General features: G+C 43.1%; 1 protein-coding gene and 2 pseudogenes across 50 annotated transcripts; all 3 read left to right on the top strand.

Moving 5' to 3' along the window:
• Positions 1-66,015: 66,015 nt before the first annotated feature.
• On the top strand, positions 66,016-275,679 carry CLASP2 (cytoplasmic linker associated protein 2). 50 transcript variants are annotated; one of them, XM_051818548.2, is made up of 43 exons: positions 66,018-66,331; positions 93,019-93,097; positions 105,460-105,563; positions 107,520-107,611; positions 109,403-109,478; positions 111,767-111,864; positions 118,628-118,698; positions 141,951-142,097; positions 159,097-159,179; positions 165,633-165,725; positions 166,258-166,403; positions 168,959-169,094; positions 174,175-174,245; positions 176,446-176,505; positions 178,517-178,594; positions 179,695-179,862; positions 183,047-183,102; positions 184,573-184,746; positions 194,016-194,039; positions 196,490-196,507; positions 198,464-198,565; positions 198,718-198,744; positions 201,472-201,498; positions 204,561-204,731; positions 208,463-208,570; positions 213,544-213,606; positions 214,485-214,591; positions 216,159-216,182; positions 217,740-217,984; positions 221,262-221,325; positions 232,786-232,949; positions 233,675-233,753; positions 233,882-233,932; positions 240,388-240,531; positions 242,192-242,335; positions 245,391-245,497; positions 247,126-247,279; positions 249,713-249,941; positions 258,956-259,149; positions 259,996-260,124; positions 264,365-264,571; positions 270,597-270,713; positions 273,943-275,679. In XM_051818548.2, the coding sequence occupies exons 1-43, from the start codon at positions 66,137-66,139 to the stop codon at positions 274,027-274,029; spliced, it is 4,713 nt and encodes a 1,570-aa protein (XP_051674508.1). In that variant the 5' UTR covers positions 66,018-66,136; the 3' UTR covers positions 274,030-275,679. The 50 variants fall into 50 exon arrangements, with proteins under 50 accessions (XP_051674550.1, XP_051674508.1, XP_051674512.1 ...); XM_051818550.2 differs by having other exon boundaries at positions 66,019-66,331; positions 159,100-159,179; XM_051818552.2 differs by lacking the exon at positions 194,016-194,039.
• On the top strand, positions 75,478-76,373 carry LOC103350392 (zinc finger CCHC-type and RNA-binding motif-containing protein 1 pseudogene; annotated as a pseudogene).
• A 2,213-nt stretch (positions 275,680-277,892) lies between the features above and the next one.
• On the top strand, positions 277,893-281,937 carry LOC103350375 (grancalcin pseudogene; annotated as a pseudogene).
• Positions 281,938-288,358: the final 6,421 nt, after the last annotated feature.

Here is a 288,358-nt window from a genome sequence, read left to right as displayed (position 1 = left end):
CCCGACCGGGACTAGAACCTGGTGTGCCGGCGCCACAAGGCGGAGGATTAGCCTAGTGAGCTGCGGCGTCAGCCCAAAAGTCTTACTTTTTAAAATATATTTATTTATTTGAAAGGCAGTATTACCGAGAGGCAGAGGCAGAGAGAGAGAGAGAGAGAGGTCCTCCATCCGCTGGTTCACTCCCCAGGTGGCCAAATAGCTGGAGCTGTGCCAATCCAATGCCAGAAGCCAGGAGCTTCTTCTGGGTCTCCCACGTGGGTGCAGGGGCCCAAGCACTTGGGCCATCTTCCAGTACTTTCTCAGGTCATAGCAGAGAGCTAGATTAGAAGTGGAGTAGCTGGGACTTGAACCTGTGCCCATATGGGATGCAGGCACTGCAGGCAGTGGCTTTACCCACTATGCCACAGCACCAGCCCCCGAAAGTCTTACTTTTTACCATTATTATTAATGTAAGTATTAGGACTTTGCATTTCACTCTAAGCACTGCTTTGTTTCTCAAATGTTGTCTGTGAGTTTCCCCCCTGCAATTTCTGGTTTGATCTGGAAAATGTCTATGACTTATTGGCATACTTGCAGCAGGTACAAAATAATATTGCCCAAAACTAACGTTGTCTATGATGTCACTAATTTTTTTTAACTTAGTGATTGTTTATGTGGCCCATCACATTCTGCAAATAATTTTTGGACACCTAGAAAGATGTGTCATTGTTCCCAAGGTATGAACTTACATAAATTAGAGCTACCTAATTAATTATGCCTTAAGATGTTTGAATTCTTGGTGGACAAACACAAAGAGAGAATTTTTATAGACATTGCTTTTTTTTTAATGTTTCTTTATTGTCATGAATTTGAAAGGCAGAATGACAGAGAGATCTTCCATTCACTGGTTCACTCCCCAAATGCCTGCAACAGCTAGGGTTGGGCCAGGCTGGAGCCAGGAGCCTGGAACTCCATCTGGGAGCATGTGGGTAGCAGGGCCCCAAGCACTTGGGCCATCATCTGCTGCCTCCCAGGTGCCTTAGCTGTGAGCTGGATCAGAGGCAGAGAAGTGAAGATTTGAACCAGGCACTTCAGATGTGGATACAGGTGTCCCAAGTGGCCGCTTAACCGCTGTGCAACAATGCCCACCCCTAAAGAAGTTTTTAATACGCCTTTGTTATAGATTGTTCCCAGTGTGAGAGACAAGAAAAATATTACTATTTCAAAATTATAGTTGTAATTTCTCTCTTTTGCTTTACAGGTTGTAAGAGCTGTGTTGCATGGGCAAATAATTTCAAGAGACTTTAGCTAAGAAATTAACCAAAATCTTATAGTATGTGAGATTTCCAAGTAGTGATGATTGATTGACATTTAGTATTAAAGTTCCACTTGCTCTATACCAATACTCTTTTTTTAAATTTTTTTTTAATTTATTTTATTTGAAAGACAGAGTTACAGAGAAGAAGAGGCAGAGAAAGAGAGAGAGTGTGTGTGTCTTCCAACCTCTGGTTCCCTCCCCAAATGGCTGCAACGGCTAGAATTGAGCCGATCTGAAGCCAAGAGCCAGGAGCCTCTTCCAGGTCTCTCATGTGGGTGCAGGGACCCAAGCACTTGGGCCATCTTCTGCTGCTTTCCCAGGCCATAGCAGAGAGATGGATGGAGAGTGGAGCAGCTGGGACTCGAACCAGCACCCATAAGGGATGCCAGCACTGCAGGCAGCGGCTTTACCTGCTACACCACAGCACCAGCCTCTCTCATGTTATAGGAGGCAGCAGGTGATGGTTCAAGCACTTTAGTCCTTGCCACCCACCCAGGAGACCTGGATGGAGTTCCCAGCTCCTGGCTCTGGCTGTAGTGGCATCTGTGGAGTGAACCAGCAGAGGGAAAATCAATTTCTCTCTTTCTCATTCTGTTTCAAATAAATAAATTTAAAATAAACAAATAAGCAAACTTTAGAAGAAAAAAGGTTGTATAGGAAGTGGACGTCTAACCTAGCAGTTAGGATGCCCACATCTCATCCCAGAGTGCCTGGATTCTGTTCCCAGCTCTGGCTCCGGACTCCAGCCTCCCAGCAGTGCTCAGGGCTCAACTTACCGGGTTCCTGCCAGCCATGTGGGAGGTCTGGGTTGCACCCTCGGCTCCCAGCTTCAGTCCCGCCCAACCTCAGTTGTTACAGTCATTTTGGGAGAGAAGTAGCACATGGGACATGCACATGCTCGCTCTCTCTGCCTCTCAAATTTTGAAAAACTAAAAAACACTTGTGTGTATTAATACAATAGCGTTTCTTATTTTTTCTAAATTATGTTTGATTTTTGGAACAAAACTTAAACATTATCTGATGGGATTCTCAGTATATGTAGAGAAAACCCTGAAGAGGATGGGGGTGGTTAAAGGACTTCAGGGAATGGCAGATTTCTGTCCTGCACTCAAATTGGCAAAACGTCAATACCAAAAAATTTGGAAGAATTTAGAAAATTATAAGGAACTCAGCGATAAATTAGTTATACCATAAAAGAAGCAAGCCAACGAGCTCCTTTAGCAGTGGAGACGTGAACGTCTCCACATTATTGGACAATGACAATGATAATGTGGGTCCTTGCTACACACAGAGCAACTATTTACTTTGGACAAATAGCCATGTTCTCTGCCCAAAGAGGAAAAGATATGTGTGTGTGTGTGTGTGTGTGTGTGTGTGTGTCATGTTTGAGCTTATGGTCCAATCTGTTTTCATGACCGACATTATGAGACTTCTGCTGCTGCTTCAGGACCCAGCTGTTACGATGCAGCATGTATTTTTCTGAAGGGTACTCTCCCCAGCCTGACAGAAGAACCTACACAGTTCCAGCAGCCCAGGGAGATAACAGGGAGATCAAGTCCAGGGAGTGTGGTGGAATGAGAAGCCATGCTAAGATGTCCGCTGGCAATGGAGCCTGCCTGGCAACAGGCTATGATTGGATGGCTTTGGAAACCACCTGACAACGGAGCCTGCCTGGCAACAGGCTGTGATTGGTTGGGGCATAAACCACCCCTTCACTGGATTGGCTGCCTTAGCTATATTAGCAACTGAAATAAACGAGTCTGCAGGCTGCTCGCCTCTGGCCTGCTTTCACCCGACTCCCGGGGTCTGTGTGGTGACTCCGCGCCTCTTGCCCCCACCACCCTCCTCCTCTCAGAAACAAATCCACAGCAACAAGGGAACTTATGAGAAGTAAGAGCAGAAGAATGAGACGAATTCTGACCCCTGCATGTGACAATCTTGGGAAATCTGGGCAAGGACAGGGTGTACCAAGCAGATTTAGTACTTTAGTGGGAAATGGGGACTCATAGGCATTGAAATTAGGATACTAGAGGTAGCTTCATTTTGTTCTTCACTTTATTGAAACAGCCACCTATGTTATAGTTGTGTTGCCACAGGTCTTACGGCTCATTCTTCAAATCCCAGCACATAAACCACTCTTGACCAATTTTGAAATTTCTAGGGGCCAGCACTGTGGCAAGGTGGGTAAAAGCTGCCACCTGCAGGGCCAACATCCCACATGGGAACTGGTTCCAGCCCCGGCTGCTCCACTTCTGATCCAGCTCTCTGCTGTGGCCTGGGAAAGCAGTAGAAGATGGCCCACGTCCTTGGGCTCCTGCACCCGCATGGGCAACCCAGAAGAAGCTCTGGCTCCTGGCTTCGGATTGGCACAACTACAACCATTGTGGCCATCTGGGAAGTGAGCCAGTGGACAGAAGACTTCTCTCTCTCTCTCTCTCTCTCTCTCTCTCCCTCCCTCTTTCTCTCTCTGCCTCTCCTTCTCTCTGCGTGTAACTCTGACTTTCAAATAGAATGAATAAATCATTAAAGTTTCTAAAAGGCATTTTTAGACCCTCTCATCTCTCTATTCATTGTCTAAGAGATCTTAGTAGGGTAAATTTTTTTTTTTTTTTTTTGACAGGCAGAGTGGACAGTGAGAGAGAGACAGAGAGAAAGGTCTTCCTTTTTGCCGTTGGTTCACCCTCCAATGGCCGCCGTGGCCGGCGCACTGCGGCCGGCGCACCGTGCTGATCCGATGGCAGGAGCCAGGTGCTTCTCCTGGTCTCCCATGCAGGTGCAGGGCCCAAGGACTTGGGCCATCCTCCACTGCACTCCCGGGCCACAGCAGAGAGCTGGCCTGGAAGAGGGGCAACCGGGACAGAATCCGGCGCCCCGACCGGGACTAGAACCCGGTGTGCCGGCGCCGCAAGGCGGAGGATTAGCCTAGTGAGCCGCGGCGCCAGCCAGTAGGGTAAAATTATTTCCACTTGCAAACTGTTTTCTCCTGGGATGTTTGAATTTTATTTTCTCATTTGATTTTAATTTCAGCTGGAATACAGCTGATTTTTATATCTACTTTTTTAAAATCATATTTTAATGGGTGTCCTGAAATCGTTATGATTGCATTAGTCAGAATTCTTTCAGTTCCAAGGGACAAAAAGTCAACTCAACTTAGTTAGAATGGAAAAGGGCCGGCGGAGGGAGGGTGCTGTTTGTGGCAGAGTGGACTAAGCCTCCACCTGCACCCCGGCATCTTCTACTGGCACCAGTTCCTGTCCTGGCTGCTCCTCTTCCAACCCAGCCCTCTGCTTATAGCCTGGGAAAACTGCGGAGGATGACTTAAACTGCTTGGGTCCCTGCACCTGCACGGGAGACCCAGAAGAAGCTCCTGGCTCCTGTCTGCAGATCGGTCCAGCTCTGGCCATTGCGGCCATCTGGGGAGTGAACCAGCAGATGGAAGACCTCTCTCTCTGTCTTTCCCTCTCTCTGTCTGTAACTCTACCTCACAGATAAATAAAATCTGAAAAAATAAAGGGCCTTGGTTACCTTCAGCTACAGTTTGATTCAGGGTTCAAACACAGTGTTCAGTGTTTGCCTCCTGTAGCCAGAGGCTATCTGTGTCTCAGAGAAGTCTCTTTCCAACAACAAGCAAGAAGAGCCCTGGAGAGCGCTCGGTGGCTCCAGCTTGATTCACATGCCTGTGTCTGAACTGATCGCTGCTCCCGGCGAGATGAATGGCCAGGCCTGGTCCCTTGTGGGTGAGTGAGCATTGAGAGCTCACTAGAGCCATAGAAATGGCTCCCCACAGGAAAGCGGTGTCTTGACACCTGAGCGCCTTCCTGCAGCAGGTGGCCAACAGGTGAGTACCTGCGGGTCTTGGCAAGGTGAATCCAGAGGCACTAAAGTGGGGACCCCACCCTCGAGGGGCTCACTCTCCCTAGTTTTTCCTTTTTTCTTTCTAGTTCCTTTGACACTTTGGTAAATTGCTTTGCCTCATTTGTAAGGTGATATTGCAGACTGTAGCATTCTAGTTCTAATCTGAACATCTTTGAGATCTGGGAGTTCCTGTTTCTGAATTATATCCAAGAAAAATTCCTGATCACTTCCAAACTTTCTCATTCCTGTGAGAACAAAAACATTTAAAATTAAAAGCATTATTTCTGTTTTTTTTTTTTAAAGATTATTTGTTATTTGAGAGGTAGAGTTACAGACAGTGAGAGGGAGAGACAGAGAGAAAGGTCTTCCATCCGCTGGTTCACTCCCCAAATGGCTGCAACGATCCAAAGCCAGGAGCCAGGAGCTTCTTCCAGGTCTCCCACGTGGGTGCAGGGGCCCAAGGACGTGGGCCATCTTCTACTGCTTTCCCTGGCCACAGCAGAGAGCTGGATTGGAAGCAGAGCAGCCGGAACTCGAACTCAAACTAGGGCCCATATGGGATGCTGGCCCTGCAGGCGGCGGCTTTACCCGCTACACCACAGCGCCAGCCCTGAGGCTGCTTTTACTAAAAGAAGTAATGCATGAGTAAAACAGCTCTGAGCAGATTTCCTGTGCAGGTCCACCAGTCACGGCCTAGATGTGCCTCTGGCGTGTCCACACATGTCCTAGGCGTGTCTTCCCTGTGCGCATCATTCATGCTCACTCCACCCATCCCAGGAACCTGTAGAGTCAAGCTCTGTTTCAGGTATTACTAAGACTTGGATAAGGGATTGGGTGGGAAGTGTGTATATAAAACTACAAACACCAAGACCTGTTCTCTACTGGACTGCCTCCTTTGTTTTTAAGATTAACCATTTATAATATGACTATTTAGTGAGTTTATCAAAACAAGCAAAAAAAGATTGAAAAGATTGGGAAGACTGATTAGTCTCTTCTCTTGCTTCAGGGGCAACTCTGTGCCTGATTCAAGTTGGGAATTTATCCTCAGGCAGTAACATTCCAACCACTCCTGGTAATTCTTTGCAGAGGCCCAGCCCTAGTACCCAACCCAGAAGTTAGTTGGCTTGGAGAACAAGATGGGTCATAAATGAATGGAAGTATTACCAAGTGACAGAGAAAAAGAGCAAGCAAAACAAAAAAAAAAAAAAAGTTTTTTTGAAATGAGCATAGGATTCTTTAAAACAATCCTATGTGATTCTATTTTCAGTTAACCATGGAGGATAAATCATGTCTATTTTTCTGCTGCATCCTGAATCCCCACCAAAAAGACTAGAGTTGAATTAAAAAAAAAAAAAAACCTTGATAGAGGGGGTGGCACTGTGGCCCAGCAGATTAAACTACCACCTGTGATGCCAGCAATCCATTTGAGAACCTATCTGAATCCCAACTGCTCCACTTCCAGTCCAGCTCCCTGCTAACGCACCTGGCAAACAGCAGAAGATGGCCCAAGCGCTTGGGCCCCTGAATCCACAGGGAGACCGGGGTGGAGTTCCTGACTTCTGGCTGGGGAGTGATCGAGCCCTGGCCACTGTGGCCATTTGGGGAGTGAACCAGCAGCTGGAAGATTCTCTCTCTCTGCCTTTCAAGTAAGTAAATATATAAACATTTGTAAAATGTTTGTTTTCATTTTATTTAAAAGGCACAGAGACAGACAGATTTTCCATCTGTTGATCTACTCCACAAACGCCTGCAGTGGCCAGTGCTGGACCAGGCTGAAGCCAGGAGCCAAGAACTCAATCCAGGTCTCCTTTGTTGGTGGCAGGGACCTACAAAGCCATCACCGGCTGCCTCCCAAGATGTGCTTTAGCAGGAAGCTAGAACTGGAAGCAGAATCAGGACTTGAACCAGGGACTCTAACATGGGATGCTGGCATGCCAAGTGGTATCTTAACCACTGTGCCAAATGCCCACTCATACAGTGGGATTTTTTTTTAAAAAGAGGGCCAGCACCACAGCTCACTAGGCTAATCCTTCGCCTGCGGCACTGGCACACCAGGTTCTAGTCCTGGTCAGGGTGCCGGATTCTGTCCTGGTTGCCCCTCTTCCAGGCCAGCTCTCTGCTGTGGCCCGGGAAGGCAGTGGAGGATGGCCCAAGTGCTTGGACCCTGCACCCCATGGGAGACCAGGAGAAGCACCTGGCTCCTGCCTTCGGATCAGCGCGATGCGCCGGCCACAGTGTGCTGGCCGCAGCGGCCATTGGAGGGTGAACCAACGGAAAAGGAAGACCTTTCTCTCTCTCTCTCTCTCTCTCTCTCTCACTGTCCACTCTGCCTGTCAAAAAATAAAAATAAATAAAAAAGATTTAGAAAAGATTTATTTATTTGAAAGGTATAATTGCACAGAGAAGAAGAACAGAGAGAGATCTTCCAACTGGTTCAGCTCCCCAAGTGGTTGCAATAGTCAGAGCCGTGTCAGGCCAAAGCCTCCTGGCTAGAACTCCATCTAGGTCTCCCATGTGAGTAGCAGAGGCCCAAGCATCTTCCAATGCTCTCCCGGGCACATTACCAGGGAGCTGGATCAGAAGCCAAGCAGCTGGGACTTGAATTGGCCCTCATATGGGATGCCAGCATTGCAGGCTGCAATTTAACTCGCTGCATCACAATGCCAGCCCCCGCTGTTGGATTTTTAACAGATTTGTTGAGGTCTGCTTGATCTACATTTAAAATATACAGCTCTTTTTTTTTTTTTTTTTTTTTTGACAGGTAGAGATATAGACAGTGAGAGAGAGAGAGAGAGAGAAAGGTCTTCCTTCTGTTGGTTCACTCCCCAAATGGCCGCTACAGCTGGCGCTGCACCGATCTGAAGCCAGGAGCCAGGTGCCTCCTCCTGGTCTCCCATGCAGGTGCAGCAGCCCAAGCACTTGGGCCATCCTCCACTGCCCTCCTGGGCCACAGCAGAGAGCTGGACTAGATGAGGAGCAACCGAGACTAGAACCCGGCACCCATATGGGATGCCGGCGCCACAGCGGAGGATTAACCAAGTGAGCCACGGTGCCGGCCCCAAACATACAGTTCTGTAATGGCATGTGCGGTCTCAGTCCACCCATACAGGATGGACTGGGCCTTAGTCCACCCATACAGGATGGACTGGGCCTGAGGGAAGGTAAGTGGGCCGCGCGCCCGTTCCCCAGCCTCCAGAACCCGGAGACAGGCAGACGCAGTGGGGAGCCAAGTCAGGCAAGAACCCGTTTATTTTTCACGTAACAAAGCCTTTTTTTTTTTTTTTGACAGGCAGAGTGGACAGTGAGAGAGAGAGAGAGAAAGGTCTTCCTTTGCCGTTGGTTCACCCTCCAATGGCCGCCGCTGCAGCCGGCGCACCGCGCTGATCCGATGGCAGGAGCCAGGTGCTTTTCCTGGTCTCCCATGGGGTGCAGGGCCCAAGCACTTGGGCCATCCTCCACTGCACTCCCTGGCCACAGCAGAGAGCTGGCCTGGAAGAGGGGCAACCGGGACAGAATCCGGCGCCCCGACTGGGACTAGAACCCGGTGTGCCGGCGCCGCAAGGCGGAGGATTAGCCTAGTGAGCCGCGGCGCCGGCCACAAAGCCTTTTTAAAGCACAAAACTGCAGAGTCACTGGGGCAGGGCATAAGGACCAACCAAACACTTAAAAGATCATTTTACGGGACGATTTCTTATAGGACCAACCATATGTCTATGCACTTGCTACTAGGTTTGTTACCTCCCCTGATGTTGCATGGCCAATCAGCTTTGGTGGTAGACAACTTTGGATTCCGCCCACCTTACTCCCTCTGGGCACCATCTTTGAATTGCTTCGTGTAACTAATTTCCCCACAGTATGTACACACCACCACCACTGCACAGTATGTAAGGAACATGTCTATCACCCCACAATTTCCTTGTGCCCTTGGTAATCTTTCCTTCCAATTCTTCCCTGCCCCACATCTTTCCCCCAGCAACCACTAATCTGCTTACTAGTCACAATATATTAATTGCATCCCATAATTTTATAAAAGTGAAATCACACTGGCTTTTTTCAATTCTCCAACCAGCTTTTTATATCTGGCGTCTTTCACTCAGCTTGATTGTTTTAGATTTATCATGTTGTAGAATGCGTCAATAGTCTGTTCATTTTTTAAGATTAATTATTTGAAAGGCAGAGTGACAGAGAGGGAAAGACAGAGATAGAGATAGAGAGAGAGAGAGATCTTCCATTCACTGGTTTACCTCCGAAATGTCTGCAATAGGGCCAACTGGGAGCCTGGAGCTCCATCTAATCCTCTCAGGTGGGTGACAGAGGCCCAAGTCCTTGGACCATCACCTGCTGCTTTCCCAGGTGCATTACCAGGGAGCAGGATCAGAAGTGGAGACAGGCCTCAATCCCAGACATCCCATGTGGGCTTCAACCACTGCTCCACAACGCCCATCTCTCTCCATTCGTGTTTATTCTGGAGTACTTCATTGACCCACTACTTGGTGATGGACATTTGTGTTATTTCCAATTTTTGACTATTAGATAAATTTTCTGTGTACGTAGGACTATGTACCATAGCAGCTGCCTTTGCATATTTTTAGAAAATCAGTTTTCTGCATATGTGTGGATCTGTTTCTCTCTCTAAGCCAGTTCCACGCTGTCCTAATTTCTACAGCTTGATCATTCTTGAAGTGACGAGGTATCCGTCCTCCAGCTTTGTTGTTCCTGCTCAGTCATTTCAACTACCGGAGGACACTCACACTTTCGGTTGAGTTTAGAATTAGTTTGTTGATTTCCACACAAAGAGACTGCTGGTATCTTGCATGGGGTTATATTGAATCTACTGATTAATTTTGGGGAGAATTGATATCTAGATGCAATGACCCTATTTCCACATAGGGTCATTTTCTGAAACGTAGAGGGTGAGGACTTCACCATATCTCCTGGGGGATACAATTCAATCCCTAACGGTATCCCAGCCAGGAGACTGGAGGACTACTCTCTGGGAAAACTGACCAAGTCAAGAGAGAAAAACCTGCCCACACTGACACGTGGTAGAGCTCCAAACACCCAGCTCCCTCCTGATCTGACTCCACCATACACAGCTTTTTGTTGTCTTCATTTTGAATAAACATCTGAGGAACCACTATCAGCAGACTCAGATATTTTAAAAGAGTAAACAGAATATGTAGGGAACTTGGAAAAAATCTTTAGAGAGATAAGGAAGATATTATACTTATGACACAAGGAGAACTTTCTTAAAAGCATATTAAGAATTCTAGAAAGACTCTTGGAAATTAAAAAATATGCAAGCCAATTTTTAAAAAAAAAAAGATTTATTTATTTGAGAGGCAGAAGTAGAGAGAGAAGGAGAGACAGAGAGAGAAAGAAAGAGAGAGATCTTCCGCCTACTGGTTCATTCCCTAGATGGCTGCAATTGCCTGGGCTGGGCCAGGCCAAATCGAGGAGCTTCGACTGGGTCTCCCACGTGGGTGCAGGGGCCAAGCACGTGTGCCATCCCCACTGCTTTCCCAGGTGCATTACCAGGGAGCCAGCTTTGAAGCAGAGCCACTGGGACTTGAACTGGTGCCCTTGTGAGATGGTGCTGGTGTTGCAGGTGGAGGTTTGAACCACTATGCCACAGAGCCAATTTTTTTTTTACTTTAATAGACAAGTTGTAAATTAAAATAGAGGAATTCTAAAAAGTAAAACAAAAAGATATAGGAAATAGAGGGAAAAAAGATATGAAAATTAGTGAATGGAACTCGTCCAACATTCAACAAATAGAAATTCTAGAAAGAGAAAACAGAGAAACTAGAGGGGAAAAATTTTTGAAAAAAAATAGATAAAATCCAAATTAAAGAACAGTATTTCTTGGTTGTAAGAGTTGATGAGTGTCCAGCAAAATAAATTACAAAAAAAAAATTATATGCAGACACATCATTCTGAAATTTTACTATCGTTGAAATGAAATAAATATTGAAAACTTCTCAACAAAAGCACCAGAATTCGGAAGAACTTTGAGCAATACTTTCCAAAAATATAAGAGAAAATTATTTACAATGTGGAAGTCTATATCCAAACCACTAAAGTATGAGCATAGAATAATCAGAAATGCCAGGTCTTAACAATAATTTATCTTCTAGGATTTGCTTCACGAGACAAGGATATGAATCAAGAAAAACAAATCTACAGTATCCAAGATACGAGGGACTGGAGAAGGGAATTCCTTTCTTTTTTTTTTTTTTTTTAAGATTTATTTATTTATCTGAGAGGCAGAGTTACAGACAGCAAAAGGGAGAGACAGACAGATAGGTCTTCCATCTGCTGGTTCACTCCCCAGATGGCCACAATGGCTGGAGCTGAGCTGATCTGAAGCCAGGATCTTCTTCTGGGTCTTCCACATGGGTGCAGGGGTCCAAGGACGTGGGCCGTCTTCTACTGCTAATCCCAGGCCATAGCAGAGAGCCAGATGGGAAGAGGAGCAGCCAGAACATGAACCAATGCCCTTATGGGATGCCAGCGCCACAGGCAGAGGCTTTACCTACTATGCCACAGCACTGGCCCCAGGAATTCCTTGAACCTGGTGAAATAAAGTCACAGGACAGCTGTGTAGTGCCTCTGGAAAGTACCCAACCTCAGCTAGAACAGGGCGAGGGATTCAAGAAGGATGCCTCCAAGAAAACAACTGCACTGATGAACTGTGTGTGTATCAAGCATCGAGAAGAGCCCTAGCATTCTGACAAATGGTTGAGAATGAATTAATGATAAGTATATACAAGTTAAATGAGCATACAAAATAACAAGGTGGTTATATGTCACAGGCTGAATTTAAAAAATTGTACCAGAAAGGATCTGTACTCATAAGTTTCTATGTGGCTCAGTAGTAAACAATAATTACATAGTCTGAGATTTAATAAAAACTGAATATTGAAGTAACCACAAACTGTGATCTAAATGTATCAGGAAAATGGGATGAGAGGAGGTAAAGGTGAGGAGAGGAAGACAGGAGTGCAGGAAAATAAACTGTCAATCTGGGGGGATGGCACTGTGGTGTAGTGGGTAAAGCTGCCACCTGCAGTGCTGGCATCTCATATGGGTGCCAGTTCAAGAACTGGCTGCTCCACTTCCGATCCAGCTCTCTGCTGTGGCCTGGGAAAGCAGTAGAAGATGGCCAAGTCCTTGGGCCTCTGTACCGGTGTGGGAGACCCGGAGGAAGCTTCCGGCTCCTGGCTTCGGATCAGCGCAGCTCCGGCTGTTGTGGCCAACTGGGGAATGAACAAGCGGATGGAAGATTTCTCTCTCTCTCTCTCTCTCTCTCTCTCTGCCTCTCCTCTCTCTGTGTAACTCTTTCTTATTTTTTTTTAAGGATTTATTTTATTTATTTGAAAGAGTTACGGAGAGAGGTAGACAGAGAGGTCTTCCATCTGCTGGTTCACTCCCCAGATGGTCGCAACGGCCGGAGCTGCACCGATCTGAAGCCAGGAGCCAGGAACTTCCTCCAGGTCTCCCATGTGGATGCAGAGTCCCAAGCACTTGGGCCATCTTCTACTGCTTTCCCAGGCCATAGTAGAGAGCTGGATTGGAAGAGGAGCAGCCAGGACTAGAACTGGTGCGCATATGGGATGCGGGCGCTTCAGGCCAGGGCATTAACCCAACTGCACCACAGCACCAGCCCTGCTGACTTTCAAATAAATACATAAATCTTAAAATAAACTGTCAATCTGGAAGACGCAATAATGTTTAATTTTAAAAAATTGAGAAATAGCGTCATACAACATATTTAGAAATGTGGTAATAAATACTAGAAAAAGCAGCTAAAAGTGCTTAAAGAGGTGACTTCTGGGGAGGGTCAAGAGGAAATGGGGAAAGGTGGAGAAAAGGATTGCTATTTTTTGCTACTAGGTTTTTTTAATATTTATTTGAAAGAGTTATACAAAGAGAGAAGAGGCAGAGAGAGAGAGAGAGAGAGAGAAAGGTCTTCCATCTGCTGGTTCACTCCCCAAAGCCAGGAGCCAGATGCTTTCTCTGGGTCTCCCACGTGGGTGCAGGGGCCCAAGCACTTGGGCCATCTTCTACTGATTTCCCAGACCACAGCAGAGAGCTGGATCAGAAGTGGAACAGCCAGGACTTGAACTGGTGCCCACATGGGATGCCAGCGCTTCAGGCCAGGGTGTTAACCTGCTGCACCACAGCGCCAGCCCCGATACAAGGTTTATTTAACTAACTATCTTTTTAAATTATTTATATATTAACTAATATATCTTATTAAAATGTAAAATTCATACTAAATGTTCATGTTACCCCTAAAATTTTGATTTAATAACTTTTAAAAGATCAGAGGCGCCATAGTGGTTTCACAGGTGTGGCCCTGGGCATAATCTACTGTTGACTGACTACGTCACTAAATGGTTTCCAAAGATGTGACTCCAGCACTGGTCTGTGGTGCCCAGGTACTCCGGAAGTTTCTGAGGAGAAAAGTAACAAACAATATTTCTCCTCATTTTCAAATAAAATATTAACTTTCTTAGAAATCTGGTTAAACTCTTAAAAATCACTACAGTCCTAAACCTGGCTTTTGTACTGTCTTAAAGAACAACTCATTTTTGCTAAAGTTCAATTAACCAGATATAATTTATCTCAGCCATAGTGTTTCTGAGTTATTGTATGTTATTGTTTACTTTTGTTAAACTTAACAGAGTTCTTAGAAGCCTAAAATTAATAATGAAAATAATAACATAGAGTGGTCATTTGACTGAGGTTAAGACAAAATTGGGGATGCCTGAACCCTGTATCTGAGGTCCTGGATTCAAATCCCAGCTCCACTTCCAAATGCAGCTCTCTGATGATGTGCACCTGGGAGGCAGCAGACACTGGCTCAAGTGGTTGGTTCCCAGCACCCATGGGGGAGACCTGACTGAGTTCCCATTCTTTGGCTTCAGTCCAGCCTCACTCTGGCCATTGGGGGCGTTTAGAGTGAATTAGCAGATGGAAGACCTCTATCTACCTTTCAATTAAATAAAATTAATTAGTTAGTTGAAAGAAAATAGTAACTGGAATACTGCTAAGAATATAGCTGTTCTAGACATTCGTCAGCATCGTTTGTCTAGGCTCAGACTGATTTCTAAGCTTTTTCAAATGAGCTATAAATGGCATTTGAGAACTCAGGGCCCTGTACTTGTTCTGTTGCTGCTTTTTCTCCATGGAAGTGCCCCAGAGCCTTGCCTCACCCGAGAAGCACCAGGGCAGTTCCTAGAATTCCAGTCCCCGGGCTGCTCCTCAGACCAGGTAAATCAGGATTTCTGTAGGTGAGACTCAGGCTTTGGTGCTGTAAAAACCTCCCAAGAGAGAAAACCGTAACAATAACCTTCAGATACGATCACACCCCCTTCTTACTCTCAGCCGTCTACTTGTGAAATATTCTAGCAGAATTTGATCTTCTACCTTCTTGATGAGATGGTGTTAGGAGAGGGAAGTTTGTGGGTTTTTTTGTTCAAGATTTATTTATTTATTTGAAAGGCAAAGCATCAGAGAAAGAGGAAGAGATAGAGACAAAGAGAATCTTCCACCTGCTGGTTCACTCCCCAGATGGCCACAACAGCCAGGGCTGGGCAAGGCTAAAGCCATAGCATGGAGCTCTGTCCGAGTCTCCCACATGGATAGCAGGGACCCGAGTGCTTGGGCCGTCCTCCACTCCCTTCACAGGAGCATTAGCAAGTCACTGAATTGGAAGAGGAGCAGCTGGGACTTGAACTGGCACTCAAATATAGGATGCTGGCATCACAAGTGGTGCCTTAACCCACAGCACCACAGCAGCAGCCCAAGGCAGGGAAAATTTTACCTCCCACCGGACACCAGCTTCAAGGGAGATGGTTGCTCCAACCTGCCACATAACCTCATGTAGGACAATAAAGATTGGTAGAAAGACATCCAAATGATACTGACCCCAGGTTCTTTGACTCTCTTGCAAAGAAAGTCGACAAAAGATCAACGAGCAACCCAGATAAGGTTTACTGGGTGGCTTATGCTCCAGCACAGGGGAGATAGGATGGCAGGAAGGGTTCGCCCAAGTGGCTTAATTAAGGGTGATGCCGAGTTCTAGTCCCGGTCGGGGCGCCGGATTCTGTCCCGGTTGCCCCTCTTCCAGGCCAGCTCTCTGCTGTGGCCAGGGAGTGCAGTGGAGGATGGCCCAAGTGCTTGGGCCCTGCACCCCATGGGAGACCAGGAGAAGCACCTGGCTCCTGCCTTCGGATCAGCGCGGTGCACCAACCACTGCAGCCATTGGAGGGTGAACCAACGGCAAAGGAAGAAAGGAAGACCTTTCTCTCTGTCTCTCTCTCTCACTGTCCACTCTGCCTGTCAAAAAAAAAAAAAAAAAAAAAAAAAAAGAAAATGGCCCAAGTCCTTGGGCCATCTCTCTCTCTGCCTCTGCCTCTCTCTAATTCTGCCTTTAAAATAAAATAAAATAAAATAAAATAAAATAAAATAAAATAAAAATAAAAAATAAAATTAAGGGAGATGAGCAGGGGTTCTTATTGGTTTTGGAGCCATGGTGGGGCCCCCTCAGCGGACAGCACTTTGATATGCCCCTAACCCAGTTTTCTAGCTCATCCCCCTTGGCATATGGCACTTGATTTGCACCCAGACTGGTATTCCGAGCAGGAACTGTTCCTGGTGCACACACACCCTGACAAGGGTGGTGGTGCTCGGTACCACCTCTGGACGTCACCTGTTGTTCGCCCTGGGCTTTTCTGGGGATGAGTGCTTGCTAAGAAGTCCATAAACAGGCAGCAGAGGGCCGGCTGTGCTTAGGGTCTAGGTACTCCTTGCTCCTGATTGGTCTGGAGGTGGAGCTGGAGCTGGCTATACAGGCTGGGAGGGGTTTGACTGAGTGAGTCCTACTCCTATCACGTCTCACTTCCCCCTGGGAGATTTGGCCTCATTCTTAGGAGGGAGAGTGGGCCGAAGGGCTCTTGGTTGGCAGCAGCTTCCTGCTGAGGAGGAACAGTTGAACCCTAAATTCTGGAGGCATAAAACTCTCTGTTCCAAAGACCTGCAGGGACTTGAAGCTGCTGACAGAGGGATGGTTTGAAAGCTCCGGGCCAGCAGCAGCCTGAGAGCTCTTGGAGCCTAGAAAATGTAGCTTTCACCAAAAAGGTAGTAAGAGAGGGGCCAAAGATCGCTAACAGGATAGTAACCAGGAGTCCCATAAAGGGTGGGGGGGGACAAGGAAAATAGGGGGATAGTCTCTTTAACAGTTTCCCAAAGAGTGGAAGCTACATCTTTTTGTTGTCCAAACTCATGCATCCATCTAGACTGTTCGTAGACTTCTTTAATGTTCATCTTGACTTCCTGCTAGTATTCATCCAGGTACAATGAGATGGGTTAGTCACTGCATAGATTCCATCCTGTTCTGCAAGAAGATAGCCCTCAGGCTAGGCCGTTGTCTAGAATGATGAGTCCTAGGGCTAGGCCATTGTCTAAAATTATGTTGGCCAGGGAGTAGAATGATACTTCCAAGTTTTTGAGGGTTTGACCAGTATTAGATGCTTGACTCTTTCTTTTGAAGATTTACTTTTATTTATTTTAAAGACAGAGTTACAAAAAGAAGTAGAGGTAGAAAACGAGGACTGGCAGGCTCCATGGCTCACTAGGCTAATCCTCTGCCTGCGGCACCGGCACCCCGGGTTCTAGTCCTGGTTGGGGCGCCAGATTCTGTCCCGGTTGTTCTTCTTCCAGTCCATCTCTCTGCTGTGGCCCGGGAGTGCAGTGGAGGATGGCCCAAGTGCTTGGGCCCTGCACCCGCATGGGAGACCAGGAGGAAGCACCTTGGCTCCTGGTTACAGATCGGTGCAGCATTCCGGCCATGGCAGCCATTTAGGGGGTGAACCAACGGAAGGAAGACCCTTCTCTCTCTCTCTCTCTCTCTCTCTCTCTCTTTCTCTCTCTCTCTCACTGTATAACTCTGCCTGTCAAAAACAAAAACGAGGACTTCCATCTGCTGGTTCACTCCCCACATGGCCACAATGGCTGGAGCTGAGCTGATCTGAAGCCAGGAGCTTCTTCCAGGTCTCCCACGTGGGAGCCATCCTCGGCTGCTTTCTCAGGCACATTAGCAGAGAGCTGGATTGAAGGTGGGACAGTGAGGACTCAAACTGGCACCACTGCAGGCCAAGGCCTTAACCCACTACACCGCAGCACCAGCACCTAGATGCTAGACTCTTTAGAGACTTGGTTAAGGCCAGCACTGTGGCTCAGTAGGCTAAGCTTCCACTTGCAGTGCCAGCATCCCATATGAGCACCAGTTCGAGGAGGTTCGAGGAGGCTGCTCCTCCTCTGACCAGCTCTCTGCTGTGGCCTGGGAAAGCAGTGAAAGATGGTCCAAGTGCTTGGGTCCCTGCACTTGTGTGGGAGACCCTGAAGAAGCTCCTGGCTCCTGGATTCACATTGGCTCAAATCTGGCCATTGCAGCCATTTGGGGAATGAACCAGCAGATGACAGACCTCTCTGCCTCTCTCTCTCTCTCTCTCTCTCTCTCTCTCTCTCTCTCCCCTCGTCTGTAACTGCCTCCAAAATAAATAAATAAAATCTTTAAAAAAAAAAAAAAAAAGACTTCCTGGAGCCAGCGTTGTGGTGTAGCAGGTTAATCCTTCACTTGTGGTGCCGGCATCCCATATGGGCGCCGGTTCTAGTCCCGGCTGCTCCTCTTCCAATCCAGCTCTCTGCTATGGCCTGGGAAAGCAGTGGAAGATGGCCCAAGTGCTTGGGCCCCTGCACCCACGTGGGAGACCTGGAAGGAGCTCCTGGCTCCTGGCTTCAGATCGGCGTAGCTCTGGCCATTGCAAGCATTTGGGGAGTGAACCGAAGGAAGGAAGAGTTCTCTCTGTCTCTCCCTCTCACTGTCTGTAACTCTACCTCTCAAATATATGAATAAATAAAATCTTTTTTTTAAGACTTCCTTAAATTTTGGATAATCACTTCTTTGTAAATGAAGCCCCTGCAGGGGCTGCTAACCCTGTTGTCAACCAGTTCCAGTCAAATTAGGCCAGTGGCCTGTTTAGTCCTTCTTGAAGATCAGGGTGTCATAGTAGATAGGTTGTGAACAGAGATGCCCTGCTGCCCCAGCATTCCAACAGTACATTCTCCTGTACGTCAAGAAGTGTCAAGGCATTGATGGGCAGTTGATGAGAGTGGGGAGCTATAGGAAGCTGAGGCCTTTGTAATCTGGTAACTTGTTAAGAGGGACCAACCCACAGTGCTGGTTCATGTCCCAGCTGCTCCACTTCTGCTCCAGCTCCCTACTAATGGCCTGAGAAATGCAGTGTCAGATGGCTCAAGTACATAGGCTGCTGCCACCCATGTGGGAGACCTGGATGAAGCTGCTGGCTCCTGGCTTTAGTTTAGCCCAGCCCTGGCCACTGTGGCCATTTGGGGGAGTGAACCAGCAGATGGAGGATCTCTCTCTCTCTCTCTCTCTCTCTCACACACACACACACACACACACTTTGCCCTTCAAAATGAATAAGTAAATCTCTAAAAAAGAAATAAAAGAGGGACCGAAAAAGACTATTCTGGGTGGTGTTCACACTCACGTGGAAGCTGCAAAGTTTAGGGTCTGGCTTAGCTGAGTTCTCCGATTTTGGGGTTACCCTCCTGGGTACAATTACAGAGGGGTGACAGCAGACTCCTACCATACAGATCTATTGTGTATTTTACACAGTGCCCAAAAATAATCCAGTTCTCCCACCTGCCACTTCTAGATTGTCCTGAGCTCCACTGGAGTGACTGATGGTGACAGATTGTGCTGAAGTTGGACCCAAGCAGGCTCCTGGGCTCCATCAGTCAGTGAGCTCCTGCCTCCCGCTGCAGAGGTTGGCCGGGAGACCTCTGATCTCCCTTTCCCAGGCTGGCCCGGGCACTACCTCTTCCTGTGGCGCTCTCTCCTGTGATGGGCACACTGGCTGCATCTGAGGCCAGCGTGCTGCCTCTGGTTGTCCGTTCCTCTGGGTGTAGGGAATACTCCTGAGTATCTGATTAATCAGAACAACTAAAACGATTCACTTTTTAGCCAGTCTCCACATTTTGCTCACCTCCTCTGCCCTGCTTTGGTCGTTGACTTTGAAGGCCTCCTCCACCGCGGTTGACAGTGGGACCTGAGGTCCTGCCTTTAGTTGTTGTTGTTGTTGTTGTTGTTTGACAGGCAGAGTTTGATATATAGAGAGAAACAGAGAGAAAGGTCTTCCTTCTGTTGGTTCACCCCCCAAATGGCCGCTACAGCCAGCGCGCTGTGCCGATCCGAAGCCAGGAGCCAGGTGCTTCCTCCTGGTCTCCCATGCGGGTGCAGGGCCCAAGGACTTGGGCTATCCTCCACTGCACTCCCAGGCCACAGCAGAGAGCTGGACTTTGGAAGAGGAGCAACCGGGACAGTATCCGGTGCCCCGACCGGGACCTGGAGTGCCAGCGCCGCAAGGCGGAGGATTAGCCTGGTGAGCCGCGGTGCTGGCCCTGCCTTTAGTTTTTACAACTTTCTTCTAACGTCCAGGGCTGACTGAGTAAGAAAATGCGCGGTTCAACCCTTGGCAGAAAGCGGGTCTGTGTTGGTGTATTTCCTGCCGGCCTCAGAGAGACAGCCGGCTTCTCTTCCCTTTCCTGAGTGATGCTTTAACTTTGTCAGAGCTGATGGGTCACCACACTTTCCCCTTCCCTCTGTTTCACGGGCAATCACGTGTGCCCTTCTAGCTGTACCAGCCGAGTCTTCGTCAGCCCAGGGGGGCCCCTGTTCTGGAACTGCATCCGTCCCCACCTGGGATGCAGTGAAGGGAAACAAGACTTCTGTCTCAGGCCTTGAGTGAGAGTGACAGTGACATCCCACCTTGGAAGTGAGGAAGTCACACTTAGCTTGATCTGTTCAGCCCCAAACCTGTCCAGCCCACTGAAAGCCGGCCGCGTTTTTCTTTACATAGTCCTAATTCAGCTGCCAAGGAAAGGACATGGGCTCCGGTAGTTCTGCCTTCTCCACTTTCCACTTCTCCTAAAAGGGTGTATGGGGGGGGAGGGGAGAAGGAAGCAGCCAGTTCTGCACCCCAGAGAAGGCCCACTGGGAAGACTGCTGGAGCTGGGTTTTGTCCTGATGAGAAATTGACAAGAGGCTAACATACGAGGTAGACAGGGTTTGTTGGAGACACAGCAGGCAGAGTTTCCTGATTGGCTCAGCGCAGGAAGCTGGGCAGGAGTTTTTATTGGGTGGGAAGGCCTGGTGGCACCCTCAGCCCTTGGCCCAGGCATTGGGCAAGCACCATTGATTCTCTTGTACCCAACATGCTCAAAACGGCCAGCCCAGGAAGACCGCTTACTGAGTGCACTGGGCTTCAGTAGGTGTGCGTGCAGGTGGGCCAGGACGGGGTCTTTTGCAGTCAGGGTCCTGACGCTCCTTGCTCCTGATTGCTTTGGAGCTGGAGATGAATACGTAAGTTGGGAGGGGTGTAATTTCATGAATCCTGTTTCTATTCTGTATCTCAATCATACTGATGTGGGCACACAGGTAGCTAGTAACAAGGAGGAGCTGAGAGACTACCAGCAGCCCCTGTGCAGAAGCCCTGGACCACTTAGTGCCCTATCCCCTGTGTCGATACAACATGGCTGCAGGCTCAGCACCGCCATTCCCCATCACGCCCCTGAGAGGCCGTGACACCTGCCTAGAGATGAACACAAGTGTGCTGCAGCCCCACATGGAGACCCAGGGCACTGCCAAGATTCAAAAAAAAAAAAAAAAAGGGGGGGGGGGGCTGCAGAAGCAAACGGTGCTCCAGCCCCACCCAAACTCTTCTTTATTTGAATATTCAATTAGGTAACTATCTCCTACCATATAAAAGGACAACTCCAGCTTTGGAAGAAAGGTTTCCTGCCCTCATGTCTAAGTAAATCCTGCTTTTCTATACACCTTTATGTCTCCTCATTGAATACTTTTTTTGTTAAGATTTATATATTTGTTTATTTGAAAGAGTTACACAGAGAGAGAAGGAGAGGCAGAGAGAGAGAGAGAGGGAGAGAGAGAGAGGTCTTCCATCAGCTGGTTCACTCCCCAACCTGCCGCAACTGGCCAGAGTACGCTGATTCGAAGCCAGGAGCCAGGAGCTTCATCAGGGTCTCCCACGTAGGTGCAGGGTCCCAAGGACTTGGTCCATCTTCTACTGCTTTCCCAGGCCATAGCAGAGAGCTGGATCAGAAGTAGAGCAGCCGGGATTCAAACAGGCGCCCATGTGGGATGCTGGCACTTCAGGTGGCAGCTTTACCCACTACACCACAGTGCCAGCCCTGAAAACTTTCTTTTAAAAAAATTTATTTATTTGAAAGACTTACAGAGAGATAGAGAGAGAATGATCTTCCATCTGCTGGTTCACTCCTCAGATGGTTGTAACAGCCAGTGCAGGGCCAGGCCACAGCCAGGAGCCAGGAGCTTCATCCGGGTCTCCACGTGGATGGCAGGGACCCAAACACTTGAGCCATCCTCCACTGCTTCGCTTAGACCGTTAGCAGGGAGTTGGATCAGAAGTGGAGCAGCCAGGACATAAACCAGCATCCATAAGGGATGCCAGCCTTACCACCTTGAATTGTTTTTTAGTGGCAGGAAGAGTCTGGAAAAAGTCCAAAAATACCTCCGTCACCTGCTTGAGCTTTGCTTCCTGAGCAAGTTCCTCTCTATTCTTTAGTTGCCATATTAAACAAAAAGCTGGCATTGTTGTTTTTTTTTTTTAAGATTTATTTATTTGTTTGAAAGAGTTACACAGAGGAGAGGAGAGGAGAGGAGAGGAGAGGAGAGGAGAGGAGAGGAGAGGAGAGGAGAGGAGAGGAGAGGAGAGAGGTCTTTCATCCGATGGTTTACTCCCCAATTGGCTGCAACTGCCGGAGCTGTGCTGATCCGAAGCCAGGAGCCAGGAGCTTCTTCCAGGTCTCCCACGTGGGTGCAGGGACCCAAGGACTTGGGCCATCTTCTACTGCTTTCCCAGGCCACAGTAGAGAGCTGGATAGGAAGTAGAGCAGCTGGATCTTGAACTGGTGCCCATATGGGATGCCGGCACTTCAGGCCAGGGCTATCACACTGCTTTTCCCAGGCCATAAGCAGGGAGCTTGATGGGAAGTGGAGCAGCCAGGACATGAATCCCATATGGGATACTGGCATTGCAAGCAACGGCTTTACCTGCGATGCCACAACACCGGCCCCAAGGCAGATTCTTTTTTTTTTTTTTTTTTTGACAGGCAGAGTGGACAGTGAGAGAGAGAGACAGAGAGAAAGGTCTTCCTTTTGCCGTTGGTTCACCCTCCAATGGCCGCCGCAGCACCGGCCCCAAGGCAGATTCTTTAGGGAGCTCTGCCTTAGCCACTGTCCCCTTTCTTGTCACAAGGAAGTAAAGCTTCTGTCTAAGCAGTTCCCACTTGATGCTGATTATGTGGTGATCCCCAAGTGAATGGACCCTCTGTGTGTTGCCAACACCTGGAGAAAAACTCCAAACCATAGGCAACCATTAATTTAATTTCTGTCCTATGAATTTTCTAAATCTGGATAGTTGTTATAGATAGAATCATGTCATAAGTAGCCTTTGTGATGGTTCCTTTTACTTATATATTTTCATGGCTTACTCATATGGTAGCATGTACTAGAACTTAAAATTCTTTTCTATGATAAGTAGTATTCCATTATATGGATTTATCATACATTGTCTATTCACTCATCTCTTGATGGACATTTGGATTTTTTCCATGTTTGGTTGTTATGGGTAATATGGCTATGAAATTTGTGCGTAATTTTTTGTCTGTTTTTATTTTTCTTGGGTATATACCTAGGAATGGAATAGCTGAGTTTTATAGTAACTATACTTAACATTTTAAGAAACAGCCAGATTATTTTGGCACAGTTTTTCTTTTTTGTTTTTCTTTTTTTTTTTTTCTTTTTGACAGGCAGAGTGGACAGTGAGAGAGAGAGACAGAGAGAAAGGTCTTCCTTTTGCCGTTGGTTCACCCTCCAATGGCCGCCACGGCTGGTGCGCTGCGGCCGGCGCACCATGCTGATCCGAAGCCAGGAGCCAGGTACTTCTCTTGGTCTCCCATGGGGTGCAGGGCCCAAGGACTTGGGCCATCCTCCACTCCACTCCCGGGCCACAGTAGAGAGCTGGCCTGGAAGAGGGGCAACTGGCACAGAACCCGGCACCCCGACCGGGACTAGAACCCGGTGTGCCGGCGCCGCAAGGAGGATTAGCCTAGAGAGCCATGGCGCCGGCCATTGGCACAGTTTTTGAAACAAAGTTTTCTTGAAGTCATGGGCAAGTTCTTAATGTTTCATTTGTTACAATAAAGGGGAATTTATTTTCTAAGAAGATTTTAATGTGATTTTCTTGAAAGCAGTAGGTAATAGCTTTTCTCAGGTTTTAACTTTCTTCCTATCCTGTCTCTTTTTGTAGAGAGAAACAGTTGTTTCATGAGTTTTAAGAGGAATTAAGACTTATGAAAGTGAATTTTCATTTTTTTTTATTTTTTAAAGATTTATTTATTTGAAAGAGTTACACAGAGAGAGAAGAGGCAGAGAGAGAGAGAGAGAGAGAGAGAGAGAGAGGTCTTCCATCCACTGATTCACTCCCCAGATGGCCGCAACGGCCAGAGCTGCGCTGATCTGAAGCTAGGAGCCAGGAGCTTCTTCCTGGTCTCCCATGTGGGTGCAGGGGCCCAAGGACTTGGGCATCCTCTACTGCTTTCCCAGGCCATAGCAGAGAGCTGGATGGGAAGTGGAGCAGCCAGGTCTTGAACCAGCGCCCATATGGGATGGGGGGCTTCAGACCAGGGCATTAACCTGCTGCGCCACAGTGCTGGCCCCGAAAGTGAATTTTTAAACATTTTTATTTCTTTGACAGGCAGGGAGAGAAAGAGAGGAGGGGTGTGTGTGCATGTGTGTTCTCTCTCTCTCATCCACTGATTCCCTCCTCAGATTTTTACAATGGCCAGAGCTGGGTCAAGGCCATAGCCAGGAGCCAGGAATTCAAACCATGTCTCCTACCTGGGTGGCAAGAACCCAAGTACTTAAACCATCACCCCTTCCTCTGAGGGTCTGCATTAGCACGAAGCTGGAGTCAGGAGCTGGAGCCAGATTTTGAACCAAAGTATTCTGTTATGGGATGAGGTAATCTTTTAAAAAAACTTTTTAAAGATTTATTTATTTGAAAGGCAGAGTTACACAGAGCAGAGGCAGAGACGGAGAAAGAGGTCTTCCATCTCCTGGTTCACTCCCCAGATAGCCACAATGGTTGGAGCTGTGCTGATCTGAAGTCAGGAGCCTCCTCTGGGTCTCTCCACGTGGGGGCCCAAGTGCTTGGGCCATCTTCCACTGCTTTCCCAGGCCAGAGCAGAGAGCTGAATAGAAAGTGGAGCAGCTAGGACTAGAACCGGTGCCCATATGGGATGCCGGCACCGCAGATGGCAGCTTTACCCGCTACACCACAGCGGGTATGGCCCCAGGATGAGGTCATCTTAAGACCACTAGGGCAAATGCCCTCCCCAAATAAAAGTGCATTTTAAAAGTAAATCCTTGGTCTGGCGCTGTGGCATAGCAGGTTAAGCTTCTGCCTTTGGCACCAGCATCCCATATGGGTGCCAGTTCAAGTCCCGGCTGCTCCACTTCTTACCCAGCTCTCTGCTAATGGCCTGGGAAAGCAGTGGAAAATGGCTCAGGTACTTGGGCCCCAGCACCCATGTGGGAGACCTGGAAGAACCTCCTGGCTCCTGGCTTCAGATTGGTACAACTCCAGGCATTGCAGCTATTTGGAGAGTGAACCAGCAGATGAAAGACCATCTCTCTCCCTCTGTCTCTCCCTCTATCTGTCTGTAACTGCCTCTCAAATAAATACATTTTAAAAAAAATAAGTATATCCTGATCAGTTGTCACAGATCTTCAGCAGAAATACAAGTGAAGATATGTATGCAAGTGGGTTTAAAAAATATGACTACAGGGTGGGCATTGTGGTGCAATGGGTTAAGTTGCCTCTTAGGACACCTGAGTCCCATATCAGAGTGCCAGGTTCGAGTCCTGGCAACTAGTGCCTCTGATCTAGCTTTTTTTTTGGCCCAAGTTTATTGAAAATGTGACAGCAAAGCAGAAAGGCTCAAACGGCTCCACTCCGTAGGCGGAGTGACCTGCAGGTTGGACTGACTGCCGAAGTCCAAAAGCTTCAGCATTTCGTGAGTGTCAGGATCTACCTCCATGATCTGATTCAGGCTGAGAGCTTGGGAACACAGCTGTCTCCTTTCTCTCTCCTCCTCCTGCAGCCCGATGGAGACGCCTCTCACGGGGCCTCTCTGACTCCGCTTCATCAGGCGTGAGACACAGCCGGAGATCGTGGTGCTGTGCTTCTTGTTGGGGCTGATGGTGATCTCGCACACGCACTTGTTGGTATGGAAGTCGTTGCCCGGGCAGGTGTAGTACTTCTTGATGATGACCCGGGCCACTGTCTTCACGGTTTTGATGTGAAGGCAGCCCCAGCCCAGAGTCTCTCCTTCGGGGTCAGGGATCATGGGGAGCTGTGGATGAAGGACGATGGAGCCGGATAGTGCCCTAAGACCAATACACCTACCTTGATCTAGCTTCTTTTTTTTTTTTTTTTGACAGGCAGAGTGGACAGTGAGAGAGAGACAGAGAGAGAAAGGTCTTCCTTTGCCGCTGGTTCACCCTCCAATGGCCGCTGCTGCAGCCGGCGCACCGCGCTGATCCTGGCAGGAGCCAGGAGCCAGGTGCTTTTTCCTGGTCTCCCATGGGGTGCAGGGCCCAAGCACCTGGGCCATCCTCCACTGCACTCCCTGGCCATAGCAGAGAGCTGGCCTGGAAGAGGGGCAACCGGGACAGAATCCGGCGCCCCAACCGGGACTAGAACCCGGTGTGCCGGCGCCGCAAGGTGGAGGATTAGCCTATTGAGCCACGGCGCCGGCTGTTGATCTAGCTTCTGTTGGGTCGCTGCCACTCACTGGAGAAACCAGATGGAGCTCTAGCTTCTGGCTTTGTCCTGGCCCAGCCCCCAGCTATTGTGGCCATTTGGGGAATGAATCAGCAGATAAAAGATTTCTCTCTCTCTCTCTCTCTCTTGCCCACTCTCACTCTGTCACTCTATGTTTCAAATAAGTAAATAAAACTTAAAAAACAAATGACTACACAGACTGGTGTTGCAGCATAGTGAGTTAAACCGCCACCTGTGACGCCGGCATCCCAGGGAGCATTGGTTCAAGTCCCAGCTGCTCTACTTCCAAGCCAGGGTCTTGCTAATGCACCTGGGAAGGCGGTGGAAGATGGTCCAGGTACTTGGGGCCCTGCACCTGTGTGGGAGACCAGGATGGGGTACTGGTTCCTGGCTTTGGCTTGGCCCAGCATTGGCTGTTGGGGCCATTTATAGAATGAGCCAGAGGATGGAAAATCTCTGTCTCTCTCTCCCTCTCTCCCCTCTCTCCCTCTCCCCCTGTCCTCCTCTCCCTCTCTCTCCCCTTCTCAGTGTGTGTGTTGCTCTGCCTTTCAAATAAATAAATTTTAGGCTGGTGCCTTGGCTCACTAGGCTAATCCTCCACCTGCAGCACCAGCACCCCAGGTTCTAGTCCCAGCTGGGGTGCCGGGTTCTGTCCTGGTTGCTCCTCTTCCAGGCCAGCTCTCTGCTGTGGCCAGGGAGTGCAGTGGAGGATGGCCCAGGTCCTTGGGCCCTGCACCCGCATGGGAGACCAGGAGAGGCACTTGGCTCCTGCCTTCAGATCGGCGCGGTGCGCCGGCCACAGTGGCCATTGGGGGTGAACCAACAGAAAAAGGAGGACCTTTCTCTCTGTCTCTCTTCTCACTGTCCACTCTGCCTGTCAAAAAAAATTTTTAAAGAAAAGTATTACTACAAAGCATGACTATGATTTTCTGAATATTTTAGGGGGAGCTCTTTAATTCATTTGTCCTTAGTCTACAGTATTTAGTTTGTGGTGAAACTTTGACAATTATTGGTATGAATTTCTCAAAATATTAGTTTATTTTCAAAGAATGACCAGTGACCTTGCTATTAAAAATTTGTTGTATTTTTTCTTGAGTTTGTTCAAAATAATGATTTCCAATACAGCTGATCATCCAATCAAAGCTAAAAACACACACGGTTACATGCTGTGTAAAGAGGGGTAGATTACATTATTGTCAAAAATCTTGGCAATGCATCCAGCGAAGTTAATGACGAATGTTAGTCTTGGAGAGCTAACAGAACTATTGGCAAAATTCATTTATCAGATTGATATGGGGCTTGGCATGGAGTCTGAAACACAAGAACTGGAAGATTTTCTGCAATTAGCCCTGCACCCTAACTCCCCTACATGCCAATCCAGCACACCCACTTTCCCACAAGGCACCCGAGTCTCCTCAGGCTTGAAGAAGACACCACGACAAGTGCGTCTACGCTGATCTCCATGCAGAGATGCCGTGATAATTTCCCAGAGAACATCAGGTGCACTGAGCCCTGCCCAACCATCACCACATTTGCATATTCAATTAGGGTACTGCCCCTCCCAATAAAGGAGTCCACTAAGCCCGGGAGGGGGTTGCTCTCCCACCCTTTCCTGGCGAGCCTGCTTGCACTCACATCTGAATGTGTACTCACCCCCGTCTCTCTTTTTCAAGATTTGTTTATCTGAAAGGCAGAGTTACAGCGGGGGGCATGGGAGGGATCATCCCTCTGCTGGTTCACTCCCCAAATGGCTGCAACAGCCAGGAGCCTGGAACTCCAGCCGGGTCTCCCACATGGGTGCAGGGGCCCTAGTACTTGGGCCACCTCCTGCTGCCTTCCCAGGCACATTGGTAGGGAACGGATTCCCCACAATGCCAGCCCCATTTTTGTTTTGCTTTGTTTTTAAGATTTATACCCTCTCGCTTTAAATAAATCCTGTTCCCATTATTGAATTTTACTTCTGTGCCTGCTTTGAATTCTTATCTCCCATGGGACAGGAGCCTGGACTAGAGGCAGCTGGGGAACACATCCCACAACAGAACAATGGCACAGAAAATGAACCCTCATACTGTGTGCATTCTCACAGGTATCAGCTCCTTTGTTGGACAAAACTATTGCTTGCAGAACAGGACTCACTTCTTGGCACATATGAGGGAAAATCACTCTGTAACTTCTTGTTCTGTTTATAATGGAAAACAACCTTAGAGGGGAACAGTTTTGTTCTGCAAGTTGACCTGCTTCATGTTGGTTCTCCTGCCTCCTCCGGGGACTGGAGAGACAGCCAGAGTCACCTGCTGCTCTGCCCACAGCACAGTCAGTGCTCAGAAGTTCAACGCCTGTCTCCATGCCCAGGTTTCCTCCTTGCAGGAGCACTAGTAAGGAAATCAAATGAGGCCGTGTGGTCCATAGATTCTTGGTTGATTTTCACAGATGGTGGCTGTGTCAGTGCAAGAAACAACAGATGTGTGTGATGGCTAAGATATCAAGAACCTACAGGTATAGTGGATTCCTTTGATCTAAAATCTGTCAGATGATTAATTTTTAAAATTCTTTTTCTCTTGGCCAGCGCCGCGGCTCACTAGGCTAATCCTCTGCCTGCGGCGCCGGCACACCGGGTTCTAGTCCCGGTCGGGGCGCCGGATTCTGTCCCGGTTGCCCCTCTTCCAGGCCAGCTCTCTGCTGTGGCCTGGGAGGGCAGTGGAGGATGGCCCAAGTGCTTGGGCCCTGCACCCCATGGGAGACCAGGAGAAGCACCTGGCTCCTGGCTTTGGATCAGCGCGGTGCGCCGGCCGCAGCGCGCCGGCCGCGGCGGCCATTGGAGGGTGAACCAACGGCAAAAAGGAAGACCTTCCTCTCTGTCTCTCTCTCTCACTGTCCACTCTACCTGCCAAAAAAATTAAAAAAAAAAAAAAACTCTTTTTCTCAAACTCCTTCTAACCAATAATCAATAACCCCTCCTAAGCACTTCGTTATCTGTCCTGTACCTCTCCTGATTATCATGCAGGAGTGCTCATTATAATATAATTAGCATGGGCAGGGCACTCAGCCTGCCGTCGTGTGGTTACAGAATCTGTTCTCAGTCAACACCTCCATCCCCCTTGGTCAGAACACAACTCCTGGTCTCACTTCCCTGTATGACTACAAAGTGTAGGAACTGTATCAACTCTTTCCATTGTCATGCTGTGCCTCGCAATGTTCCACTGAACAGAGCATCCACACCTAATTCTACTGGCCCAATGCATTCATTTCACATCAAACAGTTCACAAAATATTTTTCAACAAATTTTCCTGAACATACATAAGCACATTTTCTTTTCTAAATCCTCTGTTACATGTAAGTTGAATATGTATTAGCCAACCTAATAAATATCCCAAATCCAATTAAATGGATTATTAATGTGGGACTGATGTTGTGGTGTAGCAGGTAAAAGCCACCGCCTATGATGCTGGCATCCCATATTGGTGGTTTGAGTCCCCCCTGCTCTACTTCCAATCCAGCTCTCTGCTAATGCACCTGGGAGAGCAGCGGAGCACGGCCCAAGTCCTTGGGCCCCTGCACCCGCGTGGGAGACCCAGAAGAAGCTCCTGGCTCCTGGCTCCTGGCTCCAGCCTGGCCCAGCCTGGGCAGATGCAGCCATCTGGGGAGTGAGCCAGTGGATGGGAGAATCTCTCTCTGTCTCCGTCTGTCTGTCTCTCCCTCTCTCACTGTGCCTTTCAAATAAACAAAAATAAATCTATAAAAATAAATTATTAATGAATAATCAATATTATTTTGATACTATTTTGAGTCTGGGAATGTGCTTTTACATCCCTACTGATAGCATACAGCTATGCTTTCATTACAGGAGGGCACAGATGCCAGGACAAAGATGGGACTGAATGTCAAGGTTTGCTGCTTTATTCTGTCTTTAGGTGAGGAACAGTACGCTACTTGACCTTGAGTTAGTACTGAAGGAAATCAAGAAAATAAAATCGGGTGGTGGATGTTTAGTGTAGCTATTAAGACACCATTTAGGATGCCCATATCCCATATCAGAGTGCCTGGGTTAGAGTCCCAGCCTTGCTACTGATTCCAGTTTGCTGAAATGAGCACACTGGGAGGTAGCAAGTGGTGGCTCAAGTCCTGCTACCCACACAGGGGACCCAAATTGAGTTGTGGGCTCTTGAACCCAGCCTTGACTGTTGTAGGTACTTGGGGAAGGAACTAGTGGTTGGGAGGCACATTTCTTTTTTTTTTTTTTTTTTTTTTTTTTTTTTTTTTGCTCATTTACCTTGTTTTTATTTCAATGTAACATGCAGTAAAAAAATTAACAGGATTTATTAGCATTTACAATGCTTACAAAGAAAAAGGACTTTTAAAAGCAATTTAGTTCAGATTTAAGAAAAGCTCTAATTAAACACTTACAATAAATCTATTTCCAAATGTTCAGTTTGGACCAAAATTTAATTTATGTCTGCTGTCTATTTGCAGAATTTTTATATAACCTCTGATTCTTGGGATATCCAGCCCCCATTTTCCTAACACAGCAGGGAAGACATATACATGTGGCCACTTAAATTAAAGGAAGATATGGAGTAGGGGAGATCCCAGGCTGCAAAAATATATACAAGCATTTACCTTTTCCAGAACTAAACATTTCTTCCATAAAAATATTAAATAGCCAAGCCCTATAGAACTAGGGCCAGGACTACTTCAAATATAGCTATTCTGTATTTTAAAAATATAGAGCAGAAAGCCTTTTGGGTAATAGTTATACATTTTCACACAATATTTCTAGGTCCCTAAGTGAATCATGAAGCATTATGTAGAACCAAAAAAAAAAGGTCTATTTTTTACATTATCTCTTAATTTAATCTCATAAATCTCTAGTAAATATTGCAGGAACTACATTTCAATATGAGAATTCACCTCAATAGGAAGTCTTAATAGAAGGCTTAATCTCCATAGGGGAGGCACATTTCTCTCTCTCCTCCCCCCCCTTTCAAGTAAGATAAAAAAATTTTTTTTGAATTTTTTTAAATAAATGAAATAGAAATTAAACACAGAGACTGGGAGACTGGAGAAGCCACAGTGTTTTACATCAGGTAGGCAGCAGACAGTCATTGGAGACTGCAGTGTCCCAGGTGCTCTGAAGCTATTGGCACACAGACAACCTCAAACTCACGTGTTTTCTTTTTTTAAAAAAACCCATAGCATCTGTTGGTACCTGGGTTTTTTAATTTTGTTTCTTTATTTTTTATTTATTTAACAGGTAGAGTTACAGACAGTGAGAGAGAGAGACAGAGAGAAAGGTCTTCCTTCCGTTGGTTTACCCCTCAAATGGCTCCTGGCTTCGGATCGGCATAGCTCCGGCTATAGCAGCCATTTGGGGGGTGAACCAACGGAAGGAAGACCTTTCTCTCTGTCTTTCTTGCTCTCTCTCTCTGTCTAACTCTGCCTGCAAATAAAAATAAATTAATAAATAAATGCCATGAATTATCTCAATTCACCTCTAAAACTGCTTTTTTTTTTTGCCAGTCCAGGATCATACATGCATTTAATTGTCATGTTTGGAACAGTATTTTAACCTGGAATAGTCCTAATACCTTTCTTCATGGTTTCATACCTCTTGAATTTAACAGTTGTAGTTTTTAAGTCATTCCACCTGACTTACTAGCATCGTTTAAAAAGTTCAAAATGAACTTTTTCTATGTCGATGTCACTATAATTCGTCCTGGCTGTGGTGCCTGTATTAGCGCATTTTCCATTGCTGTGAAAAGCACCTGAGGCTGAGTAATGTAAGGAAAAAGGTTTATGTAGCGCATAGTTTCGGAAGTTCAAAGACGTGGCGGCAGCATCGGCTCAGCTCTGGTGAGGACCTCATTATGGATGGCGTGGCAATGCTGTGCGTGCATGCAGGAGGGAGGTTCTAGAGGGAGGCAGGAAGCCAGGGGAAACCAGCACTCTGACAGGGGACTCAGGAGTCTCCACTAGTGTCTTAATGGCTAACCTAACGGCTCACCACCCGCAAACTTGAAGAATTCTCTACGTACTTTAAAAAGGGCAACAGCAAGGTCTATGAAAGGGAAACCACAAACCTTGGGTAAGTAAATCAAAGAGGCTGGCGCTGCAGCTCACTAGGCTAATACTCTGCCTGCGGTGCCAGCACTCCGGGTTCTAGTCCCAGTTGGGGCGCCAGTTCTGTCCTGGTTGCTCCTCTTTCAGTCCATTTCTCTGCTGTGGCCTGGGAGTGCAGTGGAGGATGGCCCAAGTGCTTGGGCCCTGCACCCCATGGGAGACCTTTCTCTCTTTCGCGCTCGCTCTCTGTGTAACTCTGCCTGGAAAGAAAGAAAGAAAGAAAGAAAGAAAGAAAGAAAGAAAGAAAGGAAGGAAGGAAGGAAGGAAGGAAGGAAGGAAGGAAGGAAGGAAGGAAGGAAGGAAGGAAGGAAGGAAGGAAGGAAGAAAGAAAGGAAGAAAGGAGAAGGAAAGAAGGAAGGAAGGAAGGAGAAAGGAAAGAAAGAAAGGAAGAGGAAGGAAGAAAGAAAGGAAGGAAAGAGAAGGAAAGGAAGGAAGGAAGGAAGAGAGAGAGAGAGAGAAATCAAAGAATAGTGGCTAGCATTGTGGTGCAGCAGGTTAAACAGTGGCTTGTGATGCCAGCTCATGTTCAGCACCTGCCTGCTCTGGTTCTGACCCAGCTCCCTGCTAATGTGCCTGGGAAAACAGGAGAAGACAGCCAAAGTCCTTGGGCCCCCACCATCCACATGGGAGACCCAGAAGGAGTTCCAGGCTCCTGGCTTTGCCATTGCAGCCATTTGGGGAGTGAATCAGTGGATAGAAAATCTCTCTTTCTAACTCTGCTTTTCAAATAAATTATTAAAAAAAGAAATCAAAGAATAACTGAATAAATGAAGAGATAGTCCTTATTCATACATAGAAAGACTCAATATTGTCAAGATGTCTGTTCTTCCCAACTTGACCTATAGATTGAATACAGTCACAATCAAAACTAGTAACTTGTTTTGTGGGTATGACAAATTGATTCTTTTTTAAAATTTTTTTATTTTTTTATTTTTGACAGGCAGAGTGGACAGTGAGAGAGAGACAGAGACACAGAGAAAGGTCTTCGTATTCCGTTGGTTCACCATAAAATGGCCGCTGCGGCCGGCGCATCGCGCTGATCCGAAACCGGGAGCCAGGTGCCTCTCCTGGTCTCCCACGCGGGTGCAGGGCCCAAGGACTTGGGCCATCCTCCACTGCACTCCCTGGCCACAGCAGAGAGCTGGCCTGGAAGAGGGGCAACCGGGACAGAATCCGGCACCCCGACCGGGACTAGAACCCGGTGTGCCGGCGCCGCAAGGCAGAGGATTAGCCTATTGAGCCACGGCGCCGGCAGACAAATTGATTCTGAAGTTTATATAGCAAGATGAAAGACCCAGAATGGCTAACACAATATTAGCAAGGAACAAAGCTGGAGGACTGATACCACCTGACTTCAAGACTTGCTATGTAGTTACGGTGACCAAGACACTGTACTACTGGCGAAAGGATAGACTGATGGAACAAAATAGAGCACCCAAAAATAGACACCCCTAAATATAATCAATAATCTTTCACAAAAGAGCAAAGGAAGCACAACGGAAAACAGTCTTTTCAACAAATGATGCTGAAATAGTTGTACATCCATATGCAAAAAAATGAATCTGGATACAGACCTTACACAATTTGCAAAAAAAAACCTCACAATGGACTACAGAATTAAACGCAAGATCCAAAACTGAGACTCCTGGAAGATGACATAGGAGAAAATCCAAATGACATTGGGCACAGTGATGAGTTCTTAGAGCAACAAAGGAATGGCTGATGAAAAAAACTCATCAATAAGTTGGACTTAGTTAAAGTCAAGATCTCTTCTTACCAGTAAAAGACACTGTTCAGAGAATGAGAGGACAAGCCATAGAGTGGGAGAAAGTTCTTGCAAAACACCTATTTGATAAGGGACTGTTTCTCAAACTATCAAAAGAACTTTTAAAACTCAACAGTAAGAAAATGAACAATAGAGCAAGAAAAGAAATCTCAATTTTTAAATGGGTTAAGGAGCTCAACAAACAGTTCCCAAAAGACAAATACAATCAACAAGTGTATGAAAACATGTTCAACATTACTAGTCATCAAAGAAATGCAAATTAAAACAAAAGTGAGATACTCATGTCTTATAAGGACTGCTATGAAGAAGTCAAAAGATCAGTGTTGCTTACAGTGTACATAGAAAGAAATTCTTGTATGTGACTGGTGGTAATGTTTACTGGTCCGGTCATTATAGAAAACAGTATGAAGATTTCTCAGAAATTAAGAATAGAACTACCATATGATCCAACAACCCCACTTCTAGGTAAATATGGAAAGGAATTGAAGTCAGCATGTTGAAGGGATGTTTGCATTCCCATAATCTTTGCAGGATTATTCATAATAATGAAGATACAGGATCAACCTCATTGTCCATCATGATGACCTCAGATCGAGCCTGGACAACACCAGGCTCCATGAGATAGGCCAGGCACAGAAACACAAATACTGCCTGATTTCATTTACATGTGAAATCTGAAAAAGTCAAACTCAGAAGCACAGAATAAAGTGTTAGCCAGGGCCTGAGGGAGGAGCATGCGGAGACACTGTTGTAAAGGGAGAGATTGGAGTCTGGAGGATGAGTAAGGTCTGGGACCTACTGTACAAGTTAATAATCCCACCTTCTACACTAAAATTAACTGGGAAAACCAATCCTAACTGTCCTCGTAACAACAAAAGACTGTGTGGGGGGAAGGCTATGTTAATTAGTCTGAGTGCCGTAATCATTTCACAATGTTTACATATACCAAATGTCATATTGTATACTATCTCTACATAAAATTTTTATTAGCAAATCGGAAGGAAAAAATATTGAAAAGGAGAAGACAAAAGGCAGCCAATGTAACTGAAGCATGTTCCTTAGCGAGGAGCGTGTGCACAGCCGTGTTCCTCGTTAGGGATCACTTGAGCACTCTGTTACTCAGTATGCCAGTTTTTCAAGTGGCTTCCTGCGGTGGCGCCCCTCAGAGACATCCTTAGGACCCTCACCAGTTTTCACACAGTAACAGTACAATTTCTAATATTTAGGGTGTAAGTTTTCAAGAGGAGCAAACTGAAAAGAGCAATTTCTGAGATTTCTCTGCAATAGACAATTTAGATAAAAAACACAGAAAAAGATTGCATAGTGCGGAGCATATTTATAAACTGCAGCGAAGTGTTAAATCAACACATGAAGACATCCAGGGTAGAAAGTAACCAAGGAGGGATAGGGGTTTGGAGCCATGGCGTAAGTCACCTGCACCCTGTATTAGTGTCTCTGGTTCAAGTCCCAGCTACTCCTCTTCCAATCCAGCTTCCTGCTAATGCACCTGGTAGCTTACAGGTGATGGCTCAAGTGCTTGGTCCCCTCCACCCGCATGGGAGACCCAGAAGAAGCTCCTGGCTCCAGGCTTCAGATCTTGCCATTTAGGGAGTGAACCAGTGAATGGAAGACCTTTCTCTCTGTCACCCCTCCCTCTGTCTGTAATTTTGCCTTTCAATAAATAAATAAAATTTTTTAAAAAAAAAGAGCAGATTAAGAGTTGCTTTTGTTCTTGCTCAAGTTGAAATATTTACCTTTCTCATTTTTAGTGTATGTTCAGAGACGTCACAGAGTGCTGGAAATGGTGTCAGTAAAACTTTGCTCAATAATTTTGTTGATAATATTTAGGGGTAGTTAACTGTGACACCAAAACATGGCGGCAAGGAGTGAGCATGTAGCGTAGTAATTAAGAGGCTTGAGTCTCATATCAGAATACCTGCGTGAATCCCAGCTCCGGTTCCTGACTCCAGCTTCCTGCTAATTCAGACCTCGAGAGCAGCAGTGAGGCTGCAGTGGTCGGGTCTCTGCCACCCACATAGGAGAGCTGGATTGCGTTCCTGGCTCCTGGCTTCACCTCAGTCCAGTGCTGGCCACGGCAGGCATTCGGAAATGGAATCAACAGAAGAGAAAACACCCTCCCTTTAATTTCTTCCCCCAAATAAATAAACAACAACGATAACAGCAAAACATGCTTTCAGGCCCAAAGATCTAGAGCAGAGCTTAAGGGCATCTACTTTAGTGATTATGACATTGGAAAAAAGTAAAAATTAAAACAAAAAAGCCCACTGGATATAGAACCCGCATTTCAAGCTGTATGAAGATTTCTGCACAAATGTTTCAGATAACGTCGGCTGCATCACACATGCCCGTCTCTGTAACTATCCATGGTAGAAGCAGGGGCAGGGGTTTGGCCTGGTGGTCAGGCCCCTGGCTGGGGTGCCCTCATCTCATGATGGAGTGCTCTGTGTCTAACTACCCATCGCACTCCCAATTCCAGCTTCCCTCTAACGCTCTCCCGAGACACAGCAGGTGATGGCGCAGACAGCTGGGTGTCGGCCACTTGCGTGGGGTCCTGGGTTAATTTCCCAGCCCTGACCCTTGGGAGCATTTAGGAATTGAACCGTGGGCGGGAGTTCTCTGTCTCTGCCTCTCTCTTGCTATCTCTCTGCCTCTCAAATATAAAAAATCATTTAAAACTGAGATGAATATTTAAAGAAAGTTTCCTAAGTTCGGTGACCCACACGTGCAAACAGCCACCAAGTAAACTATGCATACAGAGAGTTTGAGAATCTATGTTTAACTACGAGACCTATAAATATTTTAGTCTAGTCTCCAACATAGTTAGGGCTACTAGGGTTTTACATTTTTAATACATTTCTAAATTTTTAAATAAAGATTTTACTTTAACATTTTTAAATCTTAAATAATTTCAGACTTACAGAAAAATTGCAAAATAGATACAAAGATTTATATATATTTCACCTAGCTTCCTTAATTGTCAGAATTTATCACAATAAATTTACTTAGTTTTGATTTTAAAGTTTATTTGCTATTTACTTTCATTGTCTTTGAAAGGCAGAGAGAGAGAGAGAGATCTTCCATCTGCTGGTTCACTCCCCAGATGCTCACAACAGCCAGGGCTGGGCCAGGCTGAGGCCAGGAGCCAGTAGTCAACCTGAGTCCCATGTGGGTGGAAGAGGTCCAGCTTCTTTTTTTTTTTTTTTAATTTATTTTTTTGACAGGCAGAATGGACAGTGGGAGAGAGACAGAGACAGAGAGAAAGGTCTTCCTTTTTGCCGTTGGTTCACCCTCCAGTGGCCGCCGTGGCCAGCGCGCTGCGGCCTGCGTACAGCACTGATCCGATGGCAGGAGCCAGGTGCTTCTCCTGGTCTCCCATGGGGTGCAGGGCCCAAGCACCTGGGCCATCCTCCACTGCACTCCCTGGCCACAGCAGAGGGCTGGCCTGGAAGAGGGGCAACCGGGACAGAATCCAGCGCCCTGACCGGGACTAGAACCCGGTGTGCCGGCGCCGCAAGGCAGAGGATTAGCCTGTTGAGCTGCGGCGCCAGCTAAGGTCCAGCTTCTTGAACCATCACCTGCTGCCTCTCAGGGTGCACATTAGCAGGAAGCTGGAAGCAGAAACAGAGCCAGGAGCTGAATCCATGAATTCTAAGATGGGATGTGAGTCCCAGATGGCTTGTTAACAGCTCTGCCAGATGCCCTCTCCAGTTTTATTTTAATTATAAAATTATTATGTGTTCACTGGAAGAAATGATTGAAATACACAGTAGAATACAAAACATAGATATCACCCATAATCCACTATGAAGTGATAACCAGTGTTGATATTTCTTATATTCTTTTGTCTGTGTTAAAAGTACAAAATTTTTATGATTAACTTTTTTTTAAAGATTTATTTATTATTTATTTGAAAGTCAGAGTTACACAGAGAGAGGAGAGGCAGAGAGAGAGAGAGAGGTCTTCCATCTGATGGTTCACTCCCCAGGTGGCCACAACGGCCAGAGCTGCGCTGATCCGAAGCCAGGAGCCAGGCTCTTCTTCTAGGTCTCCCACATGGGTGCAGGGGCCCAAGGACCTGGGCCATCTTGTACTGCTATCCCAGGCCATAACAGAGAGCTGGATTGGAAGTGGAGCAGTCAAGTGTTGAACCGGTGTCCTTATGGGATGCCAGCACTTCAGTCCAAGGCGCTAACCCGATACGCCACAGCACTGGCCCCTATCATTAACTTTTTTAATGATTGGAATTTATTCTCCAAATCTGTGGCAAGTGAGGGCACAAAATTTGGGAGGCACTCATTTTTCAGAGTTCCACAGAGGCGCATTTCTGTGACCTTTGCATGATCTTGAGAGTGGGCCCCTTAGATTTTATGCTACGGGCACCTCACTCACTCACTGTGTTCCCTGCCCTTCTTCTTCTGTGATTTTCCCCCACTTCCACACCCCCCCCCACTTTGAGCTATAATAGCATAGCTATCAAAACATTTAAAGAATAAAAACAAGCTCAATATATGGACAATATTTAGGAAGGAACAAAACAATGCCTGGAGCACCAACTCCTGTGTTGTTCAAAAATGCATTTATGGGGCCTGCATTGTAGCACAGCAGGTTAAGCAGTTTTGTTTGTTTGTTTGTTGTTGTTGTTGTTGTTGTTGTTTTTTTTGAGAGGCAGAGTGGACAGTGAGAGAGAGAGAGACAGAGACAAGAGAGAAAGGTCTTCCTTTTTGTCGTTGGTTCACCCTCCAATGGCCGCTGCAGCCGGTGTGCTGCAGCCAGCACATCGCGCTGATCCGAAGCCAGGAGCCAGGTGCTTCTCCTGGTCTCCCATGGGGTGCAGGGCCCAAGCACTTGGGCCATCCTCCACTGCACACCCGGGCCACAGCAGAGAGCTGGCCTGGAAGAGGGGTAACCGGAACAGAATCCTGCGCCCCGACCGGGACTAGAACCCGGTGTGCTGGCGCCGCAAGGCGGAGGATTAGCCTAGTGAACCACGGCGCCGGCCAGCTTATGTGTTTTTCACACCTGAACGTGTTCTCTAGGATTTGCAGCCTGCTGTGGTTTGGCTGCTCTTTGAGCGTGTGCCCCCCTGCAGGGTTCTTATGGAAGGTGGTAGAACCTCTGGGAGATGGGGCTTGGTGGGAGACCACTGGGCCACTGGGGACGCTGCCCTCAGAAGGGATTGGCATGGTTCGCTTCTTAGGAGATCCCAGTTGGTTCCTACAGGCAGGGTTGCTATAAAGGAGCAGCACCGGCCCGTCTCTGCTCTCTGCTTCTGTCTTGCCTTGTGATCATCTTGCTTCTTGCACACACTACCACCATGACGACTTCCATCCTGAGGCTGAGCTAACGGGGCCACCTGATCTGAGATCCTCAGAAGAGTGAGCTTGACTGTCCTCTTCAGGCATCACCCAGGCTCAGGGAATCTGTTACAACAATGGGAAATGGACTGGCGCGTGTCCATAACACAAGCACGGAACGGCCTCCTGGTCTGATCACAGCATATGCCCACGGGACATGAATGGCTGAGTGAACCCGTGAAGCTCTGTGATGAGCTTTGATCTCTCAGAAGACAGGAGCTTCTCTCCAGAGCATCTCTGTTGCTGTAGCTTCCTTTATCTCCCTAATCTCCCAGTTAATACACCCTCTACTTCCAACTTTGGGAAATCCTATCCGCCTTCTAACACCCGGTGCATAAGACCCACTCCAGGTTTCTCATGATGAAGCTGTGAGTACTCCCTCCCATCTCTTTGGGATTCCATTATGTGTACCTAGAGGATATGCAGTATGTTCCGCACAAAAAAGGGACATGTGGCCTCATGTCAGACTCTCTCTCCATGTTTGAACTAACTGGTTAGAACTTTTCCCGGGTGCATGAGCTGTATCATACACAGAATCATGAAAATGTCTTACTAGTACCATTGCATGTAAGAGGGTTCAATGTGTGTGAACGAATTCTCAGGTTTTCCACTGGACAAAGTGGAATACTTCAGTAAGGGAAAGAGTTGCAGATTGGTGCCTCCTCACACGGGGCACCAAAATGTTAGGAAAAGGGTCGTGGAATAGAGAGGAGGCAGTGCACGAATTTACAGCCAGACCGAATTTATTCAGATAAAATAAATCTGCAGAGGTGGGTGACCAACTGCCTGGGTGTACAAGATGGAGCATGTGGCAGAAGGCCCCAACCCTCAGGGGCCGGGCCTTTTTAAGGAGGGCCAGGGCTGGGGTAGGGGTAGGGGGCAGCAGGGAGGGGAATTCCAGGAACTGGGCAGGGGCTTTGGGAACCCAGAAAATAATGTAGAGTGGGGTATGAAGGCAATAGGGTGTGAGACCCAGTTGAGTTTCAAGGGCAAGGAATACATTCAGTGTCTGAGATTGGGTTCTCCCAGAATTAGGCAAGTGGAAGTGGTTTATTAAGGAGGTTATTCTAGGGCAGCTGAGTGTGGTCCTGTTAGAAGCAGGATAGGGAAATGGAGGCAGACAAGCAAGGGTGTGCACTTAAACTAATTCCGAGGCCCAGTCCCATCCTGTAGGGAGCTCCAGAGTGTAAGCTACATCGCCAAGTTCATGCAGAGTGGAAGTGAGAGAGCTGGGTGTGCTCTCACAGTCAGTGGCTGGCTAGCAGTCCCCTCGCAGGGTGTGAGTGCCCAGGCATCTCCACACTTTTGACCGGAAATGGTTTGGTTCCCCAAGGGCAGTCCTTTGAAGAAGGTGGCCGGCGTAGCCCGGGCAATGCTGAGGCCATCTGAGCAGAGTTCCCGTGTGCTCCCTGCACCTGACGACAGATCATCGTTGATGCCTTGATGCCTGCCGAGCCAGAGGCTTCTGTTATTTTCATTTTTTTCTAGTTTATATTCTACTTCTTTGTGTTGATTTATACAAAATAATAAAAATTATATTCTTTTAAAAAGCCCAAATACCAGATAATGCAGAGATTCATTTCTAAAATAGGAACCATAAATATCTGCTGGCGGCTTGGCGCTGCTCAGCAAAGCAGGGGCTGGAGGGGGTTGAACTACAGAAGGAAATGGAAATAATTTTTTTTAGGTTAGTTCTTGTTTTGTATTTTTTTTATTCTCAGCACAGAGGAGAATGAAATACAGAAACAAGGGATGTAGCCAAAAGAATGCTGAAAACAAGGGTCTCTGATATTTGATTATAGGAAGCTTATGTGGCTTCACTTCCCTAAACATTTTTGCTGTAGCCCGCCACCTACTCAGAACCTTGAGTAAACAAGGGCTGCTTCTGGTATGGAAACCGAGGGATGGACTGGAGGCAGGGTAGAGGTTACGCTGCAGAGTGGAGAGCAGGAATCCAGCGAGGCAGCCAAAACCAGAAAAACCAGGAGGCCATAGCTCCTCGGAGAATACAGAGATCTTGGCTGGGACGCCGGTTTCCTTTTCCTCCAGGCATGGAATATGAACTTATCCAGAGCTTCCTGATAACTGGGTTCTACTAAGGAAGCTAAAAGCACTTTATGAAGTGCCTTTATAAAATACCACGCAACCATCATATGGGAGACGGCAATGTGAGTCCTGTGACAGGGCGAGGAAGAGACAAGGACAGAACCAGGACCCAGATACTAAGATGCCCGCTCCAGTCTTCTCCTGCTGTATGCTATCATTTCCAAGAGCTATTTGCATTGCGTGTCTGAAGCTTCTCAGGAAATCTTAATAGTAAAACAGGGAGCCTCAGAAATGGGTGTGTACTTTATCTTCTTTATCCCAGGGTTGGCCCCTACAGAGATAAGAATGCCAAGCAGACCCAAGACAGTGCACAAGTGAGAGCAGGATTTATTTAAGAGAGAGAATATATTTTAGTGCATGAGTGTGGGTCACCCCACACGGAGAGATCCCTCTCATGAATGGGCCAGAGAACCACCTATGAGGACAGAGAGGGGAGGAGGGCACAGCCCAGAAGCCCAGGGCAAGAGAAGGCCCTTCCCAGGCGTCTGTCTCATTTATGAGGTAGGGGTGCTTCCCTGTTTGAATCTACAAATGGGACGGAGTGTAGTGCACGTGAGGCTTTCTGGAAGTTTCCTGGTGCCTCCACATGGAATTGAACTTCCATGTGGCCATCCTTCCTGGTCCAGCCCGTGGGTACACTGGATATACCAGTGGGTATACCGGTGGGTGTACTGGATTGTCAGGCAAGGGGGTGGAGTTACAATCAGGGCTGGCAGAAATCCCAGCCCACCTATTCCTACCTAATTTTCCTGGCTAGTCAACCTGTATCAAGTTCATTTAAATCCTGTCCATCTCATCGCTGTCTGAGAACCAGTACCCACTTACACTGGCTCAAATCCAAGGTGCCCTATGCACTAGGTAAAATTGACTAGCTAAAGTTTCCAATGTTTTGAAACATGAAATTTCTTCTCTTTCCTTAAAGGTTTAACAAGTGGGCTTTTGTACCAAGGAAAAGTGCTGTACTTTTTAAAAATGGTGCAGAAGAATGATTGGGACCAGGGAGTTACTACATATATTCTGAGGGAGTAAGAAAGGCTTTGGGGGAGGGATGTGCAGGCATTCTAATGCAGCAGGTTAAGCTCCCACCTGTTACTCCGGCATCCCTCATGGGCACTGGTTCAAGTCCTGGCTTCTCCACTTGCAATCTACCTCCCTGCTAATGTGCCTGGGAAAGCAGCAGAGGATGGCTCAAGGGTTTGGGCCCCTATACCCATGCAGAAGACCTGGATAAAGCTCCTGGCTCCTAGCTTTGACCTGACCCAGCCCTGACTGTTGTGGTCATTTGGGGAGTGAGCCAATGAATAGAAGAAATTCATTCTCTCCCTCCGTCCCTCCCTCCCTCCCTCTCTCTGTCTCTGTCTCTCTCCCTCTCTCCTTCTCTCTGTAACTCTGCCTTTCAAATAAATAAACAAATCTTTTTTAAAAATGGAAAGGCTCTGGGATTGTCAAGAAATAACAACTAGTCCCCTATGATTATGGATGTACTTGTACAAAGGGTGCAGGAATCATAGTAGCCAAGCCAGAAATTTACAAGTATAATCTGTCTGTTGCAATGAGTGGTTACTGAAGATTTTTGGGTAAAGAAGTAGTGTTACGTTTTGAATTGGGAAGATCACTGGTTATAAAGCGCAGAACAGGTCAAAGGGAAGTGGGGTGTCTTAGCTTGGGCTGCTGTATCACAGGCTGGGTGGCTTATACAGCAAAGATTATTTCTCAAAGCTATGGAGGTTGGAAAGTTCAAGATTAGGGTGACCGCATGGTTGGGTTGTGGTGAGGGTCCTGTTGCTGCTGATGGCTGCCTTCTTGCACGGGTGGGACCAGTGCTCTCTCATCTCTTCTTCTTCTTTCTTTCTTTTTTTTTTTTAATATTTATTTATTTTACTTGAAAGTCACAGTTACACACACAGAAAGGAGAGGCAGAGAGAGAGAGAGAGAGAGAGAGAGAGGTCTTCCACCTTCTGGTTCACTCCCCAGATGGCCGCAACAGCCAGAGCTGCACCTATCCGAAGCCAGGAATCAGGAGCTTTCTCTGGGTCTCCCAGATGGGTACAGGGACCCACGGACTTGGGCCATCTTCTGTTGCTGTCCCAGGCCATAGTAGAGAGCTGGATTGGAAGTTGAACAGCTGGGACTCGAACCTGCACACATATGGGATGCCAGCACTGCAGGCAGCAGCTTTACCAGCTATGCCACAGCACTGGCCCCCTTCTTCTTTTTGATTGTAAACATTTATTTAATTTTAAAGTCAGAGTTACAGAGAGAAGGAGGGAGAGAGAAAGAGATCTTTCATCTGCTGATTCACTCCCCAAATGGCTGCAATGGCCAGAGCTGGGCTGATCTGAAACCAGGAGCTTCCTCTGGGTCTCCTTTGTGGGTGCAGTTATCCAAGAACTTGGGCCATCTTTTGCTGCTTTCCCGGGCACATTAATAGGGAGCAGGATCAGTAGTGAAGCAGCCGGGACTCAAACTGGTGCCCACAGGGGATGCCAGCACTGTAGTCAAAGGCTTAACCTCCTATGACACAGTGCCAGCCCCTCTCATATATCTCTCTCTTTTTTTTTTCTTAAATTTTTACTTTATTTGAAAGACAGAGCTACAGAGAGAGGTAGCGACAGAGAGAGGGGTCTCCCATCTGCTGGTTTACTCTTCAGATGGCTGCAACTGCCGGAGCTGTGCTGATCCAAAGCCAGGAGCCAGGGGCTTCCCCCAGGTCTGCCAGGTGGGTGCAGGGGCCCAAGGACTTAGGCCATCTTCCATTGCCCTCCCAGGCTACAGCAGAGAGCTGGATCAGAAGTGGAGTAGCCGAGACTAGAACCAGCACCCCTATGGGATGCCGGCGCTTCAGGCCGGGGCTTTAACCTGCTGAGCCACAGCGCCAGCCCCTCTCATCTCTTTTTGTAACAGCAAAAACTGATGTTTTAAAGATCTCCTTCCTCAGGATCACCAGTTATGTAACACTTATGCTGTATTTATTCATCTACCAAAGGATGATGATAATAACCAAACGATAGAGTTGTTGTAAGCGTTCAGTGACACGTCAGTGTTGTGGCACTGCAGGTTAAACCACCGCCTGTGGTGTCAGGATCCCATATGGGTGCCAGTTGGAGTCACTGCTCCACTTCCCATCCGGCTCCCTGCCAATGCACCTGGGAAAGCAGCGGAAGATGCCCAAGTACTTGGGCCCCTTCCACCCACATAGGAGACCCGAATGGAGTTTCAGGCTCCTGACTTCCCCTAGTCCAACCCTGGCCATCACGGTCATTTGAGGAGTGAACCAGTGCATGGAATTTCTGTCTCTCCTCTCTCTCTCTCTCTCTCTCTCTCAATTTGTAACTCTGCCTTTCCAATAAGAAAACAAATCTTTTTTTAAAAAGAATTATATGACAAAACACATACACATGTACCTGAATGCCTAGGAAATTTCAAGGGGCAGATTAATATGTTGTGATTATCATGTAATTGGCAGGATATTTATTAAGCCAATTTAAAACTTAATTATAATTACTTCTCTCATAATTTAGAAATGTCAAAAATACTTGACATTATGTGCTCTTTTCTTTAAAGCAGCCTAAAGTTTTTTCCTTCTCAGCTTTTCTGCTTCCCTAGTGTTTACGGTTGCAAACTCTCCTCTGTTGTTTTTGAATATTGTTTCACTGTGTCGTCTTTCATTAACTGGGCTAATGTGAATTGTCTAGAAATTTCAAAGCTTTCCCAGTTAACACAAATAAAAACAAGCAATTACAATGCCTTTCACGTCACCTTTCCCAGAATGCCAGTGCAAAACATCATAAATATATTCCTGTCTTCCAACCGCACTATAGATTTCTAGGAATATTTTGCATGTATTTAACTGTTTTGCCTTGAAAAGTGCAAGTCTTTAATTATTTTTCTTGGTCTGCATTATCAACCAAGGTGTAACTAATAATACAGCCTTAGGGATGCTTTACTGTGCTTAGCATTTGTGTGTGTGTGTGTGTGTATCAAATTCTGTCTGCCAATCTATCTATGACCTCTGAATAATTCAGGACTATAAAATACCTTGCTCCTCACCAGTTTACCAGTTTATATTTCTTTTTTTAAGTTGTATTTATTTATTTGAACGGCAGAGTTACAAAGAGGGAGAGGCAGAGAGAGAGAGAGAGGTCCTCCATCTGCTGGTTCACTTCCCAAATGGCTGCAATGGCCAGAGCTGGGCTGGTCTGAAGCCAGGAGCTTCCTCTGGGTCTCCTTTGTATGTGCAGTTGCCCAAGAACTTGGGTCATCTTTCACTGCTTTCCCAGGAGCGTTTGCAGGGAGCCAGATCGGAAGTGGAGCAGCCAGGACTCAAACCGGTGCCCATATGGAATATGCCACAGTGTCGGCCCCCAGTTTATATTTCTTTTTTTTTAAAAGGTTTATTTATTTGAAAGTCAGAGTTACATAGAGAGAGGAGAGACAGAGAGAGAGAGAGAGAGAGAGAGAGAAAGGTCTTCCATCTGATGGTTCACTCCCCAATTGACCGTTAACAGCGGAGCTATGCCGATCCGAAGCCAGGAGCCAGGAGCTTCTTCCAGGTCTCCTACACAGGTGCAGGGGCCCAAGGACTTGGGCCATCCTCTACTGCTATCCCAGGCCACAGCAGAGAACTGGATTGAAAGTGGAGCAGCCAGGTCTCTAACAGGCACCCATATGAGATGCCGGCGCTTCAGGCCAGGGCGTTAACCTGCTGCACCACAGCGCCGGCCTCAGTTTATATTTTTTAATTTCAGAATGATGCCTTAGACTGTGTAACTTATAGCCACCCAAATGACAGTTTTCCCACCAAAAGGTAACACCGCATTGTAGTTAAGGCTAAGGTATTAGGATCACTTGGATTCAAATTTTGGGTTTGCTATTTATTAGCCGGGTGAACATGAGAACTTAGTCAAACTCCTTTTGCCTCTGTATTCCCCTCTGTACAGTAGGGATATTACTAGTACCTACTTTGTAAATGTTCTATGAGGACTGAATAATATCTGTAGTGCTTAGAACAGTACCTGGCCCTTAGTAAATGCTAAGAATTTGCTAGATAAAAATAGAGAACTATGTGTCTGTTGACTGAGAATTTGCTAGATAAAAATAGAGAACTATGTGTCTGTTGACTGTTTAACATTAAATATGTACTTTCATCCTTAGGATCGGTGCTTTGTGTGGGTCAGGTTGACCAGAGCAGGAAACCACTCTTCTTTGTTGATAACATCACCAATCCTTGTCCAGACCATTGCATTGAATTCCTATGGGGTTGTATCTCTGATTTTCTTGCTTTCCAATTCTTTTCAGACCACCTCCTCTAGCTGTTAGTAACTCTTGTCATGATTCTAGTCTTCTCAAAACTTGTAAATGGCTCTTCAATAGTCAGCGTTCTTCAGAGAAACTGAACTGATGGTAGATTTATATGTAACATACACATAAATATAAACACACACACACACATACACAGGAGAACTTTTTAAAGTTCATGGAAAAGGGAATTAAAAGACCAGTTTATTTTGGTGCAAAATTTTTGAAATTCATTCATAATTTTTTCATAATATGCATTTTCCATGAACTTTTAAAAATATTTATGTATTTGAAAGACTGAGTGAAAGAGAGAGAGAAAGAGAGAGAGAGAAATCTATCTTCTGGTTCTCCCCAATTGGCTGCAACTGGGGAGGCTTGGCCAGGCTGAAGCCAGGAGCCTGGAACTCCATCCCGGTCTCCTACGTGGATGCAGGGGCCCAATCACTCAGGCCATCTTCCACTCTTTTCCCAGAAGCATTAAAAGGCAGGCAGCTGAATCAGAAGTGGAGCAGCCAGGACTCCAACCAGTGCCTGCTGTGCCACAACACTGGTTTGTTTATTTGGGGCCAGCACTGTGGCGCAGCAGGTTAAAGCCCTGGCCTGAAGCGCCAGCATCCCACAAGGGCTCCAGTTCGAGACCCAGATGTTCCACTTCCCATCCATCTCTCTGCTGTGGCTTGGGAAAGCAGTAGAAGATGTCCCAAGTCCTTGGGCCCCTGCACCCACTTGGGAGACCCGGAGGAAGCTCCTGGCTCCTGGCTTTGGATCGGCACAGCTTTGGCTGTTGTGGCCAACTGGGGAGTGAACCATCGGATGGAAGACCTCTCTCTCTCTCTCTCTCTCTCTTTCTCCTCTCTCTGTGTAACTCTGACTTTCAAATAAATAAATAAATCTTTAAAAAAAAAAAGATACTGTTTGTTTATTTGAGAGTTAGAGTTACAGACAGTGAGAGGGAGAGACAGAAAGAGGTCTTTGATCCGCTGGTTCACTCCCCAAATGGCCGCAACAGCTGGAGTTGCGCCAATCCAAAGCCAGGAGCCAGGAACTTCTTCCAGATCTCTTGTGTGGGTTCAGGGGCCCAAGGACTTGGGCCATCTTCTACTGCTTGCACAGCCCATAGCAGAGAGCTGGATCAGAAGAGGAGCAGCCAGGATTAGAACCGGCGTCCATATGGGGATCGCCAGTGCTACAAATGGAGGATTAACCTACTACGCCACAGCACCAGCCCTGTGAACTTTTTAAGATGCCTTATATGCATGTATTCAAATTTTTTTGTACTGAAATAAACATTTTAATTCTACTTTCTGTGAATTTTTTGAAACTTCCTTTATATACCTGATTTATTATAATAAATTGGTTCATGAAATTATGGAGGCTAAGAAGTCCCAAGATCTGGGGGCCAGTGGCATAGTGCAGTGGGTTAAATCCCCTGCATCCCATCTGGGCACTGGTTCAGGTCTTGGCTGCTCCAATTCCAGTCCAGCTCCCTACTATGGCCTGGGAAAGCAGTGGAGGATGGCCCAAGTCCTTGGTCCCCTGCACCCATGTGGGAAACCCAGAGGAAGCTCCTGGCTCCTGGCTTTGGATCAGCTCAGCTCTGGCCATTGCAGCCATTTGGGGAGTGAACCAGTGGAAGCAAGACTTTTCTCTCTCTCTCTCTCTCTCTCTCTCTCTCTCTCCATCTCTCTCTATAACTCTGTCTCTCAAATAAATAAACTAAATCTTTAAAAAAAAAAAAAAAAACAAGTCCCCAGATCTGTAGTGCAGAGGCCTAAGAACCACGTTCTAGCCCAAAGCAAAGGCCTGATAGATAAGCAGCATAGCTCATGGTGTAAGCTCCCGTCTGGGCCTGAAGACAGAAGACCCACGTCCCAGCAGGAAGACCTCCCGATGGAGAGCTGGGCCTTGCTCAGCCTTCTCTTCTACTCAGGCCTCCCATAGACTTCGTGAGTCTCACCCACCCAGGGGAGAGCAATCTGCCTTTACCAATCTGCTCATTCAAATGCCACTCTCATCCAGACACACCTAACAGACTCACGCAGAGCAATGCGCAGCCAAGTAGCTGAGCACCCCACAGTCAAACTGACATATAAGGAGACCATGGCAGACCCCCCATTTCTGTGAGTACAGGAAGTAGCCAAGGGAGTCCTGCATTAGGGTGGTGAAAGAATTCCAGGTTAGCAGAGCCAGACTTATGGGGTACACGGCAAGGGAACAGCAGGCAGGTAGGACAGCTAGAGGCTGACGACTGCTACAACAGAACAGGAACCGAGGAGCATACTCGTTCCAGTCGTCCCTTCTCGGTCAGGGTGAGCTTTCACAGTCTCCGACAGACTTTTGCAGAGGGCTAATTTGCATTTCTGGGTGGAACAGGGGAGCCTGCACCACCTTTAGCTCTGGGACTTTCCCAGTACCCTGAGGCAACCCTCCACAAGACCTTGCTTCGTTTTGTACTGAAGTAGTTTTCCTAGCTACGTAGGAAAATGAACTCAGACCCTGGCCTATATATAAACTAAAGCAGCTGCCTGGTGCTGTGGCAGAGTAGGCTAAGCCTCTGCCTGCAGCTCTGGCATCCTAAATGGGCACCAGTTTGTGTCCTGGCTGCTCCACTTCTGATCCCACTCTCTGTCTATGGCCTGGGAAAGCAGTGCAAGATGGCCGAAGTGTTTGGGCCCCTGCACCTGCGTGGGAGACCTGGAAAAAGCACTTGGCTCCTGGCTTCCAATCAGCCCAGCTCCTGCCATTGCAGCCATTTGGGGAATAAACCATTGGATGGAAGACCCTTCTCTCTGTCTCTCCTTCTCTCTGTATGTAGCTCTACCTCTCAAATAAATAAATAAAATCTTTAAAAAGTTATAAACTAAAACAGCTGGGCAAGTAAGCTAGGGGCTGGCATTGTGGTGTAGTGGGTTAAGCCACTGTGTGCAGTGCCAGCATCCCATAGAAGTCCCTGTCTGTGTCCCAGCTGCTCCACTTCCAATCCAGCTCCCTGCTAATGCACCTGGGAAAGCAGTGGAAGATAGCCTAGGTGTTTGGTTCTCTGCCACCCATGTGGCAGACCCGCATGGAGCTTGCCTATCTCCCCAAAAAGAGAAGGAAACGCCTTGTTCATTGGGTTGGAAGTTCAGGTTTGCCACTGGCTTCATTTGTGATCGTTTTCTGATCAGATGATCAGAGCTTTGGCACTCCATTTCTAGATCAGAATCTTTCTAAACAGTAATTAAGGCTGTGGTTGCAGGGCTGGTGTTGTGGCGCAGTGGGTTAAGCCACCAAGAGCTGATGAATCCCTGCTGCTCCACTTCTGATCCAGCTCCCTGCTAGTGTGCCTGGAAAAGGGGCAGACGATGGCTTAAGTGCTTGGGCCCTTTCCACCTTCTTGGGAGACCTGGATGGAGTTTCTGGTGCCTGGCTTCAGCCTGGACCAGCCCCAGCCAGAGCAAATATTTGGGGAATGAACCAGCAGAAGGGATATCTTTCCCTCTCTCTACCTCTCCCTCTCTGTTACTCTGCCTTTCAAATAAATAAATAATAAATCTTTTTTTAAGGTGGTTGTAGGAAGTTGGGAAAATTGTAATGAGCTTATTTTTCCTATTGCCTCTGGCAGAATAAGTGCTAGAGATAGCCCAGTTTTTTTCAGACCCCTGTCTCAATCAATCATTGGGACCCAGTGGAGAGAAAGCAGTGATTGATGAGAACTTGATCAGATACTGCATCCACAATCAGGGAAGAAAAGGATAGGTTCGTTGTCGGACCCTTACCATCCCAAACCCCTCACGCCTAGGCTACCCAGTGCTTCCTGTTTTTGCTGGTACTGAGGGGTTTCCCTTAAACAGAACTTACAGTGCTAACACCAGAACAACTAGGGACAAACCAGGATGGTCGATCCCCTTACGTCATCGACAGAAGGAGAAGAGGTGACTCAAAGGCAGAACAAATTTACGGCTACCACGGTGCACCACAAAATCAAGGGGCATGTGACTTCTTGGCAGACCGATTGCATATCTGATTATCCCATCTCCCTTATGAACTTAGGATACTGTCATGGGGACTTTTTTCTGTACAGATGGTTTTTGTTTGAGGGCCACTCTTCTAAATCTTGTCTGATATAAATGAACCAAAAGTCTCAACCCACTCATGGTCCCACCACAAACTCTCTTCTAACCCAGGAACTAAATCTTTACTCCAGCAGTCTTGTGTGCACTGAAAAACATTAGTTTCACTTTGTAATTGTCATTTGAGAGTTTAGCTTCTAAAGTACAAGTTAGGGGCTGGGACTGTGGCATAGCAGGTAGAGCTGCTGCCTGCAATGCTGGCATCCCATATGGGTGCCGGTTCGAGTACCAGCTGCTCCACTTCTGATCCAGCTGGGGCAGGGCCCATGATTGGATCATGGTGGTTTTATAAAGAGACACACGTGGACGTGGTCAATGCATGGGCTCCCTCTCTTTGCTCCCTGGCTTGCCATGCAACCCTTCCTCTGCTTGCATTCTGCTATCCACAGCTCTCATCAAGGGGACACCAAAGAGGAGACCTGATCTTGGACTGTGAACCTCCAAAACCATGAGCTAAGTTTGTCCTTAGTGAGTAGTTCCACTCAGATGTTGCAGCAACGGTAACAAAAAGTTGATTAATATGTATGACAAAGGATGAGACTTGGATTCAATGAATGCATTCTTTATATATCTATTTGTAGATTAAAGTGGCTCCCAAGGGCTGGCGCTGTGGTACACTGCTGCAGCACCAGCATTCCATCCCATACAAGCACCAATTTGAGTGCTGGCTGCTCCACCTCCAATCCAGCTCCCTGCTAATGGCCTGGAAAAGCAGCAGAAGATGGCCCAAGTGCCAGGACCCTATGCACCCATGTGGGAGACCCAGATGAAGCTCCTGGCTCCTGGCTTCAGCCTGGCCCAGCACTGGATGGTGTAACTATTTTGGCAGTAAACTAGTGGATGGAAGTTGTCTGTCGTTCTGTTACTCTGCCTTTTGAGTAAACAAATAAAGCGTTTTTTAAAAGTAGCTCACAATGTTGACTAACTTTTATTTATTTATTTATTTTTAAAGATTTATTTATGTATTTGAAAGCTAGAGTTACAGAGAGGCAGAGGCAGAGAGAGAGAAGTCTTCCATCTGCTGGTTCACTCCTCAGATGGCCGCAAAGGCTGGAGCTGCGCCAATCCAAAGCCAGGAGCCAGGAGCTTCCTCTGGGTCTCCCACGTGGGTGCAGGGGCCCAAGGACTTGGGCCATCTTCTGCTGCTTTCCCAGGCCACAGCAGAGAGCTGGATCGAAAGCAGAGCAGCCAGGACTCGAACTGGCGCCCATACGGGATGCCGGCACTGCAGGTGGTGGCTTTACCTGCTATGCCACAGAGCTTCCCCCAAAAGTTTTCAAAATTGATTTTTAAATATCACATCAAATATAATGGTTTCAGGCAACGATTACTCAGTTGTCTCATGCTTTAGGCTCATTTACATATCTGCGATGATGGAAGTTCATATTATAAGTAAACATCTAAGCACATCGTGTACATTTTGAATGGATTTCGACTTACTGCAATCATCGGAACACATCCCTGTCAAAATAATTATAGGAAGCTGTTTGTACCCTCAACAATTTCCAATTTTTCTGAATTTCCTCTATTCAGTTTCAAACTTAAGATAAAAACTTTGTTCCTTTCCCTAGTGACTCATGTTTCCATCTGAAAACACAACGTGAAACGCATTACCATGAAAGATAATGTTCGGCCGTTGCTAAATGGTCCTCATGTTTGCCTCCAGTTTCTCACTTCTTAGTCAGCTGCCGTGTCATGAACACAGTCAGGACAGCCCCATGGAGGGGACCAAGAGATGCAAAACTGAGACCTTCTGCCAACACCCATGGATGGGAATTTCAAGAAAATGCTTTACAGTTTTTTCTTTTTTTTACAGTTTTTCCTTCTTTCATTTTTTTTTTTAAAAAGATTTATTTATTTATTTATTTATTTGAAAGGCAGAGTTACAGAGAGGCAGAGGCAAAGGCAGAGACAGAGAAGTCTTCCATCCACTGGTTCACTCCCCAAATGGCCACAATAGCTGGAGCTGTGCCTATCTGAAGCTCTCTAGGTCTCCCACGCAGGTGCAGAGGCCCAAGCACTTGTGCCATCCTCTACTGCTTTCCCAGGCCACAGCAGACAGCTGGATCGGACGTAGAGCAGCTGGCCACATGGGATGCCGGCACTGCAGGCGGTGACTTTACCCGCTATGCCACAGTGCCAGCCCCTATGGTTTATTTTCAAATAACATGACCAGACTCAGTCCAGCCATAACATAGACCTCCCACTGCAAATACTATAGTTTTAGAAGAAATTGGGGGAATGCAATCTGTAGCCCCAAGACTCCTATTCCTGGTCTGAACAATCAACTGTAATAAGCCTTAACAACTACCAAGTCTTCCAGTAGGTCAATCCTGCATTGCCCTGGCCCCTAGTCCCAGCCAGTCCTCAGCAGCCGGTCTGGGTACCCACTCCACTGCCCTGTCTTGGATGGCGTCAGGGAAGAGTGTGACTTTCAAAGTACTCAGCCAATGAGGAAGTGGGGGACGAGACCTGCTCTCTAGAGGATAAAGGGTGCTGGCTGCTCTCAGGTGTGCCTGCCCCAGACAGTCGCCTTACAGGCTCGTGAACAGAGCCTCGCTTCTCGTGTCTGGGTCCATCCCTTGGTGGACAGGTGCCCTCGGGTGGACTTCTTGGCCACCTTGACCGTGGATTCACCAGCCCAGGTCAGCCTTCAGATGAGTGGAGCCCTGGCTGATGTCTTGGTTGTAACCTCATGAAAGAACCAGAGCCCAGCCTCCCAGGGGAGCTGCTGTCAAACGCTGCCGAACTCTGTGTGACGCAGCACGGATCCAAGACTGAGCTGATCTGTTACACAGCAGTGCGCAGCTCGTACAGAAAATCAGACAGAAACCAAAACTGCACCACGAACTTTCCAGTTCTTTTTTCTTATCAGTAAACTGTGCTAAATTAAAAAAGAAAGTATTAATTGAAACAAAATATCCAAATAAGTGGGACAGGAGTTTATTATTGAATGGGAGTTGGTGGGTAATGTGTTGTCACATTATTCCTAAAAGAGTGTTTCATAAGGTGGGACTTTTATTTTTTAAAATACTGGCTGGCAGCTGCAGGGGGCGGGGGTCACAGAGGTGTTTGAGACCCTGGTTGGGATGCCCAGATCCCAGGTAAGAGTGCCTGGGTTTCATTGCCAGCTCCATTTCTGACTCCAGCTACCTGCTAAGGTGAACCCTGGGAGAGACTGGCAATGACTCAAACAGTTAGGTTCCTGCCAATCCCGGGGGAGACCGGAACTGAGCTCCTGGCGGCAGCCCCAGCAGTCTTGCAACTGTTGCTGTGGCCGACATCTGGGGAGTGATCCAGCAAGTGGGAGCTCTTCCCGTTGTCTCCCTGCCTCTGAAGAAGGAAGAATAAAACAAGAGGAAGGCAGGAAGGAAGGAGAAGGGGAGGAGCGATGGAAAGAAAAAAAAAAAAAAAAACAGGGGCTGGTGGGGGGGGGGGGGAGGTCCTTGCTATCTTACCAAAAAATCCCTGATACTACCACGGGTCTCCGTGATACGTCGTGGTCTATCTGACCACAGTCTACCATGTCTTTGACATATCTGAAAGGAAAACACCACCGGACTTCACGACAACATCAAAGCTCCAAATTTTCCTATCATTCATTGAACATAAATTTTTCTGTTTTTCCAGGCTTTTGTGGGGAAAAAATTGGCTGCTACAAAAACATGCTTTATTTTATGTCTTCCTTATTGAATGCATGTGACAAAACCTTTTTGGGACTTAACAACTTTGACAAGGGGGGAGGGCATTTTACCCAGGGGTTAGGTCGCCCGCCTCCCATGTTGGATACCCTGGATTAGAGTCCCGGCTATGCTTCCTACCAAGCTCTGGTTAATGCACAACTGGGAGGAGGCAGCAGCTGATGGGATAAGTAATTGGGTCCCTGCCACCTTTGTGGGAGACCCAGACTGAGTTCCAGGCTCCTGGCTTCAACTTGGCCCAGCTCTGGTTGTTGCTGGCATTTGGGGACTGAACTAGGAGATGGAAAACCTCTCTCTCTCTTCAAATAAATTTAAAAAAAATTTTTTTTAAACTTAATACTGCCAAGATCCCCTGTATTAGAAGTCCCGTGAGTGCTGTCCCTGGAATTCCTTCTCTGCTTCACCCTGCTGAATTCATGCCCATGCTGCCCTTCACCTTGTGTGTACCCCTGCCAAGGAGCTTCTCCCAGGGGGCCCGTATTGTGGCACAGTAGGTTAAGCTTTCACCTGCAGCTCTAATGTTCCATATAGTCACTGGTTCAAGTCCCAGCTGCTCCACTTGCAATCTAAATCCCTGCTAATGTGCCTGGGAAAGCATCAGATGATGGTCCACGTGCTTGGTCTCTTCCACCCACATGGGAGACCCGGATGAAGTTCCAGGCTCCTGGCTTCAGCCAAGCCCCAACCATTGCAGCCATCTGGGGAGTGAACCAGCAGATGGAAGATCTCTATCTCTCCCATCTCTCTGTAACTCTTTCAAATAGATAAATCTTAAAAAATAATAATAATAAGCTTCCCCTAACTTTCCATGTAATCTCTCCTGCTCCAGATCATACCTGTTCATGACTGTTCCTGCATGTAGCATTTATAATGCAGGATGGGCATCCGTATTCCAAAGATCCAAAATCCAAAATGCTCCAAATGTAAAAGCATTTTGAAGAATTCCACACTCGACCTCATGTGAAGGGTGACAGTCAAAACACAGGCACACTAAAAATGTCGTACAAAATTACCTTCAGGTTATATGTAAGAGGCACATGAAACATATGAGAAATTTGTGTTTAGACTCGGGTTCCATCCCCCTCATGTACAAGTCTATGCACATATTCCAAAATCTGAACAATCTGCAATCTGAAAATGTTCTGATTCCAAGGGTTTCAGATAAGGGATGCTCAACCTAAATGTATATTTTTGGAGTTGGAAGTTTTGCATTAAATTCCTCAACCCTAGAAGAATGCAGCTTCTGTCTGAATTGCAATTAATCTGTATAATACATAATATAATATTCTATATAAGACTTCAACTCAAATTCTTAAAAATTATAGGATGCTCAAAGGTATATCTCAACTGAAGAGAGAATGGGGGAGAGAGAAAGAGGGAGGGAGGGAGGGAGGGAGGAAGGAAGGGAGGGAGAGAGAGAGAAATCTTCCATTTGCTAGTTCACTCCCAGAATGGCTGCAATGGTTCAGGCTGTGCCAGACCGAAGCCACTAGCCAGGAGCTTCTTCTCCCACAAAGATGGAGGGGCCCTAGGACCTAGGTCATCTTACACTGCTTTCCAAGGTGCATCAGCAGGGAGCTGGATCAGAAGGGGAGCAATGGGGACTTGAACCAGCAGCCATATGGGATCCCTCCATCACAGGCAGGGCTTTACCCTCTACACCACAGTGCCAGCCCTATGGGTTAAACATATACTGCTAATGTTGGTACTGAAATCTATTTACTACACTTATGGGTTTGGGTTTGATTTGATCATTATCAAAAAAGCCTTTGATGGTCGGTGATGGGCTTTGATTTTTTTTTTCGCTGTTGACATAGTAATAATGGTCTGTTACTGTTTCAAAGATGACCCACATACCCAGGCCCTCAGAGTCAGGACCATTAGACTTTTGCTCATGGAACAGCAAGCAACCTGAGCTCCGTTTTGCCCTGGATCCCGTTGCCTTGCAGACCTCACAGGGCTGCGTTCCAGGAAACACTGACGTTGAGATGCTGCCATTCTGTGTCAGGCAGCAGCTGTCTGTCCTGGAGGGAGATGTTACTTCATCCCTCAAGGGTGCCTGCTGCAAACAACCCTGGGAAACAGCAGGGGTAAAGAGTGGTCAGGCCTTGTGCCTCAGATTCGTGAAGGAGCACCATTATTTGGCTGAATCACTGGTGCTCAGAGCAATTAATAGATGGCTTTATTAAGTTTACAAAGAACCTGGGTGTTTCTAAGGTTTTTTTTTTTTAACATTTTAATTTGTTTATTTTCACTTTATTATTTGAAAAAAAAAAAAAACAGAGAGGGAGGGAGGAATGGAGGGATAGAGAAAGAGAGAAAGGGAGAAAGAGATTCCATATGCTGGTTCACTCACCAGATACAACAGCCAAGGCTGGGCCAGGCTGAAGCCAGGCTCCCAGAACTTAATCTGGCAGGGACCTGGGCATTTGAGACATCATGTGCTGCTTCCCACTGAGCACATTAGCAGGAAACTGGATAGGAAGGGGTGCAGATAGGACTTGAACCAGGCACTCTGATATGGGATGCAGGAATCCCAAGCAGCTTAATGGCTGAGCCACACACTCGCCCCAGCATTTTCTAAGTTTTAACTGGTATTATTTTATCCTCTAGAGATTTGTACTATCTAGAATATGATATATCTTATTAATCATTTAAATTTTTTATCACAGGTCTAAATGATACTTAGACATAAATATACTAATACATGTAAATAATATTAAATGCAATATTTAATAAGGCATAAATATGTTTAGAATATTATCCTCTATGGTTTTATTAAATATTATTTATATCTCTCTAAATTAAATATTAATAAATATAATGCTACCTGCTTCTTTTTACTTACTAAAAACTGGCTACTAAAACACTTACATTACATGATTACATGTATTATATGCTCAAATATATATGGAGACTTTAAAAAGTTTATGGAAAATGGAAATAAAAGTTTATTTTAGTGCAAAAAGTTTTGAAATCCATGCATTGCTTTTTCATAATACACACATTCTATGAAATTTTTACAAAGATTTTATTTATTTGAAAGGCAGAGTGACAGAGAGGGGAGGGAGAGAGAGAGAGATCTTCCATCTGCTGGTTCACTCCCTCAGTGGCCACAACAGCCAGAGTTGACCAAGCTGAAGCCAGGAGCCAGGTCCTCCATCCTGGTTTCCCACATGGGTGACAGGGGCCCAAACGCTTGGACCATCTGCTGGTGCCTTCCCAGGTGCATTAGCAGGGAGCTGGACTGGAAGTGGAGCAGCCAGGACTGGAACTGTCACAAGCAGCAGCTTAACCGACTGCGCCACAATACTTGCCCCATCCATGAGTCTTTTATGACTTTATATTTCTCTTGGGTGGTACTGTAATAGACCATAGTTGTTCTATCTTTCTTTCCCTTTCAAACCCTTGTTCTTGACTTTCTCCCACCCCCTTTTATGAAATAGAACACACATACAGTAAATGCAACATGCATTTAAGCGCAAGCTTGTTGAATTTTCCAATGTATATACTCCTATAATCGCCACCTACATCAAGACATAGAGCACTCCTATTTCTGCAGGAAGTTCTCCCAGGTCCTTTCTTGGTCAACACCCGCTGACTCCCTCCCTTTGTGACAGTCACTGTTCTGACTTCCATCACCAACAGCAGCTTTTCCTGTATTAGAACTTCATGGAAATGGAAATCACACACTTTCCTTTTTTGTGTCTAGCTTCTCCCACTCAACATGATGCTTTTGAGATTTTTTCCCCTCATTGTTGAATGTGTCAGTAATTTTTTAATTGCTGTTTAGAATTCCACTGTGTGGCTACACCACATTTATGTGTTTCCCAGTTGATGGACACTGGGCTGTTTCCAGTTTGAACTGTTATGAATGAAGTTGCTATGAGCCTTTAGGTACCCATCCCTCTTAAAATTTGGGATAGATCTTTGGTAAACCACTCCCACTCAAACCCCCACCCCCATCCCGATGCCTAACACAATGCCCCTCTTAATGAGAATTTGTTGAAGGATGGTTTCGAATCAACAGTGAGGTAATCAGTCCGATTGCCTTTATTTGGAAAATAAAGTCCCGTGTCAGAACAAAGTCTACTCAGAGTTTCCACTATTATCACAAATAATGAACAAGCAGGTCAGGAAGTCAGACTCCTGCATTTAAGTGAACTATTTCAGTCCTGTTCCCAGCTAAAAATAGCCTAGCATTCCCAGATACATTTTGGTGACTGACTGTGAAAGAATGTAGATATTTTGTACACCACTTTCTTCCCTAAAATGCCTGCTTGTTTCCTTCACCTCATTACCCCTCTGCAGAGCAATTCAGAAACAAGCTGGGCCTGAGTGTAAGTGGAATACAAGTATTCAAAGAGATACAGTGTGCTATACGAAGAGTGCTATTATCCTAGTTAACTGGGAGATGTCTCTCTCTTTACCATCACCTGTTTGGAAGACCACCGAAGACAGATACACTGGGTTTGAATCATGGATCTGAAATCACAAACAAGGCAGGGAACTTAAGCTCTGAATCCCAGTTTCTCATTTCTTTTTTAAAAAAAATTAATTTATTTAAGTGAACAGAGAGGGAGAGGCAGAGAGAGAGAGAGAGAGAGAGAGAGGAAGAGAGAGAATCTTCCATCTGCTGGTTCACTCCCCAGATGGCTGCCACAGCTGGAGCTGGGTCAGTCCAAAGCCAGGAGCCAGGAGCTTCTTCCAGGTCTCCCACATGGGTACACATGGGCCATCTTCAGCTACTTTCCCAGGCACATTAGCAGGGAACTGGATCAGAAGTGGAGCAGCCGGGACTCGAACCAGCATCCAAATGGGATGCTGGCACAGCAGGTGGCAGCTTAACCCACTGCACCATAGCGCCGGCCCCCAGCTTGCTCATTTCTAAACTATGGGTGAATGTCTCAGGGAGGGTTGCTGGAGGACTGGAAGACTGAACACACAAGGCAGGAGCCTCGGTGAAGCCCAGTTCTCGGTGAAGCCAAACCTTCTTCCTGACTAAGCTGGTGTGTTTCCTGTACCCTTTGTCTTTCTGATAACCTGGGCAGCCTCAAGCACCTGTCTGTCAAAGTTCCTCACTCTGGGGCTTGGCAGTGGACTCACTAAGAGCCCTCGAGAATATTTAAAAAAATGGTTTTTTTATTTGACAGGTAGAGTTATAGATAGTGAGAGAGAGAGAGAGACAGAGAGAGAAAGGTCTTCCTTCCTTGGTTCACTCCCCAAATGCGGCCAGCGCTGTGCTGATCCGAAGCCAGGAGCCAGGTGCTTCCTCCTGGTCTCCCAGGCAGGTGCAGGCCCCAAGCACTTGGACCATCCTCCACTGCCCTCCCGGGCCACAGCAGAGAGCTGGACTGGAAGAGGAGCAACCGGGACTAGAACCTGGTGCCCACATGGGATGCTGGCATGGTATTTTAAAATTTAAAGGAAAACAACATACTTGACATCTGTCAGACATGAGGTGGCTCTGAGGAGTTCACAGTTTCAACAATAGAGTGTGGGACATTTTTTTTTTATCAGTGTGGTAGCCTTGCAAAGCTGTGTTTTCTGTGATTGATGATTAAAAAGCAAGTAGCCTAGTCCTGGTCGGGGCACCGGATTCTGTTCCGGTTGCCCCTCTTCCAGTCCAGCTCTCTGCTGTGGCCAGGGAGTGCAATGGAGGATGGCCCAAGTGCTTGGGCCCTCCACCCCATGGGAGACCAGGAGAAGCACCTGGCTCCTGGGTTTGGATCAGCGTGGTGCACCGGCCGCAGCATGCCAGCCGCAGTAGCCATTGAGGGGTGAACCAACGGCAAAAGGAAGACCTTTCTCTCTGTCTGTCTCTCTCACTGTCCACTCTGCCTGTCAAAAAAAAAAAAAAAAAAAAAAAAAAGCAAGTAGCATCTGAAACTCAGCCTACTCAGCCTGCAACAGGATAACAATGGTGGCATTCATTTCTCAAGGTTTGCAAAATTGGTCAGAGACCAACCAGTACATCCCACTTCTAATTGTGGCTGTTTAAGAATGAAAAAAAAAATTCTTTTTTTCAATTTATATATATATTATTTTTTCATAGGGCTGCTAAGTTTTTAGGACATGAATACTCATTAAGTTGTTTGGAAATTATTCGGTAGGTGTCATTTTTTAGGTATTTTTTCTGGTGCAGGTGACAGTGGACACAGGAGAGTACGTTTGAGGTGTCAACAAATAGCCTTCAGTGGGAGCTGCTCAAAGGACAGTCTTATTTAACTTCTGGGACGTAGAGACAGCAGGAAGGTAGAGTTCCCTAAAGAAACTGTCTCCCTGCAAAGCGGTTTGCTCGAGTTTGTACAGCTGGGGTTAGGGCAGTGTCAAGGGCGTGGAAAAGGGGGAGCATGCGGGCCCTTCCTGCTCCAACAGGCATCTTCACGCCTCGCACGTTGAAGATCGGGCCTGGTGGTCAGGAAGCCGTGTGCCACCTCAGAGCCTGGGTTCGACCTGCTGCCCCTGCTCCTGCCTCCGGTTTTCTTGCAGTGCAGACCCTGGGAGGCAGCAGTGAGGGCTCAGGTGGGTTCCTGCACCCAACATGGTAGACCTGCGTTGTGCTCCTGGTTCCTAAATTTGGCTTCTGTGCGGCCTCAACTGTTGCGAGCATTTGCAGGAGTGAACCAGTGGATGGAGGCTCTGTCTCTGTCTTGCAAATAAATTAAAAAATTAAAAAAAAAATCTGACTCAAATTGGTCTCTTACAACCTTACCTTTGGTCCGTGTTGGTGGTGGTCCAGCCCCACCATGAGTGTAATATTGTGCAGAGGCTTGGGGAACGCTCGGGAAAAATGAGCTCAAGGGAATAAACTGTCTCACAGTTCCTGTGCCCCTCCTTGTGCCTAAATGCTGCACTCTTGGTTATTTAAGGTGCTGTGAACAAAATGACTAAGAGACTAACAGTGCCAGGAACCAGAAAGCTGGGAACTTTGCGCTGTAACAATGCTTACCCTCAGACAGACAACAGTGATAAAAGGATGTAGATTTTGTAGTAGGCATGTAATGATAATCGAAAATGCTGAATCAAATAGTCATGACTATATCTTGTAGGTAGACCTGCCAGACCTCAGGAAACCACTTCTTTAGTTAATTCCTACTTATCCTCAAAACTCAATTTAAATATAACTTCCTCCAGAAAGCCTTCCCTAGTCTACAAGCCTCCTGCCTCCATACTCAGTGCCCTCTAGATAAGAAAATGCTTGTCTATAATTTTAAAATTCTCATCTTAGCCATTATAGCACCTCAGAAGTGCTGATATTCTGTTTTTTAAAAATTATTATTGGGGCCGGCCTTGTGGTGCAGCAGGTAAAGCCACCGCCTGCAGTGCTGGCATCCCATATGGGGGCCAGTTGGAGACCTGGCTGCTCCACTTCTGATCCAGCTCTCTGCTATGGCCTGGGAAAGCAGTGGAGGATGCCTCAAGTGCTTGGGCCCCCGCACCCACGCGGGAGACCAGAAAGAAGCTCCTGCCTCCAGGCTTCGGATTGGCACAGCTCTGGCCATTGCAGCCAATTAGGGAGTGAACCAGCGGATGGAAGACCTCTTTCTCTCTCTCTGTCCCTCCTTCTCTCTCTGTGTAACTCTGACTCTCAAATAAATAAATAAATCTTTTAAAATTATTATTAGTTTAATATTTATTTATTTGAGAGAGAGAGAGAGAGCTCTTCCCTGGATTGGTTCACTCCCCAGATGGCTGCAATGGTTGGGGCTTGGCTGAAGCCAGGAGCCTGGAACTTCATCTGGGTCTCCCATGTGGGTGGCAGGGACCAAGCACTTGGACCATCTACTACTGATTTCCCAGGCCATAGCAGAGAGCTGGAGTCGGGACTCGAATTGGCACCCATGTGGGATGCCGGCACTGCAGGTGGCAGCTTTACCCGCTACGCCACAGCGCTGGCCCCCTATGTGCTGTGTGCTGATCTTCTTCTTCTTCTTCTTTTTTTTTTTTTTGACAGGCAGAGTGGACAGTGAGAGAGAGAGAGACAGAGAGAAAGGTCTTCCTTTTGCCGTTGGTTCACCCTCCAATGGCCACCGCGGCCAGCGCGCTGCAGCCGGCGCACCGCGCTGATCTGAAGCCAGGAGCCAGGTGCTTCTCCTGGTCTCCCATGGGGTGCAGGGCCCAAGCACTTGGGCCATCCTCCACTGCATTCCTGGGCCACAGCAGAGAGCTGGCCTGGAAGAGGGGCAACCGGGACAGAATCTGGCGCCCGACTGGGACTAGAACCCGGTATGCCAGCACCACAAGGCAGAGGATTAGCCTATTGAGCCGTGGCGCCTGCCTGATATTCTTATCACTATTTGAGCTCACGGTCAAAGACCAGGTACAGCTGGGCTTTGCATCTACAGAACGTGGCACACAGTCTAACACATTACAGGCGCTCAGAAGATAATTGTTAATTAATGAAACACAGACAAGTTACATAGGTGATAGCAACTAGTGTTTACCAAAAATTTTATAGGTGCATCCAGGGTTACTCACATGCCAATGTATTGTAAGTTGGGAGATTCGCTATAACTTACAAAGACCATCTCATGATCCGTAAGTTACCTAAATTCAGGCAGGCAAATGCACACAACTAAGGGTGCAGAGCGGCCATCACTGCTCCTTGGGACAGCTTATGGGGAGGACAGGAGAGCAGAACCTAGAATTCAGAATCTCACATTTTATCTCTTTCTGTACCACATAGCGCACCTGGTCAACAGCAATTAAGAGTGCAAACTTCTTGTGGACAAGATCATTTTTTTTGCATCTGCAGCAACGCTTTAAGAATGCTGCGGTGTAGTGGGTAAAGCCTCCACCTGCAGCGCCAGCATTCCATACAGGTACCAGTCCTGGCTGCTGCACTTCCTGTCCAGCTCTCTGCTATGGCCTGGGAAAGCAGCAGAAGATGGCCCAAGTCCTTGGGCCCCTGCACCCACGTGGGAGACCTGGAAGAAGCTCCTGGCTCCCTGCTTCAGCCCGGCTCCAGCCCTGGCTGTTGAGGCCATTGGGGGAGTGACCCAGCAGATGGAAGATTTGTTTCTCTCTCTCTCTCTCTGTGTGTGTGTGTGTGTGTCTCTTCCTCTCTCTGTGTAACTATGACTTTCAAATAAATAAATAAATCTTAAAAAAATTTATTTAAAAAAAATCAAAAACCAAAGAAAGAAAAAGAATAGAACTTTTAGACACTCAAGGCATTCTTACCACAGTGTGCTGGTCAGGGCTCACCAGAGAAACAGACCCTTCTTCGATAGTACAATTTTAACAAAAATTAAACCAAGCCAGATGTTGGGAAGGAAGGATGCTCACGCGTAACACCTGGTCGTGATGATCACAGAGACTGCCAGAACCACAGGCTTGCACGGAGGCCGCCCCCCAGCCTTCTACAAGGACATTTGCCCAGCAACTGAATGCCGGCCTCAGACTGACGTCACCTGGTTGTTAACCACTGTGCAGATTATTGTTTCAAATATCTGATGGAAACCTCCTCAGTTTTGCCTTTAAAAACTTCCCCTCGCCTCACCCTCTTTGGATATGCCTATTGTCTACTATGATATGGGTATTCTCATTACACTGCTCGACCATTTCCAAGTAAATATCATTATTCTTTGGAGAATCTGAGGTGTTTTTTTTTTTGGTGGGTTGACAGTCAAAATAGAAATAGATCGATCACTGGACTTGCCCAGCGGTCCTTACAATCTGCTGTCCGTGAGCTGGAGACCTGGGAGAGCTGGTGGTGCAACGTGCTGTCAGCCAGTCCTGGTCTGGGGCCAGGTGTTTGACACCCAGGAGCACCCACGGCCCAGCGAGGAGCGAATGGCCACTGCAGCTCAAGCAAGGGGCTCTGATTCTCCTTCCTTCACACTGTGTGTGTCGAGAGGAGGACCAACTCAGGACAGAATTTTGCCCACGCGCTTTGGAGAGGGCCCTTGGCTTTCCTCGCCCACACACTCAAATGCTAATCTCCTCCAGGAATCATGTTTTACCAGCTCCCTGGGAACCCCTTTGGCCCGTGTGACACGCGAACCATGACGCATGGTTTGCTTGATGGAGGAACATGCTCAGGGAAATTAAATCCAAAGATGCAAGAATCTTTACAACTCAATGTGAAACACAGAAATATTGGGGAAAAACCCTTCACAGCACAGAAAACGGTCAAGCTTCTTTGAATGTGGGAATCTTATCATTATTTTCATTGACTCCTTCACTCATTCAGTTTAGATTGATCGGACGCCATCAGTTGCCAGGCACCATCCTAGAGAAAACAGAAAAGTTTCTGGAGCTTTTGAGTGCCAGAGGAGACAGACGCTACACAAATAGTCTTGTAATTGTTGCTGGGTCTCACTGGCACACAGGTGCCTTTAGAATGTGTTACAGACCACTTTACCCGGCCAGAATGGTCGGGACTATTAACCCCGCCTATACCGAACGTTGTGAAAGATATACAGCAGTTGCACTCCCAAGCCCAGCTGGTGGGAATTTAGCACCATCCGGCCACCCTTGGCAGTTCCCCCAGAGACCTAGCAATTCTAGTTCTTGGTAATCGAATCAAGATAAATAAAAACGTGTGTCAAAGCATGTCCACAAAGCTTCCTGGCAGCTTTATTTACAATCACTGAAACTCTGGAGCCACCCCAAATGTCAACAGGTGAACGGGTGGACGAATCACGGCACTTGATAGGTGCACCGGGGTAGTATTCAGCAATGAAAAAGAGGGGACTCCAGGCGCACCACGGCACTCAGTGGCTCCTAACACATCAGCCAAAAGAGGAGGAAGCCAGACTCAAAAAAATAAAAAAGATAGATGAATAATCCACAGGTAAACCATCCAGGTGGCGTCGCCCGGGAGGAGGCGTTGCTTGGCTGGGAAGTGTCTGGGACTTCCTGGGGCGGTGGTTACCCCGGCGGACACACTTAGAACTCGTCTATTTGCCTCCGTGCAAGTTAAACCTCGGCTGCTTTGTAAAGTACTCCAGCCACTGTGGCGGTGCCTGGAGCGGGGGGGCACGCCGTACGTTGCTGAGGGAGAATACTCGAGTGCATTACTCCTGTTTTTTATTTATTTTTTTTTTTTTTAAGGCAGTGGGGGTGGAGAGGGGGAATTCCAAGTACCGGAAACTCTCCCTAGTACTGATTTCCAGCGGAGGAGGACTCGGAAGCCACGTGGAGCCACAGCGCCCGCGGCGAAAGGCTCGCCCGGGTCGGGGCCCCAGCTCGCCCCGCCGTCCCGTGACCCTCAGCGGCCGGCGCGCCGCGACAGGGGAGCCGGGCCGGCGGGCGGCTCTCCGGCGTCGCGCTGACGTCACGCGCGCGCTGACGTCGCCGCGGCCGCGGCCTCTGAAGCGGGCCGGGGCTCGGGGGGCGCCGAGTTTGAGTAGTTTGGGGGCCCGGCCGGGCGCCTTGGCGCCGCTCCCGCCGCCCGCCGCGCCCCGCGAGCCGGCCCTCGGGCGGGCGGAGCGCAGTCCCGCCGGCTCCCCGCCCGCACCCCGCGCCGGCGGCCGGGCTGCCCGGCGGCCGCGGCCATGGAGCCCCGCGGCATGGAGTACTTCAGCGCCCAGGTGCTGCAGAAGGACGTGGGCGGCCGGCTGCAGGTCGGCCAGGAGCTGCTGCTGCACCTCAGCACCCCCGGCGCCGTCCCGGACCTGGAGGACGACCAGAGCCGCCTGGCCAAGACGGTCGACGCGCTCACCGGCTGGGTGGGCTCGAGCAACTACCAGGTAGGCGGCGGCGCGGCGGCCCCGGCACGCCCTCCGGCCGGCCCTTTAATCCCGCGGGGGCTGGGGGCTGCGGGGCTGGGGGCTGCGGGGGCTGGGGGGGCTCGGGGCTGCGGGGCTGGGGGCTGCGGGGCTGGGGGCTGCGGGGGCTGGGGGGGCTGCTGGGCTGGGGGCTGCTGGGCTGGGGGCTCGGGGGCTGGGGGCTGCGGGGGCTGGGGGCTGCGGCCCGGAGGAGGACGGGAGGGGGCTGGGGGCTGCGGCCCGGAGGAGGACGGGGGCGCCGCCCGGGACCCGGACGTTGCTCCGCGCCTGTGCGGCGGTCCACGGCCGGGACTCCGCAGAGATGTCAGACTCACTTCTTACTTCTTACTTGTACTTAAATCCTGTTCTAAGCTAGTTCCTGCTTTTGTTGTCCCCCACCCCGTCTCTCATTTTTATAGAACTGGAAAGTTGGCAGTCTTCGTCCCAAACTTCCCGGGGGGCTGCGTTCACCCTGGCGGCGGGTGACAGGGCGCTGACCCCGTGGCTTTTTTTTTTTTATTATTATTATTAAATTTGGCTTTGTTTGTTTGTTTATTGACTACGGGAAGCCGCCGAAAGTGCTGCATCCTTTTGTCTTGCTGCGGGGAGGACCGAGTCGGTTTGAAAGCGTGCGCGCCGGCAGGCGTGGCTGATGCCGCGTCTACACTGCTGCCAGCAGCAGTGTGTGTTTGGGTTGCAGAGGCTGTGCCCCGCAGGCTGTAGGGCCGGCTGCTCTGCGAGCAGCGTGTCGGCAAGTTGTGAGCGCTCACTTTTCTTTCCAGACTGCTAGTGGCACTGTTGCTTTAACATGCTGGCCGGAACCGCCCGTGGATGAAATAATTTTTCCTCAGTAATAGCGCTTTGTAACTCGGCAAGTAGGCAGTGCTCCGAAAACCTTTTTTTTTTCCCCCATGTAGAGGAGAAAGGCAAACTGCGGAGTGCTGCATGTGTGAAGTGAATTTTGGAAAGGTGTAGGCTTCTAGAAAGATAAGAAGCCGTTTGAGAACTCACCACTCCCTTACGGACTCTCTTCAGTATTTTTCAGATGTTTGGGGGAGGTTAACATTTGATGTATCGTCACGGTTTGGGAGACTTTTCTTCTTTTGGGAGAAGCCAGCTGCGTTTGCTTGCTGTTTAAGAAGGGGGTCTACGTCATCGGGGTTGATTGCATGTTGTGCTAGAGGCGGTGTTCCGCTCAAGTGAAGGCTGATGTGCCTTTTTTTTTTTTTTTAAAGATTTGTTTATTTATTAGAAAAGCTGAGTTAGGGAGAGGAAGAGGCGGAGAGACAGCTTCCATCTGCTGGTTCACTCTCCCAGACGGCCACAACGGCCGGAGCTGGGCCAATCCCAGGAATCAGGAACCAGGAGCCAGGACTTCCCCTGGGCCTCCCACATGGGTGCAGGGGCCCAAGGACTTGGGCCATCTTCCACTGCTCTCCCAGGCCACAGCAGAGAGCTGGATCGAAGTGGAGCAGCTGGGATCGAACCAGCGCCCATGTGGGATGCTGGCCCTGCAGGCTGGGGCTTTAACCCGCTGTGCCCCAGCGCCGGCCCCTGATGTGCACTTTCTTCCACACTGGCCACAGAGACTTGGCTTTGGGACATTTCACAGCCAGAGCGCAGCCTCATCTCTTGGAGCGCACTCTGATACCAGAGCATCCCGACTTTGCATTTTGTCTCTCTGCTCCGTTTCCGCTCAGTGCCGAGTTTATTTTTCTTCACTGGACGTGGAGCATTAGACTCCATCAGGGTCTGAGCCAGGTTCTTACCTGCCACTACAGCGCATGCTCTTGTTCCTCCTAGAGACCGCACCCTCTGATGATCCTACAGTCAGAAGAGGACCTCCACGGGCTCCCATCACCTCCACACTCGCCCACGGAAATGCGCTCATGTGGTCTGGAGCACATTTCTGAGTGTTGTGTCGGTGCTCACAAACGTGACGTGAAAGACTGAGGATCAGAAGCTAAGGAAAGAGAGAAGTGGAGAATGACTCAGGCAGAGCAGACAGCAGATCTGGAGGCCCTAGTTTTGCCGAGGAACGGAAAGAGGGCCAGCGGGGCTAGAGGTTAAATGACTGAGGTGTTAGGGTACCTGGGGAGGGGACCGCAGGTGGGAGATGTTGCGCTCTCACTCTGCCTTTCAAGTAAATTTAAATAAATAAGGCATTTAAAAAGGAAAGTGAAATCGAGGAGGCAGTGGAAACAACCTTTTTGGATTTCATTGTAACTATGGTGGAGGGTTTTTTGCAGGGGGAGTGATTGGGCCACCAGAAGTCACCTGTTGGATTGGATTGAGGGTTGAGAGAATAGAGCATTCAGGAATAAATTGCCTTGGCTGAGCAATAGAATAGTGCTGTTTACTGGAATGGGAAAGACTAAGAGAAAAACAAATTAGGTGAAGGAAGTTAAAAGTGTGGTTTTGACTGTGTTAAGATTAACATCCAAACTGAGATGTTAAATGCATACTTTGAGTCCTCATTTCAGTGGAGAAATCATAATTTGAGATTAAAAATATGGGAATGGGGCAGGTATTTAATATCGCAGTTAAAGATGGCTTTCAGATAACCTGTGTCTCATATTGGAGTGCCTACATTCAGTGTCTGACTGACTCCAGCTTCCTGAGAATGCATACCTTGGGGGCCACTTGGTGATGGCCCAAGTGAGTGAGTTCCTGCCACCCAGGTGGCAGACCCAGATTGAATTCCTAGCTCCTATGGTTGTCCTGGCCAGCGCTGGCGTTCACATTTAGTGGAGTGGATCAACAAATGGCAACTGTATCTACGTCTCTGTCTCTGTCTCTCTCCGTTGCTGGATTTTTTTGTTTGTTTGTTTGTTTTTTTAAGATTATTTATTTGAAAGAGAGAGAGGTCTTCCATCTGCTGGTTCACTCCCCAATTGACCACAACGGCTGGAGCTGCGCCGATCTGAAGTCAGGAGCCAGGAGCTTCTTCTGGGTCTCCCACATGGGTGCAGGGACCCAAGGATTTGGACCATCTTCTGCTTCCCCAGGCCATAGCAGAGAGCTGGATCGGAAGAGGAGCAGCCAGGACTAGAACCAGTGCCCATATGGGATGCTGGTGCTTCAGGCCAGGATGTTAACCCATTGCGCCGTTGCTTTACCTCTCAAATGAATATATTTTTTGTTTTGTTTTTGAATTTTCTTTTTTTATAATTATTTTTAAAATTTTATTTAAGGCATATAAACTTCATTGCATTTCATATATACAAATTTAGGAACATAGTGATTCTTCCCACCTTACTTCCTTCCCACCCATACTCTCATCCTCCTTCCTCCTCCCTCTCTCACTCCCATTCTCATTTTTTTGCAAAAATCTGTTTTCAGTTAACTTTATACTCATAAGATTAACACTACACTAAGTAGAAAGTTCAACAAATAGTATTAAGAAAAAACACAAAACAAAAATAAAAAACATTATTCCTCAACAATCAAGACAAGGGCTGTTCAAAAATAAATAAATACATTTAAAAAAATTAAGCAAAATATGGAAATAGGCTTGTAATATATGTGCTCTGGTATTTGGTTTTTGCTAAGGATGGTTCTGCGATTTTAGTAGTCCTCTAGTTTTAAGTGATACTATGAAAAGAACATTTCCTTCATAAAATGCTGTTAAGTATGATCCCCACCGTTTGAAGAGGCTTTGGTGCGTGATCAGGCACTGTCTCAAGTGCTTTGTTTGCATTATCTCATGTAATCTTTACGCTGTCTTAGGAAGTCCGTATTTTCCTCCTGTTGTAGAAAAGAAGACAGAGTATCTTGCTTTAAGTCAGAGGCTTGGTCAGTCATTGTAGTGCCTGAGCCGACAGAGATTAGCATATTCAGATTCCTTTCATCTACTTTTATGAGCTTCTTCAGTACGCTATTATTTGTAGCTCAGCTTTCACTTTAGTATATTTTGAGGATTATTGACATTTATGTTGCATCTACAAGCATAATGGTTGACTCTAAACATGGAAAAAGCAATAATTAGTATTTATAACTATGTAGTAGTGCTGGACTAAGTCATTTACTAGGATTTCATGTCTTTTCTTCAATCTAACATCACAGCCCCTTTGATGTTCTAAGGATACTTTCCAACGTCACTATTACCTCAGCTATATTTCCTCTAAGCTGCTTTCCCAGGCCACAGCAGAGAGCTGGATCAGAAGAGGAGCAGCCGGGACTAGAACCGGCTTCCATATGGGATGCTGGCGCTTCAGGCCAGGGCTTTAACCTGCTACGCCACAGCGCGTGCCCCTAAGCTACCTGTTTCTTAAAGTGTACCATTTTTTAGTTTGCCACAAAAGTTAATATGGATGGTATATTAATAGTTACAGCATAACAGTAATATATTAATGTGTGCATGTATTTATATATGGATCTTGCCTGTTCCTTTTTTTTTTTTTTGCCATATCGCATGAATACCCAGATTGTTTTCCGTTTTCTGCCATTGACATGCCCTTTTATATTGTCACCTCTGTACATATGCATGAGAGTTTGTCCAGGTCATGATTCTCATTCCTTTCAGATTCAGCGCCCTCTTCACAATCTTGAAATAAAATTTCTGGAAAATGCCCAATACACATAATTTTTAAAAATCCCTGTAGTGTCCCAGCTATACCATAAAGGAAACTTATACATAATTTACTGTGAGATGAAATATATTTCCATTTATAAATCTGTCAGCCTGACTGCCCAAGAAATGTAATGATAGTCACATCACATCACTACTAGGACATTCTGCTATAAATGCTGTTGCTGTCAGTTAAGACCACTAATCGGTTGTGCAGTTGTTGGCAGTTCAGACGTCACAGTAACTTTACTGTTGGTGATTGTGGTATTCTGGAACTCTAAATTCTGAATCTTACCTCTTTGATATCCAATTAATGAGTTTGAGTACCCTACATGATATTCACTTCATTAAGCTTTCAGCTTCCCACTCTTTCTTGACTGAGCAGATAACATTAATCACAGCTTACAGTCATTCTTTAAAATTTTGCTGATTCTGTTTACTTAAAAGGCACAATGACAGAGAGAGACGGAGATCTGCTGTCTGCTGATTGACTCCCCAGATGCCCAGCGACAGCCCGTGGTAGGCCAGGCTGAAGCCAGGAGCCTGGGACTTCTTATGGGACTCCCACTGGGTGGCAGGGATGCGTGTGCTTGAGCCATCACCTGCTGCCTCCCGAGGTGCAGGTTAGCAGGAAGCTGGGTGCGAAGAGGAGCAGGACCTGTGAGCCAGGCACTCCGATGTGGGATTCAGACATCCCAAGAGGCATCTAACACTCTGCAACCTCCTGCCCCTTTGCATTCATTCTTAATTCCTCTTGCTTTATGGTCTTTATTTGGTAAAATGCAACACTGGTAGTTCAACTCTGCCTAGCCCATACCTGCACCAGTGCAACCAAGGGTGAATGGAGAAAAAAAAAAAAAAGACCTCTTTTACGGCTTCATTTTAAATCTTGAGCTTGAAGGTGTTCTTCATGCTGCCTAGCACTCGTGCTGTGTTTTCTTGGTTCATTTTCTCTTTCTCTGAGACAACTATTTCACCTTTTCTCTCCTCTCAGACTGACCGGTATCTCTCATCTTCATCACTGTGAGCTGAGGGCTTCCCACTTCACTGAAAAAATTCTGAGAATTAAAATTTCTCATTTAACATGTATTCAGGCCAGCGCCGCGGCTCACTGGGCTAATCTTCCATCTGCGGCGCCGGCACCCCGGGTTCTAGTCCCGATTGGGGCACCGGATTCTGTCCCGTTTGCTCCTCTTCCAGTCCAGCTCTCTGCTGTGGCCCGGGAAGGCAGTGAAGGGTGGCCCAAGTGCTTGGGCCCTGCACCCGCGTGGGAGACCAGGAGAGGCACCTGGCTCCTGGCTTCAGAACGGCACAGGGCGCTGGCCGCAACGTGCCAGCTGTGGTGGCCACTTGGGGGATGAACCAACGGAAGGAAGACCTTTCTCTCTGTCTGTCTCTCTCACTGTCTAACTCTGCCTGTCAAAAAAAAAAAAAAAAAAGATGTATTTATTTATTTGAGAGGTAGAGTTACAGACAGAGAGGGAGAGACAGAAAACCGCTGGTTCACTCTCCCAGTGGCCACAACGGCTGAGGCTGGGCCAATCCAAAGCCAGGAGGTTTTTCCGGGTCTCCCACATGGGTGCTGGGGCCCAAGGACTTGGGCCGTCTTCAGCTGCTTTCCCAGGCCAAAACAGAGAGCTAGATGGGAAGAGGAGCAGCCAGGACTCAAACCAGTACCCATATTGGGTGCCAGCATCACAGACAGAGGCTTAGTCTACTACGCCACAGAGCTGGCCCTAGAATTAAAATTTCTTAGGACTCCCATTACTGTACCTACTCACCTGTCAGCATTTATACCCACAGCAAGCTCTCAATATTTGTTGGGTCAGTGAATGAACACATTTGTAATTTGCCTGATGATTGTATTTCTGGAAAACTCTTGTATTAAAACCATGCCACCACCACCAAAGGAATTAAATTTTAGGCTCTTAAAACTTCATACCAGGTTGTCATCTACTTGAATGTTTGGCTGCAGGGTATCGCCATGTACTTCTGGGCTGTAAATCTCCGGATAGTAATGTTGTATACCCTTCTTCCCCACCCCTAGTGACAACCAGTATTCTTGGGTGCACAAGGATGCTTCAACAAGTTAATGGAAAACATAATTAAAAGGTAAAATTTGAGGCAGGTGTTTGGATCACCAGCTTAAGTCTTGGGACACCTAAGCCCAAATTGGAATGCCTGGTTCAAGTTCTGGCTTCTCTGCTTCTAATCCAGCTTCCTGCTGGTACTCATCTTGCACGTAGCAGATGATGGCCAAAGAACTTGAGTCCCTACCACTCACAAGGAAGACCTAGATGGAGTTCTGGGCTTCTGCCTTGCCATTGCTTGACATTAGGGGAATGAACCTGCAGATGGAAGATGTCGTGCTCGCTCTATCTCTCTCTGACTCTCTCTCTCTCTCTCTCTCTGCCTTTCAAATAAAAAATAAATAAATAAAAGATGCTTATTTTGGTGTAAAAGCTTTTTTGAAATCCATGCATAATTTTTTCTTTTTTTTTTTTTTAAGATTTATTTATTTATTCAAAAGTCAGAGTTACACAGAAAGAGAGGGAGAGACAGAGAGTGACAGAGAGAGGTCTTCCATCCGATGGTTCACTCCCCAATTGGCTGCAGTGGCCAGAGCTGCGCTGATCTGAAGCCAGGAGCCAGGAGCCAGGAGCTTCTTCAGGGTCTCCCACACGGGTACAGGGGCCCAAGGATTTGGGCCATCTTCTACTGCTTTCCCAGGCAATAGCAGAGAGCTGGATCAGAAGAGGAGCAGTCGGAACTTGAACCGGTGCCCATGTGGGATGCTGACACTACAGGTGGCAGCTTTACCCGCTACACCACAGCACCAGCCCCGCATAATTTTTTCCTAATTACATTTTCCATAAACTTTGAAGTACCTTTGTATGTCTAGAAATGGAGGTATTGGGTTATACTTTCATTTCCTTTTCATGTCCCCTGCATTCTTTCTACAGCTAATCACTATGTATAGTTTTATGTCACTGTATCCCTTATCTCAAAAAATTATTTGAGAGAAAGCAGAGACACTGATGGAGACCTCCCATTCATTGGTTCATTCCCCAGTGCTACAACAGCTGGGGTAGGTCCAGGCTGAAGCCAGGAGCTGGAAACTCAGTCCTGGCCTCTGCTATGGTGGTAGGCACAGGTACTTGAGCCAACGCTCCTGCCCTTCAGGGTCTGCATTAGCAGGGAGCTGGAGTCAGGAGCCAGAGCCAGGTTCTCAGATAGGGGACATGAGCATCTTCACACTGCGTGTTTCTCTTATTTTCTGAGGGGAATTGTTTTATTGTTTATATATAAATAACCTGTTTCTTCAGGTTTTTCAAATTTGTAAGATTTTACTCATTTAATCTGTGTATGCATGCTCACTTGCCAGTTACTTTGTACTATTCTTTTACCAAGTTTCTTAGATAGTTTAGTTTTGTGGAAAAAATGTCTACGCCTACATTATTTCCTAAGAGGGAAGAACGTTATAGGAAATATGATTGTTATGTTTAAAAATATGTGGTTTTTTTCTGTTCTCCTTGTGGTGGAGAAACATTTCATAATTGTGAGTTTTTATTCTTCCTGGGGTCAGAAAACTCTTATTGTCTGGCTTTCTGACTTTGCAAGGAAATTTTTTTTTTAACCTTTTCTTTTAAAGTTTATTATGTATTTTATTTGAAAGGTAGAGTTAGAGAGAGAGGGAAGAAGAGACATCTGCTGGTTTGTTTCCTAAATGGCGGCACTGGCGGGGTGGACAGGTTGAAGCCAGGAGCCAGGAGCTTCATCTAGGTCTCTTATGTGGATGTCAGGGGCCCAAGCGCTTAAGCCATCCTCTGCTCATCATAGCAGGGAGCTGGATCAGAAGTGGAGCAGCAGGGACTTGAACCAGCGTCCCTATGGGATGCTGCAGGCAGCAGCTTTACCTGCTACATCACAACGCCAGCTCCATCAAGGAAAGTTGTTGATTGTGATTCTCAAATTGAGCATACTCATTACCGCCGCATGTATTTACTTACTTACTGTCTGCTGATGTGGTTTCTGTTGACAACATTTTTGATCTAAACTATCTGGAAAATTATATATTCTATTGAATTGAAACTCTGTAGTCAAGGTGACACAACTTCTATATAAATTTATTGATATCAGATTACTGAAATGAGTTCTACCACTTGTGATTCAGCAGTGAAGAGACCAAGAGAGGGAATGAGAGAGAGAGAGAGAGAGAAAGAAAAGGAGTGGGGGAAATAATCCTTCAGTTCTGAGACTTCTTAGAGTTAGGTAGATTTTCATTAAATTCTTAAAAAATTCAGTTTCATTATTTAAAAACACCCTAAAATTTAAGATTAGTCTTAGCCCAGATTTGTTTTATGGAGTTTGTTTTTCTGCTTGTTAGAAAGTATATTATGCATTCTTTTAGGGAAAAATGTGTTATATTTTAAAGGATCTGAGCAGAGGCATTTCGATTCCTAAGGAAGTGGTGAAGAGCAAAGTGGAACATTGCTCTCATTTCCTTTAAGGGTTTATAATATTCTACTACTGAGAAGACTTTTAGCTTAGTGGAAAGATGTCCATATGGGGATTAAGGAAAGTTGTTCGTAATTCCATATGTAATTTTAAAAAAAGATTTATTTACAACCTGTGATGCCCAGGTTTGCGGCACAGGTGCAGCAGGAGTCTGGGGTGAGCTGGCTGGGCCTGGGGCTCCCGTGCCACCACTTCATCTGAACCAGTGAGTGGTGGATTGGCCCCAAGCAAAGGCACTGTGTATGTGTCCAGCTTACCCTTTTCCCTGACGAACAGTGACCTATATGGAATATTTTCCAAGTATGGCAAAGTTGTAAAGGTTACTATATGAAAAATAAAGATACCAGGAAGAGTAAAGAGGTTGCATTTATTTTGTTTTTGGATAAAGACTGCACAAAACTGCACCAGGGTGATAAACAACAAACAGTATTTGTAGAGTGAAAAAGCAAGCATTGCTGTCTACAGTGGAAGAGTGGCTGAATTCATCCGAAGACGAAACTACTTTCAGAAATCCAAGTGCTGTGAACGTGGGGAACGTGGACACTTAAGTTATGCCTGACCTAAAAATATGCTTGGAGCACATGAACCTCCAAAGAAGAAAGAGAAAAAAGTTCCTGAACCAGAGGAAGCAGAAGAAAGTGAAGACGAAGGGGAGGACCCTGCTCGGGACAGCCTCACCAGGCCATAGCCTTCCCGCAAGCCCAGCTGAAGACGAACAAGGACATGGAGACCCAGTCCAGGGGTCCCTCCACATCCGATGACTCGAGACGGCCGAGGATGAAGAAAAGCACATGCTTCAGTGATGAGGAGGAGCTCGGTGACTGAAGTGACGTTTGCTGTGTGAATGTCCCCAAGATAGAAAAGCCCAGGAGCGCACAGTTCAGCTGAGGGCCACGGTTACTTTTAGAATTTGAGATAAAAACACTTAATACCAAACAGTTTTGTACTAGAAAGCAGTTCATAGGAAATTTAAAAATAAATAGAAAGTATTAATGTTTCTCTCTTGCCTTAGCACAGTTCAGTTTGAGTATCCCCAGTCTGAACTGAGCACTGCGAAATCTGAATTCTTGTCAGTGCCAGCACAGTGTCTCAGGAAGGGCATCGTGACGGTGTTACACATCCTGTGTCCTGCTGCCTTCAGGCTGTGTACATGAAGCTTGATAAAACCTACGTGAAGTTCATATTTAGGCTTGGTTCCCATCCCTGTTTGTGCAACTACTAGAAAATCCAGAAAAACCTAGAATTCAAAATACTTCTGGTCCCACGTATTTCAGATAAGAGATATACAGCCTGTACTAAAAATCAGCACTTGCTAGTACTAATCTGAAAAGAGCTAATTTTAATAAAAGTAAGAAAATATTATAATAATACCGTTGTCATCCCACGAGAAAATGGTATTAAAGTGATTTATTTGAGATGTTCATCACAAAACTTTACTTGTGTCTGATTGGTTTACATAGCTTTCAAAATTTAATCTTCAAAACAGATACTTCATAAAATGTTAATAAACTTTTTCAAAAGAATTTTGTCTGTAAAAAATAGATTTATGTATTTGAAAGGTAGAATGACAGGGTGGTTTGCAGGTGAGAGTGGGGGGAGTTGGTGAGGGAGGCGAGGCTGCTCTTCCATCTGACAGTTCAGTCTGCAAGAGGCTGGGACTAGGGCAGGCCAAAGCCAGGAGCCAGGCGCTTCATCCTGCTCTCCCAAGTGTGTGGCAGGAACTCTAGTACTTGACCCAGCTCTGCAGCTTCCCAGGTGCCCTAGCAGGGAGCTAGATGAGCAGCAGAGTGGGCAGGACCGGAAGCGGGAGCTCTCATATGGCATGCAGTTGTCCGAAGCAGCAGCTTAATCCGTGGTGCTACAGCCCCCACCTCACATACGTAGATCTTGATACTGCAATGTCAGATACACCTATCGTATTCTTTAGATTGCATTGGCTATTATTGGGTCTTTATTATCCTAAATAAATGTATTTATACAATTAAATATATTTATTATCCCAATTACTTATGTAACAAAAAGTTAGTTTTTTTTTTTTTTAATTAGAATTACATCGAGTATCTTTTTGGAAAGAATCAGTGTCTTTATAATATTAACCTGTTTTTATCCATGAAAATTAAATTATTGGTTTGTGGGGTTTTTTTTTTTCCTTTTATTTAAAAGGCAGAGTTACAGTGAGAAGGGAGAGAGAGAGATCTTAGATCTTCCATCCTCTGGTTTAGGGTCACAGTGACCCTGGACTGGGCAAGGCCGAAAGCAGGAGCAAGGAGCTTCATTCTGTCTTTCAGGTGGGTGCCAGGGCCCAAGCACTTGGGCCGTATTCTGCTGCTTTCCCAGGTGCATTAGCAGGGAACTGGATGGAAATGAAGCAGCCGGGACTCAAACCAGTGCCCATTTGGGATGCCGGTGCTGTAGGCAGTGGCTTAACATGCTGCACCGTAGTGCCTGCCCCTAGGTCGTCTTTAATGTCTTTCAATGATGTTTCATTATTTTCTCCAAGTAATTTTTGTTAGGTTTACTTTTAGGTAATTTATCATTTTGAGAGTGTTGTAACTTTATATTTTTAATTGTTTTTTTAAGATTTTTATTTTATTTGAAAGGCAGAATTAGAGAGACAGATCTTCCATTTGCTGGGTCACTCTCCACATGGCCACAACAGCCAGTGCCGGGCCAGTCTGGCACCAGGAGCTTCATCTGGGTCTCCTATATGGGCACAGAGGCCACTGCATTCCCAGGCACAATAGCAGAGAGCTGGATTGGAAATGGAGTAGCCGGGACTCAAACCAACACCCATAAGGGATTCTGGCGTTGGAGGTGATGGCTTTAACCCATTACGCCCCAACACCAGCCTAAAATTGGATTTCCCAACATAGAAAAATGAAATGGCTTTGGTGTATTGATCTTTAAAAAATGATTTATATATATATTTATTTATTTATTTATCTGAGAAGCAGAGTTAACAAAGAGAGAAGGAGAGACAGAACTCTTCCATCCCCTTGTTCACTCCCCAGTAGCCAAACAGCTGGAGCTGGACCACTTGGGAAGCGAGGAGCCAGGAGCTTCTTCCTGGTCTCCAACTTGGGTGTAGGGGCCCAAGCATTCAGGCCATCCTCTGTGGGGAGCAATCCGGACTAGACTAAGTTACTCGAATTGGGACTTGTTCTGTGCATCTGCTCTCCCACAATATGGCGCTGGGAGAGAAGTAAACAGCTTCCGCACAGCTGCCTCCAGTTCAACCAATTAACTGTAGGACTTGCTCCTGATTGGAGAGCAGCGTACTCGGCGTGTGGGCAGCCGAGTTGGGATTGGCGGAGGAGGACTATAAAGGAGGAGAGAGACGGCATGCACCAGGAACATCTATGGGGAACATCTAAGGGAACCCGTGCAGCCCCCGAGAAAGCCGGCCGGCGGTGTGCCGCTCCCCTGCGGAAGTGGGGAATGCGGCCAGGGGGAACTGCCCTTCCACGGAGGTGGAAGGGATAGTAGCCAACCCGGGAAGAACCAGCAGCAAACCCGGGGAGGGCCGAGCAGACAAAAGAACAGCGCAGGGTCCTGTGTTGCTCCTCCACGAAGAGGGGGAGCGACATAATGGTGCCGTGACTCGGATAGGAAACTTAGGACGGATATGAAACTTAGGAGGGAAGAAACGGGAAGAACTAGGGAAAATATCGGAGAGAGAAACTAGCAAACAGCCTAGGGAAAAGCCGGACGAAAAAGGAGCCGGAAGAAGCTATTGAAAGCCTAGGCATAGACTCGGATACGGACTACGGGGGGAAGCTGGGAGAAATCTCTAAGGTCGAAAGCGAAAGTGAAAGCTAGAACAAACAGACTCGGATGCAGACTGTGGGGAGAGGCCAGGAGAAATGAGGGAGGAGTATTGTTGGAAGAAAGCTTGGGGAAACATACCGGGTAGAGAAAAATGTTAGGGAAATTGAAGCCGCGGGGGGCAGGCCGAGGCGGAAACGAAAGCCACTTTGGGGTTCTCAAGTTAGCCCGGGAATAGGGGGCGAAAAGTTGAAGCCAGAAGCTGAGACGTAAGCCAGATTGGGATCCGTCTGATTAGCCCGGGGAGCAAAGGACGGGAAGCCAAATCGTGGGGCGGAGACGTACGCTGGGTTGAATTCGCCAGGCTAGCCCGGGGAACTTAGATTGAATCCTAGTGGCGGAGACGCAAGCTACGCTGTGTTACTCGCGGAAGCCGCCGCGTGCAGAGAGAGCACGGGGCGTGAATAGATAGGGAACGCTGGCGTAGGCCGTGGTTCAGACGCGAAAGGGTTAAGCGTGGAGACCGCGGAGCGCGCAAAGCCGAGCCGCGCAAAGCCGGGAAGCTGCGCAGATGAGAGAGGCGCGCGGGCTGAAGCGGCGCAGAGCCGGGAACCCGCCGGCGGGGCGAGGTGCCGGAAAGCCGCAGGGATAAGAGAAACAGAAGTTTTAGAAGTAAAGTGAGAAAAATAGGAATGCTGGAAGATAGAAGTAAAATGGGAGAAATAGGAATGCCCGGAGATAGAGAAATAGAGAAATAAAAAGGCCTCCCTACAACACTGCAATGTGAGAGCTTGGATTCGGTCTGCCTAATCAAGTGAGGCGATGAGCACCTGCGGGCAGCTAGCAGCTTATGCGCCGCAGGTCACCGAAGACAGGCACGAATTAACATCAGTAAGGCTTCCCCACAATACAACAATATTAAGCTTGGATTCGGTCTGCCTGATTTAAGGCGGTAAGCGCCAGCAAAGCTCGACCAGAGTATGAGCTGCAGGTCACCGAAGATAGGCACAAACCAACACTAATAAGTCTCCCCAATACGGCAATGAGAAGGCTTGGATTCGGTTTGCCTGATAGGTTTTGTAAACACCTGCAGGCAGTTCTAGCAGAGCAGAGTATGCGCTGCAGGGCACCGAACACAGGCACGCATCAGCGCCTAAAAACCTCCTCACAACATGGCGAAGAGAGGACCCGGATTCGGTTTGCCTGATGGATAGGACTTGTAAGAGCCTGTGGCAACTCTAGTGTGTGCCGCGGGACACCGAAGACAGGCGCGTATCAACGCCAAAAATAAAAAGAAAGGGGGATCTGTGGGGAGCAATCCGGACTAGACTAAGTTACTCGAATTGGGACTTGTTCTGTGCATCTGCTCTCCCACAATATGGCGCTGGGAGAGAAGTAAACAGCTTCCGCACAGCTGCCTCCAGTTCAACCAATTAACTGTAGGACTTGCTCCTGATTGGAGAGCAGCGTACTCGGCGTGTGGGCAGCCGAGTTGGGATTGGCGGAGGAGGACTATAAAGGAGGAGAGAGACGGCATGCACCAGGAACATCTATGGGGAACATCTAAGGGAACCCGTGCAGCCCCCGAGAAAGCCGGCCGGCGGTGTGCCGCTCCCCTGCGGAAGTGGGGAATGCGGCCAGGGGGAACTGCCCTTCCACGGAGGTGGAAGGGATAGTAGCCAACCCGGGAAGAACCAGCAGCAAACCCGGGGAGGGCCGAGCAGACAAAAGAACAGCGCAGGGTCCTGTGTCGTTCCCCCATGAAGACGGGGAGCGACAATCCTCCATTGCTTTCCCAGGCACATTAGCAGGGAGCCAAATCGGAAGTGGAGCAGCTGGGTTTCGAACCACTGCCCATGTGGGATGCTGGCTCTGCAAGTGGAGGCTTACCCTATTACACCACAGCACCCATCCAGTATATTGATTTTGATAGCCAGCCTATTTCTTTTTTAAATTTTTTAATTTATTTGTATTTATTTATTTTTTTTTGACAGGCAGAGTGGACAGTGATAGAGAGAGAGAGAGAGACAGAGAGAAAGGTCTTCCTTTGCCGTTGGTTCACCCTCCAATGGATGCTATGGCCAGCACGCTGCGGCCGGCACACCGTGCTGATCCAAAGCCAGGGGCCAGGTGCCTCTCCTGGTTTCCCATGGGGTGCAGGGCCCAAGCACTTGGGCCATCCTCCACTGCACTCCCAGGCCACAGCAGAGAGCTGGCCTGGAAGAGGGGCAACCGGGACAGAATCCGGCGCCCTGACTGGGACTAGAACCCAGTGTGCTGGCACCACAGGCGGAGGATTAGCCTATTGAGCCATGGTGCCGGCCAGCCTATTTCTTACTATGTAATTTAAAACTTCACTTTCAATTTGTGAATTTTTTTTACATTTTTCTTTACATACAGTATCAAATAATAATTACAGTTTAAAAATTATTTATTATTTGAAAAGGAGAGACTGAGAGAGGTTGTGTATGCTGGTTCACTGCCCAAATGCTTGTAACCAAATGCTTGGGCCAGGCTGGAGCTAAGACACTGCACTCAATTCTGGTCTCCCATGTGGTGGCAGGGACCAGCTGTTTGAGAAATAACCTGCTGCCTCCCAGGATACACATTAGCAGGAAGGCAGCTGTGAAGCAGAGTCAGGGCTTAAACCCAGGAACGTCAATATGGGATGCAGGTGTCTAATTGCTGACTTAATTTCTGTGCCAAATGCCCACCCCATGGCCATTTTGCTTCTTTTCAGTCCTATAGTTATTTTTTTAAAAAAGATTTATTTATTTGAGAGCGGGGGGGGGGGGGGGGGCGGGCCTTCCATCTGCTTGTTCACTTCCCAAATGGCCACAAGGGCCAGTGCTGAGCCCATCTGAAGCCAGAAACCAGGAGCTTCTTCTGAGTCTCCCAAGCAAATGCAGGGGCCCAAGCACTTGGGCCATTTTCTGCTGCTTTCCCAGGTGCATTAGCAGGGAGCTAGATTGGAAGTGGAGCAGCCGGAACTTGAACTGGCGCCCATTTGGAATGCCAGCACTACAGGCAGAGGCTTAACCCACTGTGCCACAATGCTGGCCCCTGGTCCTTTAGTTTTGCTTGATTTTGATGTATTGGCCAGTGCTCTTAGAATGAGGAAAAATAGGGGCCAGCGCTGTGGCTCACTTGGTTAATCCTCAGCCTGCGGTGCCAGCATCCCATATGGGCGCCGGGTTCTAGTCCTGGTTGTTCCTCTTTTGATCCAGTTCTCTGTTGTGGCTCGAAAAGCAGTGGAGGATGGCCCAAGTGCTTGGGTGCCTGCACCCGTGTGGGAGACTAGGAAGAAACACCTGGCTCCTGGCTTCGGATCAGTGTAGCTCCAGCCATAGTGGCCATTTATGGGGGTGAACCAACGGAAGGAAGACCTTTCTCTCTGTCTCTCTCTAACTCTGTCAAATTAAAAAAAAAAAAAAAAAAGTGAGGAGAAATAAGAAAGTCGATATCCTTGAGTTGTTCCTGGGTTTAAGGGTGTATTCTAACATTCATTGTTAGGAATTGTGTTTACTATAATTTTTCTAAAACAACTTTATTGTGGAGGATTTTGAACTATGTGAAGATAAACAGTAAAATAAATTCAGCCACAGCACACTGATCATCCCATAACGAGTCCATCTCCATCATTGTCACAAATCATAGATATATCCCTAAGGCTTTTTAATTAGTGTCTCAAAGATAAGTGCCTTTTAAAAATGTAGCATAACTTTAGTGTTACAATTATTACCACAGTTACAAAATAATAATTGTTTGATATCAAATATTCAGGGTTCAAATTTCCAAAAATTTTTAATTATTTTTATAAATATGTTTTAAAGATTTGTTTATTCATTTGAAAGGCAGAGTGATAGATCTTCCATCCACTGGTTCACTCCCCAAGTGGCTGCAACAGCTGGATCTGGACAAGGCCGAAGCCAGGAAGGAGCTAGGAACTCTGTCCTGGTCTCCCAACTTTTTGAGCCATCTTCCTAACCCACTGCACCACAGCACTGACCCTTAGTTCTTTAAGAAAAATCAGGATCCTAGTAAGGGCCACACCTTGGGTATAGTTTCCTATTGCTGCAGTAGCAAATCAGCTCACATTTACTTTCTTGCAGTTCTGGAGGTCAGAAGTCTGAAATGAACTTCACTGGGATGAAACCAGTATGTCAGCTGGACCAGATTTCCCCTAGAGGATTTAAGGGAGACTTGAGGACTGCAGGCTGCCTGCATTCTTTGGCTTATGGCCTCTTTCTCCATATTCCAAACCCGCAGTGTAGCATCTTCAAGCCTTCCTGGCCTCTGTCTTGTCACATCTCCTTTGACTATGATTCTTGACTTCCTTCCAGTAAGAACAATTGGAATAAGCCAATATATACACAGTCAGCTAGTTTGGCAAAGGGGCCATGCGTATACAATGGGGAAAGGGTAATCTGTTCCATAAATCATTGGGCAAACTGGAAAATAGAAAATGTATAGTGTAGAAAATGAAATTGGACCTTTATCTTTTATCAAAAGAAAATAGCTAAAGACTTACATGTAACTGAAACTGTAAAATTCTTACAAGAAGACATGGGGAACTATCCTTCACATTAGTCTGGCCAGTGCTCTTTCAGATTTGACATAAAAGTACATCAACACAAGCAAAAATAAGCAAGTGGGACTACATCAAACCAAAAATGTCTGCACTGCAAAGACAAAGACAGTCTCCTAGTTAGGATAAAATGCAAACCATATATCTGTTATCCATATACCTGATAACCATACATTAATATCCAAAATGTGTAAGGAGCTTATACAATTCAATAGCAAGAACGTAACCAAAAACGAAAACCACCTAAAAATCCCAGTTAAAAAGCAGTCAGAGGTGGACATTGTGGCTCAGCAGATTAAGCCATCGCTTGTGATGCCCACATCCCATATTAGAGTAACTGGTTCAATCCCAGCTACTCTGCTTCTGATCCCGGTTCCTTCCAGTGCATTCTGAGAAGCAGTGGATGATGGCTCAAGTGCTTGGGCCCCTGCCACCCACACAGAGGACCTGGATGGAGTTCCAGACTCCTGTCTTTGGCCTTGCCCTGCCATATCTGTTGTAGACATTGGGGAAGTGAGCCAGTAGGTAGAAGAGATCTCTGTCTCTCTTTGTCTGCCATTTTGCCTTTCAAGTAGATGAGAATAAACATTTTTTAAAATGGACAAAAACCTGCATAGAAATTTCTCAAGACATGTAAATGGCCAACAGGTATATGAAAAGATACTCAATATCAGTAGTCATCAGGAAAGTGCAAGTTAAAGCCACAATGAGACATCAGCTCTCACCCATTAGGATACCTATTATCAAAAAGTCAAAAGATAATAATGAGTGTGCGTGAAGATGTGGAGAAAAGGGCATTCTGGGGGCCGGTGCTGTGGCATAGCTTGTAGAGCCGCTGCCTGCAGAGCCAGCATCCCATATGGGCATGGGTTCGAGTCCCAGCATCTCCACTTTGGTCCAGCTCTCTGCTTTAGCCTGGGAGGACAGTAGAAGATGGCCCAAGTCCTTGGGCCCCTGCATCTGCGTGGGAGACCTGGAAGAAGCTCCTGGCTTGGCGCAGCTCTGGCTGTTGTGGCCAGTTGGGGAGTGAAACAGCAGATAGAAGATCTCTCTCTCTCTCTCCCTCTCCCTCTTCCTCTTCCTCTTCCTCTTCCTCTCCCTCTCCCTCTCCCTCTCCATAACTCTTTCAAATAAATAAATATTAAAGAAAAAAAGAAGATGGGGAAAAGGGGAGCTACTGTTCAAAGGGTACATATTTTCAGTTATAAGTGCTGGAAATCTAATTTATAGAATTGTGAATGTAGTTAACAACGTATTGTACACTTGACCTTTGCTAAGAGAGTAGATCTCTGCTGGGAGGCTATTATTTTACCTCCCAAGAGGAAACGTGCTTATTAACTCTCTTAATCCATTTTCCATTCTGTAATCTCTCTCTCTCTCTCTCTTTTTTTTTTTTTGGCCAGGCAGAGTTAGACAGCGATAGAGAGAGACAGAGAGAAAGGTCTTCCTTCCGTTGGTTCACTCCCCAAATGGCCGCTACGGCTGGTGCTACGCCAATCCGAAGCCAGGAGCCGGGTACTTCCTCCCAGTCTCCCTTGTGGGTTCGGGGACCGAGCACTTGGGCCATCCTCCACTGCCCTCCCGGGCCACAGCAGAGAGCTGGACTGGAAGAGGAGCAACCGGGACTAGTACCCGGGGTGCCAGCGCCGCAGGCGGAAGATTAGCCAAGTGAGCCGTGGCGCCAGCCTCTCTCTGTTTTGAACGGTTGAATTTTACTTGTGGTAGAGTTTCCTTATAATCTGGATTTAATGACATCATTACTATAATGGCATTTGACTGTTCCTTCTGTATACCCTATTATAATTATTGCCAATTCTGTTGGAGCTAAAACTTCTTTATATTCTATCCTTTCCTAAAAGCTTGTGGCAAGACTTTTTTCCTAATAATGTTCTCCCTCCCATCAGAAGGCACATAAGATCTAGAAGAGTCTCTTTTTGATGAAGTTGGCGGCCATTAATGTTCATTGTCTGGGTCTATTTGTTATTGTTTACAAAATGTGATATTACAGTTCTGTGATTTAGAATACTTTTATAAACAGAAACTATTAAATCCTTAACTATTTGGTTATGCAGTAGTACAATTATTACAGAATGGTAGTTATGTTTATATGGTTCTTTTTACTTACTGATTGTAAAAATACGTTGGTTTTCTAGCATCCTCTAATGTTGACCAAATAGTTTTGGTTTTTGATACCATTATGAACTTGTGTATTTAAATATACCTAATATGTTTCAGTTCAATGTGGTTATTATCCTTTTGATATACAAACTATCCTTTCTTAACATGACCCTAATATTCTTTGATAGTGTCTTTGCTGTCTCGTATCATAAGATATTATCATATATGGATTCTTCAAAAAATTTGTGGAAAATAGAATTAAAAGTTAATTTGGATTAAAAAAAAAAAACTTTGCACTTGATCTTAACCAAAAGGCCGAGAAGCAGTACAAAAACTTTGAAATCCATGTAGTTTTTCATAATACAGATCTTCCATGAATTAATTTTCTAGAAAGCTTTTATTTAATGAATACAAATTTCATAGGTACAGCTTTAGGAATATAGTGGTTCTTTCCCCCATACCCAGCCTCACACCCCTGCTCCCATCCCACCTCCTACTTCCTCTCTCATCCCATTCTTCATTAAGATTCATTTTAAATTAACTTTATATACAGAAGGCCAGCTCTATACTAGGTAAAGATTTCAATGGTTTACACCTACACAGACACACAAAGTATAAAGTACTGTTTGAAGACTAGTTTTACCATGAATTCTCATAGTACAACTCATTAAGGACAGAGGTCCTACAAGTGCACTGTGACTCCTGTTGATTAAATAATTGACACTCTTATTTATGACATCAGTGGTCACCCAAGGCTCTTGTCCTGAGCTGCCAAGACTGTGGAAGCCTTTTGAGTCCACAAACCCATCAGTATTTAGACAAGGCCATAAGCAAAATGGAAGTTCTCTCCTCCCTTCAGAGAAAAGTACATCCTTCTTTGATGGCCCCTTCTTTCCACTGGAATCTCCTTCACAGAGATCTTTCATGTAGGGCAATTTATTTATTTATTTATTTTATTTTATTTATTTATTTTTTTTGCCGTAGTGTCTTGGCTTTCCATGCCTGAAATGCTCTCCTGGGCTTTTTAGCCAAATCCAAATGCCTTAAGGGCTGATTCTGAGTGCTGTTTAGGGCATTTGTCATTCTATACGTCTGCTGTGTGGCCTGTTTCCCATGTTAGATCATTCTCTCCTTTTTAATTCTCTCTATTGTTATTACCAGACACTCTTATTTATGTGATCCTTTGACAGTTAATCCTATCTATATGATCAGTTACACACTTAATATGATCACTTTAACTAGTAAAATGGCATTAGTACCACACAGCTTAATGGGATTTCTTCCATGAATTTTTGAAGACTCCTATACATAGATTTCAAAAAAAAATTTTTTTGTACCAAAATAAACTTTATTCCATGAACATTTTGAAGTGCATTTTTGTTTCCTGCTCCAGCCCCAGAGTCAGCCATTTTCCTGACAAACTCTGGTCCCTCTTTGTGGGAAGCGATGTCTGGAAACCGTGTGTGGCGCTTGTGGGACTCACTGTCACTTACTTGGCCGTTGATTCCAGATAATTTTCTAATGGACAGTCAGATTTTAATTTTAAATATATCATGAATTCATGCTGTTATTTCCAATTCAGATTTAAGATGACAGTTTTACCTCACTTCCATCTATCTTCCTTCTGTACCTCATTCTGTCATCAAGATGATTTCTAAAAATAGTTAACAGATTCTTTTTTGGAGTGTTTTATTTTTGTCTAGAGAGCATATACCACTGAGCGACTGAGTCAAATTATTGTGTGTTTTTTATAATTAATTTTTTTTGACAGGCAGAGTTAGAGAGAGAGACAGAGAGAAAGGTCTTCCTTTTTCATTGGTTCATCCCCCAAATAGCCGCAACGGCCGGCGTGCTGTGCCAATCCGAAGCTAGTAGCCAGGTGCCTCCTCCTGGTCTCCCATATGGGTGCAGGTCCCAAGCACTTGGGCCATCCTCCACTGCCTTCCGGGCTACAGCAGAAAGCTGGATTAGAAGAGGAGCAACCAGGACAGAATCTGGCGCCCCAACCGGGACTAGAACCTAGGGTGCCGGCGCCACAGGCAGAGGATTAGCCTAGTGAGCCCCAGCGCCAGCCAAATTATTGTGTTTTATAGTCACTTGAAATAGGTTTTGTGTGGCAATGCTACTAACTAGGTATAAATTTTAGTTTACTTCAGTGAGAGCAGTTTCTTGTTTGTTTGTTTTTAAAGATTTATTTATTTAAAAGTCAGAGTTAATTGGGGGGGGGGGGGCAGGGAGAGAGAGATCCATCTATGTTCCATTCGCTGATTAACTTCTCAAGTGGCCAAATCAGCCAGAGCGTGGCCTGGTGGAATCCAGGAGCCAGGAGCTTTTTCTAGTCTCCCACATGGGTGCAGTGCCCAATCACTTGAGCCATCTTCCCCTGCTTTCTCAGGCCATTAGCAGGGAGCTGGATCAGAAGTGGAGCAGCTGGGACATGAACCAGCACCCATATAGGATGTGGCGTCGCAGGCCATGGTTTTATTCGCTATGCCACAATGCCAGCCCCATGTTTTAGGTGTTTTGTGTGTGTGTGTGTGTGTGTGTTTAATTTGAAAGAGTTACAGAGAGAGAGAGGGTTAGAGAGAGAGAGAAAGAGCGAGAGAGAGAGAGAGAGGTCTTCCATTTGCTGGTTCACTCCCCAGATGGCTACAACGGCTGGAGCTGCACCGATCCGAAATCAGGAGCCAGGAGCTTCTTCTGGGTCTCCCATGTGGATGCAGGAGCCCAAGGACTTGGGCCATCTTCTACTGCTTTCACAGGCCATAGCAGAGAGCTGGATCAGAAGAGGAGCAGCTGGGACTAGAACCGGCGTCCATATGGGATGCCGGTGCTTAAGGTCAGGGTGTTAATCCACTGTGTCACAGCGCCAGCCCCTACCCATGTTTTAGGTTTTATGCTTATGTATTTAATCCATATTTCATCTTGTTTTGTAAATTATTTCACCTATAGATTAAGGTTCTTCTTCTCTTTTTGTATATGGATGTCCAGTTATGACATCACCATTTTTTAAAAAAGATTTATTTATTTATTTGAGTGGAATAGGGGGCCCCGGCGCTGTGGCATAGCCAGTAAAGCCACCACCTGCGGTGCCGGCATCCTATATGAGCACTGGTTCTAGTCCTGGCTGCTCCACTTCCCATACAGCTCTCTGCTATTGCCTGGGAAAGCAGTAGAAGGTGCCCCAAGTCCTTGGGCCCCTGCACCCGCGTGGGAAGACCCAGAGGAAGCTACTGGCTCCTGGCTTCAGATTCGTGCAGCTCCCTCCGTTGCAGCCATCTGGGGAGTGAACCAGCGGATAGGAGACCTTTCTCTCTCTCTGGCTCTCCTTCTCTCTGTGTCACTCTGACTTTCAGATAAATAAATAATCTTATGCTGGAGACCAGCTCCAGCCAGTCCAGGGCCCCCAAGGTGTGAGAGGTGTCGGTGCTGGAAGAAATGAGAGACACACTCCCAGCAAGGCTGATGGCGTGGCTCTGGCTCTCAAGCACCAACTTTACTTTTATATCATAAGTTAAATAGTGATTCTTTTTTTCTCAAATAACAAGTCTGTTGTCCATTTTTTTTTTCTAATTACAATTTCTTTGATTTTCAAGGGCATATTCAGAGCATGGGTTACAATCACAGACAGGTGTGAGATTACGGGCCGCCCACACAAGCCAGGGCCTGGAGTGCTGCTGAGCTATGTAGAAATTGGCTACACAAGCTAGAATAGTGCCTTCCTAATCTAATCTTTACTGCAATCCCCAAGGTCAAAGCAGACCCTTTTTAAAATGTATCCCCTCTTTGAAGTTCTTTCTGTAATTCTTTAATTTCTTTTTTGTACTTACTTAAAGGTTCACTTAGATCTATTCTACAGTTTACATCCTAACCATTGTAGTATTTGTAGCACATATTTAATTAAAGCTTTATTAACTTGTGTCTTTATTTTAGTGGGAAGTATATGCCAGGGAGCCTGTTGCCTTTTAATTCTTTTCCACAAACAGCTCAACTTTGCATAAAGCATTAACCCTTTCTCCTACACTAACAATCTGCTTGATTAAAATTCTACAAAGCAATGGACATTTTGGAGGTTATGAGACTAAGCGCTCTTCCCTAAAATTAGGAATACAGCAATCATTAGCAGGACCACCAGGAAGCTCCGGCTTTCTTATGCAGAGTGTAGTTCCCAACAAACCTAAAACCACCAAGAGGACCGCAGCTGTCCTTCTCACGCCTTGCTGAGACAGACCTTCTGCTGTGACCTTGTCAGCCAGCCAAAGTTGCCTTGGCCTCACCATCTCCCCCTTTTTTATTTTTAAATTTTAAAGCCGATAGTTCCAGGTGAGCTGCTTTGAATCTTTAAAAAAAAAAAAAAAGTGGAACAGGCAGGACTCAAACGCTGGCCCTGACATCACCATTTGTTAAAAGACTTTTCTTCATTGAATTTCCTGTGCACGGTTGCTGAGTATCAGTTGACTATGTATGTGTGGGTTTGTTTCATTTTTTATTTATTTATTTTTTTAGGAACGAGCTTTCAGCCTAGCGGTTAAAATGTCAGTGTCCTGCATCTAAGTACTTGGGTTTAATTCCTGGCTCTAGCTTCTGACTGTAGCTTCCTGCTAATGCATTCTGGGAGCAGCCATGATGGCTCAAGTAATTGAGTTCCTGACCACTCCCTCCCCACCCTCACTGCACCCACTGGAGAGCTGTATTGTGCTCCTGGTCTCTGGGTTTTTTGTCCTGACCTAGCCTTAGCTTTTGTAAGCATTTGGGGAGTGAAACGGGTGGCAGGAAAGTGCTCTCTCCCCTGTTCTCCTCTCCTTCCCGTCTTTCCTCTACTGTCTCCCTCCCTTCATTCCTTCTCCCTCTCTTTGTCTCTGCCTCTCAAATGAGTCCTGGCTGCTCTGCTTCCAGTCCAATTCTCTGCTAATGCACCTGGGAAAGCAGTGGAAGGTGACCCAAGCGCTTGGGCGCTGCACCCACGTGGCAGACCCAGAGTTTCAGGCTCTTGGCGTTGCATCCATCTGTATATCTATCATTTTTATAAATATCACATTGTTTTGGTTACTGTAGCATCATATTAAGTGTTGAAATCAGGTCATTTGACTAAACTTTGGTTTTCTTATTCACCATCAGTATATTTTAATTTATTTACACTTCAAGATCAGTTTGTTGGTTTTGGCAGCAAATCTTGCTGAGATTAGGATTACATTTGCTCTACAGAACATTTTGTGGGGCTTAAAATTTAAAGTTCCAGGACTTGGACCGTCTTCTGCTTTTCCAGGAGTTTTAGCAGGATCTGGATTGGAAGCTAATTAGCCTGGACTTGAATTGACCCTCCAGTGTGTGATGCTGGTGCCACAAGTGGTGGTTTAACCCGCTGTACCACAGTGTTGGCCCTGTATCTCATGATTTTTAATGGGAAGCTGGACAGTATTGAAGACTAACATTTAAGACTGCATTGTGGAACCATCCTAGAGCTCCTGCCTGCAGCACTGGCATCCTGTATGGGTGCCTGTTCGAGTCCTGGCTGCTTCACTTCTGATCCAGCTCCCTGCTGATGTGCCTGGGAAAGCCGCAGAAGATGGCCAAGTCCTTGGGCCCCTGCACCCATGTGGGAGACCTGGAGGAAGCTCTTGATGCCTGGCTTCACCCTGGCCCAGCCCTGGCCATTGAGGCCATTTGGGGAGTGTCTCTTTCTCTGCCTCTGCCTCTTTGTAACTCTGCATTTCAAATAAAAAAATTTCTATAAAGACTAAATTAAATTTAATTTGTGTCTGGAAATACCCCTTTCTTCTGCTAAGCTGATGGTGTGGAGCTGACGTCGTCAGCCTGGTCAGGGGTGAGTCAGGTTTGGATGTCATGTGTGCTGCAGTTACCTTTGGTTCACTTTTGCTTCAGAGCCATCAGGTAGTTGGCTTTCTTCTCGCATTTTCTGTGCTCCTCTGATTTTAGGTCTTCCCTAGCTTTAGGTCTTCCTTCATTCTCTGTGCTTTGCGGACTTTTTTTCAATCGTGCCCCTTCCTGGAGGTGGGCTGGGGTTGTAGGCAGGAGGCTCCTTGGTCCTGAGTGTGGAGGTGAGGCTTTACCAGAGGGCACCCTTCTTCAGGTGGTGCAGATGGCTTTCTGCCTCTTCCCTGAGACAGAAGAGTTCGTATCTTTCTCCTTTGCCCAGCAGCAGAACATTTTACCTGTGTTAGGGGTAACAGTGTTGGAGATTCTTTCCTCAGAAAGCTTCACGCTTCTGTTTCTTCCAGGACAAGGGTCCTCAGAGCCTTTGCGCCTTTCCTTGAGGGGCAGCTGCTTCCTTCCCACAGAGCTGTAGCACCAAGAGATGTTCTCTCTCTCTCTCCTCTCTCTCTCTCTCTCTCTCTCTCTGTCTCTCGTTTGTTTATTTGAAAAGCAGAGTTAGACAGACAGACATGGAGAGTGATCTCCTGTCCACTGGGTCACTCCCCAAATGGCCACAATGGCCAGGCCTGGGCCAGGCTGAAGCCAGGAGCCTGCAGCTTCATCCGGGTCTCTTGTGTGGGTGTCAGGAGTCTAAGTATTTAGACCATTTTCTGCTGCTCTCCCAGGCATGTTAGCAGAGAGCTGGATCTGAAGTGGAACAGCCAGGACTCGACCCTGTGCTCACATGGGATACTGGTGTCTCAGGCCATGGCTTAACTTGTGGCGCCACAACATCGGCCCCAGATTATTTCATTTTCACTTACTAGAAAGGGAGCGATATTTTGTTTGTTTCTATATCCAGGATAGGAACTAAAATTCCTTTGTAATTAAAGGTACCATTTAAAATTTTCAACTGTTTCATTTAGGAAACATTTCAAAGTTACAGGAAGGTTTCAAGTATAGTCAGAATTACTGTATAACTTTCACCTAATTTACCAGTTAACATTTTTGCCAAATAGGCTCTATCAGTGTCTCCCCGTCTATAAGTCATTATTGTTATTGAACCCTTTGAGAATGGTATATTCCAACCTCATGACTGTTTACTCTGGAATGCTTCAATCTCAGTTTAAAAACCTGGTACTGTATTATATGAAGATCTTTGTATATCAAAATTATAAGCTGATTTTAAAGTCTGCATCAGTAATTTGTATTCATTAAAATTTCTTTCTGTTGTAGGTATCATTAATGGGACTGGAAATTTTAAGTGCCTTTGTGGATAAATTAACAACACGATTTAAATCTTATGTAGCAATGGGTAAGTTAACTATATTTAAAAATCAGTGTAGTGTTTAATATAGTGAATGTTTTTCTTTTTTCTTTCTTTCTTTTCTTTTTTTTTTTTTTTAATTTACTTATTTAAAAGAGTTACAGAATAAGAGAGGTAGACAGAGAGGTCTTCCATCTGCTAGTTCACTCCCCACATAGCTGCAACAATCAGGACTGGGCCAGGCCAAAGCCAGGAACCAGGAGTTTCATCTGGGTCTCCCACATGGCTGCAGGGGCCCAAGAACGTGAGCCGTCTCCCGTTGCATTCCCAGGAGCCTCAGCACGGAGCTGGATCCCAGCATCCCAGTGGCAGCTTAATGCGTTATGCCACAAGACCAGCCCCTGGATGTTTTTCTTAGTTTTTATCTAACAAAGTTAACTTTCTGAAAATTCAAACATTCAATTTTGTACAACCTAGAGATCTGTTACTCAAAATATTTAAACTTGTTTTATAAGGTAATTATAGTTTCTTTGAAGTTAGAAAAAAGAAATACAATGTAATGATAGTAGATTTTTACTTCACATTTTCAAACTTTTTGCTGTATCTTTTACTTTTTTGTAAAATACTGCTATTTATAATATAACTTACAGTGCCAGTTTTCAGACTGTGAGGAAGGAATAGTTCTTTGCCAGCCTGTTGTACACCAATATTTTAGAAAATACTGCAGAAATAAATTACAGTACAATGAAATGAAAAAACCACATAGTCCAATTTTTTATTATTAGATTCAACAAATGAAACCATTTTACTTAAATTGATTCAAGATACCTCATAAATACTCTGAATTACTTTATCACAAATAGTTGGTAGAGTGGTCCTGGGCTGCTGGCCATACTTGCAGTAGTATTTATAATGTTTGCTGTACAGTAAAATATGCTAGTATAATGCTCTTCTTTGTACAGTAGTTAGGATTAGAAACTTGGCTGTGACTTAGTTTCTAAACTAGACATGCCTTTCAGAGTGCTTTATGATTAAATTTGGCCCTTTTATTTAGCAGCATTATAGAAGTATAACTTCAGAGGTCTGTGAGTTTCTTTTGTGGATTGAATTAATATCTCATATTATCAATGTTTCATCACACTTATTTTCTTTTTTTTATTTATTTTTTATTTTTTTTAATTTTTTTTTATCTTTTATTTAATGAATATAAATTTCCAAAGTACGACTCATGGGTTACAATGGCTTCCCCCCCCATACCGTCCCTCCCACCCACAACCCTCCCCTTTCCCACTCCCTCTCCCCTTCCATTCACATCAAGATTCATTTTCGATTATCTTAATATACAGAAGATCAGCTTAGTATACCTTAAGTAAGGATTTCAACAGTTTGCTCCCACACAGAAACATAAAGTGAAAAATAATAGATGATTTTTTTAAATGATGATGAAATCAGATCAGACCTATTGTCATGTTTAATCCCAGTGAGAGTCAAGTTGGGAATTGATAATTTCTTTCTTTTTTTTTTTTTTTTTTTTAAAGAAGATCAGTTTAGTGTACATTAAGTAAAGATTTCAATCGTTTGCACCCCCATAGAAACACAAAGTGAAATATACTGTTTGAGTACTCGTTATAGCATTAAGCCTCATTATACAGCACATTAAGGACAGAGATCCTACATGAGGAGTAAGTGCACAGTGACTCCTGTTGTTGACTTTACAAATTGACACTCCTGTTTATGGCATCAGTAATCTCCCTATGCACCAGTCATGAGTTTCCAAGGCTATGGAAGCCCCTTGAGTTCTCCGACTCTTATCTTGTTTAGACACGGTCATAGTCAAAGTGGAGGTTCTCTCCTCCCTTCAGAGAAAGGTACCTCCTTCTTTGAAGACCTGTTCTTTCCACTGGGATCTCACTCACAGAGATCTTTTTGCCAGAGTGTCTTGGCTTTCCATGCCTGAATACTCTCATGGGCTTTTCAGCCAGATCCAAGTGCCTTTAGGGCTGATTCTGAGGCCAGAGTGCTATTTAGGACATCCGCCATTCTATGAGTCTGCTGAGTATCTCACTTCCCATGTTGGATCACTCTCCCCTTTATTTATTCTATCGGTTAGTGTTAGCAGACTCTTAGTCCTTTCATTATGATCAATTGTGAACTGAAATTGATCACTTGGAATAGTGAGATGGCATTGGCACATGCCACCTTGATGGGATTGAATTGGAATCCCCTGGTATGTTTCCAACTCTACCAATTGGGGCAAGTCAGCCCGAGCATGCCCCAAATTATACATCTCTTCCCTCTCTTATTCCCACTCTTATGTTTAACAGGGATCACATTTCAGTTAATTTTCAACACTTAAGAATAACTGTGTGGTAATTACAGAATTAAACCAGTCATATTAAGTAGAACAGACAAAAAAAAAATACTATGAGGGATAATGTATTAAGTTGTCCATTAGCAGTCAGGGCTATGCTGATGAAGTCACCATTTCTCATAGTGTCCATTTCACTTCAGGAGGTTTCCTTTTTGGTGTTCAGTCAGTTGTCACCGATCAGGGAGAACATATGGTATTTGTCCCTTTGGGACTGGCTTACTTCACTCAGCATGATGTGTTCCAGATTCCTCCATTTTGTTGCAAATGACTGGATTTCGTTGTTTCTTACTGCGGTATAGTATTCTAAAGAATACATATCCCATAATTTCTTTATCCAGTCTACCATTGATGGGCATTTAGGTTGGTTCCAGGTCTTGGCTATTGTGAATTGTGCTGCAATAAACATTAGGGTGCAGACCGCTTTTTTCTTTATCAATTTAAACTCCTTTGGGTAAATTCCAAGGAGTGGGATGGCTGGGTCGAACGGTAGGGTTATATTCAGGTTTCTGAGGAATCTCCAGACTGATTTCCATAGTGGCTTGACCAGTTTGCATTCCCACCAACAGTGGGTTAGTGTCCCTTTTTCCCCACATCCTCGCCAGCATCTGTTGTTGGTAGATTTCTGTATGTGAGCCATTCTAACTGGGGTGAGGTGAAACCTCATTGTGGTTTTGATTTGCATTTCCCTGATTGCTAGTGACCTTGAACATTTTTTCATGTGCCTGTTGGCCATTTGGATTTCCTCTTTTGAAAAATGTCTATTGAAGTCCTTGGCCCATCTCTTAAGTGGGTTGTTGGTTTTGTTTTTGTGGAGTTTCTTGATCTCTTTGTAGATTCTGGTTATTAACCCTTTATCTGTTGCATAGTTTGCAAATATTTTTTCCCATTCTGTCGGTTGTCTCTTCACTCTCCTGACTGTTTCTTTTGCAGTACAGAAACTTCTCAATTTGATGCAATCCCAATAGTTGATTTTGGCTTTGACTGTCTGTGCCTCCCGGGTCTTTTCCAGAAATTCTTTGCCTGTGCCAATATCTTGAAGGGTTTCTCCAATGTTCTCTAATAACTTAATGGTGTCAGGACGTAGATTTAGGTCTTTAATCCACGTTGAGTGGATTTTTGTGTAAGGTGTAAGGTAGGGGTCTTCCTTCATGCTTCTGCACGTGGAAATCCAGTTTTCCCAGCACCATTTATTGAATAGACTGTCCTTGCTCCAGGAATTAGTTTTAGATCCTTGATCAAATATAAGTTGGCTGTAGATGTTTGGATTGATTTCTGGTGTTTCAATTCTGTTCCATTGGTCTATCCATCTGTTTCTGTACCAGTACCATGCTGTTTTGATTACAACTGCCCTGTAGTATGTCCTGAAGTCTGGTATTGTCATCACACTTATTTTCAAATCTTTGGTCAACTTTCTTCAGGTTTGGTATGCCACCAAATTCTGTGAATTCTTTTCTTTTTTTTTTTTTTTTTTTTTTTTTTAAGATTTATTTATTTATTTGAAAGAGTTACACAGAAAGGGAAGGACAGGCAGAGAGAAAGATAGGTCTTCCATCCGTTGGTGGCCACAACAGCCAGAGCTGTGCCAATCCGAAGCCAGGAGCCAGGAACTTCTTCTGGGTCTCCCACGTGGGTGCAGGGGCCCAAGCACTTGGGGGCCATCTTCCACTGCTTTCCCAGCCATAGCAGAGAGCTGGATGGAGAGTGGAGCAGCCGGGACTCGAAGCAGTGCCCATATGGGATGCCAGCACTGCAGGCAGCGGCTTTACCCGCTGTGCCACAGTGCTGACCCCAATTCTTTTATTTTCTAGCTGTCTTTTCAGCAGAAGTATCTAATAGCTTTCTCTTGTCTGTTGTATTAATATCTTAAAAGATTTTTTACTGTCAGTTTCCTGCTTACACACCTGTAATAGATGATAAAAATGTGTTCTGTGAAAATATTTTACTTGCTTGTATATTTTCTAATAATTTTAAATCAGCATTTAAAATTGGTAAGTTTTGGGGCTGGCCCTGTGGCATAGTGGGTAAAGCCGCCACTTGCAACCGTGGCATGCCATATGGGTGCCAGTTCGACACCTGCCTGCTCCACATCTGATCCAGCTCTCTGCTATGATCTAGGAAAGCAGTAGAAGATGGCCCAAGTCCTTGGGCCCTGCACCCATGTGGGAGACCCAGGAGAAGCTCCTGGCTCCTGGCCTCAGATTGGCCCAGCTCTGGCAGTTGTGGCCCTCACCCCTCTCCCCCTCTCCCCCTCTCCCCTTCTCCCCCTCTCCCCCTCTCCCCCTCATCCCCTCTTCCCCTCTCCCCCTCTTCCCCTCTCCCCCTCCTCCCCTTCCCCCTCCCTCTTACCCTCCCTCTTCCTCTCCTTCTCCCCTCCCCTCCCCCTCCCCCTGCCTTTGCCTCTCTGCAACTGTGCCTTTCAAATAAATAAATAAATAAATAAATCTTTTTTTAAAAATTGGGAAATTTTCCATTCCGATTCCTGCTAATGTGCCTGGGAAAGCAGTGGAAGATGGCCCAAATCCTTGGGTCCCTGTATCTACGTGGGAGACCTGGAAGAAGCTCCTGGCTCCTGGCTTTGGCCTGTCCCAACTTTGGCTGATAAGGCCTTTGGGGAATGAACCAGTGGATGGAAGATCTCTCTCTCTTTCTCTCACTTTCTGTTTCTTTCCCTCCCTCACTCTCTGTATCTCTGTCTTTCAGATAAATAAATAAATCTTTAAGGCCGGCACCACGGCTCACTAGGCTAATCCTCCGCCTTGTGGCGCCGGCACACCGGGTTCTAGTCCCGGTCGGGGTGCCGGATTCTGTCCCGGTTGCCCCTCTTCCAGGCCAGCTCTCTGCTGTGGCCAGGGAGTGCAGTGGAGGATGGCCCAAGTGCTTGGGCCCTGCACCCCATGGGAGACCAGGAGAAGCACCTGGCTCCTGCCATCGGATCAGCACAACGCGCCGGCTGTGGCGGCCATTGGAGGGTGAACCAACGGCAAAGGAAGACCTTTCTCTCTGTCTCTCTCTCTCGCTGTCCACTCTGCCTGTCAAAATAAATAAATAAATCTTTAAAAGTAAAATAAAATAAAATTGGGAGGTTTTACAGAAAAGTTCATATTTCTGGGTTGTCTTGAGGAATTGGCCTGTGGAGCAGCCATTTTAATTTCCATTCCCCTGTATAATTATTGGCTGAAACTGTGTTGTAGATTCTCTTTTGACTGGGTCATGAGCTTTCCAGTTCCCAAGTCCCTCCTGTCTCCTCTTGCCTCTTCATAAATGAGAATGTTAGGCTAACCATAATTAGGTTACCTTTTTTTTTTTTTTAATCTATTTATCTGTTTATTTGAATGTTAGAGTTATAGAGAGGCAGAGGCAGAGACAAGTCTTCTGTCTGCTGGTTCACTCCCCAGTGGCCACAATGGCCAGGGCTGTGCTAGGCCAAAGCCAGGAGCCTGGACCCTCACCCGTGTCTCCCACATGGGTGCAGGGGCCCAAGGACTTGGGCCATCCTCCACTGCTTTCCTAGTTTCATTAGCAGAGGATGGGAAATGGAGCTGGGACTTGAACTGGCATCCATATGGGACGCTGGCGCTGCGGAAGGTAGCTTAACGTGCTACACCACAGTGTCAGCCCCATGTGTCTCTTACACTGGCTCCATTTTGACACTTCCTGGCTCTGAGTGCTTGTGTTTGTGACCTCTGTCCTGTGTCATCTCGCTGTTATCAGCTGTTACAGATGTTTAAACTTCAGAGTCATTCTAGACATTATGTGTCTCACTAATTTGTCATCATAAGGAAGGTCACACGGGACTTGAACTGAGAACTCCTGTTGAGGCAGTAGGAGTAGTGGGAGCAGTTTTCCAGTTAAGGACTCTCGGCAGCACTCTCCTGCTGTAAGAACTTCGCCCTGCTGTGCTGTCCTCGATGTTCCAGTTCTCTCACCGTATGGGTGTCTTCTGTCTCAGACTTTTTCTTCATAATCTTCGGCAAGTAGCTTCCTCCACTGTAGCTAGGCACAAATTCGTTTCTTCTTTGTAAGTATAGCTTAACCTGTTTATGCCTCTGCTGTGCTGTTTCTTCTTTTAAATCCTCTCCTTTTCTCCATGAACTTTTTTTTTTTTTAAATGTGTTTGATGCGCCAGTGCTGTCGCTTAGTAGGTTAAGCCTCTGCCTGAGGCTACAGCATCCCATATGGGCGCCAGTTCTGGTCCCGGCTGCTCCACTTGTGATCCAGCTCCCTGCTGATGTACCTGGGAAAGCAGCAGACGTTGGCCCAAGTGCTTGGGTCCCTGCACCCATGTAGGAGACCCTCCTGGCTCCTAGCTTCGGTTTGGCCCAGCTCTTGCCATTGCAACCATTCTTGGAGTGAACCAGCCCTCTCTGTCTCTCCCTCTCTTTGTCTGTAACTCTGCCTCTCAAATAAATAAATAAATCTTTTTAAAAATTATTTGAAAAGCATTACAACAGAGAGGTGGAGAGAGAACACGAGATCTCCCGTCTGCTTGTTCAGCTCCCAAATGCCCACAGCAGCTGCCTGAGCCAGGTGAAAACCAGGAGCCACACTGGGTGGCAGGGACCCGGGTGCTTGAGCCATCACCTGCTGCCTCCCAGGGTGCACGTTAGCAGGAAGCTGGATTGGATGCAGGCATCCCAAGCAGTGGCCCAACCTGCTGCACCACAGTGCTTGCCCCCGCCCCCATGTTCTTTTCTTCTTCCTTCTAAACTGTACTTCGGGGGTAGGTGTTTGGCCTAGTGGTTAAGATGCCCACACTCTGCTTCAGACTTGCTGGATTCAGTACTTGGCTCCACTCCTGACTCTGTTTCTTACTAATGTAGATCCTGGGAGGCAGTAGTGATACCTCTTAGTTGTATTTCTGCCGCCCACATGGGAGACCTGGATTGAATTCGTGTATATTTGGGGAATGAACTAGTAGAAGGGACTCTCTTTCTTTCTCTATTAATAAATAAATTTAAAAAAATTTTTTAAACTTCCCTAGTGTACTTCAGATTTCAGTGTCTGGGAGGTTTTCAGATAACATCATCCTACACTGAGTTTTTCTCTTCTCCCCTCCCCTCCCCTCCCCTTCCCTCCCCTTCCCCCCCCTTCCCTTCCCTCCCCTTCCCTTCTTCTTCCCATCCTCCCTCCTTCCCTCCCTTTCTCTCTCTCTTTCCTTTCCTTTTCCTCCCTCCCTCCCTCTTCCTTTCTTCCTTCCTTCCTCTTCCTCTTCCTCTTCCCCTCCCCTCCCCTCCCCTCTCCTTTTCTTTCTGCCTGCCTACCTACCTACCTACCTACCTACCTACTTATTTATTCATCAATCAGAGTTACAGGGGGGCGGGAGACAGAGAGAGAAGTATCTTCCATCTGCTGGTTCCTCCCTAGATCGTTGTAACAGTTGGGCTGGGCCAGGGCCAGGCCAAAGCCAACACCCAGTAGCTTTTTCCAGATCTCCCACGTGGGTGGCAGGGGCCCAAGTAATTGGGCCATCTTCTGCTTTTCCCAAGCCATTACCAGGGAGCTGGATTGGAGCAACCAGGACAGGAACCAGCTCCCATATGGGAAGCCAGATTGCTGGTGGTAGCGTAACCTGCCGTGCCTCAACACCAGCCTCTGAATTTTTCTTTACTTCATAATTCTTACACCCCTAATTATTAATATTTTTTTGAGAGGCAGAGAGACGCAAGGGGGATGTGAGGATGGGGGGAGACAGATAATTCCATCTGTGGGTTAGTTCCCCAATGTTTGCAAAGTCCGAGGCCACACTAAGGCCAGGAGCTGGGAACTTCATCCAGGTCTGCCGCAGGTGGGCGACAGTGATCCAGTTGAGGCATTACCTGCTATGTTTCAGGGTGTGCGTTAACAAGATCCTGGGAATTACTGGGAATAGAGCTGGGACTTTACCCTAGGCGCTCTGATATGTGATGTGGGTGTCCCAGATGATGTCTTGTCTGCAGGCCAAATGCCTGCCCCTGCCTTTAACTACTTAATAAATTACATCAGTTTGCTTGTGGTAGTGTTTCCAGTGTGTGTTTCCTAATTAGATAGCATACTGATCACACATTCTTTTTTGTGTAGTATTTCTCTTATTTTTTTGAAAGTTATTTAAAAGGCAGAGTTACAGAGAAAGAGGGAGATTTTCTTTTAATTTCTTACTCTTTCTGGTTATCTTTGTGCATTTACTGTTAGTCAAAAATTTTTTCATTTTGAACCATAAGTGCTTATTGTTATTAGTGAAACATGGTACAAGAGGTTTTTTTTTTTATTATTATTTGAGAGAGCGTGAGCATGAGTTCCGATCTGCTGATCACTCCCAAGACGCCTGCAGTGGCTCTTGTCTGGGTCTGAAGCCAGAAGCTGGGAATTCACTCGAGGTCTCTCATGTAGGTGGCAGGAACACAACTACTTGAGCCTCACTGCTGCCTTCCAGGGTCTGCATTAATAGGAAGCTGGAGTCAGGCGCTGGAGCCAGGTATCTAACCCAGGTATTCCGATGTACGATGCAGATGCCTTAGCCACTAGGATAACTGCCTGCCTCTGTAGGAAAATTTTGTCAGAACGTTGATGCCATTTATTGAACACCCACACTAGATCCATTTACTGGGCCAATCTACTTTACGTATATGAAAGACTGTCCTCGTATCATTTCTGATTTGGGTAACAGCTTTGCATGATAGGTAATATATCTCTGTACTCTTTAAAGAAGTATAGAACTGGACTAAGAGTCCATGGTGAGCTTTCTTGTTTAGTCTTGTCATAGAGTCTAGACAGCCCCTTTAGGATCTTTTTTTGGTAAGCAGAAGGAATTATGTTTTAAAGATGTTTTGTACATAACTATAGATAATATGTATAACTCTAGTACATGTAACTTGAATGAGTGATAATATTTTGTTTGGCTGTACTTAGGCTGTTAACTATCATTGCAAGTTATTCATGTCTTGTATTAAAAATGAAGAAAGGTAGGGAAATTGAGTGTCATGTTGAGTTTTAGACGCTAATTCAGAAAGTATAGAACTTACTAATGTAATTCTTTTTATTTATTTGACAGATAGAGTTAGTGTGAGAGAGAGACAGAGAAAAAGGTCTTCCTTCCGTTGGTTCACCCCCAAAATGACTGCTATGGCCGGAGCTACGCTCATCCGAAGCCAGGAGCCAGGTGCAGGGTGCAGGGGCCCAAGCACTTGGGCCATCCTCCACTGCCTTCCCGGGCCACAGCAGAGAGCTGGACTGGAAGAGGAGCAATTGGGACTAGAACCCGGCACCCATATGGGATGCTGGCACCGCAGGCGGAGGATTAACCAAGTGAGCCACGGCGCCAGCTCCCAACTAATGTAATTCTTAAATATAAAATCTACATATTGACATACTGTGGACTGAGCATTCCCTAATCTAAAAATTCGAAATCTAAAAACTCTGGTATCTGAACTTAATGAGTATCATGTTGGTATTTCTGATTTTAGTTTTTCAGATTAGGGATGCTCAGCCAGTAAACTGTGTTCCAGAATCCTAAAAATTCCCAAATCTGAACCACTTCTGATCCCAAGCCAAGGAGTATTCCATCTTTAATATAAAATATTTTAATTTTCTTTTGTGACACATATATGAGCATACCTCAGAAAGCACATGGAAAATGAAATTAAACAGTTTTAAAGGGCTGGCCTTGTGGCATGGTGGGTTAAGCCTCCTGTGATGTTAGCATTCCATGTAGGTGCCTGTTTGAGTCCTGAGTGCCCCACTTCCAATCCAGTTCCCTGCTATGGGCCTGGGGAAGCAGTGGAAGTTGTCCCAAGTATTTGGACTCCCACACTCATGTGGGAGACCCAGATGAAGCTCCTGGCTTCAGCTGGCCCAGCTCTGGCTGTTGAGGTCATTTGGAGAGTGAACCAGCAGATGGAAGATTTCTCTCTCCCTCTCTGTCTCAGCCTGTTCCTGTAAATCTGCCTTTCAAATAAATAAATCTTTAAGAATAATAAAAAAGATTTTAAACAGATAGTTACAACCCAAAATGATACAGCAGAAAGAGAACTAGAGTAGTAAGGGTTCCAGGACATCAATTTTGAATTTTATATCATGCTTTGTATCTTGTGCAATGCTGGGAAAATAAAATATACTAATAGTTATGCTTTGACCTTCTTCTATGCTTCCTTGTCCAAACTCCAGTCTAATTTATTAATTTACTTGTTTAACATGTTCTTATAATGTAGACAAATACATCAGCATCAAATTACACGTACATTTATTTACACATACCTGTAAATAAACTAGAAAAATAGATTTTCTTGATCTCATTTGTTCTACTTTCCCTTGTTGAAACTAAACCAAGGCCTTCATTGCCCCAGAGCAAGCTCTGTAGTTGTAATGTCAAAAGAGAATTAAAAGAAGTGTGTTTGCTTTTAAACATGTGGGATATTAGTGAGATGGTAAGAGTTGGCACGTTCCTTTTTTCTTTTAAAGGTTTATTTATTTATTTGAGAGGCAGAGTTACAGACACAGGGAGAGACAGAGAGAAAGGTATTCCATCTGCTGGTTCACTCCGCAGATGGCCACAATGGCCAGAGCTGTGCCGATCCGAAGCCAGGAGCCAGGAGCTTCTTCCAGGTCTCCCACGGGGTGCAGGGGCCCAAGCACTTGGGCCATCTTCTGCTACCTTTCCAGGCCATAGCTGAGAGCTGAATGGGAAGTGGAGCAGGTGGGACTCAAACAAGTGCCCATGTGGGATGCTGGCCCCGCAGGCAAGGCTTAGCCCACTACACCACAGCGCCGGCCCGGCACATTCTGTGTGGAGTGCTTATTCTGTGCTCTTCACTCTGTGTTGTGCACAGAATTTTCAGTGATCCTTGGAGGTGAGTGTTGCTGCCCACATTTATGATTGAGGAAATAGACAAAACGTGGTTTTGTTCAAGGTCACACATCTAGTAAAACTGCCGTAGATGGTAGTGATTAGGGATTATAGGAAAGAATTTTGACTATAGTTTGCCCTGTAAACGGACTTTAGAACCTGTTCCCTCTGACTTCCCTTTCTGTCCTGTTGCTCATCAGTCCCTCCCCCACCGAATATTATTTGGTTGTGGTGCCTTGTTGATTTACAGTTACAGAAACCTTGATCATGAAAACTCTCCCAGGAATGGCCTCTAACCTGCCTTTTCTGTGCCAGACTTTAGGACAGGTTAGAGAAAAACCCCAGCCCGGGCACCTAGGGATTTTGTTTTTGTCAGTTATGTCATACATGTAAAATAATGCATATCACACATGTACAGTTCAAAGAGTAATTACAAAAACCAACTACAAAACTGACTATGCGCAAGTCAAGAAACTAGAACTCTCTGACAGTCCTTTAAATGTTCCTCTCTGCTTTTCCCCAGGACACCTTCCTTCTTCCAGCTGCAGTTACCTGTCGTGACTTTTGGCCTCCTCATCCTCTCACTTGTCTGTAGAGCTTGACCATCTGTATATTTCTATAAGTAGAATAATGTTTACTTTTGCCTGCTTTTTGAACATCATTGTAAGTGCTTATCAATCATCCTGTATGTATTTTGAAATTTAGCGGCTGGTGCTGTGGCGCAGTAGGTTAAAATGCCTGCCTGCAGCACCTGCATCCCATATGGTTGCTGGTTCAAGTCCCGGCTGCTCCACTTGCGATCCAGCTCCCTGTTAATGCACCTGGGAAAGCAGTAGAAGATGACCCAAGTGTTTGGGCCCCTGCACCCACGTGGGAGACTCAGAAGAAGCTCCTGGTTTCACATTGGCCCAGCTCTGGCCTTTGCTGCCATTTGGGGCATGAACCAGCAGAAGGAAGACCTCTCTTTGTCTCTCTCACTCTCTCTTTGTCTCTACTTCTCTCTCTAACTCTTTCCAATAAATAAAATAAATCTTTTTTTTAAATAAATTTAGTTTTGTTTTTTGATTGGACTCATGAATAAAGAACTTAAAGCTTTTAATTTCTTTACCTCATGACTTCACTTACGGAAATGATTGCTACTTAAAATTTTGTACAGCATAATTTCTTATGGAGATGAGATATAAGTATTTACTCTTCCCCTACCCCCTTCCCTTTCTTCAGTTATTGAAGCTTTAATAGACAGAATGGGAGATGCCAAAGACAAGGTTCGAGATGAAGCTCAAACACTGATATTGAAGTTGATGGATGAAGTAGCACCACCCATGGTAGGCCTACATTTTAGAATTCAGTGTTGCTCATTGGTGATAAACTCAGTAAAGATAGATGGTAATCACAAAAAACCTTTAAAACTTTTGGGGTGTGAAAGGTGAAATTTTAAACAATGAATTACTGCATATGCCTTAAAGATTGAACTATAAGTTAAAGTGTCAATATTTGACTTTCTTGGATTTTGCATTTTAGTTTTCTTATTTTCTACTCTGTAATGTTATTTTTTTAAAAAGTTGATTTATAGGATATTTCTGATTTTCCCTACCTGCAAATTCTAAAATATTTCATGAAAAAGCTTCTTTTGAAAATTATTGTTAAAACTGCAACTCTTGCAGAACTAGGTTAAAAATTTTTTTTAATTTTAACTGGTGTTTACCAATTATAATCAGGCATACAGTTTATGACACCACCCTGTTTTATGTATACAGTAGAAATAATTTGCCTTATATAGGAATTTTGGAATGGAATAAAAAAGAAATTGACATGTGGAGAGTAGTTCAAGTGGGAAGAAAAATCAAAATATATAATATGCATAGTGATAGCATGTGACTTTCAAGTGGAGCTTAAAAATGATAATAGTATGTGTGTTTTATAAAATGAAATCCAAAAAGTATTGGATGGTAAAAGTGAACTGTTTTCTCAAGTATTTTGTATTTCAGAAATAAATCCTTATTGATAGTAAAGTGGGTATTCTTTCACACTTATTTATTGATTTACATTTTAAGTTGTTTTTGGTTTTCTGTTATTACAAACAATACTATAAAGGACATCCTTGTACATACGTAATTGGGTATAAATACAAAGGTACTTCAAAAAGTTTGTGGAAAGTGGAATGAAAAAAAAATAAATTTATTTTGGTACAAGAAATTTCAAAATCCATGCATATAAGGGGTCATTAAAATGATTCATGGATATTTCATATTATGAAGAAAAAGTATTTGTGAATTTCAAAAAATTTTTATACTTTTAATTCCGTTTTCTTTGAATTTTTGAAGTATCTTTCTGCAAGTATTATATATAATAAACTTCCAGTGATGTTGTTACTGAGTCAAGTTATTCACATTTAATTTTTTAAGTCAACTTTTTCAAAAGAAAATTAATAGTAGGTAGCTAAAAAAATGACTTGCTCAAATATATTTCTGTTTTTGGGACCTGTATTAAAAGGAGAAAAGCCTTAGTTATACAGTGTTGAAAAAGACTTGTTCCATTGACAGTCTGTAATAGTTGCTAGGCAATGCTGGACCATTTAAATGTTTACTGGACTACTGGGCTTATAATGGTAGCATTGTTATTCAAGGTTTCTAATGCATAAAAAAAAATCCCTGTGTCCTTAGAAATTCTGTGTTGTTAAGGTTTTAGACATACCCATTCTGAGAATAATTGAAATCTGAAGTGAAGAAAAGCAAATAAAATATAAAAATGTGATTAAGATATAAGTAAGAGCAAATGCAGTATAAATTTGGCTTGGAAATATTTGTAAATACAGGTTGAGAGCATCCCTAATTTGAAAATTCAAAATCCTAAGTGCTCCCAAATCCAAAACTTTTGGAGGGTCAACATGATGCCACAGTAGAAAATTTCACACCTGATCTCACATGGTGAATTGCAATAAAAACACAGTGCACTCAAAATATCATATAACATTGCCTTCAGGCAAAGTAAATAAGATATATGTGAAACATAAATGAATTTTGTATTTAGGCTTGGTTTCCACCTCCAAGATACTTCATTATATATGTATAAATATTCCAAAATCTGGAAAATGCCTAAAACCTGAAGCAGTCTTGGTCCCAAGCATTTTGAATAAGGATATTCAGCCTGTAGTAGAGATAGACAATCTAATGAAAAAACTCGATTACTAGTAAGTTTGGCAATAAGGCTAGGTTAAGATAAAAGATTATAAATGCATCATTTAATTTTTCGTTACACATGTTTACTTTTCTTTCAAATAGTATGTATGGGGACTGTTGGCTTCTGGTTTTAAACACAAGAATTATCGATCTCGAGAAGGCGTGTGTCTGTGTCTTATTGAAACATTAAACACGTAAGTTTATGATTACTATAAGTAGACTTGCTTTTTATTTCTCCAAAATAATTTATTTCACAAAGTCAAGGAAAGCTATGGTGGTACAAATTTTAAATAGTTATTGATTTGCTGCACACACATTTTATATACCTTTACTCTTAATTGTGTATGTGATCTTCTTGTTAATTTTACAATTATCATTCAGTGATAAGAAGTTTTCCTTTCCTCTTTAGTATGTTAGTAGTAACCACTCAAAATAGATTGTCATAGAACTGATATACAGATAACTTAGCATCTATTTCTGTTATGGAGCCAACTTGAAATGGTTTGTAACTCAATAGTATTTCAGGTATTATTAACCACTTTGCCACCAGCTCTTTTTCCAGTTGGCCCTAGGCTTCCTGTAGAGCAGTATGAGTAGCTACCAAAATCGTGGACTAATAAGCCACTCCTTGCCATGCCCATATAGGAGCACTGGTTCAAGTCCCAGCTGCTCCACCTGTGATCCAGCTCCCTGCTAATGCACCTTGGAAAGCAGTGGATGATAGCCCGAGTGCTTGGGCACCTGACACCCACGTGGGAGACCTGGATGGAGATACAGGTTCCTGGCTTCCACCTGGTCTGGCCTTGGCTGTTGTGGCCATTTGGGGAGTAAACAAGTGGATAGAAGAACTGTTTCTTTGATTCTCCCCTTTTGTCTATCATTCTGTCTTTCAAGTACATAAAAATGAATGTTTGGGGGCCAGTGTTGTGGCGTAGTAGGCTAAGCCTCCACCTGCGGCTCTAGCATCCCTTATAGGTGCCGGTTCAAGTCCTGGCTGCTCTTGTTCTGATCCAGCTCTCTGCTTATGGCCTGGGAAAGCAGTGGAGGATGGCCCAAGTGCTTGGACACTGCACTGCATGGGAGACCTGGAGGAAGCTCCTGGCTCCTAGCTTTGGATTGGCCCAGCTCCAGCCGTGTAACCATTTGGGGAATGAACCAGTGGATGGAAGACCTTTCTCTCTGTCTGTAACTCTACCTCTCAAATAAATAAAATCTTTTAAAAATGTTTAAAGTTTGAAAAAAATCGTAAGCTGATGAAACTTTCCCGGGTTGTTCAAGAGTCCTGTAGCGTTTTGCAGAGTTCTGAAAGCACGGCTGCCACAGAGCCAAGACTCTGGTCCGAGACGTGTAAATTGGGCCCTTGCTCTCCTGAGTTGCTCTCCAGGTTCTGTGCAGTGTGGTACCTGCTGTGTAGTAGTGAAAGCCTCTCCTGCCGTGCTCCTTCCCTTCCTTAACTGTGCTTTCATTTGTTTCCTTCTCCTGCTCTTGGTCCTCTCTGCCATCTAGAGCTTGTAAGTGCATTCAGGCTGCACAGCTTCCGTGGTTTTGGGCTCTCGTGTCATTTGTTTCAACCCATGACCTCATCAGAATGTTAATAAGCATAAAGAAAGACCTTTTAATTATCCCATTGGGATGCAAATTTATTTGAGACCCAGTCTAAAAAAATCATTATTTTAAAAATGAAAGTTCAGATTTTCTTAAGTAATTGATAGATTTTAGGTTTAAGAGTGCCATTGGTTGAACATTCTGCCCTGTTTTATCATTTGTTACAATTTTCATTCAGTCATGAGTTTATTCAGATTTGCATAGTACATTATTTAGAATTATTTTTTGCTTGTGTTTCATATCCTTCATGTTTTAATGATATGTGCTCATCCTCTCCACTGTGTGTGTTAGATTGATATTTATAAGAAGATACAAGTACATTTTGTTTGCTATTCTATTAAAGCTAAGTAATTCTTTTTTTTTCTTCAAATTATATTTAGTTTTGGGACTCAGCCGTTAGTCCTCAGCAAGTTGGTACCACATTTGTGTGTCCTGTTTGGAGATTCTAATAGTCAGGTAAGAATTTGTATTTGAGCATTTAGTAATTCTTTGGCTTCCCTTTCTTTTCTAGTGCTTTTATCCCACATTACATAAAGAAAGAAGGTAGAAAAGGGGTAGTGAAATCAAGATTTTTTACATCCTTTTTTATTTTTATTTTTTAAAGATTTATTTATTTTATTTGAAAGAGTTACACAGAGGAGAGGGAGAGAGAGAGAGAGAGGTGTCTTCCATCCGAATTGCTCCCCAATTGGCCGCAGTTGCCAGAGCTGCGCTGATCTGAAGCCAGGAGCCAGGAGCTTCTTCTGGGTCTCCCACGTGGGTGCAGGGGCCCAAGCACTTGGGCCATCTTCTACTGCTTTCCCAGGCCATAGCAGAGAGCTGGATCAGAAGTGGAGCAGCCGGCTCTTGAACCGGCAGTGCCCATATGGGATGCTGGTGCTTCAGACCAGGGCGTTAACCCGCTGCACCACAGCACTGGCCCCAGTACCTCCTTCTTAAAAAAATCCTCTAAAGTTAACTTTTAAAACCCTAATATTTGCCAAAGTTGTTTACATTTATTAGTTGTTTGGCTAGTATTACGGACAGATGAGACGTAATGGCTTGTTCTTATGTTTGAGAGATGAACAGAAACCTTTATTCCTTTTTTTTTTTTGACAGGCAGAGTGGACAGTGAGAGAGAGAGAGAGAGACAGAGAGAAAGGTCTTCCTTTTGCCGTTGGTTCACCCTCCAATGGCTGCCGCGGCTGACATGCTGCGGCCGGTGCACCGCACTGATCCAAAGGCAGGAGCCAGGTGCTTCTCCTGGTCTCCCATGGGGTGCAGGGCCCAAGCACTTGGGCCATCCTCCACTGTCCTCCCTGGCCATAGCAGAGAGCTGGCCTGGAAGAGGAGCAACCGGGGCAGAATCCGTGCCCTGACCGGGACTAGAACCTGGTGTGCCTGCACCACAGGCGGAGGATTAGCCTATTGAGCCACGGCGCTGGCCCTTGTATTCCTTTTCATAACTGTCCTGTATGTTAATTGTGAAGACAGGTTTTCAGTTTCCTTTCTTTACTCCTGAATACTATTGCACAACCACTTTTTGCAGTAGTCATCATTCAGCTTAAAGGGAAATTTGCATCAGTGCTTTATCATTCAACGGAAACTTTACTGAGCTGTCTGCCCTATAGGCGTAATACAAGAATGTATTTCCTGTCCCTTCTGGTGAAGTTGAATCATGGCTGTAAGCTTTTTGGCAGAATTTAGCCATTTGGAGTGGTGCAGATTTACAGTTTTCTCTCCTTTCAGGTCCTCGCTGTCTTTGTAGAGGTTTGTGCTGACCCTCTGAAGGCTTAGAGAGTTTTTCTATCTCTCGAGTTGCTTTTTTGACAGTGAGCTGTGTAAGGGAATTAGAGCCATCTTTTAAATTCCTGTCTTCAGACCAGATTTTTAAAAAAATTTTAATTGTAGTGAAATAGACACGGCATAAATTTACCAGTCCAGCCGTTTTTAAGTGTACACGTCAGTGACATTAAGTATGTCCACAGTGTTTTGCAACCATCTCCACCATCCATCAGCCCAAAGTGAAACTGTACTCACTGGACAGTCCAGCTCGTCATTTCCTCCTTCTTAGTTCCCAGAAACCACCATCCTGCTCTTTGCCTTCATGATTTGGCTGCAGCAGGTACTACTCCAGAAGTAGAATCAAGGAGTATCTGTCCTCTCCTGTCTGGCTTACTCCCTGTAGCAGAGTGCCTCCAGGTTCATGCGTGTTACTAAGGGTCAGAACTGCTTTCTTTCTAAAGCTGAATAACATTCCGTTGTATGCATTTATACGCACATGTGACACGTTTTGTCCTTCAGTGCAACTGTGGGTGGATGTTTGGTTTGTTTCCACCTTTTGGCCATTGTGAATATTGTGCTCTGAACATAGGTGTGAAAATCTCTCTTCAGGTTCAGGCCATATTCTTTAAAGGCAGCTTTATTTTTGGGAAAATATATTAACTATGATAATTTGTATCAATGCATTTATTGACAGTTATCTATATAATCTTATTACAAAGAGATTTTTTTGTAAAGCCAAAGCAGTAACTTTTATTTATAGGTTTCTTAGACTTCTATAAAACCTCCTTTTACTAGATTTCTCCAGAGTTTTGTTGGCAAATCTTCTTGGTATTTTGCCATTGACATGCCATAATCTCCAAGAAGTTTAGAATGATTAAAGTCAACTTGGAACTTCAAATTCATCTGCTAGTATAATACTACTTTGAGATGAAATATTTAATTGTATATAAGTTTAGTAAAATTTCTAAATTCTTTGACAGGTGAGAGATGCTGCAATATTGGCTATAGTGGAGATTTATAGACATGTGGGAGAGAAAGTGAGGGTAGATCTTTATACAAGAGGAATTCCTTCTGCTAGGTAAGTCTTTTTGTTTATTTTTTCATCATTAATTTTAACATTTTTCATTGGTTTTACAAAGATTCAAATTTTTAAAATGTTCTTAAGGTTCAAAGACTTTATGACATGTGTATAAGTTATCACCATTTAAGGAGTTCTCTAAGATCGTATTAATTTGTTTTGTTCACTGATTATATATCCATTCATGACTTATTATTTAATATGTAAGTAAATACTATCCATTGATACCAGCTGGCAATAATTTGGACGATGCTTAAGCAAGGGTTTTATGAAACTTTAACTCATTCATTCAGTAACTGTTTTTTGAATGCCCTCTGTTGGAAGTGTCTGTGCAATTTACTGGGTAACAGGCAGCTTTACAAGAATCAAGTACTATTCTTAAAACTTCGTCAAATAAAAAGGAAATCAAGAATGTGGCATAGATCAGATTAATCAAGGTCCTGTTAATAAGCTCCATGTGTATCAAAACACTTAAGTTCAAAGGTACTTTTTTTTAACATCTCAGAGTTTATGATTTTATTGAATATATTCAAATTTTCCTTACTTTTTGTAATGAAATTTTAGTACCCATCTTAAGGAGATTCACTGAAAGGATTTTTTCCCTTTTTGTTATGGTATTTAGTGTTTGAAGTATCTCGTAAAGTAGATGAGATAATATAATGATCCTTCACGTTGTGGCCTATTTTGTATCTGTTATGCCCTGGATTACTTACTTTATTTTATATTATTTTGAAGCAAATCTAAGTCATCATAAAATTTTATCTGGGAATTTGTTGGTATATGCCTAAAAGATAAAACACATTTTTTTTTTTCTGTTACAACCACAAAACTGTCTGTCATGACACTTTTTTTTTCCTCCAAATAATTTTACAATATCAGCTTTCTAGTTAGGGTTCAAATTTTGAGTTATTTCATAAAAATTATTTGTGTGTTTTTAAAAAGGTTTATTAATTATTTGAAAGGCAGAACAATGAAGAGAGAGGGGGAGGAGAGAAAAAAAGAGAGAGGGATGTGTTCTATGGTTGGTCATACCCTCAAATGACTGTAACAGCCAGATCTGAGACAGGTTGAAACCAGGAGCCAGGAATTCCATCCTGGTCTCCCATATGGGTGCTAGGGGCCCAAGCACGTGGGCCATCTTCCATGGCCTTCCTGGGTTCATCAATACGGAACTAGAAGCTGTCTTAGAAGCAGAGTAACCAGGACCTGGGACTCCAAGTGGCACTCCAATTTGGGTTGCCGGTTTCACAAGTGGTGGCTTAACGTGCTGCACCATAATGCCAGCCCCACTTGTATGTTTTGTTTTGTTTTTTAAAGGAAAGGTTTTATTTTCTGGGGGAGGGGGTGGGAGGGAGACCTGACTGGCTAGAGAGAGAGGGCAAGAGAGCTGTATGTGTTTTTATTCGTTTGTTTGAATCCAGATCCAAGTAAAGTCTGCATGTTACAGTTGATTGATGTATCTTGTAAGTTTAAAAAATTTTTTTAATTTATTTGAAAGAGAGAGAAATCTTCCATCTGCCAGTTGACTTCCCATATGTCTACAACAGCTGGGGCTGGGCCAGGTGGAAACCAGGAGCCAAGAACTCCGTGTAGGCCTTCCACCTGGTTGGCAGGAACCTAAGTATTTGTGCTGTCATCTGCTGCCTGCCAGACACATTAGCAGGAAGCTGGACTGGAAGCAGAGGCAGGGATGGAGCTGGATTGATCCCAGACACCCTGGTATGGGATGTGTGTGTCTTAAGGGGCTTAGCCTGCTGTGTCACAGTATGTGCCACTCTTGGCCATTTTTTTTTTTTTCAAAGATTTATTTTATTTATTTGAAAGACAGTTAGAGAGGTAGAAACAGAGAGAGAGGTCTTCCATTGCTGGTTTACTCCCCAGATGGCCGCAACAGCCGGAGCTGAGCCGATGTGAAGCCAGGAGCCAGGAACTTCTAGATCTCCCACGTGGTACAGGGTCCCAAGCACTTGGGCCATTTTCCGCTGCTTTCCTAGGCCATAGCAGAGAGCTGGATGGGAAGAGGAGCAGCCAGCACTAGAACCGGTGCCCATTTGGGATGCCAGCACTTCAGGCCAGAGCTTTAACCTGCTGGGCCACAGAGCCGGCCCCACTCTTGGCCATTTTTAAATTGAGTTGTTAATTTTCTTAATGTTCAATTTTAAGAATTCTTTGTATATTTTGCACAGCAGTACTTTATTAAATATATCCTTCTTAAATGCCCCCCCCCCCCCCCCCCATTCTGTGACATGTTCTTATTTTTCTTACGGTGTCTTACAGGGCAAAGTTTTAAGATTGATGAGTCTAGCTTACCAGTTACTTCTATCATGGATCATGCTTTTGGTGTCATGTTTTAAGAAGCTATTGCCAAACCCAGGGTCAACTAGGTTTTCTCCTTCATTATTTTATGTGAATCTTAAGTTTGTGCTTTACATTTAGTTCTGTGATCCATTTTGAGCTAATTTTTGTGAAGAATACAAGATCTGTATCTACATTTATTTTTGTATGCGGATGTCTAGTTTTCCTACTCCTATTAGTTGAAAAGACTATTATCTTTTTATTGGATTGCCTTTACTCCATTTCCAAAGATCATTGATTGTACTTATATGGGTCTATTAGTTTATTTATTTATTTATTTTCGTTTTATTTGAGAAAGAGATCTTCCATCTACTGATTCACTCCCTAGTGCTGGGTCAGTCTGAAGCTGGGAACCAGGAATTCAATCAGGTCTTTGTGAGTGACAGGGACCCAGATACTGAGCCCTTGTTGGCTGCCTCCCAGGATAAGCATTAGCAGGAAGCTGGAATTGGAAGCAGAACTGGGACTAGAATCCAAAGCCAGGAGCTTCATCCATGTCTCTCACGCAAGTGCAGGGGCCCAAGCACTTGGGCCGTCTTCCACTGCTTTCCCAGGCCATAAGCCGAGAGCTGGATTGGAAGAGGTGCAGCCGGGACTAGAACCAGCGCCCGTATGGGATGCTGGCACCACAGATGGATGCTTAGCCTACTGTGCCACAGCGCCAGCCCCACATTCTGTTCTGAGTCTCTTTCTTCTTTGTTTTTCAGTTTTTAGAATTCTACTGAGATATCCTCAAGCTGAGAGATTTTTGTCCTTTGCAGTGTCCAGTCTACTAATAAGCTCATCCAAAGGCATTCTTCACTTCTGTTACTGTGTTTTTGATCTCTGCCAATTTTGAGGGAGACCATTTTTAGAATTTCTTTCTCTCTGCTTGCCTATGTTTAAAAAAATTTTTTTTTATTTGTAGCACACACACAGCACACAAGAGAAAGATCCTGCCCACTGGTCTATTATCCAAAAAGGCCACAATGGCGGGTCAGGGGAAAGCTCACCAAAGCTGAGTGTAGGAACTCAATTCAAGTCTTACGGGTGGCAATGGCCCAAGCACTTGGCCGTCTTCCACTGCTTTCCCAAACGCATTAGCAAGGAGCTGGATCGAATGTGGAGCAGCTGAGACTCCAGCCGGCCCCTGGGGGCAGTTGTAGTACAATACTGCCCCTCCCCCCATAATATTGTGTGTTTGTGTGTGTGTGTGTTTACAAAAATCTATATATGGGTGTTAGCACATCTATATAATGGAATATTATTCTGCCATAAATAAGGATGCTCACAACATGCATGCATCTTGAAAATAAATCAAACACAAAAGTTGCCTATTATATGGTTCTATTTGTGTGAAATGGCCAAATGGCAACTCTTAGACTGGTAGAAACAGGAAGCTGATTAGTGTGGTTGCCTAGACCTAGGGGAAGGGGAAATGAGGAAGAACTCGTAGTGTACACTCTTGGGGAATGATAAAGTATTCTAGAACTGTCTGTGATGGTAGTTGTACAACTCTGGATATACTGAAAACCATTGTGCACTTCACAGGGGTAAATTGTGTTTTAAGTGAAGTCTCTCAATAAAGCTGTTACTGAGAAAATATAAGCTCTGAGATAACTAGTTGCAGTTTTCATAGTGTACTTGTGGCTTACTAGTCTTACTCTAAACTTATGAGTGGACTTGGGTTAGACTTCCTTTTCCAGTTCTGTCCTTAACCAATGAGTCAGAGCCTCCCTACAGCTTTCCTGTCTTTATCTTATCCTCCCACAGACCCTTCCTAGAGTTTTCCTGACCTCCTAAATTGTGCTTACCATCTTTTTTTCCCACATGCTAATCAGAGTATTTTACTGAACAGTGTTAGAAGTTGTATGAGCAGAAATCTGTAATCAATTACTTTACAACAGTCAGGCTGGTTTTAACTGTTTTTCTGAGAATGTAAGAATTGTACTTGAAGAAGTATAGGCTCATATTGAACAAGATGTATCTAAATTTTATAAAATGCTGTTATTTTTAATATGAAATATACATGAGTATATGTTGTAAACATGAATATAATTGATTATAAAAGCTTATATTTCTACTCAAATGCACTTGTGAAAAGGAATTACAGGGGCCAGCGCTGTGGCACAGTAGGTTAATCCTCCGCCTGTGGCACCAGCATCCCATGATGCTGGTTCTAGTCCCGGCTGCTCCACTTCTTCTTCTTTTTTTTTTTTTTTCTTTTTTTAATTTGACAGGGTTATAGACAGTGAGAGAGAGAGAGACAGAAAGAAAGGTCTTCCTTCCGTTGGTTCACTCCCCAAATGGCCGCCACGGCTGGCACTGTGCTGATCTAAAGCCAGGAACCAGGTGCCTCCTCCTGATCTCCATGCGGGTGCAGGGGCCCAAGTACTTGGGCCATCCTCCACTGCCCTCCTGGGCCACAGCAGAGAGCTGGACTGTAAGAGGAGCGACCAGGAATAGAACCCGGCACCCACATGGGATACTGGCGCCACAGGGAGGATTAACAAGTGAGACAAGGCGCCGACCAAGTCCCGGCTGCTTTGCTTCTAATACAGCTCTCTGCTGTGGCCTGGGAAGGCAGTGGAAGATGGCCCAAGTGTTTGGGCCCCTGCACCCACATGGGATACCGGGAAGAAGCTCCTGGCTCCTGGCTTCGGATCGGCACAGCTCCGGCTGTCGCGACCATTTGGGGAGTGAACCAATGGAAGGAAGACCTCTTTCTGTCTCTCCCTCTCACTGTCTGTTACTCTACCTCTCAAATAAATAAATAAAATTTTTTAAAAAAGGAAAAGGAATTACATCTTATCCATAAAATAATTTAGAACTTAAATAATGAAATAAAACATCCTTTGTTTGAAAATTTAATTACAGTGCCTCATATTAGCATTTTGTGTCCCAAAGGTTCTTAAAAGTTTTGAAAGGGAGACAACTCCATGATGCTGGCAGATTTTCTATTCTAAATTGTTTATATACTCATATTGATTCCAATCTCTTACTTTAGAAAACTATGACTCCTCCTAATCTATGATAATTAGAAAGTAAAACTTAGGTACTGTTAGCATATTATTTCATGATGAAGACAGTTTGCATATGAATATAATAAAGGCATAAAAAAGGTACAGTTAAGTGAATTCTTTCTATGGTAGAGTTTTTTTCCTTTGATCCCATTTGTATTTCCTCATTTCTTTTTATAATGAATGCCTATTACTTTCTTAGTAAGAAATGTTTTTAATTTTTTTTAAAGATTGATTTATTTATGAGAGAGAGCGAGCTTCCATCTCCTGGTTCTCTTCCCCAAATGACTGCAGCAGCCAGGACTGTGCCAATACAAAGCCAGGAGTCTGGAGCTTCTTCCTGGTCTCCCATGTGGGTGCAGGGGCCCAAGGATCTGAGCCATCTTCTGCTGCTTTCCCAGGCCAGAGCAGAGAGCTGGATTGGAAGTGGAACAGCTAGGACTCGTGCCCATACGGGAATCTGACACTGCAGGCAGCAGCTTTACCTGCTACACCACAACACCGGCCCCTGTTTTTAACTTTCAAAAAGTGATAATAGATGTATAGAAAGAGAAATTATCTTAAATATAAAGTGAGACATAACAGAGGAATTCATATTGCATGAAAATAGGTCAGTAGCAAAAACAGATTATCAGCATCACTTTCAATTCTGATGTTTTACATTTCACTATTTTTGTGTTTGCCCTGAGGTTCCTCAGCATGACTTTTGGGCTTTCTAAAGATGTCTTGGTGACTAAATGGATTTTTTATAATTTTATTTATTTATTTACTTATTTATTTATTTTTAATTTTTTTGACAGGCAGAGTGGACAGTGAGAGAGAGAGACAGAGAGAAAGGTCTTCCTTTTTGCCATTGGTTCACCCTCCACTGGCCGCTGCGGCCAGCGCACCGCACTGATCTGAAGCCAGGAGCCAGGTGCTTCTCCTGGTCTCCCATGGGGTGCAGGGCCCAAGCACTTGGGCCATCCTCCACTGCACTCCCTGGCCACAGCACAGAGCTGGCCTGGAAGAGGGGCAACTGGGACAGAATCCGGCGCCCCGACCGGGACTAGAACCATGTGTGCCGGCGCCGCAAGGCGGAGGATTAGCCTAGTGAGCCGCGGTGCCGGCCGACTGAATGGATTTATTATAAGACTGGAACTAGAATATTTTTGATGAGTTTGTAAAATAATTTTATGATGAAACATGGGAACATTCTTTGTGTGAAAGTTGTTTCACAAACTTACCTGCCAAGTATGTAGTCTGGCCTGTGTTTCATACAGAAATGGCTTTTGGGTCTTCTTCCAGTGAGTTAGTTGTAAAAGAGAACTAACTGAACCCCTAAAATTGTTTTTTCTAAGGGAGCTGGTGAAGGAAATTGTGTCTGTTCATCTATATGTATAAACAAACAATTTATTCTTTATTCCCAGATTAAAAATGATCTTTGCCAAATTTGATGAAGTGCAAAATTCAGGTGGTATGATTTTGAGTGCCTGCAAAGGTAAGAATAATTATTCCTTTTCTCAAACATTTTTAAGATTATTTGGAAAAGGTTTAGACATTTAAATGTGTTTTTAAGCCAGCTGTAATATCACTGATTCAGAAAAGTTGATTTTTTCATTTAAAAAGTTAGTTGGGATATAGCAAACCATTTACATTGTTTTGATTATTACCTGTCTTTGGACTTTTTGGAGTGAGTGAAAATTTAATGATGGGTCTACAGTGTAAAATGATATTGTTCATTTGCCTTATTTTTTGTCTTCTGTATTGAATGTATGATGACCGTGTTGCGTTCAACATTCCACAACATATGTGGCTTTTCTGTGCAGCGTGCTTGTCTTGCTTGGTTAATGGTGGGGTTGATGGGCTGCGCCCTCCTGTGTGTGGACCCTCAGTGGTGATGGTGACGCACAGGAGCTTCACTGGCACTGTCATCTTTGGCTCCTTCGGTGGAAAGAGACTGGGCTAGAATTCAGGGAGGTTGGCTTTGGTATCGGTGTTTATTCAGTTCTGTGGTTCCTTTCCTTTCTGTAGGGTTGATATTGAGTAACATTACTTAGACGTTAGCCTGTAAGTATTAACTAGTTAAATATGGGAAGAGTAGATTCTGTTTCCAGAGATAATACAGATGTTTCTTCCACTGGGAAAGTAGCCTCAAAGAGAGTGTTGAATTAGCTCGGTAATGTAATGATGTTGGAGAAAGAAAATTAATTTACGGGTTTGTAGTCAAGTAATAGGAGAGCTTGTTAGAAATATAATACATGTTTTTCCTCTAGGTTAAACCAAGACTAAGTTTTGTTGTGGTTGCAAGAAGTCAGAAAAGTTGATGTATGAAAGATTATGTCTATCTTATTCTACACTTAGTTCCATTAGCATAAATTGACTTCTCACCTTGGCTGCCACTGTTTCTCACTTCTCTGAATAGAAGGTGTTCAATACCTAGTCTTGATTTTCCTAGCAGTTACCTCTGTCATTTCTGTAGAAATCAAAAACAAGAAGAAGAAGGAGAGTTGTTAAAAATTCCTTGAACTGAGACTTGTGTGTTTTCATAATGTTCTCGTTTGTGTATTCCAGACTATATTTTGTTACAACTCTAAGGGGAAAGAGTGTAATGCATATTATAAAATTTAAGATGTTATTTGGATATGGTTTGTTTTGAAAGCAGTTGTTCTATTTTGTGAGATTGTTTCTGTTACCTTAAAAATGCAAGACTTTTTATCCTCCCTTTCCATTTCTTTTTCTCTTGCTTATCCCTCTAAAAGCAGGGATATTTGGGGTTTGAGCCTGGCATTTATTTTTCTTGGAGGGAGTCTCCAGAGACTGTGTTGGAGGTTATAATCTGGATATTGCAAGTGTGGTCAAATGTTCAAACTAAAAGCCTGTGACATACATATTGGGGCATAGAAATTGATCACAATTTGTTTTTCTTTTTTAAAGATTTATTTATTTGAAAGGTAGGGCTACAGAGAAAGAGAGATATCTTCCACCTGCTAGTTAATTCTCCAAATGGCCACAACAGCCAGGTCTGCGCCTGGATGAAGCCAGGAGCCAAAATGGCATTCTGGTCTCCCACATAGGTGGGGGCTCCAGGTACCTGGACCATCTTTTACTGCCTTCCCAGGCACATTAGCAGGAAGCTGGTTGAGAAGCAGAGTGGTCAGGACTTGACCAGCGCTCTGATATGGGATGCTGGCAGCTTAATTTTGTGCGCCACAAGTCTATCCCCTGGTTGTGACCCATCTGATGACAGTACAGCTGGCCGTCCATGTAAGTTGTTTCTGTATCTGCATATTCAACCAGCTGTTGATCAGAAATATTGTCAGGCCCACGATGGTTACTTTTGTACTAAAGTATGCAGGCTTCTTTTTTTTAAACTTGGCATTATTCTCTAAATAATACAGTATAACAACTATTTACATGGCATCTACTTTGTATTAAATGTTAATCTAAGGATGGTTTAAAATATAGGAGGATGTGCATAGCTGTAGGCAAATAGTGCATCATTATGTGTGAGATTTGAGTATGCACAGATTTTGGTATCCTGGATAAGCAGGGCTTCTGCAGCCAATCCCCTGCAGATACCTAAGGATGACTGGCTTGTGCCGTCACTGAAAACTCCTTAATATGGGGGCCATCATCTGGTGCAGCAGATTAAGTTGCTGCCTGTGGGGCTGACGTCCCCTCCCATCCACCTCCCTGCCAATGTGCCCGAGAAAACTAGAGAAGATGGCACAAGAACTTGGGCCCCTGCGTCCACGTGGGAAACCCAGACGGAGTTCCTGCTCCTGGCTTCATCCTGGCCCTGTCCTGACCATTTCAGTAAACCAGTAGGTAGAAGATGTCTTTCTCTCTCTCTGTTACTCTACCTTTCAAATAAATAAAATAAATCTTAAAAACAGATTAGGAATTGGTTAACAAGGAAGAAGACTGGAAGAAGGAAGCCCATTTATCCAGGTTGGCAAGTCCTAGGGCCAAACCCTTTTCTGCTTTTTTATTCATTCCACTCCACTCCCCTTGCAAACTTATACTGCCTGAAACTCTTAAAAAAAAGTATTTTTTTTTTTTTTGTGGCCTCAGTGACATCTGGGTGCCTAGTAGGCATATGAAGCTTCAGATGTCCAAAATGATACCCTGTTGTCTCTTGTTTCCCCTCAAACCTGTTCCTCCCCTGTTCTTAGCAATTTCAGTCAATGGTACCATCATTAGCTTAAGCTAGAAACTGGACTTGATTCCCCATTCTAAAAAATCATTTTTACTTCTGAAATACTAACATATCCCCCATTTTTTTTTCCATCTTCACTGTTAACATCCTACTCAAAGTCTCCTTTAGCTTTTATTTGAACTATTGCAGTTAACTTCTGTTCGATTTGCTAGCCTGAAGTCAGTTACCTTCATACAAGTTAAATTAGATCATGTCACACAAGTGAAGACGACAAAGTTTCTGTCCTAAAGGAGGCTGTATTTAGTAAGAAAGAATAATCATAAATAAGGAGACAAAAGAGTATACAATGCATACAGTGGGTATTGGAGTAACTAGCTACTCTTGGTTTAGTAAATTTAGTCTCCAAACCCCTGCTAAATGGAAGACTGTTAAATGAAAGAATTATTTCCTCCAGTATGAATGCAAAAATCATGGTGTGTTTCATCCCAACTCCAGACAATTGAATAGTTTTCTCAGGTAGAAATATTTCTCAATTGAACACTGAAAACAACTTTCTGTAACTAACAATTTGAAGACAATAGTTTGTACACAAAGTAATGTGATAAAGATTTGTTCAACTCCTTTATTTCTGCACAATTTTTTCCCCACAATTTCTGCCTTTTGTTGATTCATCACACATTCAAACCAAAACTGTAAAATAAATAAACTGTAAAATAAAATGGAACAGCAAAGTATTCAGGGGTCAGCAAAGGCCCAGTATGAAAGCTTGTGGAACTATTCCATGCATACAGCAGACTGAAAAATTATTATTAAAGGTACCACTTCTCCTCTTCCCTAGTACACTTCTACAAAGCAAATAGTTTTGGCTTCATCCAAACTGACACAAAATTCAAATTTGTTCTATTTGATATTCTATGACTGGAAGCTGTTAAATAAAATTAATGAATATTTTCCTGAAACCATAATAATGAGGCATCATACTTCTTACAGCTTATTGATTTAGTGTTTTGTTGTTTTTAAGTAAATTTTATTAAACAGGATTTGATGTAAAAGTAGTATTTTTTTAGAGCCATTATAGTTGAGCAGTCATTAAGTGAAGTAAATACGGTGTTCAGGTGGCAGATAACTCAGTGATGTCACTTTGTATGACATAGTATGGGACAAGTGTCTCTGAGAGGTGTCATACTTGAATTGAGACCTAAGAATGAGCCAGTTAGGGATGAATGGTCAGAAGAAAGAGTGACCATAAAACTCCAGAGTTAGACATGGGCGTGGTATAGTTGAAGAGCAGAAGGGAAGCCAGGGCTGCTAGAGCCCAGTGAGGCTGCAGGGAAACTCAGGACACCATGGAGGTGCAGTGGAGAACTGAGCAGGACCCCTGACCCAAGGGCCTCTTGTTGTAGGAGTTCTGATGGACTGTAGGAGTGAGAAGTCCAGGAAGGGTTTTGGGGCTAGAGAGAGAGATACTAAGTGGGAATGATATGTATGGTCTAACAATCTCTTATTTGCATTTATTGTTCAGAGAAATAGTGTTTTCTTATTTTCTTCTTATTTTACCTTTTCTCCCCTTATGTATTGTACTTTTGTCTGATCTCTACTGTAGTCGTCACGTCTGTCCTCCTTTGCGTTACATTCTGAATTCTTTGACTTGATCTTCTAGATCATTATTTCAGCACACTTAAGAACACAGAGTAAATTATATCATCAGAGATTGAGTGTGCCATTTAGTTTAGGAATAGTTGGAAATGCATCAGTTTTTCTCTTGAGAGTGTTTCAAGCTTGACTTTAATTCTCAAACTGTGGAAGTGAGTTAAAGGAGGGTCCCCCTAAGAGCAAGGAAGGAATCTGAATTTAAAATTGAGTAGATTGTGGCTGAAAGGAGGCAACACCCGCCTAGTAGGAAGGAAAAGACTGAAAGTTGGAAGCCCCCATGCTTATGGCAGTCTGGTATTGTTGTGGAACGTTCTAGACAGTTCTCCTACGCTAACCGAGATGTAAACACCAACAGTGTTGGTGCTGTGATTGCGGGTCCTTTTCTCTTTCACTGTGAAAAGGAAACACTGTGCATAATAGTGATTTGCCTAGTGTGTTTATGTGATCTAATGCTGTCTTGGCATATAATCTTTGTAAATTGTCTTCCAGTTTCTCTGAAACAGTTGCTAGGAAAAGAATTATTCTTGAAGGCTGACAGTAAAACAAAGCATAGAAATTAGGCTTTGGATTACCCTTATATTTGGCTTGAATGAGTCAATAAGATAGCTTCTAATCTAGTTTTATGTATTTTTATGCCATTTCCTTTAGTGAAAAGCCAGACAGCTCTTTTCATAGGTTGGTTTTGAACGTATCTGTTTGTGACCATGAGCCCCAGGGCCCTCTCTGAGCTTGACCATGTGCTGATGATTGTACAGTTTGGACAGAGGGTGCTCTGCGCCCCTGCAGCTGCGCACTGGCTAGATTCTGTTTCCTGCACCAGCAGCAAGCTTTGTTCCGTGTGGCCCCGCTGTCCGCACACAGAGCAGCCTTTGATGGGCTGTCTTTGACGTGATTTGTTTACGGCAGCCAGAAATGCTTCCTGCATAATGAGAGCAGTTAATCATGGAAACTGGGCTATTCCTGTTTGTGCACTTCTAGCAGTCTTCCGTTGTAAATATTAAAAGGTAATGACAAAAGGAAGAAAACCTTTTTAAAAGGCACAAATCAGTTAATCCATCAGGTCATGTGATTGCTACTGATTACATGGATATCTTTAGGGAAGCAGAGAATGATTGCTGAACACATGCCTTGTGTTTTGATGATTGCATTAAAAGTCCCCCCGTGGGCTGGCATTTGTTGGCTCTCAGAGCTTTTCTTAGATTAAATTTCAGGCAGCCAGTGCAAGGAGAAACATCATAAGCTGTATCTAACAGGATGCGTACAGTTAAAGAACAGTCTTGATCAAGCCCTGCTAGGCTTTACCAAATAAACGAGGGTTTTCAGCAAGACCCCAGACTTTTATTTTGAAGTGGAGTAGCAGCTGTTGGCTATTGCGGTGCAGAGCTGCAGCGCGGCCTGGGTCACACAGTGCTCCGGGTGTCTGCAGGCTGCAGGCCGAGCCCAGTGGCGCAGGCACTGAGCTACGCTTATTTGCTGTGTTATTTGACCTATTGGTTTGAGAGAGCTCCCTGGACCATCTGAATGGCTATGGGAGATGGTGAGTAAGATTTATTTTTCTTCTTTTACTGTGATGTACACTTCCTTTTAAGGTGACGATCATTTGCTGTGTAAGAAACCTCTCTCCCTAAAGAATGAAGGACACTTGCGTGTTTGTGTATGTGTACATTCGTGTGTGCATTTATGCATGTGTGTGTTTGCCAATGATTGTCTTATTCCACTTGATACGTCTGTATGGGATCTGGCAAACATAAGGTGACAATTTACCTTGCAACCCAAACAAGCCTTCAGCCTTTGGTGCTGAATTGGAAGGGATACTGGAAGAAATATGAGAAATATGCAAAGGCTTTGAAGGGAGAACATGGCCTTTGGAGGAGGGACAGATTTTGTCAAGGTTTGGTTAGCTGGCTTGACATCTTTCTTGTTGTATTTGACACAAGTAGAATTCTATGCCAATAAAATATTAAAAGAATCAAAATGGCTTGCTGTTTTGTTTAATATGCTTATGATTTGTCCATGTCATTAGTAAACAGTACTCTAGAAAATATTTAGCCTTTTAGGAATTCTGTACAGGTTGTAATTTGATTAAGAATTGATTTTTACTAGTGTCTTATTTTGGGGAAGATAATTTTAAAAGCATGTATTTCTGTGGTGCTTTATGGTTTTCCAAAGCACTTTCTTATACTTAATATACATGAACTCCTCAGGCACGAATAACTCTGTGAAGTGTTGAGAGTATTTGATATTTCACGGATTGGGAAACTGAGGCTTGCTGGGATGATAGGTGTCAGATCCCAGCGCAGAAAGCAAACCAGAACCAAATCTAGAATCCCAAGTATGCATTTGGTACTGTCCTTAATAACACTTAATATTTGAGCCTTTTTTCACGATTAAACCTTTGTTAAGATGCTTAGAGATATACTTTGTAATCGCATGAACATCAGAGATGTGTATAAGGAAGAATTTGAACGTCTTCAAAAATGTGTTGTGAGGTTTTTTTGGTAAACTAGGTTTTTATAGAGGACTTGCATGTGTCTGAGGCTTTTCACTCTCACTTTCAGCCTTCCTATTACTGTATAACAACCTCCTCTCTCTAAGGAATTTGTCCTCTGTGGGCTGTGAGGAGTAGGCTGCAAACTCACCAAAGTGATGGTGTGGACAGAGTCACTTAAATCATCATGCACATTTAGATGGAAATGTGCTCAGAAATTTGATTTTACCTGCTGTGATTTATACCAATAATGTACATAACGGTTTTATATGACCTTATGGAAGTAAATAAGAGTATAATTGTAACTACTGAGTTTTAAGGCAAAAGGCATCAGGATTAACATAGGATTTTTTTTTTTTTTTTTTGTACACTTAAAGGCATTACAAAGTTTCCTTCTGTCCTTTTTTTCAAACCTTAATCTGCAGGCAGCTCTCAATCTTAGATTTAGTTTGAGCTATATCCAGATTTAATTTTCTTTCTGAAACATTTTAGGTTTAATGACTGTCAGTATACATTGACTTAATTTTTCTTTTCTCAAATATTACATGAAGACATTCAGATTCTTTAGGAATATGTTGACTTTTTTTAAAAGTCGAAGTAGTCATTTATAAAGCTCAGCTGATCTCTTTAGAATAGGGCTTTTGTTGGATTAAAATATACCTTTATAAAAATAAAAAAATTAGTAAAGATGTATGTAGTGACAGGTTACTTTGGGATTTGTAGTTCTTAATAGTTTGATATAAACTCTTCTATGTATATTAGTATGCTTACATAACAAATGGATAATATTGTTTTTAATTATGAATGTAATATATAATTACCACCTCCTTTTCAATAAAATAATACACCCTTCAAAACCATCTCCAAGCCCCAAACACAGGTATAAAGGTAAACAATTAATACGGAATATGTCTTTTCAGGCCTTTTATGTTTACTATGCCTTTATATACATTATATGCCATTACATACATGTGTATTCGTGCCATATATACATCCATGTATACATATTTCATAGAATAATCTCAAGTGGAATTTCTGGTTCAGCATTTTTGTTTCAGTTGTATTAGCCGGGCAGGTGTTTGACCTGGTGTTTCAGATACCACTGAGACAGTCACATCCTATGTCACAGTAACTGGGATCAGTCCTGACTTGGAATTCCTTCTGATGAAGCCTTGGGAGGCAGTGGTGATGGCTCAAGTGCTTGGGTTTCTACCAGCAGTGTGGGAGACCTAGATTGGGTTCTCACCTCCTGGACAGTGAGGCAGAGAGAAAGGTCTTCCTTTACCGTTGGTTCACCCTCCAATGGCCGCTGCAGCTGGCACACCGCACTGATGCGAAGCCAGGAGCCAGGTGCTTCTCCTGGTCTCCCATGGGGTGCAGGGCCCAAGGACCTGGACCATCCTCCACTGCACTCCTGGGCCACAGCAGAGAGCTGGCCTGGAAGAGGGGCAACCGGGACTAGAACCTGGTATGCCAGCGCCATGGCTCACTAGGCTAATCCTCCACCTTGCGGCGCTAGCACGCCGGGTTCTAGTCCCAGTCGGGGCGCCGGATTCTGTCCCGGTTGCCCCTCTTCCAGGCCAGCTCTCTGCTGTGGCCCAGGAGTGCAGTGGAGGATGGCCCAAGTGCTTGGGCCCTGCACCCCATGGGAGACCAGGAGAAGCACCTGGCTCCTGCCATTGGATCAGCGAGGTGCGCCGGTTGTAGCGCGCCGGCCGCGGCGGCCATCGGAGGGTGAACCAACGGCAAAGGAAGACCTTTCTCTCTGTCTCTCTCTCGCACTGTCCTCTCTGCCTGTCTAAATTAAAAAAAAAAGAACCCAGTGTGCCGGCGCCGCAGGCGGAGGATTAGCCTATTTAGCCGCGGCGCCGGCCTGTTCTACCTTTCACATAAATAAATAAATGCCTTTTTAAAAGGTGAGTGGGAGTGTTTGAGGAGGAGGTGTTGGCCTAGCAGTTGGGATACCTGCGTCTCACGTTAGGAAGCCTAGGTTCAGTTCCCACCTCAGGTTTGTGATTCCAGCTTTCTGCTAGTATGGACTCTGGGTGGCAGCAGTGATGGCTCTAATAGTTGTTTTTTTGTCACCCACATGGGAGACCTGAATTGAGCTCCTGGCTCCTGGCTCCCTGGCTGTGAGAGGCATTTGAGGAGTGTGTTGGCAGATGAGAGCAGACGCATTCTCTTTTTTGTGTCTGCCTCTGAAATAAATAGGAATTTTAAGTAAATGAATTCGATTAGCTGTAATCAGCTTGCTCCAAAAGCGGCTTTACCATTTACATTCCCACAAATAGTGTCTGCTATCCTGTGTTCTTTTCAGTTATTGTTATTACTATTCTTTTCAAATTCTGCCTCTTAGATGGGTGAAAAATACAGAATATCTGTTTTCTGATACAGTTGGTAATCTTTGTATGCTTGGTTATTTTTACTTCCTTTTCTGTGACTTGCTTCGGCATCCTTGGTGAACTTTTTGGCTGTTTGACTTTTTGTTGCTGTTGTGTATTTTTAGTTTCTCTTTGTGTATTCCAGCTATTCTGTTATCTCTTGAATATGTTATATAAGTTAACTTCAGGACCATATGAGAGATTAGGAATTTTATTTCTAGACAGATTTGTGATACATTACAATGGCTATCGCTTGAAGAGTTGTTAAGGCATGGTTCTGAGTGCATTTTGGTTTAGTTGTCTTCATACTTACCCAAGAGCATGCAACCAAGCAGTCATGTGGTTATGTACTAACCCAGGGCCGTCAAGCCAGACAGAGTTAAAAACCTGTAGGATTATTGTGTAGTGCTGAGCCCTGCAGTCTGCCACAGAAGTGCTCCGAGAGGAATTTGGCCTTTTGTTGTTGCTGCAGAGTGGCTGGAAAGAAATAAGGTTTTGTGTTAAATAGACTACTAACATTTCAACACAGGCTGTTATTCCAAAAATGAATTTTTAAAGAATATATGGAAATGGTGGTCTAATCCTGGCTTCCCAGAGATCACCCTTCTAGGACCACTCCAAACTGACTTACAGCTACTGATTTCGGGGATGTATTGGAGAAACCAACATTTTTTCCCTCTTTTATACCAATACGGTCAACACAGAAGACTCTTGTGTTCCCCAAAGGTGTGGAGATTCCTCCTCATCAGCAAACAAGCAGTCAGTTCTGTATCAATAGCAACTGGGTTCCTCTAATTCCATTCCATTTTTTTAAGATTTATTTTTATTTATTTGAAAGAGTTACAGAGAGAGAGAGGTCTTTCATTCTGTTGGTTCACTTCCCAAATGACTGCAGCAGCCAGAGCTGAGCTGATCTGAAGCCAGAAGCCAAGAGGTTCTTCCAGGTCTCCCACAGGGGTGCAGGGGCCCAAAGCAGTTGGGCTGTCTTCTACTGCTTTCCAGGCCATAGCAGAGAGCTGAATTGGAAGAAGAGCAGCCAGGACTTGAACCGGCATCCATATGGGATTCCGGCATTGCAGACTGGGGCTTTAACTCCCTGCGCCACAGTGCTGACCCTAAATTCCATTTTACACGTTGAAGGCTAATCCTCAAGAATGCCCCTCTACTTTAGATGCCAGTCACAAATCCCAGGTTGTTTTACTTGTGCTTCTGTAAGTTGGGATTCCCATAACACAGGTTTGATTGATTTGCCCGAGCGCCTCACAGAACACAGGGAGATGCTTATGTTTACTGGTTTATGATAAAGTACATTACGACACATGTAAGTGAAGAGGTACATAGGGTGAGGGATGGGAGAAGGGAAGTGGTGCTTCCATGCCCTTTCTAAGTGCACTGCCCTCCAGGAGCGTTTCAGTGTGCTCAGCTTCTGTAAGTGCTGCAAACCCTGTAGTTTGGATTTTTTTATGGAGACTTCATGGCATGGACATGACCATGGATGGCCACGTGGAGATGTGACTGGACAAAGACAGTATGATGTCGTGCCAGAATAGGGAGTCCAGCAGGCCTGCATGTTTGGATTCCTCTTGGCCTCTCTGTGCAGCATTCTTTCCTCCAGATGCGGGGCAAGACTCCTCAGGTGGAGTTCTTGGTTATTATCAGGCAAGGGAGGTCAGAGAATTTTTTTTATGGCCAGCTCAAAGACAGAAAAGTAGAGGAAGAGTAGAGTATATTTTTAGTTTCTGTATCTGAACATCACAGGAGGTATGGAGTAACAGCAAAGAAAAACAATGCTCAGTAGATCTTACTTCCACATTTGTGAATATTCGTTGTGATACACTCACATTTGGTCATTTAAATCACTGAAAGAGGGTAACCCAGCAGCGGAAAGGCCAACCTTTTCTTGTAGGAGTAATAATAGGAAAGAAAGAGTTTATAAGAAGAAAAAGAGAATTAAAAAAGACAAAAAGATTGGGTACTGACAACAAAATAGATAGTAAGTAGTCAACACTTCAGATTGGAAATAGCCAGTGACTAAAATAAAGCAGCCTTGTAGTAGCCCCCTGCTGTTGCCGTCAAAGGCCCTAGAGTGCCGTCCTGTGGGTTAGTTCTGTGTTAAAGGTATCCGGTCTCTCAGTGCTGTACCTTTAAGTAAACAGTAGCCTTCTTGAAACAGCCTCATTTATTCCTCTGGGGCAAGGTGCTGGGCATCAGTAACAACATACCCTCCAACCTAATGTTGTTAATGAATGTGAATCTTCAAGAGAAGGTTTACATCTTTTCCTTTGTACACGTGGATTAATACAGTTCATGTCATTAACATGTGTTAGGATCAACCTGTAGCTGTCTTGAAAATTTAAGTGCCAGAGATGATGTTTTGCAAAGGTTTTACATGAACCTTATCATGAGCCTCATTTATTACTTAGTTGGATGTTAGGTTATCATGACATGTTATATACCATGATAACCATGTGATTGTCCCATAACTTCATTGAAGTAATTGAAGGTTTGGATTTTTTTTGAAAGACTTTTTTAAAGAAGAGGATAAAAGTCTTCAAATGTATTTTTAACTAATCAGTTATGTCTATCTTTGACAAGATATTTTATCAAATTTCTTGGCTTATATTAATCTTAGTATGGAATGTACTTATTTTTGTAAATAAAATAATTATTTAGAATTAACTGCCGCTAAAACACAAAAGATCTTATTTATTTATTTTTATTTGACAGAGTTAGTGAGAGAGAGAGAGAGAGAGAGAGAGAAAGGTCTTCCTTCCGTTGGTTTACCCCCCAAATGGCCGCTGTGGCCGGCACGCTGCGCCAATCCGGAGCCAGGAGCCAGGAGCTTCTTCCTGGTCTCCCACGCAGGTACAGGCGCCCAAGCACCTGGGCCATCCTCCACTGCCCTCCCGGGCCACAGCAGAGAGCTGGACTGGAAGAGGAGCAGCCGGGACTAGAACCCAGCACCCATATGGGATGCTGGCGCTGCAGACAGAGGATTAGCCAAGTGAGCCATGGCACCGGCCTATACAAAAGATCTTATCATGAATTCTAACATTTATGCATCTTATTTTCAATTTCTAATAATTTTACAGAAATTTTTCATTTTAGTTTTCATTGAAGACTTAATTTTTTTTCATTGATTCTTTTATTTTTGAAAGCTTACCATTTTCTTTAGCTCTAGAGAAATGTTTATTTTGATCTGTTTCTCCTCTTTATTAGCTTTGATCTCTCCTTATAGAATTGTTGTTAAATATTGAGCCTTCTGGGTTGATCCATTATGTCTTGTATTTTGTCTTCCTTCTCAAGTTTTATATGTTTGTCTTTTATTCTGTATTCTGGTAGACTTGGCTTTTATTGTCTCTTCTGTCATTCTGCAAGGTAGATGAGGTCTCTGCTCTTCCAGTCAGCTTCTGAGAATTCTAAGTTGCAGCTTTGCTGTGATGTCATTCTTCAGTTGCCTTTCATCCTTTCTATTTGCATTTTGAAAAAGAATTTGTTGTTGATCCTGTAGATGCTGTCTTCACAAATTCTCTGGCCCACCTCATTTTCTTGGCCCTTATGTATAAAGGAGAACTCCACTGCAGGGAAAAGCAAGGGAGTAAAATGATTCAGAGTACTGTGTTTTTAACAAAACATTTTAAACATACTCAGCTTCAAGAAAGTATCAATACACAGCAAATCTTTATCCATCTATATTCCTACCCCTTCTTCCTCCAGTCCAACTTTCCTACTGGACTGCAAGGGAAGGAGTGTGCGTGTGTATGTGTTTGGACATGCACTTACACATATACATAAATGTCTTTTTAAAAGACAATCACAATACCTTGTCACAGCTAAAACAAAATTAACCCTTAGTGTTAAATAGTGTTCAGAATCTCCTCAGTTGTTTTGTAAATATATTTACACTTTGAATTGCAATTCGTTGATATATGTCTGATTGCTGTATTCATCCATAGTATTGATCTCCTTTTTTTCCCTCTTGTCATTTATTTGTTGAAAAAAAAAAATCTGTTAAGTAAAGTTTTCTTACGGGGGCCAGTATTGTGGCGAAGCAGGTTTAAGCCACCGCCTGGGACACTGGTATCCCCTATGAGTGCCAGTTCATGTCCTCGCTGCTCCGCTTCCAATCTAGCGCCTTGTACATGTGCCTGGAAAACAGCGGAAGATGGCCCAAGTGCTTGGGTCCCTGCACTCATGCGGGAGACCTAAATGGAGTTCCAGGCTCCCGCCTTTAACCTGGCCTGGCCCCAGCCTTGCAGCCATTCGGGCAGTGGACCAGGGAATGGAGGATCTCTCTCTCTCTCTCTTTCCATCAGTCTTCCTCTCTCTCTAACTCCGCCTTTCAAATAAAATAAAATAAAGCTTTCTCACATATTAGATTTTGTTGATTGCATGGTCCTCCCCCACCCCATTGGTCCCTATATCCTCTGTTTCCTGAAAATTGACATCCCCAATGCGTAGATGTCCAGTGAGCAGTTGGATACATAGGTTTAGAACTCAGAGATGAACATTTAAGAATTGTCAGTGTAAAGAGATATGCAAAACTGTCAAGAATGGATGAGGCAGGGGCCGGCGCTGTGGTGCAGTAGGTTAATCCTCCTCCTGTGGTCAGTATCCCATATGGGCGCTGGTCTAGTCCGGTGCTCCTCTTCCAGTCCAGCTCTCTGCTATGGCCTGGGAAAGCAGTAGAAGATGGCTCAAGTCCTTGGGCCCCTGCACCCGCATGGGAGACCAGAAGAGGCTCCTAGCTTTGGATCGGCTCAGCTCCGGCCATTGTGGCCATTTGGGGAGTGAACCAATGGACAGAGGATCTCTCTGTCTCTTCCTGTCACTCTCTGTAACTCTACCTCTCAAATAAATAAATAAAATCTTTTTTTTTTTAAAGAAAAGAATGGGTGAGGCCATTTAGAAACGGAGAGAAGGAGGCTGATCAACATGCTTGGGTAGAGGAGGGACAGTCAGCAGAAGAGCCTGACCCAGGGGGTCTGCGAGGTCACAGGAGAGCTGTGGGAGAATTCGGACAGAGCAGGAACCAGCTCAGAGACCCAGAGTCCTCTTGTGCTTTGTTTTTAGGAGAATAAGGAAGGATATAGCTTCCAAGTGAAAAGGGGAACTTTGGTATCAGAAACTACTTAATTGCAAATGGAGTATATTTTATGCATGAAAAAGCATGGTGTTTGGGGTTCTTACTGATCTTGTTACTTCACTGAAGAAAATTCACATAAAATGAATCCTTTCCTGTGAGACATGGTGTAAAGTTTTGGCTTGTTCTTTTGTTTGCCATGTAAGATAGAACACATTTTCATCTTTTATATGAACTTTTGAAGCAGAAGTTTCAGGTTTTGGAATATATACACTATAAAAATGAAGTGGAAAATTTAAAAAGCCACTTGAATATGTGGCCTTGTTGCAATAGGAAAGAGTTGAAAAAGGGATGGAGCTTGGTTGCAGTGACATAAATTCACAAATCCTTATCTGAAGCCTTCTAGGTCAGTTGTGTTTTGGAATTCAGAATGTATCAGGTTTTAGAAAAGTAATATGGTCATGTTCCTGATACTACATAACAGTTCCTACTGGGCCTGGGGCAGCACTCTACAGTCAAGCATATTAATATTTCTGTAGCTAAATGTAAATAAATAGCCCCATGTTAATTCACATGATTGTTTTGCTATAAATTGAGTTCAAATCAGTTCAGATTTTGCTATCAAATGAATTTAAAAGACAAGACAAAAGCTGGGTTTTCATAGCTTTTGACTTTTTGGTATGCAGATATGATATTGTGGGTATGTAGTATCTCAGTGTTTGCTGAGGACAGTTTCCAAGTGTTATTTGAAGGCAGCAAAAGGTAAACTTTATCCTGTTTGCCCTTTTTTCTCCCCATCTTCTTCTCCCAGGCCCTTTCTCCCCGGTCTCCTCCTCTTCCGTTCCTTCCTGCACTGTTGGCCTCTCTCCCTCCCCTACTTACATCTCTTCCGTTCCTTCCTGCACTGTTGGCCTCTCTCCCTCCCCTACTTACATCTCTTCCGTTCCTTCCTCCACTGTTGGCCTCTCTCCCTCCCCTACTTACATCTCTTCCGTTCCTTCCTGCACTGTTGGCCTCTCTCCCTCCCCTACTTACATCTCTTCCGTTCCTTCCTGCACTGTTGGCCTCTCTCCCTCCCCTACTTACATCTCTTCCGTTCCTTCCTGCACTGTTGGCCTCTCTCCCTCCCCTACTTACATCTCTTCCGTTCCTTCCTCCACTGTTGGCCTCTCTCCCTCCCCTACTTACATCTCTTCCGTTCCTTCCTGCACTGTTGGCCTCTCTCCCTCCCCTACTTACATCTCTTCCGTTCCTTCCTTAACTGTTGGCCTCTCTCCCTCCCCTACTTACATCTCTTCCGTTCCTTCCTGCACTGTTGGCCTCTCTCCCTCCCCTACTTACATCTCTTCCGTTCCTTCCTCCACTGTTGGCCTCTCTCCCTCCCCTACTTACATCTCTTCCGTTCCTTCCTGCACTGTTGGCCTCTCTCCCTCCCCTACTTACATCTCTTCCGTTCCTTCCTTAACTGTTGGCCTCTCTCCCTCCCCTACTTACATCTCTTCCGTTCCTTCCTGCACTGTTGGCCTCTCTCCCTCCCCTACTTACATCTCTTCCTTTTGATCTTCTCCAGCTCCTCTTCCTTTTCCGTCTTCTCTTCTCCATCTCTGCCTGTGCCTCTGCCTCCTCCATTTCCATCTCTACCACAGCCTACTGATTTATTAATTTCTCTCCTCTAATACCCTTAAAGAAATTATGTACTTATTTGAGAGACATAGAAAGGGGGGAGGGGAAACCTACAGAAGGGAGACAAAGACAGAGATGGAGAACATGTTGCCAACCACTGGTTCACTCCCCACATGCCTGTAAGGTTACAGGGTCTGCATTAGCAGGAGGGATGAATCAAGAGCTGGACCTAGGGATAGAACTCGGATACCTCCCTGTGGGATGCAGAGTCCTAACCAGTGTTTTTAACTTTAGACCAAATGCCTGGCCCCTCTTCTGATATATTTGAATATACTTATTTTGTTGCAACATCTGCATCCAACCATAGTACCCTCTTTTTAAAACATTAGAGTAAGAACAGAAGTGTCAACATAATCTTAACTTAGTTTCCTTTTTATGTTTAGTCTTTGTTTTGTTTGTTTAGTAAATATTATAGCATCTACTATATATCCTGCATGATGTCTTCTTATTTATCTTCCAATTCACACTGGAGATCCCTTGAACTGTGTCTAATCTGCTATCAGGCCTGCCCACTGAATTTAAATTTAACATATATATATATAATATTTATTTAATGTATGTTGTATATATTAAATACATATATTTAAGATTTATTTATTTGGAAGTCAGAGTTGTAAAGAGAAAAGGAGAGACACAGAGAGATATTCCATTTGCTAGTTCCCTCCCCAGTTGGTCACAATGGTCAATGTTGGGCCAGGCCAAAGCCAGGAACCAGGAGTGTCTTCCAGGTCTCCCATGAGGGTACAGGGGACCAAGCTGTTGGACCATCTTCCGCTGCTTTTCCCAGGCCCTTAGCAGAGAGCTGTATAGGAACTGGAGCAGCTGGGATACAAACCATCACCCGTATGGGATGCTGGCATTGCAGGTGGTGGCTTTAGCCACTGTGCTGCAACACCAGCCCCTCAACTACTATATTTTCATTTGTAGAAATTCTTTTGGTGATTTTAAAAGTTTGTCATTTTTCATAATTTCTTGATCCCCCCCCAAATTATTTTCAAGCTTGCCTAGTAAACAATCATAGATGCTTTATAGTACATGCCTGGTAACCCCATGATTTTAAGTGGAGCTGTGTGCACTTCAGCAGCACATATACTGAAATTGGACCGATTTTAATTGGAGCTGTTGCTGTTGTCTGTTTCTATTTGTTCTTATTGTGGTGTCTTGTTTCAGGCTGTATCTGATGACGTTATACAATTATCTCTGGGGCTTACTTGATTTGAGGCCGGAGACCTTCCAGGAAATTTTATATTTGCTTTCTCTGTTGATTAGAAATATTATCAGTCTGAGCCTGTAGTTTAAGATCTTCAGTGTGCTGCCCTTGCACTCCATTTGATTCACTTCCCTTTTGCCCATTTTGGAGAAAAGTTAGAAAAGAATAGACACCCTGCACCCCATGGGAGACCAGGAGAAGTACCTGGCTCCTGCCATCGGATCAGCGCAGTGAGCCGGCCACAGCGCGCCGGCCGCGGCGGCCATTGGAAGGTGAACCGACGGCAAAGGAAAACCTTTCTCTCTGTCTCTCTCTCTCACTGTCCACTCTGCCTGTCAAAAAAAAAGAAAAAAGAAAAGAAAAGAATAGACAGTAGGAGGATAAGGGCTGGCTTACGGGTCACTTTAGCCTCGGGCGTTTGTTAGATATACCAGCTCTTGGATAGAAAGGGTCTCCTGTCAGACTGTGCTATCTTGTCTGAATTTTGAATTCTGTTCTCTTTGCTCCAAAAAACCCTTCAGAATAGAAGTTCCAACATATTGATTCTGTTTTTATATTTCTTACAGTCTTATCAAGTATCTATTGCTGGCTGGCGCAGCGGCTCAATGGGGTAATCCTCCACCTAACGGTGCCGGCATACCGGGTTCTAGTCCCGGTCGGGGTGCTGGATTCTGTCCCGGTTGCCCCTCTTCCAGGCCAGCTCTCTGCTGTGGCCAGGGAGTGCAGTGGAGGATGGCCCAAGTGCTTGGGCCCTGCACCCCATGAGAGACCAGGAGAAGCACCTGGCTCCTGCCTTTGGATCAGCACGGTGCACCGGCCGCAGCGGCCATTGAGGGGTTCCTGCTACCTTTTGTGTTTCCAGATCTTGTCTTTGGCCTGAGTCATCCCCACTGTTGGGGGTATTGGAGGAGTGAACTGGTGGATAGATCTCTATCTGCCTTTCAGATTGACAAAAACACCTTCGAGTAAAGAACATGCATCAGCTCTAGAAAGCAAGTCCCCTATAGCATCAGAATTTGGGGGGAAAAAATCAGTGTCTATTACTTTAGGAAGCGATAGCTAATAGTAGAGTTTTGTTCTGATATTTAATAATTATTAAGAAAAAATTTTAATCCCCAAATACTTATAACCTCTATACAGTTCCAAAACAAAATTTTAATTTTAGGCCTTATGATGGTTGATAATTTTTATGAGTTATTTTATATTATGGCCAATAAGATAATCTATTTTGAAATGTATAAAAATTTACTTCCTCCTTGGAGCCGGTGCCATGGCACAGCGGGTTGGTCCTCCACCTGCGGTGTAGGCATCCCATGTGGGCACCAGATCTTGTCCTGGCTGCTCCTCTTCCAGTCCAGCTCTTTGCTGTGGCCTGGGAAGGCAGTGGAGGATGGCCCAAGTGCTTGGGCCCTTGCACCCACATGGGAGACCGGGAAGAGGCTCCCTGACTCCTGGCTCCTGGCTTCGGATTGGTGCAGTTCTGGCCATTGCAGCCATTTGGGGAGTGAACCAACGAAGGGAAGACCTCTCTCTCTTTCCCTCTCACTGTCTGTAACTCTACCTTTCAAATAAATAAATAAAATCTTTAAAAAAATTTTTACTTCTTCCAATGTTTGTGGATTTATTTTTCCTTTTGGTTCTTCAACTTTTATTTTCTGTACTTAAAGCTGTGTTACTGGATACATATCTATTTAGGGTTCTGATTTTTTCCCTGTTGGTTGACCCTTTTGTCCCTGTTAAATTTCTTTGTTTCTTGTAATGCTTTTTCCAGCTGCTTTGTTTGAAATTAATACAGCTACAACAACCTCCTTTTGGTTGGTGTTCACTATGTTTTTTTTTTTTTATTATCTTACTTTTAACTGTTATGTAACTATGTATGTGTCTCATTTAAGAAGCTTTTTGATTTTCCATATAAGCACTTTATTTAAAAAAGATTCATTCATGGGGCCGGTGTTATGGCACAGTGGATTAGGCCACTGTCTGCTTGCAATGTCAGAATCACTTACGGTGCCAGTTCAAGTTGCAGCTGTGCCACTTCCTATGCAGCCTCTGTTGATGTGCCTGGGAAAGCAGTGGAAGATGCCTCACATCTTTGGGACCTTGGACCCACATGGGAGACTCAAATGGAGTTCCAGGTTTCTGGCTTTGGCCTGGCTCAGTCCTGGCTGTTGAGGCCATTTAGGGAGTGAACCAGTGGACGGAAGACCTCTCTCTCTGTCTCTCCCTCTCTCTCTCTCTCTGGTAACTGCCTTTCAAATAAATTTTTTTAAAAAAATCATTTTTGATCTTTTACTTGAACTGCTTACTTCATTTACATTTAAGATGTTATATATTTGCCTTTTTATATTTCCCCATTTTATTTTTATTTTCTATTTTATCCACTTGTATCCTCCTTAGGTTACTGCTTCTTTTTATTTTTCTACCAATTTATTTATGTGTACATTTACTCTTTTCTTTTATATATGAATGTATGTATTTATTTGAAAGGCACAGAGATAGAAATCTCCCACCTACTGGTTCGCTCCCCAAGTGCCCACAACAGCCAAGGCTGGGCCCAGGCTGAAGCAAGGAACCTGGAACTCATTCTGGGTCTCCCGTGTGAGTGGTAGGCACCCAACTACTCTCCATCTCTACCTGCCGCCTCCCAGGGTGCACATCACCAGGAAGCTAGAATGGAGAATGGAGCTTGGACACAAACCCAGGCACTCTAATATGAAACGCAGGTGTCTCAAGTGTGGTGGCTTAACAACTGCACCAAATGCCCATCCCACATTTGCTCGCTCTTTAATGGTTACCCCAGAGCAGAAACTGGCAAACTGTTGCTTGTAGACCATATCCAGCTGCTCTCCTGTTTTGTATATAAAATTTTATTGAAATAGTCACACCCATTTTTTCACAATCATGTATCTTTGCTGAAGTGTTATGCTACAGTGTCCTAATTGAGTAGTTGCACAGAAAGACCATATGTATATAGTTGACAAAGCCTACTGTACACTTACTGCACTTTATGAAAAATGTTTGCCAACCCTAGCCTAGTTGGGTGGTAAGGGCCCAAACACTTGGGGCTATCTTCTGCTGCTTTTTCTGGGCCGTAGGCAGGTGGCTGAATCAGAAGTGGAGCAGCCAGGACATGAACCAGCACCCATATGGGATGCCAGCATTGCAGGTAGCAGCTTTCTCTGCTACGCCACAATGCCAACCCAACTGGATTGCATCTTGAAAAGTTTTGGTTCATTAGGTTTGGGTGGAACCCTAGACTTTATATATTTAGCAAATTGCAGGTGATGCTCAGCTGCTAGTCTGGGGACCACATGTTGGTCATTTTTTCGAGATATTACAGTGTGCATCTTTGAATTATTATATTGTAAAATAACTTATATGTTGAATATCCCTGAACTAAAATTTTTAGAACTGAAAGTATTTCAGATTTAAGGATATTTGCATAGACTTTCGCCTGTTGAGTATCCCTCACCCAAAAATCCAAAATTATACATCTTTTCAGAATTCTGTACTTTGTTTTTTAAAAATTTATTTATTTATTTGAAAGTTATACAGAGAGAGAGGGAGAGAGAGAGAGAGAGGTCTTCCATCCGGTGGTTCACTCCCCAGTTGGCCGCAACCGCCAGAGCTGTGCCAGTCCAGAGCCAGGAGCCTCCTCCAGGTCTCCCACGTGGGTGCAGGGGCCCAAGGACCTGGGCCATCTTCTGTCTTTCCCAGACCATAGCAGAGAGCTGGATTGGAAGTGGAGCAGCCAGTACTCGAACTGGCGCCCATATGGGAATGCTGGCACTGCAGGTGGTGGCTTTACCCCCTATACCACAGCACTGGCCCCTGTACTTTGAATTTATTGATAACTCAGCCTGTACTGCATTTACTACTAACCCAATAATGCTAGAATTCCTAGTCCTGTTTTATTTTGTTCACTTCTGAGGAGCAAAGTGGCAATAAGTCCAAATGCCTAATCAACAATGGGATAGCTGTTAATAAATTGTGATGCATTCAGATGCTTAGAAAACTATAAACAATGAAAATGAATGAGTGTTCCCAAACGTTGTCTCCCAACATCAAGTGAAAAGATCTAGATCCCAGAGTACATATTGTATGGTTACTTTTATATAAAGTTGAAAAATGAGCAAATCATTTCTGGTGTTAGAACTCAAAACTAGTTAGCTTTAGTAAGAAACAGTGACTTTCAGAGGGTGCCTGTAGGGTATAGATAGTTATTTATTGATCTGGATACTGATGTGTTTGTTTTGTGAAAATTCATTGAAGTGTGCCTACTTAATGATTTGTATATTTATCTCTGCTCTGTTTTGCAAAAGCATTAAAAATTAATTTCCTTGTAGTTTGAGGTTGTTTAAGAGTTAATTTTTCTTAAATGGTAAGGACACTTACTCTTTTCAGTTCTTGTCTGTATAGGAACAGAGCAGTGTTGCCATGGGAACTTCTGGCTGGTCTGTGTTTGAGTGTCTAACTTTCTGTAGATTTGTGTGTCTACTGTGCCTCTGTTGACTGCATGTTTTTACATGGAGTGATGAAAATTTACTTGGAATTAGTGTAAATAGAACAATCATATAAAGCGTAGGTCTTAATCCTGTTCATCCCAAATTGCTCCCTAACAGTGTTACGATTAAAATTTTTTTAAACTACAAGATCCTTTTTCTCTACAAGTCGTGTTATTTGAGAAAAACACTATCTGAAATAGAATATGGCTTTGTATTACTGTCTATTTGATTATCTTTTTTCCCCAATAAATAAGTCTTAGAACTAGTTTGGTGTATTCTCTTTAAAATGTATTCAGGAGTTGCGCCATCCCTTTTTAGGGCTGATTTCATTCCAGGTGATTGGGTGTTTGTGTAGGTGAGGCAGTAGACTGAGAGGAGAGTCTGGTATGTTGATGTGAAGCCTGTGGTACAGCGGCTGCTTTGCCTCGCCCATCTTGTTTGTCGTGCTTGGTTTGTGCAGGGTCCTAGAGAAAACCATCTTCTCAAAGAGTAAACTGCATATTCCTTGTGGGATTTTTTTGGAGGGGGTTGGGTAGTGTTTCGTTGGCATATACGTGGATAATACTAGTGTGTTCATTCACATTCTAAAAGGATCCTTGTAGAATATTACATTTGTTCTCACTTATGAGAACAAATTGTTGAGTCTGGTGTCCGTGGTCTAAATAAGCATCACATCGTGAGATTCTGGAGTTAATTACATGCTGTAATGAGCACCGTGATAGCCCATGCTTTACTGATGCAGTAATGAGCAGCCCAACAGAATGAATATTGTATAAAACCTTATTTCCTAATCTTAGAAAGCTTCATGTGACTTAAATAAGAGAAAGCAAATTTAGATTTACAAACCTTTAGTATTGAGTACCTTTAAGATTTTGATAGAGAATAAGGATTGGCGTTGCATAGAGCATGTTTTAGATGCATGGAGAATTTTTACCTTTCATCTAGCAGTAGCTGCCATAGGATGATGTCACCTTGCTGCTGATTGGCTGTTACAGCACCTAGGGCAGGGAGGAGAAAGAAAAATGCCGGCACAAACCTCAGTGGTGGTTCTGTGGTTGTTTCTGTCTGTTTTTGATAGAATCTTTGATTAGTATCGAATTTACAGTGTTTGGCCATGTGAACCATTGGGAGCATCCTAGGTGAGGGAAATTAAGAGCTTTCAGAGGAATGAGGCGGCTGATCTGCAAGCGGATCTGTGATTGTAAGTTGCAGAATCTGGGTAGAAGGAATAAGACAGGGCGTGTTGGAAGATGCACTATGGGAGGAGCTGGTGGAAGATGCTTGAATGAGTGGCAAGAAAATGAAAAATGCTTTTATTACCCTACAGTTAATATGCTTGGTTTGGTGCTTTGTTAGATATATATATATATATATGTAGGAAATATGATAATACTGAATTTTGATTTTAAATTAGAGGGCTGTGTAATGTTAGCCAATACATAAATACTTATTCAAAGGACTTTTATTTTGTATTATGTCTCTTACTAAAGTAATGATTTTTATATGGCTTTATACAATTTCTGAATCTTAACAAAAAATGCAGCAAAGCTTAGTTCTCCTAAATACACTCTTCTAATGCTTGGTACAGATAAAAGCTTTGATGATGAAGAATCCGTGGATGGAAATAGGCCCTCGTCAGCTGCCTCAGCCTTCAAGGTTCCTGCACCTAAAACGTCCGGAAATCCCGTCAACAGTGCGAGGAAACCTGGTTCAGCAGGTGGCCCCAAGGCTGGAGGTAATGTAAAACCATTTCAGAAGGGATGTGCCTGCTGCATGCCCCTGAGATGGGAGGACTATGTTTATTCATGACTGCAGCAGGATTGCAGATCTGGGGAGGCTGTTGCAACACGCGGAGACTAAGCTGCCTTCCTGAAGCGCTCGACATGTTGGGGTCAGTGTGTTCTGAAACAACGTGTCAGAATCAGTGTTTTCTTGGGAGTATTGACTTTTCAGATACCATTTTTAAAGGGAAGGATTTGAGTTTTTCATGGTTTGGTTTTTTTTTTTTTAAGATAGATTTTTCAGAATTTGGCTTTCAATTTTCAGGTGATACAACTGTTACAGCTATGAAATGTTGAATTCTGTAATGTATTTACATATTCCTCTAGGTAGTTAAATGTGAAATATCCCAGTGTTTAAAAAAATGATGAAAGATACAAGGTCTTGAATCATTTGTCACAATAGGAAATGGGTGGTGGTCAAGTAAAATTGCCTCAAAAATGGTTTATATGTTAGAGAATAATAAATATGAAATCAAGAAAAAGCAGCCTTTACATAATAAGACAGTATATTCTTTGATCATATTAGAACTATTTGTAGCATATTGCTTATCTTTAAAATTTTTAATGGATATTTCTTCATATGCTAATTAGAAAGCCATTAGTACATTTCTGGTGTTTCTGTTGAATCTTTCTGGTAGGAAAAAAACCTATAATAATAATGATAAGTATTTAATGCTAAAAAGTCAGTAATCTCTTTCCTTTTTTCTTAAAAATAATTTGTGTTTTAGTTATGATATTTGGGGAAAATAGATCTTTCCTTGTTTACCATATGTGGTGAGAGAATCATGGTCTTGAGGATTTTTGCGTTTTCTATTTTTGTCTATAGTACTTTTATGAAAAACAAGGACAGAAAAGTGAGCTGTATGTCTTGACCAGGTTCTGTAAGAAACTGTGTTCCCTTGATCTTTCTATACAACCCCACATTTTCCCAAGTCATATAGTATTCTAAAAATAGGAAAACTATCATAAGTACTTTATTTTAACTACCTTTAACACTGCTGTGTATTATGTAAATAGCAAGAAAAATGATATAATATATATATACTGTGACATATACACACATCCATGTATATAAATAAGTACACATAAGTAAAATTAAAATGTTTTACTTCTCTAGATGTTTTGAATAGTTTACACTTTAGAATTTTAATTATTTTCTTTTTGTTTTATAATTATAGGATTGTGTTCTTATCCATATGTTAGTTAGGATAGCTTAATACATGATGTTTTCTATCATGCTTTTTTGTCTATCTCTATTAAAAATACCATTCTTTGGTTTCTTTTGTAATAAATGACTGTCTTCAGTCATTACAAGGAAAATATTTTCTCTTGATTTTGAATTATAGAATTCCAGTCTGTATTACAATTTTGTGAAACTCTTATTTCACTTAAGATGTAAATATTTTAAATACATGGTGATGATTTTTAAAAAATTTGTAAACCTGATCAGAATTTATGATTAGCTATTTTTTCATGATTTGCTTAGTTGAAAATTGAGATCATAGTATACCTATCACAAGTCATTTAATACTAATATTAACCAAATTAATAAAATCAGATACTCTTTTTTAAAAAGGAGAGACTGGGTGGAGGTTGTGGCTTAGTGGCTTAAGCTGCCCTGTGGGATGCCTGCATCCCATATCATAGTGCCAGTTCAAGTCCTGGCTATTCAGCTTCTGATCCAGCTTCTTGTTAATCTGCCCAAGAGACAGTGGATGGTCACCCAAGTACTTGGGTTCCTGCTTTCCATTTAGAAGACTGGGATGGAGTTCCTGGCTCCTGGCTTCGGCCTAGCCCAGCTCTGGTTGTTGTGGGCATTTGGGGAGTATATGGAAGGTTGCTCTCTGACTCTCAAACTCTTTCTCTCCCTCTGTTGCTCTTCCTTTCAAGTAAATAAATAATTTTTTTTTTTTTTTAAGAAAAATAAGCAAATAAAATGAGAGGCCTCTTAACGTCCCTCTCAACACTGCCACCCAAATCCCAATAGCTGTAGTCCTACCAGGTACAAAAATGTTAGGTGGCTGTCATGACTGCAGTCATCCATTTAGTGAGCAGACTTTTGGATAAAAATGAAGGAAAGATCTTGCTTTTTTTTTTCCTCTTTTTATTTTTTGCAATTACAATTTTTTTTCTTGCTCCAGCTCACTTAGGTTCACTGCCCATTTTTTCTATCTAGGAAAAGAACTACTAGCCAATGAATATTGATATTTATTCTGAAATTGATGCTATTCTTAGCTGTCAGTCTTTGAAAATTTACTTTTAGGTCTCCTAGTCTTGGCAAGAGGCCTATTGACTTTTAAATTAGTTGTAGAAAGTTTTCTCAGAAGTGTAGACTCTTTGAGTTGGGAGGTACCTTACAGAGTCATAGAGTCCCTCCATAATATTCCTGACAGATAATTATTCAGCATCTGATTAAAGTAATATGTGCTTGGGATTAAAATTTATAATAAAATTCATCTGTGATATCATTGCATCTACATATAATCCTTTTTATTACCACTTTTACACATACGATTATTTTCTTGGGAGAAACATAAAATTGACACTGTTCATTATGTAGTTTTGTTTACCTTTTTTCCAGTTAATATTTTACCTGAACCTTCTGTTATGGACTATGACATCACTTATATATATGTTATACTTGTTATCTATTATTCCTAAATAAATATAATAACTATATTACAAATAATATATAAATATACATTTAAAATATGTCTCTCAACACATCTCCAATCATTGCTTTGGAATAAATTTCTGAATTTTGCAGAGTCCAAAAGGTGCATGACTTTATAGGTTATTTCCATTTGGTAAAGTGTCTTCCTAAAAAGTTATAAGCTCATTTCAATTCTGAATAAATTAAGTCATTTTTTTACACTGCTTTAAAATCTACCTCCTTGTAACTTACCTAGGAAAAATCAGTTATTTGTTAATATGATACTTTAAAATATGTGAAGATTACTCTTTATAAAAGTGGAGCTCAGGCCGGCGCCACGGCTCACTAGGCTAATCCTCCGCCTTGCAGCGCTGGCACACCGGGTTCTAGTCTTGGTCGGGGTGCCGGATTCTGTCCCGGTTGCCCCTCTTCCAGGCCAGCTCTCTGCTGTGGCCAGGGAGTGCAGTGGAGGATGGCCCAAGTGCTTGGGCCCTGCACCCCATGGGGAGACCAGGGGAAGCACCTGGCTCCTGCCTTTGGATCAGCGCAGCATGCCAGCCTCGGCGGCCATTGGAGGGTGAACCAACAGCAAAGGAAGACCTTTCTCTCTGTCTCTCTCTCGCACTGTCCACTCTGCCTGTCAAAAAAAAAAAAGTGGAGCTGTATAATAATATTACAATAGTGATGCAAACCCACTAGGTTTGACAAATTTCTTTTCAGGTAAGACTATCAGAATAATAACTGAATCTCTTTTTCAAGTTTTGAATTTACTTTTCAGAGATATATATGAAGATTTAAGAGATGTATGCTATTTTTAGCAAAGTATTCCATCCAATTAATGAAAGCTAATAAGACCTGTGTTTAATCTTTAGTGATATTAGTTTGCTTTGTACTTTGGCCTTAATATGCGAGGCCAGTCCCATCATATTATGACTGTGTGGCCTTTAATCCAAAAAGAATTGAAAACAGGACTATGGTCTAGGTCTATGCCTTTATGTTATTATTGCTGCAAAAATTCATATTATGTGGGTGTTACTTTTTGCTTTACCATTTAGAATAGTGATCAGATGAATTCTCTTCAGTAGTCCAGTTCCTGAATGACATTTGTAATTTGATAAAAAGAACTTCGATAAACACATGTTGCTTGCTTTTGGCTTAATGGTTTAGAATACAGTTACTAAAGGTATTTGATTGTTTAAAATACTTTTATCTCTTTAATATGCTAGGTAACTTTTTTTCAAAAGTTCTTGAGTGTTCTTACACATATTCTCATAAATGGGGTTCTTCAAAAATTTGTGGGAAATGAAGTTAAGAGAGAAGTTTATTTCAGTGCAAAAAAATTTTTTGAAACCCATGTATAGTTTTCATACAAAACACATTTTCACAAACTTTTTGAAAAGCCGGATTTCAGATTTTTTTGCATCAAAAAATTAACTTAATTCCTTGTCCACAAATTTTTTGCAGTACCCTGGTATAACTCCTTTACTAATCTGATTTTAATGATGAGAAAACTATAGCTTGGAGAAGTTTAGTAACTTGCCCAGGGTCACCTAAAAGCCCAAAAATGACCTGGTTGTCCTGCTGACACACGAATCTCTGTTCATAAATAAGGAATCTGAAATTGGCATCTAATGACCACGACGTTTGGCCTCCCCAGATCAGTAATTTTTAACCCCAACCAGTAAGATTCCCAGCAAAAATACATATTTGGAAATAAGCCTATAATTTTCACATTATATGTGAAAATGGTGTTTAGTATTTTCTTTTAGAATTTACCTTCTTGAAGTTTATTCTCTATTACAATGTCCCTACTCTTATGTTTTTGAAAATTTTTTAAAAACTCAGTGAATAGCTTTTTATTTTTTTTGACAAGCAGAGTTAGACAGTGAGAGAGACTGAGAGAAAGGTCTTCCTTTTTCCGTTGGTTCACCCCCAAATGGCCACTACAGCCAGCACATTGCGGCCAGCATGCTGTGCTGATCTGAAGCCAGGAGCCAGGTGCTTCCTCCTGGTCTCCCATGCAGGGCCCAAGCACTTGGGCCATCCTCCACTGCACTCCCAGGCCACAGCAGAGAGCTGGCCTGGAAGAGGAGCAACCGGGACCGCAAGGCGGAGGATTAGCCTAGTGAGCTGCGGCGCTGGCCTCAATGAATAGCTTTTTCATACTACTCATCAATATTGTATTATGGGGCCGGCACCGCGACTCACTAGGCTAATCCTCCGCCTTGCGGCGCTGGCACACAGGGTTCTAGTCCCGGTCGGGGCGCCGGATTCTGTCCCGGTTGCCCCTCTTCCAGGCCAGCTCTCTGCTGTGGCCCGGGAGGGCAGTGCCCTGACCCCCATGGGAGACCAGGAGAAGCACCTGGCTCCTGCCATCGGATCAGCGTGGCGCGCCGGCGGCCATTGGAGGGTGAACCAACGGCAAAGGAAGACCTTTCTCTCTGTCTCTCTCTCTCACTGTCCACTCTGCCTGTCAAAATATATATATATATATATAGTATTATGAAAAAAAGATTTTTTGCATGAAAATAAGCTCAAACTTTGAATTCTGCTTTTCCACTAACTTTTGACTGTTGTTGTTACTGAAAGAGAGAGAGAGAGTCAGAGAGAGCTCTTTCATCTACTGGTTCACTCCCTAGATGCCTGCAAAGCCAGGTCTAGGCCAGGCCAAAGCCAGGAGCTGGGAACTCAGATACCAATGTGTGTGGCAGTGACCCAGGTTCTTCACCATCTCAGAGTGTGCATCAGAAGGAAACTGGAATTAGGAGCAGAGACAGGACTCAAACCAGACACTCTGATATGGGATGTGGGTGTTCTCACCATGGTGCCAAATGCCCACCCCTCCATGGACTTTCTGAAGTACACGTGTGTTTACAATCTTTGACATTGTTAAATATAGCAATTCTCAAAGTGTTCTTGTTTTCATTCAAGTAGACTGAGTATTTTCTTTCTGTTGGCAAAGACTACATTAAAACAATTTTAACTTTCAATTCTTATGATATGGTAATTAACATAGTTTCAAATCCAGTAGTATTTAACTCATCTTTAGGACATATTACATTTGTTTAATTTCTCTCTTTTAAATATTTTTTATTTCTTTATTTGAGAGGTAGAGTTACAGACAGTGAGAGGTATATATATAGAGAGAGAGGTTTTCCATCCCCTGTTCACTCCCCAGATGGTTGCAGTGGTCAGAGCTGCGCTTATCCTAAGTCAGGAGCCAGGAGCTTCCTCCGGGTCTCCCACGTGGGGGCAGGGGCCCAAGGACTTGGGCCATTTTCTACTGCTTTCCCAGGCCATGGCAGAGGGCTGGATGGGAAGTGAAGCAGCTGGGTCTTGAACCAGCGCCCATATGGGATGACAGCACTGCAGGCGGTGGCTTTACCCACTACACCGTGCACCAGCCTCCAGTGTTAATTATTGTTATCATTCTGGTGCTCCCATACTTGATTTGCCTATATCTTTAGATCAAAATTTAGGTATTAGAAAATTGTGCAGTCTTGGGGCCGGCATTCTGGAATAGAAGATTAAGCCTCCATCTGCAGTGCTGGCATCCCTTATGGGCGCTTGTTTGAGTCCCAGCTGCTCCACTTCCGGTCCAGCTGTCTGCTGATGTACTTAGGAAGGCAGCAGAAGATGGCTCAAGTGCTTGGGCCCCTGGCTTCTGGCTCCTGACTTCGGATTGGCCTGGCTCTGGCTGTTGCAGCCATTTGGGGAGTGAACCAGTGGATGGAGGATCTCTCCTTCTCTCTTTCTCCCCATCCCTTTCTCCCCCCCCACCCCATCTCTACGTTTCAAATAAATAATCTTTAAAAAGGGGGAAAAAAGAAAAATTGTGGGCCGGCGCCATGGCTCACTTGGTTAATCTTCCGCCTGCGGCACCAGCATCCCATATGGGCTCCCGGTTCTAGTCCTGGTTGCTCCTCTTCCAGTCTAGCTCTCTGCTGTGGCCCGGGAGGGCAGTGGAGGGTGACCCAAGTGCTTTGGGCCCTGCACCCACATGGGAGACCCAGAGGAGGCGCCTGGCTCCTGACTTCGGATTGGAATACAACTTCATGCATTTAATGTCTCTCTCTCTCACTGTCTCTCTCACTGTCTACAACTCTACCTGTCAAATTTAAAAAAAAGAAAAATTGTAAGTCTCATGTTGGAACACAAATTGATTCAAGGTTTGCCTCAGAAAGAGGGAAATATCATTAACATAGATCCCACTTATGAGAAATTTTCCATTAGACTGCTAGACTCACTTGATTCATACAAAGTAGAAGTTTGTAATAATAACTGCAATCCCAAGCTTGTGTTTTTTACAAGTGTTCTATTAGAGTTGAATGAGTAATAATCTTTATTTCTATATTGGGCATGTTGTGAATTTAAACTTTTTTTTTCTGTTAACTTGTCATTTGTGTGGTTTTTTTTGTTTTTTGTTTTTTGTTTTGACAGGCAGAGTGGATAGTGAGAGAGACAGAGAGAAAGGTCTTCCTTTTTGCCATTGGTTCACCCTCCAATGGCCGCCGCAGCTGGCGCGCTGCGGCCGGCGCACCGCCCTGATCTGAAGGCAGGAGCCAGGTGCTTCTCCTGATCTCCCATGGGGTGCAGGGCCCAAGGACTTGGGCCATCCTCCACTGCACTCCCAGGCCACAGCAGAGAGCTGGCCTGGAAGAGGGGCAACCGGGACAGAATCCGGCGCCCCGACTGGGACTAGAACCCGGTGTGCCGGCGCCACTAGGTGGAGGATTAGTCTATTGAGCCGCGGCGCCGGCCAGCTTGTCATTTGTCTTAAACGATTTTATGTTTCTTACTGATGAAAAGAATTGAAAGACATAATGAGATTTTTTTAAACTATGAAAGTCCTGCTCATCGTTAAACAGTACAAATTTAGTTCCTGGTCTCTAATCCCATCACCCTGAGATAAACCAATGTGAAACTGTATGTGTGTCCTTCCATGCATGTTCCTTGCTCGTTTATGTGGGTATCATGTTAGGTTTCTTTCCCCAACATTGAACAGACTAGCAAACATTTTGCACCTGGGCGTTTTCCACAGCTCAAGAATGGGAGCTGTGGCATACTTTCAATATCTATACTTACTCCTTTTTCTGTTGCTGTTAACAGAACACCTGAGACTGGTAATTTGTAAAGAATAGGGATTTATTTCTTGCAGTTCTGGAGGCTGGGCAGCCTGTTACCCAGGTGCCAGGCAGCTGGTGAGGGCCTTCTTTCTTGCTGCACCATGACACGGTGAGATGTACCACATGGCAGTAGTAAGAGTGAGATCAGGTTTCTCTTACTCTTCATAAAGCCATTATTCCAAGCTGTTAGCCCATCCTCATGACTCCCCTATCCCTACGTTCCTCCCAGAGGCCCTACCTCCAGATACCATCAACACATGAGTTTGGAGGGTTGGGTGTTTGGCCCAGCCATTAGGTTGTGGCTGACTAGGATGCCAGCATCTGCTACCAGGGTGCTTAGGTTCAGGTCCCTGTTTTTCTCCAGATTCCTGCTTTCTACTAATGTGTGCCTTGGGAGGCAGCGGGTGATGACTTAAGTAGTTGAGTCCCTGTCACTGCTGTTGCAGGCACTGGGGGAATAAACCAGCACATACAGGCTTTCTCTGTCTCTCTGCCTCTCAGATGAACAATTTTACACCATTGGATTTAAGGAGCATGTGAAGTTTCCAGAGCATGAACACTTGAGAACACATTCAAACCATCCAACTGTATTCCCATTTTTTTGTTTGTTTTTGTTTTTTTTGTCTGTTAAGATTTATTGCTATATATTAAATGCATGAAGTTGTATTCCTTAAACAAATGCTAAAAAAATTGAAAAAAAAATTATTGTACTGGGGCCGGCACCGTGGCATAATGTATAAAGCTGCCGTCTGCGGTGCCAGCAAACCGTATGGGCCCCAGTTCAAGGTGGACTGTTCTACTTCCAATCCGGCTCCCTGCTGATGCGCCTGGGAAAGCAGCAGAGGGTGGCCCAGGTACTTGGGCCCTGCCCCCATGTGGGAGACCTGGATGAAGCCTCTGACTCCTGGCTTCAGACCAGTCCAGCTTTGGCCACTGTGGCCATTTGGGGAATAAACAAACAGATGGAAGATCTGTCTCTCTCTCTCTCTCTCTCTCTCTCCCTCTCCCCCCCCACCCTCTCTCTCTCCTTCCCTCTATGTACTCTACCTTTCAAATAAATACATAAAATCTTTAAAAAAAAGATTTATTTATTTATTTGAAAGACAGCTATAGAGAGAGAGGGAGAGATACAGAGAGATCTTCCATCCACTGGTTCACTCCCCAAATGGCCACAACAGCTGCAGCTGGGCCAGGCCAGAGTCAGGAGCCTGGAACTCCATCTGGGTCTCCCACATGTATTCCACATTATTGATGCAATATGATTTAATAAACTATTTCCCCATCACTGTCATTCAGGGTGTTGCAACTTCATGCTGTTACAAAGAATACAGATCTCCATGTACTTAATATTTTAGCATTCTAGTTCTTCAGTTGTGTAGAATCGATTCCTCTCAGTGGGATCATTTACTTGAGGGTTATTAAATGTTTTTAATTTTAATAAAGACAGTTTACCTTCTCCTGTACTGAATATACAGGTTCATTAATTATTGTCATTTTTATGGGTGAGGGATTTTATTTTTCCTTTTAATTAACATTCTTCTGTCCACCCATCCGTTTGGTTAACAGCTAGCAAATATTTACTAAAGACTTTTAGTATCCTGTTAACTTTTGTAATCTCTGGGAAATGTCATTGAACAAAAACAAAGACTTTGTCTTCCTGGAGTTTATATTCTAGGGAGGTTTGGAAAATCTAAATGCATTGATAATAGGAATTAACATATCTTCTATTAATTATATGCTATTTCATCTTATCATAATTTCTTAGGTCTTTTATTGAAGCACTTAACTATTTCCTCAGTCTCTCCCTTGTGGCATTTTTGTGTCAAACTGTAAAGTTTTTGTTGCGAGAGGGGGGAAAAAATCTGTCCTTTTCTTTCAGACCTCCAAATTTACTGTCTTGAAGAAGGAGGACTACTCCAGTCCAGGTCCAAGGTTATAAAAACAGTCTCACATGTTCTAAAAATTGTTTTACATTTAGCTTGGTCATTGCATCTGGAGTTTTTGGTTTTTAAAATAAGGGGTGATATATCCATTTTTATTTCTTCTTTATGCATCACTAGTTAAACCTGAAATAAAATGTTCTTTTATTGCGTTGAAATATTACCCCTCATATTTTGATCCTTCTCTGGAGTTTCTCTCCTTTTTTTCTACTCTGGCTATAAAGGAGTGATTTCCCATGCTCATTGTGAAAATTTTTGTGCCTACATCTGAGTTGATAATTAGTAAACACTCATCACCCAAATTTATAACAGTGATTTCCCATATTTGAATTTAATCTATATAGATTTATTCCTATGCATATTTTTTTTAAATCTCAACTACTGGATAGTAAGTTGTGGACATTATGACATTTCACTTAAAAATATTTAATATGCACTCCCTAAGACTTAAAAATATTCTCTATTACAACCACAACACCATTATTATATGCAAGGACATTCTGTCCTGTAATCTGTAAAACTATCCCGTAACCATTATTTATCTTCATGACATTGACTTTTTGAAGACTGTAAACCAAGTATCTCTTTAGATTGTCCCATGTTCTGAATCTGTCTGATTTCTCTGTGACTTTCTTTAGCTTGTTCCTTTAGCTCTTTTATTTTCTGTCACTTTATTCTTAACCTGTATGTACTTTGTTTCTATATTCCTAAGAATATTTTTATAGTTTCTCATTTAAACCAGGGTGTATGTATTCTGTCATGCATAATTGATAATTTAGTATTTATTTTTCAGATGTTTTTTCTTTTTCTAATAAAATTCTATCCTGACTTCAGCCAGCTGTCTATTCATATCTTCTATATATATTCAGAATTTTTGACAAGCATGAGTTATCTGTTTTTTCATACCTACATTTTCTGCTTAATTGTATTGAATTCATGCTGGGGTATTTTGTTGAAAATTTTTTTTCTTGATTTGTTTTTTGGTTTTGTTTTTTTGAGGGTGTTACTTTACTTTCATAAGCCACAAAACCTTTCATTCTTTGTTGTTTTCCTATTGTAGCCCAGTATAGATGTTAGATTATTTATTGTGTTCATGAGGGTGTATTGGATTTTCCTGGACCAGGTAACAAGTCATACTGAGAACTTAGTTTCTTGGTTCAAGCATGCCCTCTTCTGTTGGTAGAGTGAAAAGCAGCTTCCTTACTAAATGCTATTTTGGAAGGCTTTCTACTTCCGGTTCTGAATCAACGTCTTGCTTCAGTAGTGTTCTTTTCTTCTTTTTCTTTATCCCCAAGATTCAGAGGGGTTCCTCTCTCTTGTATGTCTACTTATGTTTGGTTTTGAGGGAAACCTGTTTATGTCCTTGTTGCACAGCTTCGGGGATGATCTTCTTCCATACATTTTCCTCTGTTTTATCTCCATTAAAGCCTCTGTGTTGACATTGCTGGTTTGGGATGTTTGTATTCCCCCATTTACTTGTCTATTGAAGGTTGAAGTGTTGTTTGTCTTTTAACTATGTGCAAGTTATTTTAAAAGTTTGTGGCAAATAGAATTAAAAGATAAGTTTATCTTGGTGGAAAATTTTTTTGAAATCTTACATACGGAGGACCTTCAAGAATTTGGTGGAGGGCCGGCGCTGCGGCTCACTAGGCTAATCCTCCACCTTGTGGCACCGGCACACCGGGTTCTAGTCCTGGTCAGGGCGCCGAATTCTGTCCCAGTTGCCCCTCTTCCAGGCCAGCTCTCTGCTGTGGCCAGGGAGTGCAGTGGAGGATGGCCCAAGTCCTTGGGCCCTGCACCCCATGGGAGACCAGGAGAAGTACCTGGCTCCTGCCATTGGATCAGCGCGGTGCGCCGGCCACAGTGCGCTGGCTGCGGCAGCCATTGGGTGGTAAACCAACGGCAAAGGAAGACCTTTCTCTCTGTTTCTCTCTCTCACTGTCCACTCTGCCTGTCAAAAAAAAAAAAAAAAAAAAATTTGGTAGAAAATGTGATTTATGAAAAAACTGTGGATTTCAAAAACTGCGTCGAAGTAAACTTTTAATTCTATTTTAATTATTTTAATTCTATTTTTCCATAGACTTTTTAAAGTATCCTCATACTGCAAGCATGGACCATTGATGGTTTCATTTGCTCTTTTTGATTTCTGTTGGGTTTTGGAGTGTTTATTTGATTTGAGTTTCAATACTTGTCATTTTCACAGGAATCAGAATGTCTACGATAAGTTATTTATTTATTTATTTATTTTTTAATTTTTTGACAGGCAGAATGGACAGTGAGAGAGAGAGACAGAGAGAAAGGTCTTCCTTTACAGTTGGTTCACCCTCCAATGGCCGCCCGCACGCTGCGGCCAACGCACCGCGCTGATCCAATGGCAGGAGCCAGGTGCTTCTCCTGGTCTCCCATGGGGTGCAGGGCCCAAGGATTTGGGCCATCTTCCACTGCACTCCCGGGCCACAGCAGAGAGCTGGCCTGGAAGAGGGGCAACCGGGACAGAATCCGGCACCCTGACCGGGACTAGAACCCGGTGTGCCGGCACCGCAAGGCTGAGGATTAGCCTAGTGAGCCACGGCGCCGGCCCTACTATAAGTTTTAATGCCTTTTTGTGTTTCAGCATTTTGTTGAATTTGGCGACACTGTTGTGGAATAATTCCTATATTCCCCATCAATACTGCCACGTATCACGTATTTGTATGTCAATTTTTTTCAACTTCCCATTTTATACATTTAGTTAGTTGGTCTGTCCTTACCCTAAAACTTTGTTGCGGTAATTATCTTAGTTTTAAGTAAATTATAACATCTGAGATAGACATAGGATAGCATTTCGTGATGTTTGTAGCCTTTTGTATTTGTGGCTTCTGTAGGACTTCTGTTTTTATCTTATTGTAAAGGCAGAAACACAGATCTTCCATGGGCTGATGCACTCCCCAAATGCCCACAGCAGCTGGTAGGGGGCCAGGCCAAAGCAGTAGCCTTGAACTCTCCATAGGTCTCCCAAGGAGCAGGGGTCCAGGTGCTGCTACCTCCTGGAGTGCTCCTTGGCAGGAGGCTGAATTGGAAGCCCACTGAAACCAGGCACTCTGGCCTGGGAGGCAGCCATCCCAGCAACAGCCTGACACTGAGCCAGTTGCCAGCTCCTGTGGCACTTTTAAAAGCCATTTAATGTCTACACTCCGCCCCGCCAACTCTTCTCTTACATATCTGGCCCCACTCAAAAGACAGAACTCAGTGAACTAAAAAGACATTGTGGTTAAAGTGAACTGTGACTTTCAAAGTCAGCCTTCCCTGTGTATGTCTTTAATCAGTGAAACACTTTCCTGGCCCTGTTTAGGATTTTTTTTCAAATCTGCTTCTTCTTCAGTGCATAGATATTGTGTTTGTCAGGCTTGTAGGTCATGCTGTTGATATTGGAGTCAAGATTCTGTTCTATGTATGATGTTTCCTGTAGACTTCATATATGGTAATAATGCTTCAAACTGATCTCCCCTTCACTTTTCCATTCCTCTGTGAAAGGTCTGGTTTCTACCCTTGAGCCCACTAAAGTCCTTCTCTGTCTGTGCTCTGGTGTATCTGTGCAAGTCTTCAACGCTTGAAACCTGAATGTTTCCCAGGAGTCAAATTGTTTGTTCTTTTATTTGCCTATAGCTTGCTCTAGTTATTGTAACAAAACATTTTGCAAGAAAGTAGTAGAGAAACAAACAAAATACAAATGTGGAAAGGAAGTTTTGTTTTTTTAAATGAAAACTGTGTTGAATGTTTAAGAACTACTTGCCGAAGACAAGTCCCTAAAAGAAAGTCTGTGCAAGACAACTATGAAGAAAATGTAAAAATCTGGGCCTCTGCATGCTGTGTTACAGAGACCTGGTCAGAACAAAACAGTAGCCCCCAGCCAAGAGGTTGGCAAATGAATGTGTGTTTTGAGATGTTCAGTTCAGATAGTATGGTTATGAATCTTAGTTTGTGTTTCTTTATCGAAATTTTTCAGCTAAGCAGTTAGGTACATGGGAACAGAGTTGAAAATATTTCATAGATTTTTTTAAATGTCAAAAAAACTATAATTCATTATTATATTTGAATTTCCTACAGCAGATATGTATTAATTCTCCTTTCTGTTGATAAAACTTACTATCCTTTTTTTAAAATTTTATTTTAAAGATTTATTTATTTGAAAGATCGGTACAGAGAGAGGTAGAGACAGACAGAAGTCTTCCATCCGCTGATTCACTCCCCAAATGGCTGCAACAGCCAGAGCTGTGCCAAACCGAAGGCAGGAGCCAGGAATTTCCTCCGGGTCTCCCACGCGGGTGCAGGGGCCCAAGGGCTTGGATCATCTTCTACTGCTTTTCCAGGCCATAGCAGAGAGCTGGATTGAAGAGGAACAGCCGGGACTAGAAGCGGCCCCTGTTACTATCCTTTTAACTTAACAGTTTTCATTACAACTTTGTTGTCTTGTTCATTGGTCCATCTCTTACTGCTGTTAAAACTCACAAAGATCTTCAAAAGTTTTTTGTTTGTTTGTTTAATGTTTATTTATTCTTTGCTTTTATTGGAAAGGCATTGCCACAAAGTGAGATAAAATGGGTTCCCCTCTGCTGGTTCATTCCCCAAATGTCCACAACAGCCAGGTCACGGCTAGGCTTAACCCAGGAGCCAAGAATTCCTTCTGGGTCTCACACATGGGTAGTGGGGGTGGAAGGACCTGGGCCGTCATTTGCTGCCTCCCAGGATGCATGAGCAGAAGTTGGATCCTAAGCAAAGTGGTGGTCCCTGAACCAGCACTTTGAAATGGGCTAGAGGCATCTGAAGAGGTAGCCAAGCCTGCTAGGCTATAATGTCCATCTACCAAAGGTTTTTTAGGATGAGAAAACAAAATTTCTAAAATACCTTTGGAATCTTAAGTACTTTTTGATACTGATTTTTTAGAATCATTTTCTTTGCTGGTTTATCAAGACTTAAAATTGAGGAGATTTTTCAATTTAATTTTTTAATTGCAGGAGTCTTGAAGTTGATTGTCCATGGTGATGTACACTTAAGTAGTCGAAGTCCATTTTATATGTTAAATTCTTACCATGAAGCGGCCGGTGCTGTGGCGCAGCGGGTTAACACCCTGGCCTGAAGTGCCGGCATCCCATATGGGCGCCGATTTTAGTCCCAGCTGCTCCTCTTCTGATCCAGCTCTCTGCTATGGCCTGGGAAAGCAGTAGAAGATGGCCCAAGTCCTTGAGCCCCTGCACCCACGTGTGAGACCTGGAAGAAGCTCCTGGCTCCTGGCTCCTGGCTTCAGGCTTCAGATTGGCGCAGCTCTGGCCATTGTGGCCAATTGGGGAGTGAACCATCGGATGGAAGAACTCTTTCTCTCTCTGCCTCTCCTTTCTCTGTGTAACTCTGACTTTCCAATAAATAAATAAATCTTTTTTAAAAAATTCTTACCATGAAGAAATAAATATGTGAAGTAGAGTTGAAATTTAATATCACTTATCAGCCAGAGTTCAGTTAGGAGACAAATTAGTAGTTATGTTTTTTAAAAGATTGATTTATTTATTTGAAAAGCAGATATAGAGAGAGGCAGAGAGAGAGAGAGATCCTCCATCTGCTGGTTCACTCCCCCGATGGCCCCACCTACTAGAGCTGGGCTGATCCAAAGCCAGGAGCAGCCAGGAGCTTCCTCTGGGTGCAGCACATGGGTGCAAGGGCCAAGGACTTGGGCCATCATCCACTGCTTTCCCAGCTGGATTAACAAGGAACTGGATCAGAAGTGGGGAAGCCGGAACTTAACAGGCACCAAGATGCTGGCACTGCAGGCAGTAGCTTTACCTATACTCTACAACACAGCGCCAGTCCCTACTGCAGGTATTTTTACAGAGAATATTTAATATAGGATGAGTATTCCTTGCTTGAAATGCTTGAGACCTGAAGTATTTTGGATTTTGAATTTTTCCATTTTGGAATGTTTGCATATGTGTAATGAGATAACTTGATGATGAGACTCAAGTCTAAATTTCATATCATCTGTTCAGACTTCAGATACACCTCATATGCACAGCCTTAAGGTAATTTTATGTAGTGTTTTGAATAATTTAAAATTATTTTGTCCCTTTAAAAAATGTTCACTTTTGTGAAATGACTTGCATGAAACAGTTTCGTGATGCAGCATCTTCCATTTGTGGTGTCATATCAGTAGTGCGCAGAGTTTCAGATTTCAGAGCGTTGTCTCTCCAACACCCCTCCCCACCACCATGACAGAGCCTAACCTGAAACAATTAGGGTCAGTAGACAAAATGGTCTAAGCACAACGTCAGAAGGTAGAGTAGATTTGTGGCAGAGTTAAGCCACTGCTTGGGACAGCTGCATCCCATATCTGAGTGCCTGAAATGGAATCCTGACTCCTCTGCTTTCAGTTCTGTCTTCCTGCTAATCTGCACCTGGGGGGCAGCAGATGATTCTCAGATTCCTGGGTTCCTGCCACCACCTGGGAGAGCCAGCTAGAGTTCTAGGTACCTGACGTGGGCCTGGCCTGGTCCAGCCCCAGCTGCTGTGGGCATCTGGGCAGTAAACCAGTGGATGGAAGATTCTGTCTCTGTTCTGTGTGCGTGCGCAACTCTACATTTCAAATGATATTTTTTATTTTTGATTAATTTTTAAATTTTGATCTGGAGCTGAAATTCAGTGTTTTAATTACTAGCTCTTAAATAATATTATTTATACGGTTTTATACTATTATTTATACTGTCTTATTGTCTATGCAATAAAAGAAGACTTGTTTTGTTTTGCATAAGTAAATTTAATTTCCAGACCCTCATTTCTCTCACCTGTGCCTTCCTGACTATAGCAGCATAGATAGATCCCCTGCGCCACTTATTTGCTGTCACTTATTGTTTCATTTTTTCCATTTTTATAATTTTGTTGTCATTTCTACTGAAATATGCTGTCATTTTAAATTGCTGTTTTTTCTTTTAAGTGTTTATCCTTTCACTTGAATATATTGTGTCCTTGCTCTAGTGCACTGAGTGAGCTGAGTGATTTGAGGAGCTCTTTTTTTGTAGTTGTTTTCCTACCCTTCTAGTCTACTTCCTTCCTAAGAGTTAATCAAATGGTCCTATGTTCCTGACTTTATGAAAGTTTGAAGTGTTTCTTAACGCTTTATTATAAGTTGGAATATCCTTAAAAATTTTGCTTTTACTGATATCATATGAGTTACATTTTCCATGTTCTCCATTAATTTTCTTTTAATTAGCAGGTGCTTCTAAAGAAGGAGGTGCCGGAGCCGTTGACGAGGATGATTTTATAAAAGCTTTTACAGATGTCCCTTCTATTCAGGTAAGGCTGCCAGTAAAGTGAATGCCTCATGAGTAGCACCTGTGTGCCTGTTCATGTCATCATCTGGTTTGCTCCTTGTTGAAATTTCTTTGTCCTTAAGTGATTATGTAAATGAAATATTTGACTTATTACTACCAAGTAAGTATTTCTTGGTGTATCTAGATTTTGAAGTGATTTTTTTTCTCCAGTGAGGCTGAAATAAAATGGAATCTTTATTATTGAAAAACATAACAGTACAGTGTCCAGCTGAAAGTTCACATTCTTGAATTAATGAGTTTAGAGCCTAGAGAATGTTGGAGGTTTGTTGACAGTATAAATTTGTGAGCCATTCACATAGAAGTAATTGAAACAGAGTGGACATATCTGTAAATAAGAATATTTTTCCATGCCTTAAAAATACAAATTATATATTGTACACATATCCTACAACGTGGCTTTTTACTAAGTATTTTTTATTTTTGCCCAATGTAGAACCGGTAGGCTTGCTTCATTCATTTCAGTTAGTAGATGGTTTGTTATTCTGTGTCATGCTGCAGTCAGAATTTTTATACATATGTTCATGATTATTTGTGGGAGTTTCTTTCAAGTGTAAACATAGGCATGATACTGCTGAATAATAGGAAAAATATATTCTCCTCTCCCTCTTTGTATTTTACAGGGAAATATCAGTGTTGTAGAAACAGTTAATTAATAAAACTCAGTTGAACTTACACATTTTTCACTGTTCACCATATTCATATTAGAATGGTTAACATCATAGTATCAGTAAAGCCAAGTTACCCATTGCAGCCTTGCAACTGACTCTCCACTACCTCCCTGGCTTGCAAATGTTCCGTCCCTTTCATTGTGCCCTCTGGAATATCTGTTTTCAAAAGCAACACCTCCCCTAAATCCTTTTTTTTTTTTTTTTTTTTTGGAGGGTCTCTCCAATTTTCTTGCCTTAATTAAAATCTAATTTTTTTCCTTGAAATTCTTTAAAAAAGAGGCTGTTTATTCTCTTGATTCACATGCTATTAGTAGTTTATAGAAGGTTTACTGTGCCTGCTCCCCTTGTAGTCACTTGGTGAGCATTGTTTCCACACACACTTTACATGAGGGTTGTGCTCTGTGGTCAGCTTCTTCATTGTTGCCACGTGCTGAGGTGGACAGCATCCCACAGTGGCCTGGATTGGAATCTAAGCTCCACCACACTAGCTGAATGACCTTGAACAAATTACTTAGCTCTCTGTACTTCAGTTTCCTCATCTTAAATAGGAAGTGTTACCACGTACTCAGGGTGATTGAATTGAATATGAGAGCAGATAAAGTATGTGCCAGGTACATGCTAGCTGTTATTCTTATGCTAAAGTTTGATGCATTCTTGATCAACGCGTCACTTGAGTGACCCATCATATTCCTCCATCTCCTCCCCACCCTTACTTTAATGGGATTTTTGATGTTACTTACAGAAGAGGGATTCATGAAACTAATTGGTGGAGTGAATTAAACACTGGTGGTTAAGATGCCTAAGGGCCACATCCACGTACCTGAGTTTGATTCCCAGCTCCTGCTCCTCCTAACTTCTTGCCAGTGTAGACCCTAGAAGGCAGCAGATAATGACTCAAGTAGCTGGGTTCCTGCCACCCACATGGGAGACCTGGATTGTGCTCCTGGCTTCTGTCCTGGCCTAGCTCTGGCCACTGGGGGCATTTGGGTAGTCTCTAATGACTGGGTGCTGTCTCTGTCTCTGTCTCTCTACCTCTGAAATAAAAAAATATATTAAAAGTCTCAGAGGGACAAATTTTTGACATTCATGCCCTGGCTTCATTCCCCAGTGTAGCTTCCTGCTAAGGCATACCCTGGGTGGCAGCAGGTGATGGCTCATGTAGTTGGGTTTCTGTTACCCATGTTGGAGACTCAGAATGAATTCCTGACTCCTGGCATCAGTCTTGCCCAGCTCCTTGCCTTCATATGCATTGTAGGAATGAACCAGTAGATGGGAAGCGTATTTGTGTAGGGGATGTGGGGTGTGTGTACAGATGTGTGTCCTCTCTCCTCTACTTCCTCCACTCCCTGTCTCTCTCTGTCTTTGCCTTTCAAATAAGTAAAACTAAATATTTTAGGAAAAATTGTGGAAATTGTATTATCTTTTAATTCCATTTTCCATGAAGGTTTTAAAAATATTCAATTGAAAAGCAAAGTACAACAAAGCTGGCCCCTCCATGAACTTTTTGAAGCCCCCCCGTATGTTATTACTCTGTTTCCAGAATTGTTAATGAAACATCTCGTTATTGACCCATGATCTCTGCTTGTTCCAAGTGCTCTGTTGGCTGCTTCTCTATGACGTCAGAGATCTCCAGTCTAGTCTTTTCTACTCGGACTTTTTCATCACTACTTTCCTTCTTACCTAAGTTTTGATACCAAAAGTTTCTTTTGGTATGGTAGGGTTGCATGTAATATACTAAATTCAAATCCCTTTTTTGGGGCTGGCATTGTGGCAGAGCAAGTAAAGCTGCTGCCTGCAGTGCCAGCATCCCATATGGGTGCCAGTTCAAGACCCGGCTGCTCCACTTCCAATCCAGCTCCCTGCTGTGGCCTGGGAAAGCAGTGGAAGATGGCCCAGGTCCTTGGGCGCCTGCACCCGCATGGGATACTGGGAGGAAGCTCCTGGCTTCAGTTGGCACAGCTCTGGCTGTTGTGGCCATCTGGGGAGTGAACCAGCGGGTGGAAGACCTCTCTTTCTCTGCCTCTTCTTCTCTGTGTAACTGTGACTTTCAAGTAAAATAAGTAAACCTTAAAAAAAAAAATCCCTTTTTTATTTTTTATTTAAAAACATTTTTTTGTAAAACTACAACTCTGATTCCCAACTTTTTATTTTGTCTGTGCCCAAAGCCAGAAATAGTTCTGCAGTAAAAAGTCACATATCAAGGCCCATAGTTTTTAATGGAATTCACATAAAATAAGCCCTCACCCATCTGAAATCCTTACTGTGTTTCTCTGGTCAGATTACTTCTCTGCTCTCATTAGTTATCAGGCATGTTTCTTTCCTCTCCAACCATCAACCTGGCTCTCTTCTCTTCTCTTGTCCTAATAAATAGCATTCTCGTCTTAATTTACTGAACTTGAGAGTATTTCAAAATTAACAGAGTGCACATTGTGGTGAAGCCAGAAAAGCTACCACTGGGGACACCCGCATCTCATACTGGAGTGCCAGTTCAAGGCCTGGCTTCTTTGCTTCCAATTCAGCTCCCTGCTAATGTGCTTGGAAAACAAATGATACCTCAAGTATTTCAGTTCCTGTCACCCACGTGGGAGACCTAGATGAGTTCCTGGCTCCTGGCTTTGGCCTGACCAAGCACTGGCTGTTGCTACCATTTGGGGAGTGAATCAGCAGACGAGAGAGAGCTCAGTCTCCATCTCTCTTTCTCTTTCTCTCTCTCTTTTTATTTTTATTTATTTATTTTTTTAATTTATTTGAAAGGCAGAGTTACAGAGAGAGGTGGAGACAGAGAGAGATCTTTCATCCGCTGGTTCATGCCCCAGATGGCCACTATGGCTGGAGCTGTGCTGATCTGGAGCCAGGAGCCAGGATCTTCTTCTGGGCCTCCCACATGGGTGCAGGAACCTAAGGACCTGGGCCATCCTCCACTGCTTTCCCAGGCCATAGCAGAGAGCTGGATCAGAAGAGGAGCAGCCAGGACTAGAACCAGCACCCATATGGGATGCCGGAGCTTCATGCCAGGGCTTTAACCGGCTGCGCCACAGTGCCGGCTCTCCATCTCTCTCTGTTTCTTCCTCTCTCTCTTTTTCTCTGTCACTCTGCCTTTCAAATAAAATTAATGGAAATGTATATTATGAAAAAACTGTGCTGGTTTTGAAATAATTTTTGCCTCAAAATAAATTAATAATTTTCCATGAACTCTTTGAAGTTCCCTTGAAATAGATGCCATCGAATGGGAGCACCACCCTTCTGGTGCTTCCTTGTTCTCTCTGTACCCCTGTGCCCTATGCTCCAGGTGCAGAGTATTTCCCCCAAACCAGTACCTTCATCAGTGTTCAGCTATGGGTTCAAGTTCTTGCTCTTTTCTAGAACCTACCCACTCTGTTACATATGGCTGGATTTCTTAAAAAACAAACAAACAAACAAACAAAAAAAAACACCTCACAGGACACTATATCCTCCTGATATCCAGATACTCTGTCTCTGCCTTCTCAGTAAGACTTACAAAAGAGTTGTCTCACCTTCATCTGCTCCTGTGCCAGCTTCTTCCTCCATTGAAATAGGTCTAGGATAGATCACTCATCATCTTCATAGCACCAGAATCAACCAATTTTAGTTTTCTCTGAATCTTTATAATATTAAACACTGTTGACCACACCCACTCTTTTGTAAATTTTTTAGGTAGTTGTGTTAAAATATTCTGCCATTTCTTTTCCTTCTACCTCTGTGTCCACTTCATCTGTCTCCTTTATAGACTCATCCCTCTCTACTTGGGTAGTAAATACTGGAATTTAATAAATGTTGAAAGATACATGCAGGCTGTTTGTTGAGGGCTGCACAGTATCATTAGGACCCCACTTCTCTCTCTCGCTTCTGATTCCTCTGCATTGACTTTCCTTAGGATTAGCGACACACCTTCACTGCCTTCTGCCTCTTTTCAGGTGATCCTGTCAAACTTGCCTGATTCGCCTAACTACACAGATTTGGAGGGCAGATGTTTGGCATGCACTTAAGACATTGTATCCCATATCGGATTACCTGGGTTCAAGTCCCAGCCTGGTTCCTGATTCCAGCTTCCTGCTAATGCACACTCTGGGAAGTAGCAAGGGGTGGCTCATGAGCCTGGTTACCTGTGACCTGTGTAGAAGACTCAGAATGAGTTCCTGGCTTTTGACTTCATCCTAACCTAGCACTGGCCTTTGTGTGCATTTGGAGAGTGAACCAGCTAATGGGAGTGCACTTGCTTTCTCTCTCTCTCTCTCTCTCTACCTTTCAAACAAATAAGAATAAATGGGAAAAAAAACTTTAAACATTTAGGCCACATGCCTACCTCTGAACCTTGACTGTGTTGTAAAAAACAGGTCTTGCACTGATTGCCTTAGGCCCGGGACACTGACTCTTCCCTGTCCCCTTTGCACTCTTCACTCCTACACCACTGTTCAGTTTCTTTCACAGAACTTTGCACATGCCGTTCATCCTCCAGGGAAAGCCAGTCTTTTTCAGCTTTGCCTCTGGTGTCTTACTCACACATTAGCTCTCAGCTCAAGCTCACTGTCCTGACTAGATGTAAACCCTCATTCTGTGTAGGCTTCCCTGGGACTTCCCTTCCATTCTTTGTGAGCTTCTTATTTTCTTTCTTTTTTTTTTTTTTTAAGATTTATTTATTTTACTTGAAAGTCAGAGTTACACAGAGAGAGAAGGAGAGGCAGAGAGAGAGAGAGAGAGAGAGGTCTTCCATCTGCTGGTTCACTCCCCAAATGCCCACAGGAGCCAGGACTAAGCTGGGCCAAAGCTGGGAGCCTGGAACTCTACCTGAGTCTCCCACATGTGGGCCAGGGCCAGGGCCTAAGCACTTATTTTTAAATTACAAAGCATTTTTTTTTTTAAAGATTTATGTATTCATTTGAAAGGCAGAGTTACAGGGAGAGGTGTCTTCCATCTGGTGGTTTACTGCTTAAATGACTGCAGTGGCTGGGGCTGGCCAGGCAAAAGCCAGGAGCCCGCACTCTATCCAGGTCTCCCACTTGGGTTTAGGAGCCCAAGCATTTGGGCCGTCTTCCGCTGCTTTCCCAGGCAAATTAGCAGGGATCTGGATCAGAAGTGCAGCAGCTAGGACATGAACTGGCACCCATAAGGGATGCTGGCGTCAGAGGTGCCAGCTGAACTCACTGTGCCAGCCCCAAATTACAAACATTTTCAAGAGTATATTGAAGTAGGGCCAGCGCCGCGGCTCACTAGGCTAATCCTCTGCCTTGTGGCGCCGGCACACCGGGTTCTAGTCCTGGTCGGGGCGCTGGATTCTGTCCCGGTTGCCCCTCTTCCAGGCCAGCTCTCTGCTGTGGCCCGGGAGTGCAGTGGAGGATGGCCCAAGTGCTTGGGCCCTGCACCCCATGGGAGACCAGGAGAGGCACCTGGCTCCTGCCTTCGGATCAGCGCGGTGCGCCGGCCGCAGTGGCCATTGGAGGGTGAACCAACGGCAAAGGAAGACCTTTCTCTCTGTCTCTCTCTCTCACTGTCCACTCTGCCTGTCAAAAAAAAAAAAAAAAAAAAATATTGAAGTTACTCCTGGGGTAGGAGGTAGTGGGGGCAGGGAATAGCAAAAAGAATAAGAAGAAAAGCCACATTTTATTATTGTGATAATGGATTTTCATTGTCCATTTAAAAAATGATGCTAGAATGGGCAATAACCCATTAATTAAAAGATTATTTTACACAGCAGAGCCTAATTTTGAATTCTGCATCTTTTCTTTAAGATCTATTCTAGTCGAGAACTTGAAGAAACATTAAATAAAATCAGGGAAATTTTGTCAGATGACAAACACGACTGGGATCAACGTGCCAATGCAGTAAGTTTTTTGAAATGCCCATGTATATACATGAGGAGAAAGAGCTATTTTTTTTTTCATAAAGTGTGATAATGGTAAGATGGACATGATGATGGCTTATTGATTGTTTATTTAATTTTGTACTTTTACTTAATAGATTGAGGTAGTGATTGCATATTATGAATTACTTAATGCCACTGAAATGTACAGTATACTTTACAGTGTTTCATATGGTAAATTTTATGTTATTATGTATTTTACCATAATTTGAAAATGAGAGACTCCCTTACAACTTGAAAGTTTACTGACCTGCATGTTTTTGTTACGCTCCTGACTGCACCTGTGCTGCTGCTCTCCAGGGGCCTTTTCCGCATGTCTGTTTACAGCGGACATGTTTTGTATATATCTGAATACCTGAATGTAGTTATGTAGATCCAATGAAACATCTTGTATTCCAGTTTTGGAAATTTTGTGTGAATATTTTAACTTAGATAGCTTTTTCTCCCCACTATCAAGTTTTGTATCAGTAACAATAGTCCTTTTTTTTAACCAGCTTAAGAAAATCCGATCCCTCCTGGTTGCAGGAGCTGCACAATATGATTGCTTTTTCCAGCATTTACGCTTGTTGGACGGAGCACTTAAACTTTCCGCTAAGGATCTTAGGTCCCAGGTGGTTCGCGAAGCTTGCATTACTGTCGCGTAAGTAAAATCCTTTTGGAATTAGTATGTTTTATGAATGGGTTGAGTACTCATTGATTCAGCGCTCTTTGAGTAAACCAGTTACAAGATGACCCCAAAAAAAGTATATATGATCTATAAATAATTTGTATTATACATAGGATTCATTTTTCCAATTTTCTTTTTTTTTTAATCTTTAACTCTTACACCAGCCTTAAAGTGTGTTGTCTGTATCTGCAACCTATTGGTGGAATTTTAGTCATTAACTCTACCTGCATAAGAAGAAAATAAAAGGTTTGGAAACTAGCTATATTCATTTTTATCATCACTAATTTGGATATTAAACATTCTATTTCTGATATTTTAGAAATTATCTTAGAATTATAACATGCATTATTAACTTGCCAAAATCTATATGTTTATATTCTTCCACAGAGCACTTAATTGACAGAACACTTAAAATTCCATTCACCACTAGATACTGTTATTGTGTATATTGTTGTTTAAGGTCTTACAAGATCAAATACTTTCCTTTGAAGGTAGGGAACACAAAGGTGCCTACTATTGATACTTTTAATCAGGACTATGTTAGATGTTCTAGTAAAAAATAAGTAAACAAAAAGTATGATGATCGCAAGAAAAGGAACAAAACTGCCATTACGAGCAGGTGGCATAATTTATTACCCATGCAGGAAACCATAAGAAAATGTATTATAAATGATATTTAGAAAGGTTGGTAGATAAGTTAATATACTAAACTGATCAAATGGCTTTAATTAGCAAAAAAACCCAAAGTCCATAAAGTATAACCTTGAAAAATATACTGGCCGGCGCCGCGGCTCACTGGGCTAATCCTCCACCTTGCAGCACCGGCACACCGGGTTCTAGTCCCGGTTGGGGCGCCGAATTCTGTCCCGGTTGCCCCTCTTCCAGGCCAGCTCTCTGCTGTGGCCAGGGAGTGCAGTGGAGGATGGCCCAAGTGCTTGGGCCCTTCACCCCATGGGAGACCAGGAGAAGTACCTGGCTCCTGCCATCAGCTCTGCGCTGTGCGCCGGCCGCAACAGCCATTGGAGGGTGAACCAACGGCAAAAGGAAGACCTTTCTCTCTGTCTCTCTCTCTCACTGTCCACTCTGCCTGTCAAAAAATAAAAAAAGAAAAATATACTTAAAGCAGGACTAGCCCTCTTTCAGACAACTAGACAAAATATCTAAAATATTGTCCAGATAATGGACATTAGTCAGGCAGGACTGGAACTCTTAAAAGCACAAATACGTTGAACAGTATGATCGGCAAGATTTTAAGCCAAGGCACTCTCTAAGCCGTGGGCAATGGAGAGAAAACCTAAGCAGAGCAAGGCAAGTTCACTGGCTGAAATTTGCAGTGTAGAATACTACAAAGAAGAGAGACACATAGAAAAAGATGTATAGAAAGCTGTGTGATCCCGAGTTAACTGAATGCTCATTTGTGCATGTGAAAGGCATGGAACAATTCCCAGAGCTGATACACTGCTGGGCGGTGTTCCAGGTCTAACCAGCCAGGAAGAAGATCCCTTACTCAATACCATGGGCATTCATTAAGACTGCAGAGAGGCCATTGTAAAATGGGAATGGCACTAACCCAGCTGTAAACCAAGGCTACTCTCCTACCCCTCCTCTCCCAACTAGTTACAGAGATCAGACTGGTACCTGAGTTCATTACCTGTCTACCAGAACAAAACTCACGCTCCTTAAAGGATGACGACATCTAGGTACTGGCAACACCTCTCTGCTTTTGATTTTGCCTGTGAGTTTAGACAAGGGAGAATTGATACTGTAACTGAACACTAGTCGTGGCTCTAAGTCAGATTACCTGTTTGAATCCAAGACCTGAATTTTTGGAACTAACGCTATCCTAACTGTATATTTTAAATAAGATATATCAGAATGTCCCAATGCTGCAGTCACTGTCAGATCTAGAACCATACTATGAAAGGCTGAATTAGCTGTTCTGGTACAAATTCAGAAAGAGACGAGCAACTGTGCTTGTGCTTAAAATCACTGAACCCACTAGCTTGTGATAGAGCTGTATTTTCAATCATGGTTTCTGAAGTCCTGCCCCAAAGATATCAGGGAGTGTTTGTGACTACAAATGTGGTGGTCCTGTTTATAGAATAAATAATGTCATTAGGAGCATTGATTTCAGAAGATTTCAAACTTGTTTGTAAAAGATGCTGAATTTAAGATTAATTTTTAGAGCATCACAGTGGAAATACTGATGGATAAAGATGAAGGGTCAAGAAGTCAGAGCTGGTTATTTCACTTGGCGTGTACTTAGCATTCATAGTTGAGTTCTCAAATCAGATGGCTTCTGCAAGTGCCGTTGCAAAGAGAGGAATACGATCCCGGATTTCAACTTTGAACCAACAAGTTAAAGGATGAGGAAAAGAAGGGAATAATTGTGTTTGGACTTCCCTTTCTCATTTTTCTGCCATTAGAACTCATTAAGATAAAAATTCCTAAATTAATTCAGTATTTTAAAATTATATGGTCCTGCCTATGTTTAATGTTAAACTTATACTTCTTGTCTCCTTTTGTAGGCATCTTTCAACAGTTCTGGGAAACAAGTTTGATCATGGCGCTGAAGCCATTGTTCCTACACTTTTTAACCTTGTCCCCAATAGTGCAAAAGTCATGGCAACTTCTGGATGTGCAGCAATCAGGTTCATCATTCGGGTAGGTCCCCCACCCCTGGACTTCAGTAAGTTGTTGCCAGCATTTTATTAACCCTGAGGAAAATTGCTTTTAAATTATTTTTCTGGTAGTAGAAAGCAATGTATGCTCATTATAATACAGAAGATTACAAAGGAAGCATTCTTGTATATGGACTGCAGTACATATGTGCATGTACATGTGAGTACATATCTGTACGTGCTCCTGTGTGTGTAATCACAGATGCTACAAACAGTGATGAAAGATGACAAATTCGGGTCACCTTTTAGGACCACTCCCTGCTGCTGAGAGCTTTCTCTGTTTCTTTGAATAAACTTTCTTCGCTTTGCTCACTCTTCATTATACCAAAAAATAGCACAAATTCTTAGTATTTCTCATTGTCCATATTTTGAGGATGCCCAAAAGAACAGTAAGAAAAAACCTCTCCCCTTGAATTCTCCTCTTCTATAACCTATCACTTTAGCCATTTAGTATATACTTTTCCAGACTTTCATTCTGTGCCCAAACAAATTTACCGCACAATAAGCAGTTTGTGAATACCCCATGTTATGGTGAGTGTGTATGTACGTTTGTGTGTGTATAACGGTCTTTAACTTGTTTCTTTACCAATATTGTCTTATTATCCGTTTCTTTAAAGTCTTCAATTTAATAAATAGAATGTTATTATAGTTTGTCTCTCCTGAATCATTATTTTTCCCTTTTATAATTCTTCTACAGATTGTCAGTTTATACTCTGCATTTTTAAAATTTATATCTAAGAACTTTTAATATACCATAAGGATATTATATACGTTGCAGGTATTTTCCACAGTTTGTCGTTTCTTCAGATATCATTTAAGCTGTCTTTTGTATATCAAAACGTTAAATTTTTATTTATTGAGGTACTACTCCTTTTGTGATTTTTGTTGTAGTCAAAATGGCCTGCCTCATTTTATAGTTACAAAAAACATTGAATCATTTAGAACCCTTATCATTGTTTTCTTAGTTCTTAGGTTTAGATACAGTACACTTTATTTTTGTATGAAGTATAGATATCCAACTTCATATTCCCAACTGAATGCCTCTGATGGTTTGTAATGCAATCTTTCTGGAAATGTCCATGTTTGTGGAATAAATTTCCATAAATATGTGGTTCTGTTTTTAAATACCTTTTCAATGTTTTTCATCAGTTTATCTTTTTCTGTTAAAAAAATGAAGTTTTTTCTAATACTGTTTACCAGGAGGTATTCTTTTTCAGCAATAAAATTCAGTGCTTGTTAAAAATTTATGAATATATGAAGATTGTCCTATTTTCTTGATTTAACTTTTTTTAAGATCCTTTATAACCTAGAATCTTTGTTAACAATATTAGAAAAGAATGGAAATTATTGAGACATTTGTTTTATCCCTGAGTGTGGTGGGATCATAGTTAACATTAACGAATTATGATATTTGAAATGGGTGACTATGGAATACTCCATGTTAGATTGTGAAAATGCCCTTCTATTCATATTTTGGGAAATTTTTATCAGGAGTAGATGATAAATTTTATCAAGCATCCTTTAATATCTTTAGAATGATTATGTTTGATTTTTTTCATTTGTCCAATTTTATTGAACTAAATTCTGTTTGGCCATTGTACATTGTAATGCTGGTAAAATTGTTTAGCTGGGTTTAGTTAAGATTTTGGCATTCATCTTAATGAATAAGTCTGTTGTGGAATATATTTTAGTTTTCCTGTTTTACATATTTTTCTAATTCATTACTCTGTTTTTAGGGTCTGATAAGCTCTTTAACCTCTTTTTGAAATGTTGGTTATTTATATATTTTTTTTAAGAATATCAATTTCATATGGATTTAAAGAACCTTTGTTATAAAACTTATTGTTGTGTTCTCTTAATTTAAAAAAACTGTACTGCCGGCGCCGCGGCTCACTAGGCTAATCCTACACCTTGCGGCACCGGCACACCGGGTTCTAGTCCCGGTCAGGGCGCCGGATTCTGTCCCGGTTGCCCCTCTTCCAGGCCAGCTCTCTGCTGTGACCCGGGAAGGCAGTGGAGGATGGCCCAAGTGCTTGGGCCCTGCACCCCATGGGAGACCAGGAGAAGTACCTGGCTCCTGCCATCGGATTAGCGCGGTGCGCCAGCCGCGGCGGCCATTGGAGGGTGAACCAATGGCAAAGGAAAACCTTTCTCTCTGTCTCTCTCTCTCTCTCACTGTCCACTCTGCTGCCAAAAGAAAATAAAATAAAACAAAACTGTACTAATTGTTTGTATAACCATTTCTTTCTTATAGTAATATTATTTTTTACATATTTTTGGCTTTTTATTTTTCTAGACTAGCCTTGAGTGACATATTATTAGATACTTTGTGAAAGCTTTTTATTATTTTAGTATTATAAAGCTAGTGGAGCATATCATCATTTTATATAGGTAGTCCATTAGCATTTGCAGGGAACTTCTTTGATTTCCTGTGTTTTTTTTTTTTTTATTTCACTTATTTGAAAGGCAGAGTTATATATAGAGAGAGGTAGAGAGGGATATATTCCATCCCCTGGCTCACTTTCCAAATCCTGCAATACCCAGGGCTGAGCCAGGCCTGCTCTCCCAAATGGGTGGCAGGGGCCCAAGGACTTAGGCCATCTTCCGCTATTTCCCCAGGCCATTAGCAGGGAACTGGATTGGAAGTGGAGCAGCAAGAATTCAAACTGGCATCCATATGGGATGCCGGTGCTGCATATATGGGGTGCTGGTGCGGCAGGCAGTGGCTGAACCCATGATGCCACAACACCGGCCCTGGACTTCTTGTTTTGTTTTTTTTTTTTTTTGTTTGTTTGTTTGTTTTTTATGTTATTCAAGTTCTTTATCTTTTTTTTCTAAGATTTTTACTGGGACCGGCACTCTGTTGTAGCGTGTAAAGCTGCTGCCTGCAGTGCTGGCAACCCATATGGGCGCCAATTCGAGTCCCCGCTGCCTCTCTGAAGCTCTGGCTTTCAAATAAATAAATAGATCTTAAAAAAACAAAGAAGATTTTTATTTATTTATTTGAGAAGTAGAGCCATGGACAGAGGGAGGAAGAGACAGACAGACAGGTCTTCCATCTGCTGGTTCACTCCCCAAATGGCCGCAACGGCCAGAGCTGGGCCAATCTGAAGCCAGGAGCCAGGAGCTGCTTCCAGGGCTCCCGCATGGATTCATGTGCCCAAGTTCTTGGGCCATCTTCCACTGTTTTCCCAGGCCATAGGCAGAGAGCTGGATCAGAAGAGGTGCAGCTGGGACAAGAACCAATGCCCATATGGGATGTCGTTGCCGCAGGTGGAGGCCTAGCCTACTATGCCACAGCGCCAGTGCCTTTCATCTCATTTTTTAAAACAATCTATCTGGCAAATTCTAATTCTATTTTTATCAATTTCATTATCCTGTCAGTTCTTGCCTTTAATATTTTATGTATGATCAGAATTTTTGATTGGTATGTTTGTTTTTTTTTCTATTTATTGTGTTTCTTGCCTGTTTCTTTTTTTTCTTTCCTCCCCTTTTGTAATTTAAAAGTTCTTTATCAGCATCAAGAATAAAACCTATATTTCACTCCTCCCTGCCTGCCTCTTAAAAAGTACTTTTTTTCTCATTTGTGTAATTTTTCCTGCAGCCATTAGATTAAATTTAACAGATATTTTCAGCAATTGTAATTAACTTCATAGTTTTTTACTGCTTTTATTCCTGACCAGTGCTTATTTGTATATATTTACACTTCTCATTTTTCAGTTGGGTTCAGTCCTTCCTGTATGACTTTAGATTTTCAAGTTTTTTTTATCTGAATATTTTGAAATGGCTTTTCTTTATCCTCACAATTAAGGACTGAAAATTTGATTGTTAAACTTTGCAGTCACTTTCTTATCCCTCCTAATTGTTTTCCTGACTTAATTATTGTCTGTAAAGAATGAGGTATTATTTGATTGTTTTATCATAAGAAAACATGCTGAATGTAAGGATTGAATGCAAGCAGATCCCTCTCTTATATACATAATCCTAGACTTGTGGGTGTTTTCTCTCTGGTGGCTTAAAAAATTCCTTTTTATTTTGGTTCAGGTAGCTGTGGCAGGCAACTGTTGTGTGTGCACGTCTGTTTTCCCAGTGCTGGAAGCGTTGTTGGCAGCACGTCAGCTTTCAGGCTCTTTAAGGATTGAGCTGCCATTACCATGATCTTGCCCCTCCCCAGTAAGGCCCATATCTAATAACTGACTGATGTAGCTGTGTGACGGTTTGGCCATCTGGGGCCCATTCGAGAATATTCTGAAGGACCTGTTGAGCTCCAGAGCTCCCTAACGATATCCTGGAGTCTTAACACGATGTGATTTCTTCCTCTGTCCACTCCTACTTCCTCCTTCTTTTCCTAGTTTTGATCTCAAGGACACTTTTTAATAAGTGTTCTACAAATTACTGTCCATCTTAGAGCCTGCTTCCTAGGTAATGCAGTCTGTGTCATTAGCTTAGAAGAAAAATGGGCATTGAAGGCATAAAATACATATGCATGGGTCATTGTTTTATTCCTCAGTCTATTACGAGCTTGTTAGTGTTGGCTTCACTAAAGAATAACATGAGAGTTACTCACAGAATCCAGATTGTGCCTGTTGAACTTTCAGTTGAATTCTAGAGAGGTATTACTCAGCCAGAACGAAAAGTTCTGTTATAAAATTACCATTTCGAAGTGCACTCCCAATGGTTAGGGATTTAGATTCACTCTGATTTACCTGCTTTGATGACATTGCAGTTACTCTTTTCTACCAGAAGTAGTCATGGTACTTGAGAAAATGCATCTGATACATGACCAGTCCCTTCAGTTATCTCTGTCTCCAAAATTCTATTGTCAAATATGTTTTTGCTGCTATTCAGTTATCTTTGTTACATATTACTACATCCACAGCTGTCCTTTTGAAATATTATCATCATTACTAATACCTTAATTTCGGAAAACATTTCAACAATGGTGTTAATTTTTTCAAATTCTGAGTTTTGAAGTGTTTTTGTCCTATTGTTTCTAATATGGCAACAAAAGACTACGTGAAGTGCACAGTATTTTTCAGCCTTTTCCAAAACGTCTTTTTCAGCATACTCATGTACCCAGACTTATACCTTTAATTACAAGCAATTGCACATCAAAATCAGTTCCTGTGAGGAGGTAAGTTGTCCAAAAAAAAATTGGGGTGGGAAGGAGTAACTTTAATATTGTCTTATGTTTAACTCTTTGGTATAAAAAATTGATTGTCATTAATTTCTTGCCTTCCACAAAACCACAATAAAATATTCTTACATCAGTATCAGGAAAAATGGGTAAAGGAATTATTATGGCCACCCACATTTCTCAGTTTTATCATATTAAGCTTTCGTCTATTTAGGCTTGCCTTGCCTTGGAGAGAGTCTAGAATGAGGCCTGGGCTAGAGTCCTACAAGTGCCATTGGCTGAATATCCTGCCTGAACTTCATGTGTGCATGTGTTAGTAAGGCTGATAATGTCGATCCCGGGATTTCAGGAGCAGATGAGATACGTCCTAGTGCAACCTAACCTAGTGTTTGGGACAGGCCCAGTCAATCTGATCTGCCAGCCCGTCAGTTTTCCCCATCGTACCACCTCGCTGTGTCTGCCTCTTAAGGCTTCTGATGTCACCACTCTCACCATTAGTAGTGAAGACAGGGAAAGCAAGGTTGTGCATTTGATGTTTAAGAAATTTGTAAGGAACTCTTTTCCTTTCTAAAACAGAACTGGTAAGCAAACTTACTTAAACACCTGGAGTGTTAGGAAGAAGCTGAGTAAGATGTGATCACTGCCTTTCAGGGGTTCCGTTTTGGCAGCAGTTGTCACCTCTTGTTATGTCAGAGATCAGCAAACAATAGCCCACAGCTCAAATCTGAACAATAGCCTGGTCTTATAAAGCACAAGCTAAGAATATTGTTTACATTTGTAAAGGGTGGTGAAAAAAAGAGTGGATGGGGAAGAAGCAGTCGACAAAGTCAGTCTTTACAGAAGAGGCCTGTTTTTCATTGAGAAACAGAAATATGGTAGAGAAGCAGGAATCAGGAAATGCATCGTAGAATTGCTTGAATATAGGGAGCAGGCCAAGAATGGTAGGGGAGGTGGATCAGATACAGCCTCGTAGAGATTTAAAGCTGTGCCACATGCTGTGGAGCCATCAGACAGGCCCCCGAGTCCAGAACACGGAGTCGAGAAGGTTTCTGTGGGAAGAGGCTGGTTGCTGGGGGAGTAGACTGAGGTGGTATTGTGGAGGATATTGAATGTCCTGAGGAGGAATTTTGACGTTGTCCGTGGGGGATAGGAGTCTTTGACAATTGTAGATTTTTTTGTGAACTCAAAGGTGTGATGTCCTCCGGCACAATTGTTATAATTTACCTAAGGGAGAGGCAGAGTATGAACCAGAGCTGTATAAATGGTAATTGATTGAAGGAGATTTTGTTTAATAAATGAAAAATGGATTTCATGTGTATTAAATGAGTCTTAAAAATTGGGTATGAATAATGGGGTGGTATCAAGTGCTTCAGGCTGAGCTCTGGAGTCGGAGTGCCAGGGTGTAAGTCCCACTCTGTCACTCAGCCCGTCTAATGTGGGCTAAAACAGTGGATTTCACGGGGTAAGAAACAAGTGTTTGGAATGTTATGTTTGAGTTCTCAGTCACTGCTTGTATGGAGATGTCCATAAGCTGGTTGCAGCTTCGAACACCTGAAATGAAAACCAGTGCTTGAGATACAGGACTGGTTGTGAGAATTGTGTCTGATAATTGGAGCTAAGGGTACAGATGATGTTGCCCAAGTCCAAAGAGAAATGGGCTAAGACTGGTACCAACCAGGTGAACACCCTTTTAATGTGGAGGAAAAAATGTTAATAAAGGAAGAAAATTAAGACAGAAATGTGTTATTAAATGCCAAGAAAGAAGAGCTCAAGAACACGACAATTAAAGAGCTTGAGGACTGAAGGGCTTGGGAGAAATGATATGAACTTGATTTAGGGAAACAAAATGTAGAAATTAAAGATCTAGGCTGTCATATCTTCCTCAATCACCATTGTATATCTTCAGTGCCTAGTACACAGTAGATGTTTAGTAGATATTTTTTAAATTAACAAAATTTGTTAAATTTTCTGTTTGACAGACATTTTTAGTTAAAATTATGGGGGGCTCTTAAGATCTTTATGAATTATTTAGCATAGGAACACTTGGATCCTTAAAGTGAGTCAAGAATTCCACAATTAAAATATCTAAAAGCATTTCTTATGGTTTAATTTGGGGGTCAAAGTTCAGTATTAGGAATGTTAGTGTTAATGCATTTGTCAGTACAACATTTAATTAAAATTCACATTTATTTTGCAGGCGTTCATTTGAATTTTTAGATTTGTTGTTGCAAGAGTGGCAGACTCATTCCTTAGAAAGGTATGCATAGCTGCTCCTTTCCTTCCCCGTGACCGCCCTCAGTGTTTGAGAAGTGGGTAGTGGTAGTTATTTCTCATTTGGCCATAAATGTTATTTATGTTGTTTTTCCTTTAAAACTGTAGGTTTGTGTTCCTCTTTTTCACTGCACCTATGAATGATCTGATTTTCTTTATGGAATCAGTGAGAGTCTCTTAAGTAGAATGGGTTATGTAACATACTCCGAGCTGAATTGGGCAAAAATTTGAAAATATATCTCTAGTCATGTGACATTTCCTGAAGTGCCGTCAGTGTTTAGTGTGTGATTTAAGGATTTAGGGAAAGAAAAGAGTTAGCCTTTTAGAGTAAAGAGATTTTGTTTATTAAAGAAAAAAAAAAAAATGTGGTCTAGCATGGGATAGTGGATAAAGCTGCCACCTGCGATGCTAGCATCCCATATGGGTTCTGGTTCAGGTCCTGGCTTCAGCTGTCTACAGAGTGAACCAGCAGATGGAAGATATCTCTCTCTGTGTAACTCTTTCAAATAAATAAATGGATATTTTAAATAAGTAAGTTGCTTATTTATTTTATTTTGTTTTATTTTATTTGACAGAGAAGTCTCCCGTCTACTGGTTCATTCCTCAAATGCCTGATAGCCTGAAATTCAATCTGGGTCTCCCACACGGGTGGCATAACCCAAGTCCTTGAACTCAGTCTGGGTCTCCCTCACGGGTGGCATAACCCAAGTCCTTGAACTCAGTCTGGGGCTCCCACACAGGTGGCATAACCCAAGTCCTTGAACTCAGTCTGGGTCTCCCACACAGGTGGCATAACCCAAGTCCTTGAACTGTCACCTGCTGCCTCCCTGAATGTACATTTGCAGGAGGCTTCAGCTGGAAGCAGAGCTGGGACTTGAACCCAGGCACCCCAATACAGGATGTGGGCATTCCAGACATTATCTTAACCACTGTGCCAAATGCCCGCCCAGGGGAAAGAGATCTTAGAAGAGATTTGTTGGAAAGTTTCTCCGTACTTGCAGACAGGCGTTGTAGGTCTAGTATTTATTGGGCAGATTTTTTGAAGATTTATTTATTTATTTGAAAGAGTTACACAGAGAGGGAGAAACAGAGACAGAGAGCTTCCATCTATTGGTTCACTCCCCAGATGGCCACAGCAGCTGGAGCTGGGCCTGGCCAAAGATGGGAGATTCTTCCAGGTCTCTCATGTGGGTGGCAGGGCCCCAGGTAGTTGGGCCATCTTCTGTTGCTTTTCCCAAGCCATTGGCAGGGAGTGGATTAGAAATGGAGCAGCCAGGACTCAAACAGTTGCCCATGTGGGACGCCAGCGTCGCAGGCTCTGGCTTTTCCTGCTGTGCCACAATGCTGGCCCCAAGGACAGTTTCTACTATAAATGAAAGAGGCAGATGTAAGCAGCTGGTTAGTTGGTCCCTAACCATTAACATGGCTGTATTTTGTATTAGTTTCAAATTTGAAGCTTGGTATACTGTGTACTGTGTAATGATTTTCCATTTTCATGGAAATCCTTAAAACTGTCCACAGCTAATTTTTTTAAATAAAATTTGTTGTTTAATTATGCATAGTACGATCTCAAGTTTCCTTTAGGTTCTTTTGTGGCAGATGCTGTTGAGTTTAGTGAGATCATTACTGATCACATTCTCAGCAAGTTGTTTTTTGCAGTGGTAGTTCAGCAAAGAACCACACGGAAGATTTTCCTTTTTACCCTCTAATTCATTAAAAATTTAGGTACTGTATGCTTACACACTATCTTCATTCCTTGTAAAAATAGTCTCTTTCAGATTTATAGTGATTGGATTATCTGAAGGGGGACCGTACGTGCATGAAATGTATGGGGCAGATCATTAGAAAATCCTTCCATCTCAGATTTATTATTGTTCACTAATCGTTCTACTTCGCTTACCCCTTTGTGATTGATATGTAGCATATAGACAATAAATACTATTTTTGGTGAAATACACAGCTTTATATGTGAATCTAAAGATGTGTTTATTTAATAGACATGCAGCTGTCTTGGTCGAAACTATTAAGAAAGGAATTCATGACGCTGATGCTGAGGCAAGAGTGGAAGCAAGAAAGTAGGTCTTCATGTGTTTTTGTGCCATTTAAATATATTTTGGTCTTTTTTTAAAAGGAGTTGTATTCAGAGAATGAAAATATCAGGCATGTACCATATATTCTACTTGACTAGCCCTTCAGTAAAATTAAGATGATTTTCTCCAGTAAATCTATTCTAGACATCTAACAGCCTGCTTCAAATTGTCATTTTTATACTCATCAGTATTCCTGTTCCATTATACCTGATCTACTTTCATTGTGAGTACAAGGAACTCTGATTTATTGAGGCATGTTGTGCACCTGACACTCTGTGAGGCACTTGGTATGCATTATTTTCTAATACTAACATGGCCCTATGGAGGTGATATTAACTCCATAGATGGCAACCAGAGTTTGGAGAGCTAGGGATTTACCCAAGGTTCCATAAACCATATTTGGCACAGCCAGGTTTTGAACTGAAATTGCTTTTTTCAAAGGCCTGTTGAATTTATTTTTTCCCCAAAGATATCTTTTATTTAAGGAATACAAATTTCATAAGTACAGCTTTAGGAATATGGTGATTCTTCCCACCATACCTACCCTCCCACCCCACCTCCTCCTCCCTTTCCCGTTCCAAGTCCCATTCTCTATTAAGATTCATTTTCAGATAACTTTATATGCATAAGACCAACTCTAAGTAAAGATTTCAACAGTTTCCACACACAAACACATAAAAAAATGAGAACAAGTTTACAGTTAATTCTCATAATACAACTCAGTGAGGACAGAGGTTCTGCATGTAAGTAAGTGCACAGTGACTCCTGTTGTTAATTAAACAATTAACACTCTTATGTATGATGTCAGTGATCGCCCAAGGCTCTTGATATGAGCTGCCTAGGCTGTGGAAGCTTCCGTCAGTATTTAGACAAGGCTATAAGCAAAGTGGAAGTTCTCTCCTCCCTTCAGAGAAAAGTACATCCTTTCTTTGATGAAAGGCCTGTTAAATTTAAAAAGTATTGACTTGACACATAGCACATATATTAAATGCCTATTCAACCTCCTCGAATGTATACATATTCTGTACTGTCTAATCATAGAAAGCTATTTCTTTGTGTATTTTAATTTTTTCTTTCTTTTACAGGACATACATGGGTCTTAGAAACCACTTTCCTGGCGAAGCTGAAACGTTGTATAATTCCCTGGAGCCATCTTATCAGAAGAGCCTTCAAACCTACTTGAAGAGTTCTGGCAGTGTAGCGTCTCTCCCACAGTCCGACAGGTCCTCGTCTAGCTCACAAGAAAGTCTCAAGTAAGAGCAATAACGATAATTACTGAGTTCTTCCTTTCCCCGTCTTCAGTCCCTTCAGTTGGGTGGTTGAGTGTCTGCTTGATTTCACAGAAAACCTTGGAAGAATGGAGGAATCTAATGTACTTGTTTTCTTTGGTCTGTTGTGTCAGGGGTCCAGTTGCATGCTAACGTTAGCTTACTGTCTTTGAGTAAAGAGTACAGCGATTCACATTTGTTTCTGTTGTTCATATCTGTGAAAGTCAGGTAAGTACTGATTTATGTGCATTTTTTAATACTGCAAAAATAGTTCATGCAGTAAGTAGCCCATTTCCAAGATATTTTAATGGATGAACGTAATGGAGGTTCAGAAGTCATCTTCAGAGTTCAACACTGTGCAGTTGGGAATGGTGTTATGGTGCAGCAGGTTAAGCTGTAGCCTGTGACGTCAACATTCCACGTGGGTACCGGTTCAGCCAGTTGCTCCTCTTCAGATCCAGAACCCTGCTAGTGCACCTGGGAAGGCCATGGAAGATGGCCCAAGTGCTTGGGCCCCTGCACCCACTTTGGAGACCTGAATGGAGTTCCTGGCTCCTGGCCTCGACCTGCCCCAGCCCAGCCGTTGCAGTCATCTGGGGAGTGAACCAGTGGATGGAAGATCTCTTTCTCATTCTTTCTCTCTAACTGTGCCTTTTGAATAAATAAAATGAATCTTTAGAAGAAGGAAAAAAAAAAAAACCAAACTCCTCTGTATGCGTGACGTAACAATTCCAGAAATCCTTGAAAGGAGCAAATTGAGCTAGCTTCTCACTTTTCTGTAACTCCATATGCATTGTGGTATGTGTTACCTTAAATCCTTGTTGCTTTGATGTCTGTAACCCTATTTTCTCTCTCTCTGGATTGATGAGATTTCTAAAATCTTTGATGCATTTTTTGCTTCTGTCCATTTTCTTGGCCTCTTGCCCCTGCCATCTGTCTGAAGATTTCCCCAGGGAAGGCCAGCTCACAGAATGTTATTTTGCCTTTCTGTGATGATTTCTCTTTGGGGCCCTGCCCCCTGTGAAGGTTGCTCGTTCCTGGGCAGCTTTAGCGCAGAACTGGATGGGGGTGAACCAAGTGAGATACGTGCATCGCAGAGTTGAGGGAGTTGCTCACAGGCCCTGATGAGTCCTGTACTAAAGTTCGGTTTCTTGTAAGTTTTCAGAATAAAAGGAGGTATTATTTGACTTCAAAAAATAATTATTGTAGGAATAATGACTCATCTAAACTTACATCTAAATTTCTGCTTAAACTTCTGTTTAAATTTGCAGTAAGTCCCTCACCTCAAATGAACTCTTTGTTGCTTTTTTCCCTTGATTGCTTTTGTTCCTTTTTATGTTGAGACTTTAAAGTGCATGCATACAAATCACCTCAAAAATGATGTTAAATTACAGAATCTCATTCAGTGGCTCTGAGGTAGGCCTGAAATTTGCACTGTTTACACACTCCTATATGATATAAACACTGTTTGTCCATGGAACATATTTGAGTAGCAAGGCTCTAAGGAAAATATTTTATCTGTCTCTAATATAATATCTTTAAATACAAACATCCCTAAATTCAGTAAACCTTGATGTGATCTGCTTCAGTTTAATAGGAGAAAGTTCTAAAAAATAATATTTTGTTAGACTTAGTGAGCACTCCTGGAGCCACCATTGTGGCACATGAGTCCAGCTGCCACCCGTGACGCTGGCATCTCATGTGTGTGCTGATTTTGATCAGCTCCCTTCTTGGGGCTCCTGAGACAGCAGAAGAAGATGGCCTGAGTGACCACATGGAGTTCCAGCCTCCTGGGCTCTGCCTGGCCCAGCCCCCACTGTTGTAGCCATTTGAGGGGTGAACCAATAGATGCAATCTTGCTTCTGTCTCTGTTTCTCCTCCTTCCCTCCCTCCCTCCCTCCCTCTTCCTCTCCTTTTCCCTCTCCCTCTCCCTCTCCCTCTCCCTTTCTCTCTCTCTCTCTCTCTCTCTCTCTCTCATTCTGCATTAAAAAAAAAAAAACAAAACACTACCAAAGTTGTCACTGTGACTTCCATCTACTGGTTCACTTTTTTTTTTTTTCTTCAAGATTTATTTTATTTGAAAGAATGACAGAGAGGGAGAGTCAGAGAATATTCCACCTGCTAGATCACTCCCAAAATGGCCACAACAGCTGGGGCTGTGTCAGGTCCAGACAGGAGCTCAGAGCTTCTTCTAGGTCTCCCATGTGGGTGGCAGCACTTGGACCATCTTCCACTGCTTTCCCAAGCGCATTAGCAGGGAGCTGGATTGGAAGTGGAGCAGCGGGTCTCAAACCAGTGCCCATATGGAATGTTGGCATTCAAGGCAGCAGCTTAACCCACTACGCCACAGTGCAGGCCCCATCATTTGTAACTTGAAGAATATTTTTCTATATCCTGGCATTAACCTGTTTGAGAATTTTGAGTCTCTCCCCTTCATTCCCCTTTAAAACTTACAGATGCATGTATACTTTCCAGATATCTACTGCTTACTTAGATTAATTATTTCTCTGTGAGTGGTTGAGTACTACTGTAATTAAAGATAAAAAATCAAGAAAGTTGTTTAGACAGATGGTAGGTCCTTTGAGGTGCTTAGAGATGTTTTGCTAACATCATTCTTTAATCATATACGTTATCCTCAGTAGTACTTCATAGCATTGTTTTTATTGTCCCACATTGTAACAGTCAACAGCACTGTGTGTGAGGAGTGTGATGTGTACCTGGGAACTGCATGGATTGCCAGTGACCACAGCCATTATGGCTTATCTGGGAAGGACTTTGGCTATGCTGAGTTGCCTACGTGCTAGTAATATCATTGCCTCTTTCTCCTTCTAGGTAAAATACCTCAGGATACACAAAGTGCTGACAGTGCTATTCTTGAGTCCTTTGTGGTGCACATTGTGCTGTGGCCTGAGACCCAGAGTGAACTAAAGCTGCCTGGTGTCTGTGTCTTAGCGCTTTGCAGACTCTGTTCATTGCCAGTCATTTAATTGTATCTCAAGGCTAATTGAGAAACCGTTGATATGTGGTATCATACATACGTTTGAGAACTATTCTAACAGGATTTAAAAACTAAACTTAAACTTAGAAGTTCCTCAACTTTTAAGAAAACTCAGTAGTGTGTCTAGTTATTATCAGAGGAATGACAAATTGTCTTCTTTGTATCTTCCAGTCGCCCTTTTTCTTCCAAGTGGTCTACAGCAAATCCATCAGCTGTGGCTGGAAGAGGTAATTGCTTTTGTCAATAAGAATCATGACCCATTTTATCTCTAATGCAGTAACGTTTAAACTGTTTTGATGTGGTCCACAGTGAGAAAATAATTCTGTGTGATAACCCAATACCACACATGCACGCTCCACCTGTGAATATACAGTGCATACATAGCAAGTATAGGCCAAAGTTCTGTGAAGTCGCTGGTGACATACTCTTTATCTTGCATTTCATTTCTTTAAAATTCTGGTCATTACCTACTCATGATTTAATGGATTGCGACAAGAGTTTGTAAAACGCCTCCTTTTTAAAATTAAAAAACTAGGGGCCGGCACTGTGGTATGGCAGATAAAGCCGCCACCTGCAATGCGGGCATCCCATATGGGCACCAGTTCGAGTCCCGGCTACTCCAGTTCCAGTCCAGCTCTCTGCTGTGGCCTGGGAAAGCAGAAGATGGCCCAAGTCCTTGGGCCCCTGCACTTGCATGGAAGACCTGGAAGAAGCTCCTGACTCCTGACTTCAGATTGGCACAGCTGCAGCCGTTGTGGTCAACTGGGGAGTGAGCCAGCAGTTGGAAGACCTCTCTCTCTGCCTCTCCTTCTCTCTCTGTGTAACTCTGACTTGCAAATAAATTAATCAATTAATTAATTGAATTAAAAAACTAAAGACCAGGAATTTAATGACTTACTTCGCATCATTGCCTGAGAGCAGCAGAACCTCCGTTATGTTTGAATATCCCTACTCCTGGACTACTTTTCCAACTTTTTATTTTTTATTTTTTTTATTTTTTGACAGGCAGAGTGGACAGTGAGAGAGAGAGACAGAGAGAAAGGTCTTCCTTTGGCGTTGGTTCACCCTCCAATGGCCACCGCGGCCGGCGCACCGCGCTGATCCGATAGCAGGAGCCAGGAGCCAGGTGCTTTTCCTGGTCTCCCATGGGATGCAGGGCCCAAGCACCTGGGCCATCCTCCACTGCACTCCCGGGCCACAGCAGAGAGCTGGCCTGGAAGAGGGGCAACCGGGACAGAATCCGGCGCCCCGAGCGGGACTAGAACACAGTGTGCCGGCGCCGCTAGGCGGAGGATTAGCCTAGTGAGCCGCGGCGCCGGCCTTACTTTTCCAACTTTTAATAGTAAAAAACAATAATGCTCTCATCTGTTTACCCTCTGTGATGCTTTGTTTTCACAAATCAGTCAAAAACATCTCCTCCTCATCTATGAAATAGTCTTGTGAATTTTTAATCAAAATATTGTCACTTTCCCACTTTATGGGAGAAGAAAGTGAGGCAAGGAGATAGATAATTGCCAGGAAAGCTTAGTTGGGCCAACATTCAGGGATGCTGATTTCAAAGTACTTTATGGCACTATTCATTTGATCACTGCTTCCTGTCATTGCAGATTATTGCATGATGATTTCAAGTTTATATAATTTTCACACTGTTTACGGTGATTTGAGTACTAAAGATTAACTTTGCTCATTTTCCCTAGTATCAGCAGGTAGCAGCAAAGCCAGTTCCCTTCCAGGAAGTCTGCAGCGTTCACGAAGTGACATTGATGTGAATGCTGCTGCTGGTGCCAAGGCACATCATGCTTCCGGACAGTCTGTGCGAAGTGGGCGGTTGGGTGCAGGTGCCCTGAATCCAGGTTCCTATGCTTCCCTAGGTAAGACATCTAATTATGTTCCCACTTGCAGTGTTCTCTCCTTGCTCTCTGTGAAGACAAGAGCTTCATCGTTTCTAGTTCATTCTTCCTTAAGATGGTCCCTGTGTGTTAATATGATTATATATGGGGGCACAGTTCTGAGGTAACTGAGCTGCTTTGTTTTCCCTTTTTGCCATGGCCTTACAATCATCTTGGTCAAAGAAACAACGTTGACTCCATGACTGCTGATAGAATTTTTATGCCTGCACTTCTGCCCCATCCAGCCAGTGATTACTGAAGGAGTTTGCAATGGGCTTGACTGTGCATCTAACTTCTCTATTTTCTTTCTGCTACCCTTATTCCTTTACCAAAAATTTAAAGCCTTTGGGGGATATGGTAGAGCCGTAAAGCTATTCTGTGTCTAATCCACGCATAATATTCCAACAACTATTCAGAGTTTGGTTTGTTGATGTTTTTCTGTCAATTTAAAGTTTAAGATTGAGTATCCGTCTTGTTTTTTCTGTTTCATGCTTCATTTTTCTTTCTCTTGGGTAATACTGGTAGAACACTAAGCAGGCAAATCATTGGAACACAGATTTTAGGTATGAATGTAATATTCGATAAAGTTGGCATAGGGGCTGAGGAAGGATGGATACATTCTTTTGTGAATGATGTTTAGACACATGAACCTGATATAAAATTAAATTAAAACTGTTTTATACACCAGGTAAAAATATATTTTAGTTGACTAAGATGTTGAACAAAAATATAAAACAACCTGAGGAAAACTTAGATGACTATTCATATAATCTCAAGTTAGGGAAGACATTTCTAAGCATAAAAACAAACAATGAAGGAAAAGTCTCTTGAAATTAAAGTCTGAAAATTTGAAGATAAGCTGTTGAAAACTAAAAAGGAAAAATTTTTTGCCACATACTACAAAAAGTTACAATGTCAAGAAGTTTTTCATGTCTGTGAAGAAATAGATGAACTTATTTTTTTTTTTAATTATTTCTTTATTTTAAAGGCAGAGTGATAGATGAATATATTCCATTTTCTGGTTCCCTGCAAAAATAGCTGTAAAAGCCAGGGCTAGACCAGGCCAAAGCCAGGACCCAGGAACTACATTTGAGTCTCCCATGTGGGTGATGGGGACCCAAGTACTTAGGCCATCTTCTGCTGCTTTCCCAGGTGCATTAGCAGGGAACTGGATTGGAAGCAGATCATCTAGGATTCAGACTGGCACTCCAGTGTGAGGTGCCAGCCTCACAAGTGGCAACTCTACCTGCTGTGCCACCACAGTAGCCCCATGCTTATTTTTATAGAGCAAAATTCTACATATGTCAAGAAAAGTTTATTCAAAATCACAAGTAAACATCAGAACAAATGTTAAACCTTCAGCTGCAAACAATTGCAAATTGGAAGACCTATATATTTAACAAAAAGGTTAAGGTCAAAGCCAACTACTGACAAGAAAGTAGTAAGTAGAACCTTATCAAGCAATACTGATGTGAATTAATTATGGAACATCTTTTGCTACATGACTACTTTGTAATACCCATGAGGAAATTTATAATGCTCAGGATTTTTAACCAGGGAATCCAGTGTCCAGATAATTATATCAGGAAAGTTAAAAAATTCATTGTGTTTTTCATAATATGTTATCAGAGTTAACTTTAGTACATAACAAAGACCAAATGATCAAATTATGATATATCCTTATGTGTGCTGTGTAGCCATTAGCAAGTTTTCTTTTTTCTCTCTCTTTTTTTATTAAGATTTATTTATGACCAGCACCGTGGCTCGATAGGCTAATCCTCCACCTTGCGGCGCCGGCACCCCAGGTTCTAGTCCTGGTTGGGGCACCAGATTCTGTCCTGGTTGCTCCTCTTCCAGTCCAGCTCTCAGCTGTGGCCCGGGAGTGCAGTGGAGGATGGCCCAGGTGCTTGGGCCCTGCACCCCATGGGAGACCAGGAGAAGCACCTGGCTCCTGGCTTCAGGTCAGCGCGGTGCGCCAGCCGCAGTGCGCCGGCCGCAGCGGCCATTGGAGGGTAAACCAACGGAAAAGAAAGGCCTTTCTCTCGTCTCTCTCTCTTGCTATCCACTCTGCCTGTTTATTTGAGAGGCAGAGTTACAGACAAAGAGAGGGATAGAGAGAGGGTCTTCCATCCATTGGTTAAGTCTCTAAATGGCCGCAACGGCCAGAGCTGTGCAGATACGAAACCAGAAGCCAGGAGCTTCTTCCAGTTCTCCCACGTGGGTACAGGGACCCAAGCACTTGGGGCATCTTCTGCTGCTTTCCTGGGCCATCAGCAGGGAGCTAGATTGGAAGTGGAGCAGCCAGGACTCAAACCAGTGCCCATATGGGTTGCCTGCACCACAGGTGGAGACCAAACCTGCTAAGCCACAGCACCAGCCCCAAGTTATATTTTCAACAGTCCTCAAATGATAGAGGCTACCAAATAATGTGTGGTAATTTCATCACTTTTGTGTAAAATATTCATTGACAAAGAACTAGAAGGATGTATACAAACATGTTAACAGTAGGTTGATTAGTGCTTTTAATTTTCAGAAAAGTTTTCTATTTAAAAAGATTACATTGTTAGGAATACAATATGTGAAAACCAGACAGTGTCAGACACCATACTCGAAGACAGAGAACAAAAACCACATGATCATCTCAGTAGCCACTGAAAAACCATTTGACAAAATTCAACACCCTGTCATAATAAAGATACTCAGCAAGCGACAAGTAGAAGGTACCTTTTTCTGAACCTGATGAAGAGCCTGCCTCTTTGAAAAACCCACAGCCAGAGTAGTACTTGGTAATGAAATACTAACTACTCTTCCCTAAGGTGAGTAATGAGACAAAAACTTCCGCTCTTAGCCTTTTTAATCCAACATTATCGTGGAGAGTCTACCCAGGACAATTAGATAAGCAAAAGAAGTAGAAGGTTATCCAGGTTGGAAAACAAAGAAGGAAAACATGATCTTGTATATAGGATTCTAAGAAATCCCAGGATTCAAGATCAGTGCAGAAAGATAAGTTCCGGGCCGGCGCCGCGGCTCACTAGGCTAATCCTCCGCCTTGCGGCGCCGGCACACCGGGTTCTAGTCCCGGTCGGGGCACCGGATTCTGTCCCGGTTGCCCCTCTTCCAGGCCAGCTCTCTGCTGTGGCCCGGGAGTGCAGTGGAGGGTGGCCCAAGTGCTTGGGCCCTGCACCCCATGGGAGACCAGGAGAAGCACCTGGCTCCTGCCTTCAGATCAGTGCGGTGCGCCGGCCGCAGTGCGCAGGCCGCGGCGGTCATTGGAGGGTGAACCAACGGCAAAGGAAGACCTTTCTCTCTGTCTCTCTCTCTCACTGTCCACTCTGCCTGTCAAAAAAAAAAAAAGAAAAAAAAAAAAAGATAAGTTCCATTTCTAAGCATGAGCAATGAACTATTCCACAGTGAAATAAGGGAAGCTAGTACAATAGTATCCAAAAGAATAGAATACTTAGGAATACTCACAAAAGTGTGTATAGGACTTGTACACTGAAAACTACATGACATTCTTAGAAGAAATTAAAGAAGACCTAAATAAGTAGAAAGACATCCCAGGTTCATAGATTTAAAATTATTAAAATATTATTTTTAAATTAAATTTAATTAAAAATTAATGTTGTTTTGGTGGCAAAGCTGTCTATATGGTCAGTGCAATCCCCATCGGTTGCCTTTGTATATCAATTGACAGACTGATCCTGAAATGTGTATGGGGCTGTCAGGGGCCCAGAATAGCTGAAGTAAGCTTGAAGTTTGATCATAGTCGGAGGACTCACACTCGACAGTTTCAGGACTGACTGCAGAGCTCAGTCATCAAGTCCTCGAGGTGCTAGTGTTAGACCTCGACCGGCGAGAGAATTGAGAGTCCGGAAATAAACCCACACGTTTGTGGACAGCTGATTCGCAACAAGAATGCCAAGACTGTCAAGTGCAGAAGGAACAATTGGATGCAAAACAATTAATTTGGACTCTTACCTCACAAACGCAACATGTCAGAACTAAAACTGTGACATTCTGTGAGCACACATCTTGGTGACTTTGAATTAGGCAGTGGTTTATTAGGTATGACTGAATCAAAGATGCAGGTAACAACAACAACAAGAAAGATAAGTAGATTGGGCTTCATTAACTAAACGCTTTGGTGCGTCAAAGAGCACACGAAGGAAGTGAAAAGTCAGCACACGGAATAAGAGAAAAGATTTGCGGAACATACAACTGATGAATGACTTGTATCCCAGATGATACAAAGAACTCTTAGCATGTATTAATAAGAGACAACCGTATTTTTCAAATGGGCAAAGAATTTTAATAAACTTTCCTTCCAAGAAGATAAACAGATTAAGTAACCACACAAAATGTGTGTTGAACACATGCTCAACATCATTAGTCATTTGGGAAATGCAAACCAAAAGTACAGTGAGATACCACTTCATACCCTTTAGCATGGCAGCAATCAAAAAGACAATAACCAACGCAGTGAGGATGTGCAAAACCCTCATACGCTGCTGATGGAAATATGCTGTCACTTGGGAAACAGTTCAGCAATTCATCAAAAAGTTAAATATAGGATTACCATGTGGCCCATCATTGCTACTCCTAGCTGTGTACCCAAGAGATAGGAAAACATATGTTCTCACAATAACATGGCTATGAATGTTCGTAATAGGCAGCAAGTGGAAACAACTTAAATATCCATCAACTGGTGAACGTATGCTACAAGATGGATTAACCTTGACATCACTGTGAAATAGACACCAGCAGCACATACGAGTACTCATATTACGTGACTGCAGTTATTTGAAAGTGCTAAAATATACAGATCCCAGAATCAGAAAGTAAATATATTATTTCCATTAATTAGAAGAATGGAGACTAGGATATGATTAGGTAATGAAAATGTTCTAGGCCGGCGCCGTGGCTCAATAGGCTAATCCTCCACCTTGCGGCGCCGGCACACCGGGTTCTAGTCCCGGTCGGGGCTCCGGATTCTGTCCCGGTTGCCCCTCTTCCAGGCCAGCTCTCTGCTATGGCCAGGGAGTGCAGTGGAGGATGGCCCAGGTGCTTGGGCCCTGCACCCCATGGGAGACCAGGAAAAGCACCTGGATCCTGGCTCCTGCCATCGGATCAGCCCGGTGCGCTGGCTGCAGCGGCGGCCATTGTGGGGTGAACCAACGGCAAAGGAAGACCTTTCTCTCTCTGTCTCTCTCTCTGTCCACTCTGCCTGTCAAAAATAAAATAAAAATAAAATAAAAAAAAAAGAAAAGAAAATGTTCTAGAATTAGGTAATATTGATGGTTGTAGAATCTTATAAAGATGTTAAAAATACTAAATAGTATAAAAGGGTGGATTTTATGGTACGTGTGAATTATATATTAAGTTTTTGATTGACTTACTTATCTTGGTTCTTTGAGATTTGAATTCATGTTTGTTGCATTACAGAAGGGAAAGATGTCCTCCTTTTTAGTTTTTCTTATCTGGCCAGGTTCACAGTCAGGGGCAGTCAGCCATCATCCTTTGTCTGTTTCCAGGATCACTCTCTTCCTTCACACCACTCCACCCTTCTGGGTCTCATGCAGCTTTCTTTTTTTTTTTTTTTTGGACAGACAGAGTGGACAGCGAGAGAGACAGAGAGACAGAGAGAAAGGTCTTCCTTTTCCGTTGGTTCACCCCACAATGGCCGCTGCGGCCGGCACACCGCGCTGATCCGAAGGCAGGAGCCAGGTACTTCTCCTGGTCTCCCATGGGGTGCAGGGCCCAAGCACTTGGGCCATCCTCCACTGCACTCCCAGGCCACAGCAGAGAGCTGGCCTGGAAGAGGGGCAACCGGGACAGAATCCGGCGCCCTGACCGGGACTAGAACCCGGTGTGCCGGCGCCGCAAGGCGGAGGATTAGCCTAGTGAGCCGCAGCACCGGCCCTCATGCAGCTTTCTTATACAAGTATACCTGGATTCCAGTGTTTCTTACCAGAATAAACTATTATTATATTAATTTATTTGAAAGGCAAAGAGGAAGAGAGGTCTTTCCACTGTTTTCACCCCCGAAATGCCTACAACAGCTAGGACAGGGCCAAGCCCAAGACTGGAGCCTGGAATTCAATCCTGGTCTCCCACATGGAGGGCAGGGATCCAAGTATTTGAGCCATCACATGGCCTCGCAGGTTAGCAGGAAGCTAGATTGGAAGCAGAGCTGGCTCTTGAGCCCAGGGACTCCCAGTGTGCAGTGAATGCATATGCATCAAATGCCGCCCTAGCTTCCCTCTTAGCAACATGTTCTGCAGATGTTTTTGAGGTGCTCTCATGGACATGCATCTGGTGGGCTTTGTTTTCTTTCACCCTGCCTCCCTCCCAAAGGTGTTGTTGGGGAGTCTTTGCATCCTTCAGCCATGAAATGCAGCAACATGTGCATGGACCTTCTGCCAGGGGAAGCTCACTTAAGACACAAGAGTAGGCCGGCGCCGCGGCTCACTAGGCTAATCCTCCACCTGCAGCACCGGCACACCAGGTTCTAGTTCCAGTCAGGGTACCAGATTCTGTCCCGGTTGCCCCTCTTCCAGGTCAGCTCTCTGCTGTGGCCAGGGAGGGCAGTGGAGGATGGTCCAAGTGCTTGGGCCCTGCACCACATGGGAGACCAGGAGAAGCACGTGGCTCTGGGCTTCAGATCAGTGCAGTGCGCAGTCAAAAGTTAGTGGAAAAACAGAATTCAAAGTTTGAGTTTATTTTCATGCAAAACATCTTTTTTTTCATAATACAACATATATGTGTGTGTGTGTGTGTGTGTGTGTGTGTGTGTATTTGACAGGCAGAGTGGACAGTGAGAGAGAGAGAGAGAGAAAGGTCTTTGCCATTGGTTCACCCTCCAATGGCCGCCGCGGCCGGCACACCGCGCTGATCTGATCCGAAGGCAGGAGCCAGGTGCTTCTCCTGGTCTCCCATGAGGTGCAGGGCCCAAGCACCTGGGCCATCCTCCACTGCACTCCCAGGCCACAGCAGAGAGCTGGCCTGGAAGAGGGGCAACCGGGACAGAATCTGGAGCCCCGACCAGGACTAGAACCCAGTGTGCCAGCGCCACAAGGCGGAGGATTAGCCTATTGAGCCATGGCGCCAGCCTACAAATTGTTCTTACTCTAATTTACATTAAACTCAGTGTATTTCTTAAAGCAGTTGCCACTGATTTGTTTCTGCTTTCCCTAAAGTACTGAATCCCTTTGCAGCAGGAATATCATAAATGTTTTTATGATTGCCCTGTAACGTCAATCTGCAGAGGAAGTTTGGTGTAATATGAGACAGTCAATAATTTAATTAAAGAAACCTTGATATATATTTATTCTTAACTGAGTCTTTAGAATTGCTAGAATACATCAAAATAAACAGTTTCAGTGAGGTTATATTGTATATGAGTCAGATTTCAATTGGTTGAGGAACAAGTTGAAAGGTGAATGTTGTTTTTTAAGATGAGAGAAGTTAAATATGTTTATATACTAAGATGGTAATTAGTGGAGAAGGAAAAGCTAGAAGTGCAAGGATGAGAAAGTTAATTCATGGCAGAGTCCTATGGAAGCATGAAGAATGGGATACACAGCGTGTAGTGAGGAGATTAACCTTGGGTGTGGAAGCATCACCGTTTCACTGAGCTATGAGGGAAGGAAATGAAGGACGTGGCAGATTCAGATGTGATGTTTTGGGAGTGTGGGTATTAAGAGCAGTGTGATCAAGAGGTCATTGTGATTTTCTGCCTGAGGATTCAGAGTCAAGATCATTTGTTAAGGGATAGCTTGAGGTTTAGAATAGTCATTGAGTGGGTACAAGAGGTAGGACACGGTTTTAGGCTTCCCACAACTGTGCACACACTGGGGGACTTGCTTGCAGGACTCAGAAGTAGCTGTACTGATGGCCAAAGTTTATTAGAGCAGAAGGATGCACGGCAGAATCAGGAGAGGGAAATGGTTTACTGTGTGGCCTGACAAAGTCCTAAGTGCAGACCCAAGATCTCCCTCCCGAAGGTGGTGTTGGGGAGACTTTGCTTCCTCTAGCAACCAAGTACAGCAACATGTGCACAGGCTCTCTGCCTAGGGAAGCTCACTTACAACACAGCAGGGCTAGGGAATGCAGCCCTCTGCTTGTACATGCAATACAATTACCAAAATTCCAGGAGAAAAAAAAGTAAGTGTTCACCATAAACCACACTGCAAGAACAGTTTAGGCAAAATGATGTAGCAGAATTCAGTGTCATTGCCCCTCCACACACACAGACTTAAAATAACCTTACCATTTACAAAGGAAACATCCAAAACTAAATTACTGGATGCCACCCCCAGAGGCAAGCTTTTAAAGAACAACATCAATCCCTTTTTTTTTTTTTTTAAAAGACATTTATTTGAAAGGTAGACTGACAGGAAGACACACACACACACACTGGTGGGGGGTGGATAGAGAGATCTTCCATCTGTTGCTTCACTCCCCTAATGGGGCTTGTCAAGGCCAAAGCCAGGAGCCTGGAACTTCATCCTGGCCCACCCCATGAGTGGAAGGGGCCCAAGTACTCGGGCATCATCTGTTGCTTTCCCACGCATGTTAGGAGGGAGCCGGATCAGAAGCAGCAGCTTAACTTGCTGCACTACGGGGCTGGCCCCATCCTGCTGTGAAGACTGTCCAGCACTGGTACTAAAGATCAAGTCGAATAGTTATCCCAGTTTCTAGTAAAGCCAGTATGTGTGACTTCATAGTTGCGTACTTTTGTCTATCGGAACACCTTGAGTAGTAGAGTTATTTATCCAGATGTGGAGTTGTATAAAGGATGAAGTGTTAAAGGATGGGGATGGAAAAGCAAAATGGATAATTAGAAGGCTATGATGTGGAATTTGTGGGTGCACTGTAGGCTAGGGAGGACAACAGGCAGGACTGAGGAATATCTGGAAGGAACTCAGCAGGAAAGCATGGGAGTCACCTGGTGATGGCAGAGGTCCAAGTGTGGGACATGGATCTTATTAACGTTTCTCGCTCCACACTATTGAAAAGTCAGACTTATTACTGATTAAAAAAAAAAGTCTCTACTTAACCTTTTAGGTATCAGTCTATCTCATAGAAGAACCTCATCTTGTTTAATCTCATGTTTCAGATGAAAACAAGCATGATATTTATGTCTGCTTTAGGTTCTGTCTTCTTTAAAACAATGTTTTCCAGGGATTATAACATCATGTTTTCTAATATACTAAGTTTTCCTCTGTTCTTTGCTTGCTCTTTCATCAAAGAGGATACTTCCGACAAGATGGATGGTAAGAACTTCCCTTTCTAATTCTTTAAAATTTTTATGGCTCTTGAATTCTGTAGCATATCCTTGTTCATTCTTCTCTTAATTTCTCAAAGCATATTGTTTGTTTAGCAATAATCTTAATATGAAAATGACTACATAATTTCCTGATTAGATATTGGTTAGGCTTATTATATTCTTAGATTTCCTGATCTACTCGAATAGTAGCTTACTGTTTTTGTTGTGAGTTAAACCAGTTATCTTAAACATCTCTACCTGATCTCTTAGAAGTATGCCTCTGAATATGTGCTCAGTTTGTTACTTAGATCTTCCCCTAAAATTGGATTCAGAAGAATGGAAAGGAATCTCATATATCATTTGATTCAACCCTTTAGTTTCCTAACTCTGATCCAGAATTTGAATAATGACATTTCACAGATTCATATGATTGTTTATAAAAATCAAATGCATGTTACAGAAACTGTCTTTTTAAGGGTGAATTTTTTAACTGACATCAAAATTGAACTTTAAGCTTTACATTTTTAATTTCAATATTCAGTATTTCAAAATAAAATTTTATCTGTTATCAGTAACATCTCTGTGATATTTTTTGTCTGAAACAGTAAGCAGCAAGCATAGTATCTGCACTTTCCCTTTCATCTGGTGCCATAATGTTATATAGGAGCTTGAGCTTTTTTTTTTTCTTTTTATTTATTTGAATGGCAGATTTACAGGGTGGGAAGTGGAGAGGATGAGGGGAGAGGGAGAAAGAGAAAAAGAATCTTGCATCTGCTGGTTTACTCAGTAAATGGCCATGACAGCCGGGCCAGGCCAGGTGGAAGCCAGGAGCCTGGAACTCAGACCAGCACTCGTGGGATTCAGGTGGCTCTTAACTTGCTGCAACACAACCTCAGCCTTTTCAGAGACCTTGTGATAAGGTACTAAATCTGTAAATCACATTCTGAGATCTGGGAAACTGCTGATTCTGTATATTTTTGTTAGCTATTACCTATACTCCAAAAATTGATCTTAAATATCTTCTATTTTAATGAAATGAAACATTTAATCTTTTTTTGGATATAGGAGTGTGAATTATGTTAGTCTGTGCATTAGTGTATTTCATAAATGAAAAAGTATTGAATGAAATGGCAGTATTAAGATGGTTTTTGTAACTCAGACCCTTTGCTATCCCTTCTAATACTGATATCCTGAAACTGGTTAAAAAAAAAAAAAAGATAAATATTTTCTTGCTTGGGTCAAAAACATCCGGCTCTATGAGGAATCAGCTGTGCTACATGATCTGTTATGCTCACTGATTCCTTTTTCTTTTTAAAGATTTATTTATTTATTTGAAAAAGTTACACGGAGAGAGGAGAGGCAGAGAGAGAGAGAGAGAGAGGTCTTCCATCCGCTGGTTCACTCCCCAGTTGGCCGCAATGGCCAGAGGTGCGCCCATCCGAAGCCAGGAGCCTGGTGCTTCTTCCAGGTCTCCCATGTGGGTGCAGGGGCCCAAGCACTTTGGCCATCTTCCACTGCTTTCCCAGGCTATCAGCAGGGAGGTAGATTGGAAGTGAAGCAGCTGGAACTTGAACCAGAGCCCACATGGAATGCTGGCCCTGCAGGTTGTGATTTACCCACCACGCCACAGCGCTGGCCCCTCACTGATTCTTAATCCTGCATTAAAGAAAATACAGAGACATGGATACTGTTGCCCTTTATTAGTAGCAAGGTGTGATATTAGTACAGGGTCTTTGTTTTGTTTTGTTTTGTTTGAGTGACAGAAAAGGAGATAGAGATACTCAGTTCTCTGGTTCATTCCCCAAATGCCTTCAAGAGCTAGGATTGAGTCAGGCCAAAGCCAGGAGCCAGGAACTCAATTCACATCTCCCATGTGGGTGACAGCAACCCAACAACTTCAGCGATCACCCGCAGGATGAGGTAACACGTTAGCAGGAAGCTGAAATAGGATGGAATGGGGACTTGGGTGCAGGCACTCCAGTGTGGAGTGTAGGACGTCCCACATGGGGTCTAACCGCTGTGCCAGTGCCTACCCACCCGTGGACTACCTTTTAAAAATGCACGAAAGTATTTCTACTCTGCAAAGGGCTATACATTTTTAGTTTGCAAAGCACGGTAAATACAGAGTTGAATTTTTCTTGAGTGACTAATTTCTGTTACATTTTTCATCATTTCAAATTTTAAGATTAAAATATAGCAGTAAAAGTGTTCACTATAGGATATTGTCATTTTCAGTTGTCTCGTTTTAACTGGGTTGTGTGTGCTATGAATCATCAGGTTACCTCGATTTTCATCTTCTCAGAATAAACCTTTTTGAAGTTAATTCAAGGCTGTCAGACTATGAATTATTTTTTATTTTCACCTGTTCCTTTTAGTCTGGAGTGGGAGTTGTGAGATAGTTTTTAACTTCAGCCCTGGCAGAATTTGTTGAAATACTGTTTTATTTCTCTTATTTAGGAACAGCATCTGAAGATGGTAAGAATGTACATTTTGTTAGTAATACAATTACATTTATGTTACTGTTTTCATTGGTAGAAATTAAATATTAAAACTAAAACCAACTAATTTTTTTGCAAACTTTTATAGTTTACCAGCTGGGTGCTTCTGCATTTCATATTTGGTTGTATCCATTATGTGTATGAATTCTTTTAATTGTTAAACCATAAGTTTTGCTTTGTATCTTGAATCATCTCATGTTGGAAAAACAATTGCTTTCTTAGTAATATTTAGTACAAAGTTAATAATTTCATTTTTTCTGGTAATGCTTTGCTTTTATTTTTTGTGTTTTTATTTTCTAATTAATGCCAGTTCATTTATGCTTTGTGGCAACATACATCATCACTTTATCACTGGACTTTAAACACTGGTGGACTTCAAATGTTTGTCTGCTTTTCTATGTATCTTTAGTTAGGATTCAGTGACTAGACCATTCAAACTGAATGTGAGATTACAGGAGACTACTTACATATGTTTTTACTGAACCAGTTCACGTCAGAAATAATTACTTATTGCTCTTGAATTTGTAGAAAGGAAAAGAATTCAGTTTTTACATTTATCATACCTATCAGCTCTTTTTTAAACAAGTTGTCTTTTTAAATCCTCTGATTTGAAGCACATTTTTCCTGGTCTGAATTTTACATGAATGACATTTTCTTATGGTATAAAACCAAGTAGATTTAACCATGGTTTTTTTGGACTCATATTTACTCTGACATATTTTAACTAGGTTAATATTTTAAGTTTTATGTCAGAGAACTCTATAAAAATATGATTTCTGGTAAGTGGCATTGTAATTTAAAATATTTGTTAGACTGTGGATAAATTCTTCATTTCCAAAATAATAATTTGATCTTTTGGGTTTCCTTCTAAGTCAAGAAAACATGGTGTGTCTTACTTAAAATAGACTCTGTAAGAGGGTCAGAGTTCTGAACTAACGGCTCTGTAGGGTTCTTGCTAGGATATTAGGAGTCCATCAAGTATATTTCTGTTTTTGCTTCTGTTTACATTGTAGTTCTCAACAATTCTTTTCTTTCCTCAATTCTTAATTTTTAAGTTTCTTCATTATTTTTTGTCCTGTTTAATTTGACCATTTCAAAACTAGCCCTACAATTTGTATGCCCTTCAAATTGTACCTTTTAACTAAAAAGAATTCTGAGCCTTTCTGTATGAGTATGTTTGGTATTGGTTCTGAATACTGAAATACCTGCTAGTGGTATATTCCATCATAGCTTGTCACTAATGATGGCCGCTTACACAAGCACTTTGATCTACATCTCCTTTGGTTCAAGAACTCTAGGAATAGAGTGAGGATATTGTCTGAGTTTGTGGAGGGGACTGGGCAGTGGTAGAGAAGAAAGGAATGTAGCTGGGAGAGAAGGCAGGAAACACATTGAGGGAAATGTCCACCTGATAGGTATTTCCTCAGGTCATTTCACAAATGAAATTGGCTGGAAGAAGACAGCAGTAAACACGCCTGTGTATCTGTAGTGATCTGATACAAAAAGATTAAGTGTTGTGCTTAATAGTAGCTTTCCTGAAGTCCCTTTAGAAGTACATTTTCAGTCAAAAGGATTATTTGAGTTGTTGTTTCTAAGATTAGTGTTATAGTCAAAACCACAGGTTAGATTTAAAAATAAGTGATGTACCTGTGTCATTACCTTTATTATAAGTACTAAACTAGTAATAGCAAACTAAGAATGAAATGTTTCAGTTTGACGTTATTTTTTATATTCTTTTTATCATTTTTTACTTTATTTTTATACTTGAAAGAAAAGTAGCTTACAGGATCACACATAAAAACCAATATGTATTTTTTAAGTTTTAAGAAAAATATAACCTGTACCTGACTGTTATTACAGAATTTAAAAATATCTTACAAACTTAAATATTATAGAAAAATGTCTTTATTTATCTAAGTATTTTCTTTCTTAGGCCGGGTGAGAGCAAAGCTGTCAGCACCTCTTACTGGCATAGGAAATGCCAAGACGGATTCCAGAGGACGAAGCCGAACGAAGATGGTGTCCCAGTCACAGCGTACGTACTGCTTGTCAGTCCTCCTGTGTTTGCCACTATCTTAGCCCAAGTGTCTTTCTTACATATTACTGTGTTGGGAGATCAACCAGTGGGTAGACAAAGCTAATTCTAAAAAGAAAAGCCACATACTGAGTTCTTGTTCTGCACTTTAGGTTCATCATCACCTGACAAAAATGAAGGTATTTTTTTCCACGTTTGGGGTCAGTTGTTGTGCATGTTTTGAAATTTTATGAGTGGATGTTGTCTTGTCCTTGGTGTGTTATTAGGGCTGCATCATTGGTATCTGCCACGTAGAAAGGAAAACTTCATCTGCTGTACAAACTGCATGGAGATATTTTAAATAGCCAACTCCTTAGCATTTGGGTTTTCACACTCCACTCAGAAACTTGCAAATGTGGAAAATTGTGCCTTTTAGAGGCAAAATCATTTCCATTGTATTAACAGCAAAATGTAGTTGTGTCTTCCTGATGCTGTTCAGGGACAGATATGTGATATCCTCTTACTCTCCCCCCAAATTCATTGGAATATCTTATTTTTGGTTAGCATTTTTGGCAGGTATATAATGATTTATAGTGAGGACACATAAAATGAATAGTTTCGTTGTAGTCTTTGTTAGATTTAGTAGTTAATGTTTTGTTGTTTTATTGGAAGTTGTGTTCCTCAAAAGAGTAGTTAGTAAAAAGCAGTTTTGAGTCCTAGGTAAAATGAATGATCTTTTTAACATGTTTCAGAATATTAACACTATATTTATGACATTAATAATCTAAGATAATTAATTTCCAATGCTTCTTTACCAAGAGCTATTAATTTTTTTTTAAATTAGGAAACTTTTCTAGGGAAGTAATTGTGAGAGTCTGTGTATTTGGCTATTTTTGAAAGAAATATGTCTTCCACTGTTGTTCAGGTGATTTATTAGGCTATGGGTATCCTATTTGTTTTTAACTTGATTTCTGGATCTTGACATGCGCTTGGAGGAGACAGGGTAGTGATTACCCAAATCCTACCTAGCAGATTCTCCTCTTTGAAAAGTCAAAAATCCAGGCAGAGTAACTATGGAACACTTAACATGAGTACGAAAAATAAGCAGAGATACTCAGTAAAATTAGTTTGCAAATTGAGGATTATTTACAATTGGAGTAATCGCAAGCATATTCTAGAAAAGAGATTTTCCCTCAATGACACAGATATGCATCACATTCATCCCTGACCGTGTTTATTTCTAAAGTGACTTCATCTTTAGCAGTATAGTAGAATAGTTGGGAACTTGCTCCTCTGTATGTGCTGCCTAAACCAGCAGTAGCGTCACCTGGAAGCTAGTTGGAAATGCAGAATCTGACATGCCATCACAGAACTATCGATTCTAATCTGTAACAAGATCACCAAGTGATTTGTGTCATGATAGAGTTTGAGAAGTACTGGTTCAGATCATGGCTTAGTCGTACTGCCCAGATCTGAATTCTGGTACTTCTAGGTTTCTTGAAATTGCTGTATTTCTGTATCATACCTGTACAGTAAAGAGGGTGATAATAGCTTCTACCTCAGAGTTATTATGAGGATTAAACGATGTAGTATATTTGATACACTTCAAGCAGTGTCTGACCATAGTAAGCACAGTGTCTGTTAGCCAGTGAAACTGACTTCAGCATTGTGTTCAGGTGTCAGCTGAATCTCACACTGCTTTACCTTGCTGTCCTTCTTGCCCAGGAAACAGAAACAATGATGCAGGTAGAAAATGGAAGCAGAAAGAAAACTAAAGACTGAACAACTTGAAACAATCTCTGGTCTTACTGTGAGACACTAGTTTTCTTTTAAAATAATACTAAGGTGACCTCAGAGTAAACATTCAAAGGACTCTTCTGTTTATGTTAAAGATGTTGTTTGAGACCTCCTGTTCAGGTACATTATAACTACAGATCCCTAGGAAATAGAATAATATTTTATTTGGTTTTCACTTTGAAACTCAACCCACATAATCCAAAGCCACTTCTAAAGTGTGGGAACACAGTGATTGGCTCTTAAGCTCTGTAGGACTTTAAGGTCAGAAGGCTTTCCAACTATAAAATCACTTAAAATTGAACCATATTAGAGGGGTTTTGTTTGCTTGCTTGCTTCTTTATTTGAATGACTATATGTTCCATCCCAAATTGTTTTGTAAAAAAAGGTATTATGTAATTTGTATGCAAGTTTCTTGAAAACATTTCCACAAAAATATTTCTGTGATCTCCATCTTCACTTTGTAATTCACTAGGGTTTGCATGGTCTTTCCATTTTTGTGTTGCTTTTAGAAAAACAAAAGATCTCTTGAATCAAAGCAGGTGCGTTCTGATGCTAACAAAAGTAAATAGAAGCAGACCCAAGGGAGAGACTTCCAGATTTATATTCATTACAGAATCGTGTCCTTTTTTGTTGGTAGTGACTGGTTGTGTACTGATGATCGTACAGCCTGTCAGAAACTCCTATCATTTTTTTCTTTCTGTGTCTTAAAGATGAAATTTGTGGCTATTTCATGTAATTTTTCTTCAGCTATGATATTGTTGTTATTTCTTATGTGTAGTTTTAAATTAAATGTTTAAATTAAGAAAGCTTAAACATTTAATTATTCTGATTTTGGATTGTCAGTAATAGAAAAGCTGAAGAATTTACTTTCGCAGCTTCATTTCATCTGCTTTGTACATGAGTGTCTGATTTCTGTTTATCAGCTGTAAAAACTACTAAATGTACTGCTTTTGTTACAGACGTTGTGCTTTTGGGACTTTTTAAAGTTTGCTTTTTTTGCTTTAGGATTTTTTTTCCCCTGAGAACTGACTAAAGCTTTCTTATTTCCATCTGCCATCCATTTTAAAACTGCTCCTTCCCTCTTCATGGATTATAACCCTTACCCTAATTCTGCCTTTACACTTGTTCAGGATCACAGTCTGCTAATACCATTGGTGGTAAGATTCTATAGACCTTTATGTGTGCATCTATTGTTGATCACCTATTTTCATTACAAGGAATGGGTTCTATTCAGCAGAAGTCCTTACAATATTCCACATTGTATAGTCATAATGGGGCAAAAATTACCAATTGTGAATTTTCTTTGGCCTGCTGGTTTTAGCAAAACTCAGAATTTTTTAAATTAACCAAACTGACCCTATGGATAAAAACATGGAGAAGAAAAAGAGCATTAGTAATATCTTGAAGTGTCATTAAAAGTATAAAATGGTGATTTGAAAACTTCAGACAGTGCAGGAAAGAATAGCTGTCTGATTTCAAGTCTTGCAGATAAGATTGTTTTCTGGTAGCGTGCCATTCCCTGGGTATGTCGTGTCCTTGTCTCATCAACTCTGTGGTTTTCCTAAAGCACATGGTTAGTCTTGGTGGCTCTTTGTTGGGGAAAGAGCCTTGGTATTGTCTTGTAAACATAAATAATTCTAAAATGAGTCACAGGCACTGGAATTATCACACTCTTGTTGGGGTATTAGAGAAGAAAGGGTAATGATTAAAGCAAAACAGACACTACCAACTTTATTCCCAGGGGAGGACATAAGTGACTATGAAGAGTGGGCTTGTATGATTTTAATGAATTCAATAAATCTGGAGGGGGAAGAACAGTTACTCGGCTTCTAGACTGCACGTTTCCCATCTGCTGAATAGACCCACATCGTGAGGAATTTTCTAGTCTCTCCCACCAACATTGCCATTCCCCACATTGATGTTGTTTTAACAGAACACCATACTGTATGTGCTCAATTCATTATTTATACTTTTTACATTGTTGCAAATTGTCCCGTAATATATTCCATTAGCCTATCTTGCATTGTGAGTTTGTGGCATGTTGGGTGTTTGGATGTTTTGGTGTGTATGTTTAGTGTAGACTTGCATGGAGAAAACGGGTGCCTTGTAGGCATTCTTAATATTTTGATGGAGAGAAACTAGAATTAAAGAATCTTCACCTGGAGTCTGGCATTTGGCTTGACAGTTAAGACATTGGTTGGGACACCCAGAGTGCCTGAATTTGAGTCCCATCCTTGTTCCGGATTCCAGCTTCCTGCCAGTGCACACCCTGGGAGGCAGCAGGTGATGGCTTAAGTGATGAGTCACTGCTCTTCATGTGAAAGACCCAGATTGAGTTCCTGGTTCCCAGCTTTGGTCTGGTCACCCTCAGCCTTTGCAGGCATTCAGGGGGAGTGAACCAACAGATGCATCTCCCTCCCTCCCTGCCTCCCTCCCTGCCTCCCTGCCTCCCTGCCTCCCTGCCTCATTCCCTTCCTCCCTCCCTCCCTCCCTCCATTCCTTCCTCCCTGCCTGCCTTCCTCCCTCCCTCCCTCCCTTACTCCCTTCCTCCCTTCCTTCCTTCCTCCCCACCTCCCTCCTTGCCTCCCTCCCTGCCTCCCTTCTTTCTCTTTCTCTCTCTCTCTGCCTCTCTCTCTCTAATAAAGAAAAATAAAAATTTTACTAAAAAGATTCTTCAACTGAAACATGAGGACAGATTCAAATGAATAATGAATTTTAAAGACTTTAAATTTCTCCATAATTTAGAATTCCTTCTACTCAGTAGTAATTGTGAATTTCATTGGAAATTTGCTTTGTTTTAGAATGTTGCTATCAACAATGAAGATAGTTTCATTTTGTGTGTTGATAAAACTTTAGAATTAAACAGGAGTATAAATTACACTCAACAAGACTATGCCAAGAGAACTGTGCCAGAGTTCACAGATCAGCCACCTTTGGGCTATATCCCGTCTGTTAATGTGTTGTTTTGGCCTACCCAAGGCAATCAGGTAGTTTCAAGCTTCATTTTTGAAAAATCCCAAGACCCCGCCAGAATTACCTCAAGGTAGAATGTCTGGAACTGCAAAGTTACTCCCCGTAATCACAGTCTCTTGTCCCATCCCCAGTGTTCCTCCTTTTTTGACTCCCGTGCTTGTCCCCCTTGGCATTTGAGTCCTTAATCTTTCCCTTGTGGGAATGAAGCATAGTTGGGTCATTTTGTTCAGTGTGAGCAGTTAACCCCCTCCGGTAGATGGAAGAAGTATCCATTGAAGGAAGAGGTTTTCTTTCATGACAGTTTATTTAAGGGCAAGTTTAATTTTTCTACAGAGTGCCCATTCAGAGTTAGATTCTACCTGGAGTTATCTAGTCCCATTCCCCCATGCTGTGTACATAAGTGCTTTGATTAACAGAGGATGCATCTCTTTAAAGGTTAATGCATGTGTTTCTAGTTTAAAACCATGTTTCTTAGCTTTTTTAAAAACTCAAGCTCCATTATCTAGCTCCCTGATCGCATTTCCTTACCTTCCAAAACTGAGAATCACTAGTTTGGAAAGGGTCTGGATTCTTTGACACTTGCCCCTTAGTCCTGTTCTATCCTCAGTACTTACATATCCCACAGTATGGCTACCCAAAATACCTTTGCTATTTGAAGGCAGATAACACAAACAAGTTTCTTTTTCATTTGGCCCAATTTTAATCAGTATTGAAAATTTAATTTTGTAAAGTTTAAAAATACACATAGTAACAAGATAATAACTTTTCTGTGCCCACTTGGAGATAGCAGACATGTTTTAAGATAAAGCTAATTAACATAATTATATGTTTAACAAAAAATTATGACAGTAATAGATTCATTAAGGTTTTCTTTTTAAATACAAAGCTTTTCCACTCAGAACAATTTAACTATATTAAATGTATTGCTGAAATAATTATTTCTTTGGAAACCTTTTTTACTAATTGTGTTCCCAAAATCATGGTAGTGTTGTCATTATTAAACAGGGTAACTGTGACCCCCGACACTGAATGTATACTCTCAAGTGATTTATCGTTAGTGCTAGTGTATGTAGTATATTTTTTCCAGATTACAGCTATGTCTAAATCTTCCTCAGCCCATTTCCTTTGAACTTAAAACTTTCCATTTTATCACAATCTTCAGAGATCTGTTTCTTGGGTTTTTATCCTTTCTGCAAGTTTTCTCGGTATTCATGTCTTAACATTTTTCTGTGTGTTTGGTGTTCAGCTGGCAGCCGTTCGGGGTCTCCTGGAAGAGTACTGACCACAACAGCCCTCTCCACTGTGAGCTCTGGTGTTCAGAGAGTCCTGGTCAATTCAGCCCCAGTGCAGAAAAGAAGCAAGATACCGCGAAGCCAGGGCTGTAGCAGAGAGGCGAGTCCATCGAGGCTCTCAGTTGGTAAGATTGTGTTGTGTCAGACTTGCAATCTTTTTATTTCTTTTGTATTTCAAATTCTTGCTAATATTTAAGCACTTATAATTTAGAGGAAAGCAACTTAAAAATTCATGGAGAATTGAAATGTAGGTTTTGAGTTGATTAAGTGTCTTATCTTGAAAATATAATTTACAGGAACTTTGAAAAATGTAGCTAAGGTTGGGCAGATGCCCACCTAGCAGTTAAGACATCTGTGTTCTGTATCACATGGCCTGGGGTCAGTGACTGCCTCCAGCTTCCTGCTAATGCAGAGCCTATGAGGCATTCATGTTGGCTGAAGTGATTGAGTGTGTTCCTGCCACCCATGTGGGAGACTGGACCGAGTTCCTGGCTCCTGGTTTTGGCCTGGACGGTTCTAGCCACTGCAGGCATTGGGAGAGTAAGCACTCTGTGTGTGTGTGTGTGTGTGTGTGTCTGTCTGTCTGTCTGTCTGTCTCTATGTCACTCATTCTTTGTCTCAGATAAATGTAAATAAAAAATATATATAGTATTTTAAAGCACAGTATTACTATAGAATTTTACATATGTATTGGCTGCTTGTATGGGACATTTTCATTGTAGGTCAGCCCTATTCAAACAATAGTAAATGTCTATTTTCTCTGATGACTGTTTCAGTAAACAGAAATTATAACTGAAGCCAGTTTAAACAATAAAAGAATATATTAGCTCTTTTAACTGGAAAGTTTAGAGATTATGTGATCTTCAAGGTTGGTTGATTGACATTGCTGTCTTGGACCCAGATTCTCTGTTTCCCCTTCCTCCCTCCCTCTTTTGCTGTAGCAGTCATGGTGCTGACTTTGTCCTTAGGATAGCTTAGCCTTGGTCTGTCATTCCCAGAGCAGAAATCCTCTAGTTACTGCAACTTCGTTTTCAGCATTTGGTTTTTTGTTTTTTTTTTTTTGTTTTTTTTTTTTTGTTTTTTTACAGGCAGAGTGGACAGTGAGAGAGACAGAGAGAAAGGTCTTCCTTTTGCCGTTGGTTCACCTCCCAATGGCCGCCGCAGCCAGCGCGCTGCAGCCGGCGCACGCGCTGATCCGATGGCAGGAGCCAGGTACTTCTCCTGGTCTCCCATGGGGTGCAGGGCCCAAGCACTTGGGCCATCCTCCACTGCACTCCCGGGCCACAGCAGAGAGCTGGCCTGGAAGAGGGGCAACCGGGACAGAATCCGGCGCCCCGGCCGGGACTAGAACCCAGTGTGCCGGCGCCGCAAGGCGGAGGATTAGCCTAGTGAGCCGTGGCGCCGGCCAGCATTTGTTTCTCATAGCACACCTGTGTGACTGTACAGATTATTCTATTTCAATTTTTTTTTTCTGGTTTTGTCTATCAATCAGTATCTCAGCTCCATACATTTCCCTTTATCTTCTACTCTCTTAAAGTCATCAGTTTTATTTTTCATTATTAAAGTTTACACGTGTGTTCTCATGAGCATCTACAAGCATACATTGACTTTAAAAGTGGAAAAGCTATAGATAACATTTGCTGTGTTATGAGGTAAATAAATGTTGTTTGCTGCCAAGACACATGGTATGCCAAAACCTCATTTCTTCCCAGGGTGTTAGGGGCACTTCAAGGAGAATGTTCCTGTTTTAAAGGGTTCTCTTTCCATTTAGTCCTACTGGCTGCTTACAAGTACGGAACATTTTAGTATGCTTTGTATTTGGGAAGTGACTATCTTAATATAATTTTTTCAAGTTTACATATATATTTAGTAGTTGGTAAAATAATAATGTACTCTTTTAATGTCCCCGATGTTGCTGTCTCTCAGTATTACTAACCACTGTATGAAGTTCATTATCTGCTGGAAACTTCACAGTGCACTGAATTGATGGCTGGCTGGGGATCTTACTCTGTTAGCATCTTGAGATCTCCAGTTTCTCCTTTCTTGGATTGAGTAATCTTTTCTGGATCCTGTTTTTTTCTTAATTTGCTCACACACATCCTCAGATTCCTTGGAAACTGTGTGTAACAGTCAAGTTTTGTGGGGCCAGTGCCATGACTCACTTGGTTAATCCTCCACCTGTGGCGCTGGCATCCCGTATGTGTGCAGGGTTCTAGTCCCGGTTGCTCCTCTTCAAGGCCAGCTCTCTGCTGTGGCCCAGGAAGGCAGTGGAGGATGGCCCAAGTGCTTGGGCCCCTGCACCAGCATGAAAGACCAGGGAGAAGCACCTGGCTGCTGGCTTCAGATTTGTGTAGCTGCAGCCGAAGCAGCCATTTGAGGGGTGAACCAACGGAGGGAGGACCTTTCTGTCTGTCTCTCTCTCACTGTCTAACTCTGTCAAAAAAAAAAAAAAAAAAAAAGTCGCTTTGTTTGTCCAGGAATGTCTTTATTCAGTAGGTCTCACAAATTTCTTTCTGGCCTGAATAATTTGAATTAACATCCTTTCTAACAGTTTCACTAAAGTTGTGCCTGAATTTGACGCTAAAGTCTAAAGTTTGCATCTAAGCTGGTTCACTTGTTTTTGTTTCCAGACATTTCTCTACTCCACTTCTAGTCATATTCACTCCTAGGTTTTCTGTCATTTGTTTAGTTATTTCTGTGTTTATTTGTGAGGAGGGAGAAAAGCAATGAAATTTGAAAGTGTTAACTCATTTTTTCCTTTTTTATCTTGAACTAAACATGTAAAAATGTACATTGTACTTTAGATTAATATTTGATGTATATACATTTTTTTTAAAAAAATAAGATTTTGAGAGCAAGCATTGTGGCACAGCAGGTAAAGCTGGTGCTTAACATCCCATATCGAGGTGCCAGTTTGAGTCCCAGGTACTCCACTTCCTATCCAGCTCCATGCTAAAATGCGTGAGAGGCAGCAGATGATGGCTCAAGAACTTGGGTTCCTGCCACCCATGTGAAAGACCCCAACAGAGTTCTTGGCTTCTGACTTTGGCCTGGCCCAGCCCTGGCTGTTGTAGCCATTTGGGGAGAGAACCAGTGGATGGTAGATGCCTCTCTTATATCTTACTCTTTCTCTGTCATTCTGCCTTTCAAATTAATTAGTTAATTAATTAATCTCTTTTTTGTGATTTTTTGTTTGTTTAATTTATTTGAAAAAGTTGCAGTGAGAGAGGGAGAGTCAGATCTTCTGTTAAATGGTTCACTCCCTAGTTGGCTGCAACTGCTGGGACTGAGCCAAGCCGAAACCGGGAGGCTGGAGCGTCCTCTGGGTCTCCCACATGGGTAGCAGAGGCCTAGGCCTGTGGTCCATCTTCTACTGCTTTTCCCAGGCCATTAGCAGGAAGCTGGATCAGAAGTGGAACGGCAGGGACATGAACCAGTGGCCGTATGGGATGCTAGTTTCACAGATGGCAATTTTACCCACTATACCACAATGCTGGCCCCCAATAAATAAATCTCTTAAAAAAATAAGACTTTGACCTAAAATACCAAAAATGATAAATGTGTAGTTCAGTCAACATCCTCTACTGTGCAATATTTCAAATCTTCTTTTTAATTTAGACCTTTTTATTTTGGTAAAGCATTGTTTTACCCTCTAGTCTCATACAAACCAGAGAACCGTATTCAACAAATTTAACTGTATTCTTGATCATGCTTTTTATCAAGAGTAATTTCTTCTGAACCGTAGGAAAACATAAGTTATTGATCAGTTTTTAAGAAAGAAAAACAAAATCAAATTTTTAAAAATGCAAACTGTCTTCTGTTTTCTCCCTGATATGCTGTCACCAATTCACACCAGCCCGGAGTAGTCGTATTCCTCGACCAAGTGTGAGTCAGGGGTGCAGCCGGGAAGCAAGTCGGGAGAGCAGCCGGGACACAAGTCCTGTTCGCTCTTTCCAGCCCCTGGGTAAGTATTTGGGCAGAGTGAGATAGATGCATTTCCTACAACCTGCTAGCCTCAGTGTACCTGGGCTTTTGCTTTCTTCATTGACTAAGGCTTTGCCCTTTCTCTTTTCTGTTATTTTAAGAGTAAGAAAGAAATTATTTGGTAAATATCTTTGACTTGAAATGTGCAGATTAAGCATAGTTTCAACAAATTGCTGTCATAATCAAGTAAATGTCACACAGATTTAAATTTGAGAGTAAGGAATTCAAGGTTTTTCTGGGCAAGTAAACCAAATAGATACTCTTATCTTTTTCAGAAGAAATATTGACCTTTTAACTTAGATCACTTGTGTTACTTGATGGCATGCTACAAAACAATATGTGATCTGCTAATTATCAGTGTGAATGATTTTTATAGTATCTTATAGTTTAAAGGTCATTTCCTGTGTGTTAGCTCCTGTCATGTCACTGCAATAAAACTTACTCATCCCTGATTACCTCGATAGAGATTATATTATAACCTTAATTTATAACCTTGTTTCTTAATTATAAAAATACCAAATGATTTTTAAACCTTTTATAGTTTTTAGAAAGTTGGTGAGATGTAATTTTTTTTGTTGAGAACCTTTAGAATTTCTATGATTCTTTAGCATTTTAACTGGTACTTCTCTGTACCCAATACAGATACTTTTCCTTGGAACATGTGGTTTTTATACATGCTTAGAGAGTTGTTCTGCAGACTGTAGAATATGTGTGGGTGTGCAGATACACACACACAAGTACATTGTGCATTCTCATGCATACTTGTTTAAAGAAACAGAATAAATTCTCCATTTCTATCATGCATGGCACCTTGAGGAGCTGACGGAAGTGGAGAGGAGGTGTAAAACTTTAAGACTGTACATTTTGCAACAGGTATTGTGCAACCGTGGGTTAAGCCACCACTTGTGATAGTGGATCACATCAGAGTGCCAGTTCTGATCCTGGCTGCTCCACTTCTGATCCAGCTCCCTGATAATGTGGGTGGGAAAGCAATAGAAGATGTCTCAAGTACTTGAGCCCCTGCCACCCATGTGGGAGACCCAGATGGAGTTCCAGGCTCCTGGCTTTGGCTAAGGCCAGGTCTGGCTATTACAGCCATTTGGAGAGTGAATCAGCAGATGGAAGATCAATTGATTCTATCTCCCTACCAGTGCCTACCCCCCCCCCCCTTTCAAGTAAAAGTGAATCTTCAAAGGAAAAGGTCCATACATTCTGGGGTCTGACAGCTTGGGTTCGTACCTCAGCTCTGTGACCAAGAACGATAACAGTACGTAACTCTTGGGATTGTTTTGAAGACCCTAAGTGAGAAAACACGTGAAAAGACCCCTTAGAGCAGTGGCTCGCACCCAGGCACCCAGTGACCAGTCATCTGTCTTGGTCACTGTGGGTGTCGTTGCTGCCTTCTCCACCACTGCTGCTGCCACTGCCCCCCTTCCCCTGGAGCCCTAATTGCTCAGTTTCACTGCAGTGTAGTGGCTAGCAGCCGGGTTTTAGTGGTATAACACCTGCGTTTACATAATCCTCAAACAGTGCTGCAGAGTTGCTAGAAAACCTGTCCGGAAAAACCAGAACATGTTCTGTACCTTTTAAGCCTATACAGTAGTCAGAGATGGGAGGAAATTTATAATTCACTACCAGATGCTTAAAATGTAAATACTAATATCCCAGTATTTAAAGAGAGGTATTATCTAGCCATTAGTTTTCTAGATTCACTCCTTTGACAATTTAAATCGATCCTGTTTTGATGGGCATTGTGTCACAGCGGTTAGTGTGCCACTTGGGATGCCAGCATCCCTGTTAGAATGCCTAGAATCAAGTCCACCTGCACTTCCCATCCAGCTTCCTGCCAGTGCACCTGGGAGGCAGCCGATGATGGCCCAAGTACATGGGAGACCTGGATGGAATTCCTGGCTCTTGGCTTTGACCTGGCCCAGCCCTGGCTGTTGTGCACATGTGGGGAATGAATCAGCAGATGGAAGATTTCTCTCTGTGCCACTTTGCCTTTCAATCAAATTTTAAAAAAAAAGAAAAGAAATAAACTACTCTAATTTGATTACTAAACAGTTGGGACGGGCATTTAGTGTAGCAGTTAAGACGTCGCTCCTCCACTGCTGGTGCAGCTTGCTGCTGATACACGTCCTGGGAAACGGCAGATGTCGGCTCTAGCACCCAGGTCTCTGCCACCATGTGGGAGATCCACCTGGAGTGTGGGCTCCTGGCATTAGCTGGCCCAGCCCTGCCTGTTGTGGGCACTTGGGGAGTGAATCACTAGATGGGAGAGCTCTCTCTCTGTCCTTTGTATCTGCCTTTCAAATGAAAAACCAAAAATAAATAAATTTAAAAATTTTTTTTAATTATTTTTAAAAATTAAATAAAAGAAGCAGTTTTCCTAATTTTCATGAAACCAGATTTGGCCAAAAGATGATTAAATCTTTAATCATGATTTTGGGAGGGTTGATTTTTATTTTCAGGTATTATGTATTAGGGGCCGCCGCTGTGGTGTAGCATTTAAGCCACTGCCTGCAGTGTGGGCATCCATATAGGCGCCGGTTCGAGTCCTGGCTGCTCCACTTCTGATCCAGCTCTCTGCTATGACCTGGGAAAAGCAGTGGAGGATGGCCCAAGTCCTTGGGCCCCTGCACCCGCATGGGAGACCCAGAGGAAGCCCTGGCTGCTGGCTTTGGATCAGCACAGGTCTGGCCTTTGGCGGCCATCTGGGAAGTGAGCCAGCAGATAGAGGACCTCTCTCTACCTCTGCCTCTGCCTCTCTGTAACTCTTTCAGGTAAATAAATAAATCTTAAAAAAAAAAAAAAAAAGTTATGTGTTTGTTTGAAAGGCAGAGTTACAGAGAAAGAAGGAGAGAGAGAGATTTTTCCATCTGCTGGTTCACTCCCCAAATTGTCATAACAGCCAGGGTTGGACCAGGCCGAAGCTAAGAGCCAGGAGCTTCTTCCAAGTCTCCAACGTGGGTGGCAGGGTTCTAAGGACCTAGATCAGCTATGCTGCTTTGCCAGGCATGTTAGCGGGAGCTAGATCTGAAGTGGAGCAGCTTGCATCAAACTGGTGCCCATATGGTTGATGCTGGCATTGGCTTTACCTGCTGTGCCACACCACCAGCCAGAGAATTGGTGTTTTAACAGCCCTTACATTTACACATGGACACTACATGTTTGGCTCTGGGGTGAAGTGTTCCCATGGAGTGTGTTTTCCTTACCACTTGCACTGCATTCTGCAGTCCTTGCTGTGTTTCTTACTTGGAGAGCTCTTTCCGTTGTCTGACTGTGAATATTGGTATTTAGCAGCGAATCCTGAAGCTCATTGTGCTTTCACTTGTATCACAAGGCAAGGGTAGGGGCCTAAAAAAAAGGCAAAGTTGAACTTCTCTGAAACTTATACTCTTCCTTTACATTTATTTCAAGAAAAAGATTTACTTTGTTAAAAACACAGCAGTGGCGCCTCTTGCCTGTTATCTCCAAACACAGATAACGGTTCCGTGATGTTTTGCAGAATTTTTTATCTCCCGGGCATTTCCAGACATGCTCAACTCTTTCTCACCGTCTTAGCAATTGATTCTGTTGGTAAAATTAAAATTAAAATTAGCTATCTATTATATATGTTATAAAGCAGTCACCTTTCAGAGCTAATTAAACATTTTGTTATATAAACATTCTATTAAATCCTTCTTTCTCTCAAACTTTTTTTTATCATTTTCTTGTTCATATAGTTGTCCTGTAACAAAGGAAAGAGTGATTCATAGTTTTAAAAGAATTTAAGTTGCTCTAATTATTAATCTGAGGAAGAGTAACTTCTAAAATACTGTAGTTCATAGCATGTTAAAATACATATTTCTGACTATTCTATATATGAGAAAGATTGACTTTATGGTATTGTGAAATGGATTTTAAATCTAAAGTACAGCATATGCTAAATTTAGATTCTAGCATAATATACAGAGCAATATCTCAAACGTCTAGGTTTTTTGTTAAAATATTTTTGTAGTCATATATGCTTTGATATTTAAATCGTCTACTTAGTGCAGAACTTATGTTCTGTGTTCCATTAGGAAAAAATGCTTGTTATCCAAATCAGGTATGTTATCTCTTAAACAATGTTGAGTGGTATATGTTCTGTTGAAGACCAGAGGCCTTGAAAAAGTACATATATTAAGGTGTATCCCAAGTTTTGTGACTTTGATCAAATCAATTAACTTCTCTTTATGCTTTTATAGTTCCCCCATCTACTTCATTCAGGCTTCTTTGATGAAAGACAGTGGGCTGCCTACTTAGAAATGACAGACATTTGTTTCTCATATTTCGAGGCTAGGAAGCCCCAGATCAAGGTGCCAGCAGATTGACTGATGAGGGCCTGGTTCATGGTTCTCAGATGATTCTCCCTGTGACCTCACCTGGTAGAAGGACCAACTGGCTCCCTGGAGTCTTTTGTGGGGACAGTGATCTCAAGGTCTCCGCCTCTGATGCCATCAGCTTGGGGATTAGGATTTTAATATGTCAATGGGAGTGTGGGGGCGTACATAAACATTAGACCATAGCACCACCAGTAAACTGGAATAGTGTCTCGCTGGGTATGGGGTCAAAGAAGATAAGATGATTATTAGTCACTAGTTACCATAGTGGTTTTTTTTTTAACCACAATGTTTGTTTTTTGTTTCATGCCTGTACTTTTGACATTTCCTTCCATTTGACTATTTGCCTCCCCTTTTTTTTCTTTGGGTCTCCTGCAGGCCTGTGTCTGTCCACTTAGGTGTGAGTTGTGTCTGTGTGTTAGGGATGATGATGCAGAGCTAATCTTTAGTTGCCGTATGTGGCGATATCCTGACCGTCAACTGTTAAAAGTTACACCGGTGGCAGCTCGCTCTCCTTGCCTGACGGTAGTGCTGCCACCTGCTTGTTGCCGTGGTACTAGATGAGGTTTGTATGGTCCTGTTATTGCAGCCTCCAGACACCATTCCAGATCCACTGGTGCCCTCTACGCCCCCGACGTGTGCGGGGCCGCAGGTGAAGGATGAGTACACGCTCATTACTGTGTCGGATTCTGTCCTTTTCAGTTCCCATTGAAGGATGTTCATCTTTTAAGTTGGTTCTTGTTTATTTAATTTGTTTTTTCTTCCCAAGTAATTTTTCCCCTTAGTATCCTTACTGAGCCTTTTTCTCACTGGCACATGGAAATTTTTATTTTATATAACCTGTTATGTCATTTTAGACTATAGAATTGTTTTATGTTCTGTTATGTATTTCATCTTTGTATATATGTTTAAAAAAAAAAACCAAAATGGTGGATGAAGTGTTTTAATCGTAAATGATGGTGTAGAAAGCAGTTGAGGGGGAGAATTCATCTCTGGCTTGTCTGGACATACTTTGGAATGTTGGGCACATAATAGATATCAAATGATCTGTCTTAGTTATGCAATGACATCAACCTGTCTTGAAGGAGAGGAGACAATAATTGGAGCCTTTTTCCCTTGTAAATTCCTGGTGTGGATTCATTGATCTTCCTAACTTATTTTTTGAAAATTGACCTTTGTTTCTGAGTTCCTCTGTGAATTACCCGTAAGATGAAATGTGTCTGAACTGATAGACTGGAATAATTACAGGGCTGTAGATTTGTAAACTCTTATCTGCAAGCCCTGCTTTTTAGTGGTCATAAATTGTTCCTATTCTTTAAATTTATTTTCCACCTTGTCAGTAATTTTAATTGCCTCTACTCTTCTATTTGGCCAAAAACTGAATGTGCCCAGAAAATACAATATTGCTTTTAAAATGCTTTGCCCCATTGGTTTTTTTTCCCCCTCCCTTAAAGATCTTAAAATATCCCAAATTGACACTTTTACTTTTGTGGCTGTCTCAAAGCTATATTCCTTCTTTTGATGAATTAGGTCCGGGGTATGGGATCAGCCAATCAAGCCGACTGTCATCCTCTGTCAGTGCCATGCGAGTCCTGAACACTGGTTCCGACGTGGAGGAGGCAGTAGCAGATGCCTTGGTACTCTTCTCCGTTTCTTATCATTGTGGGCCTTCCAGTTAGGATACTAGTGAGTGAACTAGTCCACCATGGAGGAAACGAAATGTGAGAATGCTTGTGAGGTAGATACAAGAGTATAAAATGTGGACAATGTGAAGAGCAGAGCAGAATAATTAATTCTTGATCTTGATTAATTCAGAATTTTAACCCAGGGCCAATAGTACTGACACGGTGTCAGTATTTTATATGTTAATGTATTTTATACGCTGCAGTATACTGAATGTAAGGGCAGATAGATTAGCGTATAAATATATACACTTCCAAGAATTTGATTTCAATGCTAGCTTAGCCTTGAGTATTTATTATTTGTTTTAATTTGGGGTCCCATTTTGGTTAGCCATATTTTCCGAGCTGAGAGAAAGTACAAATTAAAATTAAGGTGCCTTCTTGATTCTTTATAACTGGCACATTAAAGAGTGAGGGTAAAAACAAGGTGCAGATTTATATTTTGTCAAGAGTCCTGTACATATTATCAGTGTTGTTTTCTTAAAATTATGGAAGAAGTATCATTTGAAACAATGTCTATAACTGGCTTTTGCTAATTTCTCAAGTCAATTTGGTATGACACTTCTTTCAAATTATTTTATTTATCCTGTCTTTGAGAAGCATTTACTCAGTTTCTTAAGCAGACCTTATAAATGGTCTCGTCTTTGTTTTGAACTAAAAAATATAGTTTTGCTTCTGAAACTGTATCACGTCTTAATTAGTGTTGAGATATGATCTTTGCTACATAGATTTGGAAATATTTTAAAATATTTATTAGTAGTTGCTGTAACATTGAATATTATCACAGTGGATAGCTCTATTTTAACAGTCTATATGTGCTGAACTTTTCCCTTTACCTCAGCCACCTGGGTAGGGACTTTGTTCTCCTGGGCATGAGGTATATTGATGACGTCTTCTGATGCTATTAAGTCAATCCAGTGTTTTAATTTACTATTCCTCATCACTATCAATTTACTATTCCTCATTGATTTCCCAAATCATATTTTCTAATTTTTTAAATGATCGTTTAAATTCCATGTGCATAAATTTTATTAAATGAGCTGTTATTATATGAAGATGGTGTATTTTAATTATATGAGGAATATATATAGTCGCCAAGTCTAAAATCTGAATCCCGATAATTCTGTCTGCTTCCATTATGTGCATAACATAGATACTCCATTTACAACTGTCAATTTTTAGGAAAATACGTTCTAACTATTAAGCCTAGTTTGGACCTGGGGAAGATCATAGAAGTAAGATTAATTAACTCTGGAATTGTCAAGAATGATCCAATTAGGAAGAACCTTTGAGTTTCTTTGGGAAAATTATCTATTTTTATAGCCTAGATATTTCTCTTTGAATTAAAGGATACTGACAAGATTAAAGATATAGCCTGCTAATAAGCAGTTCTTTTGTATCTATATGTTAAAAACTTAATGTTTCTGATCATTGGCATTGTTAATGCCTACTTCACTGTGCTATTTAGCAAAATGTTCTTCATTATTTTCAATTTTTCTCTTTAAAAATTTACTGCTCTCAGCTCTTAGGAGACATACGGACTAAGGTATAGACATCACTATTTTCTGACATCTTATGATACCGTAACTTTTTTTTTGCTTCATCAATTTAACAGATGGTCTTCTATAAAAAATTAAAGTGGAAGTAATAAATCCCTTAGACTTACATCTATTTTTCTATAATTAAGATTATGAAGAGGGAGATGCCTCTTGAATAGAGCATATTAGGAGAGTGCTAATTCTTTCACCCTGACTACTTAATGCAAAATGAGATGAGGAAATTCACACTAATGTCTATAAAATTTGTCCTGGAACCCAGTACAGGAAAATATCACAGTAATGCCATTCTAAATTATGTTGATATTTCTAAATCAATATGAGTCATTTAGTGATGGAAATGTCATTATAAACTCTTTTGAGTTCAGTTTAAGTCACATTTCTTTTAGATTTTAGACTTTGGAGAACTTAAAGCCACTAGGAAATATTTTAAACTGTTGTGACAAAAATGTTTAATAGAATTATCGTTACCACTTATCAACCAAAATTCATATATTAGATTACATAAAGATTTGATTCTAACGCTTTCAAGGAAATCTTAAATAAGCTATTTATCTTCTCATTTCACTTTTAATATGCAAAGTATAATTGGCAGTTATATATATTAAGTGTTAACATGTAAAGAAATAGCAGGAATCTTTGCTTTCTCATATTTAGTGGTATCAGTGATGTACAAAAGGTCTTCAAAAAAGTTTGTAGAAAATGTATATTATGAAAAACAATGCATGGATTTCAAAGTTTTTATCATCAAAATAAACTTGTCTTTTAATTCTATTTTCCACAAACTTTTTGAAGCACCTTTGTATACACATTGAGAGAAGTGTGAAGCTCTCCCCTATAAATAAGTGTCTAAAAATAACAGTAAACAAAGCAGTTTCTCATCATTCTTTGTGTTTTAGTCCTCTAGGAGACTTGTGGGTTGGGTACAAGGGAAGGAAGGTTAGCAAGAGAGGTAGTAGTGGATTTGAAAGGAAGGTAGCAAACTGGAGGTAGAGAGGATAAGAGGATAATAGAACTCTTTGTAGGGGAGAAAATGCATTTTTATGATCCATTGTACTACTCCATTAAGAAGGTAATGTTTGCTTCTTACCCAGGGTCTTCAGAAAGCTTATGAGAAATGTGTGTTGTCTTTTAATTCCTTTTGTTGTTGTTTTGAGAATGAATATGGCTCTTAAAGCCATAAGGCAGACTCTTGTATTTTTTAATGGACTTTTCAAATACCGTCCTGTAGCTTCTGTTCATTTACTTGGTTTTCCATGAAAAGGAGAAAGAGAAAACTCCACATTTGGAGTGCTTCCCACTTCACATAGCTTAGCTTCTGTTTCTGCTGCTTCTCATAGTTAGAGAATAGTTCGTCTTCTACTGCTGTTTAAAGACATTTTTCTGAAGAATAACTAAATATTGACACTTATTATTATTATTATAATGATTAGCAGCATGCTTTGCATTGATTTGAAAACAAAAATCAGTTGTTTTGTGGTGAGTAGATGTTGCAAAATACTAGTCTATTCTTCGCTACTGCTAATGCGATTCTTTATGTATAACAGAAAAAACCTGCTCGAAGAAGATATGAATCATATGGGATGCATTCTGATGATGATGCCAACAGCGATGCGTCTAGTGCTTGTTCAGAACGCTCGTATAGTTCTCGAAATGGTAGTATTCCTACATATATGAGGCAGACAGAAGATGTCGCAGAAGTCCTTAATAGATGTGCTAGTTCCAATTGGTCAGAAAGGAAGGAAGGACTCCTGGGCCTGCAGAACTTGTTAAAAAATCAGAGAACCTTAAGGTGAGATGTGTTGTCTTAGAATGATTGTCCTGTCAGCCTAGCAATTTTTAGCTTGACTTTGTTTCTATAATACTTTAGAGACACTAAGACAGAAGCAGATTTGTCTCGAATTCAGAAGGTTGCATCAAAGTATTTTTCCCAAGCCTCAGTCCTGTAGGACCATCTATGCTATATTTTACTAAAAAATTTTGTATTTCACTTGTATTTTTTGAAATATTTTAAAAGAATACTTTTATCCACAAAAGTATCCTTTTAAATAAAAATACTATTGATTTTAGAATAATAAAATGTACATGCTATTAAAGCTGACAAGTTTATTAAAATTTATTTCTGATAGGTTAAGTGTTCCAGTGAAAGGAAGGAGTGTTTATGCTTATTCAGAAATGAAGGCATATTCTTAGTGTTCCTTTAATGTGTAAATTGTAGCAAAATATGAAGAGAAATTGGAGTGAATTTCTCTAAGGACAGAAATTATTTCGATTTTTGAGTCTGATATTTTTCCATTCCAAATGGCTTTAACTTGCTTTTTTCTTCTGCATCCTTCATTGTCCTTGTCTATGTAATCTTTTAAACCTTTGTATTTGACCCCTTTAAGAATCTAACATCAGATATTTCGTAAGATTAGATGTTACTTGATAACCTGTGGAATCGGGGTATTTATTCTTGAAAGTATTAGATCTATATAATTTAATAAATATTTGTGTAGTACCCAGTGTATTTTCACGTATGCCTGTCATACTTCATGAGTCACAGCACCTAGATCATTATACTATTCTTCCCAGCCCCATCGAGATTAGTTGATGTTAGACCCAGTGTATCATTTTCAGTAGCGAGGGAGTAGGCGTAGCTTAGAAAGGTGTTAGCTCCTAAGTAGCAGAATTCAGGGTAAGATTCATTTGCTGGTAATGTCTTCAGTATAATTTCCGAGCATGCTTCATTGATGAAATTATGTTTCTTTTTTTATTTATAAAAAAGGAACAGATTACATGTGTTTCATATATACAGTTTTAAGAGCATAATATTTCTCACCCTACCCTCAATGCCACCTTCCTTCCTTCTTATTTTTTTTTTTAAAGATTTATTTTATCTATTTGAAACACAGAGTTACAGAGAGAGGTAGAGACAGAGAGAGAGAGAGGTCTTCCATCTGCTGGTTCACTCCCCAAATGGCCACAATAGCCAGAACTGCGCCATTCCGAAGCCAGGAGCTTCTTCTGGGTCTCCCATGCGGGTGCAGGGGCCCAAGGACTTGGGCCATCTTCTGTTGCTTTCCAAGGCCACAGCAGAGAGCTGGATCAGAAGAGGAGCAGCTGGAACTCAAACCGGCACCCACATGGGATGCTGGTGCTTCAGGCCAGGGTTTTAACCCGCTGCGCCGCAGCGCTGGCCCCCTTTTCCTCTTTTTCTTTCAGTTTTTATGATGTCATGCTTTCAGGTTTTTTATAGTCATGAGCTTAACCCTCCACTAAATAAACTGATCAAGTAGTAAGTAGAAAAATCACTGTTCCTCAGGAGTATAGAGAAGTGCTATCAAATCTCAAAATGTCAGTTTTGCCCATTAGTTACCACAAATCAGAGAAACCGTATTTGTCTTTTTGGAACTGGCTTATTTCATTAAGCATAGTGGTCTCCAGTTGCATCCATGTTGTTGTGAAAGACATGATTTCATTTTTTTTATAGCTGAGTAGTGTTCCATCATACATGTATATATCATAATTTCTTTATCCAGCCATCAGTTGATGGACATCTGCTTTGATTCCGTCTTAGCTATTGTGAGTTGAGTTGCTATAAGCATGAGGGTACAGATAACTCTTTTATATGCTGATTTCATATCCTTTGGGTAAATTTCCAGGAGTGGAGTGGTCAAAGGGTTTGATCTGTTTTCAGATTTCTGAGGATTCCCCGTACTGTCTTCATAATGGTTGTAATGGTTTATATTCCCACCAGCAGTGGATCAGGGTACCTTTTCCCCTACATCCTCACTAGCATTTGCAATTATTTAATTTTTTGGCTGATGGCCATTCTAAATGGGGTGAGGTGAGATCTTATTGTGGTTTTTATTTGCTTTTCCATGATGGCTAGTGATCCCGAGCATCTTTTCATGTGTTTGTTGGCCGTTTGTATTTCATCCTTTGAACAATATCTGCTCATATACTTAGTCCATTTATTTGTCTTTTTTTTTTAATATTTATTTATTTATTTTAAAGAGTTTACGGAAAGAGAGGGAGAGGTGCTAGGGGGGAGGGAAGGAGCAGCCAGCACGCCAACCAGCACCCTTATGAGATGCTGGTGTCACAGGTGTTGGCTTTATCTGCTACACCACAACACAAACCTAGCCCATTTCTTAACTATATTCTTTGTTTTCTTGTTGTTGAGTTTCTTGAGCTCATTATATATCCTGGATATTAATCCTTTATCAAATGTATAATTTGAAGGCCGGCGCCGTGGCTCACTAGGCTAATCCTCCGCCTGAGGCGCCAGCACCCCGGGTTCTAGGCCCAGTTGGGGTGCCAGATTCTGTCCTGGTTGCTTCTCTTCCAGTCCAGCTCTCTGCTGTGGCCCAGGAAGGCAGTGGAGGATGGCCCAAGTGCTTGGGCCCTGCACCCGCATGGGAGACCAGGAGGAAGCACCTGGCTCCTGGCTTCAGATCAGCGCAGCACGCTGGCTGCAACACATCAGCCGGGGTGGCCACTTGGGGGGGGTGAACCAACGGAAAAAGGAAGACCTTTCTCTCTGTCTCTCTCTCACTGTCTCACTCTGCCTGTCGAAACAAATCTATAGAAAAAAGAAATGTATAATTTGAAAATATTTTCCCCATTCTGCCAGTTGCCTCTCTGCTTTGCTGAGTGTTTGCTTTGCCATCCAGAAGCTCCTTAGCTTGATGTAATCCCATTTGTCTGTTTTTGTCTGTCCACACTGCTGAGGTCTTATCCAAGACATCTGTGCCTACACCAGTGCCCTACAGTGTTTCCCCCATGTTTTCCTATACTAATTTGGTGGTTTTGTGTCTTAGATTTAGGTCTCTGATTCATTGCGAGTTGATAATTATATTTCTTTTCATAACTGTCAGTTGCTAAGATAATGTTGGTTATAGCAGAATTGTTGCATTTTGTAACTTTATTTAGCCTTGACGATTAAATCCAAAATCTCTCAATTGTGAGGGTTTTTTAAAAACCTGGTTTTTTGTTAAGAAATTTAATTATATATGAGCAAGGTTACTTTTGAATGACTTCTTTCTACAGCAAGATATTAATCAGCCACTTCATTATTTTGGCAGCCGAGTTGAACTGAAAAGATTATGTGAAATTTTCACAAGAATGTTTGCTGATCCTCATGGCAAGGTATGTTTTAGTATTTAAGATTATTTATTCCTGTAGGATGTCGTTGTATATTACTCTTCCAAAAAAAGTAAAATAGCAGAATACTGTAAAAATTTTCATAATATTTTGGAACATAATTAAAATCACAGCATTCTTTTTAAAAAATTAAAATTGAGTGGTGTCATACATAATTTCAAAACTTCAGTAAACTTTTGTGTTTTTCAAATAAAAGATTGTCTAAGACTGAAACTGAAAGGTGCAATTACAAGCATGGTTCTTATGTAATTTATTAAAGATTGGTGTATTTTGTTACTAATGATATTTTACTATTTGAAGGACATAATCGGGGTAAGTTGAAAGAAGTTTCTGACATCTTATTTGGTTCCTGATTGTTACAATGATCATTTAAATATATTATCCTGAAAGAAGAGTCTTGTAGAAAAAAATGACCATTAAGTAACACAAAAGCCCAGAAAATGACTGTAGCCAAATTTTGGTAGGAATATAAAAAAGGAAAAGCTTCATGCAATAAAATACTCAGTAAAATTGTTCAGATATTTGTTCAGTTTTTAATGTTAAGATGTGTTCGATTGTGTGCTTATGGGTAATCTGCATGTGTATTGTGAAATTTTGGTTTACCTTGATACTTGGTACTGTTAGAAATGTACTCACATATTCTCTTTCCAGCAGTATGCTTGACAGTGGTAAAACTTTCTCAGGTATCTTCCTTTAGGACACCAGGTGTCTACAGAAGAATTTCTAACCTGAGAGAGAGGGGGATGTGGCAAGGAAATTATAAGAAAAATATTAACGAATTTCACCTCATTTTTTTTATTGTCTTCACTTACTGTTACACATATCATGTCCTCATTTTTTTCTATTTTCAGTATTTTCATTACTTAAAACATTATTTAAAATCCCATCTTATGCATAAACTGAAATCCAGCTAAAGATTTAAATTCAGTGGGATGTAGAATTAATTACTTAAATAAATTGCTTATACTTTAAAAAAGTGTTTTCCAAAGGTTATCCTATGTCAGAATATGCATTTATCTTATCTAAGAATGAAAGATCCCATTAAAAGTCAAAGATGAAAATACATTTGGTAACCAGCTTGTTTCAGGTTCAATATATAGTTAACTTTATCACTTATATTGAAATTCCTATCACCAGTTACAACTGAAGATCTTGCTTTGCAGAATTTCTGTAAATTCTGAATAAACTAATTTTAGATATTTTTAGTTGGCAATATAAGCCAAGAAACAACACACTTATCTTCTCAGGCTGTATTATTAAATGCTGTTTTTATTAATAGTCTGTTTGGCTTTGAAAAATACAGTTATTAATCATCTTCAGTGATATAGCTTTCCTAGTAGAAGGTATTAGACTGCAGTCAGATTATTTCTTGAAATCATCATTTCTGACCTTTTGTTAGGACAATAATGCAATTTAATTGATTGTGGGATCTATGCAGTGGTAAACAGAAGCAATTTTTAAAACATTAAATAGGAAGCTGAATCTGACATGGGTAAAGGAACTGAACTGAGGGCAAATGATTGGCCTCCCTGATGGATGTAGAAAACCAAATATACTGCTCCTAAAATTGAATCAGGAAGATGACTTTTTGGGTTTTTTCTTAGGGTTTTATAACAACATAATTTTTTTATTGACCCATCTGGTTTTATTGGTATGTTTTGATTTTTGGTTTTTCAGTCAGTTCAGTCAAGACAAATGTAACTGAAAATTCCTGTTTGTTTTATTTGGTTTTTGTTTGCTGACTCCATCAGAGATTCTGTCAATAATGTAATTAGTTAAGAATACACTGGACATGTTACCATACTATGCTGAGTTTAAAATGCCAAGGTTTGATTTGAGTTTTGCATTATGTCCTGATATTAAAATGACAGATATGCCTCTCCTTACTTAAGTATCTTTATAAGGTACCAACAAGTCATCTTCGGGATCACACGACTCGATATGTGCTTCTCTTGTCTTGTCTTTTCACAAGCAATTCTGTCGTACATCAGGGGTCAGCCATTGTATTCTGTGATATTTATGGCTTTGCAGGCTAGTGGTCTCTCTCTTCTGACTGCTTAACTCTGTTGTTACAGCACAAAAGCATCCAGAGTGGACAGTCAGTACAAAATGACTGATTTTGTTGCAAGAAAAATTTAATTTGAATGTCCATGTAATTTTCATGTGTCACTGGTCTTGGTTATTTTTTAATTTATAAAATTTAAGATGTTTAAAATTGTCAAAATCATTCTTAGCTTGCAAGCCATAGTCTGCTGACAATTACTCTATATGATGGACTCTGCCATTGACACGAAATAGAAACACGTTCAGGAGCCTGGACTCTGGCAGCGCATGCCGTGGGTTGAAGTGTGGGAGTGTCCGAGGGAAGGAGTGGCGGGGATCGCACAGCACGGCGTCTGCCTGCCAGTCTGCACTCCGATCTGTGCTTTGTCTAAGAGCTCAGGCTTGCCCAGTGCTCTCCTCCTTTCAGTTGTCTCTTCTGTCCCCCATCCGCGTGTTGAAAACATTCTCTCAAAACTCCCATCCATGCTTGCCTCCCCCATCTCCTGGCCCAGCACTTCCTAGATGCTGAGCTGACCAGGAGAGTATAAACCATCAAGTGGGTGCCCCTGTGCTGCCTGCAGCCAGCAAGCGCAACATCAGCCGTTCCCCTCCTGCTTGATTGTCGGGAATGTTTGGTGAATTCTGTTTTGCTGACTGTCCTTATTGTGAATTTCTTTACTCGGTGTGTCTCTCCGCGTTTTGAGGAGTGTGTTGTGGTAAACAAGGAAACGTGCGCTGGTGGTATTCCCTTACCCCATTTCTTTCACTTCTTCTAACTCGGATTTCTCTGCTTGTTTTCCTGATGTTAGTGTTGTGTCTTGCCCTGCGCCTCTTCTTTCACTCCATCTTTTTCTGAAGCTTCAGTTGTACGTCTTATCCTAATAGCTCCCAAATGTGTATTTCCAAACCATGGTTTTCTCCTGTGCTTAGTTAAATAATCACTGGCCGCTTAGTTATTTTCAGCCTCAAAACTACTCTTCATTGCTTTTACTCATGAGATGATGCCCTTATCCTTTGGTTGCTCAAGTGGGGAATTTTGGCTTTATCCATTGACTCAGTCTTCTGAATGTCCCCATTCTCGCTGTGGAATCAGGGCACGGTCTGTTTGGCCTGTCGCATTCCCTCCACACCTCGCATCCCTCAGTTCTTCACCAAATTGCATGCTTGAAAAGTCAGTTTTCTCTGCTAGTTTACTCGTTGCCCTCACAGAAATGCCCAAACAGAGCCCATTGTTCCTCCCTGATCCTCCCTCCTCACTTTCAACCCAGCCCCAACTGGACCGGCACTTTTTCCTATAAGCTTGAAGTATGGTATCCAGGACACCTCCCTTTCTCAGCTTAGCTTCCTTGGGCCTAAGCTCAGATAGCACATCTTCAAGCCTGGGTTAGATCTCTGCTTGGAATTGGATTAGCTTTTCTGTAACAGCAACTGCCCTGAAAGCTCGCAGGATGAAAGCTAGATGAAGCTACCTTTGTGTTTGGGAGACTGTGAGCATTGGTTGGTGGTTTTCCCGTGTCCTTTGAGACTGAAGTCAGCATCTCATTCTCTGTGTTTATAACCTTTGGATAGTAGCTGACTTCCTTGATTCTGAAAGTATCCGACATGCTGTAGTGTACAGTAAGCCATCCCATAAAAGGAAGGCCGGAGAAAGTCTCTTTGTGAAAACGGTTGAAGTAGATGCTAGACCTTTTCTGGAATAGGGGTGATATGATTGATAGATACAGCTTGCAAGCTGAAGTTACTTGGTGTCTATAATTTGATAAACAAGCCTTTTTGCTTGATGAATAGTTGTTCCTCAGTATCCACAGCAAGACTATCACAAAGACCGGGGCTCAAGTGCCTTGTATTTGTATATAACCTACACAGACCCTTCCATATTCATTAAATCATCTCCTGATTATTTATAATACCTAATACAATGTAAAAGCTATATAGATAGTTGTTATACTATATTTTTAGGGAATAATGACAAGAAAAATAAGTCTACATTTTTAGTACATATACAATTTTTTATGAATATTTTTGATCCAAGATTGGTTGAATCTGAGTCATCACTGTAGATGGCCAGCTGTACCACTGTAGCAATAAGTGATCTAACCATGATGTATGTATGACAGTAATTTTAGACTATAGAGCAGCAGTATATAATTTAAAGTCTTTTAGTGTTTTCATTAGAGAGGCAGTACAACATAGTAAGACCAAGTATGAAATAGTTGAGCCAGATAACTTGGATTCAAATTCTGCCTCCAGCACTTCTTAGCAGTGTATGATTTGGCTTCTTAATCTGTAAAACAGTTAATAAGAATACCCACCTCATAGGATTATGGTGATGATTAAATTGGTTAATACCTGTGAAGTGCTTAGAGCATACAAGCACTGTGTATCTTAAATGTTTTAAAAATTGAGAGGTTCAGGGCAGTTTTTTTTTTTTTTTACTCCTCTGGGCCCATTTTTGCCTCTCAAATGTAAGCCTGTCCAGTGCCAAAAGCTGTCCAGTGTCATCGTTGCGTTGACTCTGAAGGAACTCTTTAAACAGAGCCTCCGTCACTGATCCTTGTGCTTTACCTGGACATTTCATGGTCTTTGTAATCCTGCTTAATCTGTGGCTGCTAAAACACAGCAGATAAACCACCTAGGAGCTCAACCGCCTATAGTCCTTGGATCAGGAGACCGTGACACACATCTTACCTGAAGAAACTAAAAAGTTGTGGTGTAGCCAGTTACTTTTTACCTCCAAATGATAGTAATTGCTCCAAATCCTCAGAGAAACCATTTAAGTTGTGAAGTGTTGCTTCCGAGGGGAAGGGAAAGATAGGAAAAGAACAGGTGAAGCGGCACCCGGTGCTGTTTGGAAGCAGGTGTTGCACTGTGCAGAAATGGAAGTGAGGATCTGGAATCTTAGGTTCTTCCCAAAAGTGGAGCCTCACGGATAGCAGGCTCTGGAGAAGGGCTTTCATTTCCAGTTCTTCAGTTTCCTTGGCGAGGAGGTGAAAGGGAAACACAGGAATATCATCGTATGCTCTTTTCCCATTCTATTCATTTAACTCTTGTTTTAAAAACTGTTTTGAGTTTATCATAAAACCTTAAAAAACATTTGTCACTTTTATTTTCTATTTCTAAGTGTTTTTCTTCCATACAGGAACTTTGCATTGATGGCGACTAATTTGTGTGTTTTTCTTTTTTTTCTTTTTTTCTTTTTGCATGCTGTCCCCTGTGTTGGAACTCTCAATAGAGAGTAAGTTGGTTCAATATTTGTTGGAAACCTAACTTTACTGCATGACTGTGAAATTAACCCTTTTTCTCTATTTTCTCTCCTGAAGAGCTCATGCAGTGTTGGACCCTTTGCAATCCACGAAATGCTATTTGCAGTTATGCAAACTGTCATTCTGTTTGGAGATGTGCTTTTTAATCTACTAATTAATCTAATTTGATTATGTTCTTCTGTTCTGTATTTGATGACTGGCACACCTAAGATACAAGTGAGTTTAGGAAAAGTCTGCCTTAACTGTAGTTGCCCAAAAATGTAATTGTTTTCCCAAAAATTATAATGCTGAGATATGTAAGGTTATAAATTGATTCGATTGAATAATATGTGTACTGAATTTTTAAAAAATCATTCCTAAGTTTCACAATTACTAAAAATATAGCCCCTGCTTTTCCATGTGAACTTTCTAATTTACTGTTAGTAGCATTCCATAAAAGCAAACAGAAGATTATGGAACAGTGATTCTTTTTTTAAATGTTTTATTTGTTTATTTATTTATTTTTATTTGAAAGGCAGAGACACAGAAACAGAGAGAGAGAGAGACAAAGATCTTTCATCCTCTGTTTTCATTCTCCAAATGCCTGCAATAGCCAGGCCTGGACCAGGCGGAAACCAGCAGCCCAGAATTTCATTCAGGTTTCCCACGTGGGTGGCCGGGACCCAGGTACTGAACCATCACCTGCTGCTTCCCAGGGTATGCATTAGCAGGAAGCTAGATTTGACACACAGGGCACCCAGGAGATAAACCAGGCACTCCTGTGTGGATTGGATGCATCCCAAACAACTTAACCCACTGTGGTGATTCTTTTTTATTTGATGTTTTTGAGATTGATTTATTTATTTGAAAGGCAGAGTGACAGCTAAAATTCTTAGATCCACTGGCATCCCGTGCACCCCCGCCACTGGCCAAAATGTCCAGGGCTGGTCTAGCCCCAAAGCCAGGAACCCAGAACTCTGTTCTGTGTCTCCCAGATGGGTAGCTGGGACCCAGGTACTTGGTGCATTAGCAAGGAGCTAGATCAGAAACAGAACAGTCAAGGCTCGAACCAGTGCTCTGACATGGGATACCCACCTCGCAAGCAGCATCTTAACCTGCTGCACCCTGACACCAGCCCCTGTGGTGATGTTTAACTTGTCTTAAGCAATACAATATTTGTCCCTAGATTTATATTAGCATAGCCACTCCCAGTTTTCTCCTTTAATCATAAGTGAGGAAATAAGAAAATAACTAACATCTGACAGGAGCTGTTTGTGATAAGGCAGTCAAGTGAGAAAATTTGCATAGAATTTCCAACACATTTGGTGATACGTATATATATATATGTGTGTGTGTATATATATATATATAGTTACATGTATATGATCATTTAGCAGGTACTGTTGGTAGGATGTAAGTACTTTTGAAAATTGTTAGTACAGTCCTATATGTCAATCATGTCTAGATTTTTATTCAGATTCTATTTAACCAAAAGAAATTTCTACTTAAGACACTCAGAGAAGTGTTCTTGAAGGAGATAGCAGTTCAGATCTTAACAAAAACATGAGCTTTAGAAAAGTCAGCATGTGAAGAAAAGGCCTCCTAAAAGCTAGTATGAGGTCAGAAAAAGAAGTGGGAGATGCCAGAAAGTTTGTTGGGAAGAAAAAGAAGTTGATCTTGGCTAGAATGATGTGAAAGTCTTTATGTCTTTATCCTCAGAGCAGAAAGAGCTGACTGTCAGTTACAGGGATGTTTTACTTAAGGGAAAATCCTTATAATTATTCAACAACTTTTTACTGGGTCCTTAGCCTGTGATAACTTTGAACTTGATTCTAGTTGGTGATACAAGGTAGCTAGTGTCACTATGGTTTATGCATTGGAAAAGATCCATTGTTATTATCTAAAGCTGTCCAAGAAGCTTCTTGACTAAGACTTCAGAGGAATCACATACTGTATATAAGTGATCTGGGGGGGAGGAGGTAGAAAATCAGGGATAAAAGGTTTATGTTGCCAAATAGTGCAACATCAGTTAGGAGAGTAGAACTTTATCTAAGTGATCGGGATGTCCTAAAGACAGTGAAGGGATGTGGAAGGATTTTGTTTTTGTTCAAAAGAAACAATCAATCAATAATCTAATGGTGAGAGAGAAGTGTGAATTGGCAGACTCAGCTGCAGGCCAAATCTGCCCAGTTACTTTTTTTATTTTTTTTTTTTTCAAGAGTTACATTGGAACACAGCCATGCTCATTTGTTTACATAGTGTCTATGACTGTGCTACAGTAGCAGAATTGAGTAGTTGCAGTGGTGACTATATGGCTTGGAAAGCCTAGGATATTTACTTTTATAAGTTACCTTTGTGTAAATGATTTCCAGGCTCCTGGAAAATAAGTACAAAAGACTCTTGTATAAATGTTTAAATTTATAGAAGACTTGTATAAATCTAGACCTGAGATCAGTAAGGTTTGGTGCCTGCAACAATGGTGTGGCAGACAAATTTTAGAAGGATTCTAAAGCCTCACGTGATCTATCAGAGAAGCTTTGTCAAAAGGAGCTCAAACTTGTGGTAAGAGGAAAATCCAGATGAAGACATTTGAAGATGCAAATTAGAATTCCTAGCAGTAAGACAGAGGGGAAATGAGGAGAGCACTGTTAAGCCACAGAGTAGCCAAGCATACTGAATTTATGAAAAAAGCTATTAAACATCAAAATTGGAAAATAAATGGTGGGAGCAATAGGTTGGAAGCTTTAGAAGTGCCCGGGATGCTATCTTCTGCATCAGCAAGCAAAGGACTTAGGGAGAGAGTAAAAGAGTAAAGGTAATAGAGGCGATCATACTTTAGAGAGCAAGGGTGCAGAGTAGTTAGCTTAGCCTTAAAAAATAATAACATTGTCTCTGCCTTGGAGAATTGATTATTAGAAGAATAGGTATAAAGGAAATCTGATTGAGGGAAAAGGCAATGGAGGCTGACATGTTGAGTGACAGTAAAGTAGATGAAGTTAGATGGATAGAACACAACTGGCAACCAAGTGGTCTAGCTTTAAATCCTAATCCAGCCACTGGCTAGCTGGGAAATATTGAGCAAGCCATCTAATTAGCTAGCTTTCTGTTTACTTGTCCACAAAATGAGAGCATTGACTTAGTCATCTTAATGTCCATGTTGTGTAAAAGATTTTCTTTCTTTCTTTTTTTTTTTAATTTTTTTTTTATTTTTTTTTTTTTTGAACAGGCAGAGTTAGTGAGAGAAAGAGAAAGGTCTTCCTGTCTGTTGGTTCACCCCCCAAATGGCTGCCACAGCTGACACGCTGCATTGATCTAAAGCCAGGAGCCAGGTGCTTCCTCCTGGTCTCCCATGCGGGTGCAGGGCCCAAGCACCTGGGCCATCCTCCACTGCCTTCCCGGGCCACAGCAGAGAGCTGGACTAGAGGAGGAACAACCGGGACAGAATCTGGCGCCCCAACGAGGACTAGAACCCACAGGTGGAGGATTAACCAAGTGAGCCGCAGCACCGGCCATAAAATAGATTTTCTTTTTTTTTTTTAATAGATTTTCATATAGGGAAGTTCAAAATTGAAGTCTTCAGGATAATAGGCAAGAGTTGAAATAAGTATCCAAAGAGTAAGAGAGTGGCGTGCTGGTAAGCCAGTTTTGGAGACAGAAATCTCTGATCTGTAGTGTTTGCCAGTTTCTGAGATGTAAATACTCCTGCCGTGGCTGATTTTAAATCCACCAATGTGATCTGGCATTGCGGCATAGTGGGTGAAGCCACTGCCTGAGATGCTGGCATCCCATATGGGCACCAGTTTGTGTCCTGGCTGCTCCACTTCTGACCCAGCTCCCTGCTAATGGCCTGGGCAAATCAGTGGAAGATGGCCCAAGTGTTTGGGTTCCTGGCTCCTGGCTTTGTCTTGGCACAGCCCTGACAGTTGCAGCCATCTGGGGAATGAACTAGCTGATGGAAGATCTGTGTGTGTGTGTGTGTGTGTGTGTGTGTGTGTCTCTCTCTCTCTCTAACTCTGACTTTCAAAATGAATAAGTAAATCTTTTAAAAAATGCCACCAAATACCTCATAGCATTATTTTAATATTAATCAATTCTCGAGGCAGATGTAAGCTGACTCTGGTATACCTCTGTACAGATTTGCCAGGTAGCTGTGAGTACATGATTACATTGATCATTCATTCATTTTAGATAGGTCTAGTGAAGCTTCTTCATATTCTGGGCCAGGCCAAACAGTTTAAGTGAAGTCACCAACCATGGTTGAAATCTAAGGGAAGCCAAGTTTGATGGGAGCAGTTAGGATCAGGGTGGACCAGGATTCTGTATTGGTGACTAAGAGTATAATCAGTGTTGAAGCAATTACTGCCTAGGGACCAGAGAGTACTGGAAAGTTTAAAGTAGTCATAGTTTGTGCTTTGATGAATACAGAGCATCTTAAGCAGGTAGCTAAAATATGTATTTTAAACTCATATTCAAATGTTACAGCTTTGTTGTAATTCTAATAGAGAACCTTTCATTTCTAATATAAGAGAAAATATGGAGTTCATATATAACTGTATAAAGGAAATTTTAGAAATATACATTGAAAGCAAGCTCTTTTTTTAATTTGAAGACAAAGTGACAGAGAGACAAAGCAGAAACCTTCCATCCACTGGTTCATTATAAGTGCCCTGGACTAGGCCAAAGCCAGGAGCCAGGGAAGTGTCCACACATGTGGTAGGAACCCATGTACTTGAGCCATCTGTACTGCTTCCCAGAATTGCGAGCAGATCAGAAGTGCAGAGTAGCCTGGGTGCAAACCAGGCACCCCAGTGTAGAATGTGTGGAATCCCAAGGAGCAACTTAAACCATTGTGTCTCAGTGCCCTCCCAGAAAGCAAAGCTCTTAATTCTCAGATCAGCCTAGTCACTTTTTAGTAATCCTTGTAAAACCATAGTTTTTATCATCTGTTGTGACTGTAATTTTTCTGATAATGCAGCATGACTGGGGGTCTTTGAGAGTTTTCTCTTTGCCTATAAGTAAATTTTGCAGTATGGTTTTAAATTTCTTACAGAGATACAATGTTGTTGTATGTTATTTGTCATGAGTATTTTAATGAGCTGCATCACTTAGAATGTTAACTTCCCTTTACCCTTGAGAACTTTGCACCTTGTAAGAATTTTAGACTAGTACATTTATATTGGAGCCAAAAACAAAACTCATCAATAGAAATGAAGACTAATAGACTGCTATCTAGGACTTCTTGGAAATCACTAAAATTTAGATTCAGACTTTTATCCTGAATTTATTTTAGTGACAGTTCTACTTATTCCAGATCATGTACAGTTACTGGAAGGGAAAGAAGGACAGATGTTTAGTGCCGCAGATAGGCTGTTGCTGGAACCCCCACATCCCGTACTGCAGTGTCTGGTTCAAAGGCCAGCTGCTCTGCTCCCAGTCCAGCATTCTCCCAGTGCAGCCTGTGAGTCAGCAGGTGATGGCTCGAGTACGTGGGTCTGCAGCCCACCCTATTAAAGGGTCATCTGGGGGGCGAACCAGCACATGGAAGATCTTTGTCTGTCTGTCTGTCTCTGTCTCTCTGTCACTCTGTGTGTGTGAGTGTCTCTGCCTTTCAAATAAATTTTTTAAAAAAATTTAATTATTTTGGGGGCAGTTTTAATAAATGTATGTCTCATACCATAGAAGTTTGTGACACTTTCACTTTGATAAATCTGAGGATTCTGTAATTACTCCATTATGTTAGGTAAATTATACTTTAGGTTAGCTATCAGTAGTCATCCTAATTTACTCACTACCAGTCTCCCTGAGAATCCATTAAACCATTAAGAGTCCTTTTGCCTGCATTTCAAATAAAATGGATTTCAGTAGAACCAGTTTTGGCATTGTTGGTAACGTTAGGTGTGCCAGCCATTATGGCCGAAGTTTCTTTACCAAGTGATGCTGCATGGAATAGCTAATTGTCGAACGTCTGCAGAAGCTGGATGGCAGTTCAGATGTGCTCCTGCATCACAGAGCCAAGGCAAAGCAGGAAAGACTGTTTTTCCGCTTGGCTGCCAATCGCTGTGCCTCTGACTCCCGTACTCCTTTCTGTTTCATTTGGGATAGAGCAGAGAGGTCAATATTTCCTCCTTTTCTTCCCACCTTTCTCCTCTATCAACTGCAGGTGTTCAGCATGTTTTTGGAGACTCTAGTGGATTTCATACAAGTCCACAAGGATGATCTTCAAGATTGGTTATTTGTACTGCTGACACAGCTACTAAAAAAAATGGGTGCTGACTTGCTTGGGTCTGTTCAGGCAAAAGTCCAGAAAGCCCTTGATGTCACCAGGTAATATTTTCTTCATATGTTTCAAGTACACCCAAGAGTAATCAGGAATATTTAGTCTCTGAATTTTAGGAGTTCTGATTTCTTCCAAAGCAATTTGGACTGGAGGGGCTTTATTTAAAAATCATTAATTTTGCCAGTTCACATTGTATAATTAGTATAGCATTGTTCCTTAGATCAAACGCTATACTTTTATAAAAATTTTATTTATTGATATTGATTACTTAAGGTGATATTTTATCTTTGTTAAGATAGATCTGCAAGGTAAAGCCGAAGCTTTCATTTGATTTAATGTAAATGTATTTTCTAAGTTTTGAAAGATTTTTTAATATATTAAAATATTCAACCAATGATATAATTCTGCTTTCTGGTGTAGATTATTGAAGTGACCTATTTCAGGTAAGTATTTACTAAGTTGAAATGAGTCCAGAATTGAGATTTTAGGTGTGGGGAAACATCTGGAGAATGTTGAACTTTTTACTGTTATTCTGATAGAATCTATGGTGGAGGCAGGATAGGCTGTTATTTACGATCATGTTGCTTTTTAATCCTACACTGGATATGACTTTCAAATATTCTCATTCTGGGAGTGTGTCTGTTGTGCACTGTACCATGTAGGCTTCTTGACACACAGAATCTGCTTGGTGCATGCTTTTTTGGAGGACAGTTGTTTTTGTTAAGTTTTCAAAATGCTTAATGAGTTTATTTTTGCTTTGTTCTTATTTCAGAGAATCTTTTCCAAATGATCTTCAGTTTAATATTCTAATGAGATTTACAGTTGATCAGACCCAAACACCAAGCTTGAAGGTAAACATTTAAGGTCTTTTGAAGACATTGTAAGAATTGGAACATTGTATTAATAACATTGTATGGATTTTATTCCTTTCGCATGAAGAACTGTTGAATCAGTGGGTTTTGTTTTTATAAACTTTCAGACAGTCAAGCCAGCACTTCGGGACCAGCTTCACTCTTTTTGGAGCTCTAAGGTTTTTTGTTCTTGTTTTCATCTGCATCTTTTCTTAACTCTCTGCAGTTTTTCAGATAATGTTTGTATGCATCTCTATTCAACTACTAACCTTTGTAAACCCTTGAAGCATGCACCTATTTGATTTCCAGTGGCAGACTATCCTTTGGAGAAGCTAACTGGGGATCCACATGCAGGAGGTATCACAAGTGTGGCCATCTAACCCTAAGCTGGCAGCGCACGCTCGCTCTGTGGCGTCTCCTCTGATTTTATGTTTGTAATTTCCCAACCCTTTTTTTTTCTTTTTTTTTTAAAGTTTTATTAGTTTCAGTAGGTGTTTTGAATGAAATACCAGTTTTGCCTGTATTTTTTATTAGACAAAAAATTTTAAGCCTTATCTCAGTGTTATTCTCCAAATCACTTAACTGAAACATTAACTTTTTTCCTGATCATGTGATATTTCTGATGTGTGTATAAAATTTGGAATCAAGGTTAGCTTCTTCAATTATTTGCACACATTTTCCAGTTAATTTATGTTAACTAGGTGGATTCAACATGATTATTAAATTTATCACAAAAGAAAGAACAATTTAATGTAACAGAAAAACACCTGAATTTTTTACCAATGATGTTTTTTAGTGAACTTATGAAATGAGACTAAAGTCAGGGAAATAACAAGCATATGTGCTTTTATAAGCCTTGTATTTTGCTGCTGTGTTCTGCACGAGATACGTTTTCACAAGTATCCTGCCTGGGTTTCATTTCCCTGAAGTTCCTGAATGTGTTTGTCCCTCAGGATCATTGTTAAGGCTCCTTACCAAGGCTGACTGGCACTCGACACGGCATCCTCTCAGAGCCGCTCTGTGGAGGGGCTTTCATCTGCTCTGATTCTGAAAAGAGACCTGCAGAAGGAGAATAACTTACTGCATGTTACTGGGAAACATTGCTAGCTCATTTTCTGTCCAGTGCTTTGTACTAGGTATTCCTGGGAATGTAGAACTTACAATTTTATCATTGTTAACTATAAAACATGATAGACTACAAACTGTAATAGAGGCTATGGCATAAATACGTACAGCGATGTCCAAGAACTGTCGAAAATACATGTAGAGGTGGTTGATGGACCAGTGCAAGTGAAGGCCTAAACCGCCTGAGAAACGATAGAAGGGCTGAGATAGTCGCTGAAGACTTGGAGAGAATGACGATCAAAGATGAGAGCGGAGCGGGAAGCAGACAGGTGAAGTTAGACTCTTAGGGGGAACATCCTGGAGACGAGAACACAGACTTCCGTGGAAGTCTAACTCGCCTATGAATTTGTACTTTTTTTTTTTTTTAAGATTTATTTATTTACTTTGAAAGAGTTACACAGAGATAGGAGGAGAGGCAGAGAGAGAGAGGTCTTCCGTCCGCTGGTTCACTCCCTAGCTGGCTGCAACGGCCAGAGCTGTGCTGATCCAAAGCCAGGAGCCAGGAGCTTCTTCTGGGTCTCCCACGTGGGTGCAGGGGCCCAAGGACTTGGGCCATCTTCTACTGTTTTCCCAGGCCATAGCAGAGAGCTGGATGGGAAGTGAAGCAGCTGGGTCTTGAACCAATGCCCATATGGGATGCCGACACTGCAAGCGGCAGCTTTACCCACTACACCACAGCGCCAGCCCCTAAATTTGTACTTAACACAAGTACAGATATGGTAGCAAAGCCATAAGGAAAATAATTCTTCATTTCTTTACAGTATTAAGACATCAGGGAGCAAAAAAAAAAAAAGACATCAGGGAGAAGTTATTTTGGAACCATGCCCTTATGCTTCACTTAAAAAGTGATTTCCAAGTGGGTGACAGGATTAAATATATAAAAACTTAACAGGCTATAGAAACAATCTGAGAAAAATATCCAGAAAATAGATGGATATTTTTGAAAATAGATGGATGTTTGTATAAAATTTTACATCTTGTAGAGTGTTATGTGATTAAATGTCTCCCATCCAAGTACTAACCAGGCCCAACCCTGCTTAGCTTCCTAGATCAAACAAGATTGGGCACATTCAGGGTGGTATGGCCATAGATACGAATAAATGTCAAAAAGGAAACAATGGGTAAAGTACTGAAACAAAGTGATTTTATTTGAATTAGTAACACTTTTAAATAAATGATTTTTGTTGGCTGCCTTTTCTGGGTTCACAAATATGTTGAACAATTGCACATACTTCAGTAACTAAACTCTTTTTCCTTCTCTGAAACAATGCATGTTTGGATTACTAAAATTATAGACTACGTATAACCTTGTAAAATATCTTGCTGACATGTAAATGTTCAAATAATTATATGTGAATTCTGTCTCATAGTATAGTAAACTCACCTATTTTATGAAAACTTTGCATTAGTCTGTAAATTGCCAAGACACTGCATTAAGTTGAATCTCATGTAGTACAAATGAATATATTCAACTATTTTTTAAAAAATTTATTGATTTATTTATTTGAAAGGCAGAGATGTATGCAGATATAAAGGCAGAGAGAATGGGAGCGAGATGGCTGCAGTGGCCGTGGTGGGCCATGCTGAAGCCAGGAGCCAGGAGATTCTCCTGGGTCACCCACACGGGTGCAGGGCCAAAGACTTGGGCCATCAGTTTTTGTTTTATTTTTTTAGATTTATTTTATTTATTTGAAGAGTTATAGAGAGAGGGAGAGAAAGAGAGAGAGAGGTCTTCCATCTGGTTCACTCCCCAAGCTGAGCTGATCCGAAGCCAGGAATCAGGAGCTTCTTGCAGGGAGCAGGGGCCCAAGGATTTGGGTCGTCCTCCGCTGCTTTCCCAGGCACATGAAGAGGGAGCTGAATCGGAAGTGGAGCAGCCAGGAGTTGAACTGGTGCCCCTGTGGGATGCTGGTGCCGCAAGCCTGGGCTTTAACCTGCTGCACCACAGCGCCGGCCCCTACTTGGGCCATCCTCCACTGCTTTCCCAGGTGCAAGAGCAGGAAGCTGATGGGAAGTAAAGCAGCCAGGACTCAAACTGGCACCGTTATGAAATGCTGGCACTGCAGGTAGAGGCTAACCTTCTACGCCACAGTACCAGCCCCTGTATTTAACTGTTAATAGTGACATTAAAAACTAAACACACTGATCTTCGTTTTCTGATTTAGTACACTCATCTTCAGCTATTCACGCTGATAGAAAGTGACATAGCTTCAAAAATCCACAATATTATATGCTTCCATAACTTAGTTTGGCCTGCTATTGTAAAACTGACTAGAATATTCTTTCTCTGTCATTTTTGAGAGCTAATAAGTTAACTCTTGGTTTTTGCAATGTATTTATTTACAATTATAATTACTTTTTAATTGATAAGACTATATATTTAGAGTATGCAGCTTGATGTTTTCAAATATGTATATGTATTACCTCACTTACCATTCTTTGTGGTGAGAATACTTAAAACACACTCTTAGCAATTTGCAAGTTTATAATATGTAAATTATTATAACTGTAGTCACCATGACACACAATAGATTTTTTTTAAAGATTTATTTTATTATTTATTTGAAAGTTAAGACTTACACAGAGAGAGAAGGAGAGGCAGAGAGAGAGGTGTTCCATCCACTGGTTCACACCCCAGTTGGCTGCAATGGCCAGAGCTGTGCTGATCCGAGGCCAGGAGCTTCTTCCAGTTCCCCAACGTGGGTGCAGGGACCCAAGGACTTGGGCCATCTTCCACTGCTTTCCCAGGCCATAGCAGAGAGCTGGATTGGAAGTGGAGCAGCCAGGACTCGAACCGGTGCCCATGTGGGATGCCGGCACTGCAGGCAAACGCTTTACCCGCTACAGCACAGCACTGGCCCCTAAGTCAAACATTTAAACCTTCTTTTATCTCAGTCAGCAAATCAAACCTACTACGTATTCAGCATATGCTGATGCAGAGACTGTGCACTCCCAGGTGCCTTGCCTCAAGTACAGAGCTCAAAGGATACAGTGTCGCACATATATAGGATGAATAATTCTAAAGGTATAGTGTATGGAATGAAGACTATACTTACTGTTTTTAGGATTTTTGCTAAAAAGTGGATTTTAAGTGTTCTTACATGCACATGTACAAAGGAATAAATATGGGAGGTGACGGATCTGTTAATTTGCTTGACAGCAGTAACCATTTCACTATGCATGTCAAAATTTCAGTTATACACCTTAGACATATACAATAAAAATTTTTAAGAAGAAAATCACTGACTGCTGGAGCCAGGTGGCCACATGGCCCAACCTCCGGTCTCAAGCCCCATCCCATCCTAAGTTTTGAAAGGACCTGCTCCTGAACACGTGGCGCGCGCGCGCTCTCACTCTCCTTCTCCCTCTTTTCCTTCTTCGCCCTTTCCCTCCAGTCTGTCGGGTTTCCCCCAACAAACTCTTTCCATTAAAAAAAAAAATCACTGAGTAGATTTTATGTGTTCTTACCACAAAAAAAGTGTGTGAGATAATACAACTCCATGTGTTAATTAATTAGCTTGATTTATCCATTCCACAGTATGTATATATATATATATTTTTTTTTGACAGGCAGAGTGGACAGTGAGAGAGAGAGACAGAGAGAAAGGTCTTCCTTTGCCGTTGGTTCACCCTCCAATGGCCGCCGCGGCCGGAGCGCTGCGGCCGGCGCACCGCGCTGATCCGATGGCAGGAGCCAGGAGCCAGGTGCTTTTCCTGGTCTCCCATGGGGTGCAGGGCCCAAGCACCTGGGCCATCCTCCACTGCACTCCCTGGCCACAGCAGAGGGCTGGCCTGGAAGAGGGGCAACCGGGACAGAATCCGGCGCCCCGACCGGGACTAGAACCCGGTGTGCCGGCGCCGCAAGGCGGAGGATTAGCCTAGTGAGCCGCGGCGCCGGCCCATTCCACAGTATGTCTATATTTTAAAACAAGTTTTATACCCTAAATATATACAGTTATTTGTCAATTGAAATCAATTGAAAGAATAAATTATTTTTTAAAAACCAAAGTATGCAGAAGTCTGGGAGGACCATTATTTAGAAATCCTAGGATGTTGTAATTGTACAGTGATTCTCTGCCCTTTTTCTGCCCCAGCAAACCTGTGGAAGGGCTGTCATTTAACAGTCGTTATAAGAATAAAAATGGTTGGGGCTGGCGCTGTGGCGCAGCGGATTAATGTCCTGGCCTAAAGCGCTGGCATCCCATATGGGAGCCAGTTCTGGTCCCAGCTGCTCCTCTTCCAATCCAGTTCTCTGCTATGGCCTGGGAAAGCAGTAGAAGATGGCCCAAGTCCTTGGGCCTCTGCACCCACATGGGAGACACAGAAGAAGCTCCTGGCTTCAGATTGGCACAGCTCTGGCCAGGCGTTGTGGCCAGTTGGGGAGTGAACCATCGCATGGAAGACCTTTCTCTCTCTCTGCCTCTCTTCTCTCTGTGTAACTCTCTGACTTTTGAATGAATAAATAAGTAAAATCTTAAAAAAAAAAAAAAAAAAAGGAAGAAGAAAAATGGCTGAGTCTAGAAAGAAGCATGTGTGCTTTGGAAATAGCCCCTCCTGCTGATTTTGAGGCCTATATTCTACCACTTACTTACCTTCCATGCACCCTCTTTGTCAAGAATTACTGGGAGGATAGTGCGGCTTTTTAAACCCACATGAAACTTTTTTATATAAATAAATTCTAAATGTAGATCTATTATACAACATGGTTCATTATATCTTAACCTATGTTTGATCGAAAACTCTGTGTTGCCCACTTTATCAACTTGATCTACCAGTCCTTATTTCCACAATACTTTGGTTTGTTTTCCATAAAAATGAAATTATGCTGACTTAATACTGACTGTTCAGGGATTGGCACTGTGGTGCAGTGGGCTAAGCCTCCGCCTGTGGTTCCAGCATCCCATATGGGCACCAGTTCAAGTCCTGGCTGCTCCTCTTCTGATCCAGCTCTCTCCTCTGGCCTGGGAAAATAGTAGAAGATGGCCCAAGTGCTTGGCCCCCTGCACTCACGTGGGAGACTTGGAAGAAGCTCCTGGCTCCTGGCTCCGGGTTAGCTTAGCTCTGGCCATTGCAGCCAAATGGGGGGTGAATCAGCAGATGGAAGACCTTTCTCTCTGTCTGTGTGTCTCTCTCTCTGTAGCTCTGCCTCTCAAATAAATAAATAAAGTCTTTACGAAAAAAAAAAAAAAGAGTAACTTCATGAGGTGAGCTAAGAGTCAGCTGTAAATTCTGAAGGCAGATTCAAGAAGTTGGTAATCTTGTCAAGAGAGTCTTCAGCAGTTCAAACTCAGGGAGTGAAGCGCCTGGGACAAAAAAGTTCTGGCACTTGGGAAAAACAAGTCTTCCCTACTGTCACTGTTCTTGTACCTCTGGTAGGTAAGTGGTTGTATAATTTCTTTTCTGTTCATTTTCTTTTTGTCAAAATACAATCACTTGAATACCTCTGATGTGTTTTTCCATGTCTGCAATGACCATCTCCCGTCCTCTCTCCTTGTGCTCACCTCTGCAGGTAAAGGTTGCTATCCTTAAATACATAGAAACTCTAGCCAAACAGATGGATCCAGGAGATTTTATAAATTCCAGTGAAACTCGCCTGGCAGTGTCTCGAGTCATCACTTGGACAACAGAACCCAAAAGTTCTGATGTTCGGAAGGTGTGTTTTAATATAAGGTTTAAAAGATGAGTGGGGGGAGGGAAGCAGTAGTTTTGGATTGCCAGTGAGGGAAGTTGAACCTTACAAGATGTTACCAGTTAGCAGTGATTTCTGAGAGCTTTATTTTATCATTTTTAAATTACTTAAAATTTTAGCCAATAATATAAACATAATTTTTAGTTAGAATCAAAAATATCCGTCTTTGCTCTAGTCCTCCCAAGTTATAATCTTCTAACCATTCAAAAATATTCCAACTAATTTTCGTTGCATTTACCTGTGAGTTTCAGATAAGAAGAGCTTATCCCATGTCTTGATTTGTCAGTTTTAGGCATTGTTTACTATCTGTTGATAAGTGTTAGCATTATGTATGTCTACCTGCCTTCATAGGCAAGGACTTAGCTTTTCCACACATTTCCTCTTCTTTTCCTGTATCCTCCCCCATGGTCGTCACAATATTTACCAGTCAGTTATTGGTAGTCATTTGACTCTGCAGGTGTTGCCTCCTATACCAGTGAGTTGTTTCTACCTCTTTCTGATACAAACTTCATTTGTCCCGGAGTTAATGATTTGCCTTGGTTTTCATTTGTTTGAATTTTTTCATTGTTTTTTAAAAGTATCTCAACATGTTCAACGTCTCTGCCACATGCCCACGGCAGATAGTTCCATGTGCTCAAACACACAGCTCACTGGTTTTCTGGAGCTTTGCTTCCTGGACCCCGCGCTCTTCTCCAGTGTGGACATGTGTCTCCCGAAGCCTGCTGCACAAATACCTTGTATTCAGAGTTCTCCTGAGATGACTCCCGCTCACCCCTAATTACTCATTCTTGCATCCTCCAGCTGCTTCCACTCAGTGTCCTCCCGTGTTGACTGCAGAGGAGTACTCAGCAGGCAGCTTATTTTGTGATTCTGTTCTAATGATAAACACTGGATGCAGCAAGAGCAGAAAGGGCATTTTTCTCAAGTGAACATGGAACATTCTGCCTGCTAGGCCAAGAAACGAGCATCCATAGATTAAAATGTTAGAATAACACAAAGTGTGTTCTCTTACCACAGTGGACTGGAAGCTGTGTTCTGCATTGTCTAAATTGCAGTTGCAGTTGATTATTTTAGAAGAAGAAATTTGCTTTCTTAAATGATCTGAGTAAACTTTATCTTGTTCCGTTTCTTAAAAAACATTGGATTACTTTAGCTTTACATTGTAGAGTGCTACAGCAGCTTGGGAGAAGATGAGATATTACTGGTAAATCTAAGAATTGCGTATTGAGAAGGTGGAAGTTGACTGTTAAACGCCTGGATGAGCTTTGCAAAGCAGTCCTTTCTCCTCGCACTCGTTTATTAGGAAAACTAGAGTAGTGGTATATATTGACAGAGTGACCCTGGAGCTGTCTGGTTGATTTTTGCCACTGTCAGATCTTGTGATAATTTTCATATTCCTTTCTTGAAGAAATAAATGCAAGTCACGTAATTTTAAGCCTTCCAACAAAGTTCAAAATCAAGTGAGTTCATCCTCCTTTCTCCTGGGAAAGGTGGCCAGACCTTGTGCTTTGAAACAGGAAAAGCAAGGACATAATCCAGATCGCGAGTCAGTGAGAGAAGAAAGTGGTTTCCTTTGAGTAACCAAAGTGTGTTTATTTACTACTTGCACGCTTTTGTTTTCCAGGCAGCGCAGTCAGTGCTGATTTCTTTATTTGAACTCAATACTCCAGAGTTTACAATGTTATTAGGAGCTTTACCAAAAACTTTTCAGGATGGTGCTACCAAGCTTCTCCATAACCACCTTCGAAACACCGGCAACGGAACCCAGGTATTTCTCACGTTCCTGACTGCCATGTGGCGCCATCACTGGTTGAACAGTGGTCCTTGCCTTCACATGGAGTAAGCCTGATCCTAGTGTATGCTTTTGGTACTTGCCTCTGGTGGCCTTCCCTGAGCAGATGCAGGTGCAGTCTTGGAAGAGCATGGAGCCCCTGTTGTAGTTTCTGTAACTGGGGGCCAAATGTGAGCGACTTCAGGGGAAGGCAGCAGCTTTGGAAGCCGTCAGCGTTAGGACATGCTCATTAGAGGAACCAATCCTTATTTGAGATCTAAGAAAGATGCTCTATTCCAGGATAAACAAATAAGGTTCAAAGATGGTAGTAATTTAAAAATATGTTCACATTTAATGATTACAGGCTTATCAATACCTATGTGCTTAGATATGTAAGATTTGGGGGTTTTGTGTGTGTGTGTTTCTTTTTTTTTTTTTTTTTTTTTTTTAAGATCTATCAATTTACTTGAAAGAGTTACAGAGAGAGAGATCCTCCATCTGCTGGTTCACTCCTCAGATGGCCACAGTAGCCAAGGTTGGGCCAGGCCAAAGCCAGGAGCTAGGAACTTCTTCTGGGTCTCCCACATGGGTACAGGGGCCTAAGGACTCTGGCCATCCTCTGCTGCCCAGGCCTTCAGCAGGAAGCTGGATTGGAAGTGGAACAGCCAGGACATGAACTCGTGTCTATATGGGATGCCGGCACTGCAGATGATGGCTTTAACCAACTACACCACAGCTCCGGCCCCACGATTTTGTTTTGAAGAAATAAGATCTGAGTAATGAAACATTGCATTGCTGTTTTTATATATGTATATACATACAGGAGTATTAAATAAATTATTAAAGCCACATAATATGCCTAAAGAGTTGGATCTTAAGTTTGTTTTTTTAAGAGGGGAGAGGTGGAGAAAGAAGAATCTGTGTCCACTGGTTCGTTCCCCAAATGACAACAACAGTGAGGGCTGGGCCAAGCCAGGAACCTGGAACTCCATCCAGGTCTCCCATGCTGGGGACAGGGTCCTAAGTACTTAGGACATCATTTGCTACCTTTCCAAGTATATTAGCAGAAAATAGAAGTGAAGTACCCGTGATTTGAACCCATGCTTCGTTATGGAATGCTGGCATCACAGCCGTATTGCTGTGCCATAGCTGGCTCCCATTCGAAGTTTGGAAAAGAAAGAGATTTTTGATGACAGATAAAGGAGAGGGTAGATGTAGTGATGGCAGGCTTAAGGTAAACTCTGAAGGCTAAAAGTGAATCTGAGAACAATTCCTGTGAACCAAAGTCAGTTATATATATTTTTTAAAAGATTTATTTATTTATTTGAAAGAGTTACACAGAGAGAGGAGAGACAGAGAGAGAGAGAGAGAGAGAGGTCTTCCATCTGATGGTTCACTCCCCAATTGGTTGTGACGGCTGGAGCTGCGCTAATCTGAAGCCAGGAGCCAGGAGCTTCTTCTGGGTCTCCCACTTGGGTGCAGGGGCCCAGGCACTTGAACCATCTTCTAGTGCTTTCCCAGGCCATTACAGAGAGCTGGATCGGAAGAGGAGCAGCCGGGACTCGAACCAGCGCCCATATGGGATGCCGGCGCTTTAGGCCAGGTCGTTAACCCACTGCACCACAGCACCGGCCCCAGTTATATTTTTTAAAGGAGAGCAGATTATTTCATTATATCATAAGAGATGGACAAACTAATAAAATGACAAGGGGACAGGTATTTGATGTAGCAGTTAAAACACCACTTGGGACTTGCATGTCCAATATAAGAGAGCCTGGGTTCAAGTCTAGCTCTGCTTCTGATTCTCGTTTCCTGCTAATGTACACTCTGGGGGCAGCAGGTGGTGGGTGAAGTACTTGGATCCCTGCCCCCATGTGGAAAACCTAGATTAAGTTCCTGGCTTCTGGCTTCAGCCTGACCCAGCTCTGTCTGGCTTTTGGGGATTGTACCAGTAGATGAGGGAGATCTCAGTCTATCAATCATTCTCTCTCTGCCTTTCAAATAAATTTTAAAAATTAGAAAATAGAAAAAATAACAATATGGCCAGATTTTACTCTTCTCTCTTGGTGTCTGTGAAAGTCATTTGTGGAGCAAACTCGAAGAGGAATAAAATTTATGCATTCATAATAGTTGGAAGAGGCAGTGGGCTTAGAACTGTAAGCTGCTATAAAATATTAGTTTAAAGTCATGCTAGGGCGATGAGGAAAAGGGTGTTGATAATATTTGAGAATAAGAAAAAGACTGAAGAATTAGATTTCTGGTACTGGCGCTGTGAAATAGCTGGTGAAGCCACTGGCTGCTCCACTTCCAATCCAGCTCCTAGCTAATGTGCCTGGGAAAGCAGGGGAAGAAGGCCCAAGTCCTTTCGGACCTGTACCCGTGTGGGAGACCAGGAGGAAGCTCCTGGCTCCTGGCTTCTGATCTCGGCCCAGCTCCAGCTGTTTAGGCCATTTGGGGAATGAACCAGGGGGTGAAAGAGATCTCTCTCTTGCTGCCTCTGCCCCTGCCTTTCTGTGACTCTGCCTTTTAAATAAATAAATAAGTCTAAAAAAAAAAGAATAATTAAATTTCTGAATGGGACATAGTGCATAAATGTTTAAAGTACTACTCTGTAAGCATCATTCCTTCATATGGTTCAAACCCCATGATTATATGGCTTTTTTTTTTTTTTAAATATTGATTTGTTTGAAAGGCAGAGTTACAGAGAGGCAGAGAGAGAGACAGAGAAAGGTCCCATCCGCTGGTAGCCACACTTGCCAGAACTGGACCAGTCAGGAGCCTGGAGCTTCTTCCAGGTCTCCCAACTGGGTGCAGGGGCTCAAGCACTTGGTCCATCTTCCACTGTTTTCCCAGGCCATAGCAGAGAGCTGGATTGGAAGTGGAGCAGCCAGGACAAGAACCAGCACCCATATGAGATGCCGGCGCTGCAGGCAAAGGCTTTACCCGCTACGCCACAGTGCCAGCCCCTAAATAAATCTTTAAAAAAAAAAAATAGAACCTTTCAGTTGAACTCACTTGCCATGGTTAATGTTAATTTGACTCACTCCATTAGAATTCCATGGGGAGTCCTTTGACGAGACCAACACCGCGCTCACCAGCCAACTGGTCCAGTCCTCTTACTTCTCCTACCAATACATCACAGAATACTTTATCTCCAAGGTAATAAAAGATAATTTTCCATAGTGATTTGTATGTGAAAATTACCATTCTTAAAAAAGCAGATGTTAATACAAGAGAACTTCGAAAAGTTGGTAGAAATTAAAAGATAAGTTTACTTTGGTGCAAAGAATTTTTGAAACCGGTGGCTCATTTTCTATAAACACATTTTCAGCAAACTTTCTGAGGACCAACCCCAGATTGATCTCCACTTGACATGAAAGGTCTTAGAAAAATTGGAAACTTGGCGAATTTAAAAAAAATTATAATTTTTTTAGAAGCTAACTGTTTCAGTGATAATAATATGTTGGATGTGGAACTTTTTTATACATAAAAAAGCCTGATATAGCTTTTATAAGTTAAATAGTATACTTAATACTGTTACATTAAATAGTATACTTAAGTTTTTCAGAGATGCTATATAAATCAAGTAAATTATAAATTGTATCTTTAGTTGTATTATTCTAAGTAAAACTTATAAAGTTGATCTTAATGATCGATATTTAGATCTAATAGTGACCAACCACTTCTAACAGTAGAACAAAATAAGCTTAGAGGAGGATTAAATACAGAGTGATGTGTAATGGCCTTATATACGCTTCAAAGGAAAAATGGGACTCAAAGATTGGTTCTTAATATAAAACGTGTGTAATTTTCACACACTTTTGCAATGAAATTTGTACGTGGCCTATATTTCAGATGCTCTTGACTTGTTTATAGACTAATATTTCTCCTGTTATCTTGGCCTTTTGAAAATAGTTTGAATAGTAGCTTCTATTTAATTATCAGCTTGCTTTTTATTATTAGCCATATCATACTTCATTTGGATTAATAACATTATAAGATTCTGCATGGAAGAAAGGTACTATAAGATATAAAAATCTATTGCAAACTCATTTATGGCCTATTTTTTCCATATTATGCATATTTAGATGACTCAATTCTAGGCTCAACTGAATTTCAGAATTTGATTATAGAATCCATGTCAGTAACATTTATATTCAGTGGTAAGAATCTACCTTATTAGGAATCTATGTAAAATACGCGTATCTTCTTGAAGCAGCATTGTTATGAATTAATCACCAGAATTTTCAAATGTTCTGTATAAGGCCACATGGAAAATATCTCGGGCTTTTTGAGCCCTGTGGTCTTTATAACCACTACTCAGATCTGTTATTGTAGTATGAAAACAGCCACAGGCAATACCTAAATAAATAAGCATGACTGTCCAATAAAATTTTATTTCTATACATTGAAATTTGAATTTTACATAATTTCAGATGTCACAAAATACTCACTTGATCTTTTTTACCATTTAAAAATGTAAAAAAATATTTTTAGTTTTGAAGCCATTCATAGTTTATTGACCTCTGGTTAATTAAACATTTTTGAAGAAAGGCAAGCCAGTTGTTAAAGGCTGTGCATGCTCGAGTCATTGCAAGCACCCTTGGTGAGAGGATGTTGAGAGCAGGGGACATGCACCGTAGCCATTTATAGCTATCATGTTTAGTTTCCCTAGTTGTGGTTTGGGAAATAAACATTCTCTAACCCTGTCTATCTTATATAATCTTTAAAGAAGTCTTTATTTTAAAATTATACATAAAGAAAAGTTAATGTTGTCCTTTTCATAGTGCATTTGATTATGACACAGAAAATATGAACTCTGAAGATATTTACAGCTCTCTTCGAGGTGTCACTGAAGCAATACAGAATTTTAGCTTCCGTAGTCAAGAAGATATGAATGAGCCACTGAAAAGGGATTCTAAAAGAGAGGATGGTGACTCAGTGAGTATTCAGTGTTCTTACATCACAGGCTGTTTCATTTGCCACTAAAAATATGACTTTTAAACTTTGCTTTCTGTCACTTTTAAATAATTTTTCCTGAATCCTTCTACACATATTTACTGAGTGTCACATGGCACACACCACATGGCAAGGCATTGTCTTTGGTGTTAAATTTACAAGTCAAAGTTGGTGCTCTCAGATTCCTTGTAGATTGTCTCATAGAGGTGATTGCATGGAGATTTAGTTAGAATGTACATTAGAGGAAGGTGAGTCTGTTTCCAATTCTGTGACAAAGGAAGGCCTCTCCGAGCAGGTAACGTTGCGCGGAGACCTAACTGAAGCAACAGAAACTCTGCAGGAGAATTCCATGAAAGATGCAGCAATGCGAAGACGCTTGGATGGGAGCAGACTTTGTATAGTTCAAGACTAGGAAGAAAGTATAGTTGGAGCATTACCCAAGAAAGGTAGAACATGGGCCAACCCATGTGAATCTTCTAAGACAAAAGAGGGAGTTTAGATGTTCCCCCTGTTAAGTGCAGTGATGGAGGGGTGCATCACCATTTCATGGGGCTCTAATGAAGACTGTTACAACCTGTCTTTCTGACATAGAGAGTGCTATTGTTCAGTTTACTGTTTGTTACTATGCACAGTGTAGTTGCTTTTCTACTTAGCGCTCAGACTTCTGGAGCCGGGCGATCCTGCCATTTCCTCTATAGTGTATTGCTTCCCAGCATGTGCAGAACTGTGCAACACTGGGGTGGGAGTTGTGGTGCAGCAGATCAAGCCACTGCTCAGGCCACCGCGTCCCTCGTCAGAGTGCTGGTTCAAGTCCCAGCTACTCCACCAGCAGTCCCGCTTTGTGCCACGCATCCAGGGGGCAGCAAATGATGACTCAGGTGCTAGAGCCCCTGCCCCCAAACAGGAGACCCACGTGGAGTTCTGGGGTCCTGGCTTCAGCTTGGCTGTTGCAGGCATTTGGGATATGAACAGTGTACGAAAGATATCTCTGTCTCTCTCACCCACTCACTCACTCTGCCTTTCAACTAGATGAAAATAAAGATTTTTTAAGACTGTTTTTCTCATTGTGGACCACTGTACTGCTGCAGCGCGTCTCCAAAGGGCCCCCTCCTGCCTTCCTGACTTTGCTGCTGCTTTCTCCCTGTGCACTTCTGGCAGGGCTGGGTCGTCGTGCACCTAGTCAGTGGGCTGCCAGAGAAAACCAGATTAGCACTCGTTTGAGGTTCCCTGCCTCAGAAGCTGAATGTGATAGCAATAGCAGGTTCATAAAAATCACTGCTTAATTGAGACTCAAGTTTTTGGGTTTTTTTTTTTTTTTTTTTTTAGATTTGCAGGATATGGGATATTGAAACTCCATCAGCATCCTTCCAAAAGTTGTCAAACTCATTAAACCTTTTTTTTAAGCAAGCCTTTTTGAATTTGATTTTCTTATATTTTTTGTTGACATACTGTCATTGTATAATTTACTGTCTTAATAATGGAATCTGGGGGCAAATGTTTAGCCTAGCATCCAAGGCACCTGTGTCTGAGTACCTCGGTTTGACTCCAGGTCCTGACTCCAGCTTCCTGCTGATGTAGGTGATGACTCAAGTCATTGAGTTTCTGCCTGGATAATATCCCCAGCTCTGCTTTGGCCCTGGTCATTGCAGGACCAGCAGAAGGGCTCTCTCAGGGCTGCTGCTGTGGCACAGCAGGTTAAGCTGCCACCTGTGATGCCGGCATCCCACATGAGTGCCGGTTCAAGTTCTGGGTGCTCCACTTCTGATCCAGCTCCTTGCTGATGCACCTGGGAAAGTAGCAGAAGATGGCCCAAGTGCCTGGGCCCATGCACCTGCATGGGGGAACTGGAAGAATTGCCTGGCTTCAGCCTGACACTGCCCCCAACCATTGGGGAATGAACCAGCAGATGGATGATATCTCTCTCTTTCTCCTTTTTTCTCTGTAACTCTTCCTTTCAAGTAAATGAGTCTTTAGAAGGAGGGGGGAATTTCCCCCCCCCCCTTTGCCTCTCTGCCTCTCAAATAAATAATTTCTTTTAATGAAACCTGACAACTTTTAGTTTCATATTGCTAATGAAAGTCCTTTTATGTCTCTAGCTGTCAGGGAGAAGCAATCCCTAATCACACTCGTTTATGCTGTTTGGTCAAGCCATGGCAAGGAAACCATGATATTCACTAGAGACAGCCTTCTTGTCTGATTGCTGCTTGCCCTCACAGCTGTGGGTTCTTTGTGTCTTCTACTATAAGCTTGGACATTTTGAATAGAGACTTTAACTGTCATGTTGATTGTCATTACTTAATTTTTTCAGCTAATCACTGCCACCTTTTCAAAAGATACCTTTTAAAAATAGGAAAGCTTGTTTTAGGATATTTGAAAATGAGTGAACTTGCTGTGCCTTCCCCTTCCCATCAATAGATGTGTGGTGGTCCTGGGATTGCTGACCCAAGAGCGGGAGGTGATGCTACTGACTCAAGCCAAACAGCTCTTGATAATAAAGCTTCGTTGCTCCACTCGATGCCTGCTCACTCCTCCCCGCGCTCTCGAGACTATAATCCATATAACTACTCAGATAGCATCAGTCCCTTCAACAAGTCTGCCCTCAAGGAAGCCATGTTTGACGATGATGCCGACCAGTTTCCTGATGGTATGTTCTGGGCCACACTGCTACTCTTGTGTTGGGAGGACTGGTAATCAATGAAGCAAAGAAACGGGTGCTCCTGTACTGAACTCCCTGAAAGGGGAAAGTCTTTGGGTGGGAATTTCTCCCTCTTCTAGGAGCTCATTTCTGGTTTGGGAGTTTTCTTCCCCACAGCGAGAAACAGGGCTGTTGAGATCCTACTCAAGAATCAAGAAGGTAGTAGTGACCTCCCAGAAACAGCGGTAGCTGATGAATGTAATTTATTTCTAGACACCATTCGTGCAGTCATTAATTTTTATGCCAGAGTGACAAAAGCCTTTGAAGAAATACCCATTCTTTATAATGCCCCTTTAAATATGAAGCCATACACTCTTAGGAACAAGATACAGCCATGGGCTGGGCTTGGTAACACAGCAGGTTAAGCCCCAGCTTGGGGCGTTTGCCTCCCCTATCAGTGCCAGTTCGAGTCTTGGCTGCTCTGCCTGTGACCCAGCTTCCTGCTGATGTATTCTGGGAGGCAGCAGATGATGGCTCAAGTGCTTAGGCCCCTGCCACCCACATGGGAGACCTGGAAGGAATTCTAGGAGCAAGGCTTCGGCCTGGCCCAGCCCTAGCTGTTGTCATTTGGGAAGTGAACCAGCAGATGGAAGATCTTTCTCTTTTTCTTTCTCTCAATCTCTCTCTCAATCTCTCTCTCTCTCTCTCTCTCTCTCTCTCTCTCTTTCTGCCTTTCAAATAGATGAAAATAAATGAATAAACAGTTAATTTTTTTAGAAAGGTACATTCAGGGGCCAAATGTGGCAAGAGAAATCATTAGTTGTCATTCACTTGGAATCAGATAAAATGGGCTTAGGTCTGAACTCTAATATACTTACTGTGTAACCTCGTAAGGTGGTTGACCTTGCTGATTCTCAGTTATTGTCTCTAAAAGAGGCAGGTGGTGACTGCACTACCCACTTCTGATCTCACTGTATAGTCGGGGACAATCAAATGATGGTAAACACTGCTGCCTGCAATACCAACATCCCCTATGGGTTGTTTGTGTCCCGGCTGCTCCACTTCTGATCCAGCTCCCTATTGAAGGCCTGGGAAAGCAGTGGATGATGGCCCAAGTGCTTGGGCCCCTGCTGTCCACGTGGGAGATCTGAAAGAGGCTTCTCTCTCTCTCTCCCCCTGCTTTTCAAATAAATAAATCTTTAAAAAAGAAAAAAAAGGATTATAGAAAGTGATGGTAAGAGGTGGCATTTGGCCCAGCAGTTAGCTGCAGGTGTAACGGTTGCACATCAGAGTGCCTGTGTTTGCTCCAGCTCCAGCTCTGCTTCCTGCTTCTTGAGGGGCAGCAGGTGGTGGCTCAGGTAATTCCTGCCACACGTGCAGAGACCCAGATTAGCTTCCTCGCTCCCGGCTTCAGCATGGCCTAATCCTGGCCATTGCAGGCCTTTGGGGCAGGAAATCAGCAGATGGGAGCGTGTACACACACTGTTCTCTGTCTGTCTGTCTCTCTCTCTCTTCTCTGCTTCTCAAATAAATACAATTTAACAAAAAAGCTAATGATAAAATATAAAATATTTTAGTTATTTTAGGGATAGAGCTACTCTTTTCTTTTATGAATTATGTAATACAGTAATCCTTTTTTTTAAGAGTCCAGTACCATGTAATGGTGTTTAACTTAATGTAGATAAACTTGAGAGTCTCCCTTTGAAAACTATCCCATGATTATACACTTAGGTAATTTCTGCGTTTTCTTTTTTCCCATAATTTTGTTGTCAGTGAATGTATTTCTGCATAAACTTTTATATAAATATACATGTAATTCACTCTTAAGAGATTTCTAGAGAGAAAATTGCTCAATTAAGGGGTATGTGAATTTTAACTTTGAGAGTTATTTACTGCACAGTTACATCTCAGAACACTTGAGGAAAAGTGGTTTAGCCTAGCAATTAAAACACCCTCTTCCATATCAGTGTACCTGAGTTTGATTCCCAGCTACTGACTCGGCTTCCTCCCAGAGCAGAGCTTTGTGGGCAGGAGTGACGGTTCAACTACTTGGGTTCCTGCTGCCCACTGTAGAGACCTGAATTGTGCTATAGCTTCAGCCCCAGCCTAGTCTCTGTCATTGTAGGCATTTGGGGAGTGAATTAATCAATAGTTGGGAACTTAAACTTTTTTTCTCTTTCTCTTGCGCTCTCTGTCTCTCTCTTTGTATTTCTGCCTCTCAAATACAAAAAAAATATTTCAATTTTTAATAAGAAAACCCTTGGCCAGCTTAAGTAGTGATTTCCTCACCATCATAGAATGTTAAAATGTTTTTAATTTTGTGATTGTGATGAAAACAAAATAGGTCATCCTAGTGGGCATTTTTATTAACAAAATTGAGAAATTAAATATTAGAAATCTATATTTTTTAAATTTTTATAGGTGGGAAAATAACTTCATTTGTATTTGTTTACTAATGAGTTCCGGAATCATGTTTTTACCAACCTCTCATGTTAAGAGACTCAAATATATTACAAATATCACAAACTAACATTATGACAATGTATCAAACTAAATCTAAATTGCATACAAATCTGTAAAATTGCCATAGATGTGGACTTTGATGTTTTTTAATCATGAATAGTTGAGTGTGTTGCTAAGGCGTAGTCATGATAACCGTGCAACAAGAGGGAATAAATTGAACTTAGCTGGAAAGTATCCTTTGAACACTATGTAGTGCCAATAGCCTAGTAAATTGAGATGTAGCTTTAACATCTTTAATCAGTTAAAAATTTTTATGCATATGTCACAAACTGAAAGAAAAAATTGGGTCCACTAACATTTCTTGCCTCAATTGTACTGAATGTGTGTGTGTGTGTGTGTGTATTTTATTTTAAAGTAATCAAGAGCTGTCCCTAGTGGTTGGGACACCGTGTTCTGCATGAAAGTGCCTAGATTTGATTTCTGGCTGCAGCTCCTGACGTCAGCTTCCTGCTGATGTGCACTCCGGGGGCAACAGCGGTAGATCAAGTGACTGGGTTTCTGCCACCAAAAGGCAGACCTGGATTGTGTACCCAGCTCCTGGCTTTGGCCCAACCTGACTCCAGCCATTGTGGGCGTCTGGGGAGTGAACCAGTAGATAAGGGTGGTATCACTCCCTCTCTGCCTCTCAAATAAATTAATTTAAAAATGGTTTTTGGAACACTTAGCCAATTTAAGTGATAATTTCCTCACTATCTCTCTGCCTCTCAAATAAATTAATTAAAAATATATGGTAGTGTCTGTTTCTTTGAGAGAAAGTAATAAAAGCTCAAAAGTTGGGGGTACAATAAAAGGTTATCAACTTAATCTACCCATACTACTACAATATACTCAACAAATTGAGGACATTAATATGAGGATATTAATATTAATAACCACCAATCCCTCGAGCAAGCATCTAGCATAGCAGTAGACACTGGTTAGTTAGATGCCCATGCTCCATGTCGGTGCCTGGGTTCAACACCAAGCTCTGTTCTACTCCAGCTTCCTGCTAATGCAGACCCTAGGAGGCAGTGGTGACAGCTCAAGTAATTGCGCTCCTGCCATGCTTATGAGAGACCTGGACTGAGTTCCTGGCTTTAGCCTCCAACTCAGAGCCATGGTGGCCATTAGGGAAGGCAACCAGTGAATGAGAGCTCTGTTTCCCTCTCTGTCTCTCTTGCTTCTCAGATAAGTAAATGCCACCTACTCTTCAAAGCCATTAGAATTTTGTCACTTGTCCCAATATAATCTTTTTCTCCAGTTTTTATTGTGCTAAAATACACATAAAATTTGTCACCTTAACCATTTACTGTACAGTTGGGTGGAATTAAATAGAACCATACTGCTCTAAAATTGTCACAACTCTCCTCCATAGCTCTTTTCATCTTGTAAAACTAACACGCTGTGCCGATTAAATACAGTTGTCCGTCTCTTTGGTTCCAGGAACCCCAATAAATTCCAAAATTTACAGATGCTTAAGTCTCTTACATAAAAAATGCATTTGGTATTTGCATATAACCTATGCACATTATTTAACTTTCTGATCTTTGACTACTTTAAATTCCTTGTGTAGATGGTATCGTGTGGTTCTTTGTCGTTTTGTGACCAGCTTATTTCATTTGGCACAATCTCAAGGTTTGTCTAAGTTACAACATACGTCAGAATGTCCTTTCTTTTTAAATAATCTTCCATTTATGGATCTGCTGCATTTTGCTTATCCATTGATAGACACTTGGGTTGTTTCCACATTTTAGTTATTGTGAATAATGCTGTGTGAATATTGGTGTACAGATGTCTCTCTGAGACTGTTTTCAGTGCTTTGGGGTATATACTCAGAAGCAGAAATTGCTAGATCATATGATAATTCTGTTTTCATTTTTTTTCCTGTTTTAATTTTTTAAGAAGCCTCTAAACTATTTTCCACAGCCACAGTACTAATTTTTGTTCCCACCACCCGTGCAGAAGGGTTCTATTTCCCATATATCTTCACCAGTAGTAACCATCCTAATGGATATGAGATGGTATCTCCTAGTAGTTTGGATTTGCGTTTCCCTAGTGATTAGTGACCTTTTCAAGTGCTCCTACCCATTTGTTCATTATTTTTGGAAGAGTATCAGTTCAAATCCTTTTCTCATTTTTGGATCAAGTTTTCCTTGTTGAGTTGTAAGGAGATATTATAAAATAGTATAAATGTACTGTCCTCATTAAACTCAAATTCACTTTAAAATATTGATGTATGTATTTATATCTCTATGGACTCAGGGTTTCTGGTTGTATTCACTGAGCTATAATATATAATGTTTTATTTTGTTGTGCAAATTGTCCTTGATTTGACCACCAAGAGCCCATTCAAGCTGACTTTTGGTGTCCTTTTGACATGTCTCCATCTTTGCATTCTGGCACAGCAAAATGTTGTACTAGCCCATTTCAGTTGTAGAAACCACTGTTTCTCCAAGGATCCATTGGGCCTTTTAATGGAAAGTTATTTTTAAAGACTAAGGTCTGGACACTAGTTACACTCACTGACAGGGAGAGTGTACATCTGTCTGTGTGTGCTTGCAGGCATTGATCTGCATCGCTGTTTTATCTGTTGAAGTCATATATTTGCACCACTGGCTCCAGGCCCAATCTAGCATTCCAGTTTCCTCCTTTTTCATACTGATAAGCCTTTTACTGACAGTGAGAAATGCAGCTGCTGTCATCTTTTTTTTTTTTTTTTTAGATTTTTTTTATTTGAAAGGCAAAGTTAGAGAAAGAGAGAGAGAGAGAGAGATCTTCCCTCTGCTGGTTCACTCCCCAAATGACCACAACAACCAGAGCAGGAGGTCCAGTACCTGGGTCATCTTACACTGCTTTCCTAGGCGCATTAGCAAGGCTCTGGATTGGAAGTGGAGAAGCCAGGACTCGAACTGGCACTCACATGGGGTGCGGGTGCTGCAGGCGGCAGCTTTACACACCACGCCACAGTGCCAGCCCCTGCCGTTATCTCTAACACATGTACTTCTCTGATCAGTCTTCCTGCATACAACCAGCTTCCACCTCCACCACCACTTCCTCGCTTTGCACAGATCTGCTCCTCAGCCCGCTGGGCTGTGCCCTTCCGCCTTCACCCACTGCCACGGATGCCTTCTCATTTTGCTTTGACTCCAACAACTTAACACCCTGAAACCTACTTGGCTGGGCTCTGAAAACCCGTAGTTTCCCACGTGGTGGTGTGCTGACCCTCCTTTAGTAGGCTGAAGAGCCTGTGTCCCCATGCCATGTCTGAATGAAAAATATCTTTGTATTTCTTTGGTCACCAGTGAGATTGGAGAATCATGTTTTTACCAACTTCTCCAGTTAAGAGCCTCGATATACACAACTGTCACAGAATCAAAACTATCATAACTTACAAAATTACTGCCATATTAATTCTTTCTTCCTTTACTAAGGCTCGTATATTTTCCATTTGCTCAAGGAAGACATCCTTGGAAACTATGTAACTGAAACCTAAACTGATAGAGTATTTTTGAACTTGAGAATACCTTATTTCATCAAAGCAAAATGCTTGATTGACTTTTGAAAGGCAGCCGTTTTTGTCAAGTCTTTGACGATAGATAAGCCCTCAGTAGTAGTTCCAAGCTTCCTACAACATTTGTTTTTTGTTATTATCTCTTTTCATTTTTAATTCTGAGATGGGGAAGACTTTGACGTTATTTTATTGTGAATGTTGCTAGCTTTGCCTTTTTTTATTATTAGTATCCTCTCCTGCTATTTGGATCTTTCTTCCCCTCAGTACAGAAGTCCTCTTGTTGTTTGCTTTATTTGAGAGATGAGAGAAAAAGAATGCACTTCCATCCAGTGCCAGCCAGGAGCCGAGAACTTAACCCAGAGCGCCCACGTGGGTGGCAGGAACCCAGCAATTTGAGCCATCGCCACTGCTCCATGGGGTCCACATGAGCAGGAAGCTAAAATCAGGAGACAGGACTGGGAATTGAGCCCAGGCCCTGCAGTCTGGGTCATGGGCATTCTAACCAGTGTCTTAACTACCGGGTCAGTGCCCACTCCCTTGTATTGTTTTTAAAACATAAAACTTGGTGGAAGATAGTTATTTTGTTCAAGTCAAAATTTCTGTAAAAGGAAATTACTCCAAAATTCTGAGACTTATTGCTTATGTCCCTTATCCAGGTGTTTCTACATACATTGCAGACACACATTTATCAAAATTAGTAAGTCTAAAACAACCCCACTTATATCCACATCTAATGATGGCCTCTGTAAGGTTTGCTGGGGACTGTAAGAGTCTGATATACTACCTCTAGTAAGGATAACACTGTTAGTCAAGAAAACACAAAATCACAATTTACCAACTGGAAAGAAAGACTATCCAGTATTTTTGGAGCACTGCTACAAAAATGTTGTTAGAATAGTAGTTATGCAGATATTTGTCAGTGAACGTAGGGAAAGCTAATACTAGTGAGTTTACTGTGTTCCAGGCCCAGGTCTTCACCACGGCCCCAGAGTGGATGTTGTTTTCCCGTTGTACTGTTGAGAAAACTGCACCTCAGCAGTAGCTCAGAACATGCCCAGGCACACAGGGGGTAGGAAGCAGAGGCTTGGTGCTGTTCCAAAGCCCATGTTCTTTCCACTTGACCACAGTGCCTCTCTGTGTCAGAGCAGGAAAGATTCAGGACCTTACATTGATCTAATTTGTATGCTATACATAGTTCAATTTCATAACAAACAGTTCATTCCCTTTCTCTGGCAGAAATTATTTCCCTGTCAATCATCTGTCCAGACCAGTCATTTCTGATTATCTGCTGGAGCAGTTACAAAGCCTGTTTCATGGAAAAGAGAACAGACTTTCTCTGAAACGCTCTCTTAAGCTGAAATGAAATGCACTCTTAACAGAGTGCTCCTAAGACATCTGTGGAAGTCTGGTAACTTAGGACTTCCCGGGGTGATCTCTGTGGGGTTAAGGAGATGCATTTATCCTGCTGCAGTAAGTTCTTGTTGAACCTGCAATATTGTTTGATTACTGGTCTGCAGCATGCTTTATGATTATTTCATTTCAGAAAAGGACTTAGGAAGAAAATGAGTCTATGACAAAAGCTCAAGCTACTGCCTGCTCAAACCCCTGAAGGCCTGAATTTATCGTTTATTTGGTCATCAGAAGAATATAGGAGAACTCTGGTATTTTGTAATGTTCTAACATGAATTTTTTTATTTCACTCTGGCCTTTACAAAAATTATTTGAAGTACCATCTGATAACTTGTTGAAAAATAAGCAACAAGTGTCCTTTAACCCTCATAAAATCCATGAGTTCATGATTATACTTGTAAAAAGTAGGCACAGTTGGCTGTTTGGCAGAGCAGCTAAGATGTTGCTCGGGACACCTGCGTGCCCTTATCCGAGTGCCTTGGTTCAGGTCTGGACTCTGCTCCCAGTCCAAGCTTCCTTCTGATATGCATGCCAGGAGGCAGTAAGTGATGGCCCAAACAGTTGGGTTCCTGCCACCCTGTGGGAGACTCAGATGGAGTTTCTGGCTTTGGCCTGGCCTAGCCCCAGCTGCTGCAGGCATCTGGGGAGTGAACCAGCAGATGGGGGATTCATATTCTCTCTCTCTCCCCCTCCCTCCCCTCTTTCCCCTCTCGTCCCCCCCTCCCTCCCCCTTTCCTCATCCCCTCCTCTCTTTCTCTCTCTCTCTCCCCCCTCCCTCCCCCCTTTCCCCTCTCCTCCCCCTCCCTCCCTCCCCCTCCCCCTTCCCTCATCCCCTCCTCCCCCCCCTCTTTCAAATAAGCAATTTTTTTTAGTGAAAGCAGAAACGAAACTCCTTGGTAACCAATGGGCCCAACCCCTAACTCCTACAGTATTTTAAAGAGATACATTAGGTAATTTTTTCTGCTTTTTCTATCAAACCTCATTTCAGGATAATCAAAATAGCCATGGTTGCTAGTTACTCTACAGAGGAATTCTAGCCCATGGAAGGAGTGGAATGAGTAGATGATTACGATTTTTACTATTAGTGAAATAACTGATTCAGCAGCATGAGCCAAACCATTGGTTTAAAGGTTAATGGAGAAGTTTACCATGGTGGGATCAAGTTGTCCCCACTTAGATCGAGTGATCATTAATGACATCACTAGAAGTGGGATACCCAGACATTGTGGGTATCCTGGCATGACACCATAGCAGTGCATACTGAAGTGTGTCTGGAAGAAATGGCACATTTGGGATTCAGAGAAAAGGAGGAACAAAGATGAGGTAAGAATGGCAAAATCTTAGTCATTGTTGAAGCTGGGTGATGGGTACATGGGATTTCATTAAACTGTTCTCTGTTTTGTGTGTTTTTATTATGAAAAAGTTTAAATCGCTTTGATATTTTGGAGTTGACAGAATAGAAAAGAAAATTACTTGGTGTCTTTTTCTTCGTGTTTCACAACCGGTGTTGCTTATGTCTGTTTCATAATGTTAGAAGTTCTTGTCCATAGCTTGCGAGAGTGGACCTGTGGAATTGCATAATTAACTTTGTCTTCGACAGATCTCTCCCTAGACCATTCTGACCTAGTTGCAGAATTACTGAAGGAGCTGTCTAATCACAATGAACGTGTGGAAGAAAGGAAGATCGCCCTCTATGAACTCATGAAGCTGACACAGGAAGAATCCTTCAGTGTTTGGGATGAGCATTTCAAAACAATATTGCTTTTATTGCTTGAGACCCTTGGGGATAAAGAGGTAAATGGCAGAAAATGTATTCAGTAACCTGGCCTTCCTGTCTCTTTTAGATCTCCTGTTGATCAAGTACTACATAGATTCAGAAAGTGGGAAAACAAGTCTATTTCACTGCCACTTTCTGCATGAAATTTTCATATTAAAGTACTTTTTCTTCTAAACCAAGTAGCTCCACAGTTCTGAACAGCTGACAGCAGGAAAAATGAAAGGTTGCAGGGAAGTACAGGGTATTTGTTTTTCATATTTAGATTAGTTGTTCAGAGGCCGGGCACCGCGGCTCACTAGGCTAATCCTCCGCCTTGCGGCGCCGGCACACCGGGTTCTAGTCCCGGTCGGGGCGCCGGATTCTGTCCTGGTTGCCCCTCTTCCAGGCCAGCTCTCTGCTGTGGCCCGGGAGTGCAGTGGAGGATGGCCCAAGTCCTTGGGCCCTGCACCCCATGGGAGACCAGGAGAAGTACCTGGCTCCTGCCATCGGATCAGCGCGGTGCGCCGGCCGCAGCGCGCCAGCCGTGGCGCCATTGGAGGGTGAACCAACGGCAAAGGAAGACCTTTCTGTCTCTCTCTCTCACTGTCCACTCTGCCTGTCAAAAAAAAAAAAAAAAAATTAGTTGTTCAGAAACAAAACTTCCTTTTATAGTCAAAATAGAATTTGTTCTTTACTTCCTAGAAATCAAGAAGTATGATACAGATTTTCTACTGGAGATGTGAAAATATCAGTATATAATATACTGTGTACTTTATGCAGTTGTCTGCAGCTCCCCCATTAAGACCCTTAAGTTACAGAAATTGAAAATGTTAAAGATTTTCTTCAACCCAAAGTATTAAAAATATTTAAATGTTCCTTCTTAGCCAACAATCAGGGCATTGGCGTTAAAGGTTTTGAGAGAAATCCTGAGGCATCAACCAGCAAGATTTAAAAACTATGCAGAATTGACTGTAATGAAAACATTGGAAGCACATAAAGATCCTCATAAGGAGGTGAGTTGCCTGGCTAAATTAATATTTTATTCCCATTTTATTTCATGAAACGTGAATGCTACATAAAACGTACCCTTATTAGTCATTTCTTTGGTGAGTACACATCTGATTAAGATATGACCATATATTCTTTTGTATTGAATGAATTATGGTAATATCATGACCTTTTCCCTAAAATAGACCAGCTATAGGAAATAATGTATGATTTTCTACTTCTTCATTTTGTTAGTGGTTTTCTGGTTTGTTTTTTTTTTAAATATGTATTGATTTATTTACGTGAGAGGCTAAGTTAGAGAGGGAGAGACAGAAATCTAATGTCTGCTGGCTCAGATGGCCTCAATGACTAGTGCCAGGGCTGGGCCAGGCCGAAGCCAGTATCCTCAGACCTCCATCTGGGTCTCCTAAGTGGATGGCAGAGCCCTGAGCTCTTGGGCCATCTTCCACACCTTCCCAGGCACATTAGCTGGAATAGAAGTGGAGCAGCCAGGACTTGAAGCAGCCATATGAACTCATATGGGATGCCAGCATGGCAGGTGGTAGCTTAACCTGCTATGCCACAACACCGGCCCCTCACTTTTAGTTTTCTACTTGATACTTTTGCATTCCATTTCACAGTAAAAATTTGATTGTTTTGCTAACTAATGAAGACAGGCAATCACTGACGTTTATGTTAATATATTGCCTATGAAAATGTCTGTTGAAAGAGAGAAATTGAACCTGTCAGCGTGACTTGCTTTTTTAAAAGATTTTATAGGAAAATAAATCATAACATCTAAATCTATCTCGATTTTTAGGCAATTTTCTTTTTTTTTAATCCAGTTAGGGTTTAATAATGGCACATTCGTAGCATCTCACTGAAGATTTAAAAACAGTGTCTGATATTTGCTGATTGGTTATCTACCTTCTGGCCCGAATAACTCCTGTTGGCCTGTTGTATTCCTGTTTTCAAAATATAGAATTGGGGCTGGCACTGTAGCACAGCAGGTAAAGCTGCTGCCTGTGACACCAGAATCCCTTATGGGCACCAGTTGGAGTCCCAGCTGCTCCACTTCCTATGCAGCTCCCTGCTAATGTGCCTGGGAGAGCCGCAGTGAACGGCCCAAGTCCTCAGGTCCCTGCACCCACATGGGAGGCCCAGAAGAGCTCCTGGCTTAGGACTGGCCCAACTTCAGCCATTGCGGCCGCTTGAGGAGTGAACCAGTGGATGGAAGACCTCTCTCTTTCTCTTTCTCTCTGTGACTCTGCTTTTCAAATAAATAAATCTTAAAAAAAAAAAAGAAAGAAAAAGAAAATACATACAATTGATATTCCTAAGGTGTTACAGCTGATATTAGCCCTGAATCTTCTGACTGCCAGTATATTTTCCACTATAGCTTTCAAAGCACCTTTTTACCAGCTGAGATTATAAGTTAAAATACTACCAAACTAACATCAAAAGCAATTACTTTTAAATATTTTATAACCCACTTTAGAGACTACTGCTTCTAGTAGGATGACAGCCATAACTTCTTTTCACTGCAAAACCAGTGTTTTGCCCTCCCCAAAACCAATGCAGAAGGAAAGACGATCATTATGAGTGAAAGAGGGGATGCCTCTCAGTGCCACTGTCCCATGGCACCATGACGCTGCTCTCCAGAGTGTCAGCAATGCCAGGTTCTGAGAACTGCATGCTCCAAAGCTTTGTCTGGTGCCTAACGTTGGTGGTGACACATGGGTACTTTGGAAAATTTAAAACTGTTGATGATCACAGAGCTCACATAATTGTGAACCTCACAGGCAGGCCAAACAAGTGAAAATGATCAGTGACAATGTTTTGGTGTGTGGGGGTTTTTTTTGGTTTTTTTTTTTTTAAGATTTATTTATTTATTTATTTGAAAAGTAGAGTTAAGAGAGGTAGGAAGATCTTCCTACTGGTTCACTCCCCAAATGTCTACAATGGCTGGGACTGGGCTGGGCCTAAGCACTTGGGCCATCTTCCACTGCTTTCCCAGGCACATTAGTAGGGAGCTGGATTGGAAGTGGAGCAGCCGGGACTTGAACTGGCATCCATACTGGATGTGACTGTATCACAGCAGCCTCAGATCTGATGTAAAGATGTAGAAAAATGGTAGAATAATCTCCCATTTTATCAGTTTGATTTGACTGTATGAGAAAACTTCAAAAAGTTCATAGAAAAAACATGAAATCCACTTAGAGTTTTTCATACACATTTTTCATTAACTTTTTGAAGACCCCTCTTATTGATGTCCTCAGCTGGTATCATGGGCCACAAAGAAACAAGACAAAAACACACCAGAGAGAATTCTGGGGTCCTTTTTCTAGGGATATACTCTTTCGTATGAGGGTACTTTGGAACTGCATGGTTTCAGAAAATTTTACACCAAAATAAATGCTTTACTTCCATTTTCCACAAGCTTTTGTTTGTTTATCTGTTTGGACAGGCAGAGTTAGAGAGAGAAAGGTCTTCCTTTATCCGTTGATTCACCCCACAAATGGCCGCTACGGCCTGCGCACCGTGCTGATCCGATGGCAGGAGCCAGGTACTTCTCCTGGTCTCCCATGGGGTGCAGGGCCCAAGCACTCGGGCCATCCTCCACTGCCCTCCCTGACCACAGCAGAGAGCTGGACTGGAAGAGGAGCATCCGGGACAGAACTGGCACCCCGACTGGGACTAGAACCCGGGGTGCCAGTGCTGCGGGCGGAGAATTAGCCTAGTGAGCCACAGCGCCGGCCCTCCACAAGCTTTTTTTAAAAAGATGTATTTATTTGAAAGGCAGAATTATGGATCGGGGTGGGGGTGTCTTCCATTTGCTGGTTCACTCCCCGAATGGCCACAATGGCCGGAGCTGCCCCGATCCGAAGCCAGGAGCCAGGAGCTTCTTCCAGGACTCCCATACAGTGCAGAGGCCCAAGGACTTGGGTCATCTTCCACTGCCTTCCCAGGCCATAGCAGAGAGCTGGGTCGGAAATGGAGCAGCCAGGACTCAAACCAGCACCCATGTGGGATGCCAGCACTGCAGGCGTTGGCTTTACTCACTATGCCACAGTGCCGGTTCCTTCCACAAATTTTTTTTTTTTTTTTTTGACAGGCAGAGTGGACAGTGAGAGAGAGAGAGAGAGACAGAGAGAAAGGTCTTCCTTTACAGTTGGTTCACCCTCCAATGGCTGCTGCGACCGGCACACCGCACTGATCTGAAGGCAGGAGCCAGGTGCTTCTCCTGGTCTTCCATGGGGTGCAGGGCCCAAGCACCTGGGCCATCCTCCACTGCACTCCCGGGCCACAGCAGAGAGCTGGCCTGGAAGAGGGGCAACCGGGACAGAATCCAGTGCCCCGACCGGGACTAGAACCCGGTGTGCCGGCACCGCAAGGCGGAGGATTAGCCTATTGAGCCTCAGCGCCAGCCCTTCCACAAATTTTTTGAAACACCCATATACATACAAATAGCAATGCTTCAGTGGACCAAAAAAATAAATAAATGGAAAAGGGGGAGAGGATAATTTGTTAACTTTTTGATACCACCTGAATGAAATGTTATTTCCTATTCCTGTAAAACAGGGACTTGTGGAGTAGAGGGAACCCAATACAGGGGACTCCATTAAAAACTCAGTCTGGGTTTAGAGTCTGTACATCCCAGGATAGTGGGGCCGTGGTTGGATTTTAAAAATGGCTGTAGCCAGGGGCCGGCTCCATGGTGCAGTAGGTTAATCCTCTGCCTGTGGTGCTGGCATCCCATATGGGCGCAGGTTCTAGTCCCGGCTGCTCCTTTTCCAGTCCAGCTCTTTGCTGTGGCCTGGGAAAGCAGTAGAAGATGGCCCAAGTGCTCGGGCCCCTACACTCAAGTGGGAGACTGGGAGGAATCTCCTGGCTCCTGGCTCTTGTTTTCAGTTCAGCACAGCTCCGGCCATTGCAGCCATCTGGGGAGTGAACCAGCGGAAGGAAGACCTTTCTCTCTTTCTCTCTCTGTCTCACTGTCTGTAACTCTACCTCTCAAATAAATAAATAAATAAAATACTTTAAAAAAGGAAAAATGACTGTAGCGAACAACAAAAGAACACAAAAGAAGGGAGAGAGAACTTAATACAGCCCCATGTATCCATCAACTGGCTTCAACTGTTGTGGGCATTTTGCCTGTCCTTGCAAAGCAAATCCCAGATGTCACGGTAAATGCTGCATGAAGTTTATACATCTAAGACATAGTGTGACATCTAAAAAATTGCTTCCTGACTTCATTTGTTTCAGGTGGTGAGATCTGCTGAGGAAGCTGCATCAGTATTGGCCACTTCCATTAGCCCGGAGCAGTGCATCAAAGTGCTTTGTCCCATCATCCAAACTGCAGATTACCCAATCAACCTGGCTGCAATCAAAATGCAGACAAAAGTGATAGAGAGAGTGTCCAGGGAAACCCTTAACCTACTTTTGCCAGAAATTATGCCAGGTCTAATACAGGTAAGCAACAAGCTTGGAAGGATGAATAGACACGCCAGGAGTTAGCTAGACACTTTCTGGGCATCCCTAATGGCATGTGCAAGCCTTCCTGCTCTCTCTGATTTTCACAACAAAAACTCCGTAACTCTCTGGGTATGGGTGCAGGCAGGTTGGTGTGAAAGTTAGAATTTAGTGGCATTAAACAGACGTCACACTGTTGTATAACCACCACTGCTGTCCATATCTGAAACTGTCAGTGTTCCACACTGAAATTCTGTACCCGTAAGCACTAACTTCCAGTCTCCTGCTACGTCCCACCCCCTTATTAGCCTCTGCCTTTGTGTCTCTAAATTTTGCCTGTTTTAGGTTCCTCAGGTAAGTGGAATCATACAGCGTCTGTCCGTTTGTGTCTGGCCTATTTCAGTTAGCGTGGTGTCGTCAGGGTTCATCAGTGTTGTCACGGGTATCAGAATTTCACAAAAACAAGGAGAGAAATTAGGGATGTACTCATATGTATGAGGATACTTCAAAACCTGCATGGACTTCAGAGATTTTTACACCAAAAGGGATTTATCTTTTAATTCCGTTGTCCATGAACGTTTGTGGTACCTGTGTACATTCATTCTAGTTTGTTTTTAACTGAGTGATATGCCACTTAAGTATGTTCCACACAGTTTGTTTGTTTATCTGTTGATGAGTATTTGGGTTGTTTCCTCTTTTTTTTAATTAAGGAAATATTGCAGCTTAAATATTGCAACAAACTTCCTTGTAATAGCTTCATATACTTCGAGAACTGGAGTTTTGAGATGTTGCCAGATTGCTCTCCAGAGTGGTTATACCGATTTACAGTCACAGATGTGATATGTTTTTGTCCACACGAACCCATGTTTTTAAGATTATTGGAAAGGCAGGGTTACAGAGAGGGAGAGGCAGAGAGAAAGAAAGTTATTCCATCTGCCGGTTAACTCCCCTCGTGGCTGCAACAGCCAGGGCTGGTCCAAGCTGAAGCCAACAGTCAGAAGCTTCATCTGGGTCTCCCACCTGGGTGGCAGGGCTCCGAGCACTTGGGCATCTTCCACTGCTTTCCCAGGCACATCAGCAGGGAGCTGGATCGGAAGTGGAGCAGCAGGGACACGAACCAGCACCCATATTGGATGCCAGCTCTATAGGCAGCAGTTTAACCCGCTGCAACACAGCACTGCCCCCATTTGACAAAATGGGATTATACTTTGTAACATGCTTTAATTAGCTTAACTATATATTGTGAATTTTCCCCATTGAATAAATAATATTCTAGAACATAATTTTAAGATCATAATATATATATTAAAATCCCTCCTAAAGAGAATTAATCATCCGATTCTTTGTGTGTATGTCCTTTGTGAAGTCCATGGTGAGGTCCTGAGAGGAGATCCAAATCTCTTTGCTTTGGTACTGAGGAGAGTAAGTTTAATGAGTACGTGCTGTACATTTAATGGGTACTGCATAAATGTTTGCAATCTAAGGATACTAATAAAGGGCTATTGTGGCTTTGAATTCTTAAAAACTTACTTCTGTGATGTTAGCTTGGTGTAGTCTTACGGCGTACGTGATTGTTGGGAAAACATATCTTACGTGTCAGAAAAGCCCATGAATTCTAGATCGCAAGCCAGCAAGCCAGTAGCACAGTTTCTGAGAGTGTGGGTGCTCAGTGAGCCATGGCAGCCCTCAGCTCCACACCCTGCCCCAGGATCTGCACACTGCACTTGTTTTCAGTGCTCGTGTTCCTGCTTGGTGCCACCTTCTACCCCTGTACTCCTGGCACCTGCTGAGGCTGGAGGACCCCCAGGAGGAGCAAGCCATAAACCAGGCTGGAATTGCACGGGGAGGTGTGGAGCCACTCGGGCTAAAGGTGCGGTGTGATGCATTGGGCAGAAAGTGAGAAGGCTGGCACCAGCTCAGATTACAGTTAGATATGTGTGTGTCACACCTCTGCACTGAGCACAGGACATCACCTCACTACAGGAGGATGGCTGGGGCAGGAAGCTCTCATGCCTCAGTACAGGTACTTGTTATGAAAGACCGTACAAGGGGCTGGCGCCGCGGCTCACTAGGCTAATCCTCCGCCTTGCGGCGCCGGCACACTGGGTTCTAGTCCTAGTCAGGGCGCCGGATTCTGTCCTGGTTGCCCATCTTCCAAGCCAGCTCTCTGCTGTGGCCCGGGAGTGCAGTGGAGGATGGCCCAAGTGCTTGGGCCCTGCACCCCATGGGAGACCAGGAAAAAGCACCTGGCTCCTGGCTTCAGATCAGCGATGTGCCAGCCGCGGCGGCCATTGGAGGGTGAACCAACGGCGAAGGAAGACCTTTCTCTCTGTCTCTCTCTCTCACTGTCCACTCTGCCTGTCAAAAAAATAAAAATAAAAAGAAAGAAAGACTGTACAAGGATGACTGTTGCCCTTCTCACGTGCCGAAATAACACTGGAGCAAGTCACACACCTAGGAAGGTTTTCGTCATGATCAGCTTTCCAGAAATGAAACTATCTCAGACAGCTGTGTTTGGAAGAGATCCGCGTATCATTCAGTCTTTACCGTTTACCAAGCTGTCATATGAATAAGCAATGAGAAAGCCCAGCTCTCTTTACCCTAAGAGATCTCAATGAAAACCACCGTGCTTCTCCACTTCTCCCCTGAGATGCCTGCTAGGGCCCTTAGAAAACGTTCAAGTTAATAGAACTCTTTAAAGGACAAGGTGCTGTGTTCTGTTTAGCAATAAAGAGTTCAGCTTAACCATTTCTTGTTGAAAATTGCTTTGTGTTAGAAAGTAAATAAATATGAAGTCAAATAGGTATACATGCATAGGAGAAATAAATGGTGAAAAACAGAAGTAAAATTATGTATATTAAAATAGTTACATTTTTAGAAAAGCACAAGAACTCTATTACATTTAAACAGTAACGTTTTAATCTCTTGCTGTAAATTATTAAAATTAGGAGATAGAGGTTCATATTAAGACCAGAACAATGAGAGGCAAGAAAGCAATGGCAGTAGAATTTTTGCATCCTTCTAAATTTTTCACCAAAAGTTACCTCACTGAGCAAGTAAAGTTGCATTTAAAACAGATGAAAACATCCTCAGTGAAATTAGAGAGGTGTCCCAGCGAACTGCAGAAACGTGAGCACGTGGTTAGCAGCAGCAGGTCTCCCTTTGGGTCTCAGTAGGGTGAGAAAATATAAAGAAAAATCAGAGGCTACTTGGTCAAGACCCTGGAGCCAGAGAGTCACCCAAGCGCTCACCCATGAGCGGGGTCCTCATACTAAGAGGTGGCCCAGTGTGCGTAGCTGAGACGAAACGGCAAGTCCAGAGCTACTGCCGAAAGGCCTGGTCACGCTGGGATGGCCTGGACCTTCAGGGCTCTCAGAAGCACTTGGAGCAGAGAGAGCTCCTCATTTAGGAAAAACCCTTGGGAGAGTAAACTGAACATCATAGCAGTACTACAGCAAAGCCATATTTTTTAAAATCTTTAAAAAAGCAAGAAGAGGGAATCCTGCAGCAAAGCATAGAGAAACATGTTCAGTTGCACCTTACTGATATGTCAGATCAAACTCAGAATATAGGAAATTCTGCAAGAAAAATGACCAAATTCTTTCCATAAAGAAGTGTCATTAATGAAGGAAAAGAGGTTAACAAGTGTTAGAAATTTTAGTAAAGTCTCAGCAGTGTGAAAAAGAAGAACAAAATTGGAGGACCAATTTCAAAATATACTACAAAGCTAGCAATGAAGACAGTGTGGTGCTACTCAACGATAGACTTATGGGGCTGACACTGTGGTGTAGCGGATAAAGCCCCCACCTGCAGTGCCAGCATCCCATATGGGTACCAGTTTGAGTCCTGGCTACTCCACTTCCAATCCAGCTCTCTGCTATGGCCTGGGAAAGCAGTAGAAGATGGCCCAAGTCCTTGGGTCCCTGCACCCAAGTGGGAGACCCGGAAGAAGCTCCTAGCTCCTGGCTTCAGATCAGTGCAGCTCTGGCCATTGCAGCCAATTGGGGAGTGAACCAGTGGATGGAAGACATCTCTCTCTCTCTTTCTCTCTCTCTCTCTCTCTCTCTCTCTCTCTCTCTCTCCTTCTCTGTAACTGCCTTTCAAATAAATAAATAAATCTTTAAAAAAAAAAAAGGGATAGACTTATAGATCCTTGGAATGGATTCCAAAAATAGCTTTCACATTTACAGTTTGCTGATTATCACAATTTTTAGGGGGAAATAATGGTAGTTTTAACCTGGTGCTGGGATGACTGGATAGCTTCATGCAGAAGAATGAAATTGAACCTCTACCCTATACCATATGTAAAAGTAAGCTCAAGGAATGATTTCACAGATGATGGCAGAGTTGGGAGCTCCTAGCATTGATCCCTTCACTGAAGTAAAAATTGGATAGAAGCAAAAATGGATAGAATCAACTTTTTCAGAACTCCAGGACCTAATCAAAATGTCCAACAACCAAGAGAGTGCTTAATGAAAGAGAGAGGCTGCTTAAATTCAGTAAGAAAGTTATTTAACTGCATACCATTCCCCCTGCTCACCAGCCTTTAGGATCATGACCCACTATCCTGGTGCAGCTTGATGGGACAAAGGGAAACAATACAATAGTTAGTCTGCAGAGAGTTGGAGAGTTTTTGTTTTTGTTTTATTTTTGTTTGTTTGTTTGTTTTTTGCTCCAAGCATTTAAGGAAATCTCTCAGGCTTGCTGACTGCTGAGATAACAGAGAAACTTCAGTATCCACATACTGGGCACAAAAATTAAGTGAATCAGTCACCTAAATATAGGAGCTAAAACGGTAAAGTTCTTGGAAGAAAATAAAGCAATAAATCCTTATGACCTTGGGTTGGCAGATATGATACCAAAAGCATCAACAGAAAAGGAAAAGGCGACCATCGGACATCATCAAAATTAACAACTTTTATTTATAATCACAGGACATTATCAAGGATGTGATGAAAATTTTACAAATTATATGTCTGATAAAAACCCACTATCCAGAACAAATGTAAAGAACTCTTATAACACATCAATGTAATTTTAAAATAAGCAAAGAATTTGATTAGACATTTTTTCAAAGGTATACAAACTGCCAATAAGAGCATGAAAAAATCTTCTTGGTGTTATTAGTCATTGAGGAAATGCACATCAAAAACAATGAAATGCCACTGGGGCCGGCGCCGCGGCTCACTAGGCTAATCCTCCGCCTGCGGCGCCGGCACCCCGGGTTCTAGTCCCGGTCGGGGCGCCGGATTCTGTCCCGGTTGCCCCTCTTCCAGGCCAGCCCTCTGCTGTGGCCAGGGAGTGCAGTGGAGGATGGCCCAAGTGCTTGGGCCCTGCACCCGATGGGAGACCAGGAGAAGCACCTGGCTCCTGGCTTTGGATCAGCGCAGCACCAGCCATAGCAGCCATTTGGGGGGTGGACCAGAGGAAGACCTTTCTCTCGGTCTCTCTCTCTCTCTCATTGTCTAACGCTATCTGTCAAATAAAAATTAAGAAGGAAAAAAAAAGTAATGGCCGAGTGGCACCGGTGTGAAGCATAATTAGGCCTGCATTCCAGGAGTCCCCGGACTTCCACAGCTAAGAATGTAGGTTCTATCAGATGGCGAGGAGCTGCTGCCAGCCTTCAAAGCGAAGTCTGGGTGAGGAAGAGGTGTACAACTTGCCGGGCTAAGAAAGAGTCTGGGCCGGCGCCACAGCTTACTTGGCTAATCCTCCACCTGCGGCGCTGGCACCCTGTAGCGGCCATTTGGGGAGTGAACCAACAGAAGGAAGACCTTTCTCTCTGTATCTCTCTCTCTCACTGTCTAACTCTGCCTGTCAAAAAAAAAAGTCTGATGAACAGAACCAGCAGAGCGGGGCACCACTGGGAAGATGAGGGGGCAGGGCCGGCTGTGCCTGAGCAGGCTGCAAGGTTAGCAGGTCAGCAGAGCCTTCTCCCCGAGTACGCTGGAAGTCGCATCCTGTGTGTCTGTTGGAAGGTTATTTCTCAGATCACAGAGCGCTAACAATGGCCTCTTCTCTCTAGGGTTACGATAACTCCGAGAGCAGTGTTCGGAAAGCTTGTGTCTTCTGCCTGGTGGCTGTTCATGCGGTGATTGGTGATGAACTGAAACCACATCTCAGTCAACTCACCGGCAGTAAAGTAAGTCGTGCGGCTTTGTTCTCAGGGTGCTGACCACCGTACATGCCAGATGTTAGTTCTGTGTTGTGTCAAAGGTAAGTTTGTTGTTCAGCTTTTTTAAAAAACATACCTGTTTGAGAGTGAGACAAACAGGGAGTTCCTGTCTGCTGGTTGACTCTGCAAATGCACACAGTGCTACAGCCAAGGCCAAAGCCTGGAACACAGTCCATCCTTCCAAGATGGGTGACGGGAGCTCAATTACTTGAGCCATTGCCACTACCTCCCAAAGTCTACATTAGCGGGAGTTAGAAATTGGAGTCAGGCATCAAACCCAGGTATTCTAATGTGGGTACCCAGCCAGCATCTTAACCACTAGGCTAAACACCTGCTCCCTGTTCAACGCAGTAACTCAGGCTTTGAGTAACTAACTTGCTCTCTTGTTCCTATTTTGCATTTTAGCTGTTTATACTCTAACATTTGTCACTGAGGTGAAGTCAGCAGTTTGATAGGTGATTAGTAGAGGGCTGTGAGAGAAAACACCCAGGTGTCTAGTTTTTTGTAATAACCAACCATTCTTTTCCCTCTGCCACATCTCAAAGACTGTGTAATTAAGAATAAATTGTTGGGGCCGGTGCTGTGGCATAGTAGGTAAAGCCTCCACCTGTGGCACTGGCATCCCATATGGGCACTGGTTTGAGTCCCAGGTGCTCCACTTCTGATCCAGCTTCCTGCTAATGTGCCTGGGAAAGCAGCAGCAGATGGCCCCAGTGCTTGGGCCCCTTCGCTCATGTGGGAGACCCAGAAGAAGCTGCTGGCTCCTGGCTTCAGATGGGCCCAGCTTCAGCCATTGCAACCATTTGGGGAGTGAACCAGTGGATGAAAGACCTCTCTCTCCGTCTGTCTCTCCCTCTTCCTTTCCCTCTCCCTCTCCCTCCCCTTACCCCCCTCTTCTGTTTGTAACTCAGCCTCTCAAATAAATAAATGTTAAAAAAAAGTTTATGGGAGATTAAAACATAAGTTTATTTTAAAAAGAATAAATTGTTGTATATATTCATGGATTATCACATCTCGCAAAATATGGGATACTTTAACATTTTTAAATAATTTTTCCTTAAGAAATTTGATAATCAAATATTTATCCTCCTCCTTTTCTATTCTCATTATTAGGATCCAGATTCAAATACAGCCTTGACTTGGCATATTAAAATAAGAATTCTGATCAGCCCTTGACACCTAACAAAATCGGGGCACACATGTGGCACAGTGGCCACGTTCTCCTTCAGATGCGCACACCCACGGGGAGTCTGCTTTCACGTCCAGCTCCTCCTCTCTGACCCAGCGTCCTGCTGGAGGCCGCAGATGGTGCTCAAGTGCTTGGGTTCCACAGGGAGACCCAGGTGGATTCCAAGCTCCTTGCTTCACCTGGCCCAGCCCTGATAGGGTTGTGTGCATCGGGGAGTGAACCAGATGGTGGAGGATCAATACATCTCTCTCTGTCTCTCCCTTCCTCCTTCCCTCCCTCTCTCTCTCAAATGAAATGAAATCTTTTTAAAATTTTAACTTAAAAAAATAAATTATTGTTCTCCTCGTTTCATTGGTACTACCAGCACTTGGTAATTTGTTCCGGAAATGCAGATAAACTATGCTTGTTCAGTGACAGCCTTTGAACCAGTTAGCAGAGGAACTCACTTTCATTCAAAGAGTGTCCTAAAATTCTGTGATTGTCATTACTGCATTCAAATTATTTTTAAAATAGCAAAAAGGCAGAATAAAATGCATACAAATGAAAATGAGCTCAGCTACACATCTTCTATTAAGTATCCTCACCTTCAGATTTAGGTAAAATCTCACCCCAAAATATATACAGAACACTTCACCTGTGGTTGCAGAAGGTAGAGTGGTCCCCTGAATCCCATTGACACCAGGTTAAAAACTGCCTATCGGCCGGTGCCACGGCTCACTAAGCTAATCCTCCGCCTTGCGGCGCCGGCACACCGGGTTCTAGTCCCGGTCGGGGTGCCGGATTCTGTCCCGGTTGCCCCTCTTCCAGGCCAGCTCTCTGCTGTGGCCCAGAGTGCAGTGGAAGATGGCCCAAGTGCTTGGGCCCTGCACCCCATGGGAGACCAGGAGAAGCACCTGGCTCCTGCCATTGGATCAGCGCAGTGCGCCGGCCGCAGCGGCCATTGGAGGGTGAACCAACAGCAAAGGAAGACCTTTCTCTCTGTCTCTCTCTCTCACTGTCCACTCTGCCTGTCAAACAAACAAACAAACAAATCTGCCTATCAACAAAAGAGTTAACCTCAAAAAGGCAAACCTTAATTTAAATGGTCAGAATACTGGATAGCCAGTCATACTGTTACATATGGAGGCAGTAGGTAGGTAGAAAAAAATGTTTTAAAATAGTATAAGATGGCCGGCGCCTCAGCTCAATAGGCTAATCTCCGCCTGCGGCACAGGCACACCGGGTTCTAGTCCCAGTCAGGGCGCCAGATTCTGTCCCGGTTGCCCGTCTTCCAGGCCAGCTCTCTGCTGTGGCCCAGAAAGGCATTGGAAGATGGCCCAAGTACTTGGGCCCTGCACCCGCATGGGAGACCAGGAGAAGCACCTGGCTCCTGCCTTCGGATCAGCGCAGTGCGCCAGCCACAGTAGCCATTGGGGTGTGAACCAACAGAAAAGGAAGACCTTTCTCTCTGTCTCTCTCTCTCACTGTCTACTCTGCCTGTCCAAAAAAAAAAAAAAAAAAAAAAAGTATAAGATGAGAAAAGTAAAATATCTTGTAGGTAAACAGTGCACAGTGACACAGGGAAATCAAAGCATTTTTGTCAGAGTGTCAGCGGCATTGTGGGCTAAAATGTTGGGAGCTGGACTCCTGCCCTGGCCTGCTCGGTACCCACCCTGTGACATTAGGAGTGACATAGCAGAGAGTGCAAAACCATTAACACGTTGTGTAGCACATCGTGCTCAAATGTTTGTCCCTATTATTTTAATGATGAATTCCTTTATATTACTTTCACGTTTTATATGTTGTTATTACAACCTTTTTGAAAAGACATAAAGCAGTCATGAACAAATTGAACAAATTTTTTTCCTAATTGTTAATTGCCAACAACACCCCCATCCCCTGCCTAAATCTTTCAGAGCGCTCGTGTGTGTGTGTGTGTGTGTGTGTGTGTGTGTGATTTTTTAGGAGTGTCTTTTCGTCGCTCAGGGCGGCTTGTTGCAGTGACCTGTGTCTGGCTTCCATCTGCAGATGAAGCTACTGAATCTTTACATCAAGCGTGCACAGACGGGCTCTGGAGGAGCTGACCCCACTGCTGACGTTCCCGGACAGAGTTAGTGACGCGCATCACGTGACCAGGTCTCTCCCGAAAAGGACAGACTGCCCTCGCCAGTGAAAGGGAATTCTCAAACACATCTTTTGGAGCTTAACCATTGTTTCCTAGTTTTAGTTTTTCGTTTTGTTTCGTTTTGTACTTTCTGTAACAGAGGACTATCCTCAGTCTGCATGTAACTTTTACGATAGTTATTCCAGATTCATGAAGAAGCAGTATTAACATCAGTTGATCAGTACACAGTAATTTTTAACCTAATTCATCATTTCACATGTTTGTACTTCTTTGTCTTCCCATTAACCTTTGCCAGTGTTATGATTGTATAAATTTTTTTTAAATGCTGGTTAAACAGGAATGCTTAAAGCTTTAAAAGTTAACAGTCTAAAACATTTTTTGCTTTTATTCCACTGCAGAATAATATTTTTATTGCTACTTTGAGTTTTGTTCTGTATCATGTCCTATGCTAGAAATACTTAAATGATGTGAAACAATGCAGGACTAAGTTGAACTTCAGCTGGCCTCTGTCGGTGTGATGGTGATACATGTCATTAGTTGCCACTTCTTCGGGGTGATCTGTAGTTTGAAAACTAAGACCTCAGAGAGAAATGTTACAGAATCATCCAGTTCTGTAAAACTGATACTGTTTGTTTGTTATTGATCTTGCCATCTTTATTTAAAACCATGTCCCTTCTATGATCCCTTAAGAAAGCTGCACCAAATCATCCCCCTGTTGTTTTCTTGATACTTATGAGAATAGAAGGTTTCATTGCAGGGTTTTTGGTTTGTATCTTTGTTGTGAATGATGCTTTTTTTGTATTTATTAATATCAAATTCACTTATGAATAAACTTGATAATGGAAACAGACAAGAAAAAAATCAATGCGTGTGTGTCCTTGACCGTGTTCTGTTTCTCATGTACTAGACTAATTGTTGAGACATGGGAGTCGACCAGCACCTTTTTGTTCAGTGGTGGAACCTGGTTTCCTTTGACCGTGAAATTGTCTTACTTGAAAACGTTGATCCTGATGAGAGAGAAGATGGTGCCAAGGCTGTCTTCAGATAATGCGCTCAAATTCTCTACCTCTTCAGGGCTGATACTTCTAACTGAACTGCTGCCTATAGTGTCTTTTGGAAAACTACTTCAAGGTGATTTTCTGTTAATTTTTAACAAATTTTTTAATCACCTTCTGCTACACCTGTTCTTTTCATGTGCAGCAGAACTTCAAAAATTACCAGTTTTGGTAAAAGGCCAAATTAGATCATTTGGAACCAGGATGCTAATGGTTTCTCATCTTGACTTTTATTTTATTTTCTGTAATCCTAACATAAAGTGAATTTGACTGGAAAGGCAAATAGCTATTAGGGAAGCAATTTGCTATCGTTACAGAATGATCTGTACTTTCTTTGTCTAACTTGTAGAAATGTATGTAAAGAATTTAAGACGAGAGTACTGAATGGCTGACTTGTCCTAGCCCCCCCCCCCCCCCCGCCCGGTTTCTGTTGCAGCAGCAGCAAATAGTTCTCTGTGCCCTCTCCCCATTACCTGTGACAGTCTTATTTTCTAATGTTAATTACATTGTGTATTTATAGTTCTACGCTTACTGTTGTGCATATACTGGCAATAAAACTGTACATAACATTACTTGAAAAGTGAACCATGTGTATCCGCTGTTTTTCTGTCTCCCTGTGTAGTAACTTTAGAAGAAGGCCTCGTAGCAGTGGTGTTCCGTGAGTTTTGTCAGTGTGTCTGGGGAGAAAACATTCGCACAGTCCAGCGTGTACAGATGCTGTGTACATATGTACATGTAACAGCTTATCTTTAAGAAGAAAAGACATTCTAAACATCGAAACATTATAAACATTTAAACTCAACACTTGCTTACGCACCATGAGCGCTGGTGTGTTTTACATTCATTTTAAATCAAAATATGGTTTAATTTTAACCTCTGCTTTAGGTTCTGCTTTCACTACCGTTGACAGTTCACTAGAGTGACTTAAGCCGAATGATAATTCTACCTCTGGATGAAGCACCTGGCATTGAATAGCAGGCACTCAAGAAGTGGGTGAACGACGTAATAGAAAAGTGCAGTTTAAAGTGTCTAGGTGAAGGCCGGCGCCGCGGCTCACTGGGCTAATCCTCCACCTTGCGGCACCGGCACACCGGGTTCTAGTCCTGGTCGGGGCGCCGGATTCTGTCCCGGTTGCCCCTCTTCCGGGCCAGCTCTCTGCTGTGGCCAGGGAGTGCAGTGGAGGATGGCCCAAGTGCTTGGGCCCTGCACCCCATGGGAGACCAGGAGAAGCACCTGGCTCCTGGCTCCTGCCTTGGGATCAGCACAACGCGCCGGCCGTGGCGGCCATTGGAGGGTGAACCAACGGCAAAAGGAAGACCTTTCTCTCTGTCTCTCTCTCTCACTGTCCACTCTGCCTGTGAAAAATAAAAAAAATAAAATAAAATAAAGTGTCTAGGTGAAAGCTAACTTATGTAAGCATTGCAGATGATGTTTGAAGTTCTCTATTTCCAGCTGACAAGACTATGATAAAGCTATTGCTTATTCATTTCACCATGGGCAGTATCCCTCACCTTGTTCATTCTAGAAGCACTTCGGTGTCAGCCATTCAAGAATTACACTGCAAAACTGTTGTTTCTATTTTTTCCTCTCACTTTTCTCTCCCAAACTAATGCATTGTCATCATTCACTGCATTGCTCAAAACTAATTGAAAGCATGTCCTTCCAGGTACCAAAGCATGTCTGTATCTTCTGAGTTTCAAAATCTGTAATAAAATGTGGGCATTTTCCAAGTAAGACACGGCTCAGCTTCCAACGTGGAGTTAATCTGCTGTGTGCTTGCCTGTGTTATTCTAACACACTTTAGATCAAAATGACTGCACCGCTAGGCTATATATATTTATATATTTTTATATATTATATAAATAATATGTATAATATATATTATATATTCATATAATATATAATTATATAAATGTATATTAATAATTATATAATTATATTTTATATATTTATATATAATTATAGTTGTATGTTATATATATTATAATTGTATATATTATATAAAGATTTATTTATTTGAGAAGAGAGAGAGAAAGAGAGGTCTTCCATCCGCTGGTTCACTCCCTAAATGGCTGTAATGACCAGAGCTGGATGGATTGGAACCCAGGCGCCAGGAGCTTCTTCAGTGTCTCCCATGTGGGTGCAGGGGCCCAAGCGCTTGGGCCATCCTCTGCTGCTTTCCCAGCACATCAGCAGGGGACTGGATTGGAAGTGGGCAGCTGGTGCCTGTATGGGATGCTGTTGCCACAGGCAGAGGCTTAACCTGTACGCCACAGCGCCAGCCCCTATAGTATGACTTAACAGTAAAAAGAATGGAATTTTATTATCAGGAAAGACTGACTGTCTTAGAGTTGTTTACTCAGAATAACGTCTTAAGTATTGGAGAACTAGAATATTGCTCCATAGTATGTGAGAAGTGGTTTAAAAAAAAAAAAGGGTTTGTGTACTTATTTGAAAAGCAGAGTTATACAAGGAGAGACAGAGTTCTTTGTCCACTAGTTCACTTCCCAAATGGCCACAATGGCCAGGGGTTGGCCAGACCAAAGCCAGGAAGCTAGAACTGCATCTGCGTCTCTCGTGGGTGGCATGGGCCCAAGTACGTGAACCGTCTTCCCGTGCTTCCCAGGCAGGTTAGCCGAGAGCTGGCTCAGACGCAGAGCCACCAGGACTCAAGCCGCTGCTGATTTGGGATGCCGACATCGCAGGCGGCGGCTTACCCGCCTGCACCCTGACACTGGCTCCGATGTGACAGGTTCGCGTCTGATCTTCACATCTGCTTGTTTTAGTTCTTTTTGTTGTTTTGCAGCTATGTATAAAGAAAGGCCTGGAATTCAGCTAGTGTGAAAAATAAAAGCTATCAGGTAAAAAGTTAGGTTTATTGTGGATTTTGGGAAAATAATGAAAAACTGAAGAAAAAATTACTTCTAATATTACCGCCTGAAGTAGTCGTGCTATGGTGTGGAATACTAAGGTAATTAGTTTGATTCAGTAGTAAAAATTGTGAGGAAACATTAAGTGTTATCAGCCAGAAGAGTGACAGGATTCTAATTAGCTAACATTTTGAGTACTTCAGTTCTTGCATGGGTTATTTAATGCTTTTGGATATATTAATCTTTTCCTTAATCTTCTAGAAGTCAATCTCCAGTGGCAACACAGTATAACATCGTATGTATACAGGGTAGTCCTGGGTGGTTGATAGTCATTGAATATTGCTAGAACTACATCTTCAGCGAATCAGCTATTTCATACTAGGCAACTATAAATAGCTTTCATGTGAAATTGCTAATAAACTAGCTGCTTAAATGGCTGGGATTCAACTACTCCTGGTCTGAAATACAACAGGATCTCTTTTCTTTATATGTACTAGACCTTCAGTATTTCAACTTTAACTGCAGTCATCTGTGTAGGAGATACCCCAACACCTGCCTTCAGGGAGCAGAATCCTGTAGTGTGGCCAGTGGTGAGCGTGAGAGAAACTAACAGTGATGTGAATGAGGAGGGATACACCTAAGATGTTACCATGGAAGAGAGCTGGAGCAGAATTACTATTGGTTGGTTAACTCCCCAAGTCCCTAGAAGAAACCGAAAGCCAGGAACCCAGTCCAGATCACCCACATGGATTGCAGGAAACAATGAACCATCACTTGCTGCCTTCCAGGGTGTGCATTAGAGGAAGCTGGAATTGAAAGTGGAACCAGGACCCAAACCCTGGCATTCTGATGTGTGTGCACCTTTTTTTTTTTCTTTTTAAAGATTATTTGAAGGAGTGAGAGAGATCTTCAGTCCTCTGGTTCACTCCCCAAATGGCTGCAATAGCCAGAACTGAACCAGGCCGCAGCCAGGAGCCTGGAACTGCTTCTGGGTTTCTTGAATGGTTGGCTGGAGCCCAAGGACTTGGGCCGTCTGCTGCCGCTTCCTCGGGTGCAGTAACAGGGAGCTGGATGGGAAGTGGAGCAGCTGGGACTCAAGCTGGCACCCATATGGGACGCTGGCATTGCAGGTGGTGGCTTAACCTGCCTCACCACAGTGCCAACCCCATTGTGGGCGTCCTAACAGTGCCTTACACGTAAGGCCAAATGCATGTACTTGAAATGTGTATTTTCTTTTTTTAAAGATTCATTATTTGAAAGGAAGATTTAGAGAAAGATTTTCCATCCACTGGTTCAGTCCCTAGATGGCTGCAACAGCTGGAGCTGGGCTGATCCAAAGCCAGGAGCCAGGCGCTTCCTACAGGTCTCCCATGCAGGTGCAGGGGCCCAAGCACTTGGGCCACCTTCTACTGCTTTCCCAGGCCATAGCAGGGAGCTATATCAGAAGTGGAGCAGCCGGAACTCGAACCAGTGCCCATATGGGATGCCAGCTCCAGACTTTACCTGCTATGCCACAGCGCCTGCCCCTGAAACTTGCATTCTCAAACTAAACCGATCACTTTGTGTCTCCCCAGTTGGCCATCATTACCCAGCTTGGTTTGGCTGGAACATGAGATACTGGTGGGAGAATGACCCAAGAAAGAGTAGTGGATATTCCAAGAAATGAGTTCTGAATGAAGTAACTGGATGACCAAAGCCTTGAACAGAAGAACCTGGTGATTAGGGAGCAGGCGACTGGCACAGGTGAACAGGGTGCTCTGACCTCTGGTCTTGTACCAGAGCACCAGGCGTTGAAGCCCAGCTACCCGCCTCTGCGTCAGCTTCCTGCTAATGCACACGCGGATGCAGAAGCCATGGCTCAAATGCTTGTGTCCCTGGCAGCCGTGTGGGAGTCGAGCTGGAATTCCCGGCTTCTCAGCCTGTCAGAGGGAATGTATGGCTCTCTCTCTAATAAATAATAAATTTTGAATTGCTCTAATTGTGTGAGTGGAGTTAACGCCTCAAACACTGGCTTACATAATCAAAACTTGAGAAGTGAGGCTCTTTAACTCTTTAACACGTCAGGCTCTGCTGCTAACCTAGTTCTGGTTTCCGTTGTTCACTTATTAAATATTTGAGCACCTGCTTTTATCCGATAGCCCTGGAGCCTGTGTGCTGTAACTACGTAGCGTGGGTCTGGTGACTGGAGAGGTGCATTCTTGTGCCCTTGGACGTGGAAGTGCTACAGAAGGGCTGTCCTGCTCCCTGCAAGCTGTTCTGACCAGGGTGCTCTCTGATGCCTTGGTATCCCTGGATTTATCCAGTGTTAATAGCAAACACATAGGGCCGGCGCCGCGGCTCACTAGGCTAATCCTCCGCCTAGCGGCGCCAGCACACCAGGTTCTAGTCCCGGTCGGGGCGCCGGATTCTGTCCCGGTTGCCCCTCTTCCAGGCCAGCTCTCTGCTGTGGCCAGGGAGTGCAGTGGAGGATGGCCCAAGTGCTTGGGCCCTGCACCCCATGGGAGACCAGGAGAAGCACCTGGCTCCTGCCATCGAATCAGTGCGGTGTGCTGGCCACAGCGTGCTGGCCGCGGCGGCCATTGGAGGGTGAACCAACGGCAAAGGAAGACCTTTCTCTCTGTCTCTCTCTCTCACTGTCCACTCTGCCTGTAAAAAAAAAAAAAAAAATAGAGTCACCTGCGCCTGCACCTGTATCTGCACCTGTACCTTTCTTTCAGGAGGGCGGACGCAGACAGGAGGGCTGAAGGTTGCTCGGCTTGTCATGGCCTACCCAGGATACGGAGGAGGGGATGGTGAAGTGGATGCTGAAGAACTTCAGAGATGTTTGACAGAGTCTGGAATTAGTGGAGCTTATTCTCCCTTCAGTTTGGAAACATGCAGAATTATGATTGCCATGTTGGATAGAGATTATACAGGAAAAATGGGATTTAATGAATTCAAGGAGCTTTGGGCAGCTCTTACTGCATGGAAGGAAAACTTCATGACTATTGATCGAGACCGAAGTGGCACAGTAGAGCATCACGAGTTGAGTCAATCCATTGCTATTATGGGTTATAGGTTGAGTCCTCAGACGTTAAATACTATTGTTAGACGCTACAGTAAGAATGGCAGAATTTTCTTTGATGATTATGTTTCTTGTTGTGTGAAGCTTCGTGCCTTGACAGATTTCTTTAGGAGAAGAGACCACTTGCAACAAGGATTTGTGAATTTCGTGTATGATGATTTTTTGCAGGGCACTATGGCAATCTGAATATCTAAAATTTGAAAGTCAAAGAAATACTGACTTCTTTTGCTTTGAAGAAATGAACTGGACTACTTTAAATGAAACTTTTAGGGTTTTTGGGGTTCCTATTATTAAATGTCTTCCTTTACTATCTATTTTTACTTTAGCATATGGTGCAAAGTAATAAAGAATTGGGGGGGAGGGCTGACTTGGCTCACTTGGTTAATCTAACTCTGCCTACGGTGCCGGCATCCCTTATGGGCGCCGGTTCTAGTCCCGGCTGCTCGTCTTCCAGTCCAGCTCTCTGCAGTGGTCCTGGAAGGCAGTGGAGGATGGGCCAAGTGCTTGGGCCCTGCACCCCATGGGAGACCAGGAGAAGCACCTGGCTCCTGGCTTCGCATCTGCGCAGTTCCGGCCTTAGCGGCCATTTGGGGGATGAACCAATGGAAGAAAGACCTTTCTCTCTGTCTCTCTCTCTCTCACTGTCTATAACTCTACCTGTCAAAAAAATAAAGAACAGGCTGGCACTGCGGCTCAATAGGCTAATCCTTCACCTGCGGCGCTGGCACACTGGGTCTAGTCCCAGTTGGGGTGCCAGATTCTGTCCTGGTTGCCCCTCTTCCAATCCAGCTCTCTCCTGTGGCCCGGGAGTGCAGTGGAGGATGGCCCAAGTGCTTGGGCCCTGCACCCACATTGGAGACCAGGAGAAGCACCTGGCTCCTGGCTTCGGATCGGTGTGGTGCGCAGGCTGCAGCGCTTTGGCCGCGGTGGCCATTGGAGGGTGAACCAACGGCAAAGGAAGACCTTTCTCTCTGTCTCTCATTCACTGTCCACTCTGCCTGTAAAAAATAAATTAAAAAAAAAAAAGAATTGTTTTAAATTTGGGATATTATTACTTTTGGAAATGTAACACTTTGATAATCTGCATAGTGTTATAAAATATTGGTATTTGCTAATAAAACATTTCTTAGTCTTAATTTTAACCAAAAGACCTAGAAAAATATACTTAAAAGATATATTATAAACACTGCCAAATAATGAAAGCTTAGATAAGACTAATTTATACTTATATGAAGGTAACAGATTATACTTTTAAATTTTGTTTGTAGTCCTTGGTGTTTGAGGGTCAGCTAGAAAGTAATGCCTGGATTTTATGCCATCTTTATAATAGGCTTTGTTCCTTGGTGACTTAATAAGACAACAGAACCTTATGTGTATTTGCCTTGAAGAAGAAAATTATAGTTTCTGAAAGTTTATCTTACTGTATAGCGAATTGTAACAACAAAGGCATTGTTTTTCCTTTTTATTTTTTGCAATATATATTTTAATATGTTTTATTTCTGTGAAAACAAACTGAAACATTGCTTTTCTCTTTGCAGTCTATTTCATTAGTGAAGACATAGATAACAAAATGGCATCTTCTCTAGATTTGTTTTCTTTTTGGAAATGACATATTTTAATGAAATGTCAGTATTTAAATTTGTTATCTTAAACCAGATTGCTGTTTCAATGTAATGTTAACTGTTTTATAAAGTTAAAAAATTAAATAATTGACCTTTGCTTAAAAAAAAAAATAGCAAACACATAAAGGACAGGATTCCCCCTCTTAATAAGAGAGTCTAAATCTGTTATACAAAAAGATATGGTTTGATGATTGGCTTTGGTAGTTTTAGTCTGAAGCCAAATTTACAGTATGTGTAACTGTCCAAGCTTAGGTCAGAGGAGAGATTTAGAATCAGAGTTGCATTGCTGCACTAAAGCAAGACACTGGCTTTTTCGTCTCTAGCTTTCTGAAGCACCGCTCTCCCCTGGGGGTGAATTTGCCAGCTCCAGGACATTGGCAACATACGGAGACCTTGATTGTCACGACTCGGGTGAGTGCAGTGGGCGCAGGCCACGGATGCCTGACAGCCTGTGGTACACAGGCCAGCCCCAAGTGTCCGTAATGCCCAGCTTAGGAACCCCGCGCTACAGCACGGCAGTCGCCACACGCAGGTCTCCAGTGGTGCCTAGCCCCAGTTTAAAGGTAATCCATGTGCTTTCCACACCGACGTGGAATACAGAGGTGAGCAGCCCAGAGCTCACCTCTCACTGACGCATTGTAGAATAGATTTTCTCATTTTTAAAAGTTAATGTTTGGGGGCTGGTGCTGTGGAGTAGTGGGTAAAGCTGCCACCTGCAATGCTAGCATCCCATTTGGGCACCAGTTCGTGTCCTGGTTGCTCCTCTTCCAATCCAGCTCTCTGCTGTGGCCTGGGAGAGCAGTGGAAGATGGCACAAGTGCTTGGGCCCCTGCACCCGCGTGGGAGACCCAGAAGAAGCTCCTGGCTCCTGGCTTCAGGTCAGCTCAGCCCTGGCTGTCGTGGCCATCTGGGGAGTGAACCAGCGGATGGAAGACTTGTCTCTCCCTCTCTCTGTCTGTAACTGCCTCTTAAATAAATAAATAAAATCTTTTTTTAAAAAAAAAGTTAATATTTATTTGAAAAGCAGAAAGACAGAGATCTCCTTTTCACTGGTTCACTCCCCAAATGCCCATGACAGTCAAGGGTAAGCCAGGCCAAAGCTGGGAACCAGGAGCTCTGTCCGCGTCTCCCACGTGGGCGGGAAGCAGTTGTGTTGAGGGCTAACAACGGGAATTGTGAAATCTTGATCTCTGCTTCCTCTCTCAATTTCTGCTCATTTTGTCCCTAATGTCCATTCCATGAACTTCATCACTGATCTTTGTTTTTCTAAATTTAGCACAGAGCTCAGACCCTTGTTATTCAAATCCTCCCCCCTTAAGGCTTACAGCATAGGTGGATATACCTCCTCTGTCTCATCATCACCCTTGTTGCCATCTGCTGTTACAACAGGGACTTGAATCAGGCCTACAAATGTCCTCACCTCCCCAAGGGAGGTGATGGCAATTGTTAAGAGACTGGGTTATCGGGGCTGGCATTGTGGCATAATAGGTTAAGCTGCCACCTGCAACACCGGCATCCCATTTGGATGTAGGTTCAAATCCCGGCTGCTCCACTTCCGATCCAGCTCCCTGATAGTGCTCCTGGGAAAGCAGTGGAAGATGACCCAAGTGCTTGGGCCCTGCACCCATGTGGGAGACCTGGAGGAAGCTCCTGGCTCCTGGCTTTGGCCTGGCACAGCCCCAGCCATTGCAGCCATCTGGGGAGTGAACTAGCAGCTGGAAAATATTCTCTCCCTCTCTCCTTCTCTCCCTCTCTCCCTCCTTCCCTCCCTCCCCTTCCTTCCCCTCCCCTCCCTTTCCCCTCCCCCTCCCCCCCAACTCTGCCTTTCAAATAAATAACAATAAATCTTTAAAAAGAGAATAGTTGATGCAGTGAAATGGCTGTGGGATAAGTCAGTGTTCCTATCACACTTGAACTGTTCCATCCTTAATCATCACAGACCCAGCATTGCATTTGCAAATTGCAGCATTTCGTTTTTTATTTTTATTTAAAAGCAGCATGGAGTTCACATCATCGCAAGGTGGGCACTGTGGTACACTGCAGGGGGTTGAGCTATCCCGTGGGAACCCACATCCCATGTCACTCCCAGCTCCTCCCCTTCCAATCCAGCTTCCTGCTAACGTGCTGGGAGGCCGCAGCTGGTGGCTTAGCTGTTTGGGCCGCTGCCACCCACATGGGAGGCTGGGAGGAAGTTCTAGCTCTTGGCTTCAGCCTGGCCCAGTCCTGGCTGTTGGAGGCATTTTGGAAATGAACCAGCAGATGAAGGATCTCTCTCTCTCTCTCTCTCTCTCTCTCTCTCTGTGTGTGTGTGTGTGTGTGTATGTCACTCTCACTCTGTCTTTCAAGTAGAAGAAAATCAACATTAAAAAAATTTACATCCAGGGGCTTGTGTTGTGATTTGATGGGTTAAGCTGCTGCCTGCAATGCCAACATTCCATATGGGCGCCGGTTCAAGTACTGGCTGCTCCACTTCCCATCCTGCTCCCTGGTAATGCACCTGGGGAAGCAGCAGAAGATGGCCCAAGTCCTTGGGCTCCTGCACCCACGTGGGAGACCCAGAAGAGACTCCTGGCTCCTGGTTCCTAGCTTCAGCCTGGCCGCCCCCTTGTCTCTCTCTCTCTCTCTCTCTCACTCTGCCTTTCAAATAAATAAATAAATCTTTTTTAAAATGTTACATATTAACCATTTAAAAATGTTTAAGTTGATTTGAGAGGCAGAGAGGCAGACAGCTCCCATCCACTGGTTGCCTGCCATGGCCCCAGCTTGAGAAGCAGGAACTCCCACCTGCAAGGCAGCACCCAGTCACTTGAGCCATCATCACTGCCTTCCACAGTCTGCATTAGCAGGAAGCTAGAGCCAGGAGCGGAGCCAGGAGCGGAGCCGGGCACTCCAGCGAGGGACACTGACATCTTAGCCAGTAGGCCACAGGCCTAGCCCCAACCACGTTTCTCTGTGCAGTTCAGTTGCGTTGTGACTACGTCCTTATGAGCAGATCTCTAGAACGTTTTCATCGTGCAAAACTGAAACTCCTAAAAAAACAAACGAATTGTTCTCTGCCTTGTCACGTGCGGACTTTGGTTGTTGCTCTATGTTTCGGCGTGAAAGCATGTGACATGCGTGATGCCAGCTGTTCCTTGTATGCACCAGGTTTTGTACTAAACATTTTAGATGCATTACTGTTTATTCTAGCCCTCAAGGTAAGTATCATCATCAGCCTGTGGTTTGAATCCTCTCTCCAAAAGTTACATGGGAAGTTCGTTGCCATGGTAACACTATTGCAAGGCTGGGCCGTCCCTGAAGGGTGAGCAGGTCCTGAGGACTAATCCATCATGAATGGACTTGTGTCCAATGGGAGTGGCTTTTATGACAAAGCTCTCTCACATAAGTCTCTCCTCTTAAATAATCTTAAAGATTATCTAAAGAGAAGGAGAGGCAGAGAGAGAGAGGGAGGTGTTCCATCCACTGGTTCACTCTGCAATTGGCCGCAATGGCCAGAGCCAGGAGCTTTTTCCAGGTCTCCCACATGGGTGCAGGGGCTCAAGGACTTGGGCCATCTTCTGCTTTCCCAGACCACAGCAGAGAGCTGGACTGAAAGTGGAGCAGCCAGGGCTTGAACCAGTGCCCATATGGGATGCCAGCGCTGCAGACGGTGGCTTTACCTGCTACACCACATCGCTAGCCCCAGCAACCTCTGTCTTAACCTCTCGTTCTCTCATTCTCCCACGTGCGACAGCCGCTGCCCATGTCAGGGCACAGCAGGAAGGCTCAGCACATTCGGCCCTTCAGTCTGGACTTCTCCACCTGCAGATCTGTGAGACAGCAATTTCCTTCTTTTATCGATGACTCAGTGTGTGGGATTCTGGCACAGCGGGAGGGAAGAGAATAAGGCAACCCCAAGTTCACTGAAGAAGAGACTGAGACAGAGAAGTGAACGGATTTGCCCAAGTTCTTAAAGATTCATTTATTTATTTATTTGAAAGACAAGGAGAGTGAGAGAAACAGAGGTAGGTTGATTTTTTCCATCCACTGGTTCATTCCCCAAATGGTCACAATAGCCAGGACTGGGCCAGACCGAAGCCAGGAGCCAGGAACTCCCTCTGGGTCTCCCATGTGGGTACAGGGGCCCAAGGTCTTGGGCCCTCTCCTACTGCTTTCCCAGGCCATACAGAGAGCTGGATTGGAAGTGGAGCAGCTGGGTCTCGAACTGGCACACACATGGGATGCTGGCACTGCAGGCAGCGGCTTTACCCTCTACACCACAATGCCAGCTCCTTGACTGAGTTCTTGTAACTCGTAAATTATATAACCAGGTTTTAAACCAAGATTGTTGGTGGCCAGAAACAGAAAACCTAATGTCTGTGCTATAAATGTTTTAATTATCCACCTGAATTTTTAAGGTTTTTTTCCTCCCTTTTGGAATGAATATGGGTGTCCCTTAAGGTCTTAGAAGAAATCCTATGGCATTTTTCAGTTACTTTTGAATAATTAGTGCATAAAAATTTTAAAGACTTATTTATTTATTTGAAAGGCAGAGTTAACAGAGCGTCAGAAGCAGGCCGGCGCCGCGGCTCACTAGGCTAATCCTCCGCCTAGCGGCGCCGGCACACTGGGTTCTAGTCCCGGTCGGGGCGCCGGATTCTGTCCCGGTTGTCCCTCTTCCAAGCCAGCCCTCTGCTGTGGCCAGGGAGTGCAGTGGAGGATGGCCCAGGTGCTTGGGCCCTGCACCCCATGGGAGACCAGGAAAAGCACCTGGCTCCTGGCTCCTGCCATCGGATCAGCGCGGTGCGCCGGCCGCAGCGCTCCGGCCGCGGCGGCCATTGGAGGGTGAACCAACGGCAAAGGAAGACCTTTCTCTCTGTCTCTCTCTCTCACTGTCCACTCTGCCTGTCAAAAAAAAAAAAAAAAAAAAAAAAAAAAACAGAGAGGCAGAAGCAGACGGAGAGGTCTTCCCTCAGCTGGTTCACTCCCCAGTTGGCCGCAATAGCCAGAGCTGGGCCAATAAAAAACCAGGAACCAGGAGCTTCTTCAGGGTCTCCCACGTGGGTGCAGGGGCCCAAGGACTTGGGCCATCCTCTACTGCTTTCCCAGGCCACAGCAGAGAGCTGGGTCGGAAATGGAGCAGCCGGGATTCGAACTGTCACCCATATGGGATGCTGACACTGCAGGAGGCAGCTTTACCCACTAAGCCACAGTGCTGGCCCCTGGTGCATGGGAATTTTGAGTTTTCACAAATGCACACATCTCACCTGGGGGAGTTCTTCACAGTATTCAGAGGAAGGAAGGAAATGCCCTTTCTGTGTCCTCTTTTGTACTGAAAACATTAATAAAAGGAGGCCTCCTGCTTCAAGGCCAGCTGCACTGTCCAGGAGGTGCTAAGTGACCCCCCGTGGGCCGGGGCTGGGTAGCAAGAACTCCATCCCGGAGCTGCAGCCCTGCCCCCTCGCGGAGACTGCTGGTCCTTGGGGTTGTCCTACTGCCTTTCCGGGTGCTCCTTCCCACCTGCGGTTGCCAGGCCCTCAGAGCTGGGCGGTCAAGCAACATCTCAGGGGGTCGTCCTGCCACAGCCCTGCATGGAGGTGGGAGAATGATGGGGCGGGGCGGGGTGGGAGGGGCCCTCTGTCTTCATCTGTGTGGTAGCTGACATGTGCAAGGGTCATAACGAACAGCTCATGTCGCTGTGACGAGGCAGGCGGCGGGGGCAGCTGAAG

This window comes from Oryctolagus cuniculus, chromosome 4 (genome assembly GCF_964237555.1).
Source record: "Oryctolagus cuniculus chromosome 4, mOryCun1.1, whole genome shotgun sequence".
In the NCBI taxonomy this organism is placed as follows: domain Eukaryota; kingdom Metazoa; phylum Chordata; class Mammalia; order Lagomorpha; family Leporidae; genus Oryctolagus; species Oryctolagus cuniculus.
Note: the sequence above shows the minus strand (reverse complement) of the source record. Positions and strands in the feature narration are given on the sequence as shown.

Excerpts from the sequence above, each read along its gene's own strand:
- CLASP2 (XM_051818548.2), top strand. The coding sequence starts at position 66,137 with ATGGAGCCCCGCGGCATGGAGTACTTCAGCGCCCAGGTGCTGCAGAAG. Across the intron at positions 111,865-118,627 it reads AGAGGAATTCCTTCTGCTAG|ATTAAAAATGATCTTTGCCA; the intron begins GTAAGTCTTTTT and ends CTTTATTCCCAG. Across the intron at positions 232,950-233,674 it reads AAAGCCCTTGATGTCACCAG|AGAATCTTTTCCAAATGATC; the intron begins GTAATATTTTCT and ends TTCTTATTTCAG.